The following is a 258,448-nucleotide window of genomic DNA, read 5'->3' as shown; positions in this document are numbered from 1 at the left end:
GGTTGGAGAAGGAATTATCCTTACAGGTCAAAGGTGATTTCACTGAAAAAAAGCAACAACAGCAACAACTGAATCCCTGAAAATAGGTTCCCTTCCACTAAAACTTAATATTTATAAATTTATAACATGGGAATTAACATTTTGTACAAACCAGAGTGTCTGTTGACTATACTGTTTGGATCATTCCAGCGATACCCATGATTATCTTCAGTTAGTAACAAAAGTACGAAGAATTCTCTGATCACTTTGGCTCCTATCAGCCTGTTCCTGCTTGGCCGTTTTCCACTGCTTCACTTCAAAGGAACCCAAACTCAGACAGAGTTGGGCTGAATTGCTGTGTTAATGACACACCTTTTAACAGCTTAAAGAACTGCTCTCCTCTCAACCCCAGACGATGCTCATCTGCTGCTGTTTACTCGGAGAAACGTTTCCATGATAAAGACAGTGAAAGGATTAGCAAAGCAGGTCGCCACCTCTGAAATAAACACTGCACATCAAACAGCACAAATGAAAACTATTTGAACGGCAAACAGTCTATAGCTAATACACTTCTGCTGATAGCAGTGATAAAGTGAAGAAGTTGTTTGATTGTTTCAGGAACTCATGAATATAGAGTTAGAATTTGCAAGCCTTGCTGTGGGCATGGATTTGCTGGGAGGTATTTCCCCTGCTTGCTTGTTTTTCCTTTTTGCCAACAATCCAAGAAACTTAATTGTGGTGGTGCTTGCATCCTCTGAATTTATTTCACAGTAATGGCTTGTGTTGGGGGTAGCACCACAGCAAGAGGGTTCCTGGTTCCAATCCCAGCTGGGGCCTTTCTGTGTGGAGTTAGCATGTTCTCCCTGTGTATGCGGGGGTTCTCTTCAGGTCCTCCGGCCTCCTCCCACCGCCCAAAAACCTGCATGTCAGGTTAATTGATGACTCTAGATTGACTCTATAGTGAGTGTGAGCATGGATGGGAGTTTGTCCCGATGTGGCCCTGTGATTAATTGACGACCTGCCCAGGGTGTACAAAATGAATGGTTTGTATTGGATTTAAATCAAAGTATATTTTACTCTCTCTATCTAACTTTCTCTTTCTTAGGGTGACATGCTTGATGGTAAAAGCCATCAATCAGAAGTGAGAACACACTCACTGACACTGAAGTGCTCTTTTTAGCAAAATATGTTAGCAAAAAAAAAATCAGCGACAGCTATACAGAACAGAACTGGAAAGAGCAGTATCTATGAGGTTATATGAAAACATCTATGTATCATGAAGCTTAGGTGAAAAAACAGAAACTTTAGTGGCAGACCAGATTCCCCAGTAAGAGCATTTTCTACTGAAACTAAAAGTGGCAGAAAAAAAGTGTGTGTAGTGTCTAGTTTACCCTGGAGCCAACAGAAGAAGAAGAGGAAGCAGTATCCGCCAATGGCAGTGTCTACCAAACAATCTGCCAGCTGACAGAGAACAGAGAGGAGTGATATATTGGTAAAAACTCAGTTTAGAACCATAGTGGAAGCTCCTGCTAAGCCAACGTTACTTTTACAACCACCCCTCCCCCAAAAAAGAAATCGTGTTCAACAGTAAAGATATGAAATGACAAACAAAAAGGAGCTAAAACGAGAATAAATATTGTTGTTCTCTGTTTCTGGAGACAGCTTGTGGGCAGTAAAGGACTTGAGTTGTGAACGTTGTCGCTGCAGCTTATGTTATAACGTCTCTGGTAAAACTCTACCCCCTTGTGGTGAAAATGTTTGATGACCAAAGTTTCAAAATCCACCTTTAAGTAAACTAAAAATCACTTCCTGGTTTTATTTTGGAAAGACATTGCTTATTGTTCCTTCACAGTTTCAATACCTGGATGAACCGTCAGTGGAGAGGGGGGAGATGCAGTTAAATTGAAAAAAAAAAAGACGAAAAGTACACCCTCTCTCAATTCTAAAGTTTTATGTATCAGCATATAACAAAGAAAATTATAAATACAGTCTCACGTGATCAACAGCACTTGACATTTTACACTGTGCAAATATTTATCTAACGAAATCTAAACCAAAATGCAGAAGCGATGTGCGAAAAGCTAAATACATCCTTACTGCCTGAACATGAACTGAGAGGAACTGAGAGGGCAACTAGCAGTCAGGTGCTGCTACTCGGGCACACTTGAATGATTAATCAACAGTAAGTGAGAGCGTCTCGGTAAAAACAGAAGTTATGCCGTTTTGCTCGTCTGGAGCATTTAAGTGTGTGATAACACAATGCCAAGGAGGGAATATATGTGATGAAATTAAACCAAATGAAAAAAGAGACTTCATTTATCCCTTAGGGAATATGTAATTGCATACATAAAACATACACAAACTCATCTGTATACCAAAATATTCTGGAGTGAAATATAAGGACATCTGTCTGGCAGCTAAGGCTTGGCTGAAACTGAGTCATTCAAAAGGACAATGATCCCAAGTGCAACAGCAAATCTACAACAGAATACTGAAAAAGGAAATAATCAAGGCGTCGCAGTGATCCAGCCAAAGCCTATCCCAGCGGCCACTGAGTGAAAGGCAGTGTACACCGGCGGGTCACCAGTCCAGCGCCTTAAAACCTGCTCAAGTGAATTTCAAGCTTTAGTGCTTTTCAACATTTGTTTTGCTTCGAGATAAAGGCAACATATCATTTCCCACTTGAACTTCATCCAAAGACAAACTTATGAATCATTTCACTCAATCAAATAATGCTGTTTAGCCATCACAGGTTTATTGGGCAGTCAGTCTGTGAAATGGCTTCACCCACTCTGCCACGCTCAATGAACAGCTTCCTCTAGCTGTGCCTGCTTTTTGACACGTCTAAAGGGCTGTTTTTGACATCTTGCCATTCTGCCGGTCACGCCCCTGGCAGTGCTCATGCCAGGCGGGAGGAAAAAGCTGGTGACCTGGCCATAGCGGTGCTGCCCTAGGCCACTGCCACCCTGCTGGCAGCAGAAGGTCTGTTGGTCTGGAGCCACGCCACAAACTCTGCTCAACGCAGCTTGTGATGTCACGACAGACCTGCCCTTAGAAAAGAGACATGGGTGGCTTGGAGAGTTCTCTTTTCTCACTTCCTGGAAAATTCCCTTTTAACGCCTTATAGACCTGCAGACCAAATGAACTGAGATCCCAGCTTTTTGCCTTCCAATGAAGATCAGCTGCCTACACAGATCATACAGGCAAACAGAAATGTGTTCTTCATATATGAGATGCAATTTCCATAGGAGTCCCTAATTAGATCTAACCTTTCTATAAGAATTTTTACAACTCATCTTTTACATGCTTTTCTTATTAAGATTGTGCTGCATAACAGGATTCATAATGTTTGCTGAAAGTTTTTCTTCCTAGACGTTCACTTTCGCCTTCACATAGAAACTTTGTCAACTTAGAGGAAATCTTCATCTCATAAGTCTCATACAGGTATATCTGAACTGTAGATTTAGCAGAAACATGTGTAACGTAAAGGAAAATTAAAAATAGATAAAGGTAATGTATGTATGTCGTAGTACACCTCGGTTAATAATGGGAATTTCATCTTGGCATACTTAAAGAACACAAACGGTTATCAAGGAGTGCTTTTATGGAACGGGTTCTAAAGGCAGAAGGTGAGGGCCCCTGGTGACCCATGTCCTTGTCTCCCCCCTTTGCTTACGTTTATGGTCCGTTCCTAGATCCTGTTAAGAGTAGCAGCGGGAGTGAACCATCACATTTGGTGCTCAGCGTGGGGGCCGTTGTTGAACTGTCATGTTCCAGCTATCCCATGGAGATACACTTCTGCCTTTCTGTGAAGATTGGGTGTTTTCTAATTTGCATTTGCTAATGAGATCCTGTTTGCATGAGTTTATACTAGATGACTGTCTCTCAGACTATCTCTTTCCAAATACAGGAGGTGGGCAAAGTCCTATTTATTTAATCTTCATTCTCCAATTAGTCCCATTAGGATTAAGGAAGTGTCTTTCAGGAAAGATGGCCAAGAAAGATGGATTATGGTAATATAAGTGTGGCAGACAAAGTAAATTACACAATTTGTTGAGTGTTTGTTAACAGACTTTATGTTATTTTGGTTTCAGATTCACAAATTTGAGAAAATGCAAGAACCACACCGGCACCCTGAGGTGTAGTGTTCGTTGCAAATCCCCAGAGGAGTAACAGTTGTAACAACTTCTCTCTGATGCTGCTATTCAACTACACACATGGTTTGTGCTTAAACTAAATCCAAAACACTAAAATGACAAAACAGTCTTTATTTTTTTATATGCTGGTATCATAACACGACAGAACATTTCACTGATGATAAAGTGTCTGCCCAGTTCACCCTAATCACAACTTCACACAAGAGGTTCATCTTCCCAGAAGCTCTACTCGGCCAAGATCCATGACTTCCCAGATCACTCATCTGACAGGAACTTCATGAAGACTCACTGGTCACTGCCAGCTGAGGCCTGTTCAGAGCATTCCCTCATTATCATCACCCAATCTGTACTGTTAAAAGTTTCTTCCCACCAATCTGCCAGTGTCATCAGCCCCCGTTGGAAAGGCAGCCACAGTTTGGTCTCAGGTCAAAGTCAGGAGCTACTGACTCAGAATAGCCAAACACGGACATACATTTAAGGACATACAAGTGCCAATTGATACTAAACCCCTCCAAAAAGCTCTTCATCACTGAAAAATAAAAAAATCGCCATGACTTAATTTACCTCCTTTTAAAAGATTTACTTAGACACAACTTTTATTTAGACATTTCAAAGTTGAAAAAATGGAAGCCATTTTATTAGGGCAATCACTTTCATCTTCAGTTAGGTCAATAGTAGACATATAGTAGCAAATAAATAGGAGCTTTGTTCCACTCTAGTCCTTGGCCCATCTTCTGAATATACATATCAAGATGTAAATTCATAAGGATGTATGAGTTGCTTCTAATTCACCGTGATGCCAAATAGAAAAGCTCACATTCCACTCTGTCAGTCTCTTCCCTGTACACAGATATGTAATAGATCTAGTGCATCTATGAATGTGATAAGAGGCAATGAAAAAAAAAAAGAAATTAAAGATAAAAAAGAGGTGTTCTCTCTCCAGTGGGGTGGAAAGAATATTTTCTGCATTATGTCCCCTCTCGTAGCAGACAGACAGACAGGGCCTTTCTCATATGCAGAATCTGCTGACTGTGGTATCACATTATGATTAACAATTTAACTATGATCCCTTTCTTTCACATTGTAATTCCACAGATGACTGAGAGTAGCAACGAAATGCCAGAGACGGCACGCACGCTTCATTAGATTCATTGATTGATTTATTGTTTTCCATGGTTGTAATCATTTCCCCCAAGGTAATTTGTGAGCTCTTTATGGTTCAGAGGTATAAGCCCGAGAGTTAATTAATCAGCTTTGTTTAGAAGTTTGGAAGTAGAAATACCCCTCGGAATTGGTTAGGGCTAAGAAGACAACAGCCTTTGTGATTCAGAGACCCTTGTTTACAACAACAGAAGATCAAAATGGAGCAGGTAAACAGATATAATTAGGCTGGGATGATTTCCAGATTGTCTGCATTTATTCTGATCCGCCTTTATTCTGTTAGTTTTATTCTTGACAAATATAATTTTTGGATTTAGTAATGTTTGAGAAGATGGATTCTGAGGAATCGAGGCAAGAACAACAACAACAACAACAACAAAAAGTCATTAAAGCTCACTGTTAAGTTAACAGTTGAGACAGAAAACAACAAATCAATGAAACTGTGTAAAAATGACACGGAATACAAGGAAATTGTGAGTCAGATTAGTCAAGATGCAATGAAATATTTATATAATTTTCAAATAATTGAGCAGCAAAGTTTTTGCTGTACATGCTCACTTCAAGACTTATTTTGTACGTTTATTCGTCATCTTAACAAACCGAAAAAAGGCAAAAGGTGTTGCTCCTCTTCACTGATATAAAGAACCACAAATCACATAATAGTACACTTATGTTGTGACCTCAAATCTTTAGTTAAAGCTGAATCCTGTTCCATCTCATCTCTGATATTGCTCAGCCTTTGTCAGTCCTAATTGAGGTTCAGTCTTGCTTTAATTGGCTTTTTGATGGTCTGTGAATGGGAACTGCTGTTTATGGGTTAAGTGCATCTTAATCAGTGCAATAATCCAGTCATTAACAGAGAAATATGAGGTGTCGAGAGCAGTGAGGAGAGGTTCGTAATTGAGAAGCTGCTCCGAATCTATGCTATGTGTGTGTGTGTGTGTGTGAGAGAGCGAGCGAGCGAGAGAAAGAGAGAGTGTGTGTGTATGTGGTATATACGCTTACTTAAGCAGTGTTGGTGGTTAATCAGAAGACAATCTGGAGAAGGGGAAAATCCTCCAAAATGTTTCCAATGCTTGTCAAATCTCATACAGTTTTATGAAGAACATAAAGATAGCTTTACAATTTTGGAAAAAAACGTATTAATTTGCTCTGCTATTATAGACAAATGTAAGCCTACAGTTGGAAGGATAGAAATGCAGATTTTGATGATGAAAAACAATCCCTCATGCTTTAAAAAAAAAAATCAAGCGAAACGTTTCAGAAAACCAATTTCGATATTTTAGAATATATATGTCTGTGTTCAGATTAAAGTAAAAATAGATTGTTATTGTCTTCAAAACACTCTTTCATACCCACCCAATTCCACCCTATTGTTCTGCTGTCACATTCTCACTGAGTTTTTCTCACTGTATATTTTAGCGCCTACCCACTGTGTGGAGCCTGTGTTCTTCCATACCCCCACTCTTGTCTCCGTCGTACATGCGTGTGCACATACAAACACACGCTCGCAGACACGCACGCGCACACCATTTTGAAGAGCATCGACTCAATGACTCTATATTAAATAAACATATTGCTTTTAGATTGGGTTCTGATTTGCATCCCTCTTTTCGAGGTGTAGGCTACTTTTCACTGGTTTTAATGTAATATAGTACAGACTTACACACACCTACTGATCCTATAAAAGCATAGCAAATTGCTCTCATCTCTGGGTTTGGATGGTAAAATATGCACTGTGAATGCGCTATTGAACTGGCTTAATCAATCATTTATTTATTTTAAGCAAAAACTGAAAATGTAAGTAAAGATTCACAGAGCCCCTCACCTAATTTAAGATATCTCCAGATATGAAAGTAACTGAGCTAATTTTGTATCAGTATAATATTTTCATTAATTTCACGGAACAGCAAGAGCAGACCAAATTCATTTTATACAGTGAAAAGAAAAATCCAAGCACCCTACACTGATATTCAGCTACATATTTAGCCAACAATAGCAGCCTCTTAATGTTTCTTGTAGTATCTATAAGCTTTTGGCACCTGTGGGCTTGTGCCACTCTTCCATTCTTGCATGATCAGGCTCTTTAACCCTTTAATTTCCTCACTGAGAAAAAGCAAAGGAAACACTTTTTAAAGAAAATGATTTGAGGCAAAAACAATTAAAAGGAAAATGAATGTTTTTTCATAAATGTTTGGGGTGATGCTTTATGTCAAATGCCCCAAAATCTGGTAAAGTAATGTTACGGTATATACTTTCTTTCAACACCACATACTGTACCTAAATCAAGTGTTAGATATGGTTCAGGCAGGTTTACTGTACATATTCTGAATAAGATGCAGTATAGTATTAAAAATATGCAGGACATTAAATGGTTATAGTTTAAAGTTGTATTTCATTTTGGCAGATTTCAGCTCTGTCCTTCCAGCAGTAGGTCAGGTCTCATTGCTGGCCCATGACTTTCTTTCAAACCAGACCAAATCAAACCGTCCACCAGTTCTGTACAATGTATTCTTTAGATTGTTGTCCTGACCCTTTAAATCGAACTGATTTCACTCTAAATGCCTTGACAATCCTCTGATTATACCATTTATTTGACACATTTACTGTGTGCAGTGCCAAAAGCAGCAGTGTATAGAACCGGCTGAGACTACCACAGATTGCTCTTATGTGGCATCTTGTCACAACGTGTACACCATGTCAGCCATTGATCCATCTTAGCGGCATATATTGGAAGCATCCTCACAGTTTTATGATTGTGATTCTTCTTGCTGACATTTAAAGCTCTTGGAAGATTCTCAGTTTAGGGTTTCAAGAGTTCTGGTTACTGCCTCGCAGCCTTTGGAATTGTTTTCGGTAGTAGCATTTCTGATGCTCACAGATAGCTTTTTACTCTTCCATTGGGAGAAATAGAGTGGAAACAAGCAGCCTCCTCTGATGCGGTAAAACCAGCATTCACTGGTCAATTTAGCTCAGTCTATTCTGAAAATTAAGCACTGGTTAGTCTTATGTGATCTACTTGTTGTTCAATTAACTAATTGAAACTCATTAAAGGGTCTGCATGACTGTATCTGAGTTACAGCTTGGTTTTCTATTTTATAATTTTATTGTTTGAATGGTTGTTGGTTTAATAACTTTGGACATTATCAAAAATATCATAATTAAACATAAGGATTATATAGGATTCTTACATTCTTGTTTCTCAAGCAATCCAAAAGTCTGCACATTCAAGTCAGCCCAGTATAATAATTCAGACCAGGACTGTAACAAAAAAGACCTAATCCAATCAATAATTTTATTAATTTGGCAGCCGAGAGTGACAGTTCAAAATCGTTACCTAAATTTTTGGATCTTTTCTGTCGCCTGTCAATGGTAACTCAAACTCAATCCTTGTACCCCTCCTTTTGTGCATATTTCTGCTTTAGGCAACACTTTGGGGCCTGTAAGTGTGTGACTGATGTGTTTTATTTTAAGGTGTGAAAGGGTTGAAGATATTTACTGGCCATTTACAGAACAAGATGATACTTCCTCCCAGGTTGACATGTCACATTTCACAAACTGCGCTCAGTCCAGCAGACAAGATCTCTCTCTGATCCTGACAGAGAAGAGAAATGAAGCAGACCTTACATATCCATTAAAAAAATCAATTAAAAAAGGAAAGCAGATGGTGAATTTTGTGAAAGCAAGTTAAGAAGCAGAAACAGAAAACAAAGTTAAAATGAATACTGAAGTGTACTGATGACAGCAGATGGAGTGATAACACAAGGGCAATCTGTACAGCTGTGCTGTATGTGGACTGTGCTTTGGTGCAATTAGAAACCACAAATATGATTTCAGCAGTGCATACACATACACTCACACACTGAAGCAAATACATGGTTACTTTTGAGATGTTCCAAAAACTTCTCTTTCTTCTCATCCATTAAAATCTATCGATCTTGTGCTCTGCTTTTTGTACTTGACAGCCTTTTTTTCTGTCATAATGGAAAGTCTCCCCGTCCATTTCTACAGCCTATTCTTCATTTGGAGTAATTATAGATGGAGAGGTAAAAGATGTTTTTTTCCCCTTTCTTTTCTGTCCCCTTCCTACCTATCTACCTCTCCCCTGCATGCATTCAGGGGAGCTCTCACCACTGCATTCTTATTAGGGACATGTCTGAAAGGCTCTCCGCAGCATGTGGTGTCCTCTGACCATCTGCCGAGCTGCTTTTTGTTGGCATTAACAAGCCAAGAAACCAAGGATAGCTTTTCAACAGGTACAAACTTTTCCTTTTAGATAATCAACTGCATTCAGACACTCAGCGCTGTGCTTGCAATACGGGTCTAGAAGCCGAGAGAGGATCATATTCTCGCAAAAAGGGAAGAGATGGAGAAAGAACTTCATCAAAAGACAAGATGTACTCTTTGGTGTTGTTTAGTGCTAGTGGTAGTGGATTCTATACCAAACTCCTATTCAAATGGTGCGGTCTTCTCTCTTTTTTCTTCTTCTCCTCGTCCTTGTGTCTGTCCTCTTCATCTTTTCATCAGGATGGACCATGTAATGAGGGAAAACTTTGGTTATTGTACAATGGTCAAAGGTGTTCTCTCTTAATGAATGGAAGAAACACAAGCAGGGCTGTCCTTCGTTTTCCTTTGCCTTGCCGCAAAAAGCCCCATGATGCCCCCTGAAGAAGGCCTCCTCCATCCATTGCCGTCTCGTCTCTTGTTAAAGGGGGCATAAAGCAAAAGCAGAGGGGGAAAAGTAATTTTCCTCTCCTGTCTATCCATTCTTTTGGTGGGTTTCTTCTACTTTTTGCTGTGTACTTTCATAAAGCTTATAATTATTTTGGTGAGAGCTCCTCAAGTGAGAACGAATAGGGTCTTTGTACCCTCCTCTCTTCAGTCCTCTCCTGTTTCTGGGAAAAAGGAAGTCATATTAACATTTGCTTTTCCTTTTACACATGCAGGGAGAAAGCTAGATGAGTCTCTTCTTTAGAAGAAAAAACTTTTTACAACTTAATTTTACAAATGTATTTTTGAAATCACTATCACTAAAGGCAACTACAACTCGAGGGCGCTTCAAACTTTGTTCACTACTAACAACTCTGTTGTGAACAATAAGAACCTGAGACTTCTTTAAATGGTCTATATTTGCGCTTCTTTTGTTTAAAAATGAGAATAAGAACATTTTCATCACTCAGAAACAATAACATAAAAGGCTCATGCTAGATTGACTAAACAGAATTTTCAAGACACAGATTAAGTACAAAAGTAAGTAATAGATATGGGTTAATATCTATCTCAATTCAGTTAGTGCTCTTGCAGTACAAATGAGTAAAAGAGGTTGTCCCATCTGAAAATGATGTTTTTAAAGTTATGTAAGTCAGCTTGACGGGCTATGACTTATAATTAAAATACAACTATTAATACTCCAGATTTGTGAAGTCACTATCAAACTTAAAAACACAGAAATAACTTAATGATGGCATTTTGTTTTGGCCCCATTGAAAATTTCTCACCCAACGAACCAGGTATTAGGAAACCTTAGGCCCAAGGGAGATGATCGACTATGTAGTCGTATTATCAGACCTGCAGCCACATGTCTCGGACACTCAAGTGAAGAGAGGGGCAGAGCTGTCAGCTGATCACCACCTGGCAGGTGTTGGATTTGTTGGTGAGGAAGATTAGACTGCTGGACAGACCTGGTAAGGGTCTGGTAAGGGTGAACAGTGAAAGTCTGGTGGAGGCCTCTGTCCATTAGATCTTCAACTCACATCTCTGAGAGAATTTTCCTATCTACCAGGGGAAGTTGGGGACATGGTACTTTAATGGACCATGTCCATGTGGTCTATTGTGGATGTGGCTTCCAGAAGCTGTGGCCTGAAGATCATCGGTGCCTCCACCGGAAGACATGCTGGTGGACGCTAACAATGGGAGCAGCCTGTCAAGCTAAAGAAGGAGGCCAAAGCTGCAGCTTTGGTGGTTGCTAAAACTAAAACTTGGTGTGGGAAGAATTTGGCGAGGCCAAGGAGAGTGACTTCCGACAGGCCTCAAGATTCTCTGGCAAACCATTTAGTGACGCAGAATGGGAAAGCAGGGTTTGTCCCAGATTGTGCTTGGCCTGGGTGGAGAACTGCTGACTAGAACTGAGGATATAGTCACATGCTAAGAGGAGCACTTTGGGGATATTCTCAATCCGGCCTGCATTTCCTCCTTTGAGGAGGAAGAGTCTGAGGATTTGGGGGAAGACTAACTAATCACCTTGGCAGAGGTTGCAAGTTAAAAAGCTTCCTGGCAGTAAGGTACCGAAGGTGGACAGAATTTGCTGAAAGCTCTGGACATGGTGGAGCTGTCTTGACTGACATGCCTCCTTGATGTTGCATGGAGTTTTAGGATAACAGCTGTAGAGTGGCAGACCAGTGTGATGGCTCCCATTTTTAAGAAGGGGGACAGGAGAATGTGCTTCAACTATAGTAGAATCACACTATTCAGCCTCTCCAGGAAAGTTAACTCTAGGGTGTTGGAGAGGAGGTTCCAACTGATTGTTGAACCGTGGTTTCAGGGGTAGTAGTGTGGTTTTTGCTCAGGTCATGGAACAGTGGACCAGATCTTTACCCTCACAGAGTTACTGAGGGGGCCATGGGAGATTGACCATCCAGACTAGATGTGTTTTGAGGATGTGGAGAAGACTCTCTGGGAGGCTATGCGGTCCCTGTATAAAAATGCGAGAGCTGTGTCCATATGCTTGGCACGAAGTCAAACTTGTTGTGTGTTGGACTTGGCCAGGGCTGCCCCTTGTCACACATCCTATTTGGGATTTTGATTTACTGGTCCATCTTTGTTCCAACCCTTACTATGGTCATGAGATCAAGGTAGTGACCGAAAGAATGAGGTTGCAGATACAAGTGGCTGAACTGAGTTTCTTATAGAAGATGGCTGGGCTAAGCCTTAGAGACAGGGTGAGGAGCTTGACTATCTGGAGGGAGCTCAGTAAAGCTGCTGCTCCTCCGCATCGAAAGGAGTCAGCTGAGGTGGTTCTGGCATCTGATTAGAATGCCTCATGTCATCTGCCTTTGGAGGTTTTTCTGGGCACATCCAACTGGAAAGGCGCCCTGAGGTAGACTCAGACAGGGATTATATTGTATTTCCCTTCTGGCTTGGGAACGCTTTTGGATCCCCCAAGAGGAGCTGGAGATTGTCGCCAGATAAGAGGGATATCTGGGTTTGCCTCCTGGACCTTATGCCTCTGCGACCCGACCTCGGAAAAACAAATGATAATGGATAGATGGATGGATGGATGCTTTTTACAACTTGGGCCAGTTCAACTTAACTTGCTAACTTACAATTATTTAATGACATTAATATTTATGCATGCATTACTACCAGTTATGCTGTGCACATTTCTGGCCTAGTCCATTGCTGTTGATGAGAAAGGGGCACTGTGCTTAAACCAAAAGATATTATGACCAGTGCATGTCTTATACATGACAGTAAGATCTCTGGAAAAAGAGATGATCATAGCCTATTAAGTGAGTTGAAAGACAGCCACATATTTAACAATCTTTGCCCCAAGCTGGCAGTAGTTGAAATCTATATTTCAGTTAGACATTGTACTGTGTTGGGGTAGGTAAGGGGAGTTTCTCAGCTCGCTCTCTTGACACACTATTTTTGATAGTGTGTTTGTTGACATGAGTTATATAAAACTGCTCATAGTCTGTTATCTGCTCCCTCGGTCACTCAAGATATGCTGTGTTTCTGTTGCTAATAGTTGCTGTACAGGTGGAGTTTGTGTTGCGCAATGAGTGAGTATATGTGCATTGTTGGTAAGTTCTCCAGAAGACACCGTCATCCATGCCATGTCACAGCTACTCATATCCAGTCAGGTTCGGTCCCTTGTTTTTTTGTTTAGTCATAGTCAGGTTTTTGTTTTGCCAAGTTTTTTTCCCATAGTTTAGATTTGTGTTGTTTTACTTTTGAAATAAATCAAGTGTTTTTGTTGGAAATATCTGCATCCCGGTCCTCCCTTCGCCACGTACACTCGCTCAACGTGACACTGTGGTTGGGTTTGATTCAATTTATTGAAAATGAATTTATTCAATTTCACATCGGTATATATTACACAAATATATTTAGTTGTTCCTTTGCAGTTAAATCATTTTAGAATAACTTAATACACGTGTAATTTGTACCTATGTAAAATTAGTTCAACCACCCTGAATAAATTGAAACCTTGATAGATTACATTAGTCCAACTCAAGTATGTTAAGCTGAAACAACACAATTGATCAATGCTGAAAGAAAAAAACTGTGCAAAAATTCTTTCGAGTTCCTTTTTTCTTATCTCAGGATGAGCAGGCAGAACTGTAACAGTATCTCTACTGATGTGGCAACAGAGACCCCTGGTTTAAGTCTAAACCTTTCCTACGTTCAACTGCCCCTCCCTCAATGCCTCTGACCTGCATCCCCAACTCTTCTGGCTGATTACTCCTAATGTAATTTTAATTAAAAACTGTGGTGTCAAAGGGTTTAGCCTGTCTGAGAAGCGGGTGCAGATTGTGGCACAGTGGCAGACCCCTTCACTTGCTTGAGAGGAAATGCATCCTGACATTGCTCGGAGGGTGCCAACAAGACCAGAGCCACAGGGGAAGCAAAAAATCTATCTGAGCCATTTGAATATCATGATATTCTTCATTCATGAAAAGTGAATGAGGCGTCCAGAAATGGTTGTTGCATTTCCTTTTTCTAAAATCCTATCACATGTTAAATTTAGGTTTCTCACAGTATTTTAACAGCTAAAATACACAACAACAATACATTCTTAATTTTTATCAATTAATCATATCAGTAGTTATATTGATAATTATTTATGACACAATCTCTTGTCAAAAGTTCTTTTCTATTTCAGCAGATAAATATTTAGAATCTTGAGTTCAACAAATTTCACCAACCAGTACCCAGCAGTAGGGAAAGGTGAAGCCATTAAGCTACGCCTGATTCTAATATCATGTCAAAATGAGCTGACATTGACAATAATCACCACAGCCAAATGTCACAGGGGTGACTTGTGGAAGGTGCCCCACAGCAAGACTCAACAGCAGAGGTCTGCCTGTAAGGTTTGTAATCCCCTCACCTGAGCCCTCGGATTATCTGCTCTCCATCGACCCTGAAGAGGCTTCCCGTAGTTTGGGCTTAAACACTCTCTAAAATCTCATCTCCACACCCCATCTGCTGGCTGAGTGATGTCTTGGAAGACACAGATACAGAGTGTGGATGGAGAAAATAAAAAACACAGCTCCTTCTTCCTACTGGGACTCTTTGCCGCAGCCAAGAGGACACTCAAACAAAACGCATGATCTAAAACAGTGGATTTACTTCTTAAACAAATATGCAGAAATCATACATGAGTGATTGGTTTTCTGGAGACTCACAAGTAGAAAGGGTATCAGTGTCAGTGACCCTTTAACATTCACTCACAGGGGCCTTGTTTTGTGGCTGTCAGTTGACAGTTGGAAGAGCTGGTGGTTGGCCCTGAGCAGTGAGGCATGTAGTAAGAGGGTTTAACTTTGCTAACCTCCTTCTGCCAGGTTCATGGGGCCCTGCTGCTTGGGTAATATTGGATCAGTGTTGGGAGCCGATGCCCCTGCCATATCAGCCAGAACGCTACCTGGGGTTGTGAGCTCTCTCTGCAATAGTGCCAACTGGACTTGGTCAGGGTTTGATTTCTGTGTTTTCCCCTATGCTCCTGAAATCCCCCAAACATGGCATACATGATTGTTCTTGTCATGTGTCTTATCAACGAGGACACTGTTTAAGGCATACTCAACAAAGATTTTGTGTATTTCGTATTATGTGTTGTGGTGTACGCTCACAATCTGTGAATGTGAACAAAAAAAACATCTTTTAATAGTGTTAAAAGCTGTATTCTTAAAGTTCTCAAAACTGAACTTCTGAGCTATAGCCTGCTTCAAAACGAGACAAAAATATGCATTTTTTTCCCCTGACTGACTTCGACAGTGTACACTTTTCTGAAATGGGGAAGCAAAGACTTTAGTTGTACTGTAAATTAAGAAGTGGATGAGTTAAAGTACGTGGCTGTTTCACGGTTAAATTAGTTTTGCAGTATTATCACTTGTTTCCTTTGTCTGAATCTGTTTGTACATGAGGCAAACACAATTACCAACAATGGCTCACAGCACCCAACACAAATTCATAGAATGCATACATTTTGCTTTATATGAATCTGTCAAGTGTGTTAAAATTAGTGAAATTACAGCATTTTCAGGGCTTCAAAAGAAAGTCTCAGTCTTAAGTTTTTCTTTGCCAATTATAACATACTTACATTTATAATTTTGTGAAACTGTGACATTTTCACAAAATGCTATTGGCTGTACAAAACACTCACACATAGTTGATGCCGCACAAATTTTATTATTGTGATTTGATGCAAGGGGATAGAATAAAAACAGTACTGAAAGAGAGTTTTTTTATACAGTTTTAAAGTGTTTTATGTCCTGTTATAAATGTAATTTCATTGCCTAAAAGGAGCAAAAAACTAAAAAAGAACAAAAGCAAATTAGTTTTAGTCTCTTTTTCACATTCTTCATATTGATATCTGGATAGTATTATTATCCTGAGTGCTTTTGTCCATGATAATCATGTAATAGAATCCACATTTTTCTGTTTCAGTTCTTGTGTAGACGAATACAATGTGCATCTACTTGACTAAACAAATAGCTTAATTTTGATCATGCCACTTGATTGAGTTTAGAATTACATGTCTGTTTTGACTTAAGATGTACAAAAAATATATAAAGTTGTCTCAAGAACCTCTGCTAAAATATCCTCTTTATCATCAAAACTTTAGATTTTGATCAGAGTAAAAGACACATGATGCTGCATCACTAGGGTTTGCCTCAGATCTCTATCTTCAAACTGTTTTGCAATAATGTAACATTGTAGGTGTAACAAACCTGTTGACTTGTCACCATAGTTGCATGTTGTTAACAGGATGAAACGTATCAAATAAAGATAATGTATTTAAGGGACATTAACATATCGTTTTCATCAGATTTGGTTCAGTAGTTGTGCAATCATTCGTGTGAGCTCCATTTGGCCCTGTTGATAAGATTTGGCAAGATCTGCATTTTGGAGAGATCTGTTGATATTAAAATCTGCAGATGCCCACCTGGTGTCAGGAGGCATGGGAACAGAAGAGTGCGCTGTCTGGACTTGGAGAGGCACACCTCCATCTGTCTATGTGTCTCAGTGTTGGGTAAATTCTAAAAAAGTGTGTGCACTACATACAGGTGATGGTTTGTGGTCTCTGTTTGTTAAAAGGGTTTTTGTTTTCTTCTTGTAAATATCATAGTTTGCTGTTTCTGCCTTTTGATTTGTAGATGAAAGGATTGTGCTCCTCCGCAGAGGAGAGCAGCAGCTTTAGCGCTGCGAGGCCAGAGAGCTGTGAGAACTTTAGACAGACAAGCAAGAGATTCACGACATCCCCTCTGGTGGTGGTGTGTGTGGGTGAGTGTGAGTTGTCAAGGCGCACTAGGTGTAAGTGTGTGGTTTGGATATGGAGGTGGGCTGTTACACCTGTGTCTCAATGTACATTGTTTATATTGCTGAATGTGTGAAGGCTGTCTTTTGCTTCAGGGTGTATGTTTGTGCCTCTGAGAGTGTACCTGTCTCTTTGATTGAACAGGTGGAGCCTTGTATGTGATGTAGACAGCAGGTCCGCCACACAGCTGACTGTGGTCAGACTTGCTGTGCTCAGTGCACAATCTGTGGTTCAGGCTCTGATACATTGTGGCTGGATGTCGAAATACTCTTTAATTTTGCTGCCACTTTATGTGATTTCACTCGTGCCAGGTGGCCCAAATTACAGATTTGTTTCACATGTGCACCCTGTTGCGTTGGAAATGCACGTAACAGTCTAAATTGGCGCCTCAAAAACAGAATGCTCAATAAAAACATTCTGCCATTAAATCTAGCAAAGATCAATCTTTAGAAACACTCTTTATTTGTCTCTTAAGGCTAACAAATAAAGGTAAATGTCTTGCTTAAGCGATTTCCACTGTTATAGTTTAATGACTATTTATTCTACATTATTGGACAAACAATTAAACTTTTGTCTTAACTGACATGCTTGCTTGTCACAGAGGAAACAGCAAATATTATCAGTGGTTCTTTTCTTAATATTACGAAGTGAAATCTTTACAGCCCAGTGGATTTACCTGCATTAATTCCCCCTTGTAGCTGTGCTTTTATTACAGCGATGTGTCATGTCTTTCTTAAAAAATGCCATTTACAAGTAATTTAGTGGCTGTTAACAGATGAAATTGGAAATTTTGCATCTGACACTGCATTTTCTTTAAGAATAATTCCTCTAAGCACCGGGTAGGCAGACAACAAGAAACACCTCAATGGTCAGTGCAGTCATTTCAATGAAATACAGCTTCAAAAAACTTAGCTTAAAAAAAAGTTAAAGCTATTGCTTGTCAACATATATATATATATATATATATATTAATCAATCAATTAATGTTTTAAAAAGTTTTTAATTGTATATGGGTTATGGGTGCATTTCTTGTAGGGTGGTTATGTGCTTTAGTGGATTGTCATTTAACCTGACTGAAGGATCAATAGATAACATTTCTTAATTCAATATTTGACAAATTTTGTAATCAATCTTTCATCAAAAAAGGTTCTTATTTATGAAATTCTTTGTTTGTATTGCGCCTTTCAAATATCGGGTATAACTTAACGCGATTTACAGAGCAAAATGACGACTTAAATGTAAACAGGAAGGGGAAAAACGGTATTCACAATAACAGTTACATGGAAAATAAATATTAATATAATTATTATGATTATTGCTACTATTGTTATTGTCATTGAAGCAGTCTTTACATGTAAAGGTTTTTTATGAAACGAAACTACAGACGGACGCGGCCATGGACTTTATTTGACTGTGGGATTTGTAGTTTTTGGGCCACTTCATTACGTCAGCGGAAGTGTTTTCAACGTTCGTGGGCTAGGTCACATTGGCTCTGTTTTGTAATGTTTTGAGAAGCTGAATCGCAATGGAGGCAACAAACACAGGTATTAAACATTTATACTCTCATCAATGCTTTGCCTGTAATCTCATAACGTTAATTTTAGCCAGATATACACGTTACGTTGCCCTTTACGGAAAGTGTTGTGTTGACTTGTGTAGATGTGGTAATGTTAGCAATCTTTAGCTTGATATGCTAATTTTGGATTAGTAATCGTATACATACTGCAGTACTTTATAGCATAGCTACGTTTAAAATACTTTGTGTGTGGGCGTCTGCGTGGATGCATTCAATAACAACAAGGATGGAAGTCTCAAAGGGAACAGAAAAAGAAAGCTGTTACCGAGGTGGTCATTATTGACTGTATGTGCTTGTCTTTCCTTTCTATCTGTCATCAGAGGAGATCCAACTGAGGCATGTGGAGAAGGATGTACTGATCCCCAAGTTGATGAGGGAGAAAGCCAGGGAGCTTTGTGTCGAAAAAGTTGAAGGTGCGTATGAAAGACTGATTTTGCAGCAGGCCTTTTGAACTCTGACTCCTAGAAAAGTACATGTGACATGAAGTTCTTTCTTAAGGCAGGGAATGATTCTCAAAACCACTGGAGGAAGACACCATCTTTTTTTTAAATTTGTGCATTGCCGGAACTGAAGCAACCATAACTCATAGAGCTGTTTGTGCAGTCTTTTTTATTTTTTTTGGGGCTCCTGCCTCAACGTAGGTATTCTTCCATCTTGAGGGAAAGCACCTTTGACAGAGCTGTGTGGTGAATGATCCAGATGATGTAAGTGGTGGTTGGTGGAAAATATGAGTAACGCCAGAAGAGAAAAAAAATAAAACAAAATTCCTGCACAAAGTGAGTGAAAAGTGGAAGAAGTTCTCCTTCAGAGAGCTCCCTAGTTTGACCCAACATTTTCTAAAGTTCTTTCCATTTTCCAACCGTGGTCACGTTTAGACCAAAAAATCACAGGAAGCTTCCCTGTATCAGTGCCTCCCAACTTGGCTCCCGGAGATCACTGTGGCGTGCGACGTTTTCGCTCCACTGAGGTTGTCATACCAAGTTTACTGACTTATCTGCGAGGATGACATGCATCAAACACAGCTGTTACACCTTTGTTGGTTGTACTTTGGACAAGTGCTTGTTTATTTTAGACAATTGCTAGAAATGAAAAAAATCTTGCAACAGCTTTTCTGCAGTTCCGAACCAACAGCTGACTGACGTATTTTAGATTAAAATGGGATAGCTCACAGACACATTCAGCCCACAATGACTTGAACAAGTGGATGCAGAGTCCTGACTCAAATGCCATACAGCACCTAGACGATCTTAGAGCTTTTAATTGTCGTTGACAGTTGGAAGAGGTTTTGAATTTTCGACGGACACACTTTTGCACCCATTCTGGCCGAGAAATTCAGTTCCAGGTTATTCTTTCTCTCAGCCCTAAGGTATCTGTTCGAGACTGACTTCAGCCCCCTTGTTAGAATTAAAACAAAAGCCTGATAGAGGCTGAAAGAAACATCACACCAGGCGTATGCAAACTCGAGGTTCTTTCTTAACGAAAGAAGAAAAAAGGGTGAGTAATTGCATGGAAGAACTGGCGATAAAGCTTTATGTGTGTGGGTTTGCCAGCTGCTGTTTTCTAGATGTACAGGTGTGGTGTAGTAAAACTTTGCCACCTTAATTTTGGAGCATGTATCGTGACACAGCTGCACTGTGCTGCGGTATTACGTAGCAGAAAAACAGCCATCCAAGTCGGAGGGGTTTGAGATTTCTTTGCCCCCCATAAAATCTCATTTCTGCAGAGTAGAAAGAAAACATCCAAATTACACATTTATTTGTTTGTTATTTATTTGTTTTATTCTATTTTAACTCTGTTTTATATATATGCAGCACATCTTTAATGGTCTCATTTGGATGTTTAAACGGAAATAAAAAATAAAAAAAAGCACCTGAAATTCACAATGCTTGTTGATAACAGATACAGATTAAATGGTAGCTTTGCAGGGACAATTTTTTTTTAAATTTTCTAATTTACACTTTAATATTGCTCTGGAAATCTATTCAATTTGTGCTTTTTTTTCTTTCAATTTGTGCTGTTTAAAATGTGCATTTATTGTATTAATCTTGGAAAATAAGATTGATCGCAATCAAAGACAAATTCAGTGGAATGAAATAAAAACCGTATGACTGAACAGTGGGTTGAGTGTGATAGAAAAACTCATTCAGTCCCTCCACAGATCAATTTAGAGAGAAGTTATTCAGTTATGATAACTGTCAAAATTCCCACTAGAGCACTACCAGTTTTGTTTGGTTTTCTGATCTACCGCCGGTGAAATTCTGACATATTTACAGGCTGTGAAGTGAAGCTTTGTGCCGGAGTAAACCCCAGCTTGTTTACCTAATACAATCTAAGGTTTATTGACGTTTTCTATGTGATTTTTAAGTGAGGCTGGGATCACCGATACTTTGCATACAATTTCCTTCTAATAACCTGTCGATAATCATTTTTTGTTTGCCCTCCTCCACGAGTCTCTTCAATATCTAACGCAGCCTGACAGAAAATGGGAAGATGGTACTTTGATTTGCAACTGAAGCTCATATCTGTAGTTCACAAATCTCTCTTTTCCCTTGAGATCACTCGATATTGTTTCTTCTTTTGGTCGTCCTCTTCCTGTTCTTTGAACGTTTTGAACTTCCTGAGCCCATTTGTATTCTGTGAACTGAGAGCCAGGCGAATTGGCTTGACAGCAGTTGGCTCTTTGCCTCTTTATGGAAACGGTGGCAGCCTCGCTCTCGCATGTCCTCTTCACTGGAAAGAGCACACCAGCCAGATAGTTACTTAAGTTATGTGGTTTGTAGAAATCTGATGACAACCTGTGTGAGCCCATGTGAGCTGCTCTCACGGGGACCCAGCGCACACGCAGGCTGAGGTGATGGGACAGATAGTAGCTGTGTGTGGAGTGGAAACCCCCCTCACGTTACAAGCTTCTTGTCCCACTCATTTTCACACCTCCATCCTCCGCCTGCAGTGTATCTCTGTGTTTGCACTCGGCTCCTGCATGCGTCTGTGCATTTGAGTTTTATAAAGAAAAGCGAAAAACACATTCTACAAGTATGTTTTCCTGTGTTATCTGTCTCTGCTGACATGCCTCGGCGCACCACGCAGTTGAGCATTGTGATCTTTGTTGTTCAGCAAACAAGTGCTGCCAAACTGGACTCTTTTTAGTTTTACTTGACACCATAGTTCCCTCTGCACTGATGATTGACGTCATTTCTCGGCCACGTCCTTCAGGCTGTTTGAGCAACTTGTACGCTCAATTAACAGCTACTGCTATTTCCGTTTCTTGTATTTGATGCTGTTCTGGTTTGGGTTCTAAAAGCAATCCTTTGTTTTGATGCCAAAATCAGAAATATGGAAGGAAAAAAGGAGAATGAAGTCAGTTTCTCTGTGTTTTTCTAAAGGTAATATTGTTTTTTTTAGAAAGGGATAAACCCCTGCTGTTATATATTGTTTAGATATTATTATACATAAACAAAACATTCATATACGGAGCATTTTGTACGTTCCTCTTAAGCCGCACATATCCCTCAGTGGACAAGCCTTTTTCTTCTACTTTCCTACTTTCCTACTTTCTACTTACTTTAAAATGGCAAACCAAAGGTGCCATTACACTTCTTTCTAACAGCCTCTTCTTACATAAAAGTGATCTCATAGATTTGCCTCTGTGGAGCTGCTGTGCGATCAGAGGCAGCCTCTATTAATACCGAGGGATGAGGATGAGGCCCTTGTTGATTAGATTAGTCGCACTCTTCTGCTTCTCTAAATTGGTTTTGCAGTTACTTTTCCCCACATCTGCATCTTGATGAAAGCGTCTGTGTGATAACCATACTGATGCCGCTGATGAAGGTAATTATACCAGTTGTTTGAGAGGGGACGTGTGACGGCGGCGGTTTTAATTAAAGCCTTGAGAAAGAGCCTGCTAACAGGGTGAAGACTCCGTTTTCAGCACCTTGTTTGCAGTGAGGACCTTCCACATTTAACATGGTACATGAGACACGGCGCTGCTGATGCATCCTTGCAGAGGTGCTGTACATCATAACTGAGGTGACGGTCACAGCATTTTTGTGTTAATCTTAGTTCTTAGTTGTGCTCCTGTTTGAAAGCTACAAATGCAACACCCCTTATTAAATGTTGGCCCCCCTTTTCGTTAGCTAATGCCTCTCCTCCTCCATCTCCATCCAGCGTTCAACCACTGCTGTAAGGATGCCGGTTTCTTCATGGTGTTTAAGTGTCGTGAAGAGAATTCGGCCCTGAAGGAATGTCTGACAGTACAGTGAGTATTTTGCACTTCTTCCTGCAACACAGCACTCACACTGTAAGGTGTTGTTGCACCACATGCTACTGAGCCTGTAGCTTTTATTTTGGCTTGCCTGCTCTCTCCCGCCACGCTGGCACCCAAAACTGTCGCCCGTCAAGTCTCTGCAGTCTCCGGTCCATGCAGCTGCTGTCTGAGTGATGATTCTGTGCTTTCCTTTTTCACCCAGCTACCAAGATCCTGCGTTTTTCGAGGAGTGTAAGAAACAGTACATTCAAGAGAAACTGGAATTTGAGAAGACGGGGGTCCCAACCAAGAGCAGGAAACAGAAACTTCCAGTCAGCATGTAATAACGAGCGACCCGTTCACCTAATGTCTGTCAGGGTGTGCGGACTCAGAGACTCCAGCTCACCCTCCATACATGATGGCAGGATGACCGAGTTAAAACTACAAATGTGTGTTTTTATTTAAATCTCTGGAAAGACCATCTCTGTTTTGGTGCGTAAGAGTGATTAATAATCAGAATGTTTTGTGTTGAGTCAGCACATCAACGGGTCATAAGTGGTTCATTTAGAACGATCTTCTCTCACTTTATTGAATCGGCTGTGTTGTCATAGCAGGAATGACTTTTCCATCAAGCAGTCACTCCTGGAGCATCTTCAGAAGAAGATGCTTTTGATGCTGTACAGATTTAAATTGAGGGACATCTTTGTCATGTGGTTATTGTATCTGCACTGACGGCGTCAGCAGTAATTAGGAGGCTGCGTTCTTTTTTTTGAGTGTACTGACCTACAAATGATCTGAGAACGATTTGGAAACTACAAAGACTGAGAGGCGCCTGGCTTCAGCCCAGAAAGCAACTCTGTGCGATTGTGTGACTTTGTAAATAAAACCTCTTCAAAAGCAGTTAATGAAAACCAAAACGTGGTCACGATTGTATTTTATTCAAGATGCATGTTTAACACCTCATTCTGGTTAACTCGATCACTTTGACTCATTAGCATTATTTAAATGTTTGCGTTGTGGAATTAAAATGAACCTGCATGCAGTTCTCTGTGTAATTAAACCGATTCAGTTCATTGCTTTCAGAATTTGGTGAAATTTCTAAGCATTTAGCAAATTAGTTGCTTTAATTTGCTTCACTGGGTATGTGCCAACAACCGCTGTTAAAGGTTTCATTTTCCTCAGGGTCTCATTTTCAGTTGGATGCAAGTAACACATTTAGAAAAGGTTCCGAGGGGCAGCCAGGCCTTGAAAACTGGGGGAAAGCCCTGCAAATTACTATGGGACTGGCAACAGTCAGTAACCTGATGAGATATAAAAAGTGTCTCAGAGAAGCTAAACCCTTTAGAAGCAAAGATGATGAGGTGTTTGTCACCTTTAGAAAGACTATGCGGACTGCTTCAACAATTCAACACGAACAATTCTAAGTATATTCTAAAGTATTTAGAAAGAGATCCAGCTGTCATCTGAACACACGCACAAACCCATGTGTTGAAACTCAGAAAAAACAGGAACGCTTGAACAAGCCTCCGCTGCCTCTTGGACTGAGACGACTTGAGAAGGCTTAAGTCAAGATGGTTTGCATTTCTCTAAATCTTTGTTTTAGTCTTATATTGAGAATTCCACAAAGAAAGGAATGTACAAGTCTGAAAAAAATCATTCAGAAACCTACGCCCTTACAGCCCCCCCCACGCAAGCAATTAGTGCAACATATGCACCGCACACAGTGAGCATTACAGCCGTGATGTGCCCAGAAAGAACAAAAAAACCCCAAATATGGTAAGTAAAAGTAAAACTTCAGACAGAAAAACAGGCCCCATATGAGTAAGAAATGAAGGCTTTATGGGCTGAATTTGTCCACAACGCCTTATCAGCATCACAGGCTTCACTTGCTGTAGAGAAGCTGCTCAAGTGTTGCATCAACCACATCAAAATATTCTCGCTGCCTGCAAAGGAAACACGGACCTGCATGTGTCCTCCCTTTGCCCCTCCAGCTCTACCCTGATTTCTCACTCACTGTTTCTCGCGCTGCTTCGCTGGCCTAAGAGATAAATCAGGTTTTTTTTTTTTTAAGCGCTTACCTCCCAATCGATAGGCCAACAGGCGAGTGAATGTTTGGCCTCGGGCTGTTTGTAAAACACACACATTGTTATAGTTGGAGCTTGATATGCAAATGCCTGCGGCTGAGGTAGGGCCCACACACAGTTTGTACCTTTCAATCATTTATTTAATCATATTTACAAACAGTCTGAAGTGCAGTAAGTCTAAAATATAATCCAGATCTACTGTACATTGCATTTTGGTTTGCAAATTGTTTACAGAAGTATGAAACTACTGCTGTAAAATAATATTTCTTTCAACTTAAGAACAAAAAGACCACAGTCGTGATTGAAGAAAATGGGGAAAAATAAAGATCTTTTCAACAACCATGGGCCTTTGTGCTTTGTGCACCTTTTTGTCAACTCACAGCTCACATTTGTTAAAGTTAAAACATTACTGTCTCGCCCCCATTGCAGACAGCTCTTATATTAAGAGGTTTTGGTGCGAGGGGAGAAAAACCAAAACCAAAACATAAAAATCATAGTGCAAAACCACATTTGGCAAAGTACTGAAGCCCACCATATACATTTATACAGATATGCACATTCTGCTCATCCCACCCCACTTATAAGCGTTTGTACATCCTTCATTTTGGACTCGTCTGACTCCTAAAAACAGAAATCGATGCAAAACTCGGCTCTTTAGTAAACAGCCACATTTACATCAGCACAGCGCAGAGCTTAGATACACTTTCTACATCTCAAGATTGCCACAAACCTCATCCTTTGTACGGTTTTGGAAAAATTCAGGGGAGTGTATGGGCTCTTTTTCATGAGTCCTGGGAGAATTTAGGCTGCGAAGTAGATATTTAACCACACAAAGCTGAGAAAAAGGAAACAACACAGGAGAAAATGTTCTGCGATATGACTGAGAAAACTGAATATGTGAGAACAGGCAGATTTAAGGGGGATTGCTTAAGTGGTAGAATTTATGGGGAATCATAAGCATCTGTTTCATAGAGCAATACATTTCGTATCAATTGTCATTTTTCCCGCATTCTGCAATCTTCATAACAATCCAAATACTTAAATCTCCAAAGCGATGTGATAAGAATTGGTAGCTCGGCAGAATACTTTGATATTCATCCATAAGGTGCAAAAAATAAAAAAAACAAATGTGCGTGTGTCTGGGTCACATTGAGATTTGGTAGCAGTTGCAATCTGGAACAAAAATCTACTGTTATGTCTTCATCACAGTACAAAAACAAATCTAGTCCTCATACTTCGATATCTCCTGAACACAATCGTGAGATAAACGTGGGGCTACACACCTTGTTGATCTTTACACTGATCCAATGTAAAAAGACTTGCATTGAGGAGGTACAGTTATACAAATTCTACTACTAAGCTGTGGCTCTAGTGATCAGTGGCCACTATATAAGGAGAAAGAGGCCCTTTGAGCCCTGTTAGGATTATTAGGATGAGATACAGATAAACGCAGGCTAAAGATGCCCACACACTGATCTGCATACACAGGCACACTGTTTGATATACATACACACACAGAAATTAAACTGCTGGTATGCATGCTTGCACAAACAAGGACACATACACATGGAGAGATGATTGTTTTTGTTTAGTTTTTTTCTGTTGAGAGTCTCTCGTCAGCTTTTACTCTGCAATGCTAGATATGTTCACCGATGCGGTGTGCAGAATGGGCAAATTAAGTTGACAGCCTGAACCTCAAAAAGGCCTCTTCTGGCCGCGACTACTTCCCACAAAACAGTAGGTCCAGTCTGGTCTACCACTGATGAGTGGTTTAATCATCTTAAGGCAGGTTAGGTGGTAGCAATGTGGCAGAGTTGGAGAGTTCATCCGTTTTTCCATTTGTTTCTTTTTCACCCAATTATTAATCATCAGGTCTCCCTTTGAACTTTACCTTAGTAGGGCTTGACCCACTCTGCATTGGGAGGGCTCCTCGGACCGCAGTTCCCCATTGAGGACGAGGAGTTGGATGCAGCGGCGTGTCCCTCCCAGAACATGGCGTCGCTCGGCTTGGGGGGGCTGGGGAAGGAGCGCGAACTGTCATCCAGAGAGGCCTGGTTCAGGGGAGGCGGGGGCAGCACGACAGAGCAGGTGTCACTCCCAAGCAGCGCCTCCCCTGAGCAGCTCTGAGAGGGCCAGGGCCCATTGTACCAGCAGTCCTCCCTGAGGCAGTCTGGCAGCAGGGCGCCTGGCGGGCCGCTGACAGGGGGGCAGGGGCGGCCAGAGCACGAGGGGACTGGGGGGGCACTAGGGGGGCGAGGCACTGATGCCCGAGGAACTGGGAGGTTGTTGTTCTTTTCCACGTCGTCCAGACACTGGACTGGAACCGTTGAGGCAGCTAGAAATGGACAGAAAAGTGTGGAGGGGATAGAGGTTGAGATCAGACAAAAAGACAGAGAAAAGGATGTGGTTTTTTACACATAACTGCAAACAGAAGCATCAGAGGCAGCTCTCTTTCTACATGTCTTTCTAAAACACTTTGACCGCTCTATCAATCACTACGGCACAGTATCTGAGCAACACGTCGTATTGTGATGAAATGGTGATGCCTCGAAAGGACAAAGACAAAGTCGTCATGAAGCCGAATGAGCTAGTTACAAATATATTATTGTGAGTTTTACACTATAACTTGTTTAAACTAGTGGATCTTATCCTTCTTAGAAGTGCATCCTCTTCTTAAGGATGAAAGTATTTAAGAAGGAAGTAAAGTGGTGTGAGTAGTTCGCAGCATGTCAAGAACTTGCAGAGATAAGCCACGACAACCCCAAATTAACAACAACACATGGTGTATTACATTGTGTGATATGTCGTGTTTTTTTAAGTTTTTTTTTAACTATGTCAGCTCTTTCCTTAAAACAAGGATTAAACAAAGCAAAAAAAAATAAAAAGCTGTGGGGTAAAAGCTGACAACGTGCAGAAAGCTACGTATTGTTCGATAAGACCTCTGCCCCACGTTGGTGCATGTGAATAAGTTCATTTCTAAAAATAATAACTTGGTTTCATACAAAGCCTAATCTAAACAAACCTCTCTGCATAAACAAAGCCGCTCTTCTGTTGTTTCCCCCCCACAGAAAGCATATAATCTAATCTCACACACACATCATTGCTTTGCCATCAAATCGCCTTCTTGTGGCGAATATCAAAGTTTAAATGAGTCTCTGCTTCCCTCTTTTTTAACCATACCTCTCTTCATCCACACATCATCCATCCATCCATCCATCCCCGCTATGCTTCCATGAGATGGTCTCCTGAGTCTAGGATTTGAATAAAAGTGATTCCAAAGGAGGAACATTAGAAGACTGCAGATGCACAGAATGACTGAATAAATACAGAGCACACTCTCCTCCCCCTCTTTCCTTCCCTTTGCCACTCCTGATTTCCTTATTTCACTCCATCTCCCTCATCTGAGCGACAGGATTACTCTCTTACTCAGTGGAATAAATAGGCCAAGATTTGTTTTCTTGCTAGATTTCGATCTAATTTTCACCTCATGGCCTCCTCTTCTGAGTCTCAACAACAGAACTAATCAGTTTGTTGCCGGGGAAAGAAGGGGAATGAAGGGACAGATCATTTCACGATGCCCTTTGCCAAAATGTTTGAGTAGTTGTGATAGTCACGGTCTTATCACACCAATACAAAACTGCAACAAGGAGCAGCGACAGGATCTTTATAGAAGGTGCAGCTCATACCCTTAACTGAATCGAGGGAGTAGTTTCATTAGTTTCTGTGAAGAGAGACAAGTTTTGAATTCAAGCCACAAAATGTAGATCAGTTACATCATTTTCACCCTTCTTCTCACAGTTCTAGAACATTTGACCTTTCATCAGTTATTACGTGTTCAGAATTGAAGTTTGCCTACGTAAGACTTCTTAAACAGTATTTTTTTTATTTTTTTTACTTTGGAGGATCATTTTGGGGCAGACTTTACTTATGCAGTGGGATGTAAAACTGGGTGAAGAATACAATGAAGCTTGAACCAGAAGCACAGGCTGAATATAGAGAAGCATAATTGAGACGTATTCATTCATATTCATGAGAACAAAAATAAAACACATGGGATAAGATGATAAAAGATATAAAAAAAAAGAAAGAAAAAAAAGTATAATTTCAAATTATTTCTTAGGGAGCCTAAACTCCAAATTCAAGGCTGCACTCACTACATCTTTGTTGTAACCTGTAGTGTGTACACTTCTAACACAGATGATAAAAGAAACAACATGGGAGCAGAGCTGTGAGCTGTCAAATCCACAGATATTAAGCATGGAATGGTTTGGACAAAAAACACACAAAAACAGTGGTACATTCATGAGCTCACCCCCAATTTTGTGCCTCACCTTGTCTCGTCTCACTGATCAGTGGTCTGAGTTTCCTAATCAGGCCCGTTTGGTGCTTCAGCTCTGAATGCAGACGGGTGACCTCACAGCACAAAGCCTTGTATGTCTGTTGCATGCTCCTCTCCCTACAGGCAAACAGCACAGTTTTAGTTCAACCGCACTAATGACTTAGACACATCCAGTTGTTAGACAGCAGCTTTTGTTTGACATTTCTGAGCACAAATGGCTCGTCCTGAAACTAAGGTTTTTAAAAAAAACAACAAAAAACAAACATTTTCACCTGTGTGTTAAAAAAACAACAAAAACCCCAGCATTTTAACAAGCTCTTCAGCTTAATTTGATTAAAAATTTGCAGGATACAGAATCACAGAAGCCCATTCTACTTACTAAATCACTGCTGGAGAGGCCTTTGCGTGTATTTCTGCTAAACAGCTCGCTCCTTTGCTGACACATTTAACACCATCACTGACTGAGCCGCTGTCAAGCATAACCACTTCACAGCATACGGTCGCATTATTAGGGCACATTTTGACTGCATTTCGGAGACACAATGGCGATGATGCCCTAAAGTGAACCGCTGGATTTAAAATCTCCTCAATGCTCGCTTTAACTTAACACCTCAAATACAAACAAACCTGGAGGGAAAAAAATCCTGGAGGATTAATGTGCTGCCAAACACTAACAAATACCTATAATTTACAAAAAAAACCAAACATCTCACTCATTGAATATAAGGAGAGATTCACAGGTAATCAAGCACATGAGGGGCAAGACATCAAAACACAAGGCAGAAATTTTAAACAATTTCTATCAAGCACTATTTTTCTGGATGTGAACTGGCCCTGATCTTACGGCTGTGTTCATTTTGAGGTTATCTGCACATCGCAGGCTGCACAGCAGCCTGTGCTGATGTAGTTGTGCTGATCAGCAACCTCCTCTAGTGGCCAAAAAGGACAAATACAATCTGCTGAAAATGCACCCTCTGAAAAAGCATCCAGTGAGCACAGTGATGGCGAAGCTTCCCTCATGACCCGTTGTCTCTTGTACCTTTTTCAAATGACCTTTTAGGTGTTTTAGCCAGAGCAGGCCAAATCAGTCCTTATTTAATAGTATATAAGCCCTTTTTCACACATGATAATGGGTTCTTAAATCTACTGAAGTGATGGCAGTCGGCCGTTCACAAATGGCTCCTTTTTCTGTTCCTCACACCTGTGAAAGCGATAAAAAAGACTCACAGTTTCACAGTGCACGAAGCAAAGTATAACGTGTATTTCCTTTTCTTTAAGTAAGAGTCATTTTTTTTGTTGAGTCGAAGTTTTCCCACAACATGTCGTACTGCCATGAATAATTCATCTTAGCGTGCCGGGCGTTCCGTGCTTTTGTCAAACACTGCAGCAGTGGAAGGAAGGAGCAGAACATCTGACTTTTCTACACTTTGTTGAACAGTCAGTGTTACACTTGTTGGGGTTTCACTGCACCGCCGTGGGAGCGTATTTGTTCAGCTCAAGGGAAAAAAGTGATGATTCTTCACCCAAGTACACCCTTTTCAACGAGAGAAAAAAATGGACTCCATGCTGCTGCTGCTGCTGCTGCTTATCACAGGTAAAACCATTGAGAGAGAAGGTTTGATCTACTCATTTATTAATGCAACTGGTCCAATTCTCCCGAACAGCAGATCGCATGTCAAATGAATCCACCGCCTCTGTGTGCATCTGCCCATCAATGTGACTGAGCAGATCGCCTTTGTGCTTTAAAGATTGCTGTTTAAAAAGCACCAGGGGGGCAGTTCACGAGCGCACTACCTTCACATGTTTTAAATCAAGTTGAAGAAAGTTCATAAATCAGCACATTCAAATTTGGCTATTCTGTTCTTCATTCTGTGGTTTCCTGCACAAGATGTCTTTGTGGTCTGCATCCCTGGAAGCGATGGACTTAATCAGTTTTAACAACACCTTCCCACCAGAAACATTAGCTCTATGCTGGGTTTTGTTACTGCTGTTTTGGATTTTGGGGGTACTGTAAATTATTCTTCAATAATATTCATAAAACACTATACCTTGCTTCATACTTTGCATCACAGGTCTGGTCCAAGTCTGGTCCGTTAAGGCCATGGGGTTCCTCCTAAAACAGAGTTAAGTTATGCAAAATAGAGAGCGGAGGTGCTTCCTGGAGTTCTTTTTAGGTACTGTATTTCCATGGCTGTTAAACATGTCAAAACGCCTCTGGTCAAACCCAGACTCATTCTCCTTCTGTCGGCCTTTCAGAGACGATCTTTTCTCCCGTTAAATCATATCCTCCCTGCCTTTATCATCCTCTCCCCACCCATCTCCCAGTGCCACCTTTCCTCACTCTGCCCTAACACTCCTCCACTGTTGTCGTCTCCTCTTGTGATGTCACATCTCTCCCAGGGTTTGCTGGTTTTTCAGTGGGTTTCTTCCTTGTCCTCGACCTTTCAAACGCTTTCTCCCCACTTTCACTTACCACGCTTTTCTCCAGCAGTCGGCTGTTCTCCAGCGTCACCCTATCCAGCTCCTCCTGCAGTTTGTGGATCTGCAGTTCAGTGCTGACCCTCTCCACTTGCCAGTAGTCCTGAGGGCTGTTCAGGCTCTTCATCACTGGGCACACATTCAAAGTGCAATTGAATTAGAGTATTTGTAGACAAGCGTTGTACACAAAATTGCAGCATTGTTGTCTTTTAACTCATGGCGAGTTTAATATTTGTGACACTGATGAGCTGACGCAGTTAAATGGAACACTATAACATACAGTGCAAAGATATTTAAATATTTCGCTACCAGAAAAATTCCTATTTAACAGAAGTAAGAATACTTTATTAACAATAAATTGTGCAAGTATTACGAATAAAGTGTCTCTTATGAACAGACAGTTTCTGTCTTATAGATCATTTCACTAGATTAGTTCCAGTGATGTATTAACGTAGAAAAAGTATCTTTATAGTTGGCCACAGTAGTCCACCTCTGACTAGTTTATATACACCAGTAACTCATGAAATTACTAACAGGAAGAAAGTTTTGTGTTTCTGCTGTCTGTTGGTCTCCAGTACATTGTGATCTTTGGCTCTGAGGTGGTTTGCTTGCCTGATCTAATAATCAATGAAAATCTATCGCATCCCCTCATTTCTGCAAGATTACTTTTTTTTTATTTTATTTCCCTTTAACACATCTAACCCTCTTTAAAGGCTCGTTCCTAAAGGCAGGCAAACACAGAAACAAGTGAAGTAAATAAATCCAAATGTGATACAAAATTTGCCAGAGCATCAAACAGCTGGCAGTGTTCATACAGTGTTCAGAGTTCCCGTCAGCTGTTGGGCAGTCTGTGTGCGCTACCTGTACCTTGGCTGGTCTCCATCTCCGTCTTCAGCTGAAGCAGCTCCAACTCTTTGGCTTGGAGCTGCTCTGTCAGCAGCCTCTCGCTTTCACTCTTCTCCTTTTTCTGACAAATGAGGTAGAGGGGAGGAGGATGAGGGATAAGAAAGGAGGGTGTCAGCATTCAAAGCAGTGCACCAAATATCTCTCTGTTTCACATGAAGTCGGTGCAGGCGAGCTGCATTGTCGTCAACATCGTGTTCTGTGTTCTTACCGTTTTGGATCTATACAACATCAGACAAATTAGTAGAAGAAAAAAAAAACAACCCTCCCGCTCCATAAAATTGAAAACAAGCCAATCTCTAAGCCTCAGTCAAGTCAAATATTTGTGGCTGTAATTCGAAATGTAATTTTATAAACTTATTTACCATCTCAATGTCTCTGAAAACAACATTTATTTTGGGTTCATCTACTGTAGTTCTGTTGTGGAGACTTGGGTGAGTGAAATATACATATTTTAACATATGTTTGTGTGTGTAGTCTCTGTATTGTCTTGTTTTTATTCTGGAGCTTGGGTCTGTAATGAAGTTTGAGTAATTAACTGAATATGAAAACGCACCAGTTTGTTAAGCTCCATCTGCAGGTCCTCCTTCTCTATATAAATTCCTCTATAAGCACTGAATGCTTTGTTCACATAATGGGGACCCTCTGATGGCGGAGCCTCTGGCCTATAGAGCTACAGGGAAGAAAAAGAGCAAAGCAAGGAGGAGAAATGTGATTAACTTCATTTCATTTCGCTGTTGTGGTATGGAGTTACTTTCCTGTCATCGTACATTCTCTTGCTGGCCCGACAGCTGCAACAGATAAAAACCGAGAAACCTCAAATATGTGCCGAGACGTTCATGCACCATTTTCCAGGACCCCAACCGTTCCTCTTAAAAAAAAAAAAGGCTCCCTTTGTATTCCACTTTGAATTTAAAGCCACTTTCAGGAGCCTTCTCGTCTACTCTGTCGTGCTCCCACCAAATGTTTGGCAAAGCCTTCCTGTCCCAACTCTTTTCTATAATTCAGACAGTGAGGATTCATTTCCAAATGTTATATCACTTTTACAGCAAGATGGTGCTGACATGGAGACTCTCACGAAGGAAAAAGGGATAAGGTGCCTACAGTGTGGAATTTGATCACTTTTCTCAGAGCTTTTTGAGTTTGTATTTTTGAGGTTCTATAAAAGAGTGGAAAAAAAACTATTTTTACTTATCTTTAGTCACTGTGAAGCCTTTCTAAACCTTCTTTAACTCTCTTCCTCTAAGCCATCAAGATAAACAACATGTTCTTTCATGTAATTTTCCTCAGTCAATCATCTTGCTCTTTCTGACAACTTGCCGATCCTCCACCATCCCGTCTCTTTCTGTTCACATCCATACCTTGTCCTCCAGCTGCTTCACCCTCTTCCTCAGCAAGGTATTCTCTCGCTCTGTGTCTCTAAGCCTCTTCTTGATGTCCTCATAGGCTGTGACCAGAGCGAAGTGGGAAGCCACGGATTCATCACCAGCGCACACAGATACGGGGCTCTCACCAGCGGCCGTATAGGCCGTCTCATGTTTGAGGATGCAGATGTCATCATCTGCTGTCAGGGGCTCCATGCCTGCACAGGCCTAATCTGTAAGAGAAAGAGAAAGAGAAAGAGAAAGAGAGAGAGAGAGGACCTGCTAATTAGCTGAAGAGTTTTGATTCATCTTTACAGTGATGAACCGCCTTTTGTTTGTAAAGTAAAACATACTACTAACAATTCTACCAAATAATCAATATGAACTCCTATTAACTTATAATTAAGTACGCAGCACTGTAACTTTGTTCTGCTTTCCAGGTGGAATTCTCTTCTACTCCAAACAATTTCTCCAAAAGAACCACAGTTCCACTAGAGTTTCAATCTTAAATTTTTCATGGGAAACTGTATCGTTGTAGCTGTACTGTAAAACAGAAGATCTATGGTTACGACCCACGAATGAAGTTGATGAAGCTGGTCAATAAAGGCCAAATAAAGGAAATAAATATTTCAAACTCTTAGAAATAATAATAATAATAAATGTACTATCTATCCTGAATAATTCATTAATTTCAAATAGATGTAGCTGTTTCTTTAGGACATAGACGATATAAAAGAACCCATCAGAGAGATCTATAAAAACATAACAATAATAAATGTATATCAATGTTTAGGTCCACGGCCTTCGATCTATTGCTTTAGCCTTGCAATAACTGAAATACAATGATGATTCCCCCAGATGTGAATAGATTAACTTCCATTATTCATAGGTGCCGATCAAAAATATATGCAATCATTTAATACATAAAGAAAAAAAAACCCTCACCCTCCTGGACTTTTCCTGTTTAGAGTAGCTGGGCAGCATAGAGAGAGGTACTAATGCTACTCGATGATGTCAGCAAGCAATGATGCAGCAAACACAAAGGGAGCAAGTTTCGTACAGTACAACCAGCGATTTTGTACAAGTAAGTTTAATAAAAAAAAATACCCAGTTGACGGGATGCTTGGGGCAACGACGAAGAAACGTGCAAAGAAAAGCACACACACAGAGCTGCTGACTTAGTGTTCGACTGGAGGTGAGATATCGAAAGCGACCCCAAGTTCTGTTGAAAACGAAAGTCAATGTGACTAAAACATGATCAGAGGTGCGACGTCATTTTGCCAGACTTCCTTCATTGAAGCAGCAGAGCTAACGGCTAACAGGATACGAAAAAAAAACCGTGACTTTGAACCACACAGAAGCAACAAAAAGCTGCTATAATAGTGATGTAAACAATCAATGAATCTCGTTTGTATATGATGCTAATGTTATAATGTTAGCTTCGGTGAACATCGAGTACGGCTCAAGAGCACCGACACAGTTCTACAGCTGGGCACACAATGGCAGATACAGCAAATAACACATTCACCGGATACAAGCCCATTGAAACAAATAATATTCATATCTGGCGGAGGTGGTCACAATGACGGATCTTTTATGATGATAACACCTAGCTAAGCTTGGCTAACATCTTCAGGCTAAGTGACGGAAAAAACTGTCGATTATCTTCACTTTTGAATTCTACTAACCGTGTTAGATATTGTCCTCAGTTAGGTTTCAAATGGCCACATGGGATAACCATTTATACTCCCCAAAATAATATGTGTTTCTTGGAGGAAAACAAAGAGGCAAGACTGACACTCGCACAGTGTCTGGTCCGAACTGACAGGTGAGAAAACAAAAACTTCCGGGAGTCACTCGACTGCTGAAGTCCCTTCAAAGTAAAAGCGCCGTGTAACGAGAAGGCAGCCTGAGTTTTATGTCAGTTTCGCCTGAGGAACTAAGTGATATTTCCAACATGAGAAAGTCGGGGAGAGGGACTTTATTTCCACAGCTGGAGCAGTTCAGGCATGATAGAATGGATTAGGATTGAAAAGAGGAAATAAGAAGAGCCATTTCCTGGAACCGCTTTCAACTTAAAAGTCGTTGATCAAAAAAAAAAAAAAAAAGACCAAGAACCCAAACTGTTCTAGCACGTTCAGACTTTATCTTCTTACATATATCCTGCACTAATACGTAAATACAAGTGGTGGTAAGTTTATTTCAGACTTTCAGAGAACTAAAAGTAATACATTTTTAATACAGCAAAACACAGTGAATGCCGTGTTTTGTTTTTAAAAGATCTTGAGATGTGTAAAAGTAGCTAGCTAAATGCTACATGGATAACAATAAAAATTGAATTATAAAAACAAAAAACAAAAAAAACAAAAAAAAAAACAATTGCATTTATACAGTTACTGAACCAAGTTAAACAAGATCGGAACATTTGTTAGTTACATTTAATTTATGTTTTGTAATCTAATATCTGCAGTGTGTATTTAAATTTTTCAATTTAGTTCATAAATATTCGCGAGCCCTTTACGGTATTTCTTTCTTTCGTATTTTGTGACTGAAAGTAGCTAAAAGGCAACATATCAAATATTTGAAACTCATTGATATAGTTATCATTCTTAAGGATATGCCAATTGTTGATAATATTTGAGCCAAAAACACGTTTATGTAAAAGACTGTAAAACTGTAAAGAATTGTTGATTTTAAACAAAAAAAAGGAAATTGTCTAATAAGGTTTAGGGTGAATAATTGTTCCTTAGTGCCATCTGTGATTCGAATCTTGAGAAAAACCATTTGCATTTACATTTCTGAAGGTATCTTTTGATGAAACACTTTTGCAGTCATACCATTCTCCTGAAGAAGAAACATTTCTCCAGCACTTTTTGTTTGCTGATTTTTGCCAGTGGATTCTTTCTTTCTAAGAATGTACCAGACTGATGATTCTGTTTTTGCTCTCATTGATGGATCTGTTAGGTTTTCTTTTTTTTTTCTTTTTTCCCAGCCCAACAGTGGCCTCCTTCTCTTGCATCTGGCTCTGTTGCAAAAATAATCTTGGTGGACTAAGCTGGCCCGCCTGCAGCCCAGATCCACTGAAAACATTTGGAGCATTATGAATAAAAAAGCACAACAAAGAGAGCCTCAAACTGTTGAGCAACTGAAGTCCTATGACAAGAGAGAGAATGTTTTGCTTTCGAAACTACAGCTGTTGTTCTCCGCTGTTCCCTCAGCTCAAAGAATTGATTGTTTTGACAAAATTTGAAATGATTATTCTAACGGACCATCCATTGGCAAAATTAGATATTCAAAATTCTCACAAACTTGGTGATTTTTAATTAATTAATTATTATTTTTATTCTGCATACATAAATCATGTGGAGATACTGTTTGATCCAATGCACACACTTCTAATGGTCCTTCTAATAGTCAAGTCTGTGCATAAATCTGTGTTGGAAAAGTTAAAGTGAGACACTATGTAGGTGTTGATAAAGATGCCATTCACCAGTACACAGTGGTTGTAGCTTTAATTCATGAAAGGGGTTTTCCTTATACTTCAAAAAAAAAAAATCCTGAAAAATTATATGTTTGTTTGGCAATTCCAAGTTGAAGAAAAAACAAACAACATTACAGCAAGACATGCTCTGAAAGCTTGCTTTCATGGTTTCTATTAAAGAGCAGCAGCATGACGTGTGAAGAGGATCCAGAGATCCGCATCTTGAAGGCTCGACAACGTAAGCAATGTGCTTTTAATTACTTCCCCATGACTGACGTTTAATTTAAACGATGATTTATGCTGGAACTTTTCAGCACGAAACTACACGTGTTTGCAAGTAGCTTTTCACCACACCTCGAGGTGTGGAATTGTATATTCTTTTGCGTTGCAATTCGCAGTTTTGAAATGGTCCGAGTTGTCGCCGGGTGCAGATGGCACATTGTGGATGGCAGTGCTGGGTGCTGATATGGGCTTTTTGCGTTGTCATTGCAGTGTTGTCTGAGGCACGGTCGCTAATGAGAGACATAGAGGAGATGCGCAGCTGGTTTACTACAACAGACCCCTCCAAGCTGAGGCGGCGTGGAATGGTAAGCTCACTTGCAGGAAGGCAAATTGTTGGCCAAACCTCAAAGAACCACATGACCATGATGCAGATGTGAGCTAATACTTAACAGTCATTAAGTCTTTCTGCTTGTTAAATCTTAACCATAATGCCTTCAGGGAACTTACAACACCACAGTGTTCCATTAAGTTTTTTTATTAAGTTTTCGTCTCGTTTATCCTTCTTCTTCACCTACTGACCGTGCAGTTTATGGCACATGATGGAGCAGATATGATTATTCCATATGCTCGAGAGTGAGGTCAGAAGTGTTCAGCTGACACAAGTTCCCTTTGGTTGCATAGCAACACAGTTAATTTGCAATCTCAGCTGCAAAACACTGCATCTGTAAACTGAATTGTCATTAACATAAATTACAGTTGACAGAATCGCTGCTTAACTTTCTTACGGTTTGATAGTCATTGTCCACTCTTGGCTAAGCCTCTCAGCATCTTTTACATGGTCTTCCATCGAAATGATCAAGAAACAATCAGCTTAAGCATTAAATCCTCCTGACCTATTTCTTCGTGAGTTACAGGGACAGGCACTGTGCTGATTTAGGAGCTGTTTGCTCTCTCAGTAGGTGAATTTACAACATCCTGGACAGCGGCATCAATTTTATTTCTGCTTGTTGCGATATATCATTAAATTATGACATGGAGAAGCAGTGTCCAAATTAACTTCCACCCACATTACCAAGATAATTATTGGCTTAGCTGTTTGTCCATTAAAAACAGTTTTTTTTCTGGGGAAGCATACAGTCAAACAAGTGCGCGCTCTGCAGACATAATCACCGATAGACCCGTGAACCAGTATGCACTCCGCTGTGCGTGCTGTACTGGTCAGTTATAAATGGCGGACGAGTAAATGACCTCGTTAACATTTGGTGAGGCAAATTGAGCGTGTTGTTGCTGCTGTGACAGATTCTGCGTGTGTCAGGCCAGCACAGAGGAAGACGGTGAGACATTGATCATTGAGGGCTTCAGGTTTGAGAGTGCAGCAAGCAGAGAGGACCTGAGGAGGCTGAGTTCACAGGCTGGAGCGGGGTGACGCCGGGGGCGACACATGACTGATGCTTAACTGAGTGAGTTCGCTACACAAGACCGTCAGGCTGAGATGACTGAGAAAGGTAACAGTGGCATACAAACAGCCAACAAGCCACATGAGGATAGGTTTCCATCTGTCATGTGTGTCATCTTACAACAGATTAAGCAGTATTATAAAATGCTAAGTTGTCTTTTTTTTAGGAGAATGTTCTCACTGTTTCTGTTTTAGACACGTTACTGGTTCATTTTGAGTTTAATCACTGGCAACATGGGTCGGCGATATGTTTTCTGAGGCAGAATATGAGCATAAATTTACCTTTGTGTGCTGTATTATTGATGCTTCTTTATTGAAGATGGGTTATTGTAATTTAAACGTGGCTAAAAAAAAGAGGTCTGCATTGTTTATTCCAGCTCTGTGCAGTGGCAGCAATGTGAGTGGAATAATAACACATCTTTAACGATGATGATGTTCACACACGCTACCGATGACATGGTGGTTTCTTTGGTTACACATTGTTTTTAGACTCTTTATTTTTTATTTTCCTCCGACTGTGCTTTCTAATGCAGTTAGTTAGACTTGACAAACAAACAAACCAGTATGTTCATAAGAAGGTTTCCCTGCACTGCGTAAAGTTAATAGGCTGCTTGTGGGCTATTTCTTGGCAGATTGTTTTAATGAATACATTCTTTTTTCTTTTTTTTGTAAAAAAAAAGTTTTTTGTAAAGTTGGGATTATTTGACAAACTTGTTGTTGTTTTGTGTATGTTTTAATATTGGAATATTCTGTTATTGATGTATAAGCTACAAAGGGGGGAAAGACCTGTGTTGGATTCTCTTTCTAATCAGTTACTCCCACGATGTTTTCAGTGTTTTTACTGTAACTTCACCTCAGTAAATCCTAAAGTTGTATTACGGCTGATGTATATCCTTCAACTCTGTTTCAAGAAAATACACTACAGTGTCATTCACAACATGATGTTTCACCCATTTATCTTCTGTCATCTCCTGAAACGTTGAGAGCCACTTCTATGCTGCCCTATAACTTTGCCCAGTTTCACAGTGCTGCCAGTTTGACAGCAACATGCACGAACCGCACCATTGATTTAACTGGGAATGAAATGTGACCTGCTACTTAAAAATATACGAAGAATTTTAGATTCAGGTTAAAACCATAGATTAGATCAGTCTTATATCACTGTGAGTCGGCGGGTGTTAAGTTGGAAAGTCGGCTTCTGTGGACTGTTTGGTTCTGAAATGAACAAATAAGACCTGCCAGTAGATTAACATGTGTCAGACCATCATCCTAACCAATTAACAAACGTCCAATTAGAATGTCAGAGGAACGATTAAAACCAGAGCTTACCAAGCATTAACATACCAAACAGGCTGACTTAATATATGCAAATAAATCTATTATTATGCATGTGCTAGTTCAGTGACTAAATTAGGTGCTTGTTTGGAGCACTCGGGATATGTTTGCAAGTGTGATCTCAATGACAACATATTACAGAAATAATGGTCACTTGAAAAATCTAATTAGTTTTGCATTAGGCTGTAAGTGTAGTAGTCAGTGGAAGGGAAAGGCAGCTTGAATCTAAATTAGCAACCAGTCAAAGCTATGGAGATAGATTCCCGTTTGTGTTTATTTAAAGAGGGGAAAGGGTTTGAGTTTTATGGGTTGCTTGGGCGTGTAATGTGGAGACACAGAGTCACCGCAGAACAACAAGCAGCACATAATCAGGGTGAGTGTCAGAAACACTGGTCGTAAAGCAATCAGTAAATGCTGAGTTAATAATGACTGAAGTTGCACGTTGACTGCTGATCGTCATGTTTCGGTGCTAAACTGTTGCATGAATTATTAATTTTTCATTCAGCCCGTGTAATTAGAAGTTGGCTTGGAAAAGAGCGAACCAGGAAAACCTGAGCATTAATTAGCTGATTTGGATGCAGCGGCCGTATATTTACAACACAGAGTGGTATCTTTTCTTCTTCTTCTATGATTACTGTTTTGGTTTGTTGATCTTCTGTTCGTTTCTGACACAAACATCTGCTGCCGGTGAATCCGAACTGACGGAACGGAGAAGATTGAACCGTCAGCAGCAGTTGCCTGTTATGGTGATTTTCTTCCAGGAGAGGATGCTGTTTCTTGTCGTTTCACTCTGTCCTCAGTGCCTCTGCATGAGACATTCAAGTAACTCTAACGGACGACGGTGAGACATTCAGAGGCATATGAGACTCACTCTTTTGAAGTAATGGGGCTGAAAGTTGGGCTCTAAGCCAGTGTTCTTTCACAGTTTGTAAAACCTTAAAACTCTGGATACGCATAGATACACCGAATATACTCACCTTTGTCTCTCAGCAAAGCAGAATTTACTCATCTGTAATTAATCACCAGTCAGACCGGTATGAATAGTGAGGTCGCCGTATACCCTCCATGGTCCCTTTCTCTGCAATATAACACCCCATCAGGTACCACTGCACTACTGCAGTTAAAGTTAAGATCAATGATGCCAGTGGTATGATCATACATCACGCTGCTGTCTCGCACTGCTGAACTAAACTGCACCAACACAAATTCCACCTACAGTAGACACGACCTCAGTATTTCTCACTCTGTTTCAAAGCACTGGGGAAGTTTGACAGCTGTGGATCGCAGCCGGTGAAGGCTTATTGCCGGTCTGCTGTGTGTGACGCTGCGCAGAATTTTTTTTTGGGGGTCGGAGGTACCAGCGAGGGGCTGAATCTCGAACGTTTCATGAAAAAATGCCTTGACAAAACATCATTCCTCATGCGAGATGCTTAGCCTCCAAACATTACACGCATGTAGAGTTCAGGAGACCTCCACTGCTCAGTGTTTCTTGGCAGCCCACGGGGTATTTTTATATTGTGCTTCCAAACTGTGCTGAACTGGAGCTTACTTGCCGCTTACTGATTCATTACAGACCCTGAAATTGTGCCATGTAATCAGGAATTGGCCTCTTTTATACAGCACATAGGTCAGCTGTATCCAAGGACCCTTTATGCGTGTCGGTATAGCAGAGGGCATCCCCGTAGACTGAAACAGCAGACATGCAGTGGGGCATCCAAGCCTTTCCTTTGTTTTTGCAGAGCCAATTAGAGAAAGATAGCATCTGCTCTGGAAAAAAAAGAACAATGGCTTGTTCACTGTGTGTTTTAGTCTGTGACTATATGTGTGTGAATGTGCATAAAGTTTGTGTGGGTGTGACTGTAGGCTAGTTAGTGATACTGTGTATTCGTGTGTGCGTGAGTGTTTCTGTAGCTACAGAGTATAAGCATGTGGCGTATGTGTGGTGAATAATAATAAGAAAGCAGTATTATATACAGCAGAGAAGGGGAGACAAGAAAATGACAGACAGCATATGGCTTCATCTGCTTTAATTCAGCGAAGCTTCACACACGCACGCACACAGAGTGCACCAAAGGGACAAATGTAAATCCGGTAGAGTTCCCAATTTATGACTGAGGCACATGCAATAATTGAAATTAAAAAGTCAATGCTGTTGGATAAAAAAAGTCTGGCTCATCCATAATCGCTGCGAGTCCTTGTTTAAATTTCTGTGAAGTTTTTTTTTAACAGGAAGTGCGGTTATGACTTCACACTTGGCCACGACACTCCATCTAAAGGACCCCGGAGGTCATTAACCCCTACCTGCTGCTGCTTTGAGCGATTCAGAGTTTGATGACTCGTCTTTTTTTTTAGTAGAGGAGTGAAATGAGAGAGAGGTATGGGAATGTGTTTGTGAGTGTGTGTGTGGCTGTTTAACAGAGCTTGCTAGCACCCCTGTCTTGGCCAGCCGGCTCCACCATATGGTCACATTTATCATGTATCTCGCTATTCATTAAGACTGCCCTTGCAGGTTGCAGAGGCACTGCCGGGGGCCTTAACCTCACCTCTGAAATGCTGTGGACGACTGACTGCAGTCTACTGTAACTTTTGGTGTGAATGCTGCAGAAATGACATGTGGTGTAAGACTGTTAGCTGAAACCTCTTTTTTTTCCCATTAAGCATCAGAGGAAGGGGTTGGTTTTAGTGCACCCCCTGCTTGGGTGCTCTCATTAAAAGCATTTGTTAAGAAAAAAAATAGTTTCTCCTTTATGGGGTTTAGCTTATTCTAAATCCAGGTAAAACGCTGTTACGTGTCCTCTGACCTTGCTTTGTAAGGTTGTGAGGTGGTCATGCCAGGTTACACAGGGCTTAATAAGGGTTAACAATGTTATATTGTAGATGCTGAGGCTGCAGTAGCATGCAAAGGTTCCATGACAGTGAGTAGCTAAAGATTACCCGACTTCTCAAAGTTGAATATTCTAAAAATGATTTTATTTTTTTTCCTTCTCTTACAATTTCAAAGGAACAAACCAAAAAAAAAAGGAAGAATGAAAGCTTGAATGAAATGTTCGGGTACAATTCGAAGCCACTACTTGGTAACATCCCCTTTGGCAAGTGTAACAGTCATTATCCATCTTGGAGTATTTTGCATGCTTTCATCTTTCGAGGTCCATCCACAAAATTTGAATGCTTCTTAGGTCGGGGTACTAACCTTTAAATCGCTCCCCTTGAAGTAGTTCATTGGGATTTTTTTAGGATCATTCTCCTGTTGCAGAAGACATCCTCTTTTCATCTTAAGCTTTTTTTGCGGGTGTGTGTGTGTGTGTTTTAGTACAGAATTTAATCGTAGTTGATTGAATCCATTCTTTCCGTGAGCATTGAGATTTTCCCCAGTTGAATGTTTTGGTCATTTGTATTCTCTTATGCGGCCCCTCTCAAACAACCCTGGAAAATTTCAGGGCTTCATTGCTTGTGTTAAAAGGCTTTCCATTGCTCAGCTTAACCTTCACCGTCCCTTTTGAAGTTACCTAATTACATTAGGAAGTGATGAACAAGCTCCTGAAACGCTTTGATACCTTTTTTTTTTTTTATCAGAAAGTCATCTCTCACTTTCTGATCTTGGTTTTGTTAATTTGGTTAGTTTTTTCTTTTTTCTTTTTCAACACTCTTTATTTGAAGCCGTCTGTGGTGTGGAGCTGGAACAGGCTGTGCTGTATGAAGCATATGATTCAAACTGTTGCAGTTGCTTTAACTATATGTGTACTATATATGTACCTTTGCTAACTTCAGGTTGAAAGCCTGTATTCTTGAACGCTTGGTTGCGTAGAACCATGTCCGCCCATGAGAATGTGTTATATCCACCCGATACCGGTGACAGTTTTGAAATAATTAAAGATTTTAGACAGGAATGGTTTATAAGTTGTCAGATGTGTTATTCCTTGTTCAGCTGGAGTTCTCTCCCGTTGCATTTTAATCAGTGGAGACTCATTGACTTGTCTTTGAGGTGAATATAAATAAATAGATTTGATATTGTGTGACCAAAAGAGAGATGCACAGATATTTGTTTCATCTTACATGGTTATACATGCGTTGACTTTGAGATATATTGATGTATGCATTGCAGTTTTCACTTTTATTGGATAGTAGTGCAGAAGGAGGGGGTGAGGTGGGATTTACAGCACAGGATTCCAACTGGAATTGAATCTGGAATGTTGGGTTTTACACCTTAACCACTCTAGCTATACTAGGATGCCTGTGACATTATCATTTTTATTAAAGCAGTCATGCCATCAGCAGTGCAAGAAAATTTGCCCTGATGGAATCTAGACACAGCCTGCTGGCGAAGAGTCGAAGGATGCTGAGCCGAGCTAACGATCACGGCAGGATTCATGATGAGCGTGTCGGGTGGACCGTTGGACAGCTGACTCTGATGAAAATCCTGGTGTGGAAGTGAAGGGGTGCAGGTGGATAACTTCAGTCGAGCTGTGATATACGTTAACAAGTTTTAAAAATGTGACACCTCCAAGAAGATTGGCTCACAGAAGCTGAGAGAAAATTTGATTGGTCAAAGTAAATAGCCAATGGTCCCACTAAGCTGGGAAGACAGGAAAAGGCAGGGAGAGAGATTATGCTTTGGCTATACTTTTTATACGACTGTAGATGTGTTGTTTTCCTTCTTTTTGCTCCGCTTTGAAGGTTTTGCTTTCACACATGTTGAACTGTGTGCATTTTATGGCCCATCATCCTCAGATACTAAGCTGATGAGGAATATTCCGCTTGCTGCAGCTTTTGTGCGGCCTGTGACGCTGGCTGTTATTTCCCTGTTAACCGTCAAAACATCAAACAGCAAGCATAACTTAACTGCTCCCGGAAGATCACACGCCGTTACCATTTTCATCTCTGGAAGAAGTCATGGCATTTCTCATCCACCCTGAAGAGCACTCTTGATCTCTCTTCTCCTGCCTGTCCGTCTTCCTCTGTCTCCTCTCGACAGTTTGACAGTTTGATAGCGCCGCAGAGACATCCTCAGTTTTGTGTGGTGATGTCAGCAGGAGTGAGACGTCTGTCTTGGCACCATTGATTTCTCTGTGCATGTATGTGTGTTTCTTTCTTTTTTTGTTGGTGTTAAAGACTATATACTGTAAAGAGATTCCGTGCTTTAGTTATTATATTGTTTGATTAATTCAATCAATTTGTTAAAGGAACTAATAGTGGAGGGTACAGAAAAACATGATTTGAGCAAAATATCTGATTTAAAAGGGTGTGACAACAGGACTGTAGTACTGTTAATTGATTGTAGAAAATTATTTTACCATTACAAATTCATCCTGTGTGATGAGTAGAAGTTATATGGTTAATAGTGTCCATGTGTTCTGATCAACTGACAGCTGCGTAGCTTTGAGTGAGGGGCTGGTCAATGTTGCTGCCGTTGTGCAAAAACCAAACCAAAGCTGAACAGTGCAGACAGAAGCCAAATGAGAATAAACGTAGCTTCTGCAATTTAAATGAAATCTGGTTGAGTTGTGGCAGAAGTCTTGTCTGTGTGACGTGTCCCTCAGTTCATACAGAGGAGGAATTAACAGCTACCAAGTAAGTAGCAAACCAGTCAACATATTAAGTATGTTTGGCTGCAAAATATGATTTTTCAGCTCATTAGCTCATAAAACTTTAGAATCAGTGTTGCTCTTTACAGCTGTAGCCGATTACAGTTCAGCAGATTTGATCATAGTCTGCTCACATCTAACATGATGTTGTAGCCAGGATCATCAAAGGCTTGTCGCACAGTGCAGCTTGTTATGAAGCTATACAACTGTTAAAACCACACAGCGTGTAGATGCTTTTAAACTTGAAATGGTGAGCAGATTATAGGAGTCAAAATGTAAGCCCTACCTAAGCTTCTCAAACAATAAAACATTTTCTATAACATTGCAGAGGTTCCCTCGGTGCAGGCAAAACGGCATTAAACTGTCAGCATGGCGTGAGCATCTCTGACAGTTTGGACATCAGAATATCCTTTAGGTCCTCTTAGTTGTGAGAGTCGTCTGGACCCAAGGGTTCCCAGCAGGGTGCTGCATAGTAATGACATGACCAATGGTTTTTTCTTCACTTGTCAGTTGATTTAATGTCATGGATGATCACTTTATGTGTGTGGACCCATGTGTACTTTTATTTAAACCTTTCCAAAAGCACCTTCTCTCCCCTATCTGTAAATCCAGAACATTGGATTTGTTTATTTAAAATGTATTTAATAGGGGCAGATACAAGAATACATACATAAGCTAAAAAAAAAGCTGCTTTTGTGTCGTAGTGTTTAAAGCAGATGCTGATTTGCACAAATTAATTTAAGGTGATTCAATTAATTTCATCAGATTTCTATTTTATTGTGTCATCTATCTATAACAATAGCATAGCTGTGATGATAATGAACACTGCAGCAATATAATTTCCTTTTGGAGATTAGTCATGTTTTATTGAATTAAATTGAACTGATTTAAGAGCACAGTGTGTAAAACTACTGTAATGAGCAGGAGCAAAAATTCACAGCCAGTGTTGCTTCACACGTGCAATTATATATCCCGGATTCAAAACAACCAGCTGACTGGAGAAAAACAGTCTCAGGTAATATAAATCTAATGGCACCATGTCAGACCCATTTTTCGATGTGTACTTATTTTTCATTAGGGTTGTTGTTTTTATTAGTTGAAGTCTGCGGTTCCACTGTTGGCTTTAGGAGAGATGACTTTCAAAACTAGCTTCATTTTATTTCTGTCTATCATTCATACCCTGCCCTGTAGTAGTTCAGTTCAGTTCAAACCAGTCGTGATAAATAACACAGGTATGTAGCTTTCATGAGGAGATAAGAATGTTCAGTCTGAGGCCAGACTAACTGAAATCCTGTTATCGGAGCAGGTATTGTAGGCTACCTCAAGTGGTGTATTTACAATAAAACAGCTGGCAGAGAGAAATGCAGGGGCATATGAATCCAGTGGAAAAAGAGGAAGTGTGGACACATAATGACGACAGAGTAACCATGAACTTGATATTATATAAATGACAGACTTGATCACATATCATCTTTGATGACAAAAGAAGCCCTTATTACTTTGTCGAGGGGAAACCCTGCGCCGGCTCATATCAGCACTCTGAAAATGATAAACTAATCAGTTTTATGTGTACGTAGCTGTGTGTGGAAGACATTTCTGTGGAATTTCCCTGATCCATGTATTTCTATCTGTGGAATTACCCCTCAGGACATCTGATGCTTCCAAGCACATCAAACACTCATTCATGTGCACACTCACCAAGCTTGTCAAAGTGACAAAGAATTATTTGTCTGCTGCTGCTCTTTGGTTAAAGCCTTGTTATTGGGTCGTGGGCCTCCACAAGTGCCATACCTATATCACAGCCTCTGAAACAATAGAACAAAGCCTTACTGAAGGTTACCGTCTCTTGGCGTGCTTTGAAACTTATGGAAAACTTTCCCTGTCTCTTTATCTTTTAGACCTCTTTTGGAGCAGTGAAAACGTCCCCATTTGTGCCGGCAATTGTTGACATGTAGCTAGCAGAGGTTTGAAAAATGTGAACACCATATGACAATCATTGTAATGACGTAAACGTCTCAGTACTGAGAAGCACAGTAGCATTAATGTTCCATATGCTTTTGCCCTTTAGTGTCGCACCGCTTTGTGCAGATCAGATAGAGTGATTTTTGTGTTGTGTTCAAAAAAACAAAACAATTGTGAACACGCTGTACATATAGTTAAATTCTTCTCCCATTCTACTGCATATGCCTCAGGCCCTTCAGTGTTGGAGCATGTTTGCCTGTAATCTTGCTTGTGCCCACACACACACACAACACACACACACACACACACACACACACACACACACACACACACACACACACACACACACACACACACACAGACTAGAGTATGATGTTGTTTTCCACAATTGTCCCCGACGCTCGGGTCCCTGTGTTTCTGATTGCCGTAGGACTTTGCACTACTTCACTGTGCCTGGGAAGGCTTTAATGAAGAGTTATGAGAGGTTAAATGTGTGCTGTGGTGTGAGGGATTTTAGGGAGGACACTAGAAGACGGGAGTGAAACAGTGAAGGGTGGTGTTGAGGAACAAGAGGGAGGGAGCAGATGGTTAGGCAGACAGATGGACAGATAAAAGGTAAAAGAGATATGTGGAATCATCTTATTAAAGTGGGAACTTTTATATCTTCATCAGGGAGACGTGAAGACAACATAATCATATTTTGGGCGGCGTGCTGGTTTTACTGTCTCTGGGAACTCCCAGAGGATAACTCATGTTGATACAAGTAGCAACCTGAATTTCTGTCTGTTTGTGTGAGTTTGTTTATTATGACTGACCCTCAAGTTACCTTAAGGCGTGCCTGCATCCACGAATCTGCTGCAATCCATTCCTCAACTTATCCGATAGATATCTGCCTGTCGGGTGATGGCACGTGAGAGCTGGAAGCTTTCACGCTGTATGTCTTTTTCTTGGTTACCGTTTTGTGCCTGTGGGAGGCTGATATCTTGTTTTCACTCTGACCTGTTGTGGGTTTTCCAATAAACATCAGAAAGATTACAGAAAAAAGGCAAATCTCAAGATTTATTCAGTGTTTTGCCAACTTTTTTATGCACATGATGTTCCTATAAACTATGCTTATCATAGTTTCTTTTGCTAAAGTCACTTGTAAGTGACGATGTGAACACTTTACACAGGTTTTTACGTCTTACTTTGACGCACATCAGTTGCACACAGCATGTTGATTATGGCTTGTATTCTAAGTTTACTGCAATTAGTGTAAGAAACATTAAGGAAAATGTTGTTACCCTCCCCCTCTCACCATCGTCAGGATGTCTCCTAAAGATTTTCTTAAACAGACTGTTCTTAATGGATCGATGAGCACTTTAAGTTTGGTTCACTGTTTCAGAATTTGTGGCCATATACTGTGATTGTTTTTGTTACAAATAAACTATTGCTTCTCTACTGGTTTAAAACACTTTCCTCTGTGAGCAGCTTCGTCCATTTTGATCTCAGATGTGGGTGTCCGGGTCGAATCCTTGGAGGATAGGGAAGGCTCATTCCGTCCTTTTTCGGTAGAGAGTCCTTTCTATAACTTCCTCTGTCCCATCTGCCTTCACTCCACTCTAAATGTCAGCCAGCCTGAGAGCAAAAGAGACAGAGAAAGAGAGAGGGAGATCCATGGTCTTTGGGGAGAAAGCTGTTGAAAGCATACATGATGACACTCTTCCTCCATTCAGTCTGATGAGCTATTGAAAAGCAAGATGACATTTTGCAATAATACACCATACAGCTCCAGAGTTGAAGGAGATTGAATAATATGCATAAATGTGTGATGCCTGGCATTTATTGATGTTTGTGGCAAGATTTGCTGTCAAGTCATCCTTGGTTTCAGTTATGTTATGTGTGAGGAAATGACTGCACCTTGACAAAGTGATGAACCATGACACTGAGCTGTCGTAATAAGATATATAACCACATTGTTTAGGTCAAGGAAAATAAGGAGCCACAGGGAATAATATCGCAAGATTTATATTGCACCTTCATCATAATTATGAAAAATGATCTACTGTGTAATCACACTCCTGTGATTGTCAGAGTTATAAAACTTCAAGAATTGAGTTCAGGCTTCCGCTTTGTGTCCTACTTACAGTGGAAATTTGCTACATCAGCTTACACATAAGCCTGCAAAATCAGTTTTATATGATGAGAAAAATGATTTAGTTGACATTCTTTCCCCAGAGAGATTGCCTGAAACTCCAAAAACTGCATCTCGCACGAAACGCTGAGGTGTGTGCGTTTGCACAGCTGTATTTTCCAGCGAGCACAAGCACATGTCAGGTGGAACACTAACAATGTAGTGATTTTTGGAAATCAAATTGCCTTTTAGGGAATGGCATGGGGGATTATGCTATTATACTCGTTCTCATAAACCTCCCTCAATTTTCATACTTTTCATCTCCCTCTGTGTGTCGTCTTTTCCATCATTTCTCCCTCTGTCAGAAGAGGAGTGCATGTTGGTTCCTTTTATGTCCCCAAATCGGTGTGAAGTCTCCATGAAGGGTAGCAGATTAGCGTCATTTTCATCCAGATAATTTTAACAGCTGCAGCGATGGGGGTAATGCTGTCATCTGAAGCCTCTTGTCTCCTGAGAGACACTTGGGCTGTTGGTTGAATTTCTGTCGCTTCAGATCAGCCCAGCTGGAGCAACACTAAACAGCCATGTTTCATTTGCTCCAGGTCCCCATAGATGCACTGGCTCCATAATGTTAAGCCTGAAGTATTAATGAAGTATTGACTATTGCATTCGAAGAGGGCAACAGTGAGTTTAGCTGGGAATGAGGAATGGGCGCTTTTTTCTTTTTTTTTTCTTTTTTTTTAGAGGAGCGTGGCCAAACAAGTTGTGAAGGTAGACTTCAGAGGGTGGAGATGACTTGAAGAAATGGCCTTCACAGTCTGAACCGGTATTGTGTTTTATTTTTGGGCAAGGTGTGAGTTTTCAATAGACAAATATCATGTTCGATCATTGGTAGGCTATGATCTTCTGTGGATAGAAGATCAAAGTCTACAAACCCACCAGTGGGCACTCACTGTAGATGAGTCTGTCAACTTTACGATGAAAGGAGACTGTCTGGGCTTTTTTGAACATTGGATTTGCTCTTTACCTTTTGAATTGTTTACTAGGATGTGGAAGTTTGTCCCTCCAGCCGACATGTTTTGTTGACACAGAAAGAATAAGAAAACTAAGATACTGTGAGCGTATGCAGTGCCAGGGCCTCTGCTAAAAGCTAAAGTGAGTCAAGGTTTTCCATTGTCTCAGATCTTGTTTGTAATGTTAATGGAAAATATCTCATGGTGCAGCCAGTGTTTGGTTTTCGAATCTTTAAATTGAGCCTCCAGCTTTTGCAGATTATGTGGTGTTGTTGGCTCCTTCAAAGTGATGACTTAAGGATGCACTGGGTCACTTTGCAGCTGAATGTGAGGCGCATGATTCTCTACAGGGAAACAATTTCTCGCTCAGGGTTGGCAGTGACTCTCTGCAATAAGCAAAAAAGTACATTGTGACCTTGTTCACAAGTGAAGGTAAAAAAGGATGTGAGATAGACTGATGGATTGCAGGATCATCATGGCCAATGTGATGAAGACAGAACCAAGTTGGAGGGACAGATTTTCTGTTATCATTTGATATACATTCTAGGTGTCTTTATTACAAAGCTTTTATTTGAACTTGTTGTTGGTCCTGTAGGGAAGGGGACTTTTAAAATGGTAACTTATAGATAGTAGAAAGGAGGATAATACTGGTTCAAAAAAGCAGCTAAATTGGCATTTAAAGCAGCATTTGACGCACCAGATGATTCACATTTGGTATTACATTTGGTACCACAAATGTAATAATTAAATGTGTCATGTTGATTTGTATCAAAAGACATATATATTGAGTTTTTTTTAAATGGAGCATTTGAAAGCTTCTCTGATGGAACAAATACAAATAAAGGGTGTTTATTCCTGCCCCCCTAATCAAACTCAGTTGCAGGGCATGAGCCAGCATCATTTACAGATCGTCTGAACTGCCTGAATTCTGTTTTTGCTTTGGAAGGGTAACAATTTTGTGTTTGCCCTGGTAAATGCCAGTTTTGGATCCACTACTATTAACTCACTGAAAAATCTGGACCGAGTTGTTGGAGAACAGATGAGATGGCATGATCAAATGGGAGAGATGTACGAGACAGTGTATAGAGCAACTGTAACGCAGCCCAGCAGGGACAAAGGAGGAGAAACGTGAGCAGGAGGATTAAGAAGGAGAAGCAGGTCAGGTAAGAGAAAAGTAAAACAACGGAAGATATAAGGTGAGGATTAAAATCAAAGGATGGCAATGGGATAAAAATTCAAAACATTCAAAGAAGAAAGAACGGAAGGATTTAGAAGAATCAGACTGTGGATTGCTTAGGCTTTCGCTCCAACTCGCCTCCAGCTGTCCTGACAGGATTTGGAGCCAAATCGTCATGATCCACCCTCCTCCCACTCCTCCCTACCCTCGCTGTTTAAGAACTTAATTACGGCCTGGTTTGTTGCTGTCATTATTACATTCTGTAAGCAGCGGTCAGCTAATGAAAACACAGGCACCATATCAGAGACATGATCATCCCCCTGACTAAAAGGTGCAAAGAGAAAAGAGAGAAAGTTAAGAGAAGGGAGACCTGTCAGACATGATGTAAGGCTTTGACAAGTATAACAAACACCAAAGCTTTCTTCAGCTAGCTGATACCAGCAGACATCATTAAGAAATAATTAAAGGTCCAGTGTGTAGGATGCATTGACAAGGTGTCTCTGGGAAAAAACTGTTAACTGCATCCAAATGAGTATCCCCACCTACCTACAAACTAACATGGCTGTGAAAAATGTGAACGGCTCACTCTGGTCTGGTTTGTCCCTTCTGTGCTACTGTAGAATTATGCCAGTGCAACATGTTGGAGGTGTGAGGGATGACCTGCAGTGTCTTTGAACTTAAAGTGTTTGCTCTAAGGTAATTAAGATATATTTCAAACCATAGGAGAATAATGAGAACACAGTTATAAATATGGTATCGTTTCCAAAACATCCCCCTTAATGTTATATAATGTCATATAGTTGCATTGTTACATTGATTGTTGGCTTTTCCATTTCTGGAAAATGAAACGGAGATGAGTGATGACCTTAATCATTCCCTTGTCTCAAATTACAATAAATTACAGACACTTTGAAGACATTTTATGATTGAGGCAAGTGTAATTTCAAAGAGGAACAGGAACATTGTTGTTGTTCCCCTCAACAGAAGCTGTGTTTGGAACAGTGTGTGCTTCTTTTCTGTGCATCTGATTGTGTCAGTGCTGGGACTTATGAGCCAAAGAGAGCAGAGCAACAAAGATTGGTATCGAGCGGCTGACATTGGTTTCATTACTATTTTTGACGAACTGTGCAATCACGAAATTGTTTTCTGTTTCCTTCAAACTTATTGACACATTTTCTATATAACAGAAATATTACAGAAAAAATGATAATTGGGATAATCTGACTATCAATTAAAATGCCTACATCAACTAAAGATAGTATAGGCCTTTCCTGTAGTGCAAACTCATCAGAATTTTATCATTTGTTGTAAGTATGACACAAACATATCATGTTTTAATACATAATACATTTTTGTCATTCTTTTATGAACACTTTACACTCCTCAGCCTGAGCTGTTTTGAAAAGCTATACGTTGACTGACATTTGGCACCGTGACACTGCGGACTGTTTATGTGTACATATTTAAGACATTCTGCCGCATCTGGCTTTCTCTGTGGGAGATCAGCGTACAGGTAAGTAGAGTAAAATGCACTTCATATTCATTGTTTTGAAACTACATGAATAGTGATTTTGTCAGATGAACCTTTTAAAATTATTTTTTCATTTTTTTATTAGAGCAGATCATCAGTTTTGAAATGCTTTAAGGACTGTGAAGTGACACCTAGTATTAGTTGACTGATTTTCAGTCACATTTTCTGAAGCGTTTAAATGTCTTTAATGGAATTTGGGCTGCATTATTATACACTTATGTGTAACTTTTACGAAAATATGCAAAACGATTGAACTCTGGAGCATGCAGGGCACCTGAGGCTACTTCAGTCTAGTTGACCGTAAGCACAGAGTAGTGATTGGATTTATTTGGTTGTGTTAATCCAGATGTGAAAACCTTGATTTTGTTGGAGTTTGGTCATGTATGTATTTTTAAGGGTCTGGTTGAAATGAGTTAATTCCTTTTCTTTTTTCTTTTTATTAGGTTTCTTTTCTTTTCTGGTGACATAGAAATGCGTTTACTGTGAAGGAGTGAATAAAAAAAAATTATAAATCGCTTTCCATTGCCTGTTTTGGCTCTCCAAACCATGCCAAATGCATCATCTATAGAAATCCTTTTCCGGGGAGACTGAAGCTTTAAGTGAGACAAAAGGACTGCCACAGTTGGGGACTGCATTAGTTGAAGTCTTGACTAGATAAATTGGACAATAAGCTCAATGTGAAGCACCACTCAGTCTCTAGAATCCCGAGGAGACATTTAACTCTGTAGGGATGTCCCCCCCTTCATTTATTAAATGATCTCGCTGCAGTTACATAGCTGTATAAATGTCAACTGACATGTGGACGAAAGTTCATTTAAAGCTTGTCAGAGAGATTCCTCATAAAAGCCTTTCAGAGTAAAATAATAGCTTTTTGCCCACTGTGTATTGACATGGAACAATGGCAATGGATACATCCATTGTACTCCCCCAATTAAAAAAGATTGGGATGCTGTGTAAAATGTAAATAAAAACATAATGAAATTATAGAGCCTATCCCAGCTGTGCTGGAGGAACATGTTGCTGCTAATTAGGTTAATTGGCAACAGGTCAGAGACATGATTGGATTTTACCAGCAAAAAAAAACACCTTGGAGAGGCAAAGTTTCTCACATGTAAAGATGGGTGGAAATTCAGCAATCTGGAAAAAGCTGCATGTACAAGTTGTTGAGCAGTTTCAGAATAATGTGTCTCAACATAACATTTCAAAGACTGAATATTCAATCATCTGCAGTCCATCATAGCGTCAGTCGATTCAGAGAATCTGGAGACATCTTTGGCAAAAGGGACACTGCATCTTGCAGGGCATTAAAAACATGAAAATAAGAGCATGGGTTCAAGAACATGTCCAGAAATCATTGTTTGTGAACACAGCTCACTGTGTAATCCACAAATACAAGTGAAAGCTCCATCAGGCAAAGAAAAAGCCAGATATTAACAGGATCCAGAAATGTTGCTGTCATCTCTAGGCCAAAACTCGTGTAAAATGAGCTGAAGTGGAAAACTGTTCTGTTGACTGTGATTAATTGAAATGTGTAATTCTTTTTTGAGACCATTTACACTGCATCGTCCATACTCACTAAGAGGACCATCTGGCTTGTTATCAGTTCAGTTCAAAAGCCTGCATCTCTAATGGCATGGGGTTGCTTCAGTGCCTATGGAACTGAAAAAGTCTGGAAAGGCACCAAAAATACAGAATAGTAACTACAGGTTTTAGTGCAGTGTATGCTCCCATCCAGAGGACGTATTCTTAAGGGAAGACCCTACATATTTCTGTAAGACCAAGCCAAACCACATTCTGCATCTGTTACCCCAGCGTGGCTTTGTCGTATTAAAATTCGGATGCTGAACTGGCCTACATGCAGCTCAGACCTTTCACCACGCTTTGTAGAAGGCGAAACAGGACAAGGCAAGAATTCTATATCAGACAAGAATGCTAGAACATTCCTCTCCCAAAGGTCCAGCAAATGGCCCCTCAGTTCTCAGACGTTTAAGGACTGCTGTTAAAAGACGAGAACATGCTCGTGGTAAACATAACCTTAGCTAATAGCTAATGTTTTTCATGAAATAGTACAACATCTCACTTGAACATTCAATGTTTTCTATGACCATGTGTATAAAAATATTGGTTTACATTCTGTTTTTACATTTTATGCAGCATCCACACTTCTTTTGGAATTGGGGTTGTATGATGATGTCAAAATGATAACTATATTTAATCTGCTGAACTACTATCTCATTATCAGTTACAATAAAAAAAGATTCTTAGTATTTTTTCTTTGATTCATTTTCGATGCTGAAATGAGAGATTAGTTTCACGGGAGAAGGAGGTTATATTGCTAACCTAATTACTGCACGTATACTCATGTAATGCGTATTTGCTGCAGCTTAGTTTCTTCATATATACATGGCCTCAGTTGATTAAGCACAAATGGGCCAAAATGACGCAACTCGTGACCCACACTTTCCAGAGGTACCACGCTCTCATCTGGCACGTGACATAGAATTTTGACACCAGTGTCATTTTTATTTTCCTTCTAGGATTGGGGTTGATGCAGCTGTAGGGTTTACATTATTGTGGCTGCCATGAACATCGCGCAAACAGAAACATGTACACACACATGCACACACACACACTGTTTTTATTCTTGTACAGATGCACATAGTCACTGAGGACCAGTGAATTTATATTGTGTGAATAACAGTTTTTTTCTCTTATAAAAGAGGGGCTTAGGCAAACAGTATCTGCAGCCAACTCATCGTTATGCTGTACATTATCCCATTTGCTGGAACACATTTCTCTCTTTGCCAGTAACACTGGCAAGAACTTGGCACAACTGGACAGTAGACCAGGCAAATCCTGCCTCTTAAATAAAAGAGTTGAAACAAAAAGAATGTGGAAAAACAACACCATGCTGCTGACAGTGCTGTCACTCCGAAATGTTTTAATTTGTGGGAGTTGTTTCTGGTAAATACACTTATTGTAGAATTTGTATATTATCTAGATCAAATGTGATACTTTGCAGTATTGCTGATGGAGCCACATTAAATGGAGGACGAGCATTATTAAAGTGAAAGGCACATTATTACGGGCAATTGTTGGAAGGACTTTCACACTCAAATTGATTTAAATGAAAAAAAAAAAACTAACTTTGTTGAACATTTCACAAACACACCATGTTCTTCTTTTTGTGGCAGATGCAGCATGTAATGTGGCTTAGTTTTATGTAGGTGTTAAGAGGTGCCGTGAGGCGTTTAAGGCGACAAAGGAAAATAAGTTTTATAAAACAGGAAAATGTAAATAATGAATGTAGTGCACAACTATCATGTACTGTCATAAATGAGCAATAGCTTACTGCTTAATGATACTAAATTCATCCATCCATTGTCTTTAACTGCTTCTGCCTGCTCAGGGCGGGGGCTGGCCGGAGCCTATCCCAGCTCTCATCAGACGAGAGGCGGGGTACACCTTGTGCAGGTTGCTAATCAAAAAGCTAACACAAAGATTAGCAACCGTGCTTTCACAATCTCACAGTTATGTCCATTTGAAATCACTAATTAACTTAACATGGATGTTTTTGAACTGTGGAAGAAAGCCAGAAAAAAAAGACTCGGGCACCAGAGAACATGTAGTTTCACTTTGATACAGCGGTCTCCAGCGGAGATTCGAACCAGGAACCTTCTTGTGGTGAGATTTCATATATTTCATATATGTTTTCTATATTTTTGCTTGTTTGACGTGGTTCATCCCTCCACTGTCTCTTGTTCGTATATCATGTTGTAAGTGTGATCCTCCAGTCGAATGTGTAACCTCAAACTTCACACCCGAAGGGAGGGGGCAGGGCAGATAGGTAGAAGCTGTAGAGGCAGGCTGAATTTGCACCAATCACAAATGATATGGATCATACTGAGGTAAGGAAAACGTAATTACTTTAGCAAAGCGATTAGATGCTAATAGAAACCGATTTTAATTTTTGTTTTAATTACAAACTGAAATTAAATGAAAGATGATAAACGGTAAAAGATCAGTGGAGCTATTGTTGTTGATTAATCAGAATGTTTACAGGTGTTGGTGTGAGAAGACGACACTTGGAGTGGGCGGTAATGGAAGAATGTAAGTTTTATTAGCTTTTTAAATCAGTAGACTGTTTATTTGTTAGAATTTTCCAAGTGGTTGTTTTTAGGTTTCAAATGTTGACTGCATCTGCATCTGAACTTTTTTGGGAGTGTGAAATGAAGCAGCAGCAACAGTTGTTTATTACATGGTGTGAATGGTGATATATGCATTTTGTGAATTTGTCTTTGTTTAGCAGTTTAAATAGTTTTTCTGTTTTCATTATATTGACAAGAATGATTTAACCTCTGTGGAAGCCAGGGGCTTGTTTTGCTGTAATTATGGTTCTTCATGGGTAGCGGAACATGGAAAATAGTATAAATCTTAATTAAAGATGTCTGTAACAGCAAACATGGTGAGTGAATAAGGCTGAGTTTTTACTAAAGGTGAAATTATTCATTCAAGGCACATCTGCTTTAGATTGCTTTTTTTTAGCGACGCTTGTGAGAGGCTTGTGTGATAAATGATGCCAGCAACTTCCTTCTTATGACAACATTCAGATTTAGGAACTACAGTTGTTTGGCACAGTTTCCCACCCTAACAGTGACACGAGAGATTAGCTGATCCTCACTGCATGTACAAATGAGCAACTTACCTCCTTGTTTATGTTGTGTTTTCAGTCAAAACGAGGAACAAAACCCAAAGGACTTATGCATAATGTTCTGGAAAGAGCCAAGGAGACTTTGAGAAAAGCTATGCCTGGTCAGTCTGTACTTTAGTCATTTACATCCCAACATTATTTAATCTCTCCAAATTTTTACACATTCTAACAATGCTTTGATGAAGATTTGTGTTTAATTTTTCAATTTTGAATTTTTTCAATTTTATTTATTGTAGCTATTTATTGTAGCCAAAACAAACAAGAAGAAATATTCATGCGGAAGGTAGGGGCATGAAATTCCCAGATAATTTATTTAAACTACCAGCCGAACATCATTGAAAATGGCATGAGTTCAGGGGAGTATTCCAGAAAGCGGGTTATGTGAAAACTCAGAGTAAGTTAACCCTGAGATAAGAGAAACTCTGAGTTATCCGTTCCAGAAAGAGAGGTAACTGAAACTCTGAGTCAATCACCATGGTAACAGACTCTGTGAACATAACTTGCTCGCTGGCAGGTTTACTATACGAAACCCAGAGTTTCTACTTGTCTCCTCCCACATGAAGAAAGCTGGGAGACATGGATTGTCCATTCCTACCAAATCCAATTGACATCGAAGCCTTAGTGATTCGAAATGCTTTACGTCGCGAGAGAGTCTTCCGACCCAGATTAGACATTTCATCATTTCCAGAGGAATATCTGTTAGAACACTACCGCTTTTCCTCACAAGGTATCATTTATGTCAATAGCATTCTCCAGCCATATGTCACCAGCCTCACACACCGTGGACGTACACTTACGTCAGAGCAAATTTTATGCATCGCGCTACGTTTTTTTGCAAATGATAGTTTTCTTTACAACATCAGGGATGCAGAGCACTTCGGAAAGGCAACAGTTTGTAGAGCTGTGAGGAAAGTAACCCTCGCACTGATGGTGGTGTTTCCCGGACACACACCTCTTAGAACCATCAAAGAGGAATTCCACAGGACTGCAGGTGACTGATGTAGAAATTATATATTCTATTATTTTAAATTTTGATATACACTCTGCTGAGACCTCAGAGTGGGGTCAGTAGCTTAATTAGCTGTCATTTTGCAGGGCTTTCAAATGTGATAGGATGCATAGATGGGACACATATTCCTATTACTGCGCCTGCACTAGATGAAGGGGACTATGTGAATAGAAAATCCTTTCACAGCATCAATATCCAAATATGTGACCTACCATCTGGAAAAATATGTACATTACAATACAACTAACTCATGAAATTCTCTGCATTGTGAAGATCATTTGTGATGCAGCTTACATCATCACAAATGTAGAATTCAACTGACTCTGTGCATGATTCCCGGATCTACCGGGGTGTAGTCTCAGCAACAGATTAGGTTGCTGGTAAGGAAGCTAAAGCTTTATACAAATGTTCTATGTCTCCTTTTTTAAATGCACTCAAATGTGTCCTCTGTAATTACAGGAGAGTTTGATGGCTACCTGCTGGGGGAAATCGAGGCTATCCATGCCAGCCCTTTCTGTTGACCCCTTACTCTGACCCTGAGCCGGGGACCCAACAGCGTTTCAATGCAGCCCACTGCAGGACTAGAGCCCGGGTTGAGACGGCCATAGGCATACTTAAATCCCAGTTCCAGTGCCTGCGTAACCCCCAGAGAGGGCATGTGACATCATTGTGGCATGTGTTGTTCTCCATAATATTGCAGTTATTAGAGGAGAGCAACACCCTGCCATACAAACTAATGACCCTGAGGATGACCATCCCATCCAACCTGCAGATGTCCAGGATGGAAGGGCTGTAAGGGACCTAATCACCCAAAATTACTTTTGAGTCAAAAACAAAATACAGACAAATTCACATGCTATTTAATTCTTATTTATTCCCTAAAAGTACAAAAGTAACTGCCAGGATTTGTAATATAGTTCCAAAACATTAACATATTCACCTGTTTCACCATGACAATGCACCCACCTAAACTGGCATTCCAGTCATAGAATTTCAAGGTCGGCTTTTTGAATCTCTTTCTCCATTTTTTTAAAATTGTTTTTATCAGGTGTACCCTGTACAACTCCTTTACTAGTAACTGGGAAACATATGGACAACATTTAATGCCTACAGTTCCACATACAGATTTAACATGGTATTGACCGAAAATCTCACTCTGTCAAGCTGTGCTGTCTTTGTTGATGGACCCTCCTCCTGGTGATGCCCAAACATGTTCTGTTCAGGGACAAGAATGTGCCAGTTAGCCATTATCTATGCTCATCACTTCAGTGTACATGTCAAACTCCAAATTCCACTTTAGAATGTGAATGGGTAGAGCACTGCCAGTAGATAATATTAAGGGATGAGCTTCCCCCAGGGATACCTTCAGCCACCGGGCGACCACTGTTTTGGCTGAGGGCCAGCTCCTCAGCCTCTGTCAGGTGGTGGCGGTGGCCCTCCACCTGTTTTTTGGGCCTGTACCTTCTTTCTGTTGGCTGAGCAGAACTCAATATTTCTTTGTTTTTTAATTAGAATTTTAATGAGTGTTGGTGTAGGCTACAGCATCACATTTTAAATGACTTCAATAGGTATAAAATAAAAATGTGCCTGTAAGTGTCTCCTCAGTGGGGTATTAAGTGAGAAGACATGTAAAAACAACATTTTATTAGGGGTTTAATTTACTATTTCAGGTAGCCACTGAATTTATATTTACTTTGTTTAATAGCCTAAGTCAATTAAAAAAATTTAATTAAAATTAAAGTGAGGCGCAATCATAGCCTAGCAATGTCTTACCTTTTTGAATGATGTTTTTATATTTAATTTTTAGTTGCTTCCAGGTCCTTTTTTCCCCTGTTATATTGCACCTAAATGAAAATCAGATTTCATTCCTACTTACTTCCTAATTATTTTCCGTTGTCATAGTGACTTGTGGTATCGGGGCTCCAATGATGATGGCTTTTTATAGTCGTCATGCATGCGCTTAACTCAGGGTGAACATACACAGATTTGATTGAACTAACGCAAATCAGCTGTTCTGGAACCGGAAACTCACAGTTTCCCATCTCAGAGTAAGTCAACTCAGAATTCAGGGACAGACTCAGAGTTTGTTGAACCTCCTTTCTGGAATACCCCCCAGGAAAAGTTAAGCACATGAATCTATTTGCACTTACAGTATTCACATCCAAAGCATAAAACTTAAATGTCTTGACAAAAAATGCCTCTTTTGCATTTGTTTGGTGGATGTCTTGTCTAAGATACATCATGAAAAAAAAACTAAATTGACTCCTAAATTCAAATTAAATCGAGACACATCAATCAAAAAGTCTCTCCTATGATAAAACAGTCAGCTAGAATGCCAATGAAAACAACTGCTTGGGTAAGAGAGGAGGCAGTTTTAGCCTACAGAGAAAGCATCAACAAGTATCTAGTAAGCAATGAAACAAGTTCAGGTTGGATCTGTGCTCCAGGGGTGCATTTCCAACAACCTTGCATTTTCTCCACATTGAAGAGGATAACTCTGGAGGATTATTCTAAGACTGCGTTCAAATTTCCGTGTTGTGTCGGCCACGGCACTTACCCTGCAGAGGAACAATTGGATGCCCTGACTTCTTATGTCACCAGTGAGGCATGGCTCACAGGGCAGTTTGTTGGCATCTCTGTGGCCTGAGGCAGCCAGTCTTTGATGTGCTTCTGCTTTAAGGATGCTGTTCTCTCTTTCCTTTTTTGTCACGGACAGATTGTGATTGTAGCTGTAGATTTACAGTCTCTTTGTAGGAAAATGTTAGTTTCTGCTGTTTTTATTGTTGCTTCCAACTCCATGTAGTTATTGCAAGCATGGTACTTAAGAAGACCCATATGTTCATTTTCCCATTCGCAGATGGAGACCTATTTCTCTGGAGGTACACTCTTAATGCTTGTTGCATTACAAGCTTGCTAACTGTTTCTGGTCCTGTGCCCTCTGCTAATGTCAAACTCTCATGCCTGACCTGCAGTGGACTGTCACAATGCCATAGTATATTCTGCTGTGTGGATAGAAAACATGACTTTGTTGACTCATGGGATTGTTGAAGATAAAATTGAAAAGTAGAGCAGAGAAGTTGTTACCACCGACCTGGTCCGAAATGATTATCTCATTAGATACTGAAAAGGCTTTTGATTGGCTTTATTGATGCTATCTTTGGTCTGTGCTTCAACACATGGGTTTTAATGAAAATCTTATCTCTGTGATTAGATTATTATATACAAATCATTCTGCAGTAGTAGGAACAGGTGATGAATTTTGTCTCATTAGTTGGCCCTTTATTTTCGCTTTTATTCAAAAAAGGTAATGGCAGAAATAGTAGCTCCACGTTACAGAGACATTAAGAGGGATCAATCTTCCAGATTTGAATTTGTATGCATTGTGCTCCATTTCCATTCATTACCTGGCTGAACCCAGAGGACCATGTGTCATGACGTCTTGTTAAAGAACAGTTATTGTACCCATTTAGGCCTACACGACAAAGCCTGTTAAACTCCCTCAAAATAGTGGAACATTATCTGCTCTATTTTTTTCCCACTTTTTGTTTGTTTGGTATAAAGCTCAGCATTTTGCTGAATTTTATAAGAATTTAACTCTGATTTCTCAGAATGAGAAAATGTATTATTAGAACAATTTTATTTGATTTTACATGGCCTTAGAAACTGTAAAGGTTGGGGTGGTTAAAAGAAGCTGAGACAAAAATGGATATGCTTCTTCTTTTTGTTTTGTATAACCTTGCAGAAGTCGTCCCCAACCCCCCTATTTTTTTTTACTAACTCAGTTGGTTCCTAAATGCTGTGATTGTTGGATGTGGTATAAAGCTGGAGGCAAGGTGGAAAGAAGGAACCTTTCTAATAAAGTGGTTTTTGCTGTTTTGAATAGCTACACTTGAAAAACCAAAGCATTTTCAGTTCAATTTCAAAGGGTTACAGAGATTGTTGTACACAGCTATCTGATTTTAGACATCAGAAATGTGTGGTGGAAGGTTGATTTCAGACACTGCTGGATCCACACACTAGCACTTTGTCGAAGCATTTTGAACCCTTATGACGGAACAGGATCACCAGTATATCCATTAAAGCAACTGTGATTCACATATTGATGTGCTTGCTCATCGCTGGAGTTATTTGCTGTGCAGGAAGAACTGTACAGGATTTTTTTTTTTTTTTTACATTTTGTACATAAACCAAATATAGGAATATAAAATTAATGTTCAGTCTACTCAGAGAGAGCTTGAAGGCAAGCCCTTGTGCCGTTAAAAGCTATGTTCAGTACATCCAAGTGAGTGAAACTCATGAAGTCAAACGGGCTTCAGGCACAGGTACATCGACACCATCTTTGTAATAGAGATGGTCACTGAGACAAATGTCACCCAGGGTTTCAAGTGCATGTTTTGACCTCTATTTTCAGCTCCAAATTCCTCAAGGTTTGTTTCGGGGGACCATTTATGGTCACAAGTCAAATGGAGGATGTTATTTATGAGGTACGCCTACAGAAAGAAAACATTCCATGCCATGTCAGACACCCCAGACTTGCAGTAGGGCAATGTAATACCTGTATTTGTGCTAGAAAATGGAAAATGAACAAGATCAGTTCTGTCTGGTAGTTACAAAATCATCCAAGCTTGACTGTTCCCAGTGTGATAACCATTTCTCAAGAGGCCGGAGGGCAAGAAAAAAAAACTAAAAAAACCCATCATATCGAAAGTCTCTCAGGGATATCTGCTCACACTCATACACAATGCTTGATAGAGTAAATGTATTGGAAATGGTGACTTGCTGACTGGTTCATGTCTCTCCACCAGCAAGACAGTGCATTCTGCTATTCTACAAAAAAAACTGCACTGACATCCTTCAGATATTCCCTGTCCAAATCTTATTTTTGACCCGTGGTGGTTTTATTATTGGAACAGAACTGACAGAACCACCTTGATGGCACGTGAATAGTCATCAGCCTCTTTTGTTGTTTTCAAGAATTCTACTTTGCCTTTTTTTTTTTTTTTTTTGGAAGTCATCTGATAAATAGTTCAAATGTGATACTTCCTTTGAATCCCATCAGCGAAGAATATCTGCAAGGCATGTAAGAGATGACTTTTGTCATTTGACACCAAATCGATGTTGCAAATGCCAGTTTAGCAATGAGGTAGACCTTGTATAAAATAAAAATACAATACTTGTCTTGGCTTTTTTAGTAATGATGCCGTCTAGGCAGATTCTGTGGCTTCCTCTGCATCAAGGAGCAGTTTGTTATCTCGCATTACTAAATAGAAGAGGAATGCTCTGCTCGTGTCAAGGTTCAGAATAATGTCCTATTGGAGACTCTCAAATAAAACACAATAACACAGTTTTTGCACACTTTTTGCATTGACCTGAGATATGCCCATCTTTTTACTTTTTACTGCATACCATTATTTTAGTTGAGTTAACTCTTCACCTGTTCCTTTTCCTTGTTTGCATAACATAACAATTTAAAAGTCAGCCAGAGTAAGTAGTATTTAGCTGTTTGGTAATGTTGGTGATCATGACGTCACCTTCTTCTCTCAGGACAGTGTTTGCTGCCCTCCACTCGGCTCCTCCTCTCCTCTTCTCTCTTCTCTCTTCTCTCTTCTCCAGCCCTCAAGTCTCCTTTCCTTTCCTTTCCTCTGCGTCTATGACTTTTTTTCCCCCTCTCCTCAGGTGACAGGGTGATGGATTGAGCGCAAATAAACTCGTTCATCTTTCAATTAGAGCCAGTTTTGAGGAGTTGCCAGGCATTATGAAGCTGTCTTGAAGACTGGGAGCATAGTGGTGATGGAAAGAAGAACGGGGGAATAAAAAAAAAAAAAGGGTGAGAGTGAGTTATGGTGTTAGTGTGAGAGACAGAGATGAAAATACAGAGTGGGAAGAAGTGAGAAAGGAATACAATGAGTTATGTATGTGGAGGGATGAAACATGCTGACTGAGGCGTCACATCGAACTATTACTCTTTACTCCTGGGCGACCACCTGCGGCTCCCCGCGTCATCTTGCTTTCACTTTTACACAACATTGCCTTTTATTGATTTAATTTTTTTATTTTCAGTGTTATGAGTTTGATTTTTTTTTTCTGAGTAGCTTAGTCACATAATTAGATTGCTGCAGAGTGTGTATGTATGTGTGGAAATGCCCTTTCTATACTGAAATCCCTTTTAGTGAAGCTTTTAGCTTGGCCCTGAACCTCCAAACTGACATTGCTCTGACTGCTTTCTACTGCAGGTAAGACTCTGATGACTCATAAATATTTCACACTATTCTAATATAATATAAGATGCTTAAATCAACCTACATGCCAAGTTCTCTGCATGACTTCATTTTTGAGAACATCTTCACTTAAACTTTTGCACAGCGCTGCACATGTGAGTGTAATAAGCAAAATATCCCTACGAATGTGTGCATTTCATCTCTCAGTATTTTTCCATATATTTTCATTAAAGTGTTTAAATGCTGTACAGCATGCCTGCTTATATACAGTAATGAGTGTGTGTGGGTACACGAGAGGTGTTTGAGGAGGCTGTTATGACTTGGTGCCCTCGCCTTCAGTCTCTGCAAGAAACCAATACCAAGTGGTTGGCGTATTTTCAATTTTTTGTATTTTACTTCTCCTTCTTCAAGGAATATTACGTACTGTAGGCACACAGGGACAGGTTCTAATGAATTTGAATGAGCGTCTCAATTTATTTTCCATGTTTTATTTATTTTTTCAGGGTTTGGGGAGTAAATTGAATCAACGGCGGTGATGCGTGTGCTAGTCAGGAGCAATATAGGGACCTGCTGTTCTGATTAAGTTCCTGTTATGGAGCCGTTCATTATTGATTTCATTCCTTCTCACTTCTCCTCCCTCTCACATTTGCATTTGCTCCATATCTCTTTCTTCTCAGCAGGTCTCTCTCTTGCTCTATGCTTCTCATTCTTTCCCACTTCTTTCGCTGTCAGCTTTTATTTAAGAGCAGCACGTTAGTTATAAAACAAAGCCCCCCCAAAAAAGTTATAAGAAATAAAGCTTCTCAGTTGTATTTCAAATTTAACACATAATACCCCTTTTCTTCTAAACTAACTCTATTTTTTTTTTTTTTTGCTTTTGAGGTTGCTATAATGCAGCCATCATCATTTTAATGTATTTGAGTGGAAACCCCAGATTCCTGCTATTTTACCCCGATAAATGAACTCGACAGCAGAGCTTTACTGGCCAAAAAGATGGCTACAGAGCAAACGTTTGTTTTGTATTAATGTTATATGCTAAAGTAAACACACCCTATGGAAATCCCAGATTTTTTTTAATCATATTTGAACAAGAAAGTATGCATTCATTCTCAAAACAGTGCCCACAGTTGGAGTGGCAGCCGTGAACAATGCAAAATATGACGTAAACAAATCAGTTCATGTTTTTTTTTTCACAAAAAAAATCAGTGCATGGGATAATCCTCTGGGTAGCATGGATATGTACCCCACTGCAGTCAGAAACTAGTGTGGCCTCCTTTTGCAGAAATAGCTGCTTGTTGCTTTCTTTCTTTTTTTCCGAAACTATCCTCAGTCTCTGACACCAGCTTTCTGCTATTTCTTTTTTTGTGTCTTTTCCATGCAGATGTTTCTGTGTTTCAGGTTGTTTAAGGGTCTTCATACATGTGCTTCCTGTTTCAAATCCCCCAAGAATTTTCAATGGGATTCAAATTCAGGCTTTGACTCTTCCTCACCCTTTGTTCGTTTTGAGCCATTCCTTAGTGGATTTACTTGAGTGCTTAGGATGATTATCCGGTTCAGATGTCCACTTCTGGTGCAGCTTCGACATTTGGGCTGATGACCTTGTATCACTTTTAGGCACTACTTGATATGATTTGTGCAGTCTCTTTGATTATGGATGCATGACCTTTTTAACAAATGACCGTTTCAGATACGTTTTTTTGTAACAAACTATCGACCTTTTGAACTGAATTTTCTAAAGTAGCCAGCCCTGAACAAGCTGACAGTCACCAGTTCTAAATAAATCTTTTAACAATGGAATGTTTTTTTAGTTTTTTTTTTTTATTTAGTTTAAGATGTAGGCATGGTAAACACAATCGTAAAGAAAACACCAGACTGTAGATGTCTGAAGTTTGAAGATGACTTTAAATTATGCCTTCCGTCAGTCACCACTGTTTGAAAGAGGATTGTTTGCTGTTTCTGATGTGTGATTAAAGTTAAGAGTTTCCAGTCTGTGCTTATTTTCATTAGCATGTTAGCCCACGTAAAGCTTGCCAGTATGAGCTCTGGTACCCGTCTTATCCATCAAAGTTTTATCTAGACTCTAGAGGTTAGATTCTCTCAGACATTTCGCTAAACATAACAATTGTTTTTATGTTATTATGAAATCATTGCTGGTTAATTGATTGCCTATCAAACCAAAATGTTATTTCTAAACATTGGTCAAATCCATGCTGATTGGGAGCATGATCTGTTTAACCTCTTAAAAGCACTAATGAAGCAAAGTTTCATGCCACTGAAATACATATTCTTATTTGAAACTATTCTGATGTAGCACCTGGATGCATGTCTGCATTTACTGCCAGTTTAAATGTTCTTGCTTGTGCGATAATGCATTTAATGTTCTATATATTGAATGTACACTGATGGAGCCACTTTGAGTCTGATGAGAGCTGTTTTTGGTTTATTTTCCCTCTTGGTTTTTAACAGACACACCAGTCAGAAAATTGAAACTCAGTTGTAACACAATGTGTTCTATATATCGCTATGATTATACCTTAATGCCCAATGCCACATATTCAGAAATACAATTTCATACAGCTGCTATGAGCCCACTGTTGCACCTGCAATCCGGACAAGCACCAGAAAATGGATGAATGGATATTTAGGAACAGGGAAGGTTAGGAAAAGGCAGATTTAAGTTAGGATTGTTTGCTGCCTGTCAATGTGACAGTGTTATTGCTCATGGTAATACCTCACATCTGAGTCTGATTTGTCCTTGTAGTACCTAGAAGAAAAACATTCCATTAAAGATCTTGTAGTGGAAATTTCTTTGTAAAGGATTTCTAAAGTACACCTTGAGTAAAATCAAAAGCCTGCAGCTGTGTTGAGACTGAGCTACGGTTTGGGAGCCAGCTGAAATCCTCTATCTGTTAGTATTATGACTAACTTCCTCCTCTTCATGAGTTGAGAGCCACCTCACAGAAAGAAGAATGTAGCAACAGGTTCCATCAAAAAACATTGGCTTTTTTCAATTGGCTGGCTGTTCTACTTACGGACCATGTGGGTGGCAGATAGCCTAGCTGTAACAAAGGCCAATCTTTTCCTGCTATTTTGTTTGCTCTTCTTGCTGACTTGTACTGTAGGGGTTTATTTTGCTTGGCCTTGTGTATAACTTGCAGGCTGCGTCAGTGGCTGCTTGACTGGGGTTCTCTTTCTCTATTCGTGTTTCAGATTATTTCAACACCACAGCCTGATTTAGTCATGCAGTTCATTAAATACAGCCATTTATGAGTAAAACTTAAAAAATGAGCTTTTCACATATAGTTGCTGACAGTCTCAGTCTCCCTTTTAAAGAAACCACCCATAAGAAAGATTTGCGTTCATGACCCAAACTGCGAGATATTGAGAGCAGCCTGTCGAAACATCTGTGGACTTGGCTGGGAGTGAATGACTACAGAGAGACTGGGATTAAGCATTTGAGCTTTAGGGTGGGGTGATGGAGAATTTGGCCGGGGTTTCTGAATGGGGAACAAGAGGTGGGGTGAGGTAGGGATAAGGTTGTGGGGCTGGGAAACAGGGAAACTGGGTAAGGATCGAGAGTTCAGGATTGGGTGATTGAGTGTTGGAAGGGATGGATTTTGGAAGGCTGCAATGATTGAAAACTGAGGTTAAGTCTGGGACAAAAGCAGTTGCAAGTCCAGAAAAACTGCTTCAACAACAGAATGTTGTTTTTTTTAGTTCTTTTATGGTAGCTGTTTTGAGCATGTCTGACCCAAGCCATAGATGCAACACCAAACAGACTTTCATATAATAAATTACTGTAACACTAAGTCAATATTTTTATTGAGGGATTTGGTGTTAGGGAGACTAAGAATTAGGTGGGTAAGATGGCTGAAGGAAAGACTTGTGCTTCTGTGATGTGGAAAATGTGGTGAAACATAAATCTGGAGCTGGTTTAGGGTCCATGAATTGAGGTTTGTGGATGTAGAGTTATGGGGTTTTTTTTCTTCTTCGTTTTTTGGAGCTGCAGTGGGAGACTGTTGTTGAAAAATGCCTGCGATGGCTGGAGCTTTACTGAGTAGATAGATGGATTATAGATAAATTGGAATACAAAAGAATTTGGACTGAGCTGGAACATGTGAAAGTGGAGCCGACTTTCTGATTGGGAAAGGGATGATGATCGTTTGATGCAGTTGTCGCTGTTCCCAGATTCAGTGAGGGCCCCCCCCACCCCCTCTTCTCTCGCTCACAAACTCTTTTGTAACTTCCAGTTACATCTGACTCTTGGGAGACGTTGGGAAGATGATATTATTTTATACATGATACAGTATGGAGCACAAGATGACTCAGCCACAGGAATTTAAGAGAACCCACAGTGGTTGGCTTGACTACATGGACAGAGAGAGACAGACACAGGGAGGCAGAGGAAGTGCATGTGAGTAAGAAGTGTATAGGCCAAGGAGAAATAAAGGAGAAAGGGAGTCATGGGAATGTGTCATCAGAGCAGTGCATTGAATTTTCTTTTTACACACAATTAATGATTTTGACCTTGTTTTAGGTTCAGTTCAGCAATTAATAATTATAATGACCCTTCTTGGTTTCTTATGGACAATTTTTTTTTTACTAATGAATAAACAATTCATGCCTAATATCAACTTACATTCTGTCAGATGTGTATCAACACTACAGATATCTTCCTATGAATAAAAAAAAAACTGCTGTAGAGATAAAATATGCCTTCCACAGTTGTTTTACAGTAAATGCAGAATGCCAAGAGAAACATTCCATGAATATTTCATTAACTGTCATGACTGATTGTGATAAGTGACCACAACCAAAATGTAGGAAAGGGGTGGTGACAGCCTTCCTTACAGGCTTGTTACAGTTAGTACATTTATAATAGGCCTATACAAAGATATAAAAACAAACATTTTTTTTAATTGTGTCTGACTGAATTTAGTCTGACTGAAACGCAGACTTTTAAAGTGCTTGTGTACATTTTAGCCCAACCACAGTCGTATGAAATTCAACTGCTCAAAAAGGGACCTAGATAATGTGGTTTTGGGATTAAATCACTGCTTGTACATGTTCACCTAGGACTGGGTGATAAAACAATCTCAAAGTTTGATGGAAAATAGATATATGTTGATCTTGATGATGAGCACATTTTCAGCTGATACATTGACAGCAAACGGCAAACAACAGCCAATATGTCTGGCCATCACGTCAAAATACACACCCATTTCCGCTACGAGCACTGAAGAGGACTGAATGCAGTGGAGTCAGTGGAGCTGACGAGAGGCACGGAAGCAGGGGTGAGACTGAGGCTGTGAGTGAACTTGCATCATCGATTTTTCAACATTCAAAAGAGCAAAGTCGTCTTTTACTGTGGAGCTTTGTGCCGGGCATCCATTCAGCCCCTCTTTTTCCGTCTTTAGGGAACAGTCAACGCGCACTCATGCTGCATCAACCCCTGCTCTCTATATGCATATGTGAGTTTCATTGTTCATATATCAGCACAGAAAATATTATTATGTTGCTTATTTAACAATTTGTAATGCAAATATTAGTATAATTGTAAGTACACATTGATATTACAAAAAACGTTAGAAGTATAACCAAAATCTATGTTGTTTGGAGACTGAGATCGATCAATAAAGAAAATTATAATGTGATAATATTTTTTAATCAAATCGCCTTGCCCTAAACTAGAATCAAATGGGCCTTGGTGTTCTGCACATGTTACATTGGTCCATCTTAAATTAGTTGTGGTATTGTTGCACAATGACATCGAGGCTTCGTTAGAGATGGCCAGCAAGTTCTCTGGCATTATTCAGAACGCGCTGGCCATCTCTAACGAAGCATTGATGTCATTGTGTAACAATACCACAACTAATTTGAAAGAAATATATCAAATATTAAGTATCCAACATGTTAGTCTTCTCTTTTTTCTTTGGCGTTGCGCTGTAATTGGGGCTGTCATTGCAGCTTTTGTCTGTTGTCCTGCCAAGCTGAAGGCATCAAGAAACAGGCCTGGGATCAGCTTGAGTCCAATATAATGTATCTCCTCTGTTCCTGGGCAGACGCAGCTGGAAGGAAATAAAACATGCAGCTGAAAGGAAGCGTAACCCCAGGTTTTAAGCATAGCCTTGCTGGCTGAAAATCTACCCACAGATTTATCATCAATTTTGAGGACATCTCTGTTTATCCACTTAATCCAACTTACAGTATCATCAAAGTAGAACACTGTAGAAAACTGTAGAACATATCTCATAGATTTCTGTTTTCCACTTCCACCATTTTCCTAATCATGACAAGGTGCAAGGTTGAATGGAAAACTGAGACAGACTCAAATTATGAGTAAGGACTTACTGTAACTGTGGATAATAAAACACTCATTTTATGATTCAAAGAACAGCATGATTGTGATTTTATGGAAAGCAGAAATCCTTCATGAATTGGAAACAACTGGATATGATGAATGCCGGGGTTATGAGATAACCGAACAAGCAGAAACATCTGTAAAGATGAGATGCACTGACACATTCTTCATTTTATTAGCAAAGGGTTTAATTACCCACAATGCCACGAGCAGAGTTATACATTGGCAGTATGGTAGACATGTAACAGGAGTCGCACTTGTTCTTGTGCCAGTCTGGCAGTTAAAGACGAGCAGAGGAGTGGAAAAGTGCTGACTCACCCCTGAGCTCCTGGTATCATATACCCTCCAAACTTTCGCAGTGTTGCAGTGACCTTGAGCAGCGCAGGATAAAGCGAGCCAGTGAGTGACTGAGGAAAATGAGAGAGAAGGAACCCTCCAGCCTGCTCCTCGACAGATAATCTGTCAACCCCCCACTGGTCCCCAGACTCAGGGAACATGCGGCACACACACATATGCTGTGTACAACACATACACTCACCTCTCGCCAGCCGCCTACTCCTGCAGCACAGCTGAGTGCCTGACAGAGAGGACGTGCTTACCTCCTTTCTCTCCACCACCTCCTCAGATTCATCCATCACACCTTACACACCACTTTTTTTTTTCTCCACATCTAACTTTTTTTCTTCTATTTCATCTTTTTCATAACCTCTCTCACTTTCTTGCTGTGGGTTCATCATGCTTTCTCTCCTCCACCTTTTTTCCATTTTCTCTCACATTTATCCACTCCTTTATTTGTCTTTGCATAAACGTTGTTGGTCATTTGGGAAGGCAGAAGGGGGAAAATCTTCATCAGTGAAAAATGAGCACCGTGGAGAACACACAGTGGCCTGTAATCTAAGTACAAGCTGCAACACTCTTGATCACATTAGCCCTGGGAATTGCTGCAGCTAAGATATGAAAACAAGATTCGCTTAGAGTGGCTGTTGGTAACAAACTTAAAAACTGCAAACTATTGATTGGGTCACTGTCTGTGTGTCAACCCACATGTGCATTTAGTCTCTTTGTGTAATGGACATACACACATATGAAAACTTCTTGTTCAATAAATAAGAGAAAGTAGTGATTTGCTCAGATTTTGGCCAAGCGGTTCCCTCAGAGGTCAGCTCCAGACCTCCAGAACAACCAGTGCCTTAGGTCAGAGCACATCCACAGTAAGTGATGTGTGTACCCTCTCATGCATAATGTAATACACGTATAAAACAGCAACCCTTAGTTCAGTGGGTTTCTTCTACTATAGAATATTTTTGCTGCGTGGATAGTAATGTGCAAGCTGTCCTATGAGAGATTTGATTTTATGGGAGAAATGGATACAACTGTTGACTTGTGTGTGTGTGTTTCCTGAGTGGGTAGAGTGCAGAATGAGTCAGTGGGTTGACATTAACTGGCGGTCGTGCAAAGTGCACAGATGCATCTCGAAGACTCAAGATGAGTCACTCCTCACATCGGGGATGATAATTGCACTTACTGGCTCAATTATCAGATTCGATTTTGAATTATTTCTGTGGAAGTTGTTTTTCAAGTAATTTGATGTAAAACAACACAACACAGGCACAATGAGGAGGAGATCGAGAACACATAGAAGGAATTGGTTTGTTGTAAAGGGACAGACGGAGATTGTGGTTAGAGAGAATGATTTAGAATCTAGAGTGCATTTGGAGTGGTGATACATCCTCCACCATGTGCGATCACTTAGATCATTAGTGGCTGTATCGTTTGTTCTCAACATTTCTACTCCCTTCTCGTCCATCTTTCTGCCAGCTTAATTTCCCTGCTATGTGACGGTTAGATTTATTGATGTATCTCCCTCTGAGCTGCCACAGGAGGCTGAGCAGTACAGATGTGATGAAGCGCTGTCCAGAATCCAAGAACTACAGTCAAGTTTCCTGTCTGTGCCAAGAATCCCGCAAATGTGGGTGGCAGCAGAAACTTCAAGAGATGCAGTGAACTAGATTCAGTTTATATTCAAATGTGGAAGGATATGTCCACTTTGTCTCGGTTCTAGTAAAATGATGAGTTTTCTTTTTTGTTGAATCAGAATCAGAATGACCTAAACATTGAGCCAAAGTAATAAAAAACACAACGTGAATTGATAGGACACACTGAGTCAGACATAATCTGCAGAAAAATTGTGGAAAATAATGAGATTTAGTGCAATATCAACTATAGTTATAACAAATCATCAACATGGACCATACATAGTCACAGTTATTCACATTTTTTGTATCCTCGTCATTTCATTACTGTGCTCATCCTAATCGTAAAATAAGAAATACGCATTATTTGAGAGCCATCTTTTCTCGCTGAGACAATGGAAGTCGAAAGGAAGTTTTGAACTCATCAAATCTGTGACAAAACAAAAGCTTAAGCTAACGCTTAATAATGGACTTCATTTCCATCACTGTTTTCACACCCCCACAGGAATTCAGTGTATCTTTTTTTGCTTGATGTATGTGAAGTGCAGCACCGTGTCTGCATAATTTTAGATAGAGCTCTGTGAACCACTGCCTTCATGTTCAGAATGGGCTGATAATGAGAGTCACAATTCTCCTCTCCATAACTGATGTGTCTGTGTATGTCAGCACATGTGTATGTATGCACACGTGTATGCGTGCACGTGTGTGTGTGTGTGTGTTTGAGAGGAACAAAGATAATTGAATGTAAGTGGTGCCCATCAACTGTGGTTGTATTTTTCTGTGGTAGTGAAACCCACAGAGATTTGAAAACTCATTTAGCTGTACCACTTTAAAGAAAAGAAAATATTATGTAAGAGTGCTGCTGGAAGTGGCGGTGCTGTCCTCCCTGAAGAAGTGCAGAAAAGGCCTGTTGTGGTGAAAATGACTTAAAGCTGCCGTTTCATACCCATATATGTGTGCGTCCTTGTTTATTTTCACATATTAGTATGTGTGTTGCTAGTATGCATCTATTTACAGCTTGGTTTGGGCTCAGTGCATGTTTGTAGCTATGTATGTGTGTCCATTGAAAAAAAACAGGAAGTTCTCAGTCTGCGAAGATAAAAGACATTACAGCTGTGTCCAGCATTTCCTCCCTGGTGTGTTACACCGCAACTTCACAGGCTCTGCCAAAGACGAAGAAAGAACCAGAAAAGGTTTCATGAGCTCCATTAAACAGCAATATCAAAGTGAGAGCCGTTGTCCCAGATAATTTCTTCTGTGTTGGTAAAATTTGAATGCAGACAAAAAAATGTTGAATGCATACACATTCCCCACTCGCTTGTTTTTCTTTTCATTGAAGAACTTTGCAGTCCCTTTGGTAAGATCTTGTCAAATATTTTTTGTACTTATATGAGAAATCGGATCTTTTGCAATGAAGCTAGCTCCTAGGGCCTCAAAATGAAATGTTAACTGAACACATGTTTTGGACAGTTAGGAGTTGATTACACACCAAACAAAGTTAAAAGTTTAAATAAAACTACCACTGGGACAAGCATTGTGAAAATCACTAAGAAGCCACACCAGGCATGCCTTATTCACATCCTTACAGGTGTAGTTGTTGAACCCAGTTAGAACAATTAAGCCCATACACCACACAAAGGCTCAAAGTAACACTGTTGGTATTCACTATTTAAGGACATTGGACAGTTAGCAGTTGAGAGGGACGGGGTGCGTTTAGACGTACCTTTGGCCACTTGTAGCTGACTTTAAATGCAGTCAGGGACTGCCTGCGACATAAGAGGTGGAGTGTAAAACGGCTACAGTAGTGAAGATGAACTTCACAGAGCTGAACTCATCACCTGTGAGTGTAAACGGCTCTCTTTTGCAGCATACATATGTCAACACACTTCCTTGTTCTTGTTCATCCAAGTTGTTTGGATGTTGAGAGAGGCGACACTGTCTGTCTGTAGAGAACGAATCATTGAAGAGCTGTGCTGTGCTTTACTGCTCCTAACAATGAACTGTAAAAAAAAAACATAAAAAAACACCAACAGTCTGCTTGAATCATTACTGAAATTATCTGGTTGTGCCTCTTATGATAAATTAGGACAGTTTTAGGATTTTATCTGCAGAATCAAACAATACTATAGTTGGTATTTATGATGTGCAACAACACAAATTTGTCTAGGATAGTAAATCTGCCCCTTGATATTTAGATTAGCTGTTATTCATATATATTAATAATCTATGAAATGAGAGTACACCTTGATTGGAGTCCATTTATGCTAAATGCAGTTGATTGGAAATTTTTGAACAGGTGTTGCAATTTTAGAGCAAAAGCAGAGATATAAGGTTAAAGGAACTTTAATTCTATTCTGCCTTTAGTTCTAAAAGATAGGATTCTGTCAAGATGCAGATCAGGGAAAGACTTAAAAGAAAAAATAGAATAAATGAATGGGGGAAAAAAACTTAAAAAAATATGCTTTGAAGGCTCACTGAAGCATGGTGGCCTCAGAGCTCTTCCTGGGGCTGGCCTCACCAAACCTCATTCCAAGGGACTTGGTAAGAGATGTGACCGATAACCCAATAGTCACGGTGGCTGAGGTCCAGATCTTCTGTAAGGAGAGATGGGAGAAACATCCTGTCGCAAAACCATCACTGTAACTCTCCATAGGTGATATGGAGGCCTCTTCACAGCGAGAAACATGTGAAACCTGCTTGGATTTTGCCATAAAGCTCTAAAGTATTTGCAGACTGTGCAAAACAAGATTGTAAGACGTGATAAATTGGTCTTAATGCTAAGCAGATATCCATAGTAAACCAGGCACTGCTCTTCACTCACCAGTACCATTCCAGTGGTGAAGTGTGGTGATAGATGTTGTGGATGTTTTCCAGCAGTGAGGACAGCCCACACAACAGAGCAAAGTTTAGAAGTATTCTGACTGCAAAACCTCCTCCAGAGCACTCAGGAGCTCAGAGTGAACCAAAGGTTGACTTTTTATTGGAAACAATAACCATGAGGAGGCCGACAAGACAAAATTAACTTTAGGTTATCTCTAGTTTCAGTGACCCAGCCAGAGCCCTGAATTGAACCCTGTCGTTTTGAAAGAAACTGAAAATGGTTGTCCACTGACTGTTTCCATCCAGTGTGATGCAGCTTGAGAGGATCTGCAGAAAAGAATGGCAGAAAATCCCTTAATCCACGTGTGCAGAGCGTGACGCGTCAAAGACAACTTGAGGCTTGAATTTCTGCTGAAGGTGCTTCAACTAAGTATTGAACGATGGGTTTGAAAACACATCTTTGTGCGATACTTCAGTTTTTTTTTTTTCATAAATGTACAACAAAGTGAACTGCATTTGTGATTCTCCTGTTATAATGGGTTATCGAATGGCCATCAGAGATTATGTTAAAGGATTTTAGCTTAAAGTCACAATATAAAATGTAAAAGTCTGAATACTGGCTGAATGGATGGTATGCAAGTGTGTGTGTGCGTGTGTGTGTGCATGTCTGTTTACAATTAGGCCAGAAAATTTGATCTTGAAAAGAAAATATTTAACTATTTCATTATGTTGAATTGAGTTAAATACTATCTTAACACTGTTACAAATACAAACAGAAAGTTAAATGCTTATTGAGATTTGTGTAATTTTCTAATACTGCTTTAATAGAAGTTTAATTATGTGCTAATTGTTTTCATGTGAGAAAGCTTTACTGTCAAATGTCTGCGTACAGGTTTTCTATTTTCTAATTTATGAGATTCAGACTTTTCCTCTCTGACAGTTCTTTTTAGTTTATACTTGCAGAGAAACTAATAGGTGAATTAAAACAATGCATATTAGCCTAGAGAACTCTATGATTATAGGGGAGAGGATTGTTTTTTGTTTTTTTTTCTTTGCTAATGTGACAGAAGTGGCTGAAGGGGACAGCTCTCCAAGTCTAATTAAACAGAGATCCTACTCATAATATGCCGTGAATTATTTATTGTGTTCCAGATATACAGTCTCTAAATTTCACCTCAAATTATTACTTGTGAGAGAACCAAACACAGTCTCTGTTATACCTGTCAGCTCTCACAACACAAATCACCACCGATTTTTTGGGTTCTTGTTTCATGCCATTTTCTATCTGCTTTGCATCTTTAGCAGCCACTGGTTACTGAAAACTCAGCTTTGTTTTTCTCCATTGTCATCAAAAGTCTCCCGAATCCTCTGACATTTAATGATCAGATTGGATAAACACTGATAGGATATACTTTACTGTCTTTGGGGGAAGCTTTTCTTTAGCTGAAATCTCCTGCATCACACAGCACATTTTTAACGGCACAGTTGGTAGCACGTATACGAAGAGAAAAACAGTTGCCTCTTTATGATTCCAGGGTCCTGTCATATGGTATGTTATATGACATGTTTCATATATCATTTCTACTGCAGATTCTCTGGTAGCACAGAGAATGTTAGTCATTTATCCAGCTGAAAGATTTTGCTTTTCAACTGTAAGACTCAAGGGAACTTAGATAAAGCAGATTACTTCTTAATTTCCCATAATCAATAATTGCTGACTAAGTAGGGGCTCCTGCATGGCACCAGACTGTAAGTGGGATACAGTTTCCTTGTTGCATTTTAAAACTGGGTGATTAAATACCACTGCATGACAAGGACACTATAACTTAATGGCTTCTGTTTTACTACAGATGTTAAATCCTTGCTATGGCCCCCGGTGAGTAATATCTTTATATTCAGCGACAGGGAAAATGGAGAAGGTAAAGATACTGTTTTCACAGATTTTTTTTTTACTTAAGTTAACAAGGGCAATGCATGACATATTTTTTTTGTTAACAAGGGAAATGTTATAACACCCCTCCCTACACACACGCACACACAAATTGCTCCTATCCTGTTTAAAGCCACAAGGGTATGGAGCAGAAGCCGTTGCTGTGAGGAATGAAAGCCACTGAGTTAAGCTTGTTGGGTTTAATGGAGCAGGAAGGCTACAGTAGGGGTAATGGCTGAGGCTGAGCATCGCTACAGGCCTGTCAGGTACCACAGGGAGGGGAGAAGAAGGTTACATCCTGCCAGATCCGGCTATTATTTCACCACACACATCCGTTCATTTTTTAGGTTAAATACTACACTTTCGTTATCTGTTGTTGTTTGGACTTTTACTTCTCTGAAGAGTTTTGAGCTATTGCAGCATGGATGGAATAAATGGAATTAGAAACAGCAAAGGTGTTAACCTATTTTAATACCCTTATTAATTTAATCTATCGCAGCAGCTTATCAGCATGATGCCACTGTGTTTACATTTTACTCTTCATAGAGCTCAGCTGCTGAACACATCCCCAATTTTTGATGTTCAAGCCTAAAGCAGTTTGGACAAAAGATGCACTAACTTATAATAATTGTTTAAAATATTCTAATTGTTACTCCATGTTGCCATTGGACAACAGTTGTTTATTTAGTGTTTAGGTCTGTGTGATTGGGCACTTTGTGTTTTTTTGGGGTTATTGTTCAGCTTTATGCCTGACATAAATAGTCTTAGAAGGTTGAGCTGCAATTCTACTGATGGATTTTAGGGCAGACCTGTCAGTGTAGGCATGATTACTGCAATGGTTGGATTTATTTTGTGAGAAGAAGAGGTTTCTCCTCATCGTTCCTTTTCTCTCCTCTCCTCTCCTCTGCCAGATGGCTGCTTCTTAATCAAACTCTTGTACCTTAGAGAGGTAAACACATTACAGGGCCCTGATTACACTGGCTTGGCGAAGCGTGCCGTATGAATGTGTGTGCAGGTTTTGTGTGTCAGTGACAGAATGCCCACCCTTTTTTATGTGCATGAACAAAAAAATCAGTGCACAGGGGTTCACAGTTTTCTGAAGAGCTTTTCCATCGACTGAAACTCTTAAACACATATAAAATGTGTACAGAAATTATCCCTCATTATAAACACAAAGAATGATTCATTCTTCTTAGATTTTATTCTCGGACAGTAAACAATCCCTTATGCCTAATGTAGCTATGGAAACGCTTGCTGCCCTGGGCCCCTCATATAGCTACACTAGTTTGTTCTTCACTGTGGCATATCATAGTTATCCCTGCCAAGTATTGAGGCTGGCAGACTGCTGTCATACATTCCTACAAAAGCCATAAAGGGTGCTGTCATACAATCCAGGCGATCTATAAGCCTCCAGGCTTGATGTCACACAGTAATGTATGTCTAGCTGTGAAAACACTGACATTGAGGCAAGCCATGTAACTTGCTTTGGCAGGGAGAACAAAGCAGAGTTGGGCTACAGTGCTAATAGTCTGGCAAACCTGATAGCATAGAGGCAAACAGAACAGTTTTCACAGGACTCGGCTGACTGAGTGCCGAGAGACTGCGGTGTGGCTCTGCTCTTCTCTGGTTCTGGCAATTCTGAAGGGAGAGATTGGACATGCTTATTGGTGTTGAGTTATGACAGCAGCCATTTGAGAAGCTGAGAAGCTAAGCTTGTTTAGTCTTTCTGACACCTGTTTTTTTGGCGAGAGAACAAGATTTGAGGTGCTGATTGACTATGTTGTAAATTGTAAAGTGGAATTTTAGAATAGCAATGGGCTTTAAAAACACAGCTAATGTAGAATGTAGGCCTTGACAGTGTCTTTTCTGGACAGGCAGTGAAGCGTTTGGATGCACACAATGAAGCAAAATCACCGCCTTATTTCATGGTGCAGACTTTCTTCTTTACCGCCGTTTGAAGGACGCATCCTCCAAAAACTCGTAGTGGCTTTCGGAAGGTAATTACAACCTTCAGCCTGAAAATATCAAACAAGCTACTCCTTCGTGACAGCCGCCCCATTGATTCGGCTCCTACAGTAGTCACTCTCATCTTATCTCCATATTAACCCTTTTTGACCAAATTTTGACTTCAACTACTACTTTTAAGCTTTCTTAATAGGTTGTATCTTTGGATTATGATGAAAGACAATGTGCTCAAGCTTGAATATGTCTTGAAGATTTATTTATTTTTATCATCTCTTCATAACATTTGCCCATGGAAAACATTTCAGTTGTTTATCTATTTTAAACCCCAAAGTTTTTTCCTTTTCAGTGTCAGTTAGATCTCCCTTTTTGACCCATTTTATCCAAAGTAATCATGCACACCTCATTGTAAGGTATTTTAGTCTACATCTTATCTTATTACACAAATACATATCACATTATAATGACTGAATTCCCTAATGTTGGAAATTGTGCATAGAAAACATTATTTAGTTAGCATTAACCAATCAGTCTAAACCAGTCTGATCAAATTCACAGTATGATTTTTTGGGTACTAAAAGTTAAGCAGTCCTGTTATGTGCTCCCAACAGATCACTAAAGCAAGCTATAACAAGAGGTAATTATAAGCAAAAGTTGATATTATGTGATGTTGCAGTGGGGACCATCCGACCTTTTCGTGTAAAGCGGTTCACCTGTTATGTTAATCTAATCAGAGCTCCATTCTGCTACTTTGTAGATTCAGTTGTGTTTTCTGGGTGTAGCTGATGGTTAAATGAGGATGATTTGGATGTAGATTGAACTTTTATCTGTAGAAAAGATTACTCTAGATTTCTCTAACATCTAAATCCAATAATTACAGTGAACACTGACCAGACATTGTCTAATAAATATCTGTTTTCTATACCCGCTAATCCAATTCAGGGTGGTGGGGGGCTGGAGCCTATCCCAGCTGCCATTGGAAAAGAGTTGGGGTATACCCTCGACGGGTTGCCAGTCCATCATAGGGGTCTAATAAACAAATAATCCAAATATTTTCAGTTTCATCATTATAGCCATTGTTTTCGTGGGTGTTGTACAAGAGGTCGACCGATACATCGACCGACCAATATATCGGGCCGATATTTGCGTTTTTTAATTGTATCGGCACCGGCTGATACGTGCGTGCGTTCGCCGATCAATTAGCGCATTAGCAATTGTTCACATTCATTTTTAAAAAATGTTTTTTTTTTGTACTACTGTTAACAAATCTTCTCAGGAAGGTAATTTACACTACAATGGCAGGGTGTAAAAAACACTCAGGTTCAGATTGTTCACATTTCTTTCTATTTCTTTTTTATTTTTTTGTTGTATTACTGTTAACAAATTTTCCCAGGAAGGTCATTTATACTACAAAGGCCTCATGCTGCTATGTAACATTTAAGTGTTAATATTGTTTTTTTCTCTTGTTATATATTTAAATGTTCTATATCGTTTGCCACTGTTAATATGTTTTATTTGTTTTGTTACTAAATGTCTATTTTTCTGTTTAAATTGAGACTTGTGTAACATTTGCTATCATTGTGTCATTTTTATCATGTAAATGGAGGGAGAAAAACCAATAAAGGCTTCCAAGAATTGGCCTAAAAAAAAAACGGCAGCACATATCAGGGACCGGTTAAGACTGATATCAAAATAATCAGTATCGGCATGGACCTTAAAAAACCCCGTATCTGCCGATCACTATGCTGAATGCATAATTCAGTCAATGACCTTAGCAAGAGGAACGCTGTCTTGCTCAAGTGTGTTAGAAAGTAGTGGAAGACTTTAATTTTGGTTGTTAAATTGAGCTTAGATCTTGAGTAATATCATTTGACTAGAGTTCTATGATGATGTTTAGTCCATGATGGCACACATAATTAGCAGCAATGATGCTGGCCTTTGATTATGCCTGATGAAATGTAGTGAAATCTTTCACACATTATAATTTTTGTGCTGAGCAACAGCGTAGGCGTTAAGAGAATTAACTAACTATGAATATGGATGTTGGGTGAGCATCATGAGAGTAAATGTGCTTACTCTGTTGATTAAATCTTCCATCAGTCACCAAGCAGCATGGTCCCCATCCCCTCTCTCTAGCTCTGTCTGTCTGTCTGTCTGTCTCTCACTCACTCACACACACACACACCCTCCACACACATACATCTTTACTCATCTCTGTCAAGGCGGGCTCAGTGGAGTGGTTAAATTGTCCATAGCGTGTAAATGCTCGTTTATAAAAGTCGACAGACGTGGCGGTCGTTTGCTAAAATTAATTAGCCCTCGGAGCCACAGCATGCTTGGGCTCCAGTCAGTCAGTCATGGTCCACCAACTCCCAGGCCCTGTACCTGCAGAGAGGCGAAAGGAGGGGTGTGTGGTGGTTTGACGTGGACAGGGAGAATGACATGATCTTTGGCACAGTGATTCCGACAGGCAAGATGGGGATAAATAAATATTTTGTGTGACTTCTTCTTAGGTAATGGTTACTTTTTATTACCATGAAAAATTCATGGAATCAACAGTCCTCAAGTGTCCAGGAAGTGACATAAGTCCAATGCATGAAAAGTGTCTTCCGAAAACAAAAAAATCCCACTTGCTTTCAGCTGAAAAACATTTTGGCTTGAGCACACGGTCCACAGGGAGCTTTGCGCTGACGCAGCCTGAGACAGACCGTAGTGACATCAAACTAATCAGAATGTATTCATCTTCAGTTGGAGTAACTTAATGAACTTCTGCAGTATCTGATGCAACACTTCTATAACATTAATAAAAGCTTCATCTCCTGTCTGATTTGCATAATTGTTCAAATGAATTCACTGATGCGCTGTTCTTTTTTCTGTTTTAATATAGTGATGATTTGTGTTAAAGTGTGCCGTGGCTTTCTGTTGAGAGGAGACGGTGGAAGGAGGTGGAGGAGGAGGAGGCGGGTAGGAGGAGAAAAGAGAATGGGAAGAGTGGGATTTGCAAAGGGTTTAAGGTGATTTGTCACTAGTTTGATTCAGTCATGTAATGAAACACAAACTGTTGTACAAGGGGTTATTGGTTTGAAATGATATTTCGTAAGATCGCATGACAGTGGAGATGGTTTTAAATGTTTTTCTCATATTGTGTAATCTAATATCCCCTTTGTCTTGTCTGTCGGTCTCATTGACTGAGACATCAGCTTGTTCCCTCAGCCCTTAATCTACTCATTGCGGTGTCCATTGCAAACTCTTTGCAGCCCATTTTAGATTTCTAAATATTGCCACTGACAGCTCACATCTTCATCCTCTGTAAGTGGTTTATAAATGTGTTCCATTTCATATTTCTAGGGGGCTTAATGACTTAATGACAAATAGTGAGATGGGTTTAAATGTGTTTGCTCCTCAGTCTGAATGTCTTGGTCTCTTCCCACTTCCCGCTGTTGCAATGTGTTCACTTTGTCAGTCTTTCCCAAAGAATTTCTCAGCATATGTAGGTATTATACCAGCAAAGCAAGCAGCTTTCTTAAACCAACCGTCTGCCCCCATGAAATTTTTATCTGAATAGCTCTCCATATAGTAGGAATGTTCAAATGAGAAGGTAGGCCTCCTTATATTACGCTTTTACACTGGATGAATCAGTAAGCTTTTATCCAAAATATGCTCCCACTTTATGTACTTTATGATGTAAATATGACTTTCAGTCACAAAGTTTGAGGTAAAGTGACAACAATCTGCAAAACTGTGGGCCGGTATTCAAAGGAATGCTGGCAAGCTTATCTGCAATGATTCTTTACTGACTCACTGCTATGTGAGGCTGTTTTCTCTGATGTCTTGGTTAACACTGTGTTGTTTTTCATTTGTATTCAATGAAGTTACAAAATACATTTTTAGTTGGGATTAGTCATTCAAACTGATATATTTGTATTTCTTTACATAGCCACAGTACCAGTAAGAAGTCTTCCAAGTGTTTTTTTGCCCTTCAGTAGCCTTTTAAGGTTTCATGTTTTGTAATATTTCAAACTCAGTACAGTTTCCTCCTCATAAGTTTTTACAATATTTGTTCTCATTGATAAGAATTTTTGTTTTTGGCAGTATAATTAGCGTTCAGAGTATTGTGAGCTCTTGTGCATCCAAATCCTGTCAGTGGTCCATGAGATGCTTCTACAACAACAATGAGGTCCACCTGTGCCTAGTTTTAACACTTAGTTGTCTATATCAGGTCTCATGGTGTGTTTTAGAGGCAAAACCAGGTGATGAGGTTGAGAGAATTATCCATAGATCTTTAACTTGACACAGATCTGGGTAAGCATACAGGAACATTTCTACTGCATTATGTTCCCAAAAGCACACCGCTCTCCAGGGAGACTAGGCATACGTTTGGAGGGAGTCAAACATGAAGAAATAAGAAAAAGGAAATAAATAAATACTAATCATCAGTGAAAACCTCTTCCAATCAAGATCTCAAGCTGAGACAAGGGTTTACATTTCAACAAATGACCTGATCCTAAGACATTGGAAAACATCCTGGAGTTATGCCGGGCTTGTATTATTATTACAAAGATGAGTTATGGCCAAAGCTGCTTAAAATGGAGGCTGAAGGGTCTGAATAATGACATAAATGTGATATTTCCTTGTATTTTTGATACTTTTACAGAACTTAATAAAAACCTTTTGCCTTGCAGTTGTCCTTGATTTACTGATCACATCAATCCTCGGGTCTCGTATTTTCCTTCAAACGATATTAGGAAACAGTTGTGTAAGATCATTTCAATGTGTACATGTGTTTCCAGTGTATTAAACATAGTTGATTTGTTGAGCTTTGAGACATTCAAAGGGTTTTATTTAGGATTCACAAATGTAGAAAGTAAAAAAAAAAATTAATAAGTGTGGTAAATAGAAAAAAATATTGATTGTAAATTAGAAATAAAAACATACAACTAAATGAATGATAATGGTAAATATAATCAAGTCAGCCTATTTTCAAGGACTTTGACCAAAGTGTTCCGCTTTCTGCGCCTGGTCCTCACAAGCAGCTGGTTTGTAACCAGTTGACATGATAGTTTGGCTTATGGGGGAAAGAAACTCCCTCTATCAGGTTTTGAGTCAAGATCGTTTCCGCAACATGCACACAAAGGGAGCCAATTGAAGCACAGAGACACTTCAAAAGGAGAATAGGATGAATTTGGTGTCTGTACCACCAACATTATAGTTACTGGTTCGCTGGATCTGTTAGTTTTGTTACTGCAGCCCAGATTTTGGAAAACATCAAAATCATGAATAAGGTTGTGTGAATGAGGCTGAAGTAAGTAGCGTGAATTTGCTGGTAATGTTAACACACTCACTAATGAAACATTACCTAAGATGTTGCTTGTTTTCCTGGTTTGAGGAAATCTTAAACTGTTTATTCTACATTTTCTGATGTTCCAAGTCCCTGTGTTGGTGTCTCACAGGATGCACAAAGAGACAAATTCCTGCATGCTGTGTGTGGCAATTGGATGTAATAGTCCATTTACCACTGTAAATCTGCTGTGTGCAAATACCACAGTGTGCATGTGTGTATCTGTGATGATATCTTGGCGAGTGTTTTCCTTGAATACCGACCAGAGCAGCTTCTGTAGAAAAGAACTGTGGTCGTTATGACCTCTTCTGTTTTCCCAGCTGTATCTGAGCTCAGATGTGAGGCTTTTTACTGGTCTTTTTTTTTCTGGCTCTCTGTTTGTTGTACATCTGGTGGTCAGTGATGAGAGGAACACATCCCTGAGACACAGCGTGGCCTTTCCTGCTCCATTTGAAAAGTGCTTTGATGACTAGGAGCCTTACAAACACGCAGTGTCAATGGAAAGGCTTTGATATTTTGCTCCAGCTGTCAGGTTTTGTTTGCTATTTGTCAAACACTGGACTCGGAAATCTGTCCCCCCCTAGAAGAGGGTCCTTTTTGTGAAGTAATGCAGATGCAGACACAGATGTTCTCCTTAGAAACTAGCTGACAATTAACTTGTGCTTAAGACATAATAGAAATCTGTTTGATATTAAAATTAAGGCAATTAACCAGTGTGTATTTACCACCACAATTATGGCTGTCTTGTCAGTAGACAAGGTAATTATGAAGCTTTATGGCAGCAAGTGAGATGTAAAGATTGTGCCTCTCACAATAGGACCGTACTGTGCAGTTGGAAGAATCAATTCTCTCTTTTTGTATATTCCCAAACTACACTGTCAGCAGAATATTAAGATTTCTATGAAAAGTTTGGCTCATGCTCTACTCATATGAGTGCACACACATCACTGGACCCCTTCGTTTGGCATTCCACACATGAATGTATAACCTTCCTTCATCAAAAACGCTTAGTTGTATGTGCTTATGACTCCTCCGACTGCAAAGATTTAGGGTGCACACTTCTTAAACGTAAGTGCAATGAAGCCTGTTTTGCTCGCAGCTCCCCTCCCCCCAACTTGCTTAAGTTCACATTTTGATCACTGCAAGATGAGCTCATATGCAATTTTTTTAAAGCCATTTAGAAGAGTGTGAAATCAGTATATCTCACATTTGACATGCCACAGTAGAGACATTGAATTATTCTCTAACTAATGGCCCACACTGAATATCCAAAAACACATTTCTTACTATCTTAAATTGCCATCTTGCATGGATTCAAACTATGCATGCATTCATCTCTGTTGATTTGCTGAATTAGGCTGTGATAGACCATGACAGGCAGATGGTTTGTCCAATCACCTTTTTTCCAAAGACAGTCTCTCAGATGCTTCTGCATTACAAATTTTCTGCTGAATGGGTTAGTACTTCCACAACAGAATGTTTTCAATGATAGCCTCAGCACACATTCAACATTAGCAGCGTCATCATCAGAATGTGCTGACAGTATGTTTATACAGTTGTTCGCACGCTATCAGGGAGTGAATCCTTATAACTGTGACATCATCCTCAGTGACATTAAGATGTGCAAGTTTTTATTAGTTTTGCTCCTTGGGCTTACTTCAGCCAGCACATGCAAGGGTAAATTGCCCTCTGTAAAGTTAAATGTTAGCCTGTGCTTGCGATGCCGCTCTAGAATAGATAATGTAATTTATACAACTTGTAGTTCAAGTAGAAGACCGTGATATTACAGCAGCTTAATAATAGAAAACCACATCAGCATTTTATGGCTTGCATAACCTTGATCTTGTCTTACGAATGGGAAAGGATCCCACTTTCTTCCAGACATCTAGTCATACAGCTCATTATTTATTCTGACATTGTGTAAAAGCTGTAAGTGTCTTATTCTAAACTCAAAGCAGCACTTTGTTTGAATACAGCCTCACCGAGCATGCATCATGTCTCTCTTTTCTGCACTTGTTCCTTTAATACCAACACTCCCTAATACAACGCAGATTTTCATTTGATGAATGAGCATTCCAAAGACGCAGGAACCTGCGTCACTGCTAGGATGCTTGATGTAATGTATCTTAACTACTTGTCAGATGATGTCTTCAGTCAGACTACTGCAGCTGTTCTCAATTGTTGACTTAGTCATGTGTTAACTCCTTTTTCAAGTCTTATGACACTCAATGTAAACTGAGCATCCATTTACCCAATGACTAACTTTCTTCAAGCAGAGAACTGTTCATGTTATTTAATGATATTCATACCATTTGGTTATCAGTAATCCCAAATTATTCTCTCAGAATTTTTCTCAGACTGCATCCATAAACTCTGTAAAATGTATGTCAGCAAAATGCAAAGTAAACATTAAAAACTAAAAAATGTCCATGCTTCACCATTTACTCACTGTGAAGTTTGATGGCAACAACACATCTCAAAAACATGGGGTGGATCCATGTTTACCACTGTGTAACGTCCCCTCTTCTTTTAACAGTTGCTTGTGAACTGAGTAGCCCAGTTTCCAGATGTTCAGGAGAGGAACGTTGTCCCATTCTTTTCTCATATTGGATTCTAGCTGCTTAACAGTGCTGGGTCTCATATTCTGTGTTTCATTATGCATCAAATGTTTTCAACTGGTGAAAGCTCTGGTCTGCAAGCAGTTCAGTCCAGCACCCAGGCTCTTCTACTTTGAACCCATGCTGATGTTGTGGACTGTAACAAACCTTAGTATGAAAAAGTCCAGACCTGATCTGGTCTTCAAGCGCTGACTTTTTACTATTGTCTTTGTCTAATGCCTTGTACGTTGACATATCTTAAAGGGAGCATGTCAGGACACCACCTATCACCACAACTTGATTTGAATGAGCAGTTGAATGATTCAGCTTATTGCTGAGCTGTTGTTGTTTCTTGTGCCACTTGAACTGTCTTAGATGAGAACACAAGTCATCATTAATTCAGCCAATCATGCTCCTTGTAATGTGCATGTGACAGGTAACCACATTCCAGCTCTGTCACTTATATAACTTTGTCACTTTATTTTTCTATACGCAAACAAACACGGCAAATAGCTTAGTACTAAGGAAAAAAGAAAAAAGACACCTTCATTACTACTTTATCTGTGAATAATACAACTGCTTTTAACATGTCTAAATCCTTGACATCACCCATTGGTTAGTGAACCTTTTAATGGTTTTATAGCTGTTACTAACTTGAGTTATTGTTGAAAAAGTGAAGTGCAAATGCTGGATCTTTGCTTAAATAGAAGGATGATATGCATCTTTATTGGGGAACTCACCTTTCACTCATAGCAACTCCGCCATGAAAAAATACAGAATTTTTAAGTTGTTAAAACTTAAGACATTTAACATGGGGGTCGGTCACGGGGGTCAATGGGAACTTGCTTTTGAAGCCAGTCTCAAGTGGCCATTAGTGGAACTGCAACTTTAACACTTTCTGACTAATGTTTCACTCTCAGTGGCTACAAAAATCATTTAATAATTTTTCAAAACATCTTCCCTGCACTGTACATATTGTGCCTTTGAAGATATTTTTAGTTTTTTTTCTGAGCCAAACACTTCATTATTATGTCTTTGTCTAGCACAGTATAAGCTGACAGAGGAGTGCGATAAAGACGTGTGTGTGTGTGTGTGTGTGGTGACCAAAAAAAACCCTCTGAGACAAGCACACAATAGTACAAAGACATTGATGTGTTTCTGCATTACAGGCGTCAGACTAGTTTAATTGCCCACAGGAACTGAAGCCCTTATCTTAGAGGAGGTTTTGTGTTTGCATTTTCTTCTTGTGCCCCTTTTTCCACTGCAGTGAACTTGCATTGTCTGCCAACCTTGTGTCTTTCTCTCGCTCTCACACACACACACGTACACACACTGCTGTAGTGTCGTGGCAGAGCAGTCTTTTCATGCATGGCTCACTGTGCTTATGTAAGAGCACTACTTAAACCGGGTTACATCATATAACAGGCAGCACTGTGTCAGTGGGTCACTGTGCCACACATCCAATGAGCTATGTACACACTCCTTGTTGGTCCCTTAGGTGGCCGTATGTGAATGGTTTTACCGTCATGAGCATTTTGGGGGGTCAGTCAGGCTTGCATGCTTGTTTATGTTTGTACACTTGTTCTGTGGTTATTCCAGATGATTATAATCGAGAATAGCTTCAATGAATATAAAATGGAAAATATAAGTTTTAAGCTGTTCAACTTAAAGCATTGCCATCTGTTTGATACCTATAGAGTGCCAGTAGGGGGGTCTCTATCTGTTTCCAAATGATATCCCTTACTGTAAGTATCCTCTTCTCACCCTGTTGCCCAGCTCCCACTCTGTATTCTCCCTCCCACCTCTGCTTTACCAGCAGGACAGCCCATGTCTGTCTTTCTCAGTTTCTTTTGAAAGCAAGCACACACACGGACTTGAAGGAGGGCAGGACCAACCACTCCCACTGTCCTATAGTTCTATGATAAACACAGAGGGAGAGAGACAGAGTCATGGAGAGGAAGAGAGGGATTGAGGGTGGAGCATAGCTGCGCTGAAGCCGAGCCCCTCTATGCCTCAGCACGCAGAGTGGAGCAGACGCCAACAGCTACACAAACACACTCCCCTCTCAGTTACATGCACAGTCACACACAGACCGCACGCACACATCACCACCACTCTCACACACAGACACAGTGACGGCTGCCAGGCTCTGTGGGAAACAAGCCGTCAGGGAGAGAGCTTGAGAAGAAAGAGAGGGATCGGCGAGGGGAAGAGAAGAAAAGAGAGTTGGAGGGGCACCTTGTGGATCAGAAGGGATTTTCCTCTATGTGAGTGCACGTCTGGATAAGGCTATCCGCTTCTTCCTCAGCGAGAGGAGTTTACCAAGGCTTTTTCTTTTTGCTCATCCTCCACACCAGGCTCCAGTGATATCTACCTATCTATCCCCGGAGCTCAACAAAAGAGGGAGGGAGTGAGGAAAAAAAAAGCAGTCACAGCTTCAGCTCCAGACCACCCTCTCTCCTCCTCCTCCTCCTCTTCGTCCCCCTTCTGTTCTCTCCCCAGCTCCACATCCATGTGCGAGTTCATCGCTGATTTCACTGTCTTTTGAGGATAGAGCAGAGAACAGCGTGTGTTCTCCAGGATACATCTGGGCTCTCACTGGGATCGGGGTCTCGTCTGGTGTACGAGAGAGTGGAAAGACGGAGACCGGGAAACAGACACAGGAAGAGAGAAAGAGCTTCAGAGACACTGGAAAGCAAATTGAGGGGCATGTTCAGGGCAGCAGAGGAGAAGAGTGAGTCTAATTTCTAGAGCGGAGAGTGCGAAGAACCGGCAAGCAAAACCCAACCACTCACCCCCCTCTCCTCCTCCTCTTCCCTCTCCTCTTACCCTCTCTTAGTTCCTTCTTCAATTCCCTCTGTTGTTTCCCGTATTGCTACTATCCCTCCACATCTTCCTTTCCTCACCCCGCACATCTGTCTCCCCAGCCTCTCTCTGCTGCTACTCCAGCATCTCTCTTGGCATGGGAAGGAAGGTTCTGTGAGGTTCCCTGTGAGCTCCAAGACTAGTAGACAGACTGAAATCCCACATATTATCTGTCCTACTGTCCATCCCTTCTGTGCATTTAACGCCTTCAGCGGCAAGAGGAGAGCCTTCTCTCTGCCTCAACCACTCTTTGAAACAGCCCTCTGAAGGATCCAGGCTAGCAGCTGGACGTGATCGTGCCCCACCTGTGAGCTTCTATCTCCAGCTTCCAGGACCTTCAGTTGGATTCCAGCTACATGGGAAAACGTTTGGAGCAGCAGCCAATGTACCCCCACTACACCTACTACTACCCCCACTATCTCCAGACGAAGGTAGGATGGTCTGCAAGGTTGACCTATTTTACCCCTCTACTTCAAAGATGTTTCATTGTTGCCAGTACCTATTAGTGATTGTGTTGTTGATGGTTCAAACTCATCCCACAACTCATATTTTCTACTTGCTTCTTCTTTAAATCTTGAGCCAAGTCGATACCAAATAAGGGCAAAACAAAATTCAGTTATTAAGCTGTCACTTCTGTTTAAGTGTGGGGTTGTTAAAAAAAAGAAGAGATTTATCTCTCTCTCTCTCTCTCTCTCTCTCTCTCTCTCTCTCTCTCTCTCTCTATATATATATATATATATATATATATATATATATATATATATACATATACATATGTATATATGTGACCTCGAAAGGTTCCAGTTGAAACTGTCACCCGCTTCACCCGCTTTTGGTCCCATGATAGAACAATTCAAAAAAGCATCAAGATAAATGGTTGAAGTGCTTCTGAAAAAGAACATTGTCCTCCATCTGTCTTCAAGGATGGAGATATTGATGTCACTCAGCTGGATTTTTTCTATTCTATCCCCTCTTAGCGTTTGACCCTGTCCTCCCCTTTCCGACCCCACCAGCTCCCACCAGCTACAAGTTCAAGTTCAGGGCAGGGGGCCCATCCTTCGCTCAGCCCTTGTTTTCTCTCCTACTTTGTTTTTTTCCTGCTCTGCCCCCCCCAGCCCCATCACCACCCCTCCTGCACCCCTCCCTTCACTAGCGCATATGATGGCATGTTACAAAAATGATTGATTGAACCTGATATAACTCTCAGATTACATACTATGCAGAAAACTAAGCTCAGTCTTTCTTTCTTGGTCCTTTCAGTTTGACTCCAATTTTCTTTCCCACATGTAGAATGCATACACGACTATCTTGATGAATTCATTTCACAAAGGCACACACGGGCACACTCTGATTCTTCTACCACCAAGCGGTAGAAAATAGATTATAAAGGCCTGATCGATTGCTCCTGCATCATATCACCCGAGATTCCCTTTGTCTGCTGTGATTCATCTGCTTCTTTTTTGTCTTTTTTCCTCATGCGATAGTAAATGTGAGGAGTTGGCAGATTTTCTGCAATATTTAGTAAATGTGCATGTGTCAGTGAGAAGAGAGAGACGCAAAGAAAGAGAGTATAAGAGTGGGAGGCTTTGAGAATAGAGAGATCATGCTATTGAGTGGACACAGTGTGGGAAGAGCAGGTAAGAAAATTATTGCTTGACTGTTAAAAATAAGTGAGCAGCAAACACATTTTTGACTAACAGCAACACAGTTAAGTAGTGAACAGGATACCATTAGTTATGCCAACAACAGATCATTTTCAAAGCAATCTTTCTTTGGACTGAAAATGTAATTAGTAGTAATTATATTGCAATTTGCATCCAATGTAGATAAGTAAATCCTGGTTCTGTTGGATTTCAATGAAAATACCTGCATAAACTTGCATATGCAAATATCTTTTTTAATTGTATGAGTGTATTTTTGACCAAAAAGGTTGGAGCTTCTACAAATGGTAGAAAGTGAATGTTAAACAGCATTCATTTTCTAAGAAACATAGTTTCACTTTGAAGATTTTTTTCGCTGGCTACCAGCTTTTTAGAATTCGTGACATACATTACTGCCACAAGCTGTCGGTGAAGTTAGTTTATGACTGTCACTGCAGAGATAAAGACCAGTGGAGTCCGATGCATGAATTAAATTTTTTTCTGGGTTCATAGCTGATGTTAACCAACCAAAATAAGCCTTTGATTGAGTATATTTTTTTCATTGTTGGGTTGATTCGTATAGAAATGAGGTGAGAAGCACATGCCAGGCTTGACATAGATATTCTGTTTTTGTCGGTATTTTGAACAGAAGAAATGCTAATTCAGCTCTAAAATATAATTTGTTCATAGGTTTTAACACATCTACTGCAGCGAATCTTTGGTTTAGTTCAGAGAATGAAATACATTTTCCTAGTTAACGTGCAGGATATAGTTGCCCGTGACATTTGCATATTGCATTTGTGGCACGTCAGCATCAACCACTTATCTGCTGATCTCAGAGCTGTACACATTCACATTTGGGAGCTGTCTGCTGGTTTTAAGAATGTGCTCAAGATGAACAAACAGAAGCTGAGAAGGATTTCTTAATGCACATCTGTTACTCGGTTGAAAAAACATCTCCAGTGCTCAGCGTGCCTTTTGTTTGACTAATCTGGAAGGGTAAATACGTGTCTACTAGAGGATAGGGAAAACTATTGAGTCTGAATTAAATTTCCGTTTAATAAAAGAAATTCCAAAAATACAGGTGGTGACTATCTGCTGGCAAAATGGTTTTCGGTGCAGGAATTTAAATGGAAAACAAAGAGTTTTATCATTTTACAATCAATTGATGCTACAAATTTTTGTCAGAAATGTTTTGACAACCTTCATTTAGTTTTGCATCACTACTGCATATTTACACTTCAGTTTAGATTAGATTTATAATGAACTGAAAATGGAATCATATTAGAGTTAACAATGTCATTATGTACGTCAGCAAATCTAACAATTCACTTTGATTTGTAAGTTTAATGCAAGAGATATTACACTTCTTGCACATGTAGGTTAGATTGATTTTGTGTTTGATGCACAGTTGTCACACAGTTTTATGTATACAGATGCCTCTGTGTCGCATTGCTCTCTTGTTCCGTGATTTATCTCCATCAGTTCAAGGTCATCTCATTTCTCTCAAGTATCTGCAACAGGCATCTGGCCCAGACCATCACTTCATCCCTTACACTCCATCCATCCATCCCTCCATCCCCCTCTTCCCACCAGCCCTCTCTTCCTCTCTTTGCTGGCAAGGTCAAATCAAATTGGATCCTAACTACACTGAGTGTACACTCTCGGCTGCGGTTACACTGCAAGGGTGTGTTTGTGTGTCTGTGTGTTCACAAATGCATTCATGGACAAATAAATTGTGCATCTGTGTGTTGGTTTTGTGGCCACGGCTGAATATCAACCTACAACTTTGTCCGTCAGTTGATGTGTGAGACTGAATTTATTTGCTCGCTTTTGTGCAGATACAGCGCAGGAGTGTATCGAGGTAATGTGAGTGCGTGTCTGAGCCTCCCCCCTGAGTGACCTCTTTACAGTGCAGCTTGCTGTCACTAGAGCTCCTCAGGTCCCAGAAGATCAATGTGTGCGTGTATGTGTGTATGTGTCTGTGTGGATCTCAGGCCCCTTAGAATAGCTCAGTTATACATCTATATGGACCTTGACAACAGGCTGTAGTTTGATCTCCACATTTTGCTTTCTGATTTCAAATATAGGAGCATGTGTGTGCGAGTGTAGCTGTGCAGGTGGTGCTCAGGCTCATTTTCTTTGTGTAAAATGGCCAAAAACAGACAAAGACTAAAGCACTTGCATTTGTTGTTTGATCTCTGTTCAGTTTGTTCTATTAATAAACCCATTTCTCCCCCTTCTTTTGCTTACTGACGTCTTATTAATCTTATTTCCTGTGGATGAAGGTTCTCTTGAGTAAATCAAGCTCACTGTTCAACTACTGTACACGCATTGTGCAAAAGTCTTTGTATTCTATCATTTAATTTGTGTTGGCACATTTCAAGAAACTGCTGCAAATATCTCCAGTTTTCCTGGTCATATACAGGAATTGGAGGGTGGTTCAGGACTTTTGCACAGTACTGTAAATGTAGACAACATCACTGCTTCACAATACCAATCTTTAAACAGACATACTTCCTCACACAAAGCACCACCTTCACACAAAGGCGGTTATGAAATGACTCGCTTAAACTAACAATGATAAGCCAGCCAGATGACAGAGACTGTGTAAATGTGCAGCTGTTAAACACAGATTTTCTCTTGCTCTGCCTCCATAATGGGCTATAGGTTCAGTTAGTGTACATTAGCAGGGCATGGGGAGGGGCACCATGTCGTCTTATATGAGCCTAGTTGTACTTAATCATGTCTATTAGAGGGTTGGAGGAGATCATGGGAGGATGGATGCTCAAGTACTGATGATTTTCTGTGTGATTTTATTTATTTATTTTCAGATTTATCCAGGGAGTAAGCTGTAGCTAAAGTGACAAGTTATTCTTTAAATCAATCATACCTAAGTACATGCTATATAGAGAGTTTTCTTAACTGCCCTAATAGTTGATTCCAGACTTTTGAGTCACATTACTGAAGCAGATTAAAGTGAAAAACAAAACACTTTGACTTGCCATTGCTGTGATTTTTGAGGGTTATCCTATAGTTGTGGTGGAAATCTCAAAGTAGTAACAAGAACATCTGATGTCTTTGGTTTTTCTGAATTGTTGGGATGTATACGACTTTTGGCTTTGAAAATATGCACACACATTGCTCTTTAAAAACTGATGGTTTTTCTTGAGGCGTCAGCTGCTGGAGACTATGAAGATAAGTCAGAATTCTTGCTTATGTTAAGTTAACTTTAGTTAAAGTCCACGTAAAGCAGATGTAAATATGAGTTTAATCACCCAAACTAAATGAAAAAAGAGGACTATCACCAAAACTAGGTTATAAAAATAGCAGTATCAAGTTGCTGTATCATTTGAACACTATCTATTCTATCTCTAGTATGGCTATAACAGCTATAGCTGCTCTGCAAATTTTGGGATCCAGCAAAGATGTTATTGGGGGAAAAAGCTGGCTTCGTTTGCTAATTAGATGCTAAATTGCTCTGGTGAGCCGGAGGGATGACATCATCAAGCCCTGATTTATGGCCCACCCAAATAACCATCATGACAAGAATTGATAGAAAACAGACTTTCAGTCTAACTATGCAGTTCAGTAGTACCTACTTCACTTTCTGCCATTATTTTCTAACACGTATGAGTATGGAAACATATATCTTGTTAGATTTACATGCTTACAAGCAAATCTTTCATACTGTAATTTATCTCCTTTTACGTCCCTATTTCTCTGATCTTCAGCTTGTTGTGCTCTACTCGGATTTTCTGTCTCTATATGTCTGTGCACGAACTTAAAATCTGTAAAAGCATGCAAGGAGCACCTCTGAATGTAGTAGAGCTATTGAAGGGTTTTAATCTTTTTAGCCTCTGATGATGATTGGCTGAGGATGGGAATTTTTGATGATAATCACTAAGAGCAAGATAAGACAGGCTAACAGAGGGTAAAAAAAAGTCGCATTATCAAACAGCCGATCATTAGTTTGCTGCAGATCAGTGTGCTAATATGCTCAGCAGCACACAAGGAGCTTTAATTAAGGTAATGAGAAACAGCATTCAGCTGATATCAAAGTAATGACACATGCGGACACGCCTGGACATCTAAATAGAATATTGCGTCTCTTCAAAAATGAGCTTTTCACATTCAATTACTCTCTATTATGCGCTAGATAAATGTGGTCAGTGCTTGGCTTGGCTGTGATGAGTAAACATAGAGGCAGGAGAGTCAGAGGAACACACTCGACATGGAAATACGAATGTGTAAACACAAGGACAGCATCGAGGAAATTGATTAACTCATCGTCTAATCATCCATTTCACATTAACTCCCTCCTTCATTCCTCGCCTTCTTCCAGGCCTCTGTTCCCCCTCTTGTCAAGCAGAAACTGTGACCATAAATTATGCAGCACACATCTTGCACACATTCAGACACGGAGTAGTGTGTGTTTAGTGTGCAAAGTAAATAGTGGATATAGGGTTTATGGCTCAGCATGCATTCAGCACATGCCCTGTTTCTCCTCACACATCTGCCTGCCTGAGTCGATCGTAGTTTTACAGCTGACAATATTAGCATGTGCATGTTGGTTAAAGACCCAGTTCTTCTCTTTGGATCTCGGCTCCAATCTCGATAGTATCACGTGCCAGTGTAGACAAGAGAGAATGTCCTTATGTTGCCTTCTTTTAATGCCCTGTTCAACACTCTCTCTGCCTTTTCTCTGCCCCTTTCCTGTCTCTCTCCCACTGTGTTTTGGGCTCTCTCTTCCCCTCCTCTGCCATCTGTTCATATTGCCCATAGTTTTTACTGCTTAAGAGGGACTCTCCTAACCACCCATATATGTCCATTAATTATTCTCCGCGGGCTGTTCTATTCTTATCCCAGTACAGTAGCGGACACTGACCACAGCCTTTGCCGAACTGGAGAGAAAAAGCTTCAGCAGGTCAGCACATCCACAAAGGGGTGAGAGAAGCTCGCACCTGCCAGATTGGTAATAGAAAAATATGTGGTGGGAGGGAGAAGGGAGGAAAGAGGGAGAAAAAAAGGATGTAAAGGGGAGTAGAGTGAGACGTATCAAGAAGAGAGCAGATGGCTGTAGCAAAGAGAATTCAAAAGAAAAAGACAGCGTTCCGAAGGCAAATAAAGAGCTATGCAGTGAGGAAGACTGAAGTTGTAGCCTTGGTCAGGGAATAATGGTGCTGCTGCATTTTTAATAGTTGGCCACTTTGTAGCGACCCTTGTCTAATGGATTCTCTGCCTCTTAAAAGCTTCTGTCAGAGCCCTCAACCTCAAACAGTTATGCCACGGAAATTACTAAGGACTCCAACAGTCACCCACACTTCCTCACAGAGTGTCCAACAATCTAATAATGTCTGGCAGCCAACATAATTCCAGTTAGTACGCAGATGTATGGGCAAATCCTGTTTGGAGCTGAATTTACTTATATAAAGCAGCAACTGAAACTCTAGAGAGCTTGAGGAATGTGCAAGACCCAAACTCACGTCACAACTCTTTGAGATATAAAGCTCTCGCCATCAGTGTGCTGCCTTTTTAGAGCACAGTGTTAAGTGCCTGACCAAGGAGACACAAAGACCACAACTTTGCTATGTTTGCTCTTTTAAATGCATGTTTGTGCATGTAATTCAGTGCTGAAGGTATGGCCCCTGGCCATGAGGCTGAGGTATAGTTTCTGGAGATCAATTATACCATCCAGTTCTAAACAGTTTACTGTATAGACCTTTTTCACTCAAGGAATACATGACAAGCTTTATAATTATGGTAAAGAGACAGCATTCTGTCATTCAGACAGATTATATTTTAAATGGATGTTTCTTTAGGCTTCTTTCAGCATGAAGTATGTGCAGGATATTTGGCCCCGGACTCCAAACTGACTGAGTTTGAATAGCACCTCAGGTGACATTAATGTGGTCAAGACTTTATTACTGAAACACAGCAGATGAACACAAGTGTATTTCTGGAGATATTTCCTGCGAATCAAACCTTTTCCCAAATATTTCTGTGCAAGCTTTTCCAACAACACAATTCTTGGTTGCAGCTACAAGAGTAGGTTCCGCTGGGATTTTCTAGCATCACATCTTGTGTTGTGTATGTAGCAATCTCAGATTTCAGAATGCTCCATGAGCCTATTCATTAATACAACTCAATGCAGTTGAGACTTGGGATGTATTGAAAGTGATATGAAGGTCTGATCTTGTAAAAATAAAAAATCCAAAGTTGTCATTCAGACATGAAGTGGAGACATTAAGATGCCGTCACTTACTTTTGCTTTTTATAGACTGTGGCATGCAAATAATCTCACAAAAAACTGAATATTCAGACCTAATGCACATTCATTAGCAGAGAGTTTTGACTAAATAAATTTGTTTTAGCAGTGTGTGTGTTTCAGTTAAATATCACACACTTTAGAAGATATACATAGTTCATCTTCTTGTTGAGAAGCTGTGATACTCAATGAGAAAAAGTGAGTTTAATTTTCATAACTGGACCTAAACCAACATTGCATCTTCTTTAAGTGAGAGAAGAACAATATTTTAGAGACTGGCAAAAATGGTTAGTAAACAGTAAAATATGTTGTGTTCAAATAAAAATACCAATGTATTTCCTTTTTGACATAGTTTATCAGGTGTCAGTGAAGAGCTCCGGGTTTTCTGCAGAAAGGTTCACTCATCTACAGCCTTCAGCAGTTTATTGCTGCTCACATGTTTTCATCTGACATTAAAGTCAGATGTAACACATTTGTCCTCTGGTAATTTACTTTCCAGGCTCAAATTGAAGCATAAATAATCAAAGCAAACAGTTTCTCATGTTGTGCTGTCACTAGATTTTGATGTCTACGGTTGCAGTGCATCTGTTAACGTCTACCTGTTCTTTTAAATCATCTTTTTCTGTTTGTCTGCTAAAAAGGGAAAAGTTGTGCAGGTAAGGTGTTGTGACGTGAGTCTGTTTCAGTTACTGCATTGTACGTAAGGACAGGAAGAGTCATTTTGTTCTTATTAGATATGTACACCTACATGTTGTGAAATTTAAATTTTCCCACCTGTCTATAAGGCTGTTTTTGTTATTTTTGTTGTTTGTTTGCGGATAAAAGACGTCTAGGTATTATTCAGATATTATTCATAATTCAGAAATTAAATATGATCATGTGTTGTGTCATCAGATTAAAAAAATCTATATAATTGAATATAAAAATGTTTTAACAAACAATTATTATTTGCACATGTGCTGTGCATTAGAATTTGTGATGTCATTTTTCTCATTAGTGTCGTGATTTTTCTTCTCATTTTTCATTCATTGTGTGAACTGCCTGATGGGAGTATAACCGGATGGGGTGGGAGGGGTTGAGCATCGGTGGATGAGTGATCCCGACACTTGGGACCAAAGAAATCATTGAAAGAATGGCCTGAGGGATTTTCCCCACATGTTGTTCCTCATGTTTCTTGTGTAACTGTGTCTGCTCTCGTTTTCGTTAACATCTCTCTTTATATCTTTTACTATTTACTCTTGTCTCAAAGCAGTGCAGGTCAGAAAGGTTAAAGGGAAATTCCACCGTTAGATTTTTCTGAACAGTTGGTTTAAATAGCTTTAGTAAACAGAGTCTGATTTTTCATTCGGGGGAATTTGAAAAATATTCCACAAATAACCTTTAGCTACATACCGTGTCACGGAAACATGTCTCAACCAGCTTATAAAAGTAGCTCTCATCACTTGTGCACTTCATGGCATGAAACTATAAAACTGCCTATCCTTGGCTGTTAAACCAGCAATAACAGGAAATGAAAAATATACCTATTTTTAATTTGAGGGTTTTATGTATCAAGACATGATAAAACAAACCATCTGGTCCTTACCAGATCTTAACAGCTGATGTTCATGTTTACCTAACATTGTGCCGTGGATTATGGCCAAACATTTCACTTTGGTCCTGTCTGTCCAAAAGACATTGTTCCAGAAGCCACTAGTTCTGTGTGGTTTGTTCAGTAGTAACGTTGTAAACCTCAGCCTTGCTGCAATGTTACAGAGAAAAGGCTTTGAATCTGAGATGTAGCTCTCAGGGTTTTCTTTTTCCATTTTCTCTGAGCACTGACCCTGGGAGTCAGTTTCCTCTCGGAAGATTGGAAATTGTCTTGAATGATTTTGAAATTTTGAAAACTCGTTCTCACTGTATAATGAGGGAGTCTAATTTGTTTGGAAATGATCTAATAACCCTTCCCAGACTGATGGGTGGCAACAATTGCTTCTCTAAGATCATTGCTGAAGCATTTCTCTTTACCAGTGTGTTAACACACACTTGAATGCTCCAGACCAGCAAACTGCTTTCACAGAATTGATCATACTTGTTGATGATCAATAAACCAAATGTATTTGATTAGCAGCGCCTGGCTGCTACATGCACTCTTAATTCCTATGGAAGCAGTAGGGAATGCTTGTTTTTTTTATATGACTGTATGCTATAATCAAAGGGATCCCCTGCCTCTACTGCACAACACTTTTATATCTTTCAATAAGATACAAAATATTGCAAAGGGAAAAAAAAATTATCATGTGGGAAGTACATTGCAGCTTATTCATAAAATACATCCTTGTAGTGATGTAGTAAGTCAAAGCTTTCCCTGTTGGAACCAGCAATAAGATGCCTGCTGAAACCTTGCATCAAGTACAAATCCAGCAAAAGATGAGTGTGATTTATGCGGCTTAGGCTGAAATAAAATGAGATAGCTCATCATCATATATCAGCCATGTTCTGGTAGACCATGTGATGCTTCAAGGTAACAGTCCACAAGAGATGTCTCACATGGTCTTTTATGGATCATGTAAATGCAAACTACTAACTTTACAAGTGTGTATTTGCATATCATGCATTTGTGGGTGCTGACGAGCGTGTTCTGGCAGAAGGCCATGCACTGATTATTTAGTCTTAATGCTAAGGAATTTGCCATGTTGTCAGTAGAAATACTCACAGTTGAGCAAACTGAGAATATAATTTGCCAAAAACACTGAAGAACAACTTGCTTGCTTGGCTTTATGCATTTTCCATCTCTTCATACAAAGAAGTGTTCTTGTATTAATATTTTTATATTTTCATTCAATTTCATCATCAGTACAAAGTAATGTTATCAGAAATAGGAAAAAAAAGCCAAGCTGCTTCATGAAAGAATAATACAACTTTATAGAAAATTATGATCATGAAACTCCTTGGAACCCCAGTCTTTCACTTTCCTGACTGCAATGAACTGACAGTTTAAATCCATGTCACTTCAGAGTGCTTGTAAGTACACAGGAAACATTTCTTTTTGTATCCAGAAGCACAGTGGGACAGCTCCCAGGGAGAACAAACTTTGGAGCTCGACCCCTGCAAGCAGTCTTTTTCACTCTGAAAGAAAAATATATAAAGAAACGCAGTTAAACTCCATCAAACTGCCACAGTGTTTACCCATGCACACAGTTTAGCTGGGTTACAGACACACTCTTGTCCTTGAGCCAGAGGTGGCTGGCCAGGCCACACATCTCTTATACCCTGCTAATGAAATCCTGAATAAAACCCTCCCCACTCAGCTTGATACCCCACAAACACACACTTTCTGTCACACACAATTGCACAAGTACAAACACACAGACACCCACTCTTCACACTTCTTTTACTCTAACACACATACATACACGCGCACACAACCGCCGCAGTCCCAGCGGGGAATTATCCTGTGAAAACACGGCTTTTGTTGGACTCCTGTCAAATTACTTTTTGGAGCTCGCAAGCTTTTATCAGAGCTGTCTCCATACATGGTGTATGTATACTGTAAATATGAGTGGGTGTGTGTGGTGGGATGGTATGACAGTCTAAATATAGGCTTTTCCTCATTGCAGGGAGTTAGTTGAAAGTTAACTCTCACTAATTGAAAATAAGCTGTTTATATTTGTCTCAACATCTGTCTTATAACATCACATTGTTGTCTGGGGTCTCATGGCACACCTGTATGACATTTTTGGACATTTAAACTTCACATTTTTGGATAAACACAATGACACCATAAAGGATGACATGCTCCTGTAGGCCTGTCTCTTGAACTTGAACTGCAGGCAGTGCATAGTCATACTTTTGTTCAGTGGGTAATTATTTACATTGGTACCAACTCTCAGCCTGGGCAGTGGCCAGGTTAGCTGACAGGGCATAGATTGTTGAGCTGCATTGAGCTTTTATTAATTCACTACCACAACTCCTCAGAGACTCCCAACCTTTTGCAAAGCTGTGTGAGAGTTTGTCGTAAGTATGTTTCAGTGAGTGAGTATAGACATGAGTGAGGTGCAGGCTTCAGAGATGATGCTAGTGAAACAAAGTGAGACACAAACAGAGATTTGAAACAAAAACAAGCATGTGTCTGAGTGCTCATGTGAGCATAGGATTCAAACCAGCCTTGGAGTTCCCAGCAAAGTGTTGATTTAAGTGGAGGTGGAGGGAGGAGATAATGTAAAAAGCCTGATTAGTTTAAGCTGGAGCATACCATTGAGGCTTGTGCTCTGTCTGGCCTTTCAGTGTGGATCTGTGTGCCTGGAGACGAGTACTTGTGTGACAAAGTTTGAAATGGGTTTGTGTGTGCCGCTGTTGGATGCAGTTACTCTGTTGGTGAAATTGGTGCATCTGAACAGCAAAGCAGCAGATTAGCAGAGCCACCAGAGCTACTTCACTATAACACCACTGAGAGGACTATCTCTGGCTCTGACATTATAGCAGTATAGTACGCTGCACATATAGTGTTTATTACTGAGGGGCTACTATAAGGGGGAAGTTTAGAGGTTTAACAACGTCATCCACAGCTTATACCAAATGTCTTTATATCATTGGAGGAAATGGGAAGTAGATTACAACAAGTGTAGCTGTTTTGATATGAAACTTTTCAGTTCTTGCTAGTAGGAGGCTAAATTACTCGACATTCAACCTCTCCCACCCAGAAACCCCTGTACCTGAAGTCAAAGCACTATCCACCAATAATACCTTAGTGGCCAAGATGCTTGGAGAACTGTCTTTCTATGTTAGAGAGCGTATGTGTTGGGAACCTGGCAGTTTAGGGTAAAAGTAACATTAGAGGTGGTTTTAAATTCTTGAGGGCTGCTTGATTTAACTTGAACAGACAACATAACAGCTTCAAAAGCAGCAACACTGGTTGTAAAAATGACAAGTTGGGCCGCTGTACTTCTTTTTCAAATATTTAACATCTACTTCAATGTTGTGCAAGGTTTTAAGAGCAGCAGGAACCTTTTACTGTCTTTTTTTAATCTTTGTACTGTCAAGGTGTTTGCAAAAAAGCAAGTTTTAACAATCACTCAGTCTTTAATCTGGATAAACTAGTACCAAGAAATTTAGTTGTACAAGGAGGGGGCCCACAAGTAATAGTTTATAACAAGCGATTTATGACACTTTAACTAAATTAATAGTAAACTCTGCAAGAATGCTGTCAGTTGCGCTGAACCATAAGAAAGAATAGACTCATTTTTCTGCCACATGTGGTATGGTAGCAATCTGCATTTTTCATTGATTTGGCTTCCCGTATGAATAATGAAGACTCTGGGAAGAGGCTTCTACATGGGCCTTAGTGCATCTTTGTATGCACATTGCTCAGTTTTCTGGTTGTGTATGCACGCTGATGTGTGCATTTACAAGCTTAGTTAGTATGTATGTGCATGTGTACGTCCCTGTGGATGTCAAACCCCATCTCATTAACTTGCAATTTGTACATTAAGAAGAGGCTTTTATTACAGTATGCATTAGCATGCATTCAGAAGTTCTAGTGTGCATTAAGAAGTCTCTTTTATTAAAGCTTGACATTGTTTCAGACTCCGCACACTTGCATCTGTGGATGTTTCTGACGCTTCCTGCTGTCATTTGTGCTATCTTTGGATTGACCTACGACTTTCGGTGACTGGCTCACTCCAACACTTTCAAAGTCGACTGCGCTCTATCACGCTTTTTTCCCCATCACTATCTTTTTTTCATCTAACGCTCTTAATTTATGACACTTTTTCTGTCGCTCTGTTGTCATTTTGTTTTGCCCTCTGCCAAATAGGCTGTACTTGAGGTAGTCAAATTCACAACCTTCGATTAATACTTACAATATATACGGTTAATATATACAATAGTAGCAGCAGAGGGGTGCATTTACACATTGCATGCATACTACCTTATATATGAATATTTGTCGCTGCTTAAGATATATTAGATTATAGCCTCACTGTTTAACTTAACCTGATTTTTTTTTCGTGACGACTTCCTTAAGTCCTACTCACTCTTGTCTAAAGTGTCACTGAATCCCATCTGCTTCCTTCACTAAATTATTTAAAGTTCTTTCTTTAAGTATTTCCCATTGGTTTATATTTAAGTCTATCTGCAGTTACCAGTTATCAGAAAATTATAACTTTCATCTAAATTGTCATTATAACATTACAAAAGTGATCACCATATCACAATATCATTTCATCTATACAATTAAACCTCAGAATTAAGCATGTGCACATGCAGTTGTAAAGAAGATGAGCAGCTAAAATGAGTGAATTCAGCACTTTTTATATACCCGCTTCTTCATATTCAGGGTCACTGGGGCGCTTGAGCATGTCACAGCTGACAGACAAGGTGCACACTGGATCACATGTCCATCACAAGGCCGACACCAGGAGAAACAACAATGCACACACTCACACAAAGGGTCAATTTAGAATGAATTATCTTAACATACATGTTTATGAACTGTGGAAGGAAACCAGGGTACCTGAAGCGAAAACACAGAGGAGAACATCCAAACTCCCCACAGCATTGTGATGCCCTTGCTCCCATTCGGCCACTCCCTATTGCCTCTTCTATGGGCAAAAAACGCCTAGTAAAAAACACAAAAGACCTAACCCTGATTTATATATGAGTTTGAAATGAATTGATGAAAATAAGTCCTTACCCTTAAACAGCCGTCTAAGAGGGTGAGAAAAAAAGTCTGAACTGGGCAAAGTGTCCTCACTGTGAAGATCAAATACTAAAACTGGTCTTTACAAAGTTAGCGGGGCATGTGCTCAAACACACACACATTCACAGAGGAACTGTCAACTGCTATATTAGATGCAGTGAAAGCTCTGAGTACAACAGGGGGAGCATTCAGTGCACCACTGTGATAGAAAATACTAACTGTAGCACTCTCACCAATACCAACCCTAGAATTATCCTCTCAGCAGAGTTGTCTCTGAGTCCTCCCTGTCTTTTTCAAGAAGAAATCATTGATGTCTTGGACACTCAGTCATTACTGTGAGAAACCACCTGCATATAAGGCTTATAAAGTCTGCAGATCATTTGTGAAATGAAAATGACTGATGGTATTGTTTAAATCTGAATGAATTAGAATTTCTTTTAAACTGCAGATTACAGTATTTTTGCTTCCTGAAAAAGACGATCACGCTCTTGAATGAATCTTACACCTTAGTCGTAGTTCAGCACCACAGTGCAAATACAAAGCAGACAGAGGTGAAACTGCGACCAATCTTCTTATTGCGCTGCAGTCATTTGATCCAAAGCATTATTCTTAAAAACGTCAATGTATTCCAGAAATGGGTATCTTCCCTTATGGGGTTCCAAGAAACAGAGCTGCTCCTGAGGGTGTGTAAATTGTGTGGCAAGAGAAATTCAAGACAGATGAAAGAAGCATGCTACACCCACTGCACTTCATCAACATACATGTAGCTGTATTACTCTCACAGGTGTACTGCTGTGAGCACAGTTTTGCCATTCATGGCATAATGGACATCACATAATGGCACTCCTGCTTTAGCCTAAAGCTAATTTAGTTTTCACTAAGACTCCCAAGTGGAAATAACCAGGGTGGGGTTGGTTACAATATAGAGTTGTTGGGTGGTTTTTACATGTGATAAAAAAAAAAGCTGATGCAAAAAAATAATAATAATTCATTAAAGCACAACAGAAGAGGGAAAGTGGAGCAAGTAATCCAAAGAATGGATCAGAAAGAGGGAGGACAAAGGCAAAGATAAGGCTGAGAGGGGAAGAAAGGAGGGCAAAGGAAAATATGAAGAGCTTATAAAATAATCTTATAAGAGGAGAGTTGTTTGGGTCACAGAAATCCCTTCCTTGTTCTTGTGGAAGCAGCAGAGTCAGTTTCCCTCGTGCACCAAAAACTTTTCCGATCCCACTATTCAGTCTCTTCTAATACCCTTTCCTAATATATATGTATATATTGCCAGAGGTTTGTTAGATGGAAAGTTGAATGACAGGGAAAGTTAGAAAAAAAAACAAAACATAAATAGAATCTGGACTTTGCAATAATCAGAGACGTGAGGTCCAGATGTACAATAGATTGAGTGACAAACCCGGACAGAAGGAGAATGGGGCTGACAAAAGTGTGGAGTGGCGAAACAGAGACAAAGCAGTGGAGACCGACTTTTGTTTTCATCCAAAGTGTAGCCACAAGCTGTTGGTTGCAGTCTGCCAGCCAGCTCAACTTCTCTGCCATCGATAAGCTTTGTGTAAGAGTGTGTGTGTGTGTGTGCATAATTCATAAGCATAGCCAAATCAAGATCTAGAGATTATCTGAGCCAGTAGGATAAAAGAGAAGTGGAGAGAGAGAGAGAAATGGAATGGGAAGTAAGGAAAGAAAATAAGGAAAAGTGTTGGGTTTTTTTTGGAAAGGAAGTAAGGAAATAATGTACAAATACACTTATAGGGTACAAAGAAATGACCTGTTGATATTCATCCACCACTTACCTAGATGCAACAGCAAGCTTACACATACACATTCCCACGGGCTCCATTGTGTAAAATTCTCCTCCTTCTGTTTCTCTTTTCAATAGCTCCCTCCCTTTACTTTCAAGGAAGGGTAATCCCTCTTGTCGCTAATGTGCTGTGACATTTCATGGTACAATAGGATTTTGGAGACACTATGTATTCTTATGGTGTCCCAGTCTGGATGATAACCTCACTGTCTGGGTGACTTTGGACTACAGCAAATCTTGGTAGTAGATTTTATCTCACTTTGGAAATCTAATTCTTAAGGTAGAAATGTACTTCCCAGCAATACGGACTCGGAGGTGTCACATTAGGGGTTGTTGGAAAACCACAGCCATCACATGTTGTCATGCATGCTCTCAAATGAAAAAACATGCTGTTGGAAACGTCTGACTCACAGATTTAATGTGGCATCAACTGCTGTGACAGATTGATGTTTTTCTGAGTGGCGGCGCAGGTGACAACTATTGAAATCATTATCCTTACTGAGTGGTGCAGGTTTGACACCAGATTGGCTTTTCTTTGTGAAAGTGCATTGACGTGTCAAATGAATTGTAGGTTCCCTTCCAGCAAAGTTATTCAGGAGATGAAATAATTAAGAATTCAATGAGCATTGCCCTTTTTTGGAGGGAGGGTGTTTACTGTCTGGTGTTGTATTCCTACTTTTGCAATAGTTGGAAATATTGGCACATGATAGAATAGCCAAATCAAAATGCTGTTTAATTACATTTTTATTGACTGCCATGTCTCAAGGTGCTTCGAAGACACTGTCTGTTTCATTTCAATTCATTGTAATCCAGTAATTATCATATTGATTTAAATACAAGTTAGTCCAATTCATATTACACCAATTCCTAAACAGCTGCCAAGTAAAGGAAACCAACAGATTGCATCTGATCTTCTCTTTGATTCAAATAAACGTCGTGAGCATGCACAAGATGGCAGAGGACAGGAAAACTCCCTTTTAAAAGGAAGATACCTCCAGCAGAACCAGACTCAGGAGGGGCGGCCTCGACTGGCTGGAGGTTGAGAGGACAAGAAAGAGTGGTCAACAAGCACCATAGCACCAGACCAGAGTTACCTGCTGAGAAAGCGAAATACAAGTTAATGTAGAGAATAAAGAGAGCAGATATAAATTCTATTCTGAAAGGAGCCAGTGAGGAGAAGTTAAAATTGAAGAAAGTATGAGCTCTCCTGCTAATTGTCATCAGCACTCTTGCTGCAGCATTTCGATCAGCTGGAAGATTTTGGTGAAGTAATGGGGGCAGCTCAAAATAAGGAATTACATTAGTCTTGGAATATTGTCTAATATTACCTGTCGGAGAATATTACCTCATGGAAACATGTACAAAGTGGAAGGTATCAGTCAAAGCACAGAACCCTGTGGAGCTCCATGACTAACTCTGGAGTGTGAAGAATATTTGTTAGCATGAACAAATTGGAATCTATCAGGTAAATACGACTAACCCACCTAACTTTGTTCTTTTAATCATAATAACATGCCTCTGTAATATCGATTGCAGCACAGAGATCTAACAGGACAAGCATTGGTATCTATGAGTGCTGCTGTTTCAGTGCCATTATGCTCTCTGAATCCTCATTAAAACTCTTCAAACTGATTTCTGTGCAAATGATCACAAACTTGTGCTACAACAATTTTTACAAGAATTTTAGATATGACAGGTAGATTGAATATAGGTCTATAATTAGCTACAAGTCCTGGGTCAATAGTAGGTTTTTGTAAGTAAAGGTTAAATTACACCTTACAAACTTGAGTGATATAGCTTGTCAACAAAGACAGATTTATCAAAGACAATATAGAAGAGTTGATTAAAGGAAAAAACTCCCAGAACAGTCTGCAAAGCACTGCAAAGGGCTATCTTATACTTTATGAAACAAGACAACACAGACCGTTTGACCTAGTTCAGTGTTACCACTTACTTGATGTTACAATAGCTTTTGAACAAATTTCAGACTATTTCAGTTTGGAATTTTGATCTGAGGACTAAGAGGTGCACTTCAGCCTTCAGAAAAAAGTAAGTGGACCTTGAGCTGATTGTTAAATGACATAGTGACTGAACACATCTACACACTTTACCACCTTTTCATCTTTGCTGTGAGGAGGCTCAGAGGAAATCTGACAAAATAATAAGAGACAGATTTCTTTCCTCATCAGTAGGTATCTGAGTGCAATTTTCTGTCTTGATATATGATCTGAACTTTACATAAAGGGATAATTTGGGATCTTTACAAGGTGTCCCCTCAGGTCAGCTTATGGCTGAAGTGCTTATCTCACCTACACCTGATGTGTTGTGGTCAGAAGGCGGGGCTTTAAATTTGCTCATCAACCTTGAGACACAGACATAGTCTGACTCACCAGATGTCAGCTACTGGGATATGGTTTCCTACACTCATTTTGAAGAGCACATTACTTCACTTATGCTACCTTTGTGGTACAACCTCTGTGTTAGCATCCTAATTGTTCAAAATTGCAAGTTTTGATGAAGATTTCTATTACATGCATAGTTTGTTGCATGATGCATAGTTCAAATATCAGTGTGTCAAGAGCTTTACATTGACTCAATAAATATAATCCGCAAAATATTGTCTACATTCGCGAGGTGGCTTCAGACCACTTCCATTGACTCTGAGGCTGCATTGAAATAGGAAATGATTGTGATTCTGTGGTTATTTAGTGGCAATAATGACTCACTCACTCACAATTCAAACTGTATAAAGCATAGGGTCTTAAAAAGGCTAATTTGATTCAGAACCTGTCACTTCTGTCTGCACAGAAGTCAAGCCTTAAATCATCCAAAAAATCCAAGTCGTGCTGAAAGCCTCCCATACCGTGCAGAACATCTTCAGCCTCGGCTAAATGCAGATTACAAGTGAAGTGAGCTGAGTGTTTATCTCAGTAACAACCATACCAGGGGACTAACGTCTTGTCGTTTTGATTTGCTGTAAGATTTCTTTTGAGAGCGTGACAGTGAGTGTGAGACAGTGCGAAGTGTCACGCCCAGATTCATGAGACGGGCTTGGCAGGCCTGATATTGCTGTTTTGGCTGACTGTGTTATACCTGGAGGGAACGCGCTGCTGTCGCCGCTACGCTATAGCCAATTTAGCTGGAGCACAGCTGCTAGGAGGCTCCCCGAGGTGTGTGTATGGGTGTGTTTCAGGATTAGACATAGCACCAATTAAAGCTTCACACTGGTTTTTAAAGGATGAATTATTAACAGCAGAAGTGACCTCTCTGGTGGCCTTTCTCCCTGCTCTGCTATTCACTTGTCTTCTCCTCATCTCTCCAACCTTCATACACCTTTGTCAAACTTGTACCCCCTTTCATCCTCTCTTTCGCTGCTCATCTTTTTATGTCTTGCAGTTTCTTTTATTTCACTATTCACCACTTTACCACCACAATTTTTTAAGATAACAATTTCACTTTGATATAATACGGTTTAAATGGAAAACCTGGTTGGTTGTGTCTTTGTGTAGAAAATCTAAACCTTCACTTTCTCACAAAGCAAAGGTGACGAAATAAATCAGAATGTTCCATTAGAAAAGATTATTTGAGAGCGATTACGTTCTTTGTTTTACTCCACTGCCTCCTTCAACCTTATTTCTTTCCAACACATGGTTTTCCTCCTTGAATCGTTCGGTGTATTGTTGCCTCCAGGATACAGTTGGGCTTTACTGTTGCTTTATGCGGCCCAGCTTCATTCTCCTTTTTCTCCTTGTGTTCAATAGCAAAAGCATGTTAGCTGGTAATGGATACTTTTAACCTTTTCTAGGTAATTTGATCAGGCTTTTAAATCAATCCAAGCACACACAGTGTCTGGGTTATGATCAGTGAATGCACTGAGTGCTGCTCCCACTGTTCAGCTTTGTTGCTTTTTAAATGTGCAAGGCATGCCTCTTTCTGATTTGATGGATGGTTCAGTTCTGCTGTGTGTCATCTCTCACGAGGACAACAGGCGAGAGTTGAAATGGTTTAGAAATCTAAAATCTGTTTAACACCACTGTGTGTCCTGTGGAAAATGGTTCGGTATCTCCTCGTCATAGTGCCTTCATGCAATCCAGATGCAGTTTTGTTTTGGCAGCTGACCCTATTGACATACTTTTGGATTACAGCACATAGAATAAGAAACATGAGCTTAATTTCAGCAGTAAGGTGTCAACAATAGAGATACATTTTGGATTTAAAACCCGTGTGTAAAATTATTTGACTTAAATCCTACCATGTGTGTCTGATAGTAGTCTGGCCAGCTGAGTTATGGATTTCTCCATTCTTTTTACATGTCTCTGTCTAATCTTCCACCTGAGAAATAAAAAGTATAAAGATTTGACTGAGTTCTTCCTTTGTTCTGATTCCCTTTTATGGATTTTCCCTCTAGATATCCTCAGGTCATCTTCTGATCTCAGTAAGCACGCTTGGATTTCATTCAATATGTTCTTATACTGTGATCTCTTCCTCGCCTCCTCTGCTCTTCCCTCCCTCTTACCCTCGTTCCTTCCAGCCCTCCTTCTTTTTCTCTCATTCCCTGAATATTTGCCCTCTCAAATTTGATGAAGGAATTTAATTAGAGCAGAGAGGGAAGCAGCGAAAGTGAGGAACAGAGTGAAGGAAGGAGGCAGAGTAATAATGAATGGTCGGTGACCCTTAAGAGCAGACAAGGTAGAGATAACTGTGTTTAAATCAGATCGGGTCAATCTGAAGGAGAGAGATGTATTGAACCTTGTAACTACATTAGCAAAGGCTGTATAGATTTAGTGGTGCATTGATGCTGCAACAATGCTTCACCTGCTTGTGAAATTACCATTAAATCCTGCAGTGCCCATGCAGAATCATATAAGGAGAGTAGTCTATGCGGGGCGTCTCATCTGACAGTTTCACATTTACTTTGCCTCCATATGTAAGATGGTCTTTTATAAGAGCTCTCGTTTATAGCCTTTCATATGACTTCCATTAGCAGCTCTGTTTTGTGTTGGTGGGTGCTTACATGCACATCCTACTGGTGACGGGAGATGGTATTTTACCATGGTATTTTGTGAAGTATCGTACTTCTTTTGCCCATAACTGTAGACCTACATGACTAAATTGGGACTTAAACAATTTAATAGGACCATTTATATATAAATGGACAAAAGTCAGCTTCAGAGGGATGTCATAATATTTTACAAAAAACACTTTTTTAAATTTTAATTGTTTAATGCTATAGTTTAGGACCAAAAGAAAAGACTGTGGAAATTGAAACTACATTGTTAATTGTTGGTGAAATTTATCAGCATTTAGTTAATTCTATATTATTGTGTTTTTTTGTTGTTTCTTTTTAGGGATGTGCTGTTCAAGATTTTTTGTTGTTGAGGCTGATCCAAGTGATTCAATCCCAGACCTTCATTTTCCTACAGCACACAGTTAAAAAGTACATTAAGATTTTTAAACTCAAGCCACAGTGTTAGCGACAATTAACCACTTTATCTGCAGTGCTGCGATGAGAGATTAGTCGCTGATTCACAAACAGCTGAAGTGTGTGTCTGTGTGTCACCCATGCTTAGAACTCTCATATCATCCATCTCTTTGTTGTATTTCTTGCTTAATCATGAAGAATAATGCGGACAAGATGCTTGTCTATTTGACATGTGCTTACCATTTCCTCAATCCCTGCTTCATCATATGTGCGTTGCTGTACAAGAATCACGAAACTGCTGGACATACAACACAGCATGTTTTGAATGGGGAATATATCAATGTGAAACGAGGCTAAGCAGTGATTTTGGACAAAGTCCAAAACTGTAAATATCTGTAGTAAAGCTGATTGCAGTCCCATCAGATAAAAAAAACCTCGGAGGTGGTGGCAAACTTTTGTACAGCTTGTGTTTCAGATATGTAGTGTGGAGAGGGCGGGGCTTACCTTGGATGCAAAGGCTCCAAAGATGACAAATCCACAGCGATTAATTCAACCACTCTCTCTGTAGTCCTTTTTGCCTTATCGCTTTCTCACAGAGACTTATCACTTCTCTTTCTACTTTTTCTAAAGTGTGTGTTGCTTCGACTGAGCCTTAGCCCAGGATTGCTGATTGAACTTGTTGTATTCAGCAAAGTTTTTAAACTTAATATGTTTAATCAAACAGGTACAGTTAAATGAAGCTCAGTCTCTCCTGCCTTAAGAAATAAAAAAAATAAAAACTGGAATAATTACACATGGCCTTTGTGCTGCTCTTGGTTTCCACTTGAACATATTTATTGAAATAGGGCAGCTGCACTGGCAAGGCTGAGGTAAAGAATAAACAATGGAGTTCAGATGTACTCAGTGACCCTGATACAGTTGAACCAAGAAGAAAAAAAGATTTTTTGAAAGCAGCAAATCATTATACAATATAAATTCAAAGTTTTATATTTACAAATGCAAGTTAATATGGGTATATATATGGGTGTTACTATGACTAACATTTCCACTTCTACAGCTGTGCATTATTTGCTCACTTTGTATATTTCATGGATTGACTCGTAATTGACACTGCACTTCCTATTAGAACAGTTCCTATAATTGATTCATTAATGAGAGTAGCATCCCCACCCCCTATCACAAACTCATGCACACACGCCAATCCCTGTTGTTCACTCTCATTTTTGTGAGAAGATGGATCTAACATAGTCTCTGCAGTCACATGCACAAATACACAGTCGAAATCCTATATTCATCTTCTTATTGTTGCTGTGGAAAAGCATTATTCTGTCTGCACACTTATTGTATAGTATCCATTCTTTAACCTGACGCTATATAAGCATTCTGTCTTTTTCTTATGCTCTCTTATTCTGATGTTAATTTGACTGCCTGAAAGGACTGCCGGAGGATTGTTCTGCCTCATTCAACAAAATATGGTAAAAAGTCATTTCTGGGATTTAAAAAAAAAAAAAAAAAAGCTCAGCGGTGGATTTCCAGGGCTCTGTTGTCATGTCTGCAGTTGCCTGTTGGCCCCCTGTTCATATGCTAATGAGCCAGAGCTTGATTGTTTCCTCATATTTTAATCTCCTGTATGGCGTTTGAGGGGGAAGAGGGGGGGTGGGCAGAAGATAGGAGGGCACGAGGAGGAGATGAGACGGGAGGAAAAGAGATGATGGACAACGAAAAGAGGAGAGGGCAGAGGGTGTTGGCAGTAAAGCAATGGGGAGGAGGTAAGAGTTAAATACCAAATACAAGGAAGGGAAGTTATTTTGAAGGAGGAGAAAAGCCAAACGTTTAACAAGTACTGTGTATTAGGCGAGGGACATGAATACGATGGGATTATTAACATGCAAGGAGGAAACAATAAGATAAAAAGGGATAGAAGCCCTGCTGAATGAGGAGCAGCAGATAGGGATTTATAGTTCACCTTATAAGGAGGCATCCAGAGTTCATTAACTGTTAGAAAGAATATTTTAATCAAGCCTAATTTGAAATTTTAAGGGAAGTCACTGGAGAACAATGAAACCTTCATACCTTTTCCTCTAGTATAGGTCTTTATTAGACCTATCCTGATTCACGGGCCCCATCCACCACCGCTGTGCATACATATACTTCTGGGTTGAAACACTGACCAAGGGGCAATGAGAGGAGGAGCAACAGAGACTTCCTTGAATAAAGTAACGTTTTTGCATAAATATACATAATAAAAGAGCTTTGTGCAATGCTCCTCTTCAATATGCATATGCATTTTGTAACTTGCACTCCAGAGGTCATGCAATTTACAAGTAGGAATGTAGAATAAGATTTTTACTGGAATAGACTCAGAAAAGTGAAGATAAAATCATCTGGGTGTGTTTTGAAATATAATGTGAAGGAATGTTTTACTTGGACAACACTCGGGAAGACATTTTCTTCGTGAGAGCAAGCAAAGTCAGCCACTTTATTGTGGTTAGACTTGTGAGTTGATGTGGTTGTTGCTGGTGATAAATGCAACACATATGCAATAGCATGACAGGAGTGGGGACTTGAATTTGAGCCAACATCTACACAGTACCTTTCAAGAATAAATTTGTGAAATTGCAGAACTTGCTTGTCTTAAATGATGATGAATACTAGTACATTTTTTTTTTGTTAAGCACATTCTTAAAGCATTTTGTTATGCCTTTGGGGCACACTGTCTTCATCCAGTATGTTTTTTAAAACCTGATATCCAGAAAATATAGCAAGTTTTCTTAATTTAAATGAAACTTAAATCTGTAATATGTTCATTTGTTTAAACATTTATTTGACAGACAAAAGCTCTTTTTGTCTCAAGGCAAACAATTTTCATTGTCCTTACTGTCCAACTTAGAAAATGCAAACAAATCAAAGGGTAATCTCAGTGTGTTAAGTTCAAAGCTGAAAAACACTGTGGGATGTGCATGACCTTCGAGCCCTCTGCATGAGAAACAGTTATGCCACCATGATCGATATAGTCACATGGTATTGAGAGTGTGCTTGGAAAACCATTTTCACTTAATACTGACCACAACTATGTTCAAATATATAACCCGGAACTGTATCATGCAGTGGCGAAGCTATTGGGAAAAAGGCTGAAGGTCCAAATGCTGATGTCTGTGACGGTTATGTTGGAGACATGCCGCCATCAAGGAGGTCTGTGATTATTTCAGCGGGAAAATGCCAGAACTCACACTGAACAACTTTCAGCAATGTGGCTTAATACACAAAGCATGTGTGCTTGACTGACATGCCTGCAGTCCAGATCAGTCTCCTGTTAAATATATATGGAGCATGGTAAAGAGGAGATCATCTTCCAAAACTGCAACAATTAGAATACTAAATTCCCAAATATAAAAAGTGCGAAAGGAATATTCATGTAAATTATTGGAAATGCTGAAATACCAACTGCAGTTGGTTTTATTCAGTAAAAGTTTGAGTAAACAGATGACACATTTACATTTTTGTTGCATTTTAGAAAACTTTCCAGTTTTCCTAGAGATGGGGGTTTGTGCATTCCTGCACCTATAATTCATCCACTACATTTATTTGATCTTAGCTAGTCACTGTGGTGGGCTCCCATTGTCTTCCACAATGTGACTCAAGATCTGAAACAATAAGAAAAGGACTCAACATTCACTCCTTTAGGGAGTGACCTTTTAGGATTTTTTGAATCCTGCTACCATCTTGCAAACCTGTCTATGTCTCCACTGCATTACCAACTTTAGAGCCTCGGAACCAATTTATTTTAGCCAAAATGCTCTGAATCTTTCAAAAACTGTTTCTAGACCCAGAGCAGAACCTTTTTTTCATGCTGGTGGGAAAGATGAATAACTCCACAAATAAGCCACCAATTTCACATCTCTGATGAGAAAAGGTGAGGTTTGTGTTTTTTATTTTCTTTTAACTTTAAAGTTTGACTGACATCCACCCTGACCTTGTTATGGTGATTTTAATTTCATTACATACAGTATGGGGCACTTAGTCGCACGTTTTTTTATTTTATTTTTTATCGTGAAGGCAGAATTGACTAAGATAGAGGTATTCCTAAGGGAAACCGGGCTTAGTTCACCAATTTAAAAAACTAGGAGCTTTTATCTGTGAGTAGACGGTGCAAACCACCAGTGTGCTTTTATCTTTAATTCAGAATTCTGTTTTCTTTAATAACATAATGGTGCTAATAATGATTTAATGCATTTCTGCTTATTGCGCTGTAGCACGTTGAGAGCCTCTACATCGTGATGATAAAGCTTAGAATAATCATCCTAACTTCTTTGAAGTATATTTTTTAAGTGGACTGCCATTTGTTTCAAGACGTGACCACAGAAAGATGAACTGTAACAGCGTTGTTTGGTAATCCGAGCTCTACAGTTACTTTAGATGTCCACATAAATGTGCATGCACAGAAAATACCCAAATGCTGAATGTTGTTGCACAAGCTGACATCATCAGTTTTAGCACAAAAAATTCCCTTAACCTCAAACACTAACACACAATTAGCCTGGAGTCTCAAGCGCAATAGCTGACCAGGCTAATTCAAATTCAGATCACTCTCAAGTTAAACAGCTTGTCTGAATACTCGCATAAGGCCTAAACCTCACCTCTGTCTGACCTTCTCAAAAACACAGCCACAGGAATTCGCTGAGAGTTCAGCAACCTACCACAGTCGCTCTCCATCACCTCCTTATCTTTCACCAGGTCACTGAGCACCAAGTCCAAACTGGATGTCCTCCGGGGATGTTTGTGCAACTTGTTTATGACAGCCCAAGTGTGTGTTGATGCTGTTGTAGCTGATGTTAACAAGAGAGATAGAGAGGTGGAAGGCTGGAACATGCCGTTCCACTGGGAAGCAGCGTAGTTGACCTGATCTTCTGAGGGGAAACAGGGAAGGAGTTGTATGTGAACGAGGCCGGGAAAAGAAGGAGAGGGAGGAGAGGAAATCAGGGGAGAGGTGAAAACTAAACAAGGGGGCAACAAGAGTGAGAGTACTCAAAATGTAATGAACAGACAAAAAGCAAGAAAAGCATGAGAAAGTCAAAATGCAACATCAGCATTGCTGTTAGCAGTGTTGCAAAACTAGTGCTAAAATGCAGGAAGCAATGCTTTATCTGAGGAACCAAACACAACTGGGTTTCATATTGTACAGGATAATGGAAACATTTTGATTAAAAAGTTAATAGTTCAACAAGCAGGATTGTTTTATACAAGTAAAAAAACTGGTTTACATGACAACTTTCTTTTGCCTTGTAAATAGTCTATTTCCCCGTTGCACTGTTACTATCATTACAGTTTGGAAGGGTGTGGAGGCTATATTCCAATATGTCCGCATTCTGCATTTTAATTAAAGATAATCTTTTTCCATTCTGATTGACCTCACAGCGGTCTTAAATCTAGGCTGATGAAATTTGCAGTCACCCTGGTAAAACCTGATATCCACTTATTTCTGTCTCAAAAAACCAGTGTGTCTGCAGAGTTAAAGAGCCTTAAATTACAATAATTATGCTATGTTAGCTTAAGGGTACGGTAAGTCTAGTCTTACACATATAAAAATATAGTGGTCTAGTAAGTTTGTTTCCAGTGACACACAGCAGCATCGTACCAATACCAGGGCCCCAGCAGAGGGCTCTCACAAAGCCTGCAACTTCTAATTAGTACAATATGAAAACAGTTACTGTTGCCTGAGGAATTGTTTTACAGACTTATCCCTATAGTTAAAGTTATATTAGTTTCAAAAGAGCCTTTCTCTTCTTGAATAAACCAATCTCATGCCACAATGTAAAATAGCTACATTGGTTCACAATGCAAAATGTTGTAGTTTCTTGATAAAAGATCACAAAATTGGACAGCTACCGCATTTTCCTTACTCTGTCCCTAGCACAGATCCAGGTTAAGTTTGAAATCGTCAGCATGTGGATGTCTTAGATCTTCAAAAGAAAATTCTTACAGGATTTTCATTTGGTAACTAGTATCATGAAGCAGCACGACCTTCAGGTTGTGAAACAGCTACAGAGGGTGAATCAGCTGCATAGCAACTATCACCATCTTCTCATGTTCCTGAAGAAGTCAGACAATCCAAATGATGATTTTTGAAGATATTCATAGAAAAAAACCTGGAGGCCAGTTTTATTATGTAGTAAGTATTGTTTAATGTGCAATTTTAGGACTCTTGAGACATTCCAATTTTCACTGACAGAAACCTTCACTAGCATCATAAAAGTTTAATAACTCTGAGGGAGTTTTTCATCTAACCATTTCTGTCAATTTGAGTGAGAGTGACAGCATGATCTAATCCTATGATTTCACTTGTAATACTCACAGCTGTCTGTATTGTAATCCTTTAGGTTTTGTCTTCACTGTGAGGCCTTATGGGCCAGAATGAGATTGTTTTACTCTTGCCCTATGCTCACAGTATTAAACCTCACAATACAACTGAAGACATAGGAGCTCGGAATGTTATAGTATATAAACTATATTTCATGTGTTTCGAACATTCTGCACACACTTTTTTTGTGCTGTGCCACTGGTGACAGGGTCTACATGTGTCATTCATTTGAACATCTTAATCTCTATAAGATATTGTGAAAAGGGGCATTATGACATCCTGAACTCATGATTATTATTGCGCCTCATGTAAGGACAAAGGACTGCAGATCCTTCTCCAGGAATTCTACGCCGTTCAAGGAACTGGACTTTAAAATGGTTTTATTAAATAACCCTGCAATGTGATCTTCCTGGCCATATCATTTACTCGCCAGACTAATTGTTGGCTAGATTACATGTCTAACATACACATTCTTTAGCTTGACACTTGGAAACCTGTTAAGTGCACTGTGTTAAATATAATATCGGCTTGTCTCTAAGAAGGCTGTTATTACCTGTGCACAGCATTAACATACTAATATACTGCAATTTTGTCTGCGTCCTCTCTCATAAGTATGCATTATCCCTGTCTTTATACAGAATTTTGAAGTATTTCTTCTGTGCGTAGTGCTTCTAAGATCCTGAATCCACATTATCTTTACAAATGTGGCCTGAACACAATAGTTTGAGGATCGAGTTATTTATGTATTCCTCAAAACATGATTTGTTGTCTTTTTAAGGTTTCTGACAAGCAAACACTTATGGCTTATTTTAGCTGCTTGTGTAATTTCCAAACGGATGGTATATTGGGTGCCGTGTTTCCATTCCAATGTTTTCATAAGCTCTTCCTGAAACCCTTCCGCTGCTGTGTTTAGACGCATAGAGAGTAAGGGAGAATCTCAGTGCTGGACCCAAAAATAGCCTGCATTCTTTCCTCTGTGTTTCAGGAAGCATCGGAAGAGACTGGAACAATCATCTCTCTCTACCATGTCCGCCTTTTTCCTTTCTCCCATCACCCCTCCTCTTTCCTTTTACCCTATCTTACATAATTCTCTTCATCAGCCACTCAGCCTTCATCATCTCACTGTCCCTTTTTTACCCCCTTTCTTCCGACCTGTCATAGGAAGTTCCCCCCTCTGTGGCACTGTGCAGCACCTTCTGACACAGCTCTGCTTCCACATAACTTCCTTTCCCTCTTGCCATGAGGAAGATACAATGAATGCAGATAGGTTTGATTGTCACAAAGCTTGTGATTTAATACCTGCTCATTTTCAAAGTTTCCCAGGAGTAAACGATGCACAGTTTCGGAGGGTTGAGGACTGTACTTACAAATGTGTGTGCTTGAGTATTTAATTGCAGGCATTTACATGTTTTGTGTGTGCTTTTTGTAATAATCTGTCCCTCAGTAAAACAGTTGGATAAGGAGAAAGAGTACAGAATTTGTCATGTGTTTGAATGTTGTACCTTCTACTTTTATTTAGTTTACTTTGCCGTTAGCAGCTAATCTAACAACTTTCTCAACCACCACATAGAAAGTTCATTAAGTCAGAGAGCTCTCTTCCATTTGGTCATTCTTTATTAATGTACAGTTCTCATTGTAATGACAGAGGTTATCTCAACAACTACAGTAGTGCACAAACTAGTCTAAGGAAGTCACCACTTCAATTAGCCTATAATTTTTTATTTAGGTGTGTGGAGGAATTTCACTGTGCCTCTCTCTAGTGTGGATATTTTTTCGGAAAAGAAATTGAATTTTCGTTAATTGAATAAAGAGACATTTGAACACTAGCACTTGACACTTAAGAATTAGACTTTACAAGAAGAAAGTGTACACTAGCTGTCAACCTGTCCATCAATTGTGCATCTTTTTATTTCTGTGCACTATTGATTCTGTGATTCTAGCATCCATGGTGTACTCTCACCTCATGGCAGCTGTGATAAGAAACTTCCCCCCATTGCAAGCGTGAGCAGGATAAAGTGGGTATAGAAAATGGATGGATGATTTCTGGACAGAACAAATGAATAAGAGAAGGAGGAAGAGAGATATTAAAGTTTTTACCCATACTGCTCCTCCCTCATGTCTGTGACTGTTGTTTATTCCAGTTGATTTCATAGCTGGTCTTATTTTGATATTTCTCTAGTTCATTGTCAGAACTAGTGTGAAATATGCTTAAGGTGAAATTTTTACTAAAAAGAATTGTTGATACTCTCCAACTTATTGGTGAGCTGGAGATTTTGAGGAACGCACGCATAGTATTTTCTTCATCTAACAACAGAGAACATCACATTTCTGTTGTAGTTGTAATAACTTGACATACAAACTCTTATCTCTCCTTGCACTGTTATGAAATGCACTGCATTCAAGTGTATGCATTTATCAGAAAATATGAAACGCTTATATTTTAGGTAACATTTTCAGACAAAATTAGGGATGAACGATATGGTATTTTCTCCCATATCTGATATGCCAGTAACACATTTAGCATTTTATCTGCTGATGCAGGTGATGTGATGATATCATTATGCTAAGCGAATAACTATGAATGCCAGCAGCTGTTCTGTGAGATAAAGGCACAAAGTATAGTCACACTCAAGTATAGCCTAGAATGTGCAGCAAACATGTTTTTTTCCCCTTCAAGGTAAAGTAAATTATGTTTTAGTAGCAGCAATAGTTGTTTTTTGTAGTTTTGATTCAACAATGTTTTGAAGTATCTTCAACATTTTCCTCTACACGTGTAAAGAAAAGTCAAATTTATGCTCACCAGGTAGTCAACCGCATGCACATCCATGACACTGTGGAGTGATGTTCTGCAGTGTGCTGCAGTTCCATGGCTCAGTCATGCATGAAATCCGGCATCCCAATAACTATGTTTGCTTTGTGTGACAGTTTGTGTCACTGCCTCTGAGCCTTTTTCCCCCACTGTGAGAGCTGCTTCACTGTACTAAGTGTGTCAACAACGCCAGCTGAGAGGCAGCCTTCAGTCTACACACGCGACTGCAGACTAATCCTTGAAGAAAGAAACTGGGAGCAGAAGCGAGCGGAGGGGATGAAACCTGAGATGTATAGAGACGATAGGTAGGAAGTGGAGGGGCAGAGGTGAAAAGAGCAACAGACTGAGCGATGGGGGAGTCAAAATTGACAGTGGGTGACAGAGGAAAAAGATAGCGGGAAGTGTGGATGCCAAAGAGATATTTTAATGTTTCAAAGGATTTCCCATATCATAGTATCTGACACTTTATACACACAACTCACTATCAGTCCAACCCCGACAGCTGCACAAATTGGCTGAAAGAGGTTCCCTGGCCAAGGCCTTTGATCAGGTGTGCGTGTGTGTGTGTGTGTGTGTGTTGTGTCAGCGAGACGAGAGAAAGGAGAAAGATTTTGTACATTGGTGCATACCTGGACATCTGTGTGCGTTTGTGACTGAAAGATGTCTTTTCTGCTCCAGATCCTGCCGGAATGAAACGAATATATACAAAGATAAGGCTAACAGTGCATTTTTGTGTATATACTGCATGAGCTCACACTGTGTTTGCAAGCATGAAATGTGTTCAGCACCTGTTTTTATGGCTTTCACTCCAGTGATATCTCTCTTTCACATTTTAGCTTAGGGGTCCTTTATTTGTGTCTGACACTTTCCATCAACCATGCATCCATGTTATCAGATCAGGCTTTGAAGCGCTGAGGTTTTTATTATCACAAACACAGACACCACATGCTATAATACATGCACACCTCTCTGTAGAGATTTTTCACTCCCTGATACACTTTTAGGAAGTGCACCACAGAGCTGGTTTGTCTTCTATACATATGACAAAAAAATTGATAGGAGAAAAGTCTGTTGTCTGTACTAATGACTATTTTGATAAATGAATAAATGGTTCAAGATATTTCAAGTCATAGATAAGAGTCCAGAACTCCCAGATTTAAAAAATAAATAAATAGAAAAGGATCACTTTCCTGGTTGCTAAACTTGGTAACTGACTCACGGCAGAATGAGTAAAAACGCTGGTCCACAGTGCGAAATAGTTTTATAATATAGGCTCAAATATGGCAAATATGGCTCAAGTACAACACTGTCTGAGCAAAAAAATCGCTCAATGTCTTTTTTTGCTTTTCAAAATTGTAACGTGCAAACCTTTTGCATTTTGTTAGATTGTTATGCATGCTCAAAAAATGGCAAAGTTACTGCATTTTTAAAGCTCAAAAAATGGTTTGTCCAAGATTGTGGTCGCAGGTTGTAACAGAAATGTTGTTTTGCAGACCTATTAGATGCTCCAAAGCTGTTAAGTATGAAGTAGTAAAAAGGAAGTTGGAGTGGACGGATGGAGAGTTGCAGAATGTCAAGTGAAAGAACCACGAACCAAGAACCAGTCACTTTTATTTTATTCAGTTTTATTGGGGTTAGTCATGAAAAAAACTTACCATATATAAAGTTTAGCTTTTGATTACAATAAAAATGTAGCTCTGGATAAAAGCACAAGGTTTAGCAGAAGTATTGTTAGACACTGTACATGGTTAACAACTCTGTATTGCATTGCTTTAAAGCTTCTCCTTACACAACAACAGGCAATGAAAACATAACCATCTTCCAATTCTTCGGCCTTTGTAGTGATAGTACTACATTTTAAGGTGTGGACAAACATACCTATTAAACTTTTCTTTTGTGAGACTGAGCTGGTGAATGTGAACCGCTGCCCTTAAATGACACGAGCACCATCTCCTTTTACTGCTGGATGTATGTTAAACACGCGCTGACTCCTGTTAACGCAGTGTGCTGAGCTGCCAGCATGCCTGCGTGTGTGTGTATGTGTGTGTTGGTTGTTGCGTGCCAGTTGAGAGACATACAGGTAATGGATTAATATCAGAGCTGGCTCGGGCTCCACATTGCTCTGCAGTGACAGCCTGTCATTATCACAAACACCAGCTCACAAAGGTTCACTTTCATTTGCCTGTACTTATTCACACACACGTCTCCTCCAGGATTCAAGCACATATACTCTTCCTGTTTCGTCTGTTTCTCACCTTCTCTTTCTCTCGGAACTTGTTCCTTCCACTTTACTGTGATAGCGAAGCTGATGCATGACCTCTGTGTCAGGACAGTGTAGCTTTTTGCGCCGAACATCAAGACAGTGTTTTCATTGCTGTTGTCATAGCAGCCATCAAGCTTGTTTACTTCCTCCAAACTTAACCTAATAGTTTGCCGAAGGCAAAGCAGAGGTGGGTGTTCCATCAGTGCCAGACACTCATTAATCCTCTCACTGCCCTTCCTCTCTGCCAGAAACGGTCATCTTATTAAGCCATTTAGGCTGTATTGAGCTGTGTAATTGGACAGTGGAGGCCAATATGAGATGTTTTAGTAAGTTAAAGGGTGATTTAGCACTCATGCCAGAATTAAACTCTGGATGGCCTGTTTTGTGCACCTACAGCAGGATATATGATGAAAATTCAATAAAATGTATTCGAGGATTGAATTCCGTACTGTTTGGTTTATGACTGTCCATGTAATAAATGTTGGTAGCTTGATGTTATAAGGTTATAAGGTCACCTAAGCAAAGATCCTTTATTTGAGTTCATTCTTTTTCTATTTAGTTGACATTTGTTTGAATTAGAAACAAATTATATTGGCAGATTTTGATGAATATTTTTCAAAACTATCTAATGACAAAAAGAACATTTCTCTCTGGTTTTGACTTTATCCTTAAACCTGCACACGCATACATCAACGGAAAGACTCACAATCACTGACTTTACAAACTTCCTACCATCAAATACAATGGAGAGAAACAGTACCTCATCTAAAACATGAAAATGTTATCATTTTTGAATAGGTAGCTCCTTTCTTGACTGAGAAGGAATGTGTATTGTATTGTTTAAATGTTAAAACGCAGAAGGGCTTGCTAAGATTCTTGTTTTTGTTATTGGTGCGAGTTTCTGTGGTAAAACTTAATGCCGTAATAGTCAAGCCCTGTAAATTTCTCATATCCTACTTCCTTAATTTGATGTGCTTCCTGCTGAATCAAGAAATTGGTGTGGGACAGGAAAAGACAACCCAGCAGGATGTAAATTTTGTAGATTAAAAAGTTTTGATTGGATAGGATGAAGGGAAAGAAACTGAAAATTGTTTTTTTTTGTAGTAACACATTTTTACATCACAATGATTATTGCACAGGCAATAGAAAATAATTTGGAATGTTGTGATTTTAGGCGACCTTTAACTTTTTCCTCATCTCTCTGTCTCTGCAGCAGTCCTATGCTCCTCCCCCTCCGCCTATGGCTCCTCCCAGCCCCAGCACTACAGGTGGAGGTGGAGGTGGAGGTCAGGGAGGAGGGTTAATGGAGCAACTCAGTAAGACCAACCTGTACATCAGAGGCCTGCCACCTGCCACCACAGACCAGGACCTCATCAAACTCTGCCAGCCGTGAGTTCTATTATATTCTGTTGGATTCTGACTTTGTCCCTGCTCTGCAGATGCATAAAACAGCTCCTGCCAATTCGACTGAGTTCTGTTCATTCCTGCTTGGTTTTCTTCAGCTTGTAGTAATTAGTGCTGTATGAGTCCAACATCAGCTTCCAATGAGTCTCAACAGTTTGCTCTTGACCTCTGTGTCAGTCCTCCTCTCTACTTCCTCAGAGGAAAAAACACAACCCGACTGGGCCTAACCCATCCGCTCTCTCCTGCACTGCATCATCTACTCACACAAGAACAGACAAATACACTACATCTCTCAGTCTATCAGCAGAGGTTTTAAACCCCACAGTCGCCAGTTGATTCACAGAGATTTACAGAGGACAGTTAGGTACATAATTCCACACATTCTATGACAATAGAAACTAAATTAGTAGTGAAACTGCAGCGGAAAGTAAGTATGTAATTGCAGCACAAAAGCTGCTACTGGTAAAAGCAATCTCTCAGTTGAAAATCGTTAACCTTTTAGAAAACCACAATAGTTGTAAATATAATGTTAACTCTCACTGGCCAGTCACAGTGAAAGAGAGGTAGAACACTTGCAATAATGGTGAAGGAAAGACTTTCTGGCTGTCAGTTTTCATACAGCTAGTTGCAATAAACACTTTAGAAGCGCTCTGAAAGAAAAATCGTGAGTGCTTGCATTGCTGAATCAGCTGCCAGTGGACACAGAATCCTCGCTGGATTCATGTGAGGTTTGCGTGACCATGGTTTTGAGAGGATCCAGCAGGCTATGATTTAAGGTATGTTTGTGAGTGAAACATAAAGGTTTTGATCTATTAGAGTCTAATGAAGGTAGTTATGGCAGTTTGTAGATAGAGTATTCAGTCACAGATGGCAGCTGCTTCTAACAGACTGGCTCCACTTGTTGAGCTCTGTTGATCGGATTGGTTGAAGTTCCCTTATGACAGACAGTAATAGTGATCGAATCATCTCCCAACCCCTTTTTCAAATGTCTGTCCTTTCAAGGAACACCTTCTCAGCTGGTTTTAAAAATATGCAATGTAATTGCAGATTGTCTTTTCTTTTCTTTTTTTTTTATTCATAACAATAATTATTATTCAGTTCAGCTGATTTCAATTAGTACATGTTGTAGATGATTTAATACTTTTTATTGATCCAACAGATTTTTTAATCAAGGAAAAAACATAGAGTAAGAGTAAAATGTGAAGATGCACACATCTATACACACAACCTGCCCTTCTGTGTGTCAGATGCATTTCAAGCCAGTTGTATTTCAGAGTAACCCTGGAGGCATTCTGGAGAAACAGGGTGAAAAATGGGGGCCAATAAAAGTTTCATTAGGGGCCCGGTCAGTGTGCCAAGTGTCCAGTAACATTTAGGAAAGGTCGTTGGGGGAGGGGGCGGTCTGTGGGTGCTCTTGGGCAGCTGTCATAGCATTTGGGTTGTAACTCTCTTTGGCTATCGGAAATGGACAGAGTGGCACTCTCACATCAGTCAGAGGTACTGATACAAAAACACAGGCATGTCATTCATGCACCCAGTTATAGTCAACAACAGAAAGACAGCCCGTTGCCACTGACCACACAAACACAAACACACACACATACACTTTTTCAACTCAATGTCATCTTCATCCTTATTGTAACCAAGCATGGTTTCCTTTCCTCCTCTTCCAGCCTACCCCCCCCCCCCCCCCCCCACCACACCCCCCTCTCTCTGTCTCCATGCCAGTTCTCAGAGTGTCAGTGAAAAGTGCTGTTGTCAGCTGACATTTCCAATCACTCCCGCGGTCGCCAAAACTATGGACACACTTTTAACGTCTGGGGACAGAGGAGAACGTGAGCAGAATCTAAAGCGAAACACAAGGGCAATTTCTCTCACACTCACCAGCTGTAACTCTCACTTGTTGTCTCCCTCACACACTGATTCACTACATCTATCTATCTATCTATCTATCTATCTATCTATCTATCTATCTATCTATCTATCTATCTATCTATCTATCTATCTATCTATCTATCTATCTATCCATCCATCCATCCATCCATCCATCCATCCATCCATCCATCCATCCATCCATCCATCCATCCATCTATCCATCTATCTATCTATCTATCTATCTATCTATCTATCTATCTATCTATCTATCTATCTATCTATCTATCTATCTATCTATCTATCTATCTATCTATCTATCTATCTATCTATCTATCTATCTATCTATCTATCTATCTATCTATCTATCTATCTATCTATCTATCTATCTATCCGTTACATTAGTCGAAATGGACTGTCGTGCATTGCAGCCTACAGCCAGCAGTTACAGTATGGGGCTGACAGAGCACGCTAGCGCTACTGCTAGCGTTTGCCGCTCGTTATTGTGACAAGCTACAACAATGGTTTCTAAAAACTCAAACACTTGTTTTGTTTTGACACGTTTAGTTGCTTTTTTTTTTGTGGGTATTACTATTTTGTAACTAGTATGTAGAAGATTATTATATAGTGTTGGCTGCAGTAAATGCTTGTGTAGGTGGATACAGTACGGTTTTTAAAAGTTGTGGGTGTGCACGGTTTAGTTTTAGTTTTATGTCAGTATTGTGGAGAGACATTTTCACATTACAACAAAACTGCAAGCTTTTGCTTTCCATGACCTCAGATTTGGCGGGTATCCATCCTGCTGCTGTTTGTTTATGTGACAAGTAAGTGTAAATATCCGGCGCATGCTTATGAAGCACTGCTGTATTCAAATAGTGTCCGAAATACGTCAGCAGCCGCCCACCTCTGCCCCCCCGTGAGTCCTCTGTGTACCAAACACTATATAGAGGGCAATCTGAACTCATCTTAAGTTTGCATCTCCACATAGTTCCGATCTCTAGTCAGCTCCAAAAAGTAAAGTAAATTAGCTATTCATATTATATTAACCATATATGATTAATGACAATCTGCTGCACTTTTTCATTATTAACCTTTTTGCCTTGTCAAAAGCAGGTAGAACGTGATGATATTAAGAATGTCTGCCTTCTATTTAGAAGAGGTAAGATTAACTAAAGAGTGTGTAAGTATGGTGTAGCCTGACTCTTTGTCATGCTCATTTAATGGAAATGAGCCAGTGTTTAAGAATAGACTCAACTGAGCTTTTCCAGCTTTGAGAGACAAAAAAGTCTGTTGGGACAAAGGTCCTTTGGATGACTGTCATGCAGCTTTTTGCACATTTTGTTCTGTCTTACCCTCTCTAGCTTGAACTCCAGCAAATAAGCGTATTGCCAGCTGTTTCACCACAAGTGCTCATCATATGATCAAACACTTTTGGAAACCCCACACCTTTCCAAAGATGTCCAAACATTTCAGTACTTCCCTGTAAATAGTGGACTCATATATTTAGTGGCTCTCAGAAAATATCTTGGCTTTTTTGTTTGTTTGTTTAAACTTGTTGTTGTTTACCTTCTGACGACCAGAGATTATTCTGTTGCTATAACCCCAACTCTGAAATTCACCAACTAACCCGTTTTTCTTTTAGCTTATGACTTAAACTTCATGGAAAGCCTTTTTGGCCACTAAAGTTAATGTCCCAGTGGTATTATGCTATCTTTTAAATTCACAGTACATTGCCTTTTCATCCTGGAAAAAGTCCAAGGTTTCATTTCTTTATGGCTCCTGAAGACGTTAAACTACACATGAGGAATGAATTCAAAGACTTCTAAAGCACTATAGTCTCTCCATCCTCCCTCCGTGTTGTCTGTTTGAGTCTAACTGGCAGAGAGGTGGAAAAATGAGTGAAATGTAAGAGACAAGACAGCTGTATCGGATCCCAATTAGGAGCTACCACACACAGAGACCAACCTGCGTGGATGCTGATGCACACAAGTAAACACACAAAGCTAGGACAGACCACAAACAATTTACAAACATACAGGATTTTCACGTATACCTAATGTATACATACACTCAGAGACATCTTGGAGAGTTGTAGAATCGATGCTGGTGCTTGTGTTTGTTTATGTGTGTTAGAGCACATGCGTGCGTGTGTGGGTGGGAACTTCGGTTCAGAAGACATCAAACGGTGAGCATCCATGGGCTGTCGTTGTTCCACAAGGGAATGAAAAACACTGATCTGAGGCTGTGAGGGCCCTCTGAGAGCTGTCATTAACGCTTCACTCAAACAAACTCACAGCCAGGATGCATACAGATTTCAAAAAGCCAGCCAAACCTGAGTGCACAAAGTTTTATACATCGAGATTCAGAAATACAGTCAGTCTTACTGTTTTCTATGGATTGCACAAGAAGAAATCAAAACTTTTCCATGACTTAAGGATGACTTATAGCTCTTCCTAAAAGGATTGGCATGCTAAAAGTCTCTGTTAGCCCTGGCCCCTTCAACCCAAGGCCTTCTTCTCTGGCGTAGTACTTGTGTTGTTTGATAGATCTTTGGCTGAGATCTTTTTCAGTAGAAGAAATTTAGGGTAGTCAGCAACTGATGTTGCACAGTTAACCACATGATACAAAGGCACAGGAGGGTGCTTCTGGAAGACTATGGATGGACAATAACTGTAGAATGAAAATAGATTTAAAAAAGAAACAATGCTGAAACCCAGAGAATGCTGTAATATTAAATATTGAACTTAACTACAGTATATGATCCATGGATACATTTCTATTGACGGCATAGACCACTCAATGAACTAATGCATACAGATAACTGAATTACCCTCCTAACAATGGTCACAGTCACTGTACGGATAGTTAACTACTTCACCTTCAGCAAACATTACTTTAGCTGACAAAGCTAGCCAACATAGCTAACATTCAATAAGTCAGTGTTGTTATAGTAACAAAATGTTACAAAACGTAGATTAACAGAATACATTTAGAACAGTTTGAAAAGTTTGTGTCCTGTTTTAGTTAGGGTTAGGAGTTAGGGGTTATTTCCTTCCATTATAATGTATTCAGATAACTTTGTAATGCTCTGTGGAATATTTCTGCATTGTTGCTTCACACTTCACTTCCATTGTGGACCGAAAAATCCATCAGTTTCAGACTGATTACACTCGCTGTCATTTGGTACGATGAAAAGTAATGGAATAAGGACACGCTGACCCTAACCATCTGGTTCCCTGTAGTACTTTGTTGGTATGTTTTAAGTATTCCAGTAGTTTTTATGAGTGTCTCACATGTCACTGCTCTTAGGTGAAACGTAGGTTGATGTTATTTCAACTCACTCCAGGCATCTGCTGGATTCAAGGAAAAGGTTCCAGTTGGGTTCAGAACAGGACATTCTGCACTCTCCTCTCCCTTTCTCTCCTCTCCTCCCATTCCATGCTCTCCTTAGCCTCCTTACTTCATCATGTGATCTATTATCAATGCTTTTTTACATTTCCTTTTCCACTATAGCAGATTGTTAGAGCTGTTGGGATCAAATAGAATTTTGGAGCTGAATCCAGTTCAGAACAAGACACCATATTGGATGGTGCAGTGTTGTTGTAATTTGACATTTCCCCAAGGCCGTGGCATCATCCACCTCCCCTTCTGTCCTTGCTTTGTGTTTTTCAGCTTAGCCAAATTGTGTAGCTAGAAAAGGAACATTTAGATTCATACTTAACCTTGTCACACATTGATCTAACCATAACACACACAAAAGACAACCATGCATTATGTATTTTCCACTTGTAAACAGAGCAGTGTAAATTGTGTTGTTTTAGGATTTATATTGTGTCCTGGCTACCTGTCTTTCCCATCCTCTCTGTTTTCTTTCTCACGTGCATTTGCGACAACGAAGAAACACAGTCTCACTTTTGTGCCGGGATAAACACCCTGCCAAAACACTGATGGTGCACAGCGTCGTTGTCATTAAAACTCCACAAATTCACACACACATTCAGTTGCAAACAGTTGCATACGCACATGTAATTCTTGGCTCAAATGTGTTCAGACACATACCCTCACACTTGTACCATAGGTGTTTACACTCTGACACACAAGTGACCCAAGTCTGAGTCAGACTAAGGCAGGAATTGGTAAAAAGCTGGTCTTATTATTACCAGCTGGTGTTTCTAATGTGTTTTATCACTGCTTTGGTGTTTTTTTTTATTTGTGTCGTTGCGTTGCATGTGTATTGTGTTTGTGAATAATATCCCGAAACATCTGAAACTGCGGGAAAGAACAGGGGGTAAAAAAATCGAGCATTGCTCCAATGTTTGAATTTTGACTTGTAAAAAGGCTGTGATTTTCTCCCTGCCAATTTTGAGATCATAAGCTACTCATCTGTCATGTTATGTGTGATAACAGCTTTTTAAAGCCTCTTTTTTTTGCCTTCATTTCTTAAATCTATTGTGCCAATAGAGTTTGATGTTAGGCTGTCAGGTGAGCTTGTCTAAATTCTTCTTCTCTCTGACAGAAGCAGTTGTCTGACAGAGACTCTCTTGGTGGTGACAACGAAATGATCTCTTCTTTATTAAACACCTCTTACTATCTCTCTATCTCTCCCTGACTACTGCACTTCCTCCTCGCCTTCAGTGTCTCCTTTTATCTTTTGACTGACTGCTCTCCCTTTAGCTCCTCTATTTCTCATTCCTCAGTCTTTCCATCCTTTTCCATGCCTTTCTCACCCCCTATGCTTGAAAATTCCTGTGTTGTATTCTTATTGAATCATTTCTGTCTACAACATTGTCATCTCCATTTTAGTCCAGGGACTATACCTCAATCCCTCACCTTGAGCCCTCAGCCAGTCAACCAGCTTGTCAGTTTGTCAATCTGTTTGACAGTGTCTCAGCCAGCCAGCAAGTCAGTCATTGTGCAGCAGTGTGAACACATTAATAAGAAGATCTCATTGACAAAGCCAGACAGTGATCCAGCCTGATCTCAGCAATCCAAGCGTTCTGTCTCAGTATTTTCCTGGATCTGCCCTCCTGTCTGTTTCCGTTATTCTCTCTCCTCATACCTTCTCGTTTTTTTTCCTCTCTTTCTCCCTCTTTCCAAGAGCGCTGAAAGGCTCATCCGATAAGAAACATTATTAACTTCTTTCTGAGAACCTGAGAAAAGAGAGCTGGAGAATAGAAGTAGGATGTAGGGGGAAATAAGGGAGAAAGACAAAGAGAGAGCCGGGGGTGTCAAACAAAGAGAGTAAGGTAGCGAAACGGGCAGAGGACATTAAAAGTTGGCAGAGGGAACAGACAGAAAGAGGTAGAGCAGTTGTCTGTCTCTCTTGTTGGCCCCTCTAGCAGGATAGGGTGCCATACAAATGTCTGGTTATTATCATCATTTATGAGGACATACAGTTTGTGTTCTGAGGCCTATGGAAGTGATTTGAAATGGGACAGAATGGATAAATAGTAGGGAAAAAACAGTGGTAGTCTCAGTGGTAATGTCCTTATGTTAAGCTGATATCACATTCACCACATTTGCTGCAGTCATTTAGCATTTTAGAATACTAACATTTTGTAATTAGCTCTGAACAGAAACCTTTGCTGAGGGGGATTAAATGTAACTTGTTTTGGATATATCAATGTACTGCAGTAACTGAAATGGCTACAACCATTGGTTGAAATAAGTTAGCATAATTACTATTCATTCTGATGAAAACATTAACATCTTCTCTAAACTTTAAGGTAATCCATCTTGCTGAAATATAAACATTATTCCTTCCCATTACAATATGTGGTCAAGGCATGTTGACAAAATTAGATGTTGGTACCATGGTGGTACCATAGAAAGCAACTGTGAAGAACTTGTGCACATATCCAGTAAGTCTGTCAGATCAATCTGCTTTTCTCCCAGAGCGATGAGTCCTGTTTGAGAGATGTGTTTATTCTTAGGTGGTCAAAGATCGAGTTCTACTGTTGTTTTCCCAGTAGTGCAGGACTCTCATCTACACTTTTCAAGCTTTAACAGTCTTGCTTCTCATTATTTTTTATTGAGGTGACACCTTTCGTTACCAAATAGAATTTGAGGTGCACTGCAATTCTTTTCTGTCACAGCAATGCAATGTTTGAATAAGATTTAAGATAACTTCACTATTCAAGTGGCAGCAGCCAATCAAATCACCTGACTACAATTCCAAATGTCAGGCCCATCCACCACTGAGCGTTAAAGCATATTCTCCTGCCAGTGAATACTTCCTAGCATCTGAATAAACCATATATTTCTTTAACTATAACCAAGCATTTGCCCAAACACGTCATTATTTTTCTCTCAACAAAGAATTTAAGCCAACAAAAACAGCCTAAAAAACTCTAATCAGTAAGGAAGCGGAATGATTCCATCCAGGAAGTCGACTAGGAACTCATAGTTAAAAGTCTCCTTTCCTCAAAACAAGAAGTATGTGTTTCTATTTACTCTTGAACAAGGGAATTTGTGTATGCACCTTGGATTGATCATCTGTGTGTCGACAAAGCCACTTATTGACTTGATATTCTCAGAATCTCTTAAAATGTATTCTCCACATGACTGTTGATGCAAACTTTTATGGTACTCCACCCTTGTTTTTTGGAAATCTTTAAGATGTGACTGATCATCAGACCTTCAACCATGCTTAGCTAAACATTTGCAGAGGACCCAAAGAACAGCTGATATTGATCCAGATGTTAAAAATGACAGAAGTAGCTCAACGGCTAATCAGAATGTTTCATTGTTGTTTTTTTACAGATACGGTAAGATTGTGTCAACAAAGGCCATCTTGGACAAAAACACCAATCAGTGTAAAGGTGAGTGATTATCAGTTGACTGTATACAGTTTGGTTATTTTCAGTTCTGTAAAGACGTTTCACAAAACCAGATGCTGATATTAAATGGGGGTCTGGAAAGCATCAATTAAAAATTGATTTACTTGGTCAGCTTAAAGGCAAACTAATCAGTGTGTACTGCTAGGAATAGTTTTTTGTATTATAAATCCCCTCTTTTTGTACTTTTTTCATTCCCAATCAATCATCCCAGGGGGCTTTTTACAAAAATGCCAGCAGTGTGACACAAGAATCAAGTCCATGTGTTTCCCTGGGAGTTGTGTATTAAGCAATGTGGGAAGAGTGTGTTTTTTTTTCAGCTGTGTACAGCACAACAACACTGATTGCCATAAAGTCCATGTCATCCTTTAATCTGTTCAAACGATGCACTACAAGGCTATCTTTATTTTGATTAACGACTTAACGACGGGATTTCAGGACAGCACCCTAATGATACTCAGAGTTAAGCAGCTTTTGACAGCAAGATCTTGGCATTGTTGTCACAGGCCAAATCAAAGTGAAGAACCATACAATAGCCACAGTGTGTTTTGAATAGTCGCAGTGGTGAGTGAGGTTCACTCAAGTGTCTTTTGAGAAGGTTTTCCTTGATTGTTGGAGTGGTCTGAACAAAGCACTAATCAATGTGATTGTTGTCATCTGCTTCTGAAGAGGCACACGAGAGCATGTGCTCAGTGTGATTGCTGCTCATCTGCCGACGCTGTGCTCAAAGGTATACCAACAGGGTTTAAAGACAGCCGCACAAATGTCCTGTAATCATCATCTGAGTTTTCAACAGTATGAGTGAAGGAAATCCCAGTCTGATTGGTTCTGATGGCAACGATGCAAATGGGATTTCTTAGACTTGCTGCTCTTCTGCTCTGATTGCTTAAGATAGAATATTTTTAAGAAAATGATCACACCCCTGATTGTCTTAACTTTATAATGAGAAAACTGAATCTTATTGAAGCTCTCCTGGAAACTCTCTTACTTCAGATATTATCTCAGATCTTTGTAATTGGCTAGTTATATAAATCATACGAATTTCATCGCTCCAGTACCTGCTTCACCATCACATAATCAAATATGGCTTTGAGCTTTGAGGGCATATTGGAATGCTTTTCCTGACGTCATTACAGCATAGCCAAAGGAAAGGCAGAACATTCTATAAACTCTGTGATAATATCGGTTATTCTTCCATTTTCTCAACTCATTGTTTTTCTGCAGTGTTTCTTGATATGGGGTTTACCTGTTTCTAAACCTGCTTTAGTGCTTCCTCTTCATAATGTTTATGTTTGCCAATTATGGCTTCGTATTTCCTTGTAGTATTAATTAAAATTGAATTTGTGAAGACTGATGGTTGGGCATGTACATCTTGTTGAAACTGTTAATCTGTGATTGTTAGTTGTCGTTGACAGAAATTAAAATGGTTACAGAGCGTAAATCCTATGACAGGTTGTTGTACAGTTATGCCTGTAAAGCTAATTTTAATTGAACTCCTGCCACTCTGTGCCCTCGTGAGGTGCCACTAGATGCCAAACAACCAGTTGCTTTCTACTAAATGTCATTTCCATCCTGACAGATACGTAAAATTTCATGCAGAATTCAAAATGAGAGAAAGTTATAGGCTGTATTGGCAGCCCTCATTTCCCATGATTTATCTGGGTAGTTAATGATCAGTCGGTAAAGTGTTTTTTTCTCCCTGTTTTCTGTTTCAAAATACAAATTCTGTAATTGTCACTTTAGTGCTAATCAATAGTTTGTTAAACAATAGCGTAGCAGATGTTACATTACTTAATGCTATCTGTATTTCTCAGTTTAGTTCAAGTACACATCAATAAATATGTTAATGTACACTGATGATATATCTTGGGAAATAATAGGTCTCATACTGCAGTGTTTTTATTTGTGCTGTAGATATACTGATGTAGAGTAGCTGAAGTAGTAATGGTCACTTTTGCAGTCTGCACTGCTATTGCTCTTCAGGTTATACTTTCTTAGTAAAGTGGAATGAGCTCTAGGCTCATTATCAGGGACATAGGCATTTGTGTTTATATTCATTTAGTTCCACATCGTGCTGCTCAACCCAGTCACATAATAAAATGTGAAACACCTGCCTTGGTTGCAGTTTCATACCGCAACTTTAGTTTTGATTTGTTAGCATGTCAACATCCTACATCTACATAATGTGATGCCCATTTTCCATGTCTCAACATTGTTTACTTGGCCACAGACACATGGTGGCAGGTGCTTATTTGCTAGCCTTTCTAACACTAACAATATACTGTCACCCAAAAGACTCTGCCTGCACAATGTTTTCAACTGACATGTACATTTCTGCTTCCCTCTCATTCGTGTTTCTTTTCTTTTCTACTTCACCTTCATCTGTAAACAATGGAGTCTGATGTTAAAAGTACTTGGTTAGGAGTTAGAATAAATGTACATGAATAGGGAGACAGAATAATCTGTATGGCTCTGACTTACATATTTTGATATTCATGGCTTGTAATTCCTATGATACCACATGAACAGTGCCCAAAGGAAAACCAGCAAAGGGATATGTTACCATTTCCCTAGCAGGTAAGAATGTAAAAGGTACAGTGGCCATTCCTTTTCATAAAAATTGTTTAAATGTTTACCATGTTGTCTAGAAATGAATTAAATTGGCTGAAAAATCATTAATACAGAAGATTGACCGTTAAATTTTCTGTTTGCAGTGCAAGGCCTAAAGCACCATGAGTACTCACTATATCAGCATCATAATTTGTATTGTCCTCTGGATATATTCAAAATAAAACATTTAACATCTTTAAAACCCTGTACCTTTAAAACATATTTTTGATGTACAGATCACCCTGAATTCACTAGCTGTAGTTGTAGCAGCAAAGGGTACCTTTACAGGCTGTAACCCTCATTAGCAATTTTACTTCTTGTGGTGTAGTCTCCATACGTCTCTCAGCCAGTTGTTAACTCACAACGAAGGAGTTTCATTATCAGTCGGCCATTAGAGTGCCGTACAACCGAATAAGTGTTGGTTTGATTGCAAAGGCGTTCAGTGGGGACAAGATAAGTGCTTAGCGTGACTAAGAGAGTACAAATTGGCACAGAGAGTTCTCTTGGAAAGGGAGGGATGGATGGGCGGATGCACAGGGAGGTGGAGGGAGGGGGTAAAAATAACCTGGGGCTGACAGAAAAGGAAGAGGACCCTTTGAAACTGATGATTTAGCAGACAGCCTCCTCTTTTTTCTTTCAGCAAGATTTGTCAGAGAGGAAAGCGAAAGAGGTGCAGTGTGAGCTGTAAACTAAGGGAAGTAAATAATTAAAGTCAGTTTGTAGTCCATCTGTTTCCATACTTATGCTGCCATGTAAAAACTTTAGCTTTCAGATTTTAGCAATGTTTTAAACTTCTTCTTCGTCCCCTGAAAAACACGTGCTTCCCACATAAACAATGTAAACATATTAATGCCGTTATATACTACTTATATAATTCTGATTTGATTTATTTAATAAAGCAAACAAACAAAGTTTACTTTTCCTCTGAAATAATGAAAAGATTTCCTTGGTAAAGTTCCCTGTTTTGCAGCAAGCTCATGCTGACAGTTTTCTAGTTAGCACTGTGGGAGCTTTGAGAGGGCACAAAGTACAGGATGGAGGAAGGAGAGGAAACCACTTTAGATTGTAAAGGATTTCCATTTCCCAAAGACAAGCAACCTCCCTCTCCATGTGCCCAGTCCTCCTCTGCCCCCCTCCCACCCCTCTCATTCTCAGTCCCCCTCCCTCTGTACTCAGTTATCCTATTCTAATGGCCCAAGGCCAGGAACTCTGGGAGCTCAGGAGATTGGATGGGATCTTGTGAATGTGTGCATTAGTGTGCGTGTGTGAGCTCTGATGCTTATCTGCGCTTCCATCTGTGTCTTTGTTTACATATGTGCTCCATTATATTTATTTATTTTTTTCATTCATGAGTGGAATATTTGTCAGGGCTGACTGAGCAAGATAAATTTTCATCTCTGCGTCGTCCGAAGACCACAGATGGAAATGACAGGGTGCAAATGTGAGAGATTATATAATTCAGAAATATCATTTTCATTCTTTTGTTCACTTTTATGCCTACAGAAGCTGTCATTTACATTTACATAAGATGAGAGTTTTCACTGAACCAAAAAGGGTAGAGTTTACTATGCAGGTTATTTTAAATTGCATGTAGAGCCGAGGCAGACATCAGTTATTTGGAATGCTGTCCATCAGTGCAGGAGGCAGGCATATCCTCACTGACTCAACAAGCATCCTTGAGAGCCCTTGAGCAAGACAATGGATTCCTACCAGGTCCTGGACTCTTTTCTGTTACTATTTGACCCCTAATTCTCTGTAAAGAGGGACAAATACATTATCAGAAAACACGGGTATCTTCCTGAGTCATAAGAAGGTTCAAAACAAAAGTGCCATTCTCTACAAGAATGTTGCTTTGTTCCACCAAACTCATCAGTGGTTTGGCACTTGGACAAAAAACATCCTTATCATCAATGCCTGTAAAAGTACAAATGGTATCTGGTGATAGGTGTCATGTTGCTGCAGCTGACCCAACACTCAATCCACACAAGAGGTGTAAAATACACAGCAAGTCTCAGATGTCTTTAGACTAACTTAAGTGTGCTAGATTACATGCCAACATCTACAGTGACTCAATATTTTATTTAGAGAGCCTGTACAAGGCTCCTGAGACACAAATTCAATTTTCTGGTACTGTAATACAGACGACGCATTTGATCGGTATATCACTGTAAACAGACCAGCTCCCAGAAGTGACTCTTGGTTACATTTCACATTAAAACTCAATCCTCTGGTTTGATGGCTGTAAACTCGTGTAATCACAAGATTACACCTGGGCTGTGATTTCACTCCACAGAATCTCCTACTAGCACCTCAAGCTGCTGCTATTGATGATGAATAGTATGCTGGTCGTGGACAGTTTGTTTGGTTTATTATATGTATTTTGTTTTTAATTAGATGCTATTTTTTCTGTGTTTTCAGTATTTCTCAGTATTTACGTCTGTAGTCTTTTTGTTAACATAAATGCAAACCCTCCACCTCAAAGCTGTTGGTAGCTTTCTTATTATATTTGAATTGGTTTCTGTACTATCTTTTTTTGCTTTTAGTAATAATAACAAAGCAGAATAATATCCATCACCATGACGCTGACTGTAATGCATCAATATTATTAGAACTCCTTCTACCGCGACTAGTGTTGGAGTTTGAAGGCAGGTTGTCACTCATTTATCGAGAAGAGTGGACTAAATGTCGGCTTGCAGTCTTCCGTATAATAGTTTAGGACATAGTTCTCAACATGTGAGTTTTAATCCAGTGAGCAGCTCTTCCTGTTTGATGTTTGGTCTGAATGTCTGACCTCTATTTGCCTTTGTTTCAACCAACTTAAATTGATTTGTCACCCAGCCAAATTTTCTAATGATCTCATTTATTTGTTCAGTTGTAGTTTGAAAGAGAAATGAAATCGCCTGGGGTGAAGGTGCCTCTCTGAAGTCATATCGAACTGGAAGGTGAAATGTGGTCCACAAAAAGACTTACTATCAATGCATTTAATGCAACATTTAGTAAAATTAGTGTGGCTGCTGCACCATTATTAAGGTTTTTTAAATGATAAAATATTATGTTACAATAGTTGAAGAAATCATCAGCATAATTTTCCCTAAAACACCCGACCTGTGCAAGCTTCATTTGTTAATTTGTGCTCTTTTTTTTTTTTCTTTAACCTCTGTGAACTGTATGTGTGTGTGTGTGTGTGTGTGTGTGTTGTTTTGTTGGTGTTATTTTTCATAATCATTAGTGTGAGATCTGATTTACAGAACATTTTAAAATGATCTGCTATAAAATGTAAACATCTCTCCAAGCGATTTATAAATACTGTAAGCACATTCTCAGTGAGTGGCACTGTGTTGGTGTGGCCCTGATTAGATAAATATAGAATACATGTGAAAGCAGTGAATGCTTCTGTATGCGATATGCATTTGTGTGTGCTAGTGTGTATTTAGGGAACTGTTTTCTCTGCATATCAGTTTTATCAGTGCTTGTCTGATTCTGTGTTTGTCACAGTGAGCAACGTGTGCACATTATATGTGTACGTACTGGATGGAGAACCTGCGTGTGTTTGTGCAACCTTATTTTGACTAAATTATAGGTATCTCATTTGCAAGGATACAAATATTTGTGAGTGCAGGGCAGATCTTGCTGTGAAAGCAGCTTGCTGTCTTTGAACAATAAAGAAAAAAAATAAATCATTTGCTTATCAGGAAAACAGAATGTGCCTCCAAATTTTTGAAAAGACAGACAAGAACAGATGCTTAGAGAGAAGCGCGTGTGTGTGTGTGTGTATGAGCAAGAGAGAGACACAGATTCCCACATTTTGAACAAGTTAGCATTGAGGATTGTATCAAGTGAGGCTTCTGAAATGTGGATCTTATAGCCGTGTAAACACTTAAGCCAACTGAAGACTACTTGTCAAAGCTGTTGTTCTCTTTGAACATTTTTTATGGCATCTCGCACATGTGTTGGAACTTTCCTTTGTCTGATGCATTCATACGGGGTCACGCAGTTCTCACTTTTGTTCACATATGACACACACTCTTTTCTTCTCCACCCATGTGACCCAGTACAGCAGGACATTCAGTATTTTTGAAGGTAAAGATTAATTTGTGCACGCTCAGACCTTTTGTTCTCTAGTTCTTCCGGTAGGGCCCAACCCAGATCCCAAGAGTCTCAGAAGTCTAATGGATACATTGCCCACACAGACACGCAAATTAACGCTGACTTTATCACATAAACCCTCGTGAATCTTGTTCCCTTTGTGCCTTTATTTCTTTAAATAAGACTCTTAATTGAATTTTTGCATTTAAAGTTGTGATTTTTTTTCTTCATGTTGGTGCTGCAGAGGCTTTCAGAGTTTAGTAACAACACTGGAACATATTATGTACTGAGAAGTTTAAAGTAGTACAAGGACAAAATAACGCCACATGGAGCACAGTGAGATTTTACATGGAGGACTTCAGAGGGCAGTGGACATCACATTGTAAAACAGATTATTCAGCACCATGTCACATGCATAGAGAATGTGTGGAGAGCATGCATTAAATCTTTCTTTCAGGACTATGATTAAATGCACTTAAAGACACTGAGGTCATCACAAAACATGAACATAGTTCCATAAAAAAGAACTTGTATCACTGATGAGATGGAAGAAGTTACTGTTACGACACCAATTTTCTTTAATGTTCTATGCTAAAACACATTTAATGGTGAAACTAGCAGCTTTGATGAAATGTGTGACCTGACTTGATTTTGACTCATATATCAGATTTATGCAGCGTTGAAAACAAAACACCGGGTCAGATTTCTGATAGAAATTAGCACTGCACTTGCTAAACAGAACATTGCCTGATCATGATGCTTTCTGGCCTCCTTTTTCTTCTCTTTTCATCCTATTCCTCTTTCTTATGTTTTTTTCCCACTGTCTTACTTCTGTTGTGGGTTTTTTTGTGTGTGTGCAGGCTATGGCTTTGTGGACTTTGACAGCCCTGCAGCAGCTCAGAAGGCTGTGGCCTCGCTCAAAGCCAGTGGAGTCCAGGCACAGATGGCGAAGGTAAGCTTCATGCCACGCAGCTCTTTCTGATTTGTTTAACTCATTATTGCTGTTGAGGTGTTTGCCTTCTTTCGGTTTGACCAATCAAGTGGCAAGTTGATGGCTGTTGATTCTGAAGATACCCTTTTTTCAACATTATATTGATAATGACAACAATGGAATGCTCAAAACCATTCTAATTCTAACTGACTAAATATAAGCGTTAGTGTTCACTGAGTCATGTTAGACTGATAAGTGCAGCTTTTAGTTCAAAGTTAAATAATATTCTGTGTTCATTATGGAGTAGGTAATTATTGTTTCATGTATTTTTTCTTAAATTTTGCTTTAATCTATTTTCAAAATATAAATAGACAATATAGAAGACAAGGTCCATGCTCTCAAAAGAGCATCAGAAGTGGCTTAAAGTGAGATATCACTGATGGCTACTAGATGTTTCCGGAACATCCATCCATTCAAGAATCATCTCTCAGGACATTTTTAGTCAATATATTTTTCCCACGGGTCATTACGATGTCATTAGCAATATTCAATCCCCCTCTTCAGTATGCCAGTGCTCCTTTTGCAAACTAATTATATCATTAAATAGATACTAGGCCTCAAAGATATGTATCAAATTTCAAGTATCTCTCCAACTTATCTCGTTCAAACTTCAGCACTCTTGGCTTCAGAAAGGCCAAGATGACGCCAAATACAGAGATCAATGCTTTAAACCATCAGTTCACAATCCAGTGAGTTATGCCACAGTGACTACATCCCCTTCTCACATTTAGTCTATACTCACATTCTGTGCACAGTTATTGACAGCCCAAGGACTGCAGCCTCAACACAACTAAGTAAAAAGTAACACGGATAACACAAGCAGAAGGAGGGTTTTTACAGTTAAATACACTACGGGCCCCTTATAGAGGATCATATGTGATGTTTGAAAAATGTCTCTTTTGTAGTAATAAATCTATTGTTCTTCTTCTCTACCTTTCCCATGCATCATATCAATGTACTGAAGACAGAATTTTGCACAAACGTTTCATTCTCCTCTCTTAGACCTTTTACACGCTAATGTTACTTACTGAAAAAGATTATGACCTTCTTTGGTGTGTGTCCTCAGCGAGTTATGTTCAGCCTTACCATCATACTGAAAAACAGGATTACTTTCTTTAAGTGTTGAGCTTCAAGCTCTGAGTGATTGAACTTTTATGAATTTTTTGCCTGAGATTACAAAAAGCCACAGTGGTTACCAACAGATATGACAAACACTCAGTGCCTTCATGATCATATGCTTTCCAGATGATGCTGTGTGTTAATGGGTCTTTTGTCCACTGTCAAAGCGGCTTTAGAGAAAGCACATACTCTCCAGTGTGTGTGTGTGTGTGTTTGCCAAAACATGTGGGCTGAACTAAAACAATCACATTATCCTTCTACGTGCCTGTGAGAAAAAGACAGAACAGCGCTGAATAGCCAGCCTTGTTTTGAGATTCATTTAAGCTGAATCTTCCTTTTAAAAATGAGAGAGGAATGCAATTAAAAATGGGCCAGTGTTCAGGCACCGGGAGCATCCATCGAATTAAACCTCTGAGCCACCTTTGCCTTGCTCCTCTATTAAATCTCTTTTCATTAGGCCTCCATTTCTTATTTTGTTCCTAACAGATTTGGGGTGGGGGCATTTGTAGCTGGTATTATAGATGGAAGAATTATCAAATCCTTGGAGATTGAGTTTTCCTTAGAGATGGAAGTGGGGTAAGGAGTCAGTTCCATATGAATTTACACCTACTTCTTACTGTGTCATGAACTAATTATGCAGAGAGCTGCTGAAGTCGCACCTAACTTCACAGAATCAGTATAATATAAGCAAGACACTAACACTAACAGCATTTTCAGCTCGAATATCTAACATTTTGTAAGCAGCTTAAATAGGGTTTGTCAAAATCTTGGTTTTAATTAGACTAACTGAGATAATTTTTTTTCAGGGAAGTGAAAACAGCCATTCCTTCATCTGTGTACTCTAAGATTAAGTTAGCTGGGACGGAAATATTCTGTTCATTTATATAATCTGTATGGTATTTGAGAGGTTTTTGGCTAAAGACAGCAGTAACATGGCAGCAGAGGACTAGAAAAGTGACAATTAAGTTTTGAGATGGAGGGATAAGATGTGTAAGAAAGACAAATATTGATCATTTTGGATGGAACAGAAGTTTGGAAAAAGTGCTGTACTAATCTGAGGATGATCAAGTTTCAGATTGAAAATATAGTAAAACCTAAAAAGGGCTGGATAATTATGGGATAAAACGTGCCAATAACAAAATGATATGCAAAGGCCAGTTTTCTGAGCTATTCTAACTCATGTTCAGAGATTTGTGTGGTTTTTTTTGTGGGTTCATACAAAAACAAACTGTTCAAATTAATAGACAAAGCACAGTGCAAAGTTTGAGAACCTTCCCGGTTTTCCAGTTTCATGGTTCAGAATCTCAGTGTCAAAGCAAAAGTATATTTTTTAATTGATTTGTAAATTGATTTATAAAAAGAGAATGTATTGAATAGAAATATCAAATTTTTTCTAGTATTCAGACAATTGAATTATTACTTGGATGAGCTCCCTCTGCAATGATTCTGTTGGCTCGGCACACCTTTCCTATGAAAGTTTCATGGCAGAAATACTGAAGCCTAGCCAGGTTCGATAAAAAAACATGAGAGCACAGTTGTTTTCAAGTTGGGCTAACTTTCACATAAATCACGCCTGTGTTTTCTTTGAGCTATGCTTCGGGTCTTTGTCTTGTTGAAATGTAGATCTTGGCTCCAGCCTGAAATCCTAAGCACTTTTTCAAAAAGTTTTTATTTTTTCACACCCCTCTTTCTCTCAACCCTCATCAGTCTCCCAACTTCTCTCACAGAAAAAACATGACTCTTTGAGATTTTTTGAGATGAACAGCCAAAACCGGACTCAAATATCAGTAACATCACCTGCAAAATATCTTTATATACTGTTCATACTGTTATACTGTGCAAACTGTATATTTATATTTATTATTTCATCCATGCACTATGCATTGTTGCAACAAAAAAGAAAAATTGACATAAACACCAGATACTTATGTACATACAGATTTACCTACTTAGCTTTTTCTACATGCACATAGCTTTTGTTTTTCTGTTTATGTCTATGCTTGTTTGTTCTTATCTGTTTGTACCAAGAGAGCAAAGTGAAACTGGAGTCAGATTTCTCATGTGTGTTCACATACCTGGCAATAAAAGTGATTCTGATTCTTTGCTTTATCAGGTCGGAGTTTTTTTTCTTGTCATTGCCTCAGAGTCATTCAGGTGCCACTCCCCTTGCAAACTTCCTTCAGGAAACCACTTTCACTCTGGATAGATGAAAAGGGGGTATTTGAATTGATTTGATTTACAAAACACTCAAAAAGCATCTTCCGTATTGTGTTTTTGGATTACTGTTCTATACATTTACAAAGGGGAAAAGCTGATTTATTGTATTTCAATATGAATTGAAAACATAATGAAGAGATTGAGACTGCCCTGCACATTTTCATCTTTTCCAGAGTAAATGAATCTGTGAAGGCACAAACAGCAGGAAGAGCAGCAGTTTTGTCAACAGTTCCAAATACTGAAGCCCTTCTATCAGTTTATTACCACGGCTCTCAGATTTGTAATCTGTGCCCACAGTTTTCAATCCAGTTTGTGGAGCAAACTCTGTGATAAATTTTGTGCTGTCTTTTTTTTTTTTGCAATATTGTTTACTAAACAGAAGTTAAAATCTTCGAATACTTCTTGACTATTTAGCCGATGCCAATTTGCATGTAATTTGGCCGATACATGCCAAATAAATGCTTTGACTACAGTGGACTTTGCTCATAAAAAAACTTTTTAGAAGCGTGTGTGTGTCTGTGTGTGTATTTTTCCTGGGATGGGGAGTGAATATTGCAGTAAATGAGCTGGACTTAAACCCTTTTCTCTGCGGGTCAGTAAGAAAGACACACCTTAGCACTTTGTATAGAATTTTGGAAATGTGTTTATGCAGAGATGGATGGGATATTATACCTCATGGAAAGAAAATAAGAAAAAGATAAAACTCTCCCCTTTTAAACAGTTTCATGGACGCTATAGTTTCTAGTAGATTGGTGAGTTCATGAGGTGCAACTGAATGCACAATCCACTGATTTGTGGGCGAAGGTTGCAGAAACAAGGGCAATGAATAATTCACAGGAAGAAAAAACATTACATTTCCACATGGCTGTCTTTCATGTATTTCCTCCATTTTTTTAACCCCAGTTTACCTTAAGAAGTGGTCACACATATTTAATCAGATTTCTGCCTCTACACAAAAAAAAGCAAAAGAAAATATCGTCATTAAGCCACAGACTCAGGATCTCAAGTTTGTGTAAGTTTCTTTTAAAAATAGGGGTATCACTTGAGATTCCAGAAAAGGAGGATTTAAATAGTGAGAGGGATTTGTACGGTTGCTTTAAAGAAGAGATATAATAGGTGTGGAGGAAAGGAAAATCTTAAATTTAGATTAAAAGAATATAATGCATATGGGTATTTATTAACTGAAGAATTTGAATTTCAAACATTTAGGCCCATCGTTTAGGAAGCTGAAAAGTTCTGAGGACATAGAGCTCTTTGGTGTACGGATGAGATATACAGTTGAGCAGAAATACAGGAGAAAATAATGAAAGTAGTTCTGGTGCAGTAGCAAAAGCAAACATAAGAACCATCCCACTGTAACACACATCATGTGATGTACGTAGGAGATAAGTGCAGCCTGAGAGGCTAAATTGAGGGCTGTTTATCTCACGGTGTAAGCAGGCTGAAAATTCATCTGCCAACCTCAGAGTTAACCATGATTAGTGTAACTTCCTGACTTTACCCATGAATTAATTAGAGCTGAGCTGAAGTAGGATTACACCTTTGGTGTGTAAGGAGCTGCATTCAGTGTGAGAAACCTTTATCTATTAAATTCTGCAGCTTGTGCCTGAAATCTTCTTTGTGGCAGGTGTGTGTTTTTGTTGCGAAATAAACCAGACGAGGGAAAAATAAAGAAAATAAAGATGAGAAGCAAATTGCGTCTTGTTTGTGTGTGTGTTTGTTGTTGCACACTCACTTCCTCAGTCTTCTTGGTAATTACTGTTGACCTGAAAGATGATTACTGCTACAGCTGTATTCCTCCTGTCTCATGCCAGCTCACTCACTGTTAGGTTTTTCTGTGTCTTGGCCCCCGTCTTGTCTTCCTTCTGCGTAAGCGTATATTTTTGTTGAAGCAGATTCTTTTGATGCACCTTTAATGCATGCCATCTTAAATGATTCCACTCTCTGTTTGTTTTCAATGCTTTCCCATGCTTACAGGCTGGGCTTGCCGAAAAACAAAACGGGGAATGTGTTTGGGTATGTGTGAAATGAATGTGAAGTCCTGTAAAAACAAACACGCGTAAAACATTCAGCAGTGTAAAAATACCGTTTGTTAAAATTCAAATCAAGGCATTCCTTTTTCGTGGAAACACATCGGCATTGACTTTACAGTGCAGCCCTCTGCAAGTGTGTGTGTGTGTGTGTGTGTGTGTGTACAATAACAGTACCACAGGACCAAGGTCACTATGTTAATTAGAGAGATGGTACCACTGGCAGTGACACTTCACACCTCCCTCCCTTGTTCTCTCCCTTTCTTCTTCTCCCCTCCACTTTGTCCTTGGCACCTCCTGTTTCTCTTCTCTCTCCACTTCCCTGTGCCTTTTTTTCATCTTATTTCCTCCTCTTTTTTTTCTTTCCTCCTCCCCTGACCTACTTTACTGACCCCCCACCTGTAGTCTCTCCACCCTCACTTCCCCCTCACCTCTTCTGCATACATTTGGGTATGTGCATGTGTTTGTGTGTTTTTCTGCAGCAGGTGCTGCAATGTCTCCTCCAGAGTCATTAGTTACAGGGTGGAGTTAAAACAGAGCATGATGGGTGGAAGCAAGGAGGTGGGGGGTCTGTGTGAGTTGAGTGAGGAAGAGTAGGTGTGATGAGAACACACACTCATAAACTGAGTGTGGCGATGCCTTACAGTCATGATGATACTGAGCTCAGTGTTGTGATCCCCCTGTATTTATTACTACTTCTTTCCTTTTATTTCTTGTTTGAAGGGATTTCCCCAGGGATCAAGCTGAACTGTAGAACTGTAAAACTCTATTTTAAGGAGTGTCAGCCTGAGTGCATGGAAATTAAAGTTGACTTTGTAACAGTTAATAAAATTGCCTCTTGTGCATTGTTATTTACAAAAAAGGTAAAACAGTGTGCTTATTGAAATTAATAACCAGTAAAAGCATGTTTTGATGTATGCACAAAGCTAAAAATCCCTTTTAGATCTGCCTTGTGTGTGACTCACTGCAGTTTCATAATAAACTAAACTGAACATTTGTAGACCTCAAACCATGACATCTAGTTCTCCAGATGCTGTGTTTTGTGATGTTTTTCTTTCGGCAAAACCAATGTTTCCATGTTCAACAACATCAGCAGCGAGAGCCACATATCGATTTTCCCTTTTTCGTCCCTGTAACTATTTAATGTGTTATGAATATTTTATATTGGAAGCTCAGACATTTTAAACCGACCACCTGAGGCAAGTCATCTTGCAATCTTCTCTACCTACTCTTCTAATCTACCTATCTAGTAATAGATCGACAGAAGGTTCGTACTTCCACCCATGATAAAAAGATTTTGGTAGCTGGAAACAAATGTTTATTTCAAGAAACTGTAACCTTGCTCCCACGTATGTGAAATCATAAATATTGCTTCATCTGATGCAACTAACTTTCTCCTCCAAAGCCTGTTTTTTTTTTTTTTTTTGGTTCATTTGTTGTTTTTATTTTAATTTTATTCTGTGGTACTCAAAAAGATTTTAAAAAAGCTAACTTTGTTTTTTTTAACAACTGGATAAATGTAAGGGATTCTCCTACTTCAGCCTACATACACAGCTGACAGACAGCTCCCACTAAGCATATGGGGAGGGTCACCCTACACACAATTCAGCATGGGATCCCCGTTCAACAGCTCAGTCCGTAGGACAGTATAACTGGAATTTCTTAGTAGTTTTGAAACACTGTCTTCTTAGAACCGTGGTATACCTTGAAACCGGACCATACCAAAGAACGAGTATTAGTTATGTGAGCAGCTAAGCCCTGCCTAAGGTTGAAAGAAGCCATCTATTAGAAGCAACAAATGAGCACCAAAGACATCTAGACAAGGAGCCAGCAGGGCTTCTAAATCCATTGTTTTATAGTTGTTCCGGCTGTAGCCCAACACAATGGAGTTTATTTATGGGTTAAGAGAACCCTTGGAGAGCTACACTTTTCATCTGTTTCTCAAGTGCTTGGAAATTAAAATATTTGCTATGGAGCTCCTGATAAACAACGTATATGCACCAAAAAGTATTTTTATAGAAGAGACCCCAGGAATAAAAATCTGGACTTGGTTGGGCAGGTGGCAGTGCTGTTGATCACCATCTTCATAATGGGAGACCCAGATTTGAATTACTTGCGAGTTACATCGAAAGTGTGGTATGTGTAGTGTGTGTGTGTGTGTGTGTGTGTGTGTGTGTGTGTGTGTTTGTGTTTCTAACTTAATTTTTAGCAGAATCCAGGCAACAAAACTACATGGGTTAAGAAAACATAAAGGTTTTGCATAAGATACAATCTTTCAAACTCCTGCATCTTTATTATAGAGCTACACTGTAAAGAAGAAGAAGCACTGGGCTGTTTTGGCAGTGACACACTGAGAATTTACAATGTTTTACTGTAATACCAGGGCTGGATCATTGTCTATTGCTGAATTTATTTGTTATACTTTGTTATATGTGAATTTAGAAGCCATCGCCAAATGTTTTTGTTTTATGAGTCTTTCTTTCTTTCTTTCTTTCTTTCTTTCTTTCTTTCTTTCTTTCTTTCTTTCTTTCTTTCTTTCTTTCTTTCTTTCTTTCTTTCTTTCTTTCTTTCTTTCTTTCTTTCTTTCTTTCTGATAACCAGAGGTTCTTTGGTCCCTAAACTAAATTTGTGTTAACAGTGTGTGTACGCTTTCTCGTTCGTGTGTGCGTGCGTGTGTGTGTGTATATAAATGAAAGCTGGGGTTTGTGAGGGGAAGAAGAAGACAAAAGCATCAGCTGAAACATGGAATAAAGATAAGCGCAGGCAAGACACAGGATGACATGAGCATTTTTTTCTTTTTCCCACTCTGCTCTCCCTTTGTGTCTGTCATTCTCTCATCAAAATCGTTCTTTTTATGTTGTTTGGAAACTGCAAAAGCAAAACAAATTTGCCAATCCTAATAGATGATGCGTCGGTGGAGAGAGTTAATGAAATTAAGTTTCTGGGAGTGATGATAGACTACAAGATTAGCTGGAAACCACATATTAGATAGATTCAGTCTAAAATATCCAGAAGTATTGCTGTTCTCAGCAAAGCCAAACATTTTCTAAATTATGCTGCTTTTTATATCCTACATTGCTCACTTATCTTGCCTTACTTGAGTTACTGTGTGGAAGTATTCCACGACCATACTAACTTATTATTTTTAGAGTCTTGCCTCCTCAAACTCCCAGATCTAGTCGAATTTCAAACAGCTCAGCTGATGTATAAAGCCAGAAATAAACAACTAACAGATAACTGGTGATTTTCAACAGGTACTGTGATGAAGAGGTGAGGTTAATAGTAGGGGTTGTTGTTATATAGGTTCGAATATAGTTTGGTACGTGTGTGTATGTATGTATGTATGTGTATGTGTGTATATACATGTATGTATATATGTGTGTATATGTATGTATGTCTACATATATATACATGTACATGTGTGTGTACGTATGTGTATAAATGTATTTATTTATTTAATTATTTATTTGTTTTTTTGTGAATTTTGGATAAAAGCATAGAAATCAAACAGGAAGGTTACTATAAGGGCAATTAGAGAGAGAAGGGGTTTTGCTTATTCATACCCCTTTTCAGACAATTTGCATTAATTAATGTCATTTCTGAAGGTTTATATACAAGTTTTGTTCTTTTTGTAACTACTGTTTACCAATAACTTTTTTTTTTATGTGGTAATTGTCTGAAATAAATTCATACATTCATTCATTCAAACCATGTCACATTCTTTTTTGCACCTCGATTTTCTTCTTCTTCTTTTACCCACTGGTCCAAATGTAATTTTTTCCCTTTTTGTTTTTCATGGATTTTTTTTCATAGTTGCTCATTTTCATCTCTCTGCCTCTTTTAGCCATAAAGAATACTCTTTGATCCTCTCACAGGCCAGCATCAATAATATGTAATTTGGTAGTGCTTTGCTTTCAAAGGAAAGCTGTCACAGAAAAGCCTCATTTGTAGATGGAAAGACTTGCTAGCTGTGGTTAGGTTCTTTTTTTGTGCTTTAATGTTCTGTTCCTAATATCATATCCCACTGAACTTGAGGGTCCAGTGTATATTGACATCTAGGTCTAAATTGCAACAAGCTAAATACCAATCTTCTAACCTCAAAACTATGATGACTGGAAAAACACAAAAGACTCTATTTGTCCCTTCTGGTCTACTGTAGTAATATGGCAGTGCAACAGGAGTATGACCTGTGGCATCCTCAGATATTTAACAGCTCATACTAAGATAATGAAAACATTGTTAGAAATATTTTTATTGCATTGCTGCCTATAGATCACTATAGATGTTGCACACATGATATTCAAAACAAGAAAACTCTGTACGTCAGTGATACGCCGTTATGATATAGAGGAAACATTTCAAAGCTCCTCATCTGCCATGCTGTTGGTAAAGATTTAAAAGATAAGAAATTTAAAAGTTAAGAGGAACTGGTGTTTTTCTTTTTTTAAATGTCTGTTATGCTCATGGAGATATCTTTTTTTTTATTTTTGGACTCTTCAAAAGAGAATAAATCCATAGTTGAAAATGATTTTTTCGAAGCAGCTGGTGTTGAGCGTATGCCATAAACTATAGTCTGTCTGTGAATGTTGCACGAGAGTACAAATGTTGATGCAAGAGGTTTAACTCTCCTTAAACAAAAGTGCACATAACTGCCTGGCAACTGTTATCAACTGAAGCAGTTAACATTCCAGATTTGGGTGGCACTAAAGCTTGTACTGTAATCTTTACATTCAGACCAAAAAGTATAAGCTAACAGCTTCCACTTAGTTAAAGATAATTTCTTTAACTTCTTAAAATAAGCAGGGCAAAATGTGCAAAGTGACATTAAATGTCAGTCTGTGTACATGATATCCATTTATATAGTGTTACAAGGGATTATTGTCCACAACCAGTGTTGTTGAATTTCTGCAAATAGATGTTGGCAACCAGATCAACTGCCTATTGCTGATGCTTTCTATGCTCCTGCAAAAGAAAAAGACTGCACTAACTCATAACTTTGGGACTGTCGTATAGAATTTTTAACAAATACACAAAGAAATAAATGTATCCATGTCGACATTATTTATACATTTATTTATAAGGGTTTAATTCCTGTCTGATGTTGCTTTATACATAACGGTCTGGATACATTTACTCATTTCATTAAAATTTCTGCCTGCATAGCAGTCAATGTACAATGTATTTTAATTTAAGTTTGAATTTAAGTGTCCCTCTAGAATATTTTGAATAACTCATATAATGATTTCCATCCATTTTATATACCTGCTGAATCCATCTACAGCCTATCCCAGCTGTCATTGGGCAAAAGGCATTAGAGAGATTTGATTTGATACTTTATAAGATGAGACTGGCTAAGTTATCCAGCTGTCTGCCATGCTTACCAGACAATTTCTTTATTTCAGCAATACTGTAGTAGTCCAGCATGAGCACTATATCAAAATACCGGTCTGGTCAACTACAGTATAAAAATCCTAGATCAGACATATGAGTGATTAGAATGTTCCTCATTCTTTGCATATGCTTTGTGCTTGTGTCTGAATCAAGATGGTGTAAAATAATGAATCATGCTTGGTTTAAAAGTTGGTTTAAAAGGACAGGCGAGTGGCCAAGGATCTGCTCTCATGTGTGGCCATTGGAACGTCTAAAATGAAATGTCTGCTCATCCTGTATCCAACTGCTCAAACCTGTGTGTTTTTGTGAGGCCTGACTTCTTCTGGTTCAACAAAAGCATGAGGGGGACAAAAAGCAGAAGGGCAGAAATGGAAAGAGGAGTTGGAGGGATCCGAGTGAGCGAAACCCAATCGAATTAAATGTAATCTGGCCTGAATGTGCACAGCCATCAGCTGCTCTCCAATTGTATTAACCTTGCATTACCAGTCATGTACTGTGTATTTGTGTGTGTCTTTGTCTCTTTTTGTGAATGTGTGTGGAGGGTGATGGGAAGGGGAAAGATAGACAATTTAAGTGGATAAATGAGAAAAGAAAAGGACCAAACAGACAGGATAGGATACGATAGGACGAATAGAATGTGTGAGATGGAGAAGAAAATGAAAAAGAATACAGGTGTTTTGGTGATTAATGTGCATCTGTTGCGTTGCTAATTAAAAACATTTTACATCATCATCAAAATCAGATGACACTTAACAGCTTTACTGACTTGTGTACCTTACCATCAACAGTGACCACAATCACAACAAAAAGTGTATAAGACACACTAAAAAATTTTTTTGAAAATGACAACAATCTACCACTTGCATAAAGCAAATGATAATGCAGTGAATACATTGTACATATATGGAAACCATCAGTAGAAGTGATTTGCCATAAGTCTTCAGCTATCTCTAACATCTGCTGGCTATATATTTTTTATCCCTCTTTTAGGAAATCTCTGAATTGCAATATAGTTCGGTTTTCTTGTATGTACCTCGCTGTCAATTCCAAATCTCCCCATATTTCAGTTGGATTTTAGTCTTAGCTATGGCTTGGCCATTATCTAACCCACCTTAGCGCAATTGTTTATTGGTTTTGCGAGAGTGCTGAAGATCATTACTTTGTTCAGCGTCCACTTTTGAACAAATAGCATATTTTCTTCAAATCCTCTTTGACATCATGCAGAATTTATTGTTGAATAAGTGACTGCAAGCTGTTTAGTTCCTAAGGGAGTCAAGCAACCCCCAAACACACCTTCCACCACCATGCTTCACAGCGGACGCAAGGTTCTTCTGCTAAAAAAGATTAGTTTGGTTTGCATCAGACAGCTCCACTCCACTGTATCTGTGGCCTGGCTGCTCCATCTTGTAACCATCTGTCTGTGGCACATTATTTTAAAAAGCCTGGATTGTGCCAAAATGTTGATTGGCAATAACTATTTGTTACTCTAATTCTCTTAATGGACACCAAAGGCTTTTCTGTGTCTGTCGTGCAGTTTAGTAATTTGACGTAGAGTTGAAAGAATTACTGATCCTGTGGTGAAATCTTGTCCTGAAAATAAACGCATTCTTGCATCAGTCAGTCTCAGAAATGAACAAAGCAGAAAATAAAACAAATTATCAAAGGTCCCTGGTTATTCATTTAAGTCACTGACTTTTACTTTTACACCTAATTCCAACTGTAATGTGTTGTATTATCTATGGGGAACATAAATGAACACAAATAAAACAAGAAGAAAACTCAGTGGTGGTTAGGAGGTTATGGCTGTTTCTGAGACAAAACATTTCCATGAATTCTGGAGCTTTTTCAGACTTTTCTTGAGATAAAGGCATTAAAAAACTTTGCATTCAGGAATTTTAAGGCTTCCAGTCGACATGTAATATAACAGCTCTAGTTCATCTCCCTCAGCTCATACAGACATTCAGAGTGCATGGAATCAATCCTGTGCCTCACACTAAACCAGCATATGGGCACCATGTTATGACATGGTGGAAATATGACAAATCAAGGAAATTGAATTGAATAAAAAATGCATTTTGTACAGTTAGTTAAAAGCTAAGATATTATAATTTAACTAGATAAATGGAATAAAAGTACTGACAATATTTTAAAAAAAGCATTCTTCTTTAATTGCACGCAAATGTTCACATGAGTTCTGATGCCGAACTCACTTCCAACTCGTCACATGCTGCTGCTTTGCCAGGACCTCTTGGCATCACAGTAATTCACTGAGTTTTAATGAGAAGGGTCAATATTGTATCTCCATTGTCTTAAGCCAAACTTTGATATTTTTCTAACCCTAACAGAGCAGTTGTGGTGTCTAAAAAAGAACCAGTTTTGTTGCCCAAACCTAACCACACAGAGATTAAGAGCAAAACAGAAAAAAGAATGGTCACATGGGACTTAAATGGGAAGCGAATTGTACCATTGTAAAAGTAACCGAAAAAACAGTGCTCTCACACAAGAGCCAAACCAGGGGAAGGACATAAAAAGGTGCAATGACCAGTTTTGATCTCATGATCTCTTGCATGAATATCCATTGATTAGTGTATTCCATCATTCCTTCCTATCTTCTTATAAGCATTTGTTCCCAAATCAACACTTGTGTGATTAAGAGAGACAATGTCATGGTGTAGAAACACATATGTAGATATGAATCATGTCCCAGTGAGTCTAAACTGAGACATAAGGATGAATGCAAGAGTAAGAAATGTGTAGTAGTTGTATAAGATTTGAGCTTCTATTGTGGAGCTATAACATTTTGTGCTACGGACCAGTATAGGTGCATTATAATTAATTCAACGGTACAAAGTAATTGACCATAACAAAGATGTATAAAACACATTTAGGGAAAACTGGGTTTACCTGTTGAATGTCTTGTATAGGAACTGATCCTTCAGATTCTGTATCACTCTGGGATTATTGCTACAAGAGGATAAAACAGAGAAATGTGGGAAATATTTCCATGAAAAGAGGAGGAATAGAGTGGGCTGCTAGAGAGTGGGGGCGGTGCCTGGTTCGATTCAGAACAGCTCTATAAGGATGAAGATAACTGGAAAACACTATAAAATGCCTATCCTCACATTCTCTCTCCCTCTGTGGAATTAGCCTTTGAGTGGGCTGCTAGAGAGGAGGGTGCACAGAGAGATTGATGGAGGGAGGGAGTGGGAAGCCCAAACTGTCGCATGAGAGGATAGAGAGAGATGGAGGAACATGGAGTGAGCAACCTGAACTCTGAGAGAGAAAAATGCAAAGTGATCAAGGTAAGCAGGGAGTATAGGAAAGAAATAAAAGGACAGACTAAAAGGAGGGTTAAAGGAAGAAAACGTTGGTACTGCACTGAAAATCTCTCCACTCGCTCAGAGGCATACATATGAGTCAAGTGGCAGAGAGAGAGAGAGGCTGACTGAAATGTCCCTGTTTTATGGGAACACTATTACATCTGTTTTCTGATTGGCTGTTCAGTACTCACATCTCTCATTGTTATTGGTGGCTAGGCATGTTTGCTGTTTATCATTGGGCAGACAGCAGAGTTGGCTCAATTCACATTCAGTTGGCATAATTCAGCCATCAATCAAACTTTGTGGACAGCAGTAGCCAAACAGTTCCTCCAGACAGAGAAAGAGCATTTAGAGTAGAATATCACAAATCAAATGCTGTAACATTTTAGTATGTCTGAGTCTGCATATCCCCACTGAAAACCAATGAAGCGTTCTGTCTTTCTGTGCCTTTCAATCTAAGTGATCTGCCTCTTCACTTGTCTTTTTTAAAAATTTAATCACATACCCAGTTTTCTCTTGTTCATCTTGAAGTCTGTTCTCTGAGTTGCTAGAAAAGACTCAGTTTGGGTCTTTGTGAATAGGTTAAGCAAAGCAGAGAAAACAGAATTGTGATACAGGCCATGGCTTCTGCTCCTTGTAGCATTTACTCAGATCAAAGTGGCAGCAGAGAAAGCTATGACACCGGTATGCAAAAAGTGCATTAAGTTTATTACCTCAGTGCTGATCCTGTTAGATTGTTTTGATTGTTTTATGTCACATACAGTGTCACACCTATGCATTTGGCAGATGCTTTTATCCAAAGCAACTTACAGGTAAGCAGATAGGGTAAGGGGGTCTTGCCTTATGACCCCATACTGAAAGCAGTACCTTTCATACAGGGGATTTGAACCCAGGTCACCTACATGAAAAGTGGCAATCTTACCACTGCACAATCCAGTCCGAATTAATGAAATTTCCTTACTTGCATCAAGTATACTTATGTAAGTAGGCCTCTGTATTGAAACTGTGTTTTCCTTGTTGCTCAAAGATTAGAAAGAACAAACTCTTTACATCTCTGTTTTGGACACGTATGTCCAGATAACATTCTCCTGAATATCCTATTCTTGTGATCTACATGTGTTTTAAATTATGTAAAAGTGTCAGTAGTTGTAGAACTCATGTGTAATGAAGAAGGGTTGCAAGCAAAATTTTCATAGATCTTACGACTTTTGGAGGAAGTCCCCCTTCTTCTTTGTGTCCTCACCACACAGGAACTCATAGTTCAAAGAACTCCTTTTATAAGATCATTTTAGCTCCTATTTCCTAACATGTGGGAAACCATATGTAACATAGCTATGATTGGTTCAACTACATAAAAAAATAAATAAATACCAATGATCTCAATGGGACCTTTATCACTTCTTTACACTGATATGCTGTATTTTCAAATGTTTTCTTGCTCATAAGGAATCCATTTTCATGCAGTTTTACTATTTCATGATTGTTGGTTTAATGTATTATAAATTGTACTGAAACCTCTAAAAGCCTCCTTTAAGTCTTTATTTTCAAATTTATTTGACTCAGTAAAATGCAGATATATGATCTAACTGTGAAACTACACTGTTTGTTAAATTAAGAAAAAATAAGTTTAATGAAGACTTTTGTAGGTTTACCATCAGGTTGCAGCTGAAAAAGAAATTGATATAGTTTTGCGGGAGCAAAGAAATTCCAAATGATTGCATTCATGGTCCCAAGATAACATTCTGTTGAGAGAGGGCAAAATTGAGGTTTGTACATGTAAAATGAATAATTTTAGTGTTTTGTGATGAGGCATCTTTGCTAGAGGATATAATGTTTATTCGGTTGCTGTTTACTGACACACTAAAAAATTACTTGTTGAATGAACTTAAAAAAACATCAAACAAATTTTCACACAGTTATATTTCTTTATATCAGCTATAAGTCACTCTGTTGTGTCCACTTGATATTTATGGGTTAGCTTTAAATAATTTTCACTGAAACCCAACTTAATCTTGTACAGAATTGTTTTTTTGTCTGTATTACTTATGTCAGTCTTTTTAAATGAATGAAAATAAATCTAATTGATACAACAAGACTGATATGAGTAAACCCCATAAAACCCAAACTGGGTCATTCAACATCTAATATAAAAAATTCATTAAACATTTGGAGACCCAGCCCTAATAAATACCTTTAATTAACTATGGTAGATTGTGTTCACCCTACCCAAACATATTCATGTGATAAAATAGAATTACTTAATGCCGAATGAAGGTGATGTGTGTGTGGAAATTTGTTCCATGTACTCTTTTACTTTCATTCAACAAGTTATTATTTTAAGTGCTTGATTCATGTACAACCAAGAAGAATTAATAATTCAACAAGCCTTAACTCAGTGCATTTATGTTACGCAAATATATTTCAATTTAGTCAAGATGGGCCCTTTTTTTTACTGTCTACTGATGAGACCTTCTTAATTTTTTGTCCGTGTGTGTGTGTGTGGGGGGGGGGGGGGGGATTAGTGCAAACTAAATTAGATGTGAGAACATCACCAGTCCTCATCGGTGTCTTTGCAAATTTCCGTATAAATGTGTGTATGTGTGACTGTCCTTTGGTGTTTGCTGACTCAGGCTGGTTTTTCCTTTCTAAAAGTAAATAACCTTGGTCCAACAAGCTGTCAGCTGACCCCACTGTGCCCTTGTCCTGACATCTAAAGATGGTAAGAAAATCTCTACTCCCTCATCTGAGCACCACAGCGGTAAACACCACAAGCACATGTTCACAGAGCGTACAGACTGCAAAGAGCTAATATCTTCAAAACACCACCTTCGGTTGCAATATCTGCTACAGCTGTAATACTTTTATTTTCTGCCAGCAGATTAAATTAATTCCCCTACATGTTGCCACTTGTGCTTAGGAGGTGTCATTTGTAGAACAGAGACAGACTAACCAGAGGTTCCAGTTCAAAGTCATACACTTGAGCTTGAGAAAAGACTATTTTTTTCTAAACTATATTTTCTTGGAGCGTAAAAGGCTGTGGTTTTTGTTGCTTTTTATAACAATTGTACATTCTACAATGTTAAGCTACAGTTTTTTTTTTGCACAAAAGAGCAAACTGATTGCAATACAGAACAATACGTAAAGCCTGAGATCAGTGAATCAGTACACAAGTAATGCAAAATCTCCTTTTTTTATGGAACATTTCCAGACCCTCTAAAGAGGTTATATTATGCTTTTGAGATTATACCTACAGTTCAGTGTGTTATATGTTTTTGTGTCTGTCTGTGGTCTTCAAAATAACAAAGGTCAAGGCCCTCACCAGAAACACAAGAGATAAAACCAGGCAATGAGGTCAAGAGAATTCGTCAGATAAGTCAGACAACAATGTGTCAAGGTCTGAAAGATACAAAAAAAATTCTGTAGTATTTAATACAGCAGCCTCCATCAGTTTAAAAGAAAAGAAATGCAAACAACAATAGACTTTCTATATTTAGCTGCAAAACTGAATAATTACATATGAATGGCCTTGGTCATACAAATAACCAACAAGTCACTGATCATCATTAAAAGAGATGCAGCGTGCCTTTGTGAAGATAGGAATATCAGTGCTGTACTCCATGAATCAGGTCATCATTGTGGGGTGGCCAAAGAGAAGCCATTGCTCCCTCAAAACCACATGACATCTTGCTGAAAAGGCTCCTCAGTGATTCTCAGATTATGAAAATCCTCCATCTATCCATTTTCTATCGCTTATTCCAGACCAGATTGCAACAGCAATCGTCTAAGCAGAGATCCCCAGATATCCTCTCCTCAGCCACCTCCTCCAGCTCCTCTGGAGTGACACTGAGGCATTCCCAACCCAGCCGAGAGATATAATTTCTCTTGCGAGTCCTTGGTCAAGTACGGAAAATCCTTTAATGTGATGAAATGAAGATTGAGCCATTTAACTACAGTTACCAATGTCTTATATGGGGCAAACCAGGAAAATATCAGCCTTGCAGTCGAGCATTGTGTTGGCAGTATCATTATATGGGAACATTTTTTGTGATAGCGGTTTGGAGAGTAATTACTATTTAAAGAAGGATTCAGAAAAACATAGAGTAAGCTAAAGTGAAGGCATTTTCCAGAGTGGTCAGGGTCTGAAAACTTTGGTCCTGCATTTCTGATTAAACAAAACAACCCATGTCTTTAATTACAGCACAATGAGATGCAAGTTTTTTTCATATTACTATGTTGTCTTTCCCCGTTGTCAGTTTAGTGTTGTGTACTCCAGTTTTTATATTTTTTGCTCATACTTGGTTTTCTCTCAGTTTTTCCACTCCTGTTTTGCTCCCCTCTCTCTCATTCTTTATCTATCTTTGTCTGTCTCAGTATCCCAAGCTATCCCCCAGAGGTTAATCCCTCTGCTTTCAAATAGAGATAACCATGGCAACAGGCCACAGCTTTCAAGCTTTGGCTCTGTCGGACAAAGGCATTGATCAGGATGAAATAGTGTCAGGTGAAAGCACAAAACACACAACGGGCATTTGTGTATACACGTTTGTGTGTGTTTGTATTGGAGGCAAAGAATCCACTAACCCTGACTCCGCTGCTCAGTCATCCGTATTACAATGTGTGAAAATCAACCAAGTATACATGTAGCTGCTGTTGTTAAATCAATGCCTTGCTAAAAATGACAAATCCTTGCAAAAAGGATAGTGGTAAAGGATGACAACATCGACACGAATAACATGCACAATGCGTTCAAGGTTATTTGTTCAATTCTGACTTAATAGACATTTTTTAATGACTAAAATAGAGATGAGACATTCAGATTTCAGCCTCTCAGTTCTCTGGTTTCCTGTCTGTGGGAAACTGTACAAAGCATAAATAACTTAAACTAAGCACATTGTCCTTTATAAAGTATAACTCAGTGCTCATTGGCCTTCCTGTGTGCTCTGATTAAATTGCTTTAAAGTTTTCCTAGTTAATTAAACAAGATTGAATATTACTTTGTTTAGATATCTTTTCTGGTCAAACTTGCAGTCTCACAACACACAAACACATTCATAGATACTCATTCTAACGCTTATACCCACACACTCATACTTGACCTTGATGGTTGATTACACCGAGACAGATGTAGTGAGAGCGGCAGAGTCGATGCAAGGTATTTCATTGAAGTGTAAACCAGTATTTTCCTCCTCCAGGACTTTATAGGCGAAGCCAGCAGAATGTGTGGGTGGATTTGGACAGCTGAACTCTCTTATACAGAACATCTACCAGCTTTTCATTTTGTATGATTTCTACAAGTTCTGCAAATGTTATATATCCTTGGATGATATGAAAGCTTGATTTTTTTTCTTGAGTTTTTTTCTTTCTCTTTAGAGCTCCTCATTTACTTGGTTACACTCACTTCTATGAGCTGAATCTTTTTTTTAATCATAGATTTTCAGCAGATGCATGGTCACCAAATATGATTATCCCCAAATCTAGCATGAAATTTTATTTAGAAGTTGTCATGACTCTAACTTTCCTCAAATTTAGGTGTGCTTGTATGTAACATTAAACATTGCAAAATAACTTTGTTCAGAACTGAAAGTTTCTTTCATCCCTCTGACTTGATGTGAATCTAGCATCTGAGCCAGTGCTTCAAATGTCAAGAGCCCAAACTTCTTCCTCCTTTGAACTTTTTTTTTTTTAATTTAGCAGTTTTCGTTTAATTTGTTTTCTCTCTGGCTTTGGCTCTTTACTTCAACATGCAAAGATTTGTCTGAGGACAAGATACATACAATTAGCAAAGAAAAAAAAAGCAGAGGCATTCAATAAGTTTGTCTCAAAACTTTCTTTATTAAATTTTTTCCATCCCTTATCCAAGAAAGCGTTTCCTCAGTGATAATCCAGCGGGCCTTCTGGTTTATTGCATTTGTCTAATGAAATGTTCTTATGCAGACAGACAATTAGGGAGCAATTCAGGGAAAATAGTGGAGAGGGAGGGGATGGAAGAGGTAGTGTGTGAGTTAATTTAGGAGCTGAGCTGCACTGGCTTTTAATCTGCTCAAGTAGAGTTAAGATGTAAAACATGCACTCGGGACTGCAGCCTCTCAAGTCTGCCCCTGATAAACTGTTTAGTTATCATCAACTTCCTCTCCTCAATTTACTGATATTATTTACAGGAAAGAGTTCAATAAAGCAGAAAAAAACTAACTTTAATGACTTGATTGTTTAACACAACTAAAAACCTTGTGGTTTATGTTTGGTTAAAATAATTAAGTCAAAATGAAAGTTCAGAAATCCTGGTTTCAGTTTAGATATAATATTTGATATAATGGGAATATTTGTGTTTAATACAAATACAGATCCGGAACAAACAAACAAAAAATAAATAAAGAAAATAACTGACATTTAAGTTCCCATTAAACTGCAAGCAGGGTGCTACTGTTTGTCACCCGACTATGTAAATTTCCTCGAAAATCAGACATTACAGAGGCTGCTCCCTTGAAGAAATGCCAAGTTTGCACTGATTGATGCACAGGCCAGAGCATGAGAAACATTTGAACATGTCAAAATCTGATATCGACAAACCTCTCTGCTATGGAAACCTTGCTTTTTACTTGTCTAGTTTAAACATTTGTAATCCAGTTGCTTGGTTTTGAACTAAATACAAGAGACAACAAAATATGATTCTCAGTATTAGGCATCCCCTCAATCTTCAGTTTGAATAAGTGTTGAAATCACTTTCTGCTATGTTTGACATTTAACGCATTTAGTGCAACTCAAAGCAATTATTACAATTCAAACATGAGTATGTTTTGATTATTACCAATTAGTACTGCAAGCAGCCATATGACTAAAGGTGAAACTCTCCTCTAAGTTTTACAAGTTTGCCAAATCAGTAACAACAGAAAACAATTCAGTAGCTCATAAAACTCGGTTTAGCACAGAACATTTTGATCTTTTGTGGTCTCTTTTCAATTTCCTTGAGGACAACGGTTTATTTCTGTTATATGTTTTTATATTTAAGTCCACCTGTCATTGCATCATGTTAGGTTTAACCTACATATTACTGCACATTTGCTATTGTTACATTTGACAAATCACTATCTTTTTTTTATCTTATCTCTGCCTAATGTCCCTTTTCTCATCACCTTAATTTCTATTTATCTATCACTTCCTGCTCCCTTAGTCCAGTCTTGATCATCATCAGACAGTGTGACACCGGTGATTAAGGGAGTGTGTGTTTTTATTTATTTATTTTTTTTTCATGTATTTATGTAAGTGTGTCTCTGTGTAGCTGCCATCATTAATGAGTCCCTCTGAACTGGCATGAAATCCTCATCACAGTGATGCTGCAGCTTCAAAAACTGACTGACATACACGAGCCTGCGCGTAGACACGCACACACACACACACACAGCTTTCCTTCAAAGGCGTTAACAAGGTGTGTACCTGCAGTGTCACAGACAACTCCCCTCCTTGGTTCCAGAGCCCATAAATCATTTAGAACGAGGCTTTCCCTGAAGCTGTCTGTCTCCTCGGGCAGACACTGACATCAGACTGATGTGACCTCAAATGGCACTGAGACACATTTATCAGACTTACAAAAGATTTGTTTCAAAACCTCTTTTTATGAACCTTCAAGTCCCAACATTTTTCTATTATTCCTTAACATCCACAAATCAAATCTGTGACTGGTCGGCACTATTATTATCCTGTGAGAGCGGCGGTCTGTGTTGTTCCTGAGTGTTTTGTATTCCGAGCAGCACCTCTGTTTTCCTTATCAGTACTCTTAACAGTAACAAGTTGTCGATATTTTCATTGTATATTGCATTCTGTGGGGATTTTAGGTTTTTATGAGCTGCTCCTTTTTATTATCTTTTCCTTGACATTAGAAATACATTTCTTTAAAAAGGAAATGTTTTAAATTTAAACTGTTCACTTTGTCTCCTACTGTTGTTTTAAAAATTTCCTCCCTCCATTTCCTTCACCTTCTTAAGGAAGTTATTCTTTGTCATATTGGTGGGAGTTTAGATAGAAGCACGCAACATCAATGGAAGTGATGAAAAAATATGGCCAGGGTGAAAATAACTGGAAAAATCCAAGTATTAAAAACAGATCAAGACTGGTAAAGATTTGCATGAATCTAGAAACGTGATTTTCTCTGTTAAGCTGTTTACTGGGACTTTCTCGAATTGAGACGGAACGGAAACTATATTTGAGCTTCATTTACCTTTTATAAATGCATGCACACACACTCAGTTTATTGTGTTAAGCCACAAAAAAACCCACATAAAACAAGCACATGCTGCCTCACACTAAAAGCACACTCGTGCTTATTTAAGTTGCAGGTGCTTGAAAGAAAAATAATATGATGTGTGTGCGTGCTTTTGTGTGTTTCTGTACCTCACACAAATCTTTATGGGGATTTATTTCACTGTTGGACAAAAAGAAAGACCTTAAGGCAGGCTTTTGAATTCTACAAAGACTTGGTTTTAGTTGGAGTTTAGTGCCAGGTAAAGATATGTAGTCGTTACAATCTGTGTACAAGTCTCAAGAAAATGAATGCAAGTCAATGTAATGTTTCCTGCAGTGATGAAAACACAACTTTGTGTGTTTCTGTGTAGGCCTGTCTCAAAGATCATCTGTCTGCATTCCAGGTAATTAGACTGGCCAGCAGCTGAGTCCCATTAGCCTTGATTACAGCATTCAATACTACAGAAGAGAAGAGAAAGAAAAGCAAGAGAGCTGAAGAGAGAAGGATTACAGTGCTGTACAAACTGATGTTTTAAGACATTACATCTGTTATAAGGGGGCGTTTGTGTGAGGAATGGCTGTGCATGGGTTTTATGTCTTGCAGTCCGTTGGCATGGGTTTTCCAAGTTGGGTCTTGATGGTTTAATCCACAGGTTTTCAAAGTCATCCCAGGAGACCTCTGATCATAAGAGAGGCTGGTTGAATTGAATAATACTACACTAGTTATAAGATTAGTTATCAAAAGAATATCATATAGATAAGCTGAAATATATGTGATTTGGTTGAAAATATGTTTAGAGATGGAGTAGCTTTATTTTGTAAAGGAATTTAACTGGAATTTAACCTCTTCAGTGTCAGAATCTAATAAATGCCTTCAGACAGACTGTTTTTAACTACTATATTACTACTGTATTTGGTTTGTCTGGACTCATGCAAACAGAAATATTTGGCTCTTTAGCTCAATTGCTGCATGTATGTGGGATGATGTTACAGAGTTGTGATCCCATAGGCATCCTGGAATTGAGCAAAACCAATTGAATAAACTGGTGGTTGAGGGCATGTTTTCTCTAAACTGAAGGGAGGCCCCCAGTCTAAGACTCTGAAAACCTCAATCTAATATACGGAACTCATGCATCTGAGGCCAAAAACGTGTGCTTTATATTTTGTTTCATATCTCTTCCAAAGTGTACATTTTTGGCTGCACACAGAGGAAGATCTGGCATTTTACTTTAGTCAAAATTCAAAATTGGAATCTTAAACTTGGGTCATAGCCTGATTTCTTTTGGATCCCCACAAAATAAGAGTCTTTACAGTCAGTCTAAATTTCACATTGCGCTGTAAGGTTGGAAAGGATTCATGATGGGGCCAAAAAGAAGGAACAACAACCACATAACCACAGGAAATGATACCACTTCAGCTCAGCTGGTTACATTTGTGTGGTCACTTTGAAGAATAAACAACTACATCAACAACACGACATGTAACATTACAATCAGGCCAGAGTGCTGTTTAGTCTCAGCATCAACACAAACACTAATCAACACAACACTTTTTCATTTCAAATTACACCCAAGGGAGATTGAATTGCTTAACTTTTGAGGTCCCTTGATCTGTATTCAGTCAAGGAAATGTTTATTTAATTCAGCCTGGGCTTCTCTGTCTGGACCTCCTCCTTCACTCTTTCTTCCTTTCTCCCTGTGCGCATACCTCGCTTTCTCTCCCTTATATCTGCATCTGACACTCTTGGATGGTTTCTGCATCCAAGGATTGGGTGATTGATTCCCAGCTCTGGACGGCTGGAAGACGAGTAGCCCGCAGACTGATGTGAAGCAAGGACTGCTTTCTGCTCAGACTGGCCTGTGATGAATTACTGGCCTTTTAATACGTGGTAGAGACAGTGTGAGTGAAAAATGAGAAAGATGGCAGGAGAAGGGTAGAAGACATGTTGAAAATGAAACGCAATGAGCAAAAGGGGACAGTCAAGAGCATTGCAAAAGTAAGAAAAGAAGGAAATGTGTTAATCTATATTTAAACTGCATATGTGACTATGATGTGATAACTTATCGTGTTGTGCCTTCTCCCCGTTATCTTGAAAGGCCTCTCTTGTTGCTTTAAACTAGTTTTAAAAAGTGTGAAGTTGCCGTCTTTGAAGCCTGAGAGTGAAGAAATTTACTGCCCATCTTGAAGTTGAGTTAAGCGTTGAAACACTGTCTCTCACTTATAACTTTAGCATTTGACTGATAGCATTTCTTCGAGTCATTTTCTTTGCCACTTCACTGCAACTGGAGACTCACAGAGTGGAAAAAAATCTTATGATCATTTGATTATATTTGGGTCGTCCTTAAAACCTTTGTCGCCAGTTAAATACAAGAAAAAAAAGTCTGGTGAAGAAATAGAGGATGAAGACGTGTGAGAGCATTGATGAACTCCAGGCTACTCTTGTGTAAAGTCCCAATCACTAGAGATGTTCAAAACACAAATACAGGTACAGAGAAAATAACAAGCTGTGCCTCAAATGCAGCAGTATTTACAAGAAGAAATGCACATGTAGGTAGATGAACACAACTCTGAGTGATAGTGGGTGTTGTGTTTAGATGTGTGTGACTGGGAGGTCATCCATTTCCTGTGCAGCTGGCTAGAATTGCATTGTATACAGACATATCTAGTTTGTGTGCCGCCTTCACACATCAACAGCAGTTTTGTGAGGATATGTATTTTTTTAAATGTTTTCGGGCACAGTTTTATCAATCTTTTTCATGTAGGTGGATATGAAAATATTTAGTGCTAGGAGTGAAATCTTACAACTCTCTCAAAAGTTTCCTCGACCAGTTTCTTGGATGCTGAAGGCCAGAACACACCAGCGCTGTTTACGTGCCTCTATTAATTTGCCAATGCCGGTTGACATAACTTCTTGGCCCTGCCCTATTACACATTTAACACATTTTTCATTTATACCCTCTTTGAGCAAATATATCCAGGCTCCCATCCCATAGCAGCTCCTCTTCTTTTATGATGCTTTTCTTTTTTCCTTGCATTTATAGCCATGCTGTCATGTATCCACTGTAGTTGAAAAAATGGATGAGGTCCTTTAAAATAGATTAATAGATTCAAGTCTCCAATCTTCTTTTTCTTGGTTATTCGGTAACGAGTCTCACCCCGTTCTAAAGATACAAATATGGTGCACGTGCTGAGGAAACACTGAAAGTCACAAACACATGTACATTTGACACAGAAACAGCATCTAAACGCCCCTACCAACGTGATAATGTTAACTGACCAAAGATGGAATGATAAGGTAATCAGTATGTTGTGTTGATTTCACCAAATAAAGCGTATATCTCCATTTTTAATGAAGGAGTTCAGGGTTTAGGATTCATAAAGTATTTATGATATGTTCTTTAACCGATTAATCAGTTAAAAAGCATTTAGACATCCAGACGACTAATATGAAAGATTAGAACTTGGCTTGAGAAATCGTGAGCTATAGGAAGGCAGCTATGCAGACGGAGAAAGAGGTTGTCGTGAGTGATGAATGGAAATGAAGGAAAATAAAGATGAGGGTAGTGTGAAGACGAGCAGGAGGGAAAAGAGGACGGCGGCTTGAAGGTTAGGAAGAGAATGAGAAGGAAGAGAAAAGGAACATTTCTCCTCTTTAAATATTAACTAAGCATTCAGATAGTGTATTAGACAGCAAAGCTGCCATTAAAGGAGATTAGGTTTTAATCTTACAGAGACAAGGGGTGAATGACAAGTAGGAAAAAGAGAAAAGAATAAGAGGGGGTGGGGGAATTTAAGATCGCAGGAAGTCAGAGCATAAAAGAGAGTGGGCCAATGGAAGCCAAAGGATAGGTAAGAGTAGATGTATTAAAAGAGGAAATGAGCAAGATTATATGAAGTTGGAAATGTGAAATGGCTTCTTCCCATAATCAGATACTACTGCTTAATCAAAGTGCTCTGCCATTTGTTTTTTTTAATTTTTCTACCTGTGTGTGCACTTAGGTTTCCAGCATCTTTTCATCCACACCATCTCAGCCCTATGAGGGCTATGCGAGGCTGCAAAGAGTAATCTCTTATGTGAAGTGTTTCTATATGAGTAGAATTGTAAAGAAAAGTGACATTCAAGTAGTGTCTCAGCCTTAATTCATGCATGCTAGCATACAGACTGAGTTGGCATTTTCCACAGGTATTTAACCACTGCTTTGCCCTCGCTTTACCCTCTATAGCTTCTGCAGGTGTTGTTGCATTGCATGGTAACCAGGAAGTGGCAGGATAAGAGGCCTAGACCTGCTATAATGACGCAGCAATGAGATTTAATGAGGCTGAAAACACAAGCTGACTGGCTGGCAGGAAGGCTACGCAGTTAAGGGAGAGGCACAGTTGGTGTGAAGCTGTTTCCAGCTCATGACAGATGTTGCAAAGAGAGATGCAGAGTGACAAAGGGACAGAGTCAGAGAATCAGTGAGTAGGGTGAGTCATTTGCAACATGCAGAGTGAGAGATCGCTGTGAGATAACTTTGCCACATACTTTAAGCAAACTTTAAGCAAAGTCGAGCAGAGTTCATTTGCATGATTAATGCTCCAAAGAGCTTTAGTTCATGTACCAAGTGTACTGCAGATAAACTGGCTTTAATTGAATTGTGTCTAAAGGTGGTGTTGTGAAATGTGAAGGGTTTTCAATTACCCACCACAATGCCCTAGTTGATTTTCTACTCATCTTACTCTTGATTTCCTGTAAAAGATACTGTAAAAATTGTTTTCAGGCAGGTAGCAGAATTGACCTCACAGCACAGACATTCATTACAATCAGCATCCAGAGAGGCAGTGAAATGATTATGATATACTGCTTATTTGTTCAAGTCTGCATTCATTCCCCTTATTATAGTAGGACAGTGGAGGGAGCAGTGCAGAAATGTATGTGTGGAAAGCTTTTTTTCCTGAAACCACGATGAGATTTTGTTGAAAGTATATTGTTACTGGATGAAATGAACTTTTAACCACATAGTCAACAGTTATAGGAAATTTTTGTTTCACCATTTTACTCTCTTCCATGGCTTGTAAACAAGGGTGTTAGGATTCTGTCACTCTCGCCACAGTAAGAGTGGGCTGCAGCATAAATTCTGGAGCTAATTTGGAGTTAACAGACATGGTGAGTTGAGGTGTTTGACTTTCTCCAGGGATTTTGGTGTACGGTTGTACCTTCTCTAACTTTAGCCTTATTAGCTTTAGACTTTATTTCACTGCTAAGCCTTCTCATGAGGAGTATCTACATTATCAAGAGCCTTAAAGTTCCTCTCTCTAATTTAAAAGTTTTTTTTACAGCAGTACAGAAATCCACTATGTGTCAACCAAGGACCTAATACAATGTTTTTACCCAATACTTCTGAATCACTGTGCTGCAGCTTGTCAGTTGGAATAAACCATCTCATGGAAGTATCACCGGGAAGCTAATTGTATTGTCAGACACATGTCTGTAGGCTTTTAAAATAAAAAATGTTTAAAAATGATTTTTTCTTATTTAAAGTGTGGATAAAACTCAAAGTAATTAAAGAATGGATTTGGTTTGTACCTAAGTGAACTTTGAAACGGGTTTCTTCTTTACTGAAGTAATTTTTTCTGCTCGTTTTTGACATTATCCCTTCTGAATTTGCTTCACTATGATAATAAGGGACAGAATTAACAGCTCTGGATTTTGGACAGAATAGTGCAAAAATGGTACCAGAAGATTTTTCTGCTGCTGACATTAAGCAGTAGTAATCTGAAACTGTTAAGCAGTTGTTTTGTTTTCTTTTGTTGCTGTTGAATTCTTTTTTGAGATCTTAAGATACTAAGACAGAGATATTAGGGAAGCTTCAATCCTTTCTGAATGGAATGAACAATAGCAACCATTAAACCTGTTTTTAAGTCAATCTGTCCACCTGACTGACATGAAACACTGATTCTAATCCCCCCCAAAACATTTATATAAATTCTGTTCTAAAATGTGGCGATGCTCACTTTAGTTCACCCAGATCTGAAGCAAGCAGAAGACTTTCAGTGACGTAACTCTTTCATGGAGATAAATCTAAGACCAATAGCAGATACCACAGCTGTTACATTCTTTGGCTTTGATGTCACAGCTTTCATCTCCCTTCTCTTTCATGAATGTGAGCGCACACAAGCGTGCACACAAATGTTAAAGATAATATCCAAAGCCAGTTGCCCCATGTGGAAAGACAACTATGCCACCCTCTATAATGGACTTTATGTCAAAGGAAAATCTTCACTGACACAGAGAGATATTTGGAATTCATAATGAATGGTCAAATATTTCAGACTACTTCAGCGGAGCTGTTCTGCCTATTCTAAATCACTTATTACATAGATTGCTTTGGTCACAGTTTTGCAGGACTGGTACCTCTACTCTTCAGACATCGCAGGTTAATGCATAGGAAAATTAGTCATGGCTGAAGGAAATATTTAGGTTTGTAGTGAGTCCTATGAGACTTTTTAGATCACAAAGACACACAACTATTCACCCAGCAAGAATCCCACACATATACACATGTGCACACATACTTATTGTTTATCCTATTCCTGTAATCAGACTTAACATCTTATATATACAACTTTGGACAGAATATATGCATATTAGTGTATAAGTAAAAATTTTTGTCAACAGAGGGAGCAAATGTCTGAGCGGTGGTGAGGAGGTGTGATAAAATGTTGGCTTTCCTGACACATCTGGGCACTGATCAAAATGAAATGTATAATGCTGTAATTCAAACACTCAAGTGTGTAGTATTTTCAAGAAGCCTCTTGCAGTAATACATCTACCCTACCATCAAGATTTGCAAAGTTATTAAATGTGAAGCTTATGATAAATAAGCTAGCATCATTACTATACCGGGGAGAAACACAGCCGTGAACGCTTATGAAACATCACAGAACCATTTACAGCAACCACAGCGGCACTCTAGGGGTCTGTGTATCCAAATAGCTTTCATGAAATTCTGAAATAACTGCTTGAAAAAGTCTATTTGATTCATGGAACATGCATTAACTATGCTTCTTTCTCTGTAGCTGGTTCTTTAGAATAGCTTACCCACCATCACACCCTTTCCTGCATCCGAACCTCTTTAATTTGCAAGCACCACACACACAGACTTTGGTCTCCTGCAGTGGATCATTTGAATGGAGTGTAACCAGACAGAATTAAAATAATTGAAGTATATTTGTCTAACTAACTGTGTGGCACACAAGGTGATTTCTTCATTCCCTTGGAAAGATTTGATGTCCTTTTGTTAACATCAATGACTCCGGAGGGGTTTTCCTTATTGCTTCTGAGCATAGAGCAAGTGCAATGCCTTTTCAAAGAAATATTCATTCCTCTTAAGAGGAGACAAGAATTTGCCTCTCAAGTTTAATCCAGAAAGTTTGCAGCTTGATGTTGATATAGTGTTCCCTTACATGCATTTGCATGCTATAAGCTTTATTTAGAGAATCTACTTTCATGAATTTTAAAAGATCTTTTGAGCTGAGTAAAACATGTGTTTTATGTCTAATTTGTGCTCCTCCACCACAAGTTCATTATATCTGAGATATCAATGTTCCCAAGAATAGTTTAGATTAATCCTACTTGTAAATAACTTGTCATTTACAAGTAGGATTATTTACACACGTTTTGCCAATTTTTTTTTCAGATTCAGCAATCATCACAACCCAATAGCAGTCATTGTTTTCAATTAAAGTCCAACTCTCTCAGGCAAAATAGAATTCTTCTTTTTACATTTGATATTAAAGTTAGTCTTCTTTCCACAGCAACAGGAGCAGGATCCCACCAACCTTTACATATCCAACCTGCCGGTGTCAATGGACGAGCAGGAGCTGGAGAACATGCTGAAGCCCTTCGGTCATGTCATTTCCACACGGATACTGAGGGACGCTAACGGCCTGAGCAGAGGAGTCGGCTTTGCCAGGTATGTGCACAGAGAAAACACACCTTCACCCAAAGAGTTTCACGTACACTTCAGATTCTGTTCGTAGTTTATCGTCTTTTTGTCTGTCTTGCCTGGTCTTAATTAATTTGATAAAAACTTTCTAACAGTATTAAGATAACTGATAAATAGATAAGGCATTTTGATACTATAGATATTATTATTATTATTGTAGATTAATCACTGTCATTCCAAATAAATTGGCAGAGGTTTAGAAGTTTTCTTCAGAACACTCGTGCTGTGGTCCATCCTCCTCTCGGTAGCTATCACAATCAAGTCAAGTCCAAAATTAGGACTTGTTTTTTTTGTTGTAAATTGTGGCTCATAATATGAGGGAAAGAGTATGCTTTGTCTAATAGTTTCTGCTACTAGAGTTTCACTGATGCCATAAACTAATTTCATTTAAATACTCTATAGACATTTAATTATAGAAATATGCATTTTAATATATACTGAGTACAAAATCACAAATTCATAAAGACACAAGCTGGTCCTCGTGCTTGTTTAAGATAAACGAAATAACCAGTATTTCCCTGAGATTACTCACTTCCATGTACAACTGAGGGACTTTCAACACCAATGATACAATTGCACATAGCTACACCCTTGGCCCCTCAGTCTCTGTACGTGTGTGTGGTCTTCTCAGTTTCATCATAGAGTGTGCCAGCGATTAGAATGCAGTCAGTGATACATTCTGGGTCACTGACTATATGAAGAAATCTCAAGACCCACACAGAGACATGCAAGCTCACATCCCAGACACACACTCAGTCACCATTTTCCTCTGCACACACACACATACACACACTGACACTTTGGCTTTTGCTTGCCAAAGCAGGCAATTAGTCATTGAGCTGTGATTGGGTGAACAGAGCTGAATAGGAGCAGACAAAGAGGACATGACACACAACAGATCAGGCTGAAAGGAGCTTTTAAACTGGGACAAAGGATAGGAAACCCCATAGAAAACACAGGCACACAAACACACAGACACACACAGGCCTACCTAAAGCATTTTTCACAGACATACATAGACAGTCAAACACTGATGCTTTAACAGGCAGGCGTGTACAGTAACTAAAAAGTGGGACAATACTGCCAGCACTCAGCGTACACAGTGCATTCACTTTTGCACACTTTTAGAATAACTATTGAGCCTTTTCGGCTTGTTTGATTCCACTATTAAGAGACCACTGTCCTGAAGCCCAACTTTCTTTCTCTCTGTACAGGATGGAGTCAACAGAGAAGTGCGATGTGGTGATTCAAAATTTCAACGGGAAATTTCTGAAAACCCCTCCGGGCATGACAGGTTGGTGTCAATAGACTAAATGAAATAGGCCTACACGTACAGGTTGATTTGAGGTTCACTTTACATTTAGTGCACAAAATATATTTCCTTTCATCAGGGTAAGCTGTTCAGTGGATTTAGTTAGGAAACTCCTAACTCTTCCAGACACTTTCAGCTATTATACTGAAATACACCCTTACTTTTTTTTACCCATCACTGTTTTCATGAATGGTTCATGTGTTTTATCACTTGCCTATCTTTTGTTTTATTTGTAACATTTGTATGAAGTCAAAGCAGCGCAACTGTCACTGGAAATACAATATCATATATGATCTCTGTTATTTTCTCCTTCCCTCCCACTCTTTAGACCTTCTAGAGTTGATTTAGTGGGAAGATCTGCGTGATTGCTTCTTACTCTGGACATGACACAGATTGAGGCATGCTCATGCATGAGCCATGTGTACATACACAGACAGACATTCCCTGAAGCAAACAATCTGGCTCTGATTGTCCAGTTAGTAAACAGCAAAAACTTGTTGCCTTGTTGCCTGCCCACATACTGACCAGCAAACCAGGCATTTCTGGCTTACGTGAAAATGCATCATTACTGGTGCACCAGCATGGGAATGTCACCACAGACACCGAATATAAGAATAAAACTCTGTTACAACAGAAATGTACAGAAGAAAGGCCTTTTCACACATCACTTTTAAGCCAGGAATTATGCGCTTCTGTTGTGTGTCACTGTAGAGAAAAACTACAGAAGGGAATGAGGGGTTGAAGTTGATCTACTGCTTATGTGCTCCTGAGTCAACAAGGGAGGTAGTCACGAAGGCAAAACTATCTGTGTTTAAGGAAATCTGACATTGTGGAACACGCCACTCTAAACGATGATGCTGTTGTCACTCAATTGACTCCATGATGCCAGTTTGATGTGTGTAAGCACAAAATGATATGGCACTGAGTCACAGCTGTTTGGCATGTGTTAACGACCATGACTTTGGCAGCTTAATAAGGTTTTTTTTTTCCCCCAATAAAGCCGAGAGATTTTACCTGCTGCTGATAGGCTCAGTCAGTACAGTGTGAACTTGTTTGACAAGTACTTAAGTATATCAGACATTCATTATTTAGTAAAAGTTCCTCAATATACGTTTTTAGCTCATCTAATGGATTAACTGATTCTGTGCATGCTGAAGGAGAGTGTTCATATACTTGTAGTGATAAACACAAAGAGCATATTGTACCAAAGTCCCAGACCACCTCGCTTTATGCCGCTGTTGCACTTTGTTAAGCTGCACCCAAGTGGCCAAAGAAAAATTATTGGATGTAAAGAGTTTAAACCTCAAAGCAAGTTCAAAATTTCAACATCTGCTCCTGTGCAAGCCCTGTGCAATGTCCTTTTCTTTAATGTGCACCAGTCTCTGAGGTTTCACCAGGTCAGTCTGTAGTTGGAGTGAACCAATAGACATGCACCTGGATCAGTCGCCATTCAGAAAAACAACATGTCAGACAGAGAAGACGAGGAGCAGAAGAATATGAATGCTTGCTTTACGGACAGCATGCAAAGTACCAATAGAACATGCCGACATGAAAACCATGGCTTTATGAATTTAGCATTACACGAGCCCAACTACACTCATGCGTTTCATACCCATCAAGTGGCTGACCTCCATACTGAATCAGATTCAGTGCTGTCTTTGCCAGTGGTTTCCACTTTATCAGTTTTATGAATCTGCATATGTTCATATGTGATTATGTTCTGATACATGTTGACCGCAGATTTTTTCCAACTTGATAAGCTGGAGAGAAACTGGAAATATTTACACTAATGCACAATACATTCTGTCACACGTGGACACACATATTGTGCTTCTCCATCTAATACAGTAAAAGAAAATGTCTCTCCAGAGCCAAGGAGTGTTGATTTAAGTTTTTTATGTTGTTTCTTTTGTTTTGTTACTGTTGCATTGACATTAAGACTTTATGGCTTTGTTTTATGGTTAGTTTACCTCTTACATTTATATATTCGTTTTTTATAAAAGATAAAGCAAAATCTCCTAATGTCCTTACTTAAGCTCTTATGAAGTTTCTTCAATAGAAATATCTCAAGAAAGATCTACAACAGTGTCATGATATGTTCTTAAACTGTAAGATAATGAATTGTTACTATAGTGAATCCAGTATCTTGGAAAATCAGAAGCTCATTGTACTTTTCTGAATAGGTGCTAGACCTCCAACAACCATGAAAGGACATGAAACTTGAGGACAGTGCACTGCAGACACAGAAATCTCTAGGAAAGTCAAAAGAAAAAGAGGAGAGAGAGAAGTCAAGAATATCCAATTAAAAGTCTAAAGGCGGTGGAGCAGATATCACGAACACTAGCCACATTTTCCAGGACACCTACAGAAAATAATACAAACTATTAAAGAATAAAGATATTTAACTTGTTTGGATTTAGATATTTAACTTGAACTTTATTTTGAGTGATGCCAGTCTTTCACGCTGAAAATGAGCCATGCATCTCCAACAGCACGTTCTTTCCCCCAGGCACATACCAACAGAACTGTTTTGTTTGGCTTTGCTTATTTGCACATTTATGGAGCAGTTTTGCTTGCATTTGAGACATGAGGGGGAGGGGTCGTCTGGAGAGGATGCCTTAATGGATACTTCTGTGCAGCCTGCTGAGCCTAAAGCGCTGAAGCAGCAGTAAATATGTCATTGTCTGATAGCGTGGTCAGTTATTGATTATCGGGTGGCATGTTTCTCAACATAATTGATGTGAACTGAGGTCTTAGTACAGCTTTTTATATAAAATACTATAATGATTTGTGCAGTTGAAAAATAGTTATTAAATAATTACATCAAATGTTTGTATATTGCAATTAAAGTCGTACAATTGAGGGAAACTAGTCATTCAAATGTGCATATATGTGTTCTGGAGTGTATTAAGATTCAGTTCTTACCTAAGAATAAATAATAAAACATTAGTGAATGTCCGAATCCTCATGAAAACAGTATTAGTGAGCCTTAAGAGGAATTTTTTTATTAAGTGCGGTTGTGGACTAGGGCTCACTGACATCAAAGATTAAACCTTCTCTTTCAGTGTAATGTGTTACTGTTTGTCTTCATGTCACTGAGTGATCTGCAGCTGTGTCTTAGCCTGTGTGATCATGGAAATGGCCATATTTTAATCTGTAGCCACAGAGCAAATGCTTACATTGATCACTTGGCCAGTGCATCCATCAGTCATTGTGAACAGGAAGCCCAGTGATTCGCAGGTTTGACTCTTCCAAGTGGTTTTGTTCATAGAGGTTGAGTGTCTACATTAGACAGACTCAGATCTCCTTGTTCTTTACCTTTTCATTCAGGCAGAAATTTAGCAGGTCAGCTTTTATAGAGCCATATGATCATAATTGCTATTTCCTCCTGAATAAAAACTAAGATATGCAGAGTTTATCAGTGTGATATCTGGAGATCTAGAATGCCTTAGCATCTTGTGAGCTCCATAGAGCTGGAAATAATCTCTACTGCCATGAATGAGTCAATACTTTCAATGAATAGAGATGCACGGCAAATTTGGCATTTCAGTTTGAATTAGAAATCAACTAATCACAAGTTATATATTTACACTGTGTTGTGGAGCTTTCTGCCCTGTCACGTTCTGCCTCCATACTGTGAGCATAAAAGTCGGCACCAGTGGGAAACCATTTCTGTACTGAGATAAACAGCACATACTGCACAGTTTCTCTGTTAACTTAATTTAAAAGCATGGTCTTATTCTTGATGACAAAGGGATGATTCCTTATTTCCTTTGATTTGATGAATTAGCACGATAGGCTTGTCCTGTTTCATTATTTACAGAAAGAAAATCTCGATGTATCTCTCAATCAGGACTTATTCAGGTTTTCTTGTTACTTTGTCCATTATTTTTCTTTTAACTTTTTCCTCTCCATACCATTTTTCGCAGTTTTAGTCTTTATTGATTATTTTCTTACCTCCTCTCCATATCCCCATTTCATACATCTTCCTTTCCTCTGTCAGTCTTATGACATTTCTTCCTCTCCGGATGGAACACAACCTTCTTTCCCTTTTTGAAATCCCACCCTCTGTCTCTTTTCCTTTCTGTTTAGAGTTGCTGTTTTAATAGTTGACTTTCTTCTGCCATATACTAATGGGAAAACAAACAAAGAGTGCAAATGTGAAGAGAGTTTAGATGTCAGAGACAGACCATTATCATTCAGTGCTTTCAATGAAAGTCGAGGGGCTTTTAAAAATGCATGGAGCCTTTAATGTCTGGTATTATTATGAGGCGTTAAGTCCTCTTTCACATCAGAAGTGGTTCACTACTTCCATAAACTGGAAATTAATTTTATTTGATGTTCCTGATAATGGAGGAAAAAACTGAATGGTGCTGCAGTGAGGAAAGATTGCATAATTATGTGGTGAAACTCCACAATTAGACTTGATATTAGCTTACAAGTGTTATTTGAAGGCACAAACAAAAGAGTACTGATGTTCGATTCTGAAAGTTGCAAAGACATTTGATTTTATCTTTGCATCGTTTTGGAAATTCAAAACCCAAACAAATAAATCACAAACTCTATGCAGTTTGTGTACTTCAAACGAGGCTAAATTCCTTTTGAGTTGTGCTCTATGATGTTGAAATGTTGTGCAGTAAACTTCCTGTCTGTGCAGCTGCACCTGCCAAACAAGGGACATCGCGGCTTTCTGAGATACCACATGATTGAATACAATCAAGATTTCTGTTTTATCCTGTAGACCTTACTACTGTTAAAAAACTAGGTTTTTTTATTCTTAATCCTCTAAAAATGTCCACACCAGCATGAATATAGTTCAATTCAGAAGCTCCGTCCCAACACCACTTTGTGTTACTCCCTGGATAGATCACCAGTCCAGCAATACATACATTTTCTTATATAAAGTTAACTTTGCTAACAGACTGCAGGTATCCTCTCGTGTGTGATGCTTGAACAAGTACCTGTCTTGAGCGCACAATGCTCTCTCTCAAGGCTTTGTGGCCTTTGATGCTTGGTATCTAAATTAGAAAAATACGGATTGCATTCCATTCAGCTCAGCTCCCCGACTCCCCATTTAGTCACTTTTGTGGATTGGATCCCATTTTTCAGCTGAATGATTTCCCATGTTGTTTGCTAATGGATTGGGTTTTGAGAATTTCCCCATTGGAGGGATTGGGTCCTGTATACTGTATGTTAGTCCTGTCATTTTGTTTTTATGACAAACAGATTGGTGCTGTCTTTAGAATCATTGCATCTAATATGCACTTCACTGTAAGGAAAAAAGAAACTTTCACTGTAAAATAACACTAAAACATATACATTTTGCTGTTATTTTTCGATGCATCTACTGTGATATAAAATGTCAATATATTACTATATTTTCTGTAATTTGCTTCATATTGGTTTACAGTAGCCACTAGCACATCACTGTTTGATTACTAAAGAGTGTTAAAATGTGCCTCTATTACATTTTTCCCCTAAAAGCAAACTAAATTCTGAAAGAAAGAATGGTTTTTGGAGTAACAATTTCATAACAATGATTATAGAGTCATTGATCCTACTCTACTGTGTAATGATAAATAATCTGATACATACATTTCTAATTTAATATCCTCGTTAATATTACTGAACTTTATAAGATTACATTACCCTGCCTCTCTATAGTTTAAGTTAGTGAGGTGGTCGCTAAGTCTCCCTAGAAAAGAATATACTCAGCAGGTAGTTTCTGGGTTTGATCCCAGATCTATTCAAGAGCAAACTACTTATTAAGATATACTGATCTGTGCGACGACAGGAGTCATCATTAATCACACTGTACTGGTCTACCAGTTTAACAGCAGCGGTGTAAATTAGCATGGAGTCACAAACAAACAGGACCCGATCAACCTGGAAAATAACATAGACACAACTTATTTCTTGTTACAACAAAGGCCAAAAGAAGTACAAACTGGATTACCTCATCAGTAGAAATGTTTAAGATGTGGGCTTTGGCTCTGATAAAAAAAGACTGCCCCTCGGCTTCACTTTGATACATAATCTCCACAATAAGTTTCAAAAGACGTCTTTCGTCAGTTTAACTACATTCAAATTTGCCATTATATCTTATGGTTCGTGATTGTGCAGGAATAAGGCAGGTGTGAAGTAACATGAAGAGCTGAAAAAAGTTTTGGTGTAGTAGTTGTGGCATGCCTCCAAGTCTGAGATTCTATGTTGTCTTATATTTCCTCCAGTAAATTAAGAATTATGTGGCTTGGAAGTTGTTCTGATAACATCTTCTTTAGAGACTCTAAATAAGTTTACACAAATTGAGAACAGCTTATTTTTTCCATCACATAGATTCTCTCCCCTTCTACCAATGTTGCTCAGGACTTGTGCCTCATCCTCACAGCAACAATCAGCCATGTCAAGCATATATTTAAGGGTCCTTTTTTCAGTGGTATATCTCTTAAACTCTTGAACTGCACTTAACTAACCTAAGCATAGGTTAGCATTAGGTGGTCTAGCTGCCTCTTGACGTTGTAATTGTTTATTGTAAATTGTTCTTTAAAATATACTCGATTGTTAATTCTCCTCGCTTTGGATAAAAGCATCTGCTAAATGCATGAATGTAAAATGTAGCATAGCATAAAGCTTAGTAAATTATGCTGTGTGAATAATTTGAATATTAATTTTTTTGCTCTAAAAGGGAAATGCCTGTAAATATATATGCAAAAGTCAGGCAGAAATATAACTGAGTTAGTGTCTTTTTTATGCACTAATGTAGAACCACGTTTTTTTTAGTATTACAGGTAGTTACTTTTCAGCTCCAAAACAGCAGGCACAGACCGTCCGTAAAGCTGGCCCTATGAGTGGGAGTGGGGTTTTACGCTGATAAATTCTCATTATTTACTGTGATTTGTAAGCTGAATGCAAAAAAATGTAATTTAACTGTAACCTATTCTTGTTGTCAGGTCAGAATCTGTTGTAAGCTCATTGTATATTTACAGCAGTTAGTCACAGTATATATTATCCACCAAACCAGGTGTAACCGGAGAAATACGTGTTTCATCCTCCCCCATGTTTTCTTTACCTCTGTTTTCTTCTCTCTCTTCTCTCTATGAGCCTTTCATCACAACTAAAATGTTTGTTTTCTCTGCTGGAGTTTGAACATTTCCTTTAGTGCCCTACTGCAATTTGCAGTATCCCACAGCTCTAGTAACTGGTAACAGTATGTGATCTACTCTTCACAGTATCAGCCACCAACTCTTTCACCAATAGGCATGTCATGTCATTTAAACATGAAATGCCACAGACTGAAAACTATTTCAACTAGTTTTTTTTCTTTCTTTTACCTCACTGCATTCACTTGTAACCATTCAGACACGCAGTGATCAATCTTATGGTCCACGTTGTGAGTAAATGCGACAGTTTTGAACTCTTGCTGTTTTCATACCTTTTTATCATGTTTTCATTGCTTATTGCTGTTGTGATATGGGAAGAAAATAAAAAAACTCCATAGCTAGACGTGCAAGTGTTTCCAATATGAAGAAACACACATTAGTTTTGTGGAGTGACTTCTCTTTTCACTTCAATTACCTGCCCTTATCATGTAGGTCTTAGCAACACCATACGCTGTTTAGCAACAGTGACTCCATGTAGTGATCAGATAGTAGATTGTAGCTCAGTGTATGGGTGGGTCGTGTTATTTTCAACTAAACAAGGATTAAGCTTAGATAACCTTGTACAACATAAATTACATGACGCTAATACTGACTATTAAAATCGTCCCCTATCACAAATTACAGCATGCTGTTGAAAGGTAGCTGTGAAAGAAACCTGGAAAATGTATGTGATGCAGCAATTTCAACAGCTTTTCATGGGTAATTTTTTGTCTAGCTGACGTAATCTTTTTGTTGACCTCTAATTGTGTGGAAGTGAGGTTCACTTTTAGGACTCTTGAAGGTAATTATGATGCTACACGCTGCAGCACATCTACTGTATGGGCTTTTTAACTTTTTGACAGTAAGCCAATACTGGTTAATTCATATCCAATTGAAGTCCTTGTACCATTTGTGCTCCATTGAAATTCTGCTTTGCAAGACCAATTTTTCTGATTTGTCCAGTTGAACAGGAATGACAGATTTTTCTTTCTCTGAATGTGAAAATCATCAATAGCACTTAATCTAGAGAGACTTAAATAAAAGTTGTTGAAATTTGTTATTTTCTTGATTTCTTTTGACATATTTGGACAGGCACACATTAAATCATATTTGAAACAGTGCTTGTTATTTTTTTCAATAACTATCCACCAGTGTCCGAGCAGCAGGCTTTGTGCCCCTTATCTAAAGCAGACAGTCACAAGTAGCCAACAAAATCATATAAACATATATATATATATATATATATTACATATAATGTAAATTGTAAAAGGTGTTTCTGTCAAAATGTTTAATTTTCCGATAGAATTAATTTTTTATACGTAAAGGGATGTCCTGTCTGACTAAAGAATAGATTCCTGCAGCGATCTAAGTTCAAGCAACAAATGCACCAAAGCAACCAGCACATTCTAACATTAATGATGTATGTGTCTGTGTGGGCGTGTTTGTGGATGCAAACACTGGTCTGAAGCCCTTGGCCATTGTTTAAAGTCTAGAGCCATTTTACAAGCTTGTGTATAAAGAACTATTAAATTCAATTCTATTTGCTTGTTTTTATGTGTGACTATACAGTATACTGTTGTCAGGGGTTAGACAAAAGAGAATAAGGGCAATATCTCACTTATCTATCCACAGATGTGATTTTACTAACTAGGTGTTAATATAAAGTAAATGAAGGGAGTGAATGGATAAGCTAAAATTCAGAAATGTGTTCATTCGTCAACAAACATACATTACATCAAGAGAAGATACATATCCATTACTTTTAAAGTGCTACTTAGTTTTTTGGCATTACTAATATCCAAGTAGCCTCAAATTGTGATTTGACTAATGCCCAGAAAAATTAACTTTAATATGTGTGAATGATGATGCAGCAGAATAAAAGTGACAGGTTCAGTTTAAACCATCAGAGATATCAGTTTTATTCAATATACATGACAGTTATTTTAGATCAGCTGCAGTTTCAACTGTCTTCGTGTGGTACTTTAGAAAGAATGCTGGCGAGAAAATAAACTTATAGTGTTTTCAGCTGTCATATTTGTGTCTTTCTTTGTCTGTCACTCCAGTACAACAACACATCAACAGAGCATAGATGCAGCCTTTAAGTATGTATCTTGTGTGTGTCAGTACAGCTGGTTTTACAGTAATCTGAAACCACGCATCGGTTAAATTCTGCTTGGTTACAATTCAGTTAATCAACATTAATAATAGTCCAAATGTTAAAACTATAATGATGTTGCATCACTATAGAAAGCAACAGGCCTCTCCTCCATTGTTGTTTCTATCAGAGTGGTGGAGTCCTGCCTCAGACTGATGTGATGACTCCACCACTTGTGTGAAATTGATGATTTTACACAAACAAGAAAAAAAGCACTATTTTTGATCAAACCATAGTCTTTTCCTAAATGTAACCGTCCCTGCTGTTGCCTGAACTCCACTAAACTGTGCCCTGTGTAGTTAAGGGACACAAATGTAGTTGCTCACTGGAAATGAACCAAAGTTTCTGAAACTTTTACATGACACCTCATTTCCTTTGTATATGGAAATTGAGTCTCAAATGTACATTTATTATAAAACTAATTCGGCTAATCTTCTGAGTTTGCTTTAATGGGGTGTACACAAGTGGGAGTGCATAAAAATTATGTTTAGTTATTGATTTTTTTCTTTTCTTCTAATGGTTTCAAGAAACGTTAGTTTCCATGCTATAAAAAGTTATGGACGAAAGGTTTCTTTTTCTTTCATTTTAAAAACACCACCATACTCTGGGAGGTTATATAATTTCTCAGTGTTTCTTGAGACAAAGCATGTGTTTTTCATGAAGTTATGCCAAAAGACCTTTTCTGACGATACAGGCACACATATGCATACATATGACAGCATAATACATGCGATTGCATTGAGCACAATGGATTCCAAAAATACAGGGCTGAACAGATGTGAATCAGAAAAATTATTAACAAAGGATGATGACAGCGGCTCACAGTGTGGCCTGTCACTCAGATAGAAAAATCTACTTAAAACACTTAAATGACAAAGTACAGTGATCTGAAATGCAATTCAATCGCACAGAACTGTTTCTCTGTTTACCTTTGGAGCACTCCGAGTACTTTAATCTCAATCTCCAAACTCTGAACAATTTTTTCTACTGTGAACACATCTTCTCATTTTCTAGTTTACAGCTATGAAGAAACATTTTATCTGAAGTAGGCGAGATAATTGCATAGTTTATTTTGGCATTCATAATATGCGAGTCAGTATACGCACTATGAAGCAGCAATTTATTCAATTTATTCTTTTAAAAAGTCTTTATTTTTTTACCTCACACAGAGATAAGGATTTGACTTTTGATAGTTTGTGATCACTGCCAGTTAAAGAAGACATGACAAGTTAGTAGCTGTTTCAGTGATGCAGGAATGGTGGTGGATGATGGTGGATGTATGAAAGCAACAACAAGTTACTGAGGGGCCTTTTTGTTGACATCTAATTTAAGGAATTACTGTAAATTTACAATGGATTTACACCAATATCTTGCTATATTTTGTTACATAAACATTTATTGCCATAAATCCAGCAGTTTATCCTCCAGACTGCTGGGTGGTGGATGCCATGTTTCACACATATTAGATTATTATTATCATTCAAAATACAGTAATATACTGTGAAAGCGTGCTAGAGTAAATGCATTGTAAAGATAACAGTGCTGTATAAAATGCAATGTTCCTGAAAAAAATTGGAGCATAAGTTGCTCTAAACTGTTTAAGTATTGATGGAGCCTTTCTAGATGTGCAAGTTTCCAGTTTCATGGGCACTAATGCAGCCCCATACCATCAGAGATGCAGGCTTTTGAAAAAAAGTGCTGACAACAAGCTAAATGGTCCCTCTCCTCTTTAGTCTGGAGGATACAGTGTCCATTATTTCCATAAAGAATTTAAAATGTCCCCTTCCTGGATCGTGGCCTTGCCAGGGCGGAAGGACTTGCGTGGTCCAGTGATCTCCAGAGCTATGTCGTCGGTAGCTATATGCTCCTGGTAGGGTCTCAAGACCTGTTGCCTCTGATTTTCTGTCCAATCCTTGTATCATTTGGTATATCCCTGTTTCCCTTCCTTAAGAATGGCTTCTTGACAGCCACCCTTTTCATAGAGACCATTTCTGATAGGGCTTCAGAAAACAGTAGATGGCTCAACTGAAAACTCAGATGCAACTCTGAAGTCCTCTGTCAGGTCTTTGCTGGATTATTCAGATTATTCAAATACTTTCAGACACTGTTTGTCTGCGGCCAATAGATCTTTAGTCCTGTTAACTCTTTTGTCCTCTACCCAGTGCCCTTTAAATTAATAAGGACTCACTGCACTGCACAGCATGTAGAGATATGTCTAATTTTTTGCCTAATAGCTCTTTAGGAATACTTTGTTGGTGCAAAAATACATTTTCATATCTGTCAAACTCTGTTATTTTTTGTAGCCACAGCTAAAAGAATTGGAATTGGAATTGGATTATGTGTCTTTGCGACAGGCTGCAAGTGACAAAGTGCCTAAAAATACTTGTTTAGACACAACACTGGTTTATCACTTAAGTTAGCTGGCTCATTTATGCTCAAATGATTCATCGGTCAGAGTAAATGACTTAACAAACCAAACGACCACATTCCTCTGAAAATAGTCAGGTATAAGGACATGACTCAAAAAGCAGCCAATGTTCAAACGAAATCCTTGAAAGACCTTCAGAAAGTCTGGAGGGCTATTGCTCAAGCCCACTTTAAAAGACTGCAAGAAAGTCTGGCTGCTTGAAAGCAAAATTTAAAAAAATGAGTGGCGGCTCAAGTCCTTCACACATTACTGTATGTGTTGTTGGATATTGGATATTGTCACTATTATAGTATATAGTGAAAATGATCATTTGAAATTTTGAGCTGGTCGCACCCACATAGCCTCGCCAGTGTGAACAATTCTAGTGTTTGTCACAAACAGTTTGTGTTATAAAAGTGTACATTTTCTAATTAGATGTTAAGACCTTCTTTGGAAGGAAGTGCAAACAATTATTGTCACTATGAATTTAATTAAACACATTTAATTTAATTAATAATTAAATCTGCGCAATAGTTGAATATCAGCTATGTTCATCCATTTATTTCTTTAGTTTATAGAAATGCTACAAAAGCTGTCGCTAGCATTACAGGTCACATGAAATAAAGGATTATCTAATTACATAAGCAATGAAATATCTTATCTGAGTGTTCTGGTTGGATGTTTTTTTTTCTTTTTTTTCTAATGATTATTAAGTCATGCTGTTGCTGAATTTTTCAGAAACAGAAGCCCTTGTTCACGCCGACTTTCTTTCTAACAATTCCAAAAATATGTCCTTAAAATAGATGATATCAATACACAGACTTAGCTTTTTTGTTCAGAATAATAATACCCCAATCAGCCTCTTTTCCTTCTTTTTTAGAGCGCCGCTGGTTGAAGTTGGTGAACTTTTGTATGCGAGGTCACACACACACTTAATCCTATTTGTAATCAAGCCTTTCTGCTTTCTCGGGTCCAAAAAATAACCATGTTTTCTTTGGAATGATTACAATCGCCATCTATTAGCCTGAGGTCAAACTATGTGGAGTTATTTACTATATTGAGTGTGCCTGTTTGCTTTGTCTTTTGAACCATACTCTACATGCTTTGATGAGTAGCCTGTGGCTTTGTTTCCATGTCAAGGCTGCTTTTGAGAAAGCATGGTTGTAGGAGTTTTAGGAGGAGATGGTGCGATAAAGCTGTTGTCTATAATAAAAGCTGGAGGAGATACTTGAAAGAGCTGAAGTGCAGTTTGCAGGGTCACCTGATTCGTGTCATATTTTTGTATAAGCCCCACCATAACACCCATTCTGTAAATCTAATCTTTGAAACACACATGCTTTTTTTTCCTCTCAACTTGCTATCAGGATGAATAATCCATCTCTTTTCTTGTCCTTGTCTCCCTCTCTGTATGTCTCACTCTGTAGCTCCTGCAGAGCCTCTGCTGTGCAAGTTTGCTGATGGAGGCCAGAAAAAGAGACAGACCCAGGTCAAATATCCCCAGAATGGTCGACCATGGACACGAGAAGGAGAGGTGAGGCTAAGAATTTTATTTTTGAAAAGAGAAAAACCTCACCAGTAGCGTCCATAAAATATTCGCTTTATCAGACATAGTAGTTAAGAAAATGGCAACGCAGGAGCCATGCTTTTCATTATTCACAATCAGAATTAGAAGATAAGGGGCCAGATGTATAAATGATGCGTACACACAAAACTCATATGTATTCCTTTCCCTCCGTTCGCACTGGTATTTATAAGAGAAGAATTTAAAGTAAGAATGTGTGAACCTCACACATTCTCTAGGCCATGCATACACATCTCTCATAGCAATGTAACCGTGATATGAGGTGGAAATGAAAATAGAGGCCACAAAATTGACCTTGAAACGAAAAAGACAATTTCAAGGAGCTTATTCAGTGTGATAGTGATTCCTTTTTTTCTGATTTTGTTTCCCCATTGTCAATTTTCACAATATACTCTTATTATACTCTTATTTACGCTCACAGGGCGCTTTAGATAACTGCAGCCGTTTTTGTCAGGGGTAACAACTGTGGATGACCTCTCTAATAATACTTTAAAAAGAAAACAAATATTTTTAGATCATTCTGATTTTCATTTGTAAGACTGTCTCATGGGCTTCCACAAGGCTGTTTAAAAAACATACCATGATGCATTTGTACACCTCTGTGACTGTATACTGTACAGGCTGTGCGTTCATCCGTTGCAGATGAAACTGGAGTCCTTCACAAAAGCCCTGATGTGATGTGTGAGCTGATGCATGTTTAGGTCACTGGTTTGAATCCGACTATTTCTTTCTCACCTCTACAGGGTCATTTACTTTGAACTTACAGAACAAATCACTTGTTACTTTTCTTAAGTAATCTTTCAACCCCTAACCTTTTTTTGTGATCACAGAACTGAGATCACGGATTGCCTTTTCTCTGCTTTACTAACAAGTGTCTCAGTTTTATATTTAGTAAAGCTGTGTTTCTTTTTAAATTTTTGCTTTCATTATCATGCCTTTTTAGTTGTGACGCAAACAACGTCTTTTTATTCAAATGACAAATTAGGGGACTGTCCGTATCAATTCATGGCTGAACATGGGAGTGGAAATCAGGTTTGTGCATGTCCATAGTTTGTTTCTCGATTACTGAGATTTGTGAAGGAGAATAATACATACATGCAGGGCTTTCTGCACTCTCTTTTATGCATGTGGCCCCAATTCTGGAGAGGAATAGATGGCTGGATGCTGTTTTTCTAACTTAGCTGTAAGTTTTGCCACGAGATATACACAATCCTCTTTTATAGCATGTTCTACTCAATTTCAGAGCCAAAAAATAACAGTAATCTTAACAAAACACTAACATGACTACAACAGACTGGTCTGCTTCCTATGAGTCAGTGTTTATAGCTGCTTAGAAATATTTTCAATCTCTAGCCACACTGCTCAGTTTCAGTTTCTTTTGCACATCTTATGACATAGTTTAAATTCCTTCCAGGGTCATTATCAGCTTTCATTTCCACTGATCTACTGTACGCTGAATTTGCGATGCTGCTGACAATATGAATGCTGACATAAAAACTTGGAATATAGAGTCTGAAAGACCACAATGCCAATTTGTTTTTGTCTTTTTTGAAGCCACCCCCTGTCTGTCATCTTCAGAAGAAATCCAACTTATTACAGAGAATTGAAAGCAGACTGACTGTTGCACAATGAGGGAGTTCAGATTTTTAGTGTCGATACCAAAGCTTTAATTTACAGAGCAAGCGAAAGTGAATAATAATGTCGCCACCCACACACAAAGTGCAGTTTTTCTAGCGCTCGCATTACATGGAGGTTGGGAAAGAGCAGGGTGGTGAAGTGGAATGAAATGGCACCAGGCTGCGACTGTGCTGCGACAAGAGCCACCATAATAATGACAGAATGTTGCTATGTTTATGCCTGACCTTCTCGGGTGTCTATGTATACCAGGCATAGATTGCAGTTTAGTTTTTTATTTATACGAACAAACAGGGATAAATAAATGATCAGTGCTTTCAGTGAGGTTTCCACCCATTTGTCAGTGATCCAAGTCCTGACAAGTCTCACTTGGCCCTGAAACATCATGTCAGAGGTTTACGTATTTGTTGGAGCCAGGTCTCAGAGTCCAGGCTGACTAATAGAGACATCTGGCCGTGGAGATGCTTTGAGGTGCTTAACTGCGCCCTCACGCTCAGTCGACCAATTCTAATCTCCGGGAGTCCACTCTTTCCTAAATGATTCTGGCCTTGGGACAATGACATGTGTACATATTACACACACACAATCCCTCACACGTGCATTCATTCAGAGAGCCACACGTAGGGTAGACATGCAGCTGAGGAATTCTTTGCTGTTAATGTAGAAAAAGCTAAGTCCAAGGTGCTGATCTTAAGCTCTGGCTCAGAGGCAAAAGACAGTTTGAATAGACTGACAGGTAAAAAGCACTGAATAAAAATATTTACCAAGATGAAAAGTAGAACTCTTTCACGTAGCTAATACAATTTTACCTGCTTTCAATAAGATTATTTGAAGAGCTGTTTTAAAAAAAAAATGATTTTATTGCTTTTTCAGTCAGTTGTGATTGAGGAGAAACGTAGCATTGCAGTAAAGTTCACCGTCAGGGCATCCTTTAACACATGCACTAATTTGGAGAGAAAAGCCATGTGCGGAACACAGAACAACTTACAAATGACTTGTGGAAGGCTGCAGAGAGAAGAAGATGGGGAGCAGGGATAGAGGGAGAGAGAGATGTGGAGAAAAATAAAGATAAGATCACTAAGACGTTGTTGTTTCTTTCAGTTTGCTCCAAAATTGCCAAGAGGCAGTCAATTGCATGAAGATCTTAATCAAACTTTGCAATGTGACGTACATTCTCTTATTCAAACACTACAGAAAAAAAAGACAGACTGGGAATATGCAAAGACAATACTGAAATACACTGTTGCAACTTAGAGCTTCCTCTGATGATAATATAACGCAGATGTGTTCTTTAACCTTATCCAGGCAATGATTTTATTAAACTGTGGGAGCATTTAATTGGTTCTTTTAGGATTTTTTGGGCTACTGAGAACATTGTCTGTTATCAAACTATGTATTCCACACACTTTTGAAAAATTTAAGTGAAGCCATTTTTCAACATCTTTTTCATTTTCTTCTTTCTACTCTGTCTCTGTTTCTGAATGCATTACTGATTGGCCAGGGGAAAAAGGAGGCAGGGGGACCTTGATTTATCCAAGAACTGTTACGCATTTCCCAGAGTAACAGAGACACTAAATACCGTAAACTATGTGGCATGCAAAATGGATGGAAACGAACAGATCATCATCACGAATCAACACAAATCAACACAGACTCAACAAGCACCTAAAAAGTTACCAGTGTGGGGAAAAATTGCCAAAACTAAACTACCCAAAATCCAAATGAGATATTAAACAACCATACAGAAAAGCACAATCATAGAAAACATTGTAATGCACAACTGGATCCACGAAATAGGCCCAAATTGCATCTGCATGGTTCTTGACTGTTTAGAGCGTCTTTCAGTGTAGATGAGTTTGGGGCCAGTTACATTCTATTTGCCCATGAAGCCTGTTGTTTCATAATGCATCCATGGTTAAATCAAGTTATAATGTTACACCACCAAAGAACAGTTAACACTTCAAAATGAGAACATAAGAGGCTAAACACAAATTATTTGTTTCTGTCTTTCTTTCCTCTAAACAGAGTGGAATGGCGTTAACGTATGATCCCACAGCAATGCAGAATGGGTAGGTGGAAATTTTTCCTCTTAGATTTACAAACTGTCATAAGTTTTAAGGTTTTATTTTTGATACAACGAAAACGTATATCTGAAATATATTTAACTCTTTTCATCTTTTTTGATAACGTTTTTTTTTTATATGGTTAAAAAAACAAAGTTATGTGCTTTTTTTGCATTGAGAAACCAACAAATGATAGGTGATTTTATGATGGAGTTTATAACACAAATGGATTACCCACAATCCATTCTTGTTTGGACAGACTAAGCCTTTGGTGGATGCTAATTTTATACCCAAGCCTGGCACCCTTACCTGTCACCAATTAATCTGCTGATTGTTGAATCAACCAAAGTGCTGTAACTTGAATATTCCATAAAAGTTTTTCTTTCTTTGTCTTTCTCCCTACTTTCCTTGAGTATGCTGATGGCTTAGAATGAACATTTTATTGAATTAAAAAAAAGATATATCTCTTCTTCAAGTTTGTTCAAACTTGTGTTGCCCATTCTCTGCAAAATATCTCTAGTGGAGTCCCACCTTTGTTACCGCTGTATAAACAACAACAAAAGTGACACTTGCATTAAAAACCTGCAGAGTTAACACACACATCAGCCAACCATCAGCAGTGAAGCAGAGATGTTTACAAAAGCATTTCCATGCAAATGAGGCTACGCATACTGTATATGCATACTGAAACTGACAAAAAACACATTGGTTGTTAACACTCATACACATTTACTATGTCGATCTGTCTCTAACTAATGCAGATGGAGCATTTACTTATGCACCTATGTATACAAGCTGTCAGACATGTTGTTTTTAATTAGACAGGGAAGTTAAGCGGTGTTGCAGTGCCACTGTAAGACTTTCGTCAGCCACAGCTATCTGCAGTGCTCCTAAGCTGAATGCAGAGTGTCTGCCTGTTTCAGGGGGAAATTGGAGATTGGTCTTGTCTGCTAGGAATGCTTCTGGTGATGTGATCCCAGGAGATGATTCCCTCTAGCACTGCGTTCCTCTCTCCCTCTTCTAGTTAGCCCAGTCCTCCATTTTTTCATCTCTTTCCCAGTTTTCCCAGTTTGATCTCCATTTTGCTTCCCTTTGCATTCTTCATCTCTGCTTAAAAGTTTCTTGCTTGGCTTCATCTGTTAAATTGAATTGCGACTGTTTTGGACTTTTATGGGATTTTTGTTAACTTGTGCCTTTCTTTCTGTCATTCCCACTCTTTGTTTCCAAGCAGCTGCTTTAGTTTCAGTTATCTCCTTCGTCTTTTTGTGTGTGTTAGTGTATGTGTGTCTTTGTGCATGCATAAATGCTTGCTTGCACGCAAGCATCTGTGTGCTTGCAGTGTTTAAGCCCTCTCCGACCTCTCTTCCGAGGTCATTGTCGCTCCTTCCGGCAAAGCACCAAATGACTGTGAAATGCTAATGCTGCTAATTAGAGAGGCAAAATACAGGGAGGGAATGGTTTTGAATAAAAATGGAGAGCTGAGCAGGGTCAAGAAAAGAGCAAAGGCAAAACTAAAGTCAGCCCAAGGAGAGGGAAGGTTACGAATCAATTACAGGTTTTCTAGTCTCTCTGAACGGACAACTGTTTTTTAGCATCCAACACCAGTATAAAATGATTGCAAACATGTGTCCCTATTGGCCACACTGCTTTGGCTTGAAGCCTGTCCTCTCTGTAATCAAGATAAAAGATTCACTTTTTCATAGTATTTTTTTCCCATGTTCTGAGTCTTAAACACCTCTTTTCTTTGCACACTTGCCATTTTCTCTACTAAAGTCACTGAGGTCATCACTAAATCATTCACAATTTTTTATAGCAAACTCCTGACAGAGCACTTAGATCACACCAAAGGTTAAATTCAATCTTGTATTAATGTTCTGCTCGCAATTACATGTTTAGTGCATTGTTTAAACGGCTGTGCTGGCGTCCCCATTGACAGTTTGCTGCTGAGGGCTAATAGCCTCCATCAATAACCTTGGATCTGTCCTCTGCCTACTACTTCTTTCTCTCAATACACATCAGTCTAATGAAAAATACAATAAACACAATCAGAGAACCATATTGAATAACCCTGCTGTTTTCCCTTATTTGTATTCATCAGTGACAGTAATACAGTATCTATAATGCTAGTCATATATTACCTGTATTGTCAAAAAGATGGATCAATACCACTGCATTATCAGTAAGATATTTTCTTTTCTCATCATCAATACATTTACAGGATGGTTTAAGTCGCCAGCTTAGGTCCACTTGTGTTTCTCCCTACCTGTCAAATTCAAATTGTGTCAATGGTTGAAATAATTTAGGTCCAGAAAAGTTTGAGAACTGTGGTACATCTTGTGGTCATCTTAGCTATATGCAAAACATATTTAAAATACACATGCATATTGAATATATCTATCTCTTCCCAGAATGTACAGCGTTTGTATATGTGGAAACATACATGTAATTGGACAAATTCTATAGATACTATTAGAAAAGCACGGGTCAAAGAAGAAAGTCTCTGCTGATAAAAAAAGAACATGGAGCTTAAGCAGCTTAGGTTTGCAAAGTTGCATTTGAACATACCACAAGACTTCTGGAACTATTTCATTTGGACAGATTAAAGCAAATCGAAGATGTCTGGTCATAATGCACAGAGTCATGTTTAGTGAAATCCAAATACAACATAGCAGCACAAACACCTCATAATAGCTGTCAGGCACTGTGATGATTTGAGCTTTTTGCAGCCACAGGACCTGGGCACCTTGCAGTCAACAAATCGACCATGCACTCCTCTGTTAACCATTCTATTCTAGAGTCAAATTTGAGGCCATCTGTCTGAAAGCTACAACTTGGCCAATATTAGATCACACAGCAAAACAGTCATCCCAAACACAGCAGCAAATCTACCAGTTTATACAACAGAATACCTGAAAAAGATAGAAATCAAGATGTTGTAATGACCCAGTCAAAGTCAACAACCTCAACCTGATTGAAATGGCTCTGAATAGATAAATGTTCACAAACCTCAGTGAACGGAAGCAACGTTGTAAAGAAAACAGTTACTTCAACTAGTTTCTAAAGGATCGTCAAGGTTCATTGATTCATGGGGTGTATTCACTGCAGATTTTCATGCTGTGTTTCTGCATTTATATAAATAATGAAATAGTGTAATCTATCCGATGGTGTTGTACACCTCTGGTTGTATTTACCTCATTTAATTTACTTTTCCTTTTTATCCATCCTGATTTGTAAAACCTTAAGACTGATAGAGAGTCTGCTTTCTTTTCATATGACAGTATAACTTGTGTTAAACTTTTGTTAAGTGTTCTCTGTAGGGTATTAAGGGAAATGGTACACCTTCCCTTTGGTGACTGTTATGAAGGTTTTTACTTTTTAAGAAGCCTGCTTTCATCCACCACTGCTGTCTTCGCTGGAGATCAGTTTTTATGTTGCTGTGCTCACCTATGTGGTTTTTACTTTTTTCCTCAGTATGTACAGGAATCAGTTGATTTGTCCACTCCTGCTATCTCTCTGATGGACCTTTCTTTTTTCTTTTTGCAGCCCAAAAACGGTCTGTTTCACTTGCACTGAGAGCTCCTTTGACTGCATGTTGGCAGCAGCTTCCAAAAGCAAATGCCACAGTTGGAATCAACTCTAGACTTTTAAGTGGATTTATTAAGGAAGAAATAACAAAGAAATAGCACACACTTCTCTGTAAAACAGCTTTTTAGTCATTTTTCTAATTACATTTGATCTCCTGTAAAATAAGGCTCCATATATATTAATTATACCAATATATATATTGGTGTGGTATATTAATACCACACCAATCCTATTAAAGGGCTGTTGTTCCTAAAGCCTCTAAAATTTGGATGTTAATACACTAAAATTAAAGCTGAGAGCCTAAAGTTTGAACCCATATTCACTATATCAAAGCATATTAGATATGTTCTGTTAAACAGCTGAGAAAACAAAGATTGTCTCAATTTCTTATATTTCCCAAATTTAACTCTGCAGTTAAATTCAGACATGCATGGTTATACCTTAAAAAAGTGCATAACTGTGAATCGTGGTTTCCTTATATGTAACACAAGAAAACCTATGGGGACATTAATATAATCCAGAACAGAGAGGCTCAAGGGGAAATGATGGTCCTACTTAAGTAATTTGAGCTACTTGGGTCAATGCTTCTTAGACAGAGCACACAGTCAATGTGCACATGAACCAGAGCTGAACCTGCTTCTACTTAATAAGATTTCTCTGCCTTGCTACTCTGTGGTGAACCAGTTTGTATTTTGAAACTACTGTAGTTCTATTCTTACAACCCATAGATGGCATTCAGTGCAACAATTAGAGCTTAAAAATCTGACAGGAAATCTGGATGTCTGAGATGTCTCTGCAGCAGCATTCATAGAGCCTGGATTGCAATAGTTTGACTGTAACTGAGGGTTTGCATTTTTGCAGTTGAGTTACTAAATTGGCCCCTTACTGGACAAATGTGATGTGAAACAGAAAGAGCAAAAACACAGGACAGACTCCTCAGGAAGCCTTTTCACCCTTGAAATGAGATGTGTGCTTGTGTTGCAGGAGAATATTAGCAATCTCTCAATCGTTTTCTTCTCAGTGTTTGGTTGATTGCTGAGCCCTACTATCATCACTGTATGCTCTGTATTGTATTGCATGTCAATATATATTTCAAAGAATGAATATAGCAAACCAGTTATATGACATTTTGTCAATAATACTTTGGAGTAACCTTTATAAGAAGGCACTTCTTTTCCCCCCAATTAAGAAACACTTGATTTGTAGCAGGTAGCTATTTAGACAATCATAGCTGTTTTAGAGATAGATAGAAGAGGAATTCTTTTTCTATCTCTGCCCCTCTCTTTGCCTCCCATCCCTCGCTCTATTACTCAGTCAACAGACACTTTGGGATCGATCGGGCACAGCAACACGGCCTGGCGGATGAAACATGTCCTTTCTAGGTACACAATGATAAATAAAGCACTGCGAGCCACAGCATTCTACCGCTGCAGGGTTGAGGGGGTGAAATGAAACAGAAAAAAAAAAGAAGAGATGGTTGAAAATCACAAGGGCAAACAAAGGTATAGGGAGAGTAAACACTGTACCAAATGCAGATGTTGCAAATGGAACCTTCTCTTTATGTGTAGGTGGGAACGTAAAGGGCAATACTGAAACATTTCACCCACTCACACATTAAGGTGATAATTCATTATTATGCATAGCAGTGGAGCAGACTCCTTTGTAAAATAATGTGTACTCGAATGCAGTGTCAAGTCTGATTTCAAGGCATTTCTGATGGTTTGGAATAGATTGAAGCTGTGGTATCTGGAGTTTCCATGACAGCTTTGATGATGTCTGATCCATTTTGTAGGCAATGATATGAAGTGCACTGGATAGTGAACCTTTACATGTTGCTGTATACAGAGAGCAAATACTGTAATATCAAAGAGGTCTCTTGACTTACAACACAATTTTGTCAATGCAAAATGCTTCTTGGTTCAGTTTAACTTCACTTCTCTGAGTTTATTTGGTGTTCATTGCTGATGAAAATGTTTCTTATATGCTCCATAGGTTCTACTCTTCACCGTATAGCATCTCCACCAATCGGATGATTGCTCAGACGTCAATCACACCCTTCATTGCTGCCTCTCCTGTCTCCACATATCAGGTGGGTGGAGTGTGTCAGATGTGTGATGACAAATCTTTCCGAGCATGTCAACAAAAGCAGTAATTGATTAGCCATTACACTGCTACTCACCTGAGCTCCGTCAGTTAAGGTTAGAATAAATTCAAATATTGAACAGCTACCCCAACCAGCTTGTATACACACTGTATACACAACTGTATACACAGAAAACTAGACATTGTAGTTTGACAAGGTTAGCAGCTAGCTTAGCCTTGGTGACTGCCCACAACTCTCCACAGGTCCAGATTCTCATTAACTGAAAGTTTCTATGCAATGTTGGTTGTGCCATGGTGAGTCTACTAGATATAGTGAGCACACATCGGTGCTGTACGAGTGCCACAGATATGTGACTGTTTAGCCACACAACACAAGGAAAAGGAAATGTAAAACGGAGTCTGCTTGATATGTTTATATTGTGTATATTGCATACATACAGCTTACTGTGTTCTTTTAAAAAAAAAATACGTGTGTTTTTAATCTGTGTGAAGAGCTGCAATAAAACCTATTTATATCCAGATATATTATATCAAGAAAGAAGAAGAAGAACATGTTCTTTCAGTTCTGTCTTACTGAACTCAGAAGTAAAGTTGGTCCTCCCAGCTTATTTCCAGCTGAGCTGTTCCTTTTTGCTTTTCTATGATCCACACGGCTAAAGATACAAACTCTTACAGTATGTTAAGCATTATGGTTTACACTTTGTGTGATTCACATTAGGCTGTAGTTCACTTCAGATAGTCCCACTGTTCTCAACCTTTCAAAAATAATATTTAGGCCTGTCTTCCAAAAAAAGTACCCCCCAGCAACCTTACAGGGAAGAAAAAGAGAGGCAACATGACTTTTGTGCTGTCCTCTCTCCACTCGCTTCCCGTTCGCTACAAGATTGATTTTAAAATTTTATTGCTGACTTTTAAATCCCTCAATAGACTTGCACCACCTTACCTCGTCAAATTGCTTCTTTTCTACTCTCCATCCAGAGAGCCGAGGTTATCCTCTCTGTTTTTCTTGAATGTGCCTGAAACGAGCTTTAAAACTGGAGGTGATCGAGTCTTTACAGTGACTGCTAACAAACTATGGAACAGTCCACTACCACTTTTGTCCTCTTTTGGTCGTGACTAAACTCTTAAAGTATGTTAAAAATTATTTCCAAATTTCAGAGAAGAGACAGTTTCAGTGTTGCATGAACATACCTGAAGCAGGCATACGAGGGACATTATTTACACATTCACAGCTTTAGCCAAGTGATGTAACAGGCAGGCAAATTTTCTTATTTAATACATTTTACCTTATCTTTTCTTTATAAAACTTCAATTCATGATCAAAGTTATCCCTAAGAACTTGAAAATCCCCCAAAACTCATTTTTGGGTGTTGAGATTTGGTAATGGAGTTAAATATACTTTGTCATTTAGACCGGGTGACAGCTCGAAAATGCTGACCCATTTAAGTCCAGAGCAGAGCAGTTAACAGGATGACAGTGTCCCTACAGCAGTGCAAGTCAGGTCAACAGCCAAAGTCCAATGAATTGAACATTATTGTTTAGAAACATTTTGAAAAGAAACGCAGAATTACCAGTTTGTGTTTGTAAGTACTGCAGATCCATATACAAACAGCCTGCAGAAATAAAAAACAAGGACACCAGTATTTGTAATGTGCACACAGGGATAAGAAGGACAAGCTTTTTCTGCCTTTTATCTAAATCCCAAATAAGCCTCAAAACTTGGACACTTATGTCCATGTAAACACAGTTAGTCCTGGCTTTGGTCTTTTGCAAGAAAAAAAAGAAAAGTATAGAATTACATCATCTTGACTGAAGGTAGCAAACAACTCCAACGTTGGACAAGGACTGTTGAAATATTGAATGACATTTTCAAATTGATGCCGTCCACAGAAGCTCTGGCCCTTGGTTTTGAAGCAATTTTGGCTTTTAAAATGTTTTGAGGTAAAGCATTTTCACTGGAGTACACAGAGAGAACCCACGCATACACAGGGAGAACATGCAAACTCCACACAGAAAGGACCCAGCTGGGAGTTGAACCTGGAATCCTCTTGCTGTGGGGTGATGGTTCTAACCACCACACCACCGTGCAACCCTCAGCTCTTTCCATTGATGGCAATTTTTTATGTAGCAATGATAAAACACAGGCTGATGCTGCAGGGCTCCTCCCATCAATCTTTCAGTCGTGAGCACAAATGCTCCTCTACTGCTCTGTTCCCATATGTCTTTCATCCTCCCTCCTCCACAAAAAGAGACCTCACCAAGTCATGTGAAAGCTGGTTTGCAATGCAGCTGTGGTTCTTTGAGAGCTTGTCTCAGTTCTTGTCTCAGTTTGTCAAACACAGATTTTAAAACAGACACCAGCTTTTTCCCACAGACTTAGAGTAACTTGAGAAACTGCGGTGAATGAGTCAGACAAATGCAAAAGCACACGTTCAGCAGTGTAGAATTCACAGTCACACTCTGCTTTCTGAGGAAAATGCTTATCTTTCAGCAGTTTAACTCCCACACAGAAAGTGTAGGTAAGCAGACTAGCACATAGACATTATAATACAGTACATACTGTACCATATCTGACACGTGACAAAGTGGCCTTTAGGGACTTGTTTCTCCTTACATTAGGGTTGGTTATTGGGAACCAGGATGAGATGAAAGGAATGATATGTGACCAAGACAGGCTTTGATGATGTAACCCTCTCTGTGAATTAGTAACCGTTCGACTGTTTTGCTCTCTGTGCTCTTTGTAACCTCTAATAATTACAACATAACTTGATGTATTGTGGACACTCAGTTACTGCTGTGATATTCTTTAAGACACGCCACCAGGGAATGAGGCTCTGAGAAGAGCTTGTAAAGACTTGAACTAATGATTAATTTTCTTTCTTCTCTTCTTTGGTTTTCTCATTTTCACTCCCTTCCTGTCATTTTGTATTCCAATTGTTCCTCTTTGTGTTTTCTTTTCCTCAATTCTGTACCCACTTATAACAATCTTCTTTTGATCTTCTTGTTCGTCTCATCTCTTCCTGACCCCCCCCCCCCACCCCCCCCCCCCCCCCACACACACACACACACACACACATCCTCCTACTTATGCTCATTCCCTTCTTTATTAATTACTACATTTTTTGTGTCCTTCATTTTGTCTGACTCTATCCTTCCTCTTTCTATTTCCTTCATCATATCTCGTATTATTGTCATCATCACCTCTGGCGTTCTCTTCTCTCGTCTTCTCTTCTCCTTTTTTCTTCTTTATTACTTATTTCTACATAGGTCCAGAGTACATCTTGGATGCCTCATCAACAGTACGTTATGCAACCTACAGTAAGTCTTTGAAGCAGCCTTTCCTTTGGCTTTTGCGTCATGTGTTGGTATGTCCCAGTGGAGTCATTTGCTACATTCCCTTGCAAGTCCCTTGCACTGACTCTTTTTAATCTGCCTGTCGGTCAGTGTAGATTCTCAGTCATCCAGGTCATGGTAATCCCAAGAGCTTGAATAAGGGCAGCTAGACTTTTTTTTCTTGATTCTTGAAGAGGTTTCACCTCTCATCCAAAAGGCTTCTTCGGTTCTAAACTACTTGGTGGAGAGGATCAGCTTATAAGTAGTAAACAGGCAGTTCACACTTTGCGGATCCTTAAGTTTACATGTATGTCACTGAGTCACCTGACCAATGTCCAGGTCGTTTCGGTCTTTCTCCACTGTGGGATGTTAACCTGCCTGAACAAGCATTTTTTTCACAAGATCCAACGTGCAAATGATTGTGAAACTGCCTGGAGAGGAGAGTCAAGGTTGCATTGTAGATGCTGGGAAGGTGATACCTGAGACCACCCCCTGTGTTCAAGGATGTTTCTCCCAGTCATGATGTAAGTGAAAGAGTCTTGACCTGAGGGGCTGACTGTCCTGTGTTGTGCTATGCGCTTGTGATGTTATTGTTTGGTCTCTGCTATATAAAGGTCCAGAAACTCCTCGCTGCACGGCACTGCATATATGATGCCACTCAGTTTGTGTTTGGGTGTTTAGTCCGTTGTGTGATCCAGTCTGCAGGTGTTCTTGGGTTTGAAATGCACCAGAATGTCGTGTGTTGGAGAAGATCCCTTTAAGTTTCTCAGAAACTCCTGCCACATATAGAGTTGCAATATGTTTACTCCCCGCCAACTAGTTTAGAACCTAAAAATCAAGTGAGAAGTGAAGCATCCTTAAAAATAAAAATAAAAAAACATGTTTTTTCTTATTCAAGATTCAAGAAAATAATCTACCTGCCCTTTCTGTACACAAGCAGCATCATCTCAGTGTTGGTCGTGCACTAGCTAGCCTGATAATCGAAAAACTTTTTAAAGCCTCATGACAGATGTGAATGTCAGAAGCAGGATCTATGGTAGAAAAAAAATCAAATCTTACAGATCATTTGCTATTATGGTCTTCAATGCTGTCTGTAACAGCTTCTTTTTCCAACAATAATAAAACTTTTCCCTTTTTCAAATGATTCTTTAATGATTCAAGAATGCAAATATTACTAATGACTATAGATCACTAACAAATCTGTATTTCATCTTTGCTCTACTGAATCAGTGTGGGAATCGCCTCCTTAGAGCGGCTGAAAAAGCTCAGCAACGCCAACTTTAAAATCAGTTATGAAAGACTGCTCTCTGCTGGACTGAATTGAAAGTCCACACAGAAATTTGTGTAAGTGTAGTTGTAGTATGTGTAGTAGTGTACACGTAACTATCGATCAGATGAATATAGATTTAACAAAAATATCAATGCACAATGCTGTAGAGTTACATACAGAATCCACCACTGTGATACAAAGATCTCTACTTGACTGGAGACCTCCACTTGTCTGTTCGTTTAGTGATCTAAAACATTTGACTTTTCTGAGTGAGCTCTTTCTGTCCAAGCAAAAGCTCACACACATATCCACATGACTTTGATTCAAACACAAAGATGTGTTAAAACACCCCCCGTATACTCTATATTCACATGTGCACTCACTCATATTGACTTTGAGAGTAGGTGTGCAGTCAATAAACACTTTAAACCTGCACTTACCAAACAGTTGTTCTCATAGTGTACAACACAAACATAACCATCATATAAAACCTCAAGCTTTTCCCTCCAGTCATCCACAGACTGCATGCAGCAGTAACAAGCGCAAGCTCCACTCTGAACACAGTCCAAAGTCTGGCATTTTGTTACTACCTCAGCATACCATATAAAATGTCAGTTCTTTCAATTTGTCGTGGGACAGAGTCCAGTATTTAATTAGAGGAAGGAGAGGGACAGAGTGTTGTTCTGTCTGGCCTCACCTCACAAGTTGATTACTCTTCAGTGCAGGGGGGGCAGTGGATTAGAAAATCATTGAAATAGATTCATGTTCCCGTAACCTTGCAAGCTTCAGATAAAAAAATAAACTTTTAATTGTAAAAGCACAGGAAACAGGACCCAAGCCCAGGACTCAGGAGGAGAGTGAGAGAAAGCTGATACAAAAAAGAGGCAGGGAAGCTAAGAAAAACAAAAAAAAAGGGTGAAGGCAAAAATACAGGAACATGCAATGTCATACGTGCTTCATCTTAAAGGAGGCTGGAGCCTATCCCAGGTGACACTGAGCAAGTGGACAGGTTTCAGGGATAATTTGAAAATGATGATCACTTGAGGCCAGACAAAGATGATTTGGTGGTGAACAAAGAGGACTATTGAGTATTTATACAAGGATGAATGAGGAAAAAATGGAAGATGTGACAACATGGGATTATTAGGTGGTGAAACCAGGAGCAGATAAGCAACTGACTGTCAGAAAAAACCTGAGGTAAATTATTACGAAATTAAAAAGGAAGCTAAGTCTCAGGAGATCACCGTTGCATTGGCTCTGCTTGTGTTCAACACCTGAAGGTTTTAGTTGCACACTTCCTCTGAAAGGATCCTGTCATTCTGTCACTCAGAAAGTTAGAAGTTAACAAAGACAACTGTACAGCACAGTGGGCAACACAGCAATTTAAGTGATTGTGACAAGGTGGCTGGACGAAGCATCCAGTCTCAAAACCTCATTTGGACTATTTAAACCTTATCCATGACATCCCATCATTACACTGTCCTCATTAGTGGTCTTGCAATAAAGAAGTTTATAGTAGAGCGAGTAGTAGACAGATGCTATTGTGCAGATTTCTGTCATGCTTTTGAGTTGGTTTCCTGACAATATTGGCATTTTGTATCTATAAAATTCAGTTACACTCCACTGAAACTGTCAGCTACTTGGGTGATTGAAGACATGGGCAGCACAGATACGGTGTATCAGTAACACACAGAGGAAGTCTAACAAAAATTTTTTACACACTAGTTAAACATGTTGAAAATTTTCTTGCTCCCTCCCTGTTGTCCTCTCTTCTCATCCATCTTCCTCTTTGTTTCTATCTGGCAAATCCTAAACACATTCTGTTGTCATGTCTGATTAAAATTAAGCCCATGAGAGAGGATAATACCCATCTGTAAATGTGTTTTCAAACAAATGTCCTATCTAATTATTTGGCAAGCAGCTTGATATGACAGCCTAAGACTTGGGAGAGGACAGAGCGAGATGGAAAGAGAAAATGAATGAATAAGTAAACTGTAGATTTGATAGTGTGAAGACAGAGGAGAGAATCAAGCACAGGGAAAGGAGAGGAAAGAAGGGATTACAAAGGATAAATCTAGAACAAAGAAAAGGAAACAACTGCTGCAAAAGCATGCCTGGGCTGTGCATGCTAGCTCCCCAGCCTTGTCTTTGCATAGTCAAAATCCCTGTTAGACAACAAAGGTGAAGGCTCGTCATTGTATTTTGTGGATACAGAGGAGCTTGGCAAATTAAAGCTGCATCAAGGAGGGAGACTGAGAGAAACACAACAGCTTAAACCTGTTCCTATGGTACCCGAGGTTCCTTCACAGCTGTACCGCAGTTAATAACAGCAAATTATGATTTATGATACGCGCTTCTTGACACATTTAGGTTAATGCACTTGGGCACGCATCTGACACTTGATAAAACAGTCATTCGTATAGTTTTCTAAGAATTGTACACACTCCTGGGCCCAAAACTGGAAGGTTGCTAAGTATCACTGACAAATGTGCAAAGATATATGGCTTCTAAATGAATCAATGACAATGACTAATCATAAGGTAAGAATTACAAAAAAAAACTAAATAATGTTTTTTTGGCTTAGACACAAGCTATAAACACACATTTTTCCGAGATTAAATGAGATTCATAAACATTAACACACCTACACACACACTGATAAAGGGCCTTAAGGACTGTGTTTCTGAGCCTTGGTTGAATGCCCAGATTACTTGAACTGCCTGTCTTTACATCTTAATTAGTAACAGGATGTCTTTGTGCAGAATAACTCACAAATCCCAATACAGGAAATGAATGTATTACCCCAACCAAGCATAGAAACAAAAAACAACAACAACAAAGGCGAGAGCAGAGCAGAGAGCAGTAATAAGACAAGAATTAGGATTTCAGATCTTCCTGAGTTCAATTGCCATGTTAAAGCTTTATGGGAACAAAGTGGGGGGTGAAGAATGTTTCAAAGAAAGCACAGTTCAGTACATATATAAGCCTGCAAATGATGTGCAATAATGTCTTTGTTTATTTTTTTAATGCTGAGATCATCCATGTGCAGAGCCATTACTCCTGCATGCCCACGGGTGCATGTAGAGACTTCAACCAAGCAATTTTGGCTCTAGTAGGTCTGTAAAAATCCTCTGCTTTTGTGTGTTCAAACAGACAAAGAGGGTGTGTTTTCAGCATGGAAAATAAAACTTTACAAGAATAATGCAAACATCTGCACTTGAAAGCAAACCACATTAGAGGAAAGACAAAATGCCATTCCTTTGTATGTTCACACGCATAGGAGTTCCAGCAGAAAAGCAGCACTTAGTGCTCAATAAATGGATGATATTATCCCTAATACTGCATATTTGATGCTGCACAGTGCCTGCAGCATTGAGCTGATAACATTTGAATCAGGTGAGCATTCACCTACAACGCTTCATTTCTTTAAAAGAAAATGTCCTAGAAAGACAGGAAGGAGTGAAAGAGAGACAAGGAAATGAGCCAACTCAAAGTTTAAGCAGATTTTTTTGGGGGTTTTTCTCTCTTCCTGTCCTCAGGGAAAGGATTTCTGTCTGTCTGCCTTGTCTGTCTCCTTTATTTCTCCAGGTTAAACATCTGATGCAAGAAAACATTAAGACAACACATGCTTTACAAGGTCCAATGATACTCATCACATGTGAAGTAATGCATAGTGTCTGCATTCAGACACATGCAGAGACAGCCAGTTTAACTCTTGTACGACTATAAATCAGAGCAGGCAGTTAGTCATTATGGTTTCCTTTTTCTTTATGCTGCTTTCTCTCTGCATTAGGACCTGCTGTGAGACTGAACAAAGAAAGAAAAAGAGAGGATGAGAAGTAATTTGAGGACAGAGTGTATTATATAGATGAATGGACAGCTTGGGTTCTAGCTTAATTCTGGCTGGTTATTTTACCTGGCTGAGCCAAAGCTTTGAGGGGTTTTGTGGGTAGATCTGTTGGAGCACCTGCTCGTTGTTTCTTCTTTCTGTGCATATATGTGGTCATGGAGACATAGTCATTCGCTTGTGTTTGCAGAGCATTTTCCTCTGCCAGGCTGCTGTATTCTTCAGATGTCCCTATAAAGGCAACTGTTAGTGGGATGATCAATGCACCATTGCTGACAGCTCTGATAGTCTTTGTACTTTCTATGCATATCTTGATTCTTAACTGTAACAAACTGTGAATGCATTCAAAAGGAACACCTCAGATAGCCACAACTTTCATTGCAGTGTGTTTGTTTATGAGGTTTGTGTTGCCTCCCTATAAAATTCCACCTATACAGAGCTGGTAAATGTCTGCCGTCAGTGTTGTGCTTGTGTCTAAAATGCCAAACTTTAATACCTGCTGCGTTCTTGTAACATCTTGCTTTGACACGCATTCATAGAGGTAGTGGTTGCTCTCTGGAGCAATACCGGGCACATTTCCACTGATGCTGTCTATGCTCATGGGAAGTGTAGTTAAACCCCTATCACAAACGAACAGCGTTTACATCCGCAGCAATGTTGGCAGGCATGTCAGCATATCCTGTAAAGAGTCAGCTATTACATCTTTACAGGGCTGTTGGGGTTGTTGTAATGGAAACGTATAGCTCAAAAAGCATCAAGGTTTTAGACTGCTTCAAAGCCGTTCACATTGAAGAGATTTACAGTAAAAGCCTTACTGCTCCGTTCACGAACATGTTCCATCAAGCCTGCCTGGTGAGCCAGGGGACCATATGCATTCCCATACACAAAGTCAAACAATTTGTAGTTATCCCGTTCAACAAGGACTGGAAGTTCAAACTATTTTTTCAAGACATAAATTTTGGATATTTTAAAAAAGAAAAAAAGAAAGAACACAACATCCTTGAAAAAACAAATTTATTAGCAGTTTAAAACTCTTAATTTCATTCACTTTGACAAAGCCCCTTGGCAAGGATTTAGATCTTCGAGTCCCCCTCGAGTAAGACTCTTATCTGTCATCTTCAGGCACTGCCACAGATATTATATGGCCTTAAAAGTCACAGTTCCTACTGGGCCACTTAAGGACAGTGAGGGAATTTTCTTGAAACCACTGGCAATAAAAGTTTTTCACCGTGTGTTGATTTGCCAAAAAACAAAACCCTTGATGTGTTTCAGGACCTCCTGATCCCCAAATTAATCATCAGATTTTCCTCTTTTGCACCAAAAATCCCTTCAGTTGTGTTGACTGGCACTGTTTCTTCACCCAAATTAGACGACATGTGACTGTCTGGGTAGAAGGAACACGAAAAAACATAAACACCTAGTCTGTTTTTCCCTTAAAGTTTACAAAAAAAAAAAAAAGATTTTCACAATCAGAACTGCACGATATTAGGAAAACCTGCAATATGTTGAATATTAAGATGACATCATGGCTTGCAACATATATAAGCAAATACTGATCTTAGTTTAATGCAGGCTGCATTCCATTTGTGTGCGTGTGCATGCTAGTTAGTTGTAGAACATTGTTTAAAGTCAAACTGTCTATGCGGTATTGTGCATGTTGATATCGTGATTATAATACATTTCCTACATATTGTGCAGCCATAATCTTAACAAGACATAACTTGGCTTTGACTGGCAGGCAGGTTTTGTTACCCCTGAGAATAAAAGTGGGCTGTTTCCAGTTTGTTTCGCATCTTTATTTTTAGCAACATTAGTCGTCCCCTCGCTGCGGTTTCCAGTTTCTAACAGAGACATGTAACTGATGCCAGTTTTTTCATTCAAATCTCAGCAAGAAAGTGAATATCATCTCCCAAAATGTAAGCCACAGTCCTGTTTGGATTATTATTTTTTTCACTCTACCTTCAGCTTAGGTTTCACTTGCAAATCTCCCTTTGTTCATGAAGGCTCAGTGTGATATTTAACTGTTAGCTAAAGGTCATTTCTTCTTACTCTGCTTTGTCTTTTTATCCCCACATTTCCTCCCTCTCAGTCTTTTCTCCCATTTTCATACGTTACCTTCCATGATAGATTTTGATATTTCTGGGGGGCCTGTCATTGCTCAGCCACTGGGAAAAAAAACAAAACACTTACATGCACACACTAGCAAGAATATAACTGGTTATGTTTCTTCCGCTCCTGCTTCAGGGTGCTGTGATCACCCCAGCCACGGCCATAGAGCCCAGTTTGTCTCTTCACCCCTCCAGTGTAATGGCTCCTCTCACCCAGCAGATGAACCACCTCTCTCTGGGCCCTACTGGCGCTGTAAGTCTCACCTTTACCATCTTCCAGCTGTAAGAATGTATCTTTTTCCTTGTATTATATTTTAGATTATTATCCAGCAACAACTTCTGTTGCATATGTCAACATAGGAGACTTAGAAAATGTGCCTTTCTGTCTATAGTCTGAAATATGTTAAGGGCCTTGAAGCACAGCCAAACAATGTGAAGTATTAAGAACTATAAAAAACCTGTGTTTTCTTTTTTGAATACTTTGAGGATCCCATATGTTGATGAATAGTAATGTTGAATTAGATTTTTCACACTTGATTCTTACTGCTTAAGAAGCAACTTCACTGAGAATGTGATGATGGCATGCTTCTCCTAGAAAGTACCTTTAATCCAAAGACTCTCAAGGACATATTGCTTGTGCCTATATTATATTACTGTCTTTGCCCCTCCTCCTGTTTCTGCAGTACATGTCTGCTGCAGCGGCTGCTCCTATGCAAGGAACCTACATTCCCCAGTACACTGCAGTGCCTGCCTCTGCCATCACAGTGGATGTAAGAACAAAAGCTAGTTGCGTGTTGTTTTTAGCCAGATATCTACTGTATGAAAGGATTAAATGGGTTGGATTCAATAGAGATGCTTGTGAATTTTGTTTTAGTTCAGAACAGAAAAAGTTGGAAAAAATACAACCAGATTCTAGTATCACATAGCGCTTTACTAATTTTCTCCAAGGTTCTTTCTAAAATTAACATCAGGGATAATTATGCACTTCCCCAATGCAGTTATCAAAGCAAATTAAGTTTTTGTCTTCTGTATTCTATATCTCAGTGCCTTTTGGAGTCAAAGTGTTCTTACCTTACTAACCCATGATTGCAAAGTTTGAATTAAACCTTGTGTTCCTATCAGTGTAATATTTCATATATGAGCTTCGTTCTTTGACTGTGTTTGTGGTCAGGGTGTGGTGACAGACCCATCTCCACAGACAACTGCCTCCTCCTCACAGGATGCCAGCGGCCAGCAGCCTCTATCAGTGGAGAGCACAGGAGATCATGCCACAGCCTACTCCTACCAGCAGACTAAGTGAGTGGGATAAAAACACCTTTTTTACAGTCCAGTCTAGGTTCACATATATTTGAACACTGACACCTTTTTTGTAGTTTTAGCTGTTTACTAGAAGTCTTTCAAGTTATAATGAAGATGAACTTAAAGTGTAGTTTCTCTTAAATTTGAAGGTATCATCATCCAATTTTTTGGGGGGAGGGGGGTAGATCTCTGTAAAACAATCACAAGTACAAGAAAGTATGCCATCTTTCATTTTTAAGGTTTTAAATATCAGGACTTGAAGCCATCTATTGTTACCAGGTCTTGAACTGATGTAAATACAACATCAGCTGAACTACAACATGACACATGACACATGACATTACATCGTGTAATTGTTTATTTGAGCAAAACTATGCCAAAATGTAGAAGCAGTGTCTGAAAAACTAATTGAACCCCTTGATAGCTTTTGGATCCTTTAGCAACTAGCTGAAATAAATGTTTTCTGTATGACGCTCAAGGTCTCGCATGTTAATTTGAAGAAGTTCCGGCCCACACTTTTTTAGTTTTGCTTGAGTTCAGTGAGATTTGTGGGCATTCTTTTGTGGGAATCGTCCCCACAGCAGTTCAATCAGCTTGAGCTCTGGACTTGGAAAGAACCATTGCTTCACCTTGATTTTTATCTTTTTCAGCCATTTTGTTGTAGATTTTCTGCTGCGCTTGGAATCGTTGTTGTTTTGCATGATTTAGTTTCAACAAAGCTTTAGCTGTTGGACAAATTGCATCCCTTTTGACTCTAGAATTGTTTGATATTTAGAGTAAGTCATGATCAGCTCAAACACTGCAAGGCGCTCAGGTACCATGGCTGCAAAACAAACCCAAAGAATCACTCCTTCAACACTGTACTTGACAGTTGGAATGAGGTGTTTGAGCTCATTCACTGTGTTTGGTTTTCTCCAAACATGATGCTGTCCGTTATGACCAAACATCTCTTGTCTTGTCTGTCCAAGGGACATTGTTCCAGAAGTGTTGTGGTTTGTTCAAATGAAACTTTTCAAACCTAAGCTGTGCCGCCATGTTCTTTTAATAGAATAGAGACTCCCGTTACAAACAAGCCATCCTTGTTCAGTCTTTTTTCTAATTGTACCATTATGAATGTTTAAGATTTGATATGCTAACTGAGGCTTGCAGAGTCTGTGATGTATTTCTTGGGCATTTTGCATATGGGCTTAAATTTGTCTCAAAAATACCTGCAAATGCAGCAACGGACTGATCCGTGGAAGGACCGGTGTGGCTTCAGGTTTCATTCAATCCACTGAACTGTCTGCACTGAAGGGCTTGACCAGTTCAGTGGATTGAATGAAACAAGTCAGCTGTGCTGCTGCATGGTTGAAACAAAAACCTGCAGCCACACCAACCCTTTCACGGATCAGTTTGACACCTGTGGTCACTCTTTCTTATAGCAACATCAGCGCCTTAGTTTAACTGGCTACCATAATAACTGGAGGTTGAGTATGCGAGTAACTTTTTTTCACCCCCATTCAATATCCAAATTGGGGACAGCTTTAACCGGGAACAGGTCACTGAAATCGGGGACGTCTGGTCACCCTAGCTTAATAAGGCTGTCGTGATTTTCATGGCCTACATGTTTGCTAATTGTGAGTCTGTTGCTAACGTTAGGCTCATTGACTGAAAACAACACAAAAACTTTAAAAACTACTACTTTTAAAACTTTAAAACTACAGACCAGCAACAAACACCATCCATAAATGTTATCACATCCAACTGACACGTCCATGTCGTTACTATGGTTACTGCTAATCATCGATCTTCTTTCTTTGTCGTTCTTAAGCCGAGCCATCAGTGAACAACAGTGCCATCAACTGGATGGTGCTTTGTGAATCATATTTGTTTGTGGATCTGTGCAGATTTGTGGAAAGAATGTCTCAAAAATAGAAACGTGTGATTGGTGATCCACAAATGCTGAGTCACGATTCACAAACAGAATTTTCAGTTTCACAAATGGCTTTTAGTTTTACAAATGGAAAATGATGAATACACATTTAAAAACCAATATATAAGCTTCAAATAGGAAATTTGTATTTGTGGATAGCAAAACACGTGTGCAACTCAAGGCATATTTGTAGATCACCCTATGTGCATTTGCAGATATATTTGAGACAAATTTAAGCCCATATTTACCATTTCTCCCAGCTTTGTATAGTGTGACCTTGTGGTGAACTCGCTGAGACATCCACTCCTGGGATGTTTATCAACCGAATGTTTTCCTCTTGTTAATAATCATTCTCTCTGTGGAATGATGAACTCCAAAATGTATGGTAATGACCTTATCACCCCTCGCAGATTGATGAGCAGCAATAATTGCTTCTCTAAGAGGCAATACTGATGTTAACGCACCTGGATGCTTCAGACCAGCAAAGTGTCAAAACGTCTGCTTTGATAGAGGTGTTAGCACTTGATGATGATCAGTTAATCAAGTGCATCCGATTAGCAGCACCTTGCTGCTACTGACTCTCTTAATTCCTATTTAAGCAGTAAGGTTATCTTTAGTTTTTCACATACTGCTTCTGCATTCTGGATTAGTGTATGTTAACTGCACATAATGTAATTTTATTAAAAGTTATTAAAAGGGTCTTATTATGTAAAATATTTTATTTGTCTTCACAATTAACTACAAAAGATTGAATTGTGTTATATTACAACAGTGATGTTTTTATCAAAGAATCATGTCATTTGCTTGTACAAGTCCCCCATCAACTTTTTTTCATTTTTTTCTCATTTATTATGTTTTTTCTGCATCGTAGATAACCCTCTGGTGGTTTTATTTTCACATACTAGCGGTTGTACAATGGAAATACTGTTTTTTTGTTTTGTTTTTGAAACAGTAACAGACAGCAGGGTTTCTTCAGTTTCCCTTTTTTTCACTGAATTTTCTGCCTCCTTTAGATAACAAGACTGGTAGGAATCATTGCTGCATTGCCTTTAGAAGGACTGCACGATGGCGCTGGAGACACAGCCAGAATCGAAATGACAGGACAAAAAAATTTAAAAAAACTGATGCGAACAACACCGAGGGGAGAATGCTTCCATTGTGCACAGGCACTGAATAAAAGACAAAATGAAGAAAGAATCAATTATCCTTCATACCTGGTTGAACCGAGAAAAAGACAAAAAAAAAACAAATCATTGTTTCCTGAGCTAAAGGACAATGAAATCAATGAGTCCTCAACTATGATTTGATTATTTTTCACCCTGAGACTGGACTTTGCCTCCAAAGGAAAAAGAAAAACACAAAGACTGAACTCAAATTTAACCAACTGTACAGAAAAAAATTACATTTGAATGTGCAGGTAGATTTTCTGACTTTTTTATAAAAAAAAAACAAAAGAAGAAGAAGGAAGCAAAGTCTAAGAGAAAACAGGCTGTCTTCCTTTGATATGAAGCTACATTATTTTCATTCTTTTTGTTATTTGAGTAGTTTTCTAGAATATCAATGTTTTCGTAAATCTTTCTTGCCTTAATTTTCTCAAACTTTGGGAAAAAAGTTTCCAAAGTATTATATTCTTTAGAGAAAAAAAGAGTGGTTGAATGATTTGAGATTTTCTGAGGGCCTCAGAGATGAAATCTACAAAGCTATCTGTACAGGATTTTAACACATAGGCTGTATTTGTATGAAGATGATTTTGCATTATGTGGTGAAGTGCAGGTGATGTTGGTTGATTAGATGAAAAAAATCTTTAATGTGACTTGTAGAAAGGGTCAATCCACTGCTTCCTGGGAAATGCAGTTTGGTTTAATCGTGGAGTAAAAGCTCTGTTTCTCCACCACATTTTATATCTTTCTGCCTTTTGGTTTTAGATTGCAGTCTTTTTTTTCCCCAAAGGCTTTTACTTTGTGTGCTTTGCTTGTCTAATTGCATAAAGAAAAGGGCAAAAAAAATCTGACTTTGTCAAAAACAAAAACAAAAAAAAAAGCAAATTTAAAAAAAGCTAGGATTTTTAAATGTGCAAGAAGCAATAGTTTTAGTAGAACTGTTGACAGTTTATTGAGTCTTTCTTAACTGTTGAACAAACGCAGCCTACAGGTGGCATATTTTATACCAAAGACGAAAAAAACTATGAAGTGAAGAGATCTTCCTTGTGTTGCTTATTTTTCTTTTTTTTCTTTTAAGTTTTTCCTTTTTGAAACTAAAATGTTTTGGTCATCATGATGTTGGTCTGTGAGATGATTTTATCAGTGAATGGAAGCACACAGTAGGTCGTTAACACAATTGCCTCAACCAGACGAGAGGATTTGTTTCATGCGGTCAAATGTTAATATGATCTGGAGTGTAACAGTTAAGCAGACATCCAACCTGTTGAATATTGCTATGTACTTCTTAAGTTACACCAGCCTATGTTCTTCTCAGGCTGGTTTAATCAATGTTAAATCTTAAATGCCAATACTGACATGCTCCAACTTATGATGACTGCTTCCCAAAATCCTGCAGATAAAATTGTTAGAATTTCAGATGTGTATTCCAAGTCAAGCAAACTATTTTATGTACAAACAGGAGACACTTAACAATGTGAGCATCGATGATCTCTGTTAGAGTAAAGGGCATTTCTGGTAACAAACTCATTTCAGCTTATGTATACAAGAAGATTTCATTTTTGTGTGTGTGTTTGTTGCCTTTTTTTTCTCTATTATTTTTTGAGATAATAACTAATAATAATGTTTGAGCTGCTAAACACTTCAGTACTGGGGATAGACACTGTTTTGTGTTGGATGTCTGTGGAAGTGGTGCGTCTCCTGGATAAAAGTAACTTACCATTTTAAACCAGAAGATTTAGGATTTACAGATTTGAATATTTGTTGAGAACACGAGTGCATCACATATTAACAAAATGTACAAAAAAAAAAATTGTTACCACTATGTGGACTATGTGGCTCAGAGTGGTTGTGAGAGCATGTCCTCGAAGATCATCCCCTCGCTCCACGAATGAAAGGAGGCAAATGGAAATGCAGGAAGAGATGGACACAGAAAAACTGGTTCAACCAAAATCAAGCTGATACAAACCTCTCGTGGAAAAATGATTATCGTAGGGAGAGAGAAAGTAGAGAAAGTGAGAACAAAAGTAATATTTATGAGATCTTGTTTTGTACAGGTGTGTAAAAGAAGATGCAACAGAAATAACTTTGATGATGCTATTTTTTTATTTGCTCGGTCACATGCCTCCCATGTCTTTCAAGTTGTGATTTTGAGAGTGTGTCTGTAGAACCAGTGGATATTGCTGTAGTTTCAGATGTGTCTTTCTGTTTGTTTTCTTTGTTTTATTTTTGAAGAAAACTTTCAATAAAAAAATATTTCAAACTGTCAATATTACCTTCCATTTTGCTGATGCACTCTACTACCACTAGAGTGCGGTATTGTATTGTGTATAAATGAAGGGTTATGAAGGGTTGAAAGGCATTTAGATTTAAACATGAATACCTGCACTTTGACATTGCTTGATCTACTTGATCAGATGGATCCAAAGAGATATTCACTTGTGATGTAGCACTTTAGGTAGGAGCTGAGCCCCGGGAGATACATCAATCAGCTAATTAAAAGAGCAGCAACCAACAAAGATGCAGTTAGTGGATACGTTTATTATGTACTGAGTGGAGAGATAATCATTATCGCATGACATGAGAAACGTGCATAACTTTTTCCAGTGCAATGACAATATTACTCAAATATTAACAAGTAGAGCGTGACATATTCAGAAGGTCAAAAGACAAATGCTTAAATTTATGTTGTCATTAAACAAAATTATGTTGTATCGCTACATCAGCAACTAAGGTTACATGTTGATAGAAGAAGACATCTTCACATTACATTAACAATACTGTTTATACTGTGGTTTTCCCTAAAAACTGTGCCTGTGAGACCTGTCAATATTAACACCATCACTGAATGCTCTGGTGTAGTTTGCTCGACTACCCGAATAATCTGTCTCTTGACTCTCTAAATCAATTGCGCATAAGTAATCCAAACAGCATCTGTTCAGAAGAAAAAGCTTACTGGTTATGGAACAACAAGATTTTAAACAGATATACCTGTTCACCTAAAATTAAAAAAGAACAATAACAACAAAAAAAAGGATAAAAAAACAACTACTGGAGCGGTATTGCCTTTTTAATGATGTATTGGCTACTGGATACTTGTGAAATCAAAACAAAAAATGGCACATTGCACATTTAATGTATTATTTGTTTGGGAGGTTATCATTCAGAAGCATTGTTGACCACCTATAATATGTTTTCTGATGGAAAAATTTACCATTTACCAATTTACCAACACTACATTAGTGCTGTGGCAAAACACTTGAATTTTGTAAGTCTATACATTCAGTGCAATTCCATATGTTATAGGGGAAAAACACAACTATTAGGTGAGTAAATAGATAGTTCAAGCCATTGCTTAACATTCCGTGTGAACACCAATGTGTATATGCACATGTAGAACCTCATTTTCAGATAAAGATACTCTTGAGACAGGAACAAGCACATGATCATTTATCATTTGTGTGTCCATCAGGCCATCAATGTGTGCCTTTGTTGAGTCAAAAGTCAAGTAAATGAAAAGACATTGTTCCTTAAATCTTTGCAAGCTTCCCTGAGGTACAAAATGAACTGTTTTGGGTTTTTTTTTCAAGCTTTTTGTAGAACCCAGCCTCACAACAAAACATAAAATGACTATTGTATACTAATTAACATGTAACAGTCCACACTTGGAGGTTGAATGGTTAAAGTGGTTGTGTGGTAGAGCTACACACATGATTGTCAAGCCAAAGAACCCAGTTTGACTATCTCTCAGCTTCTGATGTTTTCAAGTAATTTAACATTTGAGATGTCATATTAGGATTCAGTCACTGTTTCCTTGCTGTCCAGCTATTGTTCAGCATTAAAACCTACTTGGCAAACTTTAGTTAACAGTAATACTTGGGATTAAAACTGTTACAGTCCTTTTCCAGTATTACAGACTGATGAGTTCCGCCTCATCTGTTAAACACACAAAATGTGTTTGAATTACATTAGTTGTGCTATGTCGTATGAAAAAAATCTGAACTGATGTTTATCAGAATAATACAAAATAGTTCTGTTTTGTGGCTATTTCACATTTTGCTGTGAAACCGGGTTGCTCTTCACTGTCCTTCGACTGTAGGTTGCTTAAAGCCTCAATGATACCACAACAATGTATGTTGGAATCAAGGTCAGATGGACAGGATTCACACATAGTCTTAAAAACCCTCACTTCCCATTAGTTTTTAATTGAGTGACTGCTGCATTGCATTGTGGCTAGTTTACTTAACTATGGCAAAGCTGAGACTTTAACTTCAACTCCAATCCTAAATCTCGAGCACACCGCCAATCGGGTCATATCTGTGGGAATCCTGTTTCTCTGGATCAAACTGAAAAACTAAACATTTTGGTTCACAACTTACTACACATGCAGCTGAAGCACACTCACGCAATTTAGAGAATTCCAGCTGCCGCCGGGGCTTTCACGGATTCCCCTCTGTAACTTACTTTCTCAGTAGCAAGTGCGGACAAGAATTATAAACACTACAACAACAGTTACAATGAGTAATGCTGAAAATAGAAAGATGAGGCCAGCAAAGACGGGATATGTCATTGGGGGGATTTCTTTCATGTCAGACGGGATCATATTGGACATACTCAGCATGTAGCCCAAACTCCATCCGATGCTTGTTGACTTTACCTGAAGAGGACGAAAAAAATATGCATACTGTACATAGGAGTTTTTCAGTTATACTTGCTGTGAACACACTGATAAATCACTTTGCATGTCCAAGGAAGTTTCACCTATCAAACAGTTCTGTTATGAAGTTGTAAAATGACAGCTCAAGGGCAAAGTATGAGTCATAACTTTCATGAAAAGAAATTGAAGATTGCCTGTTTTGTAATTCCCTTCATAACGAGCAGCTGCAATACGCCCTGACACCGTGAGTGCTCTAAAGAGCATATGAAGCACAGCAAGTCCTTTGTTTAAAATAAAGAGCAGCCTAAGCTGATGAGAACCAGTCTTGTCTTGTGTATAAAGGCCAAACTCCATGCTATTATGAAGACAAGACTCTATGCTTTTAGGAAACTGCAGCTATAACATCTGTCTTTTCAAGAGCCACCATTGGTCTCTATGACTCATCACTGTTACACTGAGTATCACAGACCAGGAATCCCCCTCAGCTGAGAGGGTTCCTTTGTGGAAACATACATTGCATGCCTTCTACTGTGGCCTCAAGTACATGACAGCAGATGATTTGTGTGTCAGTTGTCCATATTTGGCCTCATTGTGTGGCCCATTCACACTCATTACTGCCTGTCTGTCTGTGCAGAAGAGTAAATACAGTAATGACAGCTCAGTCAGAAAAACTCTCACAAAGTCACTTTTTTAAACACATTCTGATCCCTGCATTCTTTGTCAGCCATAACCTGAGCATTATTTGTCTGTAGCACACTTTAGAGTTCATAGTTGTGTAAAACACAGTGCAATAAAGGAACTTTACACCAAAGGCAGTTTTTTTTCTTCAACTAACCTCTTTTTCAAAGTGTATGTTTTGCCAGGTTTCTTTATCAAACTTGTATCCATCTGCCAGGAGAGTGAGGACATAGTGAGATGCATAACAGTAAGTTTTGAGGTATTTTTCACTGATCCAGTCCTTTTGTTTTTTCAGCTAAAAGGAAGAGAAACAAAGATCAGAGTTAAATGTGTGATGCAATAATCACAGCAATACACAATGCTCAAATCGTTCAATGCATGTAGTAGTTTAAATCAAATAAGATTCTAAACTTGCTCAGACGTTTAGAATATGTTATTGTAGAAAGCACGTCATAAAGTCAATTTACTCATCAGGAATATAACAGAAGGCAATCGGTCTGCCACAGTGTGTGCCCACATAAACTCTGCAGAAAAAAGCAAGCCCAGCACACACCAGCGCAGCTCTTTTCATTTACTGTCTGTTTTCCCTTTAAAACAAGACTGTACTCATCAGTAACTTACAACCCGAAAACAGAAAAAAAAACAGAAGGTGTGAAAAATGAAAGAAAAAAAATGAAGGCAGCGTGAACTTGTGACGGGCAATTTAGAGCTGGTAATGAGGTTTGAATAAAGCAGACTGATGTCAGAAGAAAATTGTTGTCATGATTTGGTACAATGAAAATCATGTTTGAAGAGTAAAGATGAGTGGAAGATTTCCAGTTTGTTAATTCCTCAAAGAAAGGATTTGCATATTTTGCCTCAACAGTGCAGAATATTAAACCATTCAAGCAATCTTGCCAAAAGTCAGTGTGAAAAGGGTACAAGTCTAAGCTGGAATCTCCAAGCCCTCTGATGGCATTGCTTCAAGAACCATGATTCCCCAATAACTGACATAACCTTACATTTATAAATGGCAGTAAAAACTTTACTGTGCAAAATAAACGCCTCATGTGATCCTTTTCCAGAGGTGCTGGTGTGTTCTCCGAGCTCAGAGGCGTCTGGGATGGATCATCATACAGGCCATCTTTTTTTTTTTTTTGGAAGAAATTGACATTGTGTGCCTTGGATTAAAGACAGAAACGACCACATAGACTATTATCAATAACTTGTCCAAAAACCAGGCTCTGTGGTGGTATGAGGTTGTGTCAGAGCCTTTGGAAAAAGCTCCATTTGTGATGGTTGCTTTAATGCAGAAATATGCATTGAGAGTTTTGACCAACATACGCTAAGAAAGGATAGAGGTTCTGAACTAGCCTACCTGCAGTCCTCACCAGCACCCAGTAGAGAATGTGTGGAGAATTTTGACATGTGAAATGCAACAACAACCCTGCACTGCTGGACACCTTAACATGTGAATGGGTGTACACAAGTAAATGGATGTATACTAAAAACTTGAATTAAGTTGACAAGAAAAAAATATGAAATATATTGGACTTGTACAGTCTACAAATGCCAAAGAATAACTCCCATTTTTCCTTTTGTTGGCATTGTCCATACCTTTTCAACTATTTCTGAATTGAGTTGTAAGTTACTCATAACTACAGTCTTGTTTTCAAGAGAAAACAAACAGTAAATGAAGAGAACAGCCCTGCATCGTTCTGCCTTTGCCTTTTGTTTCAAAGCCTATGCATATTATGGGGGGCAGATTGGCCTCTTTTTTTTTGTTTTCTTGATGAGTAAAATAAACTTTATAGTGTATTTTTTGTAATAACATTTTCAATACATATTTGCAAGGTTTTGTCTCTGTATCTCCCCTTGTTTTTGTTTGGCTTCTTTCCCTTCACTCTTCATTTCTTATTTCTGCAGCTTTATATCAATTTGAAGGACCTACCTCTGTCCAGTTTGTGTGGCAGAAGGTCTCCGTAGAGGCATTGAACTGATCGATCAATGAGGTGCCATTTAACAGCAGAGCTCTGGCAGTGAAGAAAAATCCAGCATATGCCTGGTACAAACAGCAGAAATTAGCATTCAGTTGTTTTTAACATCTTCAACAGTTTACTTGCCACATTTATATCTGCACAGTATGTTACCATAAATTCTCCAGTGACTGGTGGCTGCTCGACGCCATTGAAGGAGCAATGTGGTGCAGAACAGGTTTTGAAATCAAATATAGACTTTACTAATGCCCCACATTTGTCTGAGTCTGCACCTCCAACCATGAAGAACTCCTGATCTGGGTTGTAGTTTGAGGGTTTATTTGTGCAGTTTGTGTCATAAATGGTCGAAGCCTTCACAGTAGTGTTGAAACCATCTGGATAACAGGGGTTTATCATGTAAGCCTGGCCAGATGATTGCTGGAACATAAAGTTGAGAAAGTTAAGAGAGAATTTACAGTTGATGATGAGGTGAAGAAAATAGGAACAGGAAAGAACATGGTAGCGTGAGATAAGGGAGGAGAGCTTGAACTGTGTTGTTTGTGCATTCACAGACGTTTCATCTACTGTGTTAACTGTGCTGCATACAACAATACAAATTTTAAAGTTAACATTTTCTACAAGGAACCAACAGCAACTTTACACCCATTACTTATTCTAACAGCATAGCATATTTCTCCCTATAGCATTGCCATTAGTATCAAGAATGAAGCTGTGAGTTACCAGAAATAATGCTTTTATTGCTGGCTAGTGTGATGACATTCATGGTTCAATCAATATACTTAATGACATAATGCATTCTTGACTGGTCTCCTTTTGCCTGTTCGTGACAGCAGTATTCACTAATCAATTCATTGCAGGGCATTAATGGATCATGGTTTTTGAATGCATGGCAGTTCTTTTCTTGTGGAAGCTCAGGAAGCTTTATGTTTATGAACTTAGTTATTTCACTTTTTCATTTTTTATTTCAGATTCAAACATGAGTTCTTTTGTATTATGCTTTTATATCCTACAGAATTTCTCTCCACCACTTGGCACATGCTCATTTTAACTACGCTATCATGTTTGTTGCCTGCTTTTCCCTGTTTTGTTTAGGAATAACATCGCTGAATGCTTTCTAGCTCTGCATTGGAATGTGTTGCCTGATTTCTCTGGCTGTTTATTTTTTTCTCTTTTTTTCCACTCCAAATGTTTAAAAGTTATAGTTATTATCTGCCAATCTTCTTGTGTGTGTTAGTTATTAGCATTTGAGTCCTGCTGCAAACTGCAATATCAAATGAACTACAATGGTTATAGTACAAATAGATGCTTTCCTGTGCACACAGATGCAAATCAAAGTTGAGTACCTGGACTACTTTATCCAGAACCCTCTTCTCAGCTTCATTCTTGCCATAGCAGAGGAAACTGTGTGTGTAGACATAGTAAGGGTAACCATACAGTTTGACGTGCATATAGTCAGATCCGTTGCCATGTTCCTGAACAGCAAATGCAATCTGTGTCGATGCTCCTCCGAGGTCCATGGAACCAACTGTCACTGCACCCTTTGGACGGACATAACTGTTCCATAGGTATTTCTGCAAATATAATCAAGAAAGGTTATACAAAGTACAACACATGTGGTCTTGCATGTGTTAAACACCAGTTGTTTGTTTTTTTCCTATTATTTTCACCTTTATCTTTGTCTCTGTAAAGCACCTTGTCGTTGAATTGTGCTATACAAATAAACTTGCCTTGCCTTGCCTTGCCTTTATATAGAGAAGTATATTTTCATAGACTCTATACAATAAATAGATTATGCGGATGTCTTACTTCCAGGAAATTTCCCATTAAGTAGTTGACTGTGATCCACCCATATAGCCCTTCTTCTTGACCAGTAATGATGGAAGCATTCTGGAAGCTGAATGGCAGTGAACTCAGATATTTTCTGAGACTTGTCATTACTTCATTGGACCTCTGTTCATCTTTTTCACTTACAAATCAGAAAAAAGGAGCAGGGTTAGAGACAGAAGTGGAAACTAATGTCAAAAGTAGGATCTCTGTCATTGAGGAAATTGTTTGATATTTTGTTCATTTACACTTATTGGCTTGGATGCAGAGAGTTTAATGAGAAAATTGACACTACTCCTTATGCCTGTAAGCTTAATATTTACCCAGAGTAAGCCAGACAAGTGAAACCAAAAGGAAACAGCTATTCAAAAGAACAGAAGTAATAATGGTCACATGTCAACATGTTATTTTTCAATCCTTTCATTGAAAAAAGGAAAAAATTAGAACAATATGTCCTAAACTCTTGTGAGGTTATTAACAGGATGTCATTTTTAGGCTAAGGTAACCTTCCTCAAGCTTCACAACTCCCAAAGACGTGACAGCAGACTTACACAAGTTTGTAAGGGTATTTTTAATGTATACATTTTCTGCTTCTGATATCTTAAAATTAAAACATCTAAAATAAATTCTGCTCTCACCTTTTCTCTATTTTCAATGTACTGTGTCCTCCAGAATAAGTAGCTCCAAAGCAAAGCGAACGGACGTCTCATAAACCTTAAAGCATAAAACCCCCTCTGTACCAACCTAGTACTGTGAGAAGACTCCACATTTAGACTTCTCAGCATTGCTGTTCCACCATATGAGCTACTGAAATTTGCCCCAGCCTGCAGTCTAAACATGTTTTCACAACTCAAGCTTCCTAGTGACTCAGTGGAATTTAGGAATAAAGCAAGGCTGAATTACCAACCAGCCAAAGCTAGCCACCGTCCTGGGCCTCAGACCCTCACAGGCCCTCCAACACGTGACTTTCCTATATATCTGTCTACTACTTAATTCCATTCATCAGTTTATGCCAGCAGAATATCAACTGTCTCTGTACCACACTTTCATCCACAATTTTAGCTGACCACATCAATAGTCTGACATTGACTTTATTCAGCAACGGAATTTTTTTTTAGCCTGTTATATCTTCAAAAGGACACAATGAACAGGTCTGAGTTAAGTTTAAAAAACAAGAGTTCACTGTCCTAGTAAATGAGGAAACAAATACAATTATTCTCACCTCTAACGCTGACATTGGTAAGTATTAAACTTTATTGCTTTTAGAATGAAAAAGTTTTCTTTCTTACTGTAGCAGTCGCATTCCAGCTGTAGCTCCCAGAAAGAGAGGTGTGGTTTTGTGCTTTTCAGCAGGAATGCTTTTGGTGATTTTATTCATACAGACTTGGAATCCTTTCAATGTGTTTTTGTCATTCTCTGGGTCAACTTTCATCTCTGAGATAGCAGATCCTGAAGGCACAAAGTAAGACTAAATGTACATCCTACGTGTATTTTCGACATATTCATTCATATTAAATGAATGTTCACAAAATATCTCACATTAAAATGCTCAGTAAGCTTTGGCTTTAATTGTGATTTATTTTCAGGCAACACAAATTTTCATATAACACTAGTTTTAATTGGTTTTAACTTACTTCTAGAAATTCTCTGACTATTTCATACATAAGCTGGAATTTTATTTCCATTTTATGAGGAAGACAACTCACCATTTACTTTACAGTTAATTTTTTCAGTCACTACTCCTGTCTCATTCTCCTTCTCCCCTGGCCATTCATACAGGTATACAGTGGAACGTGATGAACCCGAGTCTATCACTATGCCATACTGAAATGAACAATGAAGAATAGATTCATGTTACAAAAATCCATTTTTACAGTTTACGTCATATTGATCTGATCAGAGTTGAGACCATAAAGAAGAAAAAACACTTTCTTAGAATGAAAAAATCATGTATGCATCCATTTTGGATTCAAACATTAATACATTAATACATGCGTGTGTTCACCTCTGTGCTGTACTCCTTGATAATCCAGGTGTCCTGGATGACAGCGACAGCAACAAGGGCGGCAATAGAGGCCAACAGGAGAAGCAATACTACTGCTATGCAACACTTGTAGCCCATTTTCTTTTTGGAAACCATTTCCTGTTGGCAAGACAGAGGGTAAAATTAATAGAAGCTTTGCTCTCCCAAAAAAAGTCTCTTTGCTCCCAAAGTAATTATGTAGGGAGGTTTGAAAATATGATAGTAAGCACATTCAGTTACGCTTATTTACTTTAATCTAAAAAATGCTGCCAGCATTGATAGTAATGATACTGATGGATACTAATGGAAAAGAATGCGATCATGATCATGTCTTCGGCTCTGCGTGGTTGTAAATCAGAGGGATTGAAGATGTGGTTGATTCCTACTAATCAACTAATAGATTTAATCAAATAGCTTTAGATGCTTGAGGAATTTACTTTAGTGCTTTGTGTCTCCCTCACAGATAATACGTCAGTTATCCACCTTAGTCCTGTTTCAGATTCGTGTGTTCTTCATGCCTAAAAATGTTTAGTTAGTTGAAGTAAATTTCACTCTAAATTGTTGGAAGTTTGCAGCCTTTCAAAAGGTTCTCTTCAATCTTGCAATACACCGTATTGTAGTATGAACTGTGCAAATTACTCTGAACATGTACTACGTGTACTACTACATCAGAAAAGCAAGACCTATCACAGATGAAATTTTTGTTAGTCTGTTTGTTCTTCACATTTAACAGAGTATATGAAAATATCCTTTTTTTTTAGAATTAGATCTCGCACTCTTACCCTACATTGTCATTTGACATTTTTGGTCGGGACAAGATTCCCTGAAGTTATGAGGATTTTAAGTGTGATTTAAGTATGTTGTCAGTTGTTTCCACCATAAGTTCTCAGCAGCTCTTGAGAACTTGAGTGAAAAAATAGTAGATATTTGCTACCATTTCACATTTCAACATTTCACTGTTGAGTTGCAGATTGAACTGGTGCAGTTCATATACCCGTATATCTTCACTGGAGAATAATTTTTTTTCTCACGTCATCACACAACACTGACTGGCTCAACCTGTTCTGATATTATGAAATATTGTTAGAATTAAAATAAGAAAAGAAGAAGTTGTACTTGCTCCAACTTGGTGTCGTGCTGTTACCTACGGGCAACATATCAAACTCTGATAAGCATGTTGTATCTGGAACCACTCTGTTTGACTTGTTTATACTCAGTGGGAGAAAGTTGTTTCAGATTTTAGATCCATCAAGAATGCTTTGATGTAGAAATGGTACACTTGTTGAGAGTAAAAGAATGCGCATTCTGATGTGCACTGCAAAAAATGACCATCTGAAAACACAGTAAGAAGCACTTCACTTAGGAAGATACAAGTGCAATTATTGCCCACTAAAGTCCAATCCAAAACCTGTATTGAGTTCAAACTAAATATTCAAATATAGGAATTTATAATCTTCTTCCTCACTATTAGTTTCTTTCTTCATTTGAGCTTAAAAATCTCAAAAGCAGACCGAAGAGTTTATGCAGTGTTGTTTGTCTTTAGTAGCTCTACAAAGCACTTTGCAATGGTTCTCATGGATTAGAAGAAGCAATAGTAGCTGGGGCCCAGCAGGGGGAGAACTTAGGGTAAATAGACTCTTGGAAGACACAAGGAAGAAATCCAGGATATATTTAAATGGAGGGTGTGGCCCATCTGAGCCCTTTGAAACCAGGTGGCCATGTCAGGTGAGTTGGCCTGTGTGGCCTTGTTTTTGCTGGCATATTTAGTGATGGCATGACTGTTTAGGTGAGTATACTTTCATTACCCCCTACCTGAACCAGGGTTTGTATCCCCACTCCGGTATGACAGGTGTGCAGTTAGTGAGAGGCTGGGGTAGTTTGTGGTTGGGAAAAAAAAAAAGATGGTTGTTGTGGTGTGAGGAGCAGTGATTGCTGGCATTAGGGGAGTGACTCTGGGATGCCAGTGATCACTGTCTAGCCTCCTGGAGGTGTCATGGGCCCAACTAGACGAAACACTGATGAAAGGAGGTTCCCACCTGAGGACCCTAATGACATGTTGGTCAGCATTTCTCACTGGTCTATATTGGGATTATAGGGAATTGTTCACCGAGTCTGGTCCATTTCTTTTAGCACAAGTTTCTTGTTTACTTCCAATTCAGCCACTGAAATCCCAACAGTGAACAGGTTAATAATCAGCCAAACCATAAACAAATGAAGCATCCAATTTTTGACCAGGGAGTAATTATGAATTCACTTGGGTTAAAGTTTTGTTGAAAATACTTTCTGTTTATACAGGGCTCTCAAGTTTTGAATGAAGGCAAGAGGGAGAATCCTGCCCCACCCTCCCACTTGTGTTAGTGTTGCTCTGCTCAGACTCATGGGAGATGTGCTTGATTCCTGCCGTTTCCATAGCGATAGCGGCGCCCCAGAGAATTTTAGATTGTATTTTTTTTTTCAGCGTGTCACAAAAAACATGCCATGTGAGCGTGAGAACTTGTTGAAATGCGTATCTCTCACGCTCATTGTGTGAGCCTTGAGGGCCCTGGTTTATAACAGTGTGACATTTTATTTGTCATCTCTATGACAAATACGACACTCTCCTGCACTTAAATACCACATCAGTGGCATAAATAATACAAAAGCAGAAATTGAATTGTGGCCCATAAATGTACTGATTGGACTTCTCTTTTTGATGGAAAAAAGATACATATGGAGAATATTACAGCAATGATCTGGGATTTGGAGAAATTAATGTAAAAGCAACATGCTGCAATAAAGTGGCTACTTCTGAATGAGAAGTACATTAATTAAACCATACAGTTGTCATCTTTGGACTTACACTGGGGTAAACTGATCATTGCATTGTTTGGAACATCAGTATCATGAAGACAGCTGAGAGACTATTGTACCTCATCTTGCCCAAACAGAGATGATAGATGCTGAACAAATTGCTCTTAAAAATAACTCTGATTGCACTGAGAAATGGAAACTATATGTATATTGTTTGGCAGGATTACAGTGATTTAACACTGCCACTTCTATCAATAATTAGTATAATGTGCATATAAAAATGGCAAAAACAAACAAATTTTTGGTCATGAAAAATAAGTATCAAAGACACAGACATACATACTGTACTTAGAATGCAAAGAAATAATCCTAAAAGGATTGTAATTGTTGTACAGATTACACTCCTGCATTTTATACTCAAGAGGACTGTATATGGCAAGTCATTGTTAGATTACAAAAGTTTGCAGAGTAGTCATACAATGGATGTAATTGCAAGTCATACACATCACTGTAACCTGAAAAGATTGCTTCTTATTCAATTCTACCTGCATTTCTCATGATTTATTGTTATTTATCTGATTTAATTCTGCAGTCTATCATTTGTATACACAATAAGACCTGTGGTGTCATGTAATGCAGTAGCAAGGATTAGTATATTTAGCATAGTTTTCTTTATACAGTGGATATAACAAAAACTAGTACTGTGCATGTTCAGTTAGTGGAGGATGAACTCATGTTTTCTTTTCTTTTTTTTTTTTAAAGTGAGATTGGTGTAGCTGTCGGATAACGTTTGTCAAGGTCTCAGACTCCAGAAATCGTGTTCTAACGATCGGTTAAGAAGCTGAGAATCCACTGACTCCTCTACAGTAAGCAGGTGCCAAGCACTCTGTAAATTCATTTAACCAATTCCCACAAAGCAGGAGTAGACCATAAGAAGATAACAAAGCTTTTTTTTCCAGGTAGCTGTTTCCTCAGCCGGTGATGTAATTAAGAAATAAAAGTTTTCGACACAGGAAGAAAGGAAGACCAGCTGAAATCTTGTAGACTGAGAAAACTTTGAGTGAACAGCCTGTACACTAAATGGGGAACGAAAGAAAGAAAGAAATGTATGGATTTGATACAATATCAGAAAAATTTGGAAGAAAACTTCATACATTTACATATCTGTGTAAAAAAAAAAAAAAAGATGTAAATAAGCAGCTGTTGCAATTGAATGATAATCCCAAACACGCCTCAAAATCTACATTGGAGTACAGAGGAGCAAAGGTCAAAGGCTTTTCCATGGCCCTCACATTTCCCTAACCTGCAAACCATCAACATGTGTGGATGGACTTTAAAAGAGCACGACTTGCCAGACAGCTCAAGAAGCCTTTTGATGCTCAAAAATCAGCCCCCAAAGCTGGCCGCTAAAAGTATTTCCTAGTTGTGGTCGTTACCAAGTACTAAGCAAACATACCCATATTTATGAGGTGGAAACAAGCAGGTTATATTGCTTAAAATGTTAAAAAAAAGATATTACTTTGCTTTTAAAATGAGAAATTTCAACATTAAATGATGAAACTGAAAGAAAAAAATACGTGAAGGCTCTATCAAGCTTCCTGTGATTGAATGTTTTCTGATTGAAACTGCTGCTCAACTATTTTTTGAGCATTGCACAACTGTACTTACAACTATAAGTCAGTCTGCAGGTGTTAGGTAGTGCTGTATCCGTGTGTCAAAGTAATCTCATCAGACTGCCAAACACTGAGGGGAATTAGGCTCTCTGTATGAGCTCTCACTCTTTTATGAAGTGTCAGTTTGTCTGAATTTGCCTTGTAGACAAAAATTTTAACATTTGACTATTATCAGCACACTGAAACAACACCTCAATGACAATGTTTGTTACGCTTTTAAATCCGAGTACTTAAGTTACCACAGAAATTTGTGTGAAAACATGTGGGTAAGAGCTGTTTGGCAAGGTGTTATTACAGTATGATGCCATGTGAAAGAGTTTCTCACCTTTTCTGACAGATGCTGTTTCTCATGTGTTTAGTTTAAAAAAACAAACTTTATTTTACATACTTGACACTCATTTTTTTTTTATTTGGTCATCCATATTTGAAAGTTTGCTGCATTTAAAAAAAAAAAAAAAAGAGATGGTCCCTGTGGGGCGCTGTTTGATACACAGTAGAAGTGTGCAGTAATTATTTAAAAGTAGGTATGAATTGATAAGCAATTCATTAAAAAAAAGCATTTGGTTTTTCAGAGTAGATATGTATGTATTTCTTGGCCCAAACTGGACACTTGTCATTCTTATTCTGTGGTGGTCGTTTCAGCCACCTATACCTCAGCCATGAGATTTTTTTTTTTTTCTGATCCTGTGACTGTTCACACCAAAATATTTGATTATCTGGTGTTTGCACCTCTACAACTCAATGTTGTGTCTATGTGGTAGGAAGTTTTAATGTAAATGTTAAATGTTCAGCTTTTTTCAGCATCGACTGAGGAAGCTACTTGCAGGGCTCAGCATAGACTGAGGTGTGCCACATCTGGTTTCATTACATAGATGCATATCACCTAGCAAATAATAATCCAATGGCAGTAGAATTTAACTGGTGTCCTGAGCCTGTGCACAAGCACACATTAGCATCAACTCTAACATCGGGCATGAAATGATAAGTATTATTTTTAGTAGTATTCCAGCCATGCCTTTGCCCAAGGACCACTTTACTTCTGCGCAAAAGATAAACATTTTTCAAGGTTAATCAAAAATGATATGAAATTCTGCAATAGCCAAAAGAATCAACAAGTTTTAGTTAACAGTCAGCAGCAGTAAGCAGCAGAAGACAGCAATTTTACGTTGGGAGTCAAATAACATTTTTTTGCACATTATCACCTCTACTTGTATAGACTGGTCCTTGTCAGGGTGTGGGGTGGAGTGCAACAGATGTTAACACAGTAAATGGTATTTACAGTATAGTATAATGCAGCATAAAAATGACAATTAAAAATGTTCTCGTGTTTTGGACACCTTTGAGGCATGCATATATTTGTCAGGTTGGTGGCTATCTGATGTGTTGACAGTCAAATAAATCAATGTGATTAAGCGTGTTTATATCTTACCTTGAAGAGCTGGTTTGCAGGTCAGAGTTGGAAATGTTGGAAGTGGTAGTTAGATGACTCTGAAAAAGGGTGACGAAGAGAAGTAAGTGGTGAGGCAGAGAAAGGAGAGGGTGTTGTGAGCGAGAGAGATCGAAAGAGTGACTGGCCCACAATCACACAAGCAGTGCACACTGACACAAGCAAGAATGAGGGTGAGAGGAGAAATGGGAGGAGCAGTATATACACACCACTCCCTACTTAGTAGCGCAACAGAACAGCCAAACTGGGGAGCTCAGTCAAGGAATAGAGCAAGACGGCTCCTTGTTCACTGACTGTGTCTGGTGATTAAAGTACAGTCTGAGTATTTGAGAGTATGAATGAAACGATGAGAGGAAGCTGAGAGGGAGCAGTAGGGAAGTTAATTGATGTAATCAATAACATAAAGTGCAGAGTGGATGAATGTTTGCTGCATTGGTTATTACCAAATCTGCACGAACTTGATAGGCTTGAATTTAGGAACAAAGGACATGACGCAATGCAATGGGATGGTACCATCCAAGACGGATGGCTTAATACCTGCAAACTCCCGGATCCACGTGTGGCGAAGGTTCCTGTAGTGGAACATGTGAGTCATTTATGTGAAAAACATGAGTCATTATTGTGTCTTGCACAAAGAGCTGTTTCACAAGGAAAATATTGTGCTGCACTTTAGACCAAAATGTTTGTTTAGCTTTCAGGGCAGACGGCAAAATTCCTAAAGTATGCTTTTAATAACTGGCAACATGTCCAGGGTGACCCCAATGACCACTGGGATAGGCTCCAGCCCCCCCACGACCCGACCAACGGATTAAGCGGGTATAGAAAATGGATGGATGGATGCTTTTAATAGCATTGAGTGTTTTTGTATGTGCATGTGGACATGTGTTTGAATTTTGCAGCACTTTCTGGAAACATGAGTAGTGGAATAGTAGTGCAATTATGGACGCATGTTTCTCAGTGATCACTTATTGAGTGCACAGTCTCCAGAATGCATGAGCCTCCGAAGTAAAGATCCTCCTAAGTAGAGATCATTACAGTTGTCCTGCATCCACTGTGCCATACTTAGTCACCAATTTTGTTGATAATAAACTGTGCAAAACCGTGTAATAAACTATGAATTACCCAAGAACACCACTTTCATGTGTCAAAGTTTTACCACAGATTAAACATTTCACAACGTCAGGTGTAGTGTAAAAACTATCATGTTATACAGGGGGCAGGAAGATCAAGAGGTTGAGACCCACCTACAAAAGCTAAAAGTCATTATTGCAGTAGTGTTAGGTTCAAGTCCTACCCTGTGGCTATTTAATACATGTCAGCACCCTCGATGAGCCTGCATTTCCTGCCTCTCCAAGTGTTAAAGACCATAACAGCCCTAATAAAAACAACAAAAAACCCACAGTATATTTATATTAGAGTTTAAAAGATAATACACTTACAATCCATGAAGCATCTGATGAAAACCTTGTGCAATATGAGCCTAATAACAAGGGAATGGATAATAGATGTACTTTTAACAATGTAATTGCTTTTCGTAGTCTTAGCATCACTGTTAAGTGTGGCTGCTAAGTACTTTTTGAGTGACAGGTGTTTATGTGTCTGTTTGCCTGTCTGTGAACTAATTGTGAAAGTGTCACAGCCGTGTAAGATTTGGGATTTTCAATCCTTTTTTTTTTTTGTTGTATAGAAACAAAATATCAGGTCCATTTTGTCTCCCAATGAGCTGCACTGCAGCGTTTTTTATTTGTTTGTTTTTTTTTTTTCATATTGGCAGAACTGTGTGATTGCAGCAAATTTGTCCATCCTGACGAGCGGTAGTCACATGTGGCTGACCATACACACAGTGAATACCGAGGTCCCAAGGGATCACTGCACACAGGAGGAAAAGGGGACACCGTCACCCAGGTCACCAGCCCAACCACCACCACGACCTCTGCAACAAAAGGATAAAACACATAAGTCACACACCCACACAGACTTAAAATATAGACCGGGCAAATTATTTCTAAACCAAACAAAATAGTGTTGATTGCACAGAATCAACAACTCCAAAAGAAAGAAGACAAATAATACAAACTAGACCAAAAGACCACCTGCTGTAATGTTTATGATACAAAAGTGAATTAAATGAACCAAAATAATGTCAGAAATCAAACAAGCAGGTATAAAAAATTAATCAAATTATACAATTAGAAAACAAAAAATAAACAAAATTTGGATAGAAAGAAGAAAATGATCGTAGCCAAAAGAATAGCCCTGCAGAGCCAGCCACCGGTGCCGCAGACGGTCCGACCAGGCCGCAGGAGCGCAGGCAGCACGCGGCAGACACCAGAAGAAAATGCAGTGGTGGCACGTGGCAGAGGCTATGCATGGAACATGAGCTCAGCCGCTCTACTGAGAGCTAATATCTTCCAACCGGAAGCATCGTGTTGGCAAGGAGCGCAAAGCGAGAAATGCAGGAGGGAACTGGCCCATTTGTAGTCCGTCCCGCCTGCAGTGAATAACTACCACAGATGTTCAATTAGGGCTGTCATAGGATGCCAAAGCATCTATGCTGCTACATTCACATTCATGCAATGATTGACAATCATTCATCCAGCTTTGTTTCCACTGCTAAAGAGTTCCTCTTGTTAAGGCATTGTGCCTACAGAGAAGATTTAATTTTATGGTCCTTTTATAGCCTTCAAACACACAGCAAATAAGCAAAAATGTTGGTATTTAAAAATGTGGATCAATATTTCAGTAGTTGTTATTGAAACAAAGGCTTGGCTTACAGTGGCTGGAAAAAATACTGGGGTTGTTGCTGTTGTCATATCATCAACTAGTGGTCTTAAGTGAGTCTTTAGTTTTATTTATCTTTAAATGTAAATGCTGCCACAGTGCTTTGTATCACTCACTTTGTGACACTATAAACATTTAATCCATAACATATCAGCATGGGTGGTCTTCGGATCTTTGAACTGCCTGAAAGCAAGACGGTGATGAGTCGGTCAAAGTGAATTATATGTCTGCTTCTGCAGGCAATAAATACGCAGTATATTGAATATTTTTAGCTGCCTAACATGAGACCTGAAACCTACTGCCCGGAAGCAGGTGGAAAGGCAGCACACTAAAAATTAGATTTGCGCTGAAAGAGCAAATAGAAGGAGCTTCCTGTATAGCTACAGCCATGCTGCTGTGGTACTTCTGCTAAAGAGATAGATACTGAGTTGTGTCCATTTTACTGTTGCTGGCTTTGACAGGAGTTTAGTTGTACAGTCAACTGCTGGCCTGCAACACTAATGTAAGGAAGATGTTAGATGTCAGGAAAGTCAAGGAAATCTCCTCTCAAATGTGAACACTTGAGAGCAATGTTACGCTGTGTCTATATATATATATTATAAAGATTGTGAAATTCAATGCAGTTATGTATTTTTTAAAATAGCCTCATAACTCATTTTTTGAGGGAAGATCTTGAAAGTCTAGTCTCAAAACTTTTACAATATAAACCTGTACTTTCAGTGACAACATTAAAACCACTGACTTGGTGACTGACTGCTAGAAGGCAATGCTCTGCTTTGACAACCTGTATCCTGGCATTTACATGGATGTTACCTTGACATTTGCCACCTACCTAAACATCTTTGTAGATCAGTCATACCCTTCACATGGTGGCAGCACTGTCCCACAGAAGCAGCATCCCTTAGCAAAACAGCAGTGGGGACTGAGAAAACAGCATAAGAACAGAAAAAAGAACTCTGAGGAGTTCAACCAGCCTCCAAACTCCCCAGATACCAATTTAGTGGAATCTGTGGGAGGCAAAAACCCGAGCTCACAGCCCACAGGGCCCAAATGATTTATGACAAACAACCCAATATCAGACACTCCTGTACAATCTGATATGTTCTTTGTACATGCCCTGACTGGTTAGAGGCCTCATAGCTTCAGTTGGATGGACGACTTGAAAAAGCCTATTGAAACACAACTTTTGGATATTCAGGTTCAGCTTGTTTTTACCTCTGAGTTGAAAATGGAGTTTCCCCCAAAATGGTGTGAGAGATTGATAACATCCAGCTGTTGTAGGTGAGGGATGCTGGTTGATGGTCTAATTCTGAAGTGGGCTCTGCTATGACCCTTCTCTTTTCTCTAAGATTTTTCCTGTGGAACAGTTGATGTTAGGATGATTTCTCTGTACTGAAGCACTACAAGGTCACTTGAAGCTGCCCACCTTAGGCAATTTAAACCATTCTTGAACAGACATTGGTATGTGTTTGATGTTTCATACATCCATTTCCTACACCTGCTTTATCCAATTCAAAGTTAAGGAGGTTGGAAGCAGGATACACCCTGGACAGGTCATTAGGGACACGCAACCACACATACACACTCTCTAGATCAGTTTAGAATTAGAATCACCAATTAGCCAGTTCATTTTGGGTTGTGGTAGTACCTGAAGGGAATCCTCCCATGCAGGGTGAGAACATGCAAACTTCACAAAGAAAGGTTTCCAGTGGAGAGTCAACCTTCTTGCTGTGAGGCAACAATGCAAACCACCACTTGCCTTACCCACTACTCATTGTTGACTGTTTAATGACATATGAAGAGCTTCCTAGAAGTGCTCTCACTAATTGTAGGTGAGTGTCTGCTTTCAAGATGTACTGAGCATCATGATCATTTTTTTTTAATCTGAGAAGGAAACGTTGTGGCCACATCTTGCAACGGATAAACTTTATACCCGCAGAAGATATATGGCCTCCCTTGCGAAACATTTCAGTGTCAGCAGTGGTTTCATTATTTTTTCCGTCTCTCAACTGATTGCTTTTTCCTGTCAGCTTTTCTGATTTCCTTTTGCTTTACCATACTTTCAGTCGCGGTGCTCCACTTCCTTTTCACTCACCTGTAGACTCACTTGCACAACCGCAATGTATAGCAAATTCAGAGTAATCTGTTTGATGTATTTTATAGGCACAATTATTCAATACTATTTAAACAAAGTGACTGCTACAGTGCTGCATCCATGCTACCGTATTGCATTGATTCTTATTCAACGATGTTCCATCTTACCAGTTACACTGAGTCATAAAGTTGTTGCATTATCAGAAAATGAGCAAGACAGATAGATTTAGTTCATACATGAACATGCAATGGACATAATGGGAGCATTCTGCTGTATCAAATTGGCAGAAAATTATCCCTGAAGCCTCTAATGTGTGGGCTGGTGCACTTAAATCCAGCCCTGTCTGTTTCACTTTACGTTTGGCTCCTCTCATCCCCCTTTTGACTGAACAGGGCTGTCTCTCTGTGGTTGTTACGATAGCAAACTGGTAAGCTTTAAGCTTTAGAGCATAGAAGATTCTCCCCAACCACTTTTATTACATAGAGGTCTTCACTGGCAAGATGTAATAAAATCCCATATAGCTTGCATGTTAAAACTGTAAAACACTCATTACTCTGCTATTGACTTTTCAAAGAGGAAATTATCTCTGATAGAATTATAAGTATTAGTGTAAAATTACAATTACAGTTCACTTCAACATGAGGCATTAAATGTTGGTTGTGTAATGTGATCTCTGAGGTATCAAGTGTGGCTGTGACTTCAGATGCAGTTATGTGCTGATGGCTGCTAGATAATTATATTTTCCAATCCAAAACATCCCAAGTACTTAAAAAAAAAAAAAAAAAAAAAAAAAAAGTTTCTCTGCGAGCTTTCAGTAAATAAGTTCAAACAACAGATGACTGAGGGCTGTCTCGAGTGTGAGGCAAGCAATGACAACATTTATCAAACTGACTCAAATACGGCCATCTGGCCTCATATGCACCTTTTCCAGCAGGGGTGAAATGCATGTATGAAATGTAAAATCCAAATGCACCTACACACAAACTAGTATTTGTAAGGAAAGAATGAGCGTTGAGAATGTACACACATCACACCTTCTTCAGACCATGCATTTCCCCACACATTGTTACAGGAATTCAACAAAGATAGTGAGAAGTTGAAATGAAAATGAAGCTACAAAATCAACAGTGTTTTACTACAATGGTATAGAATAGGGATTTTTCTAAATGTTTTTGCATTCTTATCTCTATTTTCTCAAATACACTCTGTACCTGTCGTGGGTGCTTTCGATAGCAGCAGCCATGCATCATGGTCTTATGTGTCTTCAGACTGTGAAACCTTGTTGAGACTTAAAAACTAGTATTCAGAGATTGCTCTGGTTTTCTGGCAAAATATGGACATCATGAGTTGCTTTTGGCTTCCAAAGAGATGTTCTTACTATGCTCCATCTGTACATGATCTAATCATCTCCATGCAAAGCTGGAACCGTCTATCTGTGTGCTCATCAGTCTGAGATAAACACTGAGTTGCTGGTCCTACAGCCCTGATGCTGTCTTTGTGTGAGCTGAAGCATGTTTTTGCCCTTAGATTGTAATCCAGTCCAACTCTTTTTACTTGATGCTTCTATTAGGCCCCATTATCTTTTTCCACTCAGCAGTTATTGTTCAGTTCGTGAATTCAGAACTGAAATCGCAATATACAGCAGATTTTACTTCCTTTACCTAACTGGTGCGTGTCTCAATTTGACATTCAGTCAAATTTGTACTTTTTCTTTTTTGTTGTTTTCATTATCATGCCCTTTTCTGTTTGGTATTTTTATTTAAAAAAAATACAATTGGAGTGTCTGCATTCCTTTGAGACTGAAAGTGTGCTTAGGTAACAGTGATTGAAATAAATATATATATATATATGAGAGGCATGTGTGCGTACATACAATGTATAGCCTTTAGATCTGACAACTTCTTCAATGAATGAACTACATTTTTAGTGACTGCACCAAAATGTTCATCTTTATCTGTTTCCCCTTGTAAATATGAATTTGAAGGAAACACTGAAGAACTCCAAAAGCTGGAAGAAAAAAAAAAAAAAAAGTACCCAACGATATCACTGGTCAGAAAATTAAGCCAAAAAGCTAAAATAATCTGTAAAGCTTTTAAGAGCGGGGTGTAACTGCACGTTCATTTGCTATGCATGATAAGATGAGATGTGTAAGGTTGCAATAAGGTCATAAAACATTCTTGAAAAATAATTAGGATAAATATCAAATAAAAACATTGAGATGTAACCAACTTCAGTTAGATGATTATTTTGCACATTTGCACACAATATGGCATATTTGATAGCACCTGAGTCAGTTTGTTTTAGGGTGCAATGAAGCAGTTAAACAACACTGTAGCTTTCTATTGTACACTGCAGTGTGTTTCCTCCAGTGACATACTATCCATATAAAAGATAAGTCAAGTATGTGTATGTATCAACTTCATATGTTTAGCTGTTAGCTGACAAAATGAGCTTGAGCTACTTGTTCATTGGTGTCCTCTTGTGATCAAACTGCAAAATACAACTGTTGAGATGTTTAACAACCATGGACACTCGTATGCATCGGATTATTTGTGCTACACAAACAAACACACTACACTCTAGGATAGCAATACTGAAAATACAAACAAAAAGCATGAAAGACTAACAATTACTGTAAAATATTCCTCTGGCTCTGTAACATACTGGTACTGAGTGCTTTCTAAACCCTACTATCACTCGACCTAAAAGCTCAAATAAATGTTTAATTATAATTGGTTGGTCTGTAGTAATACTAAAAGCATTTGACAACCAAGACCATCACTCAGATGAGTCAGTAATGGTAAGGGGATAAAAGCACCCCACATCAGCTCTAAAGTTGAGGGATTGAGGGAGAAGCATGGTGATAACTGCACTTGTGTCAGTCAGTCCCAGAGAAGACATCTGGTTTCATTCTACTACAATCATTCAGTTTTTCTATATTACATCCACGAAAACAAAAATTAGAATGTGAAAGACTTATCTTTTGTAGCTTTAATGGAAACCAAAAATATTCCTAGAATAACATTTTCTTTTAGATTATATTGCTTGTGGAAGAGCAAAAGTTCATTAGAAGAAAATGCATCACAGTTTGCTCATTTGCCCTCTTATTTTGTGAGATTTGGAGACTTTAGACATTTTAGAGCATTTAACGCATCTTTAGAATAGTCAAAAGCTTAGCTCTGTATGCATGAGAACATAAAGCGAAAATCCCAAGTCCGAATACAAGTGTGTGTGTGTGTATGTATATATGTATGTGTGTCTGTGTGTGTGTGTGTGTGTGTGTGTGTGTATATATATATATATATATATTATGGCATGCCGTTCAGGAAATTAATCTTTGAATATATTGAATGAACCTTGAATATATGGAATGAACCTTTGAAACTCTGAATATATTGAATGAAACTTGACTGACGTCAGACTTCACGGAAGTGCCTGCAGCCATCTTGTCTAAGGCGTGGATACTGTGGCGAAAAGCGAATGACAATTAGTCAGTCCGCTCGGAATTTTGTAGGATGAATATTAAAGTATGATGACATCATTAACACACTGGCGAATGCATGTACGGGCCAAAATTCTCCCGATAACCCTGCCCGTTCTTCTAACGAAGAAGTCGTGGCAGACTTACGACATCAGGCCAACCTCAGCATGCCTTCAACCTCTCAGGAGTGCCCCAAAACGGCAATTCAGGCTATATATCGTTTAGATACAATAAGAATCACCCACATTGAGACCAATGTAGGCTGAATATTTAGTTTAGTATTGAACGTATTTGATGATCCGCGACACAGCTTTGTTCACGTTACTCACAGCAGATTGCGGACAGACAAATGCATCGTGCCCAAAGTGGACATTGTGTCACGGATCATCATATACGTTCATTACTTAACTAAATATTCAGCCTGCATTGCCGTTTTGGGGCACTCCTGAGAGGTTGAAGGCATGCTGAGGTTGGCCTGATAAACAGCTGCCTGGCCTGTTGTCGTAAGTCTGCCACGACTTCTTCGTTAGAAGAACGCGCAGGGTTATCGGGAGGATTTTGGCCCGTACATGCATTCGCCAGTGTGTTAATGATGTCCTCATACTTTAATATTCATCCTACAAAATTCCGAGCGGACTGACTAATTGTCATTCGCTTTTCGCCACAGTATCCACGCCTTAGACAAGATGGCTGCAGGCACTTCCGTGAAGTCTGACGTCAGTCAAGTTTCATTCAATATATTCAGAGTTTCATTCCATATATTCAAGGTTCATTCAATATATTCAGAGTTTCATTCAATATATTCAAAGTTTCATTCCATATATTCAAGGTTCATTCAATATATTCAGAGTTTCATTCAATATATTCAAAGATTAATTTCCTGAACGGCATGCCATAATATATATATATATATATATATATATATATATATATATATATATATATATATATATATATATATATATATATATATATATATATATAAAGACAGTGTCTCTTTTCTTGTTAAAGAGTATAACCTCAAAATGAATCCCTTCATTGCGTCATTTCTATTGTGTGCATTTCACTAAGCACAACAGAATGTCCAGTGGATCCACATCTTTTATTCATACGGGTTATACGGGTTAAGTACACTTTTGTAAGCACTTGAACGGAGATCTTTGTAATAGCATTGTTATGTCCCTAATGTCTCATCATCGGTGTAACCATTTAGCCTGAACAGACAAGAGAAAGACCATGAGACCTTTTCTTTTTGGCATTTTCTTATCCAGCTTCCATATCAACCAAAATTTACTTTCAATTTGAAAGATAAATCTTGCTTGGCTGCAGCTGCTTTCACGTCACCTTTTAAAGCATGTGAATGAGCAGGTCAGTAATGTTGAACAGTAATCGGCGACTAAGAATTAAAGTCTAATACTGAATCCCTATCTGTATTTATAGGTTAGGCTGGCCTTTGTCCTCAGGGATTAGGATGCTCGGAGGAGGCTGATTGGCACGGCATGTTGGTTAGAGAGAGAGTGTGTTTGCCTGTCATCTTTAATTGAGTACACTTCAGTGGAGGGACAGTAGAACTATACAAGGTTGCCTTTTCAACACAACATTTTAGAAAAGTCTTGATTGCATGTAATAGTTTGACAAGGTGAATTATGAAGCAAGCAAATATTTAAATTTTTTTTTTTGGTATGTTTATTAACTTCTAGTCTCATGATAAACAAATTACACCATTCAGATTACATCAGACTTTATTAGAATAAACCAATAACATTGCATGGAGCCCACAGCCAAGCTAAAGAAAAAACACTGGATCCGAAACAGCAGCTGACTTTAACACAGTCATATGAATTAACAACAAGGTGTGGTGATGACAGGGATCAATGAGCCATAATGCTTAGGTAACATTTGTTCACGATGAAAATCTTCCATATAGGTTGATCCTAAAAGTTAAACACATATGAATTGATGAGAGACTGTCGGAAATGTAAAAGGACCCTACCGTGGACTCCTGGTGCATACAGTGACCAGCACAAATGACTATACAAGCACCAAAATCAGTGTCTGACTGGCAGTAGTCGAGGAGTATTCAATAAATAAATAATTCAGATCTGAATACAGAAATATAATGTTATGCAGTACATTCTATAATCTGGGGAACAAATTTCAAGAATAAAACCACTTTTCTTTTATAAATAGATTAACAAATCATTCTCATCTCTCTAGCATAGAGGGATAGTGTGATTGTCTTGTGCTACAGTTTGGAAAATATTGGCTCACTGTGCATAAGACACCATATGAAGAATCAAACATTTTTTTTAGAGGAATGTTGCCTCTTCTTGGACACAAAAAGTTCAAATCTTTAGAAATTATGTCAAGAATAAATCAAGTCACTTGTAAAATGGTTTAATCTGTCTACCTGGAGTAACGCTGGAATTCTTTCACCTGACACTTTATGAAGCCCTCCATATATATCTAACATATTGGTATACGGCACATTACATTAGGAAGCTGGGTCTGAATAAGCACCCACAAAGCTTGGACAGACACACTGACTTAAGATTTCATTCCCACATTGTGTAATACATTCACTTCAACCAAAATGAACTATGAATGCAACCCCAAAACCACATTTGACAACCAGAAGACACACAACAGGTGTAGACAAGCCTGCAGGAAGATAAGTGCACTAAGATGAGGACAATAATACACATAATCACCAAATGGTGACAGTTAGGAGCACATACAATGACTGGAGAAGTTGTAGATTCAAAATGTAAATACCTTGGACCTGCATCTTTTACTCTTTTTGCACATTTGCTCACCTCTTACCCGATTACAGATGGGATAGGCCTCAGTCAACACCCAAAACATGAACGGGATAAAGGGTGTATCGAAAATAGATGGATGGATAGACATTTTATATCTGCATACATCATAAAACGTCTGCCCAAACTTTGGTTCTCATTTTAGCATCAGAGTGGACAGCCCCTTCTCAAACCTTTGGTCATTGAGGGTGCTCCTGCAAAAGCTCAAAGGCCAGCTGTGTGATGTGCCGCCACGCTTGCTGGATGTGACGTGTTTCAGTAGTGCGTGCGCAGACGGCAAAGCGCAGGACAAAGCGGCCAGAGAGCTGGCAGGGCACCAGATGGATTTCTTTACTATTGGTGATCCTTTTCAGCAAGTTCTGGTTCAGCTCATTGGAGCCCTGAGATAAACGAGCAAGGAGGGGATTTAGATCATGTTTGAAACTTTTGTCCTGCTTTCATAACACAACCTTTAAACAATCTAACTTGTGCCAGGACGAGGCTATATCTAATATCAGGGTGACTATTTAATTAAAACCAATTTTTAGTCATTTATGAGGCAACAGCAAAGAATAGAAATATAACAGAGATATATTTCTCTTAGAAATAATCCAAATTAAACTGCATCTACACCTATAACTATTGTAGTTTTCTTAGGGATATCTGGAATTATTCAATTATAACAACTTGTACAGTTTTACATGTTGATACCTTGAGCTTGAAGCAGACCAGTCCCATGAGGACTTCAGCGCAGATTTCAAACCTCTTGTCAGCTCGCACCAGACTCTCAAACTCTTTGGCCAGGGCCACTTGCTGTAAACAGAACACATCATAATGTTCTAAGACTCACAATCAAATTTGCTCATAGATGTACTGCAAAGGTAAATGAACATGCATCTGCACTGCTCTTATCTTTAATTTGTATAGTCAGACTATCAGAATGTTATCCTGGCAAAGTAGAAAATACAGCAAGCAAGTTAAAAACTCACAGAACCTAATAAACATCTACTTAATCTTAAATAAAAAACAAAGTGTTTGCTGATTTTAAAAAGTCCTTCAAACTGTTGGTTGGCTTTTATCTAGGTTAGAAAACGTTAAACTTTAGAAAAGGCTGTAATTACTATGATTTTTCACTAGATGGCAGTGTTGCATAATTCCCAGAGCTGTTTCCCTAAAAGTTCTTAACCAAATCTCATGTCCTCTATGTGGCAGAATATAACCTCGTACTTTGGACTAAATGTAACTATTATTAATTAAATGCATCCTATCACACAATCACACTGTGTGATAGGTCAATTCTTATGAGGAGGCAGCTCCTGGGAGGCACACATCAGATAAGTTGAAAATCGTGACTCAGAAGACCATGAAATTGCCTTGATCAAATTCTGCTCTCAGGAAATGTCATTTCCCTAGCTAGGAATATATCTTTTTTTCCATGGCACTGTGTGATCAAACATGTTCCTACAGCATAATTTACCCACTTAAGATCAAAGAGCCCGCTGAGACACTGGATGAAAGGTGAAGTGAGCATCGTGGTTATAAGGACCAGCCTCTACTGCACTTTTTGTGCCAGCTCGTCATACAGAAACTGGAACTGAATTAGCAACAGTTAACTGACTATCACTGTCTTTCCTCATTAAACCAAGTATTGCAACACTATTGTGCTGGTTTACAACCTAATAAAGCATCTCACTGTCGGTCCTACTACTTCCTGTAAGTTAGATTGAGCATTTGTGCATGTTTACATGATTAAAATGCTTTATTTTACTATGTCTTGCATTCACTAGAGGATCATTTCTTTAATATTTGTAAAGGTAATAATAAAAATTTCAATTAAAAAAAGACCAGATTTTTAAACTAAAACTGTAGGACACAACAAGATTAATCAATGATCGAAAAGATGTCAGCAAAATTGCTCTAACTCTAAAGACTCTAAAGACAGGTCTGCATCTGCCACTTTATTTAAGATAAAGAGTAAACAAGAAACACGCTCACTTGAGTGACAGAAAGATTAGTATGAAAGACAGGTGTTCAACCTTGAAGCATTTAGGGGGTAAAGGGACAAGGAGAAAAGAAGCAAGCATGGGATAAAATGTTGCTAAATAAAAGAAAAAAGAGGTTTCAGTCCTACATAATAAGACTGACAGGATACGGTAAAGGAGATGGAGGGAGGGAGATGGAGGGAGGGAGGGCAGAGAAGGGACTTTAGTTGTAAGGAGGATTAGCAGAGGTGAGGTGCGCAATTCACCAGATAAAGGCATACGTCATTGGTGAAAGGGTTTTTAATGGGTTTTCTTTCCAGGAATGTTAGCCATGAAGAGAGAAAAGAGAGGAGACCGATGTATGAAAGAGAAAAGTGAAGACTCACTACCATAGTCAAAACTGTGCTAATCGTTTAAAGATATGAATAAGCAAACACATACAAGTTCATCAAACTGTTTTGAAATATACCAAAAACTTCTGAAATCATAATCTAAATGACCAAGCAGTAACTGAATGAATGGAATTTCATCGATAAAGCCATCTCTACTAAGTTTTCACCATCTCAGACAACTCTGAATGCTGAGGCAAAGATACAGTTGTACATCTGAATGAGGGTGGATCATCTAGTTAGTCACCTACCTTCCGTATGTGAGCTTGTAGGCCGTTAAGTCCATACATGCGAAACACAAACCACATCTTCAGTGAGCGAAAGCGTCGTCCTAGAGGAATCTGCCAGTGCTTCAAGATGACAGCAGGAGAGTGATTACTGCTGCACTATTTACATTACTGTTGGTGTTGTGATCAGTAACTAAGATGATCTTTCTTACCCTGTAATCGGTTACAAGCCCTGTTAAAAGACGAAACATAATGCTGTTAACATAATTACATGTGAAACAGACTCACCATGTTATACCTTAGCATATCATTCTATAATTATGTGTATGTTGAAACAACTTCTTCAAACCGTTTATGGTTGTTGTTCTAACTCAGATGCAGCAGGAAGAATCAGTCTACAAAACTCCTGTCAGCAATTTTGGCTTGAGAAATCTTTAGTAAAGTTGTTTTTTTTGTGTTACATAGTCCAGGTGTTGCTTGTTGTCACTGTGCCCACCTCCTCTACTTCACTGATCACAGCACTGTCACTTCTCACAGGCTACTGGCTACAGGTGCCTCATCTCTACAGAATGGAGGCCTGTATTACTTTGTGCTAATAAGCACTAATTAAATTGAAGAGTCCAGATTGTATGAGCAAAGGCTTTTGTAAGATGCCTCACAGTGGTGGGAGGTAGCTGTCTGTGTTTCTTTGTCTACTTCTCTGTCTAGCAAATTATATATAGTGCAAATCTGAGTCCATCTGCAGACCAAGTCATTGTACACTGGCACATACAGCTATAGCAGACATATTTACAGAGACACTGGATTCTAACATGAGAAACTATTAAAGTAAATTTCAACAGACGCAGTAACCTTGTTAAAACATCTCCATGCTTGTGGGCATAAAGCTAGCCTCACTAAGTTGCAGTTTATCCAGGAAAAGGTCCCATTTTTGGGACATGTCATTTCAAGAGAGGGCGTTGCCTTTCCCCAAAATGTGTTGCTGCAGTCCAAAACATTCCTAAACCTGTCACAAAGAAACAACTCATGTCACTTTTGGGCATCACTTCCCATTGCAGGAATTTCATTTCAGTGAACAGTAGATGGATCAACTGAAGATGCAACTCTGAAGTTCTGTCAGATGTTTCCTGGATATTTCCCATTTCTTAAATACTTTTAGACACTGTCCGTCTGCCACCAATAGTTCTTTTAGTATAGTCACTTCACCCTTTTGTCTATCCGATGTCCTCAGATTTCATAAGGACACACTGCAGACCATATAGAGATATGCCAAGCTTTCGCTATGTATACACAATACATATTTGGGAATCACCTTCTTGGTGCAAACCCAGAGAGCAGTCCACACTGTGCCGGATCCACCCATAAATTGCAAGATTCCATGCACCTTTGCACCAGCTTTGCACCAGACTTGGGTGGAGCGTGCTGATTGACAGTTGTTGAGATCGAAATGATTCTGCACGAATACGCAGTTTAAAATTTGACCGCTATGTTTTGTTTTTTTCTTTTAACTGACAGTTTAATCTTTACCCAGTGAGTGCCTGGATTGGTCAAAGTCCGGACATTTAGCAATTAAGATCACAAACACTGAGAATCAGCTTTATGATTCTTGTCAAGGTCAAAATTCACACATGCACACACACTAATATACCTCTATACCAGCTGGAATTTGTTGACAGAATCATAGGCCCCTTTGCTCAGGAAGCCATAACTTGAATCCATAACTTATATTTAGGGATGCATGAGTTTAAAATCCATTTGAAGATTATTGCACAATGCATCAGCATTCTTTGTCATGTAAATGTGTGCATATAAGTTCAATAAGATTTTTACCAGTTATTAGCCTTCCTCATAGTTTAGACGGTAAACAATATATAACATGAAGCTGTTCCAATGCTGTAGACTCCAGACTCATCTATGTTACTGCAAATGACTCTACCTGATTCCTGGTTTTCATGTTTCAGGTAGAGGGGTTCCATTTTAAATGCTCCAATGATGTCTGTTCTCTTCTTCACCCTGTTGACAACCAAATAATTAAAATTTTAAAAAAAGGAGAATTCTGTAACATTTAATCACAAAAAAAGTGACTAAAAAAGCATTTAGTTTAAAATTTGAATTAAAATAGTTTTAATGACCATTTATTGCAAGATTGTTGGCATATTATTGTCTTCGAGTCTTGCACAACTTTGTCTGTTTTGTTTTATAAATGACATTTTCATTGTCAATTATGCTGCTGCTTCATAAGTATGTTTCCTTTTGAAGATTCAAACGGGAGGCTGTAGCTTGTCTCTGAATAATGGGACTGTTCTCCTTGGTCAGGGCTAATTTTAATGATTTAAAAAAAAGTCTCCCAATCATAATGATCAAAATGTTTTTTTGTTTATACCCTTAACATGACACATAATGGCATCCTCTAAAAGACTGCCCATATAAAAGGCTCATATCAGAGTTTCTCCATCTGAGCAAATGGCATTCTCATGTTTTGCCTTTAACAAGCCTCAAAATCCTCCTAAGGAGAAAGGAAAAGGGGTTGGAGGGTGCACCCACAAGCAGCGCTTTAAAGCATGGGTGGAAATATCACAACAGTTTGTTCACTTCGTTATAGTGAGTCAATAATACAACATATAACAGAAATACTTTTGTCGCTTCGTAGTTGGATTTAGACAATAACATTATTTGGGTAGTTAGAAAAAGATCGTTATAAGGACCAAAATATATCTCCTTTACAACAAGACCACTTAATTGATACCATTTTGCCAAGACATTTTTGGAAATCTTAGGTTTTGTAGTACTGAGTTTATGCCATTTGGCTAGAGTTGGCTAGAGAAATGAAAAATACTTGATTTGGGTGAAAAGAAAAAACACGGTTGGGACTAAAATTTGTTCTTTTTACAATAAAAATATTGTAGTTGCTCCCACGACCACTAGAGGCTGCTTATCTTAATTTACGGTAATTATTTAAAGCTTGTTTCTGACTGCATGAACAAACAAACCATGGGCATATTCTTTTGGGAGGGAGGTAGTCTCCTTTGGATGCAGCTGATTCAACAAATGCAAAATTATTTGAAGCTCACCTTGGATCTAAACTGAAAAATAACTTTTTGAATTCTTATGTTTCAGATCCCTTAAACTTTCTAACTATTTCTTGGTTTATTTCTGATTATTTACACATTTACCAGACATTTCAAACCCATGAAAAATTTTCCTTAGAATAATATTTCAATGTATATAAACATACTAGACTTCTAAAACCCAGGGAATCATATCCACATAGACCCAGAGTAAGGCAGAGGTCAAACGTTTTATCAGGATCTTTTCCCTTCACTATATTTCAGAGTCTAAAACTGTTTCCATCTTGTGAGGGGCATGCCTAGTTTAGTCAATGTTGACAAAGAGGCAGGTGAAAGGCGTGGTTCTATTTTTACTGCGCAAATAATAGAGGTGTAGATGGACATCAGTACTCTTTGTTGTTGTGTTGGACCATGAGTCACTGCTAAGGCAAACTGGGAAATATTCAGACAAACAATGTAAACAGAGCTGAATGCTAAAAATGGCATGAGAAACATCCCCCACAGATATATTTACTGTATTACTGACTCGTCACTATTTCATTAATGCAACCTGAATTCATTCTGCAGAGTTTTGTACTTTTGCTGAAAAAGGACAAAAAAATTGATTTTTATGTATGAGGTGTATTAGAAAACTCACCACATAGCAGAGCAGTCAAAGTTGACTAAAAGCCATTTGTGTGGATTGAAGTTGAAAGAGTCGGCGTACTTTGAAATAAAAAAAACAAACACACATTTGAATTTTGCACTACAATGACACATATCAGATGGAGTAATGATAACGCAAAACTTATTAGCATGCTGCTCTGTTTCTTTGTCCCTGGTTGAAAAACTGCATCACCATCACCATCGTATCCTTTTTTTTTTTTTTAAATGTTCTTTAAAAACATGCCACATCTGTATTTGCCATAAGAGGCTCAAGAGCAGCCTTGTTACAAACAATATTATCTGAACTAAAGCATGCATGATTTATTTGAAATGCAAAAGAGGAACATAGAACCAACAGCTTGAAGAGCACACTGAAAATAATCCCCTCCTGGCAGGGTTTACTCAAAGAGACAAGCCATTCCCAATCTGCTCCAATCTTTTTGTTGGATATCTTTTGTAATATCCTTTTCTCTACCTCCACGAATGCAATAACACAGCATAGAGAGACAATGTGATGCATACTCCTGGCTGACAGTTGCCATGCTGACTGATTTAAAGGGGGCTGGTCGCCTTTTCACCCGTCACTCATATCCTAGCAACCAATCCTTCAGCAGGGCAGCACTGTCATCTGAAAAGGACCGGATTTCTCCTTCATGTCCTCAGTGAACAATTTTCACTAAACTTGTAATATTTCAAAGTTGTGTAACATCAGCACTGTGCAGTATAAGGAGCCAACAATCACTGAACATGGTTTGAAACAGTTTCCCTTCAAACTCTTTAGTGAAAGAGGACCATAGATCTGAAGACTTCCTCATTGCATTGAAAGAGTATTTCAAAAAGAACAAAAACTGCAAGATTGTAGGAAGAAAATGAGACAGAGCTACATTTCCTACCATCAGTCAGAGAAAAGATGAAACAAATGTTGGTTCTTTTACAGTCAAGTCTGCCTTCTCAGTCCTCCCACCAACATTGTTTGAACTTGTGTGTCTAATAAACATTGATATATAAAGGTCTGTCGCTGCCTCAGGAAATTACTGTGTCCTTATCTCTGCGTCTCCGCACAGCTTGGAGAAAAACAGCAGCTTCGGCTGGCTCAAAAAGCTGATTGATGCTCCTCCGTCTCATACCGATTGTTCAGCCTATTGCTCAGTCTTGCATGCTTCCTCCTTGACATTAACGTTATGCCCTTTTCAAGCAATATAAGGTTAGTGTTTCCTTTCATAGATGCATGACAGATATTTCACATGCAATTGAACACAAAGTGCTTTTCCCGTTATTCCGTACCAACATGTCACTATGGGATAGAATGCCCACCTCAAGCTTCTGACCACAAGGAAACCACATTATTGTTGTCCAAAATGTTACCAAGTTTGCAATTCTACCACGTGATTATTTTTAAGTCTGAGACTTCTTGGTGCATCCTGATTGTAGAATTTATCCCAATGAACTACCAGTTTTGGCGAGGTGATGAAAGTTCATACAAATATAACATACCTCAACGCCGTTTAATAAAGGTCTAAACTCAGGACAGATAAATGCACTCCCGGCATAAGCTGCATCAATGTGCATCCACATATTTTCCTTCTGACCTGCAAAGGACAAGAAAGTGGAAGTTAGTATCTTAAGAAACAGCTTTTGTCATTCTGTATCTAACAATGTCATGAATAAATACTACAGTGTATGAATCACTATTACTTTTATCTTTTCTTTTCTCAGCATCTTTAATCTCGACTTCCCTGAAAAACATCCTGGTCCAAATCAAATCACAGGATTTATGTGTGTGTTGCAAAACTAATAGAACCAAAAGAGCTTTATTGTCTACTTCCTGTCATGAATCAGAAAAACTGAGTGTGTGCGTTTGTTGACTCACATAGGGGCCCCAGCTCAGTGATGTGATCAAAAGCACATGATGGAGTGGTACCAAGAGTCGCACAGAACTGAAACACAGACATACAAATTATTGAGATTCTGAAGGCTTTTGTTTTTTCTGCCATCTTCTATTTTCACTGTCAGAACAATATGAGATTGGATCTGACACATTATGCACAAGAAAATAAAATTCAAGGCAGGTTAAAGGCATCAATGTTTAGTTTTGACACAGATATAACTCAGAGCTGCTGGACCACTGCAGCTTCCTCAACATTGTTCACTGATAGTGATCTGTAGGTCCAGATAAGACAGAGATTCTTGTCCCTAACCGGATAGACAAACATTAAGTTAAATACAAACATTGTTATCCTTCAGCAGAAGCCACAGGGTGAGCACAGCTGCATCACAAGCAAATTACATCAATGTGGCTGCCAGCTTGAAGAGCGATTATGTGTCTGGATGTAAGCTTTAAGCATGTAGCTAAACAAATGTAATGAAAGACATGGCTGAATTCACCACAAACCAATAATGTCTCTGTTTTTGTCAATGCGGTTAGCTGTGTAACAGATTATGCTTTTTTAGCCTTATTTTTTCATTTATTTTTTATTTTTTACATAGAAAGGGATGAGCCCAGCTGCTTTGTCCTCCTCCACCATCTTCTTAAGTATTTCCCCTCTGACAGCATAGTGGTTGTCTGTAGGAACCTTCCTCATCATTACTGCTCCAATCAGAGCAGCACGCTCCACTGAGGAATGAGCCTTGAAAGGAAAGAGAGGCAATGTCTGTGAGAAAAACAGTGTTTAATCTGTGGTTTATGTGATTAATGTGATTCTTTTATTTGTTAGACATGACAATAGGATGTCAAATCTCACAAAAAACACAATTTATAACATACAATCAGTCCTTGGTAAATGAAACCTTACATGTGTCCAACAGAACTGAATACGAATAGAACAAGTTAAAACTGTACTATATTTAAAGTGAGACCATATCCTCACAGAACAACAAGGAGTATTTCTCAAATGATAACAGCTAAGACTTGTGGCATCATAATTAGATAATGAAACACTGATGCCATAGAAAGAGTCTGAATACATTGTAAGCTAGAAGTGGATTTCATTATGATTTCAAGCATGAAGTGGTCTTATTATTATTATTATTTCTAAATTTGAAGTCCATAGTTTTGGTACTGTCATCTTAATTTTATCTTAATCATCTGCAACAGATTGCTACTGAAGAGGTCAACACCTGCTTACGCAATGACCACGATTGAGAACACAGCACTGCTCTTGAACATACTGTCGAAAAATACGAACTGGACTCCCTGTAAAGGTCTGTGTGGCCCTCAGGCAACTCCCTAATTCAATCACATAGCCAGCCTGGTATTAAACCTGATCTGGGTAAGATATTGCCTGACTGACCCTTTGTCTCACTCAGTTGTTGAAAAACTCTGTCAGAGTCGCAGAGGCAACCATTTATGACGTCACATGGACTGCTGTTGAATGAGACTGCTGACATAATCTTTGCAAATACAGGCAAATCCCAATTGAGTAACTTACTGTAGCAACTTTCAGTTCAAAGTCTTTGTACAGTGTGGCTGAGGGGTTACATGAGAGCTTTAAGTAGATTTGCACCAGAAAAACACTGTGACGGACCGTTTTAAATACCAGAATGATCTACAAATTAATCTGTTAAACTAAGCAAGAGAATTTAGGTCAAAGCTTGAAACATGATACAAAGAAAACTGGAAGTATGTTTAGTGCTTACTTGCTCAGAGGTGTACGCCACCAGTTTGGAGAGGATTTCAGGCTCAGACTTGTCAGAGTCCATTGCCTGGACCCATCTGACTGCTTTACAGCGGGCAGCAAGCAATGACATGAGGGATGCCTCACTGGCTGTGCCCTGATTGAAAATTAAAGCAGGTGTTAATTTGAATGTTACAGTTTTTATAAAAAAAAGAGAAAAAAAATCAGTCATAGAGAAAACCAAAAAAGCTATGAGATGGCAATGTTTCATTTAGACAAATGTTATGTATAAGGCAGCATTCACATGATATGATGGTGTGCCCTATTTAATTTCCAACTAAAGTGTACATCTTTTAATACCGAAACCTAGTCAAATTGTGAGTCATAGCAAAACTGAAAAATCAAATGACTAAAAAATGTTTTGTAGTTTGTTCCCTGTTCATCCCCTCCTAAATAAGCATGTGACTGTTTTTAAGTAAAATGTAATACCTTCAAATTACAGTCATGGGCCATAAGTTAAAAAACAACAACTGCATAGCTTTGCACTATGGGAGAACAACGATGTTACACATTCTGGAGTGCCCAGAATATATTCTGAAACTTATTTTAATGGACAATTAAGGTTATTTTGAATATTAAAAGGGATGGATGTGAAGGAAGTGATTTCCAGTGTCAAACCCCAAATCACATGCAAAGGCCCATGGCATCAAAAACTGAAGCTCAAACTAAAGCTTAGTGAAAGAGGAATGCTATGGCACCTCCATCTCTTTCTTTGAAAAGAAGAATCACTGTATTTACCAGCCAGCCTGACTGAAGGTGATTGTTTGAGGCTACACGATGAAGTGATGCATGGCTCTTGATGTGTCTGGGGACATTATAAGGAAGTCAATGAAATGCTCAAATGGCTCAATCAATACACACAAATCACCAGACAGGCCGACTAACAGTGGCTATATCAGGTTGTTTAGCATCATAGAAATCAAGTGTTTATGAGGCCATTTTTTATTGATTAAATGGCTATCACCAAAATCAAAATATTGAGAAAATATTGCTAGAACAATGGGTATGAAGCTTGTGACATGTGTAAGATATGTTAAATATTCAGCCTTTTCAGATGACTCACATTGTTGATGAATATGCATTAAATGTCACTATGGCAGGCAGCATCCAACACTGCGTAGGAAGGCTAAGGTTCCTAGTAAAATCTTTTTTTACACTAGTTTTCCTAGTCTGTTTACAATCACTTGCATTCTTTATGTTGCCATAATGCAAGACCATGTCAGTTAGAGAGTAAGAATAGAACTAAGTAAACAATTAACACATACACTTGTAAAGTGTATACATTTGATCAAACAAGTTCTCAGTTGTTCATCAAAGGTAGCCTGTCCTCTAGAAAAGGCCTGGTTTAAAGGGGAGCACAAATGATACTGATATAAGTAAAATAAATTGAATTACAATGCCAATTAAGAAAATAGGTATCAACACACATGAGGCTGCCGGACCCCTCAGTAAACTTTACTTGATTTGTAATCATTGACAACTTAAAATGAGGCACTATTAGAGAGATAAAGATATGAAGCCGGTGTGAGCAGAGACATCCACAAAAAGAAGCTTGCACAACAAAATGTTGCAATTAACAGCATGAACACCCTTGTATAACAATAACCTAGAAAGGTTAATGAGGTTAGGTAATTATGTCATCTATAACAGCAGTTTCAAGAACATCTGTACTATGAGCAGGTCTTAAGCCTGACTGCTTAAGGATATTATAATCCTCAAGCTTGAAAACAGATTAGATAATTGGATAACAGATCATTTCTAATTATTGGGAGTCACCATGTGTAGACGAGGGACTTTTCAAAAGCAGAAATGATCAATAATTCCTTTGCATATACCTCTGAATCAGTGGTCAAATAGAAAGCGAGGACCAGTTTAGGCTTTCGGCAGCAGACAAAATGTTTAGAAACAACTGTTGACAGCGTCAACAATGTGAATTTCATCGATGATGGTTGATTTCAACCGCACACCCCTCTCTGCGCTACACTTCAGCTTCTAAAAGTTTTTCCACCAATTATTACTTGGTTTTCAATTTATATTATTTTATCCTCATATAACAATCCTTTATTCTTAAATAAATCTGATATCTATTTATTTTAATAGATATCACTATTAAATATTAAATAGATATTTAGTGTAATTGAAATTAATGGAATTAAACTGAATTGAACTGAACTGTGCAGTAAATTCTTGAAGAGGTTCTATGGATTAATACAGGAAATTTCTGTTTTCGACTTTTGATGGGTTTTCTTTTTTTTTTTCATTTTTGTAAGACGATTTCAAACACAAGTGACAGAGCATGTGATTTATGTCAAGACAAAAGCAGAAGCAGAGTAACATCAGAGACATTAGGTATCCACAAATCAGACCAATCAATCAACCTCTCTGTCGAACCATGGTGATTTTCAGGGTGCAGAGAAAGCACCGTGGAGTTAAACCAAATAGAAGAGGCTATTGAAAACTTTCAGCAACAGCAGACGCCAGTCTTCCAAATATCCCTAAGTACACTTCCTGTGTTTAACAGAACATGTCAAAGCACTACCCTGACATGTAATTATGGGCACATGTAATTGTGCTCAAATATTATTGAGACATTTGACCATATACCTCGTAATCTACTACAAATCTTTCCTTTAGCAGTAGTAAAGACCAACACCATAAGCAGCAATGAACCAACAACTGAGAGGTAGCACTTTATTTTTTCGTAAAAACTTCAGTGAGATCGAATTTGTTTTTTGTTCTTTTCGTATTGGTATCACCAACGACTTGCAAAGGGGTAAAAGAAGGTCACAAGTTTTTTGTAGAAATCATCCCATTTCCGCTTTGTGTTGACACAAGGTTTATAATAATAGGCTGGCAATGTGCTGTCCCAACACTCATTAGCCCTGCTGCAGTGAGAATGGCCCTATTCGTTGCCATAGTGAGCTGGTAAGCTGCTCTAAAAAAAGGAGAGTGGCAAGACAGAAACAAAAACATGATGAGCCAGATGAGCGCACACAGAAACACGTCCTCACACTCAGGTGGTCACAAAAGAGGAGGCATGAAATGATCTGTCATCAGAGTGCACTCTCGTGCTCCACCATTCACCATCCCAATAACACACACACATTTCGAGTATACGCTGCTATTGCTTCTCTGTTTCAGTCAATGGAACACTAAGCTAATGCTTTGCCTTTTTCCACACGAAACAATCCCAGTACCATCACTGTCATATCTCTGTCGTCTGTCTGAGAATGACACAGTAAAAGGCAATTTCCTGCCAATTTCCAGCTGGTTTGAACCAGAGTGAGAGAAAGCGACAACAAATCAATAACGCACAAATTGCTGATAATTATGTACACGGGAGATCTGAGTTATTTGTGCATACAAACACTGTCCTTCAAGTCCTTCAGCTTTGTGGACTCTTCCAAAAAGTGGATATATTGTGGAAGCACAAATACATAAAAAAAGTCACTGTATGGTTCTCTTATTTTGAAAAAAAAAAAGATTGCTGGCACATGAGCCACACTGGGGACATCACAAATTCTATCTTAAAAAAATAAACAACTTTTAATCTTCATGAATGGATACTTCATGAGTCACAGTCATAAATCCAGCAATCACATAGTTGTCAATTTTTTGTGACAATTACTCATCTAATCTGCAGTATGTGTTACTGGGCACTTGTGAGAGTGCAGTGCAGAATCTGTCATTTGTATGAGCAATTTTCATATTTTGTTTAAAAGTTGTTCGTTTTCTCATCAATTGATGACTGGATGAACCAGAAAGACGCTTTACTGAGCCCACAAAGAAATCAGAGTGCAGCAATGGTTCCAATAAATCCACACATGCTTTGTGACACCAGCACCAACACGTCTTCAGACTCAAGAAAGCCCAAAGAACATGCAAACTCTACACAGAAGGGACAAAGGCGAGATTTGAACCTTCTTGTTCAGAGGTGATAGGGCCAACCACAGCAATATCCCTCAAACCATCCATGTGCTTATCCATCCATCTATTTTCTCCCCTTATCTAAGTGCTGATATCCGTCTCCGCAGTTGTATTCTGGGAAATAGGAAGTCATTGGATGCCTGAGCCTTATCAACTGGCGAGAAGTAGCATAGATTCTATCTTGAGCAACCCCTCTGAGCTACTATCTCTAAAGTTGAGTCCAGCCACCTTACTGAATAAACTCACTTCAGCCTGTAGAATCATGATCTCGCTCTTTCAAGTCATAACCCAAATTTTGTGATCGTAGGATGTATATGAAGAGACAACCCCCCTCCATCACCCTCTTCAATGCTTGATAGAGGCCACGCTCTGGAGAAACCAAGAGAAATACATCATCTGCCAACGTCAGAGACAAGTGTCTGATTTTCAAACAAACTACACCATGAAATCCTGTCTGTGAATATAACGAGAGCTGGGAGACAAGGATAGAAGAGTCCTGCAGTCACTGAGCATTTGTCTGTAGGAACACATAGAGCTGCAAGCACAGTCATTGCCTGCGTGTCAAGTCGGAAGTTATTCTGTTCCGTACACACAAGGATACTTACCTGAATGACACCTCCTCCATGACCGTGTGTCCCAGCGATGAAACAATCAGGCAGTTGCAGCATTTTTCCCAGCCAATCTAACATCACTGTCTCCAGCTCGGTGCAGGCTGGGCTGGCAGCCTGAGACGACACAACCAAAATTCAAACAAATATGTCAAAGCTGGCCATTTCAGTATAGACATGAGCTAATGATTCAAACAGTTTTGAAACAAAGAGATACAGAAATACAGATGTATTTGTTACCCAGGAAAATCCAATACAGCCTATGGCTCCACTCAGCATGTCAGCCAGCATAGCAGGGTATGAGGAAGCTGCTGGAAAGTAAGCAAAGAACTTTGGGCTGTGCCAGTGTGTGACCTGGAAAAAGATAACCCATGCAGAAAACAGTAAGAAAATGAACTCAACCACAGCTTCACTGGGAACCACCATAATTGGCTTCCAGTAATTGTAAAAAAATTAACTTTTCTTTAGCTTTTTATTTTGGATATAAGGCTAAATAAAAAAGAACGTATTCTTCTCAGCCCTGATAGTAGCAGATGGCTTGAAGTACCTTTAAATCGTTCTCCAACAAGTATTTTAATGTAATCAATGTGAAAATCAAGCTAATTTATAGGAGTTGAGCCATTTTATGTCCCATGACCACCCAGTGTTGTCATGATTAACAGACCAGCAAAGATGTCAGCTCACCCCTGGCATTATGACTCTCTCCACATCTTGCATTATGTCCTCATAGCTCTCGGGCTCCAGCGGGGCCTCAGTGGGGATTAAAGAACGAAGATATCCTGGCTCCACATCTGGGTAAACTGGCCGTTCCTCTATTTTTTCAAGGTAGTCAGCCACGTAATCTACCATCTCTTTGCCCCTGCGCCGAAACTCTGCAGCATCCATAATATGACTGAAAGAAAACAGAGAGATTCTGAATTTTCCAATATTCATTTGTGCTATTTTAACAGGCTGGAATTTTAGGAACACATGCATATTGCAACAGTTTAACCTTTTGATCAAACCTGTATGGAGTCTCATATCCTTTAAAACACGTTTTCATTATGTAAACACTTTACTTTTCATGCACTCTGAACATATTTACAAACCTATATTCTCACCTCAAGATCAGACTGTAGTTGCTTGATCAGTTTAAATGGAACATTACGGTTATTTTCACATAACCTGATGAATGAATTACAAAATGCAACTGGCAAGGGTGTTATTTTAAAAAGTTATTTAGCCTGACAAACACCATCAAAATGGTTAGGTAGAGATAATCCACAATCATTTCCTGTCTTTATAAGTATAATTTAATGTGAGAGATAAAATACTGTTTGCATTTACTGACCAGGATAATACATGAATTGCAATACAAATGCACACTGACCCTAAGCTATACTGCTGATAGTTTGTATAAGCCTGCATATAATAAATGAATGTGTGGACTCATGACTCCTCTTAGCTAGTTATAAACCAGTCTGCTAGTTTCACGTTGTTTCCTTTCACTGACATGGACAGAAAACCTTGCTGGCAAAAATTATTGTCATGCTTAAAATTAAGTTCTTATATATTCCTTCAGACATTTGTTGTACAGTCAGTGTGTCATATCACAGTAGGCAGTTTACTTAACTTGTTTAAAAAAGAGCCCTAACAAGAATTATCTGGAATTTCTTTAAAAACATGAACACATGACTTACAAAATAAAGAACATATTCACTAACATTAACAACAGCTGTTGTAGAGAAAAGTGTAGTCGGACTCACCTTTGCACCTTTGCTCTTATGGGGAATTTATTAACAGGAATAACATAGAAACACGTACATGGTAGTATACACAGAATTCCCAACAACAAAAGCTTGTGAGATCCTCTTCTACTCCCTCATATTATTCTGTGTGTATGTGGCCAGTCTCTGTCTACCGCTGTGTCTGAGATTGCTGCAAAATCTTCATTCTGACCCAAAACAATATGAGGTTCGAGCAGTGTCAAGGCCCTGCTCTCTCCCACAAAGCAAACCAGGACCATACCATAGATTAGGGAATAACTGCATTAAAAGATATTTCAATTCAATCATATACACATTTACATCACACTGCCAATTCAAACAGCACAATGGCATATGAACATTGCCCTCCGCTCCACACTGCTGCCTTATCGTTCAACAAGTGTGTCACTGTGCAGGTCTTTTTTTCCCCTGTTGAGAAGCAGAGCCCTTATCCTCAGCCTTATCTCAAATAGGATTAGACATGCTGTATGGATGTTCGTGTGTGTATGTGTTTACTCACACTTTCAGGTGGGAGCTTCAGCAGCGGTGAAAGTGGATCCTTGCCTCCTTTTTTCAGTACACTAGCAGACAGACAAACAGACAGCCAGACACGTGGTGAGTGTGTTTGTGTGTGTAAGCAGGACAAGAGACATTTGCTCCTTTTATCTTGCCTCTTACCACCTCCATCCCACCAACCCCCACCAGGCCAGCCAATGGGAAAGGGGCTCATGGCCAACGCAAGAAAGAATGATTCACAAGGAGTTCTTTAAGCTACACGCGCACACACGGACACAGAGAGAGGGAGAGAGACAGTTTGCTTATGCTAACACAGACAGGTAATAACCAGAAATAAACATACATTTCACAAGACAATAGTTGTAGTTAGCAGAAAAACAAAAAGTCACTCATATCATCAGCTGAAAGGAGTTTGGGGGTTTTAGATAGACAGAAAAATTAACGTGCTTCGTAATTCCTGTTATGATAAAGACTTTCATATATCTGATTTTGGGACAATTGCAACCGTGAACCCTATTTACATATTTTTTTCTGAATCTATAGCTATTTGTATGTTGCTGATCATGTGGATTATGAAAATAAGAGTAAAAAATGGAGAAGGTTGAAATCTTGTGGAAAAAAAAAATATATTTTATGGAAAGCCCTAGAATGAATATAAATATTAATGGTTTAAAAAGTGAGACGATCTCATTTATGGCTGTAACAACATTTCTGATGAATTGTATAAAATTTCTAAACTTTCTTGTTTATCTTTAACTATCTTTTAAAGGACAGGTAAGTGTATCCTATGCTAAATCCTGTGTTATATGGTAATAAACAAATGAACGGGAGGGGGAGTTGGAGCAACCATTTTCAGAGTGAGAACCATCTCATCTCACATTTGTGGCCAGGAGTCAGAATCTTTTTTCTCTTTTTTTAAATTTCAATTCCAATACGAAGTAAGATTTTTCACGAGCTTGTCCATCTTTATATAGGCAACTCCCAATGTGCACAGGTGCAAATACAGCACTTCATACAGGTTCATAGAGGTGATGTAAGATGAGATTCCCTATTTATTCAAGGTAATGATTGTTCTTATTGGCTATCTAACTACATGAAAAGCAGTACAGGGCAGGCAAAAAAGAACACGAAGTAGCATGGCAGCACGCACTTCGTGTTCTTTTTTTGCCTGATTGTGCTCCAGATTGTGCTGGGATTGTTGATTTTCTCAGAAGTCCATAAAAAGTGCAATTAGTTCATCATAAACTCATCGTGCGAGCATCAATGCAATGCAAGGAGCTTCATGCTCAGCACTTAGGCAATTCTCAGATTTTTGCTCCCAATATCAGCTCTGTAAATTAGCTTCCTGGTTGCCCAAAACTACTTACTTTTCTGCTGACTTCCCTTTATTCTTTGGTGCTATGATCATCTTTCTACCTTTCAGAACTATTTTCATCCATTGATGTCACTCCTTCTTGTATTTCTGTTTTCTTTCACAGCCGTACATACCTCCGAAATGTACACTCCATGTGGTTTGGAATAACTTGTTTGAAAGATTGTGGCTCATTGCGATATAAGCTATCATGCTTAAGCAGACAAGGCCACTCAACACAAACACATTTGACCAAAGAAAAAAAAAAGCTGATTTAATCAAATTTGAAGAAGTTTGGTGAAAACTTTGGTGAAGTTAAGGCCTTACAAAATGGTCACATTTTTGGAAATAAAGAACTCATAGTA

General features: G+C 38.9%; 5 protein-coding genes across 6 annotated transcripts; 2 read left to right on the top strand and 3 right to left on the bottom strand.

The window, feature by feature from the left end:
- Positions 1–18,271: 18,271 nt before the first annotated feature.
- cmc1 (C-x(9)-C motif containing 1) lies at positions 18,272–23,712 on the top strand. The gene is made up of 4 exons (XM_072394668.1): positions 18,272–18,377; positions 18,730–18,822; positions 22,574–22,664; positions 22,876–23,712. Exons 1-4 carry the CDS (start codon positions 18,359–18,361, stop codon positions 22,994–22,996), a joined length of 324 nt encoding a protein of 107 aa, XP_072250769.1. The 5' UTR covers positions 18,272–18,358; the 3' UTR covers positions 22,997–23,712.
- Positions 23,713–26,328: 2,616 nt separating this feature from the next.
- Positions 26,329–35,676, bottom strand: azi2 (5-azacytidine induced 2). Its single transcript, XM_072394667.1, has 8 exons — positions 35,509–35,676; positions 33,818–34,053; positions 33,013–33,129; positions 32,421–32,520; positions 31,549–31,682; positions 31,124–31,188; positions 29,068–29,192; positions 26,329–27,071 (listed from the first exon to the last, which is right to left on the bottom strand). Exons 2-8 carry the CDS (start codon positions 34,034–34,036, stop codon positions 26,629–26,631), a joined length of 1,203 nt encoding a protein of 400 aa, XP_072250768.1. The 5' UTR covers positions 34,037–34,053; positions 35,509–35,676; the 3' UTR covers positions 26,329–26,628.
- A 54,892-nt stretch (positions 35,677–90,568) lies between these two features.
- On the top strand, positions 90,569–213,998 carry LOC140316721 (RNA-binding motif, single-stranded-interacting protein 3-like). Of its 2 annotated transcripts, XM_072394665.1 has the most exons (14): positions 90,569–91,907; positions 125,939–126,114; positions 134,764–134,822; positions 142,394–142,485; positions 172,631–172,788; positions 174,036–174,115; positions 187,259–187,365; positions 191,077–191,120; positions 196,692–196,788; positions 200,070–200,120; positions 207,497–207,613; positions 208,044–208,130; positions 208,532–208,656; positions 211,585–213,998. In XM_072394665.1, exons 1-14 carry the CDS (start codon positions 91,833–91,835, stop codon positions 211,586–211,588), a joined length of 1,272 nt encoding a protein of 423 aa, XP_072250766.1. In that variant the 5' UTR covers positions 90,569–91,832; the 3' UTR covers positions 211,589–213,998. The 2 variants fall into 2 exon arrangements, with proteins under 2 accessions (XP_072250766.1, XP_072250765.1); XM_072394664.1 differs by lacking the exon at positions 211,585–213,998 and having other exon boundaries at positions 208,532–210,127.
- Positions 213,999–215,014: 1,016 nt separating this feature from the next.
- entpd3 (ectonucleoside triphosphate diphosphohydrolase 3) lies at positions 215,015–228,879 on the bottom strand. The gene is made up of 10 exons (XM_072394663.1): positions 228,779–228,879; positions 222,869–223,006; positions 222,570–222,687; positions 222,153–222,312; positions 220,846–221,005; positions 220,383–220,610; positions 219,193–219,456; positions 218,994–219,104; positions 217,221–217,358; positions 215,015–216,385 (listed from the first exon to the last, which is right to left on the bottom strand). Exons 2-10 carry the CDS (start codon positions 223,001–223,003, stop codon positions 216,197–216,199), a joined length of 1,503 nt encoding a protein of 500 aa, XP_072250764.1. The 5' UTR covers positions 223,004–223,006; positions 228,779–228,879; the 3' UTR covers positions 215,015–216,196.
- Positions 228,880–238,847: 9,968 nt separating this feature from the next.
- Positions 238,848–256,941, bottom strand: ddc (dopa decarboxylase). Its single transcript, XM_072394662.1, has 14 exons — positions 256,737–256,941; positions 255,156–255,363; positions 254,712–254,825; positions 254,469–254,588; positions 249,899–250,033; positions 248,746–248,889; positions 248,133–248,199; positions 247,757–247,851; positions 246,255–246,322; positions 244,486–244,562; positions 242,762–242,781; positions 242,574–242,672; positions 240,663–240,764; positions 238,848–240,352 (listed from the first exon to the last, which is right to left on the bottom strand). The coding sequence occupies exons 2-14, from the start codon at positions 255,354–255,356 to the stop codon at positions 240,152–240,154; spliced, it is 1,443 nt and encodes a 480-aa protein (XP_072250763.1). The 5' UTR covers positions 255,357–255,363; positions 256,737–256,941; the 3' UTR covers positions 238,848–240,151.
- Between the last annotated feature and the right edge of the window lie 1,507 nt (positions 256,942–258,448).

Source organism: Leuresthes tenuis, unplaced genomic scaffold (genome assembly GCF_036924035.1).
Source record: "Leuresthes tenuis unplaced genomic scaffold, fLeuTen1.0.hap1 SCAF_10, whole genome shotgun sequence".
Classification (NCBI taxonomy): Eukaryota; Metazoa; Chordata; class Actinopteri; order Atheriniformes; family Atherinopsidae; genus Leuresthes; species Leuresthes tenuis.
This window is presented reverse-complemented; position numbering and strand designations above follow the sequence as displayed.

Coding starts and splice junctions, on each gene's coding strand:
- cmc1 (XM_072394668.1), top strand. Junction 18,823..22,573: donor TTGTGTCGAAAAAGTTGAAG/GTGCGTATGAAA, acceptor ATCTCCATCCAG/CGTTCAACCACTGCTGTAAG. Junction 22,665..22,875: donor AAGGAATGTCTGACAGTACA/GTGAGTATTTTG, acceptor TTTTTCACCCAG/CTACCAAGATCCTGCGTTTT.
- azi2 (XM_072394667.1), bottom strand. CDS start 34,036: ATGGAGCCCCTGACAGCAGATGATGACATCTGCATCCTCAAACATGAG. Junction 33,130..33,817: donor TGAAGCAGCTGGAGGACAAG/GTATGGATGTGA, acceptor TCTTCCCTGTAG/CTCTATAGGCCAGAGGCTCC. Junction 27,072..29,067: donor GATCAGTGAGACGAGACAAG/GTGAGGCACAAA, acceptor GTCCATTTCTAG/CTGCCTCAACGGTTCCAGTC.
- LOC140316721 (XM_072394665.1), top strand. CDS start 91,833: ATGGGAAAACGTTTGGAGCAGCAGCCAATGTACCCCCACTACACCTAC. Junction 187,366..191,076: donor CATGGACACGAGAAGGAGAG/GTGAGGCTAAGA, acceptor TCCTCTAAACAG/AGTGGAATGGCGTTAACGTA. Junction 208,131..208,531: donor CCTCTGCCATCACAGTGGAT/GTAAGAACAAAA, acceptor GTTTGTGGTCAG/GGTGTGGTGACAGACCCATC.
- entpd3 (XM_072394663.1), bottom strand. CDS start 223,003: ATGGTTTCCAAAAAGAAAATGGGCTACAAGTGTTGCATAGCAGTAGTA. Junction 222,313..222,569: donor AATTAACTGTAAAGTAAATG/GTGAGTTGTCTT, acceptor TTGTGCCTTCAG/GATCTGCTATCTCAGAGATG. Junction 220,611..220,845: donor TAATGGGAAATTTCCTGGAA/GTAAGACATCCG, acceptor TTATATTTGCAG/AAATACCTATGGAACAGTTA.
- ddc (XM_072394662.1), bottom strand. CDS start 255,356: ATGGATGCTGCAGAGTTTCGGCGCAGGGGCAAAGAGATGGTAGATTAC. Junction 240,765..242,573: donor TACAAGCTCACATACGGAAG/GTAGGTGACTAA, acceptor TTCTGTTTACAG/CAAGTGGCCCTGGCCAAAGA. Junction 240,353..240,662: donor TGGTCTGCTTCAAGCTCAAG/GTATCAACATGT, acceptor CGTTTATCTCAG/GGCTCCAATGAGCTGAACCA.